Source organism: Moschus berezovskii, chromosome X (assembly GCF_049115385.1).
Source record: "Moschus berezovskii isolate FMDL1 chromosome X, NW_MosBer_1.0, whole genome shotgun sequence".
Taxonomy (NCBI): Eukaryota; Metazoa; Chordata; class Mammalia; order Artiodactyla; family Moschidae; genus Moschus; species Moschus berezovskii.
The window spans coordinates 73968600-74256957 of record NC_142488.1 but is presented as its reverse complement, the minus strand read 5'-3'; the positions used below and the strand labels follow the sequence as shown (position 1 = coordinate 74256957).

General features: G+C 37.3%; 2 protein-coding genes across 7 annotated transcripts; one reads left to right on the top strand and one right to left on the bottom strand.

Annotated features, from left to right (window-relative positions):
* Nucleotides 1-79267: 79267 nt before the first annotated feature.
* Nucleotides 79268-184523, top strand: POF1B (POF1B actin binding protein). Of its 4 annotated transcripts, none has more exons than XM_055393432.2 (17): nucleotides 79268-79345; nucleotides 79469-79793; nucleotides 104911-104985; nucleotides 107274-107354; nucleotides 125791-125892; nucleotides 130652-130834; nucleotides 148745-148875; nucleotides 154041-154068; nucleotides 155461-155535; nucleotides 167035-167127; nucleotides 168252-168365; nucleotides 169470-169622; nucleotides 170154-170273; nucleotides 171656-171784; nucleotides 172584-172666; nucleotides 180302-180416; nucleotides 181798-184523. In XM_055393432.2, the coding sequence occupies exons 2-17, from the start codon at nucleotides 79509-79511 to the stop codon at nucleotides 181801-181803; spliced, it is 1773 nt and encodes a 590-aa protein (XP_055249407.1). In that variant the 5' UTR covers nucleotides 79268-79345; nucleotides 79469-79508; the 3' UTR covers nucleotides 181804-184523. The 4 variants fall into 4 exon arrangements, with proteins under 4 accessions (XP_055249407.1, XP_088689890.1, XP_055249406.1 ...); XM_088833764.1 differs by having other exon boundaries at nucleotides 79288-79345; nucleotides 79469-79535; XM_055393431.2 differs by lacking the exon at nucleotides 79268-79345 and having other exon boundaries at nucleotides 79409-79793.
* A 3955-nt stretch (nucleotides 184524-188478) lies between these two features.
* ZNF711 (ZFX family zinc finger ZNF711) lies at nucleotides 188479-220148 on the bottom strand. 3 transcript variants are annotated; one of them, XM_055393538.2, is made up of 9 exons: nucleotides 220017-220148; nucleotides 217054-218283; nucleotides 216581-216685; nucleotides 207579-208121; nucleotides 200986-201141; nucleotides 199997-200134; nucleotides 193865-193912; nucleotides 191984-192127; nucleotides 188479-191303 (listed from the first exon to the last, which is right to left on the bottom strand). In XM_055393538.2, the coding sequence occupies exons 3-9, from the start codon at nucleotides 216657-216659 to the stop codon at nucleotides 190126-190128; spliced, it is 2286 nt and encodes a 761-aa protein (XP_055249513.1). In that variant the 5' UTR covers nucleotides 216660-216685; nucleotides 217054-218283; nucleotides 220017-220148; the 3' UTR covers nucleotides 188479-190125. The 3 variants fall into 3 exon arrangements, with proteins under 3 accessions (XP_055249513.1, XP_055249512.1, XP_088689917.1); XM_055393537.2 differs by having other exon boundaries at nucleotides 218156-218283; XM_088833791.1 differs by lacking the exon at nucleotides 216581-216685 and having other exon boundaries at nucleotides 218156-218283.
* Between the last annotated feature and the right edge of the window lie 68210 nt (nucleotides 220149-288358).

Sequence of the window (288358 nt, the reverse complement as noted above, 5' to 3'; positions counted from 1 at the left end):
CATCCTGGGCCATAAATCTAGCCTTGGTAAATTCAAAAAAACCCAAAACCTCTGGGACACTGTAAAAACAGTGCTAAGGGGAAGGTTCATAGCAATACAGGCACACCTCAAGAAACAAGAAAAAAGTCAATCAAATAACCTAACTCTACATCTAAAGAAACTAGAAAAGGAAGAAATGAAGAACCCCAGGGTAAGTAGAAGGAAAGAAATATTTAAAATTAGGGCAGAAATAAATACAAAAGAAACAAAAGAGACCATAGCAAAAATCAACAAAGCCAAAAGCTGGTTCTTTGAGAAGGTAAATAAAATTGACAAACCACTAGCCAGATCATCAAGAAGCAAAGGGAGAAGAACCAAATCAATAAAATGAGAAATGAAAATGGAGAGATCACAACAGACAACACGGAAATACAAATGATTATTAGAGAATACTATCAGCAATTATATGGCAATAAAATGGATAACTTGGAAGAAATGGACAAATTCTTAGAAAAGTACAACCTTCCAAAATTGAACCAGGAAGAAATAGAAAATCTTAACAGACCCATCACAAGCACGGAAATTGAAACTGTAATCAGAAGTCTTCCAGCAAACAAAAGCCCAGGTCCAGACGGCTTCACAGCTTAATTCTTCCAAAATTTAGAAAAGAGCTAACACCTATTATACTCAAACTCTTCCAGAAAATTGCTGAGGAAGGTAAACTTCCAAACTCATTCTATGAGGCCACCATCACCCTAATTCCCAAACCTGGTAAAAATCCCACAAAAAAAGAAAACTACAGGCCAAAATCACTGATGAACATACATGCAAAAATCCTTAACAAAATTCTAGCAATCAGAATCCAGCAACACATTAAGAAGATCATACATCATGACCAAGTGGGCTTTATCCCAGGAATGCAAAGATTCTTCAATATCCACAAATCAATCAATGTAATACACCACATTAACAAACTGAAATATAAAAATCATATGATTATCTCAATAGATGCAGAGAAAGCTTTTGACAAAATTCAGCATCCATTTATGATTAAAACCCTCCAGAAGGTGGGAATAGAAGGGACATACTTCAACAAAATAAAAGCTATATATGACAAACCCACAGCGGAAACAAAAGACCTGCACATAGAAAACTATAAAACACTGCTTAAAGTAATCAAAAAGGACATTCGTAGATGGAGAAATATACCGTGTTCGTAGATTTGAAGAATAAATATTGTAAAAATGAGTATACTACCCAAAGTAATTTGCACATTCAATGCAATCCCTATCAAGCTATCAATGATATTTTTCACAGAGCTAGAAAAAACAATCTCACAATTTATATGGAAATACAAAAACCCTCGAATAGCCAAAGTAATCTTGAGGAAGAAGAATGGAACAGGGGGAATCAACCTGCTGGACTTCAGGCTCTACTAAAAAGCCACAGTCATCAAGACAGTATGGTACTGGCATGAAGACAGAAATATAGATCAATGGAACAAAATAGAACGCCCAGAGATAAATCCATGCACCTATGGACACCTTATCTTTGACAAAGGAGGAAAGAATATAAAATGGAGAAAAGACAGTCTCTTCAACAAGTGGTGCTGGGAAAACTGGTCAGCCACTTGTAAAAGAATGAAACTAGATCACTTCCTAACACCATACACAAAAATAAACTCAAAATGAAATAAAGATCTAAATGTAAGACCAGAAACTATAAAACTCCTAGAGGAGATCGTAGGCAAAACACTCTCCGACATAAATCACAGCAGGATCCTCCATGACCCACCTCCCAGAATATTGGAAATAAAAGCAAAAATAAAGAAATGGGACCTAATTAAAATTATAAGCCCTGCACAGCAAAGGAAACTACAAGCAAGGTGAAAAGACAGCCTTCAGAATCTGAGAAAATAATAGCAAATGAAACAACTGGCAAAGAATTAATCTCCAAAATATACAATCAGCTCCTACAGCTCAATTCCAGAAAAATAAACGACCCAATCAAAAAATGGGCTAAAGAGCTAAACAGACATTTCTCCAAAGAAGACATACAGATGGCTAACAAACACGTGAAAAAGTTCTCAACATCCCTCATAATCAGAGAAATGCAAATCAAAACCACAATGAGATACCATTTCACACCAGTCAGAATGGCTGCTATCCAAAAATCTACATGCAATAAATGATGGAGAGGGTGTGGAGAAAAAGGAACCCTCTTACACTGTTGGTGGGAATGAAAACTAGTACAGCCACTATGGAGAACAGTGTGGAGATTCCTTAAAAAACTGGAAATAGAACTGCCATATGATCCAGCAATCACACTCCTGGGCATACACACCGAGGAAACCAGAATTGAAAGAGACACATGTACTCCAATGTTCATTGCAGCACTGTTTATAATAGCGAGGACATGGAAGCAACCTAGATGTCCATCTTCAGAAGAATGGATAAGAAAGCTTTGGTACATATACACAATGGAGTATTATTTAGCCATTAAAAAAAATTTGAATCAGTTCTAATGCGGTGGATGAAATTGGAGCCTATTACAGGAAACTAGCTGATCTAATCACATGGACCACAGCCGAATGTGGTCCCCTGGAGAAGGGAATGGCAAACCACTTCAGTATACTTGCCTTGAGAACCCCGTGAACAGTAACAAAGGGCAAAATGATAGGATACTGAATGAGGAATTCCCCAGGTCGGTAGGTGCCCAGTACGCTACTGGAGCTCAATGGAGAAATAACTATAGAAGGAATAAAGGGATGGAGCAAAAGCAAAACCAACACCCAGTTGTGGATGTGACCAGTGATAGAAGCAAGGTCCGGTGCTGTAAAGAGCAATATTGCATAGGAACCTGGAACGTTAGGTCCATGAATCAAGGCAAATTGGAAGTGGTCAAACAGGAGATGGCAAGAGTGAATGTCGACATTCTAGGAATCAGTGAACTAAAATGGACTGGAATGGGTGAATTTAACTCGGATGACCATTATATCTACTACTGTGGGCAGGAATCCCTTAGAAGAAATGGAGTAGCCATCATGGTCAACAAAAGAGTCCGAAATGCAGTACTTGGATGCAATCTTAAAAAAGACAGAATGATTTATGTTCGTTTCCAAGGCAAACCATTCAATATTACAGTAATCCAGGCCTATGCCCCAACCAGTAATGCTGAAGAAGCCGAAGTTAATCGGTTCTATGAAGACCTACAAGACCTTTTAGAACTAACACCCAAAAAAGATGTCCTTTTCATTATAGGGGACTGGAATGCAAAAGTAGGAAGTCAAGAAACACCTGGAGTAACTGGCAAATTTGGCCTTGGAGCACGGAATGAAGCAGGGCAAAGGCTAATAGAGTTTTCTCAAGAGAATGCACTGGTCATAGCAAACACCCTCTTCCAACAACACAAGAGAAGACTCTACACATGGACATCACCAGATGGTCAACACCGAAATCAGATTGATTATATTCTTTGCAACCAAAGATGGAGAAGCTGTATACAGTTAGCGAAAACAAGACCAGGAGCTGACTGTGGCTCAGATCATGAACTCCTTATTGCGAAGTTCAGACTTAAATTGAAGAAAGTAGGGAAAACCACTAGACCATTCAGATATGACCTCAATCAAATCCCTTATGATTATACAGTGGAAGTGAGAAATAGATTTAAGGGACTAGATCTGATTGATAGAGTGCCTGATGAACTCTGGACGGAGGTTCGTGACATTGTACAGGAGACAGGGACCAAGACCATCCCCATGGAAAAGAAATGCAAAAGAGCGAAATGGCTGTTTGAGGAGGCCTTACAAATAGCTGTAAAAAGAAGAGAGGCGAAAAGCAAAGGAGAAAAGGAAAGATATAAGCATCTGAATGCAGAGTTCCAAAGAATAGCAAGGAGAGATAAGAAAGCCTTCCTCAGTGATCAATGCAAAGAAATAGAGGAAAACAACAGAATAGGAAAAACAAGAGACCTCTTCAAGAAAATTAGAGATTCCAAGGGAACTTTTTATGCAAAGATGGGCTCGATAAAGGACAGAAATGGTATGGACCTAACAGAAGCAGAAGATATTAAGAAGAGGTGGCAGGAATACACAGAAGAACTGTACAAAAAAGATCTTCACGACCAAGATAGTCACGATAATGTGATCACTGACCTAGAGCCAGACATCTTGGAATGTGAAGTCAAGTGGGCCTTAGAAAGCATTACTACGAACAAAGCTAGTGGTGGTGATGGAATTCCAGTTGAGCTATTTCAAGTCTTGAAAGATGATGCTGTGAAAGTGCTGCACTCAATATGCCAGCAGATTTGGAAAACTCAGCAGTGGCCACAGGACTGGAAGAGGTCAGTCTTCATTCCAATCCCAAAGAAAGGCAATGCCAAAGAATGCTCAAACTACCGCACAATTGCACTCATCTCACACGCTAGTAAAGTCATGCTCAAAATTCTCCAAGCCAGGCTTCAGCAGTATGTAAACCGTGAACTCCCAGATGTTCAAGCAGGTTTTAGAAAAGGCAGAGGCACCAGAGATCAAATTGCCAACATCCGCTGGATCATGGAGAAAGCAAGAGAGTTTCAGAAAAACATCTATTTCTGCTTCATTGACTATGCCAAAGCCTTTGACTGTGTGGATCACAATAAACTGTGGAACATTCTGAAAGAGATGGGAATCCCAGACCACCTGACCTGCCTCTTGAGAAACCTGTATGCAGGTCAGGAAGCAACAGTTAGAACCGGTCATGGAACAACAGACTGGTTCCAAATAGGAAAAGGAGTGCGTCAAGGTTGTATATTGTCACCTTGCTTATTTAACATATATGCAGAGTGCATCATGAGGAACGCTGGGCTGGAAGAAGCACAAGCTGGAATCAAGATTGCTGGGAGAAATATCAATAACCTCAGATATGCAGATGACACTACCCTTATGGCAGAAAGTGAAGAGGAACTCAAAAGCCTCTTGATGAAAGTGAAAGAGGAGAGTGAAAAGGTTGGCTTGAAGCTCAACATTCAGAAAACAAAGATCATGGCATCTGGTCCCATCACTTCATGGGAAATAGATGGAAAAACAGTGGAAACAGTGTCAGACTTTATTTTTTTGGGCTCCAAAATCACTGCAGATGCTGATTGCAGCCATGAAATTAAAAGACGCTTGCTCCTTGGAAGGAAAGTTATGACCAATCTTGATAGTATATTAAAAAGCAGAGACATTACTTTGCCGACCAAGGTCCGTCTAGTCAAGGCAATGGTTTTTCCCGTGGTCATGTATGGATGTGAGAGTTGGACTGTGAAGAAAGCTGATCGCCGAAGAATCGATGCTTTTGAACTGTGGTGTTGGAGAAGACTCTTGAGAGTCCCTTTTACTGCAAGGAGATCCAACCAGTCCATTCTAAAGGAGATCAATCCTGGATGTTCATTGGAGGGACTGATGCTAAAGCTGAAACTCCAATACTTTGGCCACCTCATGAGACGAGTTGACTCACTGGAAAGGACTCTGATGCTGGGAAAGGTTGGGGGCGGGAGGAGAAGGGGACGACGGAGAATGAGATGGCTGGATGGCATCACCGACTCTGTGGACATGAGTTTGAGTGTACTCCGGGAGTTGGTGATGGACAGGGAGGCCTGGCGTGCTGTGATTCATGGGGTCGCGGAGAGTCGGACACGACTGAGCGACTGAACTGAACTGAACTGATACAGAGTGAAGTAAGCCAGAAAGAAAAACACCAATACAGTATACTTACACATATATATGGAATTTAGAAAGATGGTAACCTTAACCTTGTATACGAGACAGCAAAAGAAACACAGGTGTATAGAACAGTCTTCGAGACTCTGTGGGAGAAGGTGAGGGTGGGATGATTTGGGAGAATGGCATTGAAACATGTATATTATCATTTGTGAAATGAATCACCAGTCCAGGCTCGATGCATGATACAGGATGCACAGAGCTGGTGCACTGGGATGAACCAGAGGGATTGGATAGGGAGGGAGGTGGGAGGGGTTTCAAGATGGGGAATGCATGTACACCCGGGGCAGATTCATGTCAATGTATGGCAAAACCAACCAATATAATATTGTAATTTGCCTCCAATAATTTAAAAATAAATTAAAATTAAACTAATAAATGTGAAGAGTAAAATGGTGGCTGCAAAGGGTTGTAGGTGAAGTAAATTTTAACCATAATACAATGCTTCAATTACACAGGATGAATAAGTTTAGAGAGCTAGTGTACAGCTTGGTGACTACCCTTAATAAATTGTATTGTATACTTCAAATTTGCTATGAGAGTAGATCTTAAACTTTCCCACCTCCCATAAACGTAACTGTGTGAGGCAATGGATATGTTAATTAAGTTTACTCAGGTAATCATTTCACATTGTATACATGAACACACTGTGTATACCAAGATATCACATCTTACACCTTAGATGTACACAATTTTAATTTGTCAATTATACCTCAGTAAATCTGGGGAGGGGAATAAAAAGAAAGAAACAAAACTGGACAGAAACCTGACAAAAAGAGCTATCAAGACATGCAAAGGTCTGAGGGGAGAGTTTGCATATTATAAAGGAAGGGAAGTACAAAGGATTTAAGTCAGAGAATGAGTTTTTGTGTTCTTAGAACAATATGAATGTCATGGTCTTTGGAGAATAGTGAGTTGGGGGTGGTGATGAGAAATAGGTCAGAGAGTTTAAATGATGCAGAGTAAGTCATCTCTTGTAAGTCATGGTAGATGACTTTGGAATTTATTCTCAGTGCAATGGGAAGCCATTGGAGTATACAAAGAAGGAGAGAGGCATGGCATGGTGTGTGTTTATAAAAGATTAATCTAATTGCTATGTAGTGGATAGAACATAGGAGGTCAAGAGTAGAAGCAAAGAGACCCATGAAGGAATACTTAAAGTATGTAGGCAAGTCTAAGCAAGAGTTAATAGTGTCTTGGTCTATCCATAGTATGGAGGTGGTGAAAAGTGTTTTGATTTTGGATAAATTTTGAAGGTAAAACTGTTATGTCTTGTTGGTGGATTAGGTTAGACTAAGGGTATGAAGAACTAGCAGTGTCAAAAATGACTCCTAGATTTTTAACTTTCAGTTCAGTTCAGTCGCTCAGTCGTGTCCGACTCTCCGCGACCCCATGAATCACAGCACGCCAGGCCTCCCTGTCCATCACCAACTCCCGGAGTTCACTCAAACTCATGTCCACAGAGTCGGTGATGTCATCCAGCCATCTCATTCTCCGTCGTCCCCTTCTCCTCCTGCCCCCAACCTTTCCCAACATCAGAGTCTTTTCCAGTGAGTCAACTCGTCGCATGAGGTGGCCAAAGTATTGCAGTTTCAGCCTCAGCATCAGTCCCTCCAATGAACATCCAGGATTGATCTCCTTTAGAATGGACTGGTTGGATCATAGCAGTATAGTAAATGGGGCAGTGACATTTATTGATACAAGAAGTACTGGGAGAGAAGCCAGTTTGAGATGGGGAGAATTGAAAGCTCTATTTAGCCATACTTGCAAGGAGATCCAACCAGTCCATTCTAAAGGAGATCAATCCTGGATGTTCATTGGAGGGACTGATGCTAAAGCTGAAACTCCAATACTTTGGCCACCTCATGAGACGAGTTGACTCACTGGAAAAGACTCTGATGCTGGGAAAGGTTGGGGGCGGGAGGAGAAGGGGACGACGGAGAATGAGATGGCTGGATGGCATCACCGACTCTGTGGACATGAGTTTGAGTGTACTCCGGGAGTTGGTGATGGACAGGGAGGCCTGGCGTGCTGTGATTCATGGGGTCGCGGAGAGTCGGACACGACTGAGCGACTGAACTGAACTGAACTGAACTGAAGTTTCAGTTGCCTCCAAGCAGAGCTTTCATAGGTATTTACATATATGAGTCTTGGGGACAGAGGATGAGGCCAGAGATGTATATGTATTAATTAAGCAACCACTTTTTGATAAACTCTAGATTAAGAAACATGAGGCACATACTAAAAATGTAATAATAAAAGGCACTGCCAATCAGGGAACATGGAGTGGAATTCACACCATACAACATATATCTACAAGACAACCTTTGATATATTTTAAAGACTTGAATGTAAGACCTGAAACCATAAAATTCCCAGAAGAAAACATAGGTGATAATCTTATTGACATTGGTTTTAGCAGTGTTTTGTGCATCTGACTCCAAAAGAAAGGGGAAACAAAAGCAAAAATAAATAAGTGGGACTACATAAAACCAAAAAACTTCTGCACAACAAAGAAAACCATAATCAGAATGGAAGGGCAACCTACTTAATGGAATAAAATATTTGCAAATAATATATCTGAAAAGGAGTTAGTATCCAAAATACATATAGAACTCAACTCAATAGCGAAAAACAAACAATGCAACTAAAAAGTAAGCAGTGGAGCTAAGTAGTTTTTTTTTTTTTTTTTTTAAAGAAGACATACAGAGAGCCAATAGGCACATGAAAAGATGTTTAGCATTACTATCAGAGAAATTCAAACCAAAACCATGAGATATCACCTCACACTTGTTAGAATGGCCATTATCCAAAAGACAAAGAATAACAAAAGTTGAAGAAGATGTGGAGAAATGGAACTTTAATGAGCCATTGTTGGGACTGTAAATTGGTATATCCACTATGAAAAACAGTATGGGGCTTCCTCAAACAACTAAGAATAGAACTACAATATGACTCAGGTATTCCACTTCTGGATATTTATCTGACACTAATTCAAAAGGTATTAATGTATGCAACCCTATGTTCATTGCAGCATTATTTACAATATACAAGATATGTACAATCTATGTGTCCATTGATGGATGAATGGATATAGACGATTGGTACATATATATATATGTGTATATATTTAAATATATGTATATATATATATATAACACAACAGAATATCCCTGTCATAAAATCATAAAATATCACTGTCATAAAAAAAGAATAAAATCTTGCCATTTATGACAAAGTAGATGGACTTTGGGACTTTGCAAGTGGCTCATTGGTAAAGAATCTGCCTGCCAATGCAGGAGACCTGGGTTTGATCCCTGAGTTTGGAAGATCCCCTAGAGGAGGGTATGGCAACCCACTCCAGTATTCTTGCCTGGGAAATCCCATGGACAGAGGAGCCTGGTGGGCTACAGTTCATGAGGTCACAAAAAGAAAGAATCAGACACGACTTAGCGACTAAAGAAAAACAACAAATCAAGATGGACTTTGAGGCTATTTTCTTAAGTGAAATAAATCAGACAGAGAAAGGTAAATACTGTATGATTTCATTCATATGTGAATAATATAAAAACCAAAATGAGCAAACAAAGCAAAACAAAAACAAACTCGTAGATACAGAGAACAGATTGGTGAGTGAAATGGATGAAAGGGGTCAACTGCATGGTGATAGGTGGTAACTAGACCTTTGGTGGCTTGGTGATCATTCTGTGGTGTATACAGATGTTGAATTATGATAGTGTACACCTAAAACTTATATACAAGTTAAATTTTAAAAAGCATACTAGAAATTGTTTTAGCATGTTGAATTGAAAGCATGTAACCTCTTGAGATTTATAGATTTATAGATGACTGAGAGTAACAGATAAATCCCAAGAGATCAAAGTTAGAAAGTATATCTCAGTACCTCTGTGCCAGGGTTGTTGTTGTTTTCCTTTGAGGGAAGTGTGGTAAGGGGTGGAAATAAAGACTAAAGGCTTAGAAAACATTAGCATAACACCAGGCACTCCAATCTGTTCTTTTGGGCAACCCACTCCAGTACTCTTGCCTGGAAAATCCCATGGACAGAGAAGCCTGGTAGGCTACAGTCCATGGGGTCGCAAAGAGTCGGACATAACTGAGCAACTTCACTTTCATAAATCAGTAGCCATGGCTTAGTCTTTAGTTGCTATCTTAACATCTGCTTTGTTTTCTGCCACTCTTCAGGTGGTGTACTCAACTCTGTGTTCCTCTTGGTTCCTTGCTGCTGCTTATAGTAAGGACTACATCGTATTCATCTTTGTATCTCCAGCAATTAGAACAGAGCTCTGCCTCGAGCAAATGTTCTAGTGTTTGTTTTGAGTCCTACTTTGTGCCAAGAATTATTTTTTACTTGTTACAAATAAGGAAGAAGACAAATGAAGTCATTATCCCCGAAAAACATAAATTCTAGATGGAGGGTGGAGTAGGGGAATGAACAACCAAATAAATATAAAATATCTCAGTGAGTGATAAGCATTATGAGAAAAATAATGCAACGTATTGAGGTAGGGAAAGACAGAGGCTTATCATTTTATGTAGGATAGTTAAGGAAAGGTTTCTCTGTGAGGAGATTTTAACATAAACTTGAATGAGGTAAGAGGAAGAATCATGAAGAGATCTGCAGAGATGGTTGCGAGCTGCATTATAGGCAGAGAGAACAAGTCCAAAGGCCCAAAGGCCCTTGGCCCCTAAAGCATGCATATTATGCTCTTAGAACACCAAGGAACCCAATGTAGTTGAAGCACAACCAGGACAGGAAAAGTGCTAGGTGATAAGGTTGGAAAAGTGGAGTGTCAGATCATGTAAGAGTTATAGACAAGTAACTATAATGGGAAAGCAGTAGAAAGTTGGATTTTGAGAAAAGGAGTGAGGGAGCATGAGCTCATATAATTAATATTCTGGCCAATGTGTGAGGAACTGACTAGGGTGGGGGTTGGGGTGTGGGCATAAAAGGAATCTAAGAGATCAACTAAGAGGTTAGTGCTAATGGTAGCTTGGACCTAGTAGTTGTAGTGGAATTGGTGAAAAATGGTCTTATTTGAGATATATTTTGAAGTTATCCTGTATCTACTCTTAAAATTTACTTCATTTTTTCACTTTTCTTTATTTCCCAACTCTCCTAATTACCCCCACATCTGCTGATCAAACCACGGACTCACCTTTTCCTGGAAGTCCTTGACTCCTAAAATTTTAAACTTCATTATCCTACTCTATAACAACCTCTAACAATTCCATTCTCTCCTTTCCTTCCTTCTGCAACACTTATATTCCACCTTATGAATGTCTCTAGTCTTCTGAATCCCCATTGCTTTTCTATAAGGGTGTCAGACTCCTTTGGTCTTTACTTCCCTCATCCTTCATTCCAGACTGCACCATCCACCATCTCATCTACTATCTGACATCCACCCACAAGATACTTACTTCTATCTATCCCTCCTTTTAAGTCAACAGCAAACTCCCATGCCTCCAGTCTTAACAAACTATCTCGCCTCCTTCATAAGCCATTAAGCTATAATCTCTAAGCAAATCATTTTGTTTGTGTGTGTGTGTGTGTATTCACTCAGTCATGTCTGATTCTTTGCAACCCCATGGACTGTAGCCTGCCAGGTTCATCTGTCCATAGAATTCTCCAGGCAGGAATACTGAAGTGGGTTGCCATTCTCTTCTCCAAAGAACATTCCAGACACAGGGATCAAAGCCAGGTCGCCTGCATTTCAGGTAGATTCTATACTGTTTGAGCCACCAGGGAAAACTAAATCACTCCATACTTGCACTTATCTACATTCATACCCATTTTTCCCTGTTTTGCATCTTCCTGTTGTCTCTTTCCTGTTTCAGTCTAAATAATCCCTTACCTGTACTCTGTATATTATTCTCTCCTATTTTTTTACGACCCAAAGTCCACCACATATCGCATTCCTCAAGTTTCTCCAAAGAATCTCTCCCTCAATTCTCTACCCTCTCTGTCATGTGTCTTACTTTCTCTATAGTCATTGTGTGGAAATAGTACTTTAAATTCACTGTTACTTCTCACTCATTGTCTCTCCACTCTTCAGCCTTCTTGGATTTGACTTCTACATTATCACTCCACTGAAATTTCTTTTGTTAGGGTCACAGTGGCCTTCCAGCTCTCAGACTGAATGGAGAAATATTCAGTTCATTTCAGTCGCTCAGTCATGTCCGACTCTGCGACCCCATGAATCGCAGAATGCCAGGCCTCCCTGTTCATCACCAACTCCCAGAGTTTACCCAAAATCGTGTCCATCGAGTCAGTGATGCCATCCAGCCATCTCATCCTCTGTCATCCGCTTCTCCTCCTGCCCCCAATCCCTCCCAGCATCAGGGTATTTTCCAATGAGTCAACTCTTCGCATGAGGTGGTCAAAGTATTGGAGTTTAAGCTTCAGCATCAGTCCTTCCAATGAACATCCAGGACTGACTGATCTCCTTTAGAATGGACTGGTTGGATCTTCTTGCAGTTCAAGGGACTCTCAAGAGTCTTCTCCAACACCACAGTTCAAAAGCATCAATTCTTTGGCAATCACCTTTCTTCACAGTCCAACTCTCACATCCATACTTGACTACGGGAAAAACCATAGCCTTGACTAGACGGACCTTTGTTGGCAAAGTAATGTCTCTGCTTTGTAATATGCTATCTAAGTTGGCCATAACTTTCCTTCCAAGGAGTAAGCGTCTTTTAATTTCATGGCTGAAATCACCATCTGCAGTGATTTTGGAGCCCCCCAAAATAAAGTCTGACACTGTTTCCACTGATTCCCCATCTATTTCCCACGAAGTGATGGGACCAGATGCCGTGATATTAGGGTTCCAATAAAAATAAATACCATATTTCTTTTCTCCAGCATACAGGGTCCTTGATGATGTTACCTTTACTTACATTTCTAGGTTCATCTCCCTACCTCCAACTACATACCTTACTCTCCAACCACGCTCACTTATTTGCAATTTAAGTGTACAATGATCTTCTTATCCTAACACTTTTATATATGCTATTTTTTCCCTACTGGAAATCTCTTGTGTACCCGATGAACTTCTGTCTCAAGACTAGGCTTAATGTAACAACCAAATGAAAGCTTACCAGATCTCCCTAGTCAGAGGTTAACACTTCTCCTGTACTACCATAGCACCTCATTCATAAAGCACTCATCATATAACTGTAATATTTCATTTATTTCTTCCCTCTAGAATGTGAGATCCTGGGGTCAGGGAGAAAACAACATTCTAATTATTTTTATATCTTCGTCTCCTCAGAACCTAGAACAACATATAGTTGATATCTAGTAAGTATTGATTAATAAACAAGTGAATTACTTCAATCAATCAATCAACTCAGTCACTCAGTCATGTCCAACTCTTTGCGACTCCATGAACCGCAGCACGCCGGGCCTCCCTGTCCATCAACTTCTGGAGTCCACAAAAACCTATGTCCATTGAGTCGGTGATGCCATCCAACCATCTCATCCTCTGTCGTCCCCTTCTCCTCCTGCCCTCAATCTTTTCCAGCAGTAAACCTTTATTAATGATCTACTATTCTCAGGAACTGTGCTAAGTAAAGGGTAAGTCAAACAAAGTATATGACGTGGTTTTGGCCTTCAGTTGGCTTCCAATCTAATTAAGGTAACAGAGTGAATAAAAATAGATATATAAAAAACAACATAGGTATCTAACAGTAAGTGCCAAATGGGTGATAAGGACAAGAGCTATGGGACTATGAATGCAGGAGGAATATGAAGAAGGAAGAAATAATCAGGGCTGGAATAGTCACAGAAAGCTTGAGCATGGTCTCAAAAGATTGACAGAATTTTGTTAAATGAAGTGAATAAATGACCATTTTGACAGAAAATATGGAATTAGCAAAGACATTTAGGCAGGGACACATGTTCTGGGTTAAGGGAACTGGGAGTAGAAACATGTGATAAGAGTAGAAAGTTCAAGACATAATTCCACCACTATCTCACTGTGTTATCTTTAGCTTTCTCACCATAAAAGGGGTTTATAATGCTTGTAACTCACAGTGTTGAAAAATGGTGGGTGTGGGTGTGTGGGTGGGGATTTGTGTGTATGTGAGAGAGAAAGAGAGAGAGAAACACATAGTAAGCACTAAGTAAGTACTGACTAAAAATGCCAGAGTGGGTTTTACTTTATTTCCTAGTTCATGGAACATTCCCCCTTGAGCAGGAGGGGTCCCATATAAAATGTTGCTTTAGGAAGATTGACATGAAAGTGTCATATAAAAGGAATTTAAAGGTAGAAAGACCAATTAACAACCATTGCAATAGTCAAGAAGTGAAGTTTTGAGGCTCTAAATAACATGCTTGCAGAAGGAATGAAAAAGATAATGAAGAACTGCAGAGAATCTAAAAGACTTGGTGATTAGCTGTTGGAGGTAAGGGAAAGAAAAGAGTCAGTGAGACTACAACATTTTTAGACTGAGTGGCTGAGATAATAATAGTGATACTGACAATGTTGAGCCATCCAAGGATGGAGAGTGGTCAGGAATTAGTTTTGGGGAGAAATTTCGGTTTTTGAAAGTACACGTAACATGCATTGATTGTCCGTTTAGACATTGTTCTGTCGATTTAGACATTGGACACTGTTCTGAAGATATTAATTATACAGAGACAACCAACCCTGCTGCTGCTGCTGCTAAGTAGCTTCAGTCGTGTCCGACTCTGTGCGACCCCATAGATGACAGCCCACCAGGCTCCCCCATCCCTTGGACTCTCCAGGCAAGAACACTGGAGTGGGTTGCCATTTCCTTCTCCAATGTGTGAAAGTGAAGGCGCTCTGTCGTGTCCGACTCTTCGCGACCCCATTGACTGCAGCCTACCAGGCTCCTCCATCCATGGGATTTTCCAGGCAAGAGTATTGGAGTGGGGTGCCATTGCCTTCTCCAGACAACCAACCCTACCCTCAAGAAATTAGCAATATGGTTGGGTAAATGAGACTGAATACATAAAACAATAGAAGACACTATATAAGATAAATATCCAAGCTTTTGAGTCCAGAGAACCTGTAGAAAAATGTTGCAATATAGTACTAAATTTAGAAGATATTTCTTGTTTACAGAATTCACTTCTTAAAATAATTTTTGTAAATAATATTTTGTGAAACTATAAAATATGCTCATTATAAATATAAAGAATAAAGTTAAAATCACTTAGAATTCCATCACCAGAGAAACCACAGTTACTGTATTTGTATATTCATCTTCATTTTTCTTTTTGGGAAGTGTATACATCAGCAATATCTTAGAGTGTCCGTTTGATAACATCATCATCGAGACTAGGTGTTATTACTCTTTTTCATTTTTATTGAACTGAGGAAAACAATAGAAAATGATATCTTATTTTTTGTTTAATTGTTACCCTTGATTTCCTGTGAGGATGATTTTTTCCATATATTCACTAGTTATTCATACTTTTGTAAATTATTTGTCCAAGCATTTTATCCATTTTTAAGTATTACAATATTATTTGATGTTTTAAATCAAGGCCCTTTTAAAAGCTCTCAACAACCAACATTTAAAAACTCACAATCTATTTCTTTAGTCTTTGAGAGAAGATTTCTCACTGCTGATCTTCATGTTATACAGATTTTGTAACCTTTTAACCATTAACCTTTCTCGTCTCTATTGGCCATGAAGCTCTATGTAGCTGTGATTGATTATACTCCCTTCTGTTTGTTTACTGTCCACTCAAGGAGGCAGAGTTATATCAGGCATGATATCTTCCCACCAAGGACAGCTCTATTATATCATCTTAATATTCCTTCTGGAACAGAATGCTGGCATCATTCAGCCTTTGATACAAGGGACAGAATAAGGGACAGTGTTAAGTCACTTCATTTTGTTTTATGCTAGAAAGTTCTACTTTGTTGATTTATTTTAATACGTCTAAATTAATAACCTTTTAACACTCCAACTTCTCTTGGAAATGATGACAATACAGATGTTTTTGAGTGGATGCAAATGTATACCCAGTTTAAAAAAAAAAAAAATTTGTTAGAATAGACTGCAAATAGTCACTCCACCAGGGCAAGGACCAACTTATTCCAAACAAGTAGAGAAGAATGACAATTGCCATTATTTTACTACTTATGTGTGTCCTGCATAGAAAACAGTCTGGGAGTGTGGTGGGGAGGGAAGGTGTGAACTGTTCACACTATTTTATATTTATTTTAATGTTTTATACTTACATTAAAATTTGTTAAATTTCTTACTTGCCTCCTTTGAAAAAAGAACATTCGCCAATGTTCAAACTGCTTCCAATCTCTCTTCTTAGGAATAAGTCTGTCCAAGCTGTTTATTATGCTCCCATTCCACTGACTATTTTCGTCACAGTCTTCTCACCTCTATGATATCATCCTGTTCCTCCCAGGGCATATTGTGTGTGTTCAAGCTGCTTTTACTGATGACCACATGCTGTGTTCTTCCCTTGTGTGTTTGGGGCTTTGAGGGGGGTTGTTTTGCTTTATTAGCTATGAAGTCTTGGATGAGTGATTTTTAATTCAAATACTTTCCTGTTTTAATACAACAAGCTGCATTTGTGATGTAATTAAGAAAGAAGCATGCCTTTCTTGACTAGCAGAGGTTGGTGAGGTGTGGCATAGATGATTATATTGTTTATCCAGTCAAGGTCTGGCTAAGGCAGTCAGTGGATTTGGCAGGAAATACTGCTGACAGGGAGACTACTTCATCTGGAACAGTATGTGAATATTGTTTATAGCTCTCCTTTTACAGAGAGTGAGTCTTTGTTTTAATATTGTTTCAGAAAAGGATCTCACCCAGCAGGCTAAGCATAGCTATTCTGGTACATTAGATACAATGAAATTGCCTCACGGTGTTTCTCAAAATTTTTACATTGAAAAGAAAATGCCATTTCAACATGAGGTAGGAAAACTTGAGTTGAAAACTATGGGTGGCACTTCTGGCACAGCTGATTTGGGAAAAAACAGTCAAGCTGATGAAATGGCAAAGCCTTCAACTTAATGTGATTCATGAGGCATTGGTTTCCAGTGCAGACCATGGAATAAGATAACAGATATTTACTCTTGCAGTAAGTAATGTTAGGGGCTATTGGGGTTGGGGAGCAGAAGTAAGTTCTAATAGCCTGTACATTGAGCTTAGATGTTTCTCTGTGAGAGCTTAAAATAACCTGTTTCTTTATAATCGTGTAATCATTGACTTGAAAAGAACCTTAGATGTCCACTAGAACTTATCAGAATGCTGACCTACTGTAGGGGCTCCTTAAATATTTGTTTCATGATGGCCTTAATAAATGGATGAACACATAAATATAATACAGGCAAGAATCCCTTCTACAGAGTTTCCTGCCAGGTGGTCATCTAGCATTTGCTGACTACATCAAGTGACAAGAAATTTACCACCACCTGAGTAATTCATTCCAACTTGGAATAACTCTGATTATTAAAAAATTTGTTCTTGTAGAACAAAAAATGAGCCTCCTTATGGTGATACCACAGTTTCTTTCTCCTATTGGTAATACCTAGAGTCATGAAGAGTAAATTTAATTCTTCTTTACTAACCCTTAGTGGGCTTCCCTGGTGGCTCAGCTGGTAAAGAATTCGCCTGCAATGCAGGAGACCTGGGTTTGATCCCTGGGTTGGGAAGATCTCCTGGAGAAGGGAAAGATTACCCACTCCAATAATCTGGCCTGGAGAAAATTACTTGGACTGTATAGTCCATGGGATAGCAAAGAGTTGGAGACGACTGAGTGATGTTCACTTTTACTTTCAATCCTTAGTATTTTGGAAGACTATCATATTTCATCTTTCACACTGCAAGTTTTCTCCAGTCCTCCTTTTGGTTCCAGTATTTCTATCCTCCTCAGGACCTTTCATATGGGCATACTCTTCCAGATGTGATTTGACACAAGTAAAGTAGGACTATCATATTTCCTGTTAATAACAATAATAATAGTGTATTGAATGTTTATACTTAACCCAGTGCCAAGTGTTTTACATGGATTTTCTCATTTAATTCTTTCAAGAGCCTCGTGGCTAAAGTATCATCATCATCATCATTATTACACTGATTTTACAGCCCTGGACTTTAGGCTCTTACTAGTGCCACCCAAGATTCTATTCACTATTTTATTTTGCTTCATTTTGTTGTATTAGCTGGTTCAAAGGGTGCTTGTGTTCGATAAAATTCTTTATCTTATTCCCCATGAATTGCTCTGAAGATTTTCTTTCAGCTCTCTGATTTTCTAAATTGAACACAGAACTTTACATTTGTGCATATTACATTACTTTTTATTAGTTTCATACTGTTTTGCTTCCTCTTTTTTTTTTTCTGGGGTAGGTGCATTTTTCTAGAATTTTCATAAAGTTCCATTTTGATCTAAATAAACATTCAACATCTTTTACAATATTGTTTGTCATTCAGAATGCTAGCTATCATTCCCAGATTTGTTACTTTTGTGTGCTCAGTCACTCAGTCATGTCTTGCTCTTTGCAACCCAATGGACTGTAGCCCACCAGGCTCCTCCTGTCCATGGGATATTTCAGGCAAGAATACTGGAGTAGGTGGCTATTTCTTCCTCCAGGGGATCTTTCAGACCCAGGGACTGAACCCGTGTCTCCTGTGTCTCCTGCATTGCAGGTGGATTCTTTACCACTAAGCCATTTTGGAAGCCCCTGTTACTTTTACATACATAATAAACTTGCCTTCTGCATTTTCATCCAAATAATAATAAAAATGCTTAAGAGAACAAGGTCATGAACAGAGTTCTGTAGCACAACTTTTCATAGGTCTTTTCAGAATAGCAAAAATTAATCCTGTTTATGTTCAGTTGTTCACTCCAACTCTCATTTTCTCATCTTATTGACTAGGACATTATGAGACTCTGTCAAATGACTTGTAGAGAATATGATATACTATATCTAGGGTATTCTCTTTTCTACCTATCTTGTCACTCTATCAAGAAAGAAAATGAGACTCATTTGGTATTACTTGTAATCAACAGACCTTTGCTGTTTCCTAGAGCTCTTCTAAGTATGTGTAAGTCATCTACAATATTATACTGTTGACATTTTTAAGGATAAAGGCAAAATATACCTGTCAATGATTTCCAGAATCAAACTTTCTGGGCTTTAGGCATCTTTACCTATTTTCATGATTTCCTCAAGATTACCGACAGTGGTTCAGCAGTCCAATTAGTAAGATTTTTCTATTTAATTTGTCTGAGTTGAGTTAAAATGGGGCTCATTGATATTAGTTGAGCTTCAAAAGGGGACTCGGTGATATCTTGTTATTGTCTTCTCTGTCTTAGGCTTCATTCCCTTCGCTACTTTAAAGATATAGGCTGATTTTTGGTATCGCCTTCCTAGCTCTCTTTTTGTCCTGTCTTGTTTTTCACTGGACAAGACAAATAAATACGTTGTTGACAATTATCTAAGCAAAAATTGATTCTAAATGAGAATGTTCTCAGTTCAGTTCAGTTAAGTCACTCAGTCGTGTCCGACTCTTTGTGACCCGATGGACTGCAGCATGCCAGGATTCCCTGTCCATCATCAACTCTCAGAGCTTACTCAAGATCATGTCCATTGAGTCAGTGACGTCATCCAACCATCTCATCCTCTGTTGTTGCCTTCTCCTCCCACCTTCAATCTTTCCCAGCATCAAGGGCTTTTCCAATGAGTCAATTCTTCACATCAGGTGACCAAAGTATTGAAGCTTTAGCTTCACCATCAGTCTTTCCAATGAATATTCAGAACTGATTTCCTTTAAGATTGACTGGTTTGATCTCCTTGCACTCCAAGGGACTTGCAAGAGTCTTCTCCAACACCACAGTTCAAAAGCATCAATTCTTCAGCGCTCAGCTCTCTCTGTAGTCCAACTCTCACATCCATACATAACTACTGGAAAAACCATAGCTTTGACTAGACAGACCTTTGTCTGCAAAGTAATGTCTCTGCTTTTTAATGTGCTGTCTAAGTTGGTCATAGCTTTTCTTCCAAGGAATAAGCGTCTTTTAATTTCATGGCTGCAGTCACCATCTGCAGTGATTTTGGAGCCCAAGAAAATAAAGTCTCTCACCATTTCCATTGTTTCCCCTTCTATTTGCCATGAAATGATGGGACCAGATACCATGATCTTAGTTTTCTGAATGTTGAGTTTTAAGCAAACTTTTTCACACTCCTCTTTCATTTTAATCAAGAGGCTCTTTAATTCTTCTTCGCTTTCTGCCATAAGAGTGGTGTCATTTGTATATCTGAGGTTATCGATATTTCTCCCAGCAATCTTGATTCCAGAGTGTGCTTCATCCAGCCTGGCATTTAGCTTGATGTACTCTGCATATAAGTTAAATAAGCAGGGTGACAATATAGTCTTGATACTCTTTTTCCAATTTGGAACCTTTCTGTTGTTCCATGTCCAGTTCTGTTGCTACTTGATCTGCATACAAATTTCTCAGGAGGCAGGTAAGGTGGTCTGATGTTCCTGTTTCTTTCAGAATTTTCCACAGTTTATTGTGATCCACACAGTCAAAGGCTTTGGTGGTGTCAATAAAGCAGAAGTAGATGCTTTTCTGGAACTCTCTTGCCTTTTCTAGGATCCAACGGATGTTTGCAATTTGATCTCTGGTTTCTCTGCCCTTTCTAAAACCAGACTGTACATCTGAAAGTTCTTAATTCATGTAATGTTGAAGCCTGGCTTGGAGGATTGTGAACATTACTTTACTAGCGAGTGAGATGAGTGCAATTGTGCGGTAGTTTCAGCAATCTTTGGCATTGCCTTTCTTTGGGATTGGAATGAAAACTGACTTTTTCAGTCCTGTGGCCACTGCTGAATTTTCCAAATTTGCTGGCATATTGAGTGCAGCACTTTAACAGCATAATATTTTAGAATTTGAAATAGTTCAACTGGAATTCCATCACCTCCACTAGATTGTTTGTAATGATGCGTCCTAAGGCCCACTTGACTTCACATTCTAGCATGTCTGGCTCTAGGTGTGAGTGATCACACCATCATGATTATCTGGATCATGAAGATCTTTTTGAGAATGTTCTCATGATAAGAGCAATTTTTAAAATATATTTACACAGTGTCATCCTCTCTCACTTTTATTTACAATCAAGACAGAATATGGGTTGGGAGGTAATTTAAAAAGATAGAATAAATCTAATATTATTCAGTCACATAAGCACATTAAACAAATTTGATTCTGTGAACCATTATAAATCAAAATCTATGGTTATAGGAGAGGAAAACATTGGAATAGGGGAAGTTACCAAAGTAAAAAGTGAGACACCAAAACTATGTGAAAAATAAGCAATAAATAACAAAAAACTCTCAAAATCATGAAGAAAAAGCTTTGAGACATAATGGAGACAAAGATACTATAGTTGATGATGAATGGACACTGGAAAGAGCAATTCTATTATGAAATAAAAGTAAAAAATAATTAAAATCTTAGATATTTCAGAAATAAAAATGATGGACTTGAGAATAATGAAGGACAATTTTTATAGAAATTAAAGGAAAACCTGAAGTTTCTTCTTGTCCATACAATTTCCATAGTAGCAATACTATTATCCCTTCTCCCTGTAATTCTCTTCTCCAATTTCTAGAGTGATGTATAATGTTTTGTATCTGAAAATAATTTTATTTATCTTGAACTTAATTCTTCTGCAAATGAGTCTCAATCAAATAAGAATGTGTTAAAACTGAGTGTATTATAAGGATGAATGCCTGGGACATGAAGAAATAGATAATGAAAATATGGTCCTAAAGCTAGGTAGCAGGCTGTTCTATTCCATTTGGTCCCAGGCCACCAGTGAAAACTCAAATCATAGTGTCTTAAACCTCCTAATACAAAAATGCACAAATACTTGCATTTCTAATTCTTCTCTGACTTCCAGGGACCCCATCATCTTTTGGTCTCAGTTATAGGATTTCACATCCAATTGACTGAAGTTTACCCTCAGTTTCTTAAAATTGTCTTACCCTAAGTTATTCACACTTATCTAGAGAAACTCTCCATCTTCTGTTTTATCTGAATCTACATCATTATTTTTTTTTCCATGAACGTATTTGAGAACTGACTTCACTATTTAACTGCTAATCCAAGTTTACCTCCTTGCATCTAAGGCTGTACTTTCAAAAATCGTCTTTGCTAAGTCCTGAGATCAAGTAATCTTAAAAAAAAGAGAAACTCGGCCTGACTTTTCATAAAATACATGATTATGATTGTATCCATCTGAGATAAATGTCTACGTGTGACTGCTTGCAGAAACCTAGAAAAAGGTAGCTGATAACATGCTTGGGTATGGCACACCATCAGCTAATTTCTAACATTTTGTCTGGAAATCTCCCTTAACGTGGTACAGTGTTCCAACTGTAAACAAGACTTTAATGAAGTATTTGGTAGAACAAAGGCAAATCTTAAATTTAGAAACTCACCCTAAAGAATAGTGCCCTGCCTAGTTCCTTAGTAAAAGATTTATATGTTAACTTTTATGCAGGTTATGTGTTCATCTTTTATCCAGTAAGAGAATATGTCAGTTTCTCAAAATTTAGTGAGCTTTTTCAGAAGTTATTCTGAACAGTGAAGAGATATTATATCTTAGTTCAAAATTTAGAGAAATGAGAAAATATCTAGATATATAGCAGTAACTGTGAATGACTTTTGGTGTTAGCTTTAATAGTAACTGAGTCAAAGATAATTTTTTCACTTGAAAAGATAATTTCTTCATGCTCAATTTTCAGTATCCTTATGGGCAACCATTCTACTCAATCCATGTTATGGTAACACATAAGAATCATTCTCAAAAAGCTTGCTTTTCCAAACCAAATAGAGATGGTAATAAAAATATCTTTCACCCATTTATGAAGTTGAATTTTAGTTTTCAGAATAGATTTCTTTCAAGCTTTTTCTGACTAAGCCCAACATTTGATTATATTTGAGTCTTTAAACTGTCAGTACTGAAATGAATCAAATAAGCCTTGACCTCTTTCAAAGTAATTGCCTTTCAGTGATTTTAAGAAGTTAATAAAATCATGCTAGAGATAAGGCACTAGGAAAAAGGAGAGGCTAGATAAATACTGTCTTTAGAATTGAGTTCTTTCAGCATTTCCTAAAAACAGCAACTTCCATGGTATAGAAAAATTAATAGATAGCCATTTATTTCCTTTCTCATTAAGTAAAGCATATGAAGCACTTAATTCAACAGAATGTGCCTGGTGACTATTTAGGTAAAGGTGATGATAACAATGTTCAAGCAGGTTTTAGAAAAGGCAGAGGCACCAGAGATCAAATTGGCAACATCCGTTGGATCATGGAGAAAGCAAAAGAGTGCCAGAAAAACATCTATTTCTGCTTCATTGACTATTCCAAAGCCTTTGACTGTGTGGATCACAACAAACTGTGGAAAATTCTGAAAGAGATGGGAATACCAGAACACCTGACCTGCCTCTTGAGAAACCTGTATGCAGGTCAGGAAGCAACAGTCAGAACTGGACATGGAACAACAGACTGGTTCCAAATAGGAAAAGGAGTGCGTCAAGGCTGTATATTGTCACCTTGCTTATTTAACTTCTATGCAGAGTACATCATGAGGAACGCTGGGCTGGAAGAAGCACAAGCTGGAATCAAGATTGCTGGGAGAAATATCAATAACCTCAGATATGCAGATGACACCACCCTTATGGCAGAAAGTGAAGAGGAACTCAAAAGCCTCTTGATGAAAGTGAGAGGAGAGTTAAAAGTTGGCTTGAAGCTCAACATTCAGAAAACAAAGATCATGGCATCTGGTCCCATCACTTCATGGGAAATAGATAGAAAAACAGTGGAAACAGTGTCAGACTTTATTTTTTTGGGCTCCAAAATCACTGCAGATGCTGATTGCAGCCATGAAATTAAAAGATGCTTACTCCTTGGAAGGAAAGTTATGACCAACCTTGATAGCATATTAAAAAGCAGAGACATTACTTTGCCAACCAAGGTCCGTCTAGTCAAGGCAATGGTTTTTCCCGTGGTCATGTATGGATGTGAGAGTTGGACTATGAAGAAGGCTGATCGCCGAAGAATTGATGCTTTTGAACTGTGGTGTTGGAGAAGACTCTTTAGAGTCCCTTGGACTGCAAGGAGATCCAACCAGTCCATTCTAGAGGAGATCAATCCTGGGTGTTCATTGGAAGGACTGATGCTAAAGCTGAAACTCCAATACTTTGGCCACCTCATGCGACGAGTTGACTCACTGGAAAAGACTCTGATGCTGGGAAAGGTTGGGGGTGGGAGGAGAAGGGGACAACAGAGAATGAGATGGCTGGATGGCATCACCGACTCTATGGACATGAGTTTGGGTGAACTCCGGGAGTTGGTGATGGACAGGGAGGCCTGGCGTGCTGTGAGTCGGACACGCCTGAGCGACTGAACTGAACTGAACTGATGATAACAATGTCTATTCCTTATGCAGAAAGCTTTCCCTGCAGTAACCTTTAACCTTCAAATTCAGCTTCCATCTTGGGCCATTTCTCCTAGTGAACACATATAATTAGTATACATTGTGATATATGTTTTTCACGATACATCTGTGTATATTAGTATCTCATTAATGTCGTCTTCTTTAAGATGGTTTTTAAAATTGGAGGAAAAGATATGTTTTTTAGAAAACATATTCAACAAATGGTAGCTATTATTAATAGTACTAATGTCTAATGTGGTAGTGTCCAATTCAGTAAATCTGTATGTTCTCAAAGAACAAAATCTGTTTCTTTGGGAAAGGTACAGTGAGGTGGGCGCACCACTAATAATAGATGTGCAATTTTGTGTATTTCCAAAGGGTAAAACAAAAATCTTTTTAACAAAATAGTATATACCATTTTAATTTTGTGTAATTCCAAAGGGTAAACCAAAAATCTTTTTAACAAAATAATATGTACCATTTTATTCACATCAGTTAGTTTACTCTAAGGGCTTAATTATGAAAGACACAAAGACTTCTTTATAAGAATATTTATAAAAGCTATGTTTATAATATCTTAGTAAATATTTAACAATAGGAAATCTATTGACTAAAGTCTGATATAATTTTATTATATGATTATTAAAAACTTGAAATGTAATATGTATTGGCATTGAAATATTTATGAACTATTGTTAATTGAAAAAGCAAGGAACAAGATAGCATGTTCAGATTGCTATATGATTTTAAATCCCTATGCATGTGCATGAAAAATGACTGAAGTGACATTTGTCTTTAGGCAGAGAGATTATGGATGAATTGTCTTATTTTTTTCCCGTGTTGTCACAGTTTTCTACAATAAGGACCTATTATTTTAGAAATTAAATGGGGAAATATAGCATTTGTTCCCCTTTACCAGTAAAAGCATGTGCATGGAAGATGCCTGGAAAAGTTATTCTTCCAGCTCTACGATTCCTCAGCCTCCCTCTGTATTATAAAAGGTGCATAGGAGCATTTGGTGGACTGGGGGAGAGGACGTGGGTTAAAGCTACTGGAGTGTTGATACCCTAAGTCTCTTATTCCTTCTATTCAGGTCAGGCTACTGAGAAATGCCTCACTGGCTCCACCTCTCCACCTCTGCACTATCTATTCCTGGATAGGGATCGGGGTCTTAAATTGTATCTGTTTTTCTGCTCGGTTTAACAGGGCTGGTCAATAAAATTCCCTCTACTGTTCTTCCTGAAGCCTCTAGAACTTAAGGAGAACTCTAACATGAAAAACTCACTTTTCTTCTTAGATCCTCCCCTGCCCCACTCTGGAGAATTAAAGGCACTTAGGAGACAGAATAACCACCCCCCCTATCCCCAAGCCACCAAATTAGCTTCTCCCTGTATTATCACTAAGAGAACAAAGAATGTAGAAGGATAAATCTTTTTATAATTCTTTTACTGCTCTTACCATAAATATGGGGATGAGAGGTAGCCACACGACATCCCATTCCTCCCATTTTCCAGAGGGCAAAAATTTTGTAACTGTTCTAAATGTGATGAATTTATCAAAAGTACCTGAAATCAGGTACTAAATGTAAATCACATTTCTATTTATAGTTACAGTGTGAAATTATCATTTTCAATAGATAGAGCATAAAATCGGAGCACTATTACATTTGTGGAATCAGCCTATCCATTTTAGCTAAGTCACACATGTGTCACACCATAAAACCCATATTCACATATCATGTGTCATACTAACTTGGGGAGGAAGTTGAGTGTGAAAGTCGGGGATGGTCTGTTACTCTCTGATCCTCCAAATGGTATTTTTGCACTTATGTTATACCTCATTACTATGGTGGCTCTTTAAAGCTGCCTACTTTTTAAGTCCTCAATGAATGTGCCCCTGAGGGGACTGGAGCAAGAACAGGAAATATAGGGCCAGGAAATAATTCATTCAACATATTAACTATGTGGCTTTAAAAAAAGGAGTCCTAAAACTACATCTTCAAGTTTCCAATTCTAGTACAATATATTCACCTAAACCATAAACTCATAAAATTTAATAAATACTTGTCTTATTTTTATCCACTATGTATATTCCTACCATGGAAAGGTTTCTTATGGAAGTCTCTATTCCTTAAATAATTTTCTTTTATCTACCCTCTAACTTTTCCTGGAAGGTTCTATTCTGTTTCCCTTGACATAGAGTAACTGAACTAAGATACAGTGTTCCAGGTATATACATTATGGTTTTTTATTAGATGATATTAATTCTTAGTAGTTTTTTCCAATGCATTTATTATGTTTTTTTAAGCAATCTATTGTTAATTTTTTTGCTGAGATATAATTGACACAAAACATTACTATTATTAGCTTCAGGTGTACAACTTAATGATTCAATATTTGTGTATTTTGCAAAATGATCACTGCAATGTCTAATTAAAATCCATCAATATATATAGATATACATTTTTATCTTATGTTGAGAACTTTTAAGATCTACTCTCAACTTTCAAACATATATATCAGTATTATTAATGATAGTCATAATACTGTACATTACATCTTCATGAATTATCTTATAACTGAAAGTTTGTACTTTTTGATCTCTTTCACTCATTTCACTCACCTCCACCCCCACCTCCCGCCTCTGGTAACTACCAATAATGTTGTTCTGTGTATTTATGAGATTGTTGTTTTGTTTTGCTTTTGTTCTTGTTTTAGACTTCACATCTAAGTGAGACCATACAGTATTTGTCTTTCTCTGTCTGACTTATATAACTTAGTACAATGCCCTCAAAGCTCATCTATGTTGTCACAAATACCAAAACCTCCTCCTCTTTTATGGCTGACTTATATTTGATTGTGGTGTATGCATGTATACCACATTTTCTTTTCTCTATGCATTCTTCCATTGATGGACACTTAGTTTCCAGCTAATACATTTCTATTTTTTCTTCAGGTCTTTTTTAAAAATTTATTTTTAATTGAAAGATAATTGTTTTATAATATTGTGTTGGTTTCTGATACACATCTCTTTTTTTCTAACACAACATTTTTTATTTTGGAATTGTTTTAATTTTATTTTTAATTTATTTATTTTAATTGGAGGCTAATTGCTTTGCAATATTGTATTGGTTTTGCCATACATTGACATGAATCTGCCCCAGGTGTGCATGGGTTCCCCATCTTGAACGCTGCTCCCACCTCCCTCCCCATATCATAATGTCTATATCTCTATAATGATTCCCTAGACTAGAGATCTCTTCAAGAAAATTGGAGATACCAAGGGAAAATTGGAAAGATGGGAATAATAAAGGACAGAAATGGCAAGGACCTAACAGAAGCAGAAGAAATTAAGAATAGGTGGCAAGAATACACAGAATAGATACACAAAAAAAGCTCTTAATGACCCAGATAACCATGATGGTGTGGTCGCTCATCTAGAACCAGATATCCTGGATGTGAAGTCAAGTGAACCTTAGGAAGCATTACTACAACAAAGTTTGTGGAGGTGATGAAATTCCAGCTGAGCTATTTTAAATCTTTAAAGATGATGCTGTTAAAGTGCTGCACTCAATATATCAGCAAATCTGGAAAACTTGGTAGTGGCCACAGAACTGGAAAAGGTCAGTTTTCATTCCAATCCCAAAGAAAGACAATGACAAAAAATGATCAAAGCATTTCACATGCTAGCAAAATTATGCTCAAAATCTTTCAAGTTAGGCTTCACCAGTACATGAACTGAGAACTTCCAGATATACAGGCTGGATTTAGAAAAGGCAGAGGAACCAAAGATCAAATTCCCAACATCTGTTGGATCATAGAAAAAGCAAGAGAATTCCAGAAAAATATCTACTTCATCAACTACACAAAAGTCTTTGGCTGTGTGAATCACAACAAACTGCAAAATTCTTAGAGATGAGAGTACCAGACGACCTTACCGGTCTTCTGAGAAACCTGTATGCAGACCAAGAAACAATAATTAGAACCAGACATGGAGCAAAGGACTGGTTCAAAATTGGTAAAAGAGTATGTCAATACTGTATTGTTACCCTGCTTATTTAACTTATATGCAGAGTACATCATGCAAAATGCCAGGCTGGATGAATCACAAATTGGAATCAAGATTGCTGGGAGGAATATCAACCACCTCAGATAGGCAGATAATACCATTCTAAAGGCAGAAAGTGAAGAAGAACTAGTCTCTTGATTGAGGGTGAAAGAGGAGATTGACAAAGCTGACTTAAAACTCAACATTCAAATAACTAAGATCATGGCATCTGGTTCCATCACTTCATGGCACAGAAATGGGGAAAGGGTGGAACCAGTGGCAGATTTTATTTTCTTGGGCTCCAAAATCACTGGGGATAGTGACTGAAGCCATGAAATTAAAAGATGCTTGCTCCTTGGAAGAAAAGCTATGACAAACCTTGACAGTGTATTAAAAAGTTGAGGTTTGACAGAAAACAGCAAAATTCTGCAAAGCAATTATCTTTCAAAAAAAATAATTAAAAAAAACAAAACAAAGAAAAGAGATATTACTTTGCCAACAAAGGTCTGTCTAGTTAAAGCTGTGTTTTTTTTTTTCCTGTAGTCACGTATGGATGTGAGAGTTGGACAATAAAGAAGGCTGAGCACTGAAGAACTGAGGCTTTTGAATTGTGGTGCTTGAGAAGACTCTTGAGAGCTCCTTCAACTGCAAGAAGATCAAAGCAATCAATCCTAAAGGAAATCAACCCTGAATATTCATTGGTAAGACTGATGCTGAAGCTGAAGCTCCAATACTTTGGCCACCTGATTTGAAGAGCCAACTCATTGGAAAGACCCTGATGCCGGGACAGATTGAGGGAAGGAGGAGAAGCAGGCAACACAGGATGAGATAGTTTGATGGCGTCATTGACTCAATGGACACGAGTTTGAGCAAACTCCGGGAGATAGTGAAGGACAGGGACGCCTGATGTGCTGTAATTCATGGGGTCACAAAGAGTCAGGCACGACTTAGTGACTGAACAACAATCTTTTTTCATGATAATATCTAATATTTTGGACTTTGGGAAAATTTCTTGCAAATTCATTTATTCTTACTTGTCCACAATGAAACTCATACTTGGTTATCTGCTCAGACCTGAAAGAGTTTTCTCACTTTTTCACCATAGGCCTGATAATGCATCACCACCTAGTTAAGTATCTTTCACAAATGTGGAGGCACATAGGCAATGTACTATGGAAGAAAACTAATTAAGGGTCAAGAATGTCACAGTTCTTAAGCACTAGCTTTGCTCCTTAACTAGCTATATGACATTGAGGAAGTCACCTGGGACCTCTTTACTCCTCTATTAAGTAATTTCATCAAGGACTCCTGCTTCCATATTTATTAAATATTTTAGTAGTAGGGAGACACATTGTCCCCATCTATTGGATAGTCCCAAGTTCTCAGTCTCTTAATGAGCAAAATGTATGTCTCCTTGAAAGTGAAATGCATTTTTTTTAATTTTCAAATAATATTATTTAGCAAAGAGTTCAGAAAATGAATCACAATCAAACATAAGATAGAATGCAAGAATGAATTTAAATTTTTCCTTCAATTCACATATTTGGATGATTTTCTGTCAAGAGAATAAGAATACAAAGTAAGAATGATTAAGCCTATCCACACCTACACAAAAACGTATCTACTCATTTCAAACAATAGGTAGATCAACCTAGGTAGATTTTTATCTTTATGGGCTACACTCAACTAGAGAAGGAAAAATCTTTATCTGAAAAGTTGTCCTTTGTATTTGAAAGTTTTGTCTCTGATTGTATATTTTCCTGGATTGACACATAGTCATCAGCAATATTTACAATTGATTTATTTTATTGTTGGCCTTATATTTTCTATATTAGAAAATCTCAACTTTCAACAATACTGTTCTAAAGAATCCCTTGTTAGTCAGCTTTTTTAATTAATAGTGCAACTCCCTCTACCAGGAAAAATGACAGAAATGGTAACTATATTCTCCATAAAGCACACAACAATTTCATTCATGATGTGGCTGAAGTATATTATTAATAGATTCTTTAAAATTGTAACAGAGAAAACTTTGGGGGAATGGTCCAGAAAAGGTCTGTTGAAAATTAAAATAAATTTTCATCAAAGTAAGGTTTTGGAGACACAAGTGGTCTGGAGTGGTATTTATGATTGGGAGTTACCTAATAGGCACCAGGAAGCTAAAGTCCAAAAGGTAAGGACAAATTTAAATTTACCTCAGATGTTCAAGATAGAGATATTTCAAGGAATACAGAAGGAAGAAGCAAAGAGAAAGAAAATAGCTCTTACTCATTAACAGACTAGAAGGTAGGCTATCTGCCTTGACTGAATGAATTGCAATAAAACAACATAGTTATTATTCAAGTGGTATCAGCATGGTAGTAAAATAGGGTGACTTTGTAACAAAATAATCTATGGGTCATTAACTAAAAATATAGTCTTGGAAGTGTCTTATTTTTGGTATCTGTCATGCAGGGAGACTTTGGTGTTTTACATGCATTCAAAAATCGTGAGTGCCCACATTTATGAGTGGTTCTCACCATTCTGTCTGCCATTCTTATTCTGGCTTCTTGGCCACTTGAAGTTTCTATAATAGCCCATGAAATCACCATTCCTGGATACTGATACCTTTCCACTGTTCTTTATGCTTCATTTAGATGGGTAGCCAAGATTTTATTTAACAATCATGACACTGAAGTGGGAGAAAAACTTCCTCTTTCATCTCTTACCCATCATTTGCTCAGTTACAGGACCACACAGCAAAGGCACTTCATGTTGTTTCTGATCTACTTTAAGAACTTGAATATAGTTTTCATTTCATTTACTCCTTGAGTCAGTTACAGGTCATCTTGTGTAGGGATTTGTCACTATTTCCCAGGACATGGCCAGAAGTCATCGGCATCACATGGACCTCATTGGCACACACATTATTTCACTTATAAGCATTCTTCAACTGCTACCCGCACCAGACTTCTAATCCAAGTTTCAGTATCTTACTATCATTTTCTTCAAAGTACATCAGTGCTTTCATTATTAAGTCAACATTCTGAAAGAGTATAAAAGATCACCCATATTCTTTTCCACTACATATGTCCTTAGTCTCTTGATCACAGCTTATCCAGTTATCGTCACACATGAAGATTGTTGATCTTTAGCCAAACAAACTTCAGTTCAGAGACACGGTGGCTCACAGTGCTTTCCTTCAAATTTTGGAACTACATTTACTAGGTAAGTTATTCTTGACTTCTGGCTGAAGAAAACACAGATTTCTGAAGCTTAAAAAATCTATTAGAATACTCAACATTATTAGTCACTAGGGAATTGTAAATCAATACACAATGAAATCCCACTTCACACTTACTATAATGGCTATAAGAAAAAACAAACAAAATGACAAGTGCTAACAAAGATGTTGAGAAATTGGAACACTCTAAGATTGCTTCCCTGGTGGATCAGTCAGTAGAGTCTGCTGCAATGCAAGAGACCCAGGTTTGATCCCTGGGAAGGAACTATCTCATGGAGAAGGAAATGGCAACCCACCCCAGTATTCTTTCCTGGGAAATCCCATGGACAGAGGAGCCTGGTGGTCTCAGTCCAAGGTGTCCCAAGAGTTGGACACAACTGAGCGACTATACCTACACTGCTGGTGAGAATGTAAAATGGCATGGTCACTTTGGAAGACATTTTGGTGGTTCTGCAAAAACTTAAGCATAGAATTACTGTTTAACCCAGGAATTTCACCCCCAAAGCACTACTCAGGAAGAATGAAAACACAAACTAATATTCACACAAAAATACATACACAAAAGTTCATGCTAGCTCAAAAGTGGTAACAATACAATTAATTGTTCATCAACTGATGAATGAATAAACCAAATGTGTTATAGTCATACAAAGAAATATTATTCAACCATAAAAATATATGAAGTGCTGATACATGCTGTAACATGGATGAACCTTGAAAATATGCCAAGTGAAGGAAGCTAGACCAAAAAGGCTTGAAAGATTCCATTGATATGGAATGTCCAGAATAGGCAAATCCATGAGTATAGGAAATAGCTTCATAGTTTCCAAGGGGTGGAAAGACAATGGAGAATGACTTCCAATGGGTATGGGTTTCTTTTTCAGGGTGATGAAAGTGTTCTGGTATTGGATAGTGGTGATGGTTGCACAACCCAAGAATATACTAAAAACTACTTAATTTCACATTTCAAATGGATGAATTGTATTGTATGTGAATTATATCATACTAAAAAGAAAAAATATATAGACACATTGGATTAGTGTTTCCCCAGGCTGGGAGTAGGGATAGGAATTGTCTGCAAATGGATAGGAGATTTTTGGGTGGGTTGATGGAAATGTTCAAAACATTGGATTGTGGTAATAGCTGTCAACTCCATAAATTTATTAAAACTACTGAAGTTGTACATTTTAAATGAGTGAAATTCATGGTATGCAAATTATACTTCAATAAAAATGTTTTTTAAAATGTTATGAATATCTGGTCTCCTCTTAAACTGATTAGATAAGAACCTTTGGGGGTAAGTTCAGGCCACCATTAGTTTCTAAAAGTTCCCCAGGTAATTATGTGCAACTAGAACTGAGAATCATTGTCTTAAATCATGGCTTCTGGGTTAAAGATGGCAATTTTTATGGCTTGTAAAATGCCTGCTGCTATCACTAGCATTACACCCTCATCTCACCCCACTTGCTACTTACATAAAGTTAATTCATGCATTCCACCAGGATTTGTTAAGCATCTACTGTGTGCTAAGTTCTTATATGATCACTGAAGATTCAGTGCATATTCTAATGGAATAGACAGAGATAGATAAATAACAAATTGTCGTATAATGTGATAAAGGATATCTGAAGTATATGCTAGTTTCTTAAGTTCAGGGAAGGCATGATTAACTAGTAGACATATGCTGCTAAAAACTTACAGGCAAATGATAAAGCAGATATGCAAATAAATAATTCAAGTGCGGTGTCATAAGAATTGTTAACTTTTATTTTTTTGCAACACATGGCTTGTGAGATCTTATTTAGTTCCCCAACCAGGGATGAAACCCATGCTTCCTGCAGTGAGAACTCAGAGTCCTAACCACTAGACCCTCAGGGAATTCCTAGAAATTGTTAAAATGTAATAATTCACAAAAAGCAATGTGAGCACCAAGTCTACCTGGAGTCTGAAGAAAACTTTACAAATATTACATTTAAGTGGATCTTGAAAAAGGAATCAGAGTTTGTCAGGAAAAGAGGGACAATGATTAGCATTCACTGAGGGTTTACTATGAATAAGTTATTGTTCTGAACTTTTTATAGTTGTTCTTAGAGAACTCCATAAATTATTCCAATATTATACAATTAAGCCATTATAAAGCCAAACTCTGAACCCATATAGTCTTACTATAGATTTCCCAAATCATAATCAATACACTGTTGTAGGCTGAGGTTTTGGTAACTAACAAACTTGCTACTGTGAAAAGGCAACTAAAGCAGCAAACATCAAAATACTCAATATGTGATCACACTTCAAATTGAAAGTTGATTGACCTGTTAATTTTTTAATTTATTAGTGGGTTTGAAAGTTACTTTTGCTTAATTTGGGTAATTCCTGCATTCTTTCATTCCTGTGGTTCCAAAAATAATCAACCAAACTTTTTAAAAAACTTAAGATATAAATTTGAGTCATTGAAAAAGAATTTCTACATCAGCTCTTAACAGAACAACTAACTTGAAGAACATGAGAATTGGATGCTTCCCATAATTATAGCTAAAGAAGGAATAATCATCAATGTGTTTAGCAAGAAAGAGCAATAACAAATTAAAGAAAATATTGGTACTGGTCTCTGGAATAATCTCTTCTTAAGAACTGGGTACCTATTTCATTTATTATACTTTTACCTTCTTCTTTTGGTTATTATATTGTTACCTAATCTAAATTCATTTAAGACCACAGTCCTTCAAGTCTGGCTGAGTTTACTTTTGTTATGAGAGAATGATACGAAATTAGGTGCAAATGTTATTTTTTAAATGTAGAAATATGATTGACTTAGCAACACAATTTTACAAGAATGTTAAAAGAATTTTGCATGTGCATTCCGTATAAAAATTATGAGTACTCTCAGACTTAAGAAAAAGATCCTATGGATTGTTTTCTCCTTGGAGGCCAAAGTATATGGTTTTGGATATGCTTACTGAGGTCCACTGGAAGGATTGCTGTTTCTCCCCTGATTGGACCAACTCTAAAAGCAGGCCAAATTCTCTTCCAAATTGAAGATTCCTGTAAAGATGTCCACCCTCATTTTGCTGTCTGAGTATGTTTTACCTTCTTGGAATAATGAAAGACTAGGACTCCATGCTTCCTTCTGAAATAGGTGAAATTAGAATTTGCTCTTATTTCACTAATACAGTGTAAGTTTGTGTTTTCTGTGTAAAGGCCCTCTCATTAAGAGGAAACACAATCAGCTATTCCACTTTGGAAACTATCAATTGGTTTCTAATCAGAATGAGATAATCTGTTAGTCTATTATTAACATTTTGTAGGACTCTAATTCCAATCCCAAAGAAAGGCAATGACAAAGAATGCTCAAACTACCTCAAAATTGCACTTATCTCACACGCTAGCAAAGTCATGCTCAAACTTCTCCAAGCCAGGCTTCAGCAATATGTGAACCGTGAATTTCCAGATGTTCAAGCTGGTTTTAGAAAAGGCAGAGGAACCCTTGATCAAATGGCCAACATCCGCTGGATCATGGAGAAAGCAAGAGAGTTCCAGAAAAACATCTCTTTCTGCTTTATTGCCTATGCCAAAGCATTTGACTGTGTGGATCACAATAGGGAGAATGTCATTGAAACATATATGTTGTCATATGTTAAACTGTGGAAAATTCTGAAAGAGATGGGAATACAAGACCACCTGACCTGCCTCTTGAGAAACCTGTATGCAGGTCAGGAAGCAACAGTCAGAACTGGACATGCAACAACAGACTGGTTCTAAATAGGAAAAGGAATACATCAAGGATGTATATTGTCACCCTGCTAATTTAACTTATATGCAGAGTACATCATGAGGAATGCTTGGCTGGAAGAAGCACAAGCTGGAATCAAGATTGCTGGGAGAAATATCAATAACCTCAGATATGCAGATGACACCACCCTTATGGCAGAAAGTGAAGAGGAACTCAAAAGCCTCTTGATGAAAGTGAAAGAGGAGAGTGGAAAGGTTGGCTTCAAGCTCAACATTCAGAAAACAAAGATCATGGCATCTTGTCCCATCATTTCATGGGAAATAGATGGGGAAACAGTGGAAACAGTGTCAGACTTTATTTTTTGGGCTCCAAAATCACTGCAGATGCTGACTGAAGTCATGAAATTAAAAGACGTTTCCTCCTTGGAAGGAAAGTTATGACTAACCTAGATAGCATATTTAAAGGCAGAGACATTACTTTTCCAACTACGGTCCGTCTAGTCAAGGCTATGGTTTTTCCCGTGGTCATGTAGGGATGTGAGATTTGGACTGTGAAGAAAGCTGATCGCCAAGGAATTGATGCTTTTGAACTGTGGTGTTGGAGAAGACTCTTGAGAGTCCCTTGGACTGCAAGGAGATCCAACCAGTCCATTCTAAAGGAGATCGATCCTGGGTGTTCATTGGAAGGACTTATGCTAAAGCTGAAGCTGCAATACTTTGACCACCTCATGCGACGAGTTGACTCACTGGAAAAGAATCTGATGCTGGGAGGGATTGGGGGTTTGAGGAGAAGGGGACGACAGAGAATGAGATGGCTGGATGGCATCACCGACTCAATGGACATGAGTTTGTGTGAACTCCGGGAGTTGGTGATGGACAGGGAGGCCTGGCGTGCTTTGATTCATGGGGTCACAAAGAGTCGGACACGACTGAGGGACTGAACTGAAATGAACTGAATCACTAATTTTCATATAATAATGAGAAAAATTACTATGACAAAGTTGAAGACTTTCAATAAATATTTGTTGATGGGCTTAATCAATTAATATAAATTTAATTAAGAAACTACTTTGAACCAAGACTTAAAAGAGGTACATGGAAGACTCAAGATAAAACAGTGAATGGGTCAATCTTATAAAGAAATTTAAAAATTAGCTTGGGCAAAAAGGATTAATGTAGCCTCAAATAATTGATTAACCACTATATAAAGCAAAATAAAAGAAGATATTAAATGAAACTTCACAAGCTAAATTTTCTAAGTATTATTAAGAACTTTGGTTTTGAGTAAATGGAATATTAAATAATTCATATTGTCAGTGAATAAAAATATATTTGCGTATTCACATAAATAGTAGACCATGTTATTACTTTACAACTATAATTGATGTTCTTTCCATAATTTTCTTTTGATAGATAATAAATAAGTTCTTCTCCGACTATTTGGAGACATGAATCTGAAGATATAAAAGACTATATATATAAAACCATTTTAAAAGAAATGTAGTTTTATGACTTCTAGTTTAATAGCCGATATTTTCAGCTACAGATTATAAAAGACTTCATATAACATTTATTATAGTGAATATATTTTTAAATAAAGCATTTAAAATTAGCATAACAAATGCTTGAAACATATTTAGGAATTTTATATATCACTTTGCTCTCTGAGGGTAGCATAAACGTTTAAAAATGTATTTACATTATTAATTTGCACAGCAAAAGATAGCCTCCATAAACATCAAAGAAGTAAACAAAGGCCAATTGTAAAAATTTCTAAATTAGGATAAACTGAATTAATGATGCATGCAATAAGCATTTTGGAGTGGAAGAAGATGGCAGAGGAGTATAATGGGGAGACTGCGAGCTTCAGCACAAATACATCAAAAACTCTTCAAGATATGGGCCAACTCCTACAAAGCAACCTCTAGGTGAGCAGAACACCCAGGCCTGCAGGTAGGCAGGCTAAGCAACCTGGAATGAGAACACAAGCACAAGTCACCCCTAACAAGAGTCAACACAAACCACTTAATCAACATTTCCTTACAGAAAAATATAGTACAAATGAAAGAACAAGGTAGAAACTCTCAAGACCAAATAACAAAGAGGAAATAAGCAATCTACCTGAAAGAGGATTCAGAATAATGACAGTAAAGATGCTCTGAAGACTTGAAAATAGAAGGGAGAAAATGGAAGAAACAATTAACACAGCTAATGCAATCACCAAGGACATAGAAGAGATAAAGAATAAGCAAATAGAGACGAATAACACAGTTACTGAAATTAAAAATACTCTAGAAGGAACCAATAACAGAATAATTGAGGTGGAAGAATGGATAAATGAAGTGGAAGATAAAATGGTGGAAAAAACTGCTGAAGAGCAGAATAAAGGATAAAGAATGAAAAGAATTGAGGATAGCCTCAGAGACCTTTGGGACAATATTAAACACACCAACATTTGAGTTATAGGGGTCCCAAAAGAAGAAGAAAAAGAGAAAATTTTTGGAGAAATTATAGTTGAAAACTTCCCCAACATGAGGAAAGAAATAGTAAGTCAAGTCCAAGAAATACAGAGAGCCCCATACAGGAGAAACCCAAGGAGAAACACATAGAGACACATATTAATCAAGTTAACAGAGATTAACAAATAACAGAGCTAACAGAGATTCTTTAACTAATAAAGAATATTAAAAGCAAGAAAGGAAAAGCAACAAGTAATATACAAGGGAAAACCCATACAATTAACAGTGGATCTTTCAGCAGAAACTCTGCAGGCAGAAGGGAGAGGCAGGATATATTTAAAGTACAGAAAGAAAACAAACAAAAACTCTACAACCAAGATGACTATACCCAGCAAAGATCTCATTCAAAATTGATGAAGAGACCAAAGCTTTACAGACAAGCAAAAGTTAAGAGAATTTACCACCACCAAAAGAATAGGAAAAACAAGAGATCTCTTCCAGAAAATTAGAGATTCCAAGGGAACATTTCATGCAAAGATGGGCTCGATAAAGGACAGAAATGATATGGGCCTAACAGAATCAGAAGATATTAAGAAGAGGTGGCAAGAATATACGGAAGAACTGTACAAAAAAGATCTTCACGACCAAGATAATCATGATAACGTGATCACTGACCTAGAGCCAGACATCTTGGAATGTGAAGTCAAGTGGGCCTTAGAAAGCATCACTACGAACAAAGCTAGTGGAGGTGATGGATTTCCAGTTGAGCTATTTCAAAACTTGAAAGATGATGCTGTGAAAGTGCTGCACTCAATATGCCAGCAAATTTGGAAAACTCAGCAGTGGCCACAGGACTGGAAAAGATCAGTCTTCATTCCAATCCCAAAGAAAGGCAATGCCAAAGAATGCTCAAACTACTGCACAATTGCACTCATCTCACAGGCTAGTAAAGTCATGCTCAAAATCCTCCAAGCCAGGCTTCAGCAATATGTGAACCGTGAATTCCCAGATGTTCAAGCAGGTTTTAGAAAAGGCAGAGGCACCAGAGATCAAATTGCCAAAATTGGCTGGATCATGGAGAAAGCAAGAGAGTTCCAGGAAAACATCTATTTCTGCTTCATTGACTATGCCAAAGCCTTTGACTGTGTGGATCACAATAAACTGTGGAACATTCTGAAAGAAATGGGAATACCAGATCACCCACCTGACCTGCCTCTTGAGAAACCTGTATGCAGGTCAGGAAGTAACAGTCAGAACTGTACATGGAACAACAGACTGGTTCCAAATAGGAAAAGGAGTGCGTCAAGGCTGTATATTGTCACCTTGCTTATTTAACTTATATGCAGAGTACATCATGAAAAACGCTGGGCTGGAAGAAGCACAAGCTGGAATCAAGATTGCCAGGAGAAATGTCAATAACCTCAGATATGCAGATGACAGCACCTTTATGGCAGAAAGAGAAGAACTAAAGAGCCTCCTGATGAAAGTGAAAGAAGAGAGTGAAAACGTTGGCTTGAAGCTCAACATTCAGAAAACAAAGATCACAGCATCTGGTCCCATCATTTCATGGGAAATAGATGGGGAAACAGTGGAAACAGTGTCAGACTTTATTTTTGGGGGCTCCAAAATCACTGCAGATGCTGATTGCAGCCATGAAATTAAAAGACGCTTACTTCTTGGAAGGAAAGTTATGACCAACCTTGATAGTACATTAAAAAGCAGAGACATTACTTTGCCAACAAAGGTCCGTCTAGTCAAGGCTATGGTTTTTCCCGTGGTCATGTATGGATGAGAGTTCGACTGTGAAGAAAGCTGATTGCTGAAGAATTGATGCTTTTGAACTGTGGTGTTGGAGAAGACTCTTGAGAGTCCCTTGGACTGCAAGGAGATCCAACCAGTCCATTCTAAAGGAGATCAATCCTGGGTGTTCATTGGAAGGACTGATGCTAAAGCTGAAACTGCGATACTTTGGCCACCTCATGTGACGAGTTGACTCACTGGAAAAGACTCTGATGCTGGGAAAGGTTGGGGGCAGGAGGAGAAGGGGACGACAGAGAATGAGATGGCTGGATGGCATCACCGACTCTGTGGACATGAGTTTGAGTGAACTCCGGGAGTTGGTGATGGACAGGGAGGCCTGGCGTGCTGTGATTCATGGGGTCGCGGAGAGTCGGACACGACTGAGTTACTGAACTGAACTGAACCACCACCAAACTAGGCTTACAGCAAATACCAAAAGGACTTACAGAGCCAGTAAACACAAGAGATAGTAAAGGCCTACAAAAACAAACCCAAAAGAGTTTTAAAAATGTCAGTAGGAACATAGATATCAATAATTACCTTAAATGTAAACAGATTAAATTCACCAACCAAAAGATACAGACTGACTGAATGAATGCAAAACAAGACCCATATGTATGGTGCCTACAAAAGACCTACCTCAGACCTAGAGACACATACAGACTGAAAGTAAAAGGATGGAAAAAGTTAGTGCATGCAAATGGAAACCAAAAGAAACCTGGAGAGGCAATCCTTATTTCAGACAAAATAGACTTTAAAATAAAGAATATTATAAGAGACAAAGAAGGATACTACATAATGATCAAAGGATCAATCCAGGAAGAAGACACAGTAATTGTAAATATCCATGCACCCAACATAGGAGCAGCTCAGGGAAATTGACAGTAATACAGTAATAGTAGGGGACTTTAACACCCCACTTACACCAATTGGCAGATCATCAAAACAGAGAATCAATAAGGAAACACAAATCTTAAATGCAACATTAGACCAAATGAACCTAACCAATTCCTTCAGGACTTTTCATCCAAATGCAGAAGAATATACTTTATTCTCAAGTGCACATGGAACATTCTGCAGGATGGACCACATCCTGGGCCACAAATCAAGACTCAGTAAATTTAAGAAAATTGAAATTGTATCAAGTATCTTCTCAGACCACAACGCTATCAGCCTGACATCAACTACAGGGAAAAAACCGCAAAAAACACAAACTCATGAAAATTAAACAATATATTAATAAATAATGAGGAGGTTACTGAAGAAATAAGAAGGGAAATCAAAGGATCCCTAAAAACAAATGACATTGAAAACACAACGGCCCAAAACATACGGGATTCAGCAAAGGCAGTTCTCAGAGGGAAGTTTATAGCAATACAATCCTACCTCAAGAAAAGTATTGAATAGACAACCTAACTCTACCTCTAAAGTAGCTAGATAAATAAAAAAAAAAACAAAGTCAGCAGAAGGAAAGCTCATAAAGATCAAAGGAGAAATAAATTAAAAAAAAAAATGAAGGGAACAAGAGCAAAGATTAATGAAGCTAAAAGCTGGTTCTTTAAGAAGATAAACAAAATTGACAAACCACTAGTCAGACTCTTTGAGGAAAAAAAGGGAGAAAAAACAAATCAACAAAATTATAAATGAAAAAGGAGAGGTTACAACAGACACATAAATACAAAGGATCATAAGAGAATATTGTGAGCAAAAATATGCTAATAAGGGGCTTCCCTGGTGGCTCAGATGGTAAAGAAACTGCTTACAATGCAGGAGATCTGGGTTTGATCCCTGGATTGGGAAAATACCCTGCGGGGTGGGCAAGGCAACCCACTCCAGTATTCTTGCCTGGAGAATCCCATGGACAGAGGAGCTTGGCGGGTTACAGTCCATGAGGTCACAAAGAGTCAGACACAACTGAGTGACTAAGCACAGCACAACAAACACAGGCTAATAAAATGGACAAGATAAAGGAAATGCACAGATTCTTAGGAAAGTTCAACCTTCCAAAACTGAACCAGGAAGAAACAAAAATTATGAACAAGCCAAATACATTGAAATTGAAACTTTGATCAAAAGTCTCCCAAAAAAACAAAAGCTCAGGGCAAGGTAGCTTAACAGGGGACTTCTATCAAACATTTACAGACAGGCTAATGCTTATTTTCTGAAACTGTTTCAAAAAATTGCAGAGGAAGGAACTCATGTCCATCGAGTCGGTGATGCCATCTAGCCATCTCATTCTCTGTCGTTCCCTTCTCCGTCTGGGAAAAAGTGGGAAAAAGACCTAAACAGACATTTCTCCAAAGAAGACATACAGATGGCTAACAAACACATGAAAGGATACTTAACACTGCTCATTATTAGAGAAATGCAAATCAAAACTACAATGAGATATCACCTAACACAAGTCAGAATGGCCATCATGAAAAAGTCTACAAAAAATAAATGCTGGAGAGGGTGTGGAGAAAAGGGAATGCTCTTGCAATCTTGGTGGGAATGTAAGTTAATACAGCCACTATGGAAGATGGTAAGGAGATTCCTTAAAAAAACAAGGAATAAAACCACCACGTCACCCAGAAATCCCACTCCTAGGCATATACCTTGAGGAAACCAAAATTGAAAAAGACACAAGTAGTCCATTGTTCATTGCAGCTTTATTTACAATAGCTAGAACGTGGAAGCAACCTAGATGTCCATCGACAGATAAATGGATAAAGAAGTTGTGGTATATCATACATACAATGGAATATAAAGGAATAAAAAGGAATGCATTTGAGTCAGTTTTAAAGAGGTGGGCGAACCTATTATCTAGAGTGAAAAAAGTCAGAAAGAGAAATATAAAATTCTTATACTGATAAATATATATGTAATCTAGAAAGATGGTACTGATTAATTGATTTACAGGGCAGCAATGGAGAAACAGATATAGAAAACAGACCTGAGGACACAAGAAGAGGGGAGGAGGGAGAAGGGAGGAGGGTGAGGTCAAAATGTATGGAGAGAGTAACATGGAAACTCACAATACCAAATGTAAAATAGATAGCTAATGGGAATATGCTGTATGACTCAGGGAACTCAAACAGGGGCTCTGTGACAATCTAGAAGGATGGGATGGGGAGTGAGGTGGAAGGGAAATTCTGGAGGGAGGGGACATGGGTTTACCTATGGTTGATTCTTGTTGCTGTTTGACAGAAAACAACAAAATTCTGTGAAGCAATTATCCTTCAATTAAAAATAAATAAATAAAATAAGCATTTTATAGAGAACCAAAAAATTCATGTCCTCATGGAACTTACATTCTAGTATGGAAGGTTCATGAGACTTTAATTACACTCAGAAATGGAATGAAGATGAAAAAGACTTACTTAACCCAAAGGCAAGATCAACCTTTTAAATACCCATGTTGCAAAGTAATTTAGCCAGGTACATAGGTTGTTATATTTCAAAAGAGTGCTAGACAAATATTCATTCTGGACCCCATGGTGGTGGTCTAGTGGCTAAGTCGTGTCCAACTCTTGTGACTCCATGGACTGTAGCCTGCCGGGCTCCTCTGTCCATGGAATTCTCCAGGCAAGAATACTGAAGTGGGTTGCCATTTCCTTCTCCAGGGGATCTTTCAGACCCAGGAATCGAACCTGGGTCTCCTGCACTGAAGGCAGATTATTTACCAACTGAGCTATGAGGGAAGCCATCTGGGCCCCATATCACTCATTTATTCTCTTTATGTTTTTACCTACACTCTGTTGCACTGGGTGTGCACATGTGTGTGTTTAGTAGATAATGGGAAAGGAATGTTTTATAACTGTAGATTCTGTCTCCCTTCATTTCTTACAACTTCTTTCTGTTTGTCTCCTTTTCATCTGTCTGTCTCTCAATATTTGTACTCTATGCCTCTCAATATAGCCTCTACCTCTGTTATTTATTTCCTTTAATCTCCCAATACTACTTTGAGATATACCTTTTGTTATTTCAATTTTACAGCTGAGGAAACAAGACATGGGGAAGGGTTTTTACTTTTACCAAGGTCACTCAATTAATAAGACAAAACACAGGTAGTCTGATTTTGAATCATGGGACATTTTCATTACACCACAATACTTCATGCTTGTCCTGTAAATACAAAACAAAACAAACTGTCAAGGAATCCAGTTCCAGGTAAGATGGACTAAACATACAAACACATTTCCTTCTATAGATGCAACAATAAAACTTGCACATAATACATGAAGCAGCTATTTGAGGCCTGTGAAATATAAATATCAACAGGAGGAAAAGGAAAGAACATCTGAATTTGAAATGTCTCTGAACTTATTCTGAGTTTACCGTTGTTTTCCTCTGGTATCTTGTAACCTGAATTCAATGAAGCCTGAAACAAAAGTGAGTACTGAGAGAGATAAACTGAGATAGAGATCCAGGAGAAACCCACTAGTTTCAGCTCAAATAGCAAAATTCAGACACTGTTGGAAAATCCTCTGGGTTTTTCTTCCATTTTTCTTCATTCACTTGACTTAAACAAGTGCCTGCTAAATAAAAAATATAAATATCATAAATAAAATATAAATAAGAGCAAAAATAGCATTATGTATTAATCAATATGCTTATAATAAAACCAAAGTTACTCAGCACATGAATAACCACAAAATTCTCAACTCATATGAGGAAAAACAATTTTAAAATGCCAATGACAAGGCAAAACAGAGTTTTGAATTATCTGACAAGGTATTTAAAGCAGCTATTATTATGGTGCTCAAACACAAAATTATAAATATTCTTAAATCAGTATAAGACAGAAATAATCAGCAAAGAAACAGAGAAAAGCCAAATGGAAAATTTAGAACATAAAATGCTATAACCAAAATTAGAAAACTCACTGGAGAGGCTCAATAATATGACGATAACAAAGAGTTAGTGATTTTCAAGATAGATCAATAGAAAGTATCCAATGAGAGTAACAGAAAGAAAGAAGATTGATAAAATTAATGGAACCTCAGGAACGTGTAAAACAGAAAGAGGAGCTAATGTTCATACCATTGGAGTCCCAAAAATAGAGAAGAAACCGTGTGGTAATGAAAACAGTTGAAGAAATATGGTTGACTGCTTATTAAGTTTGATGAAAGATATTAACAAGCAGAGTCAAGAAACTAGGAAAACTATGAACAAGATAAAACCAAAAAAATGTATGTCCAGACACGTCATAATCAAACTTTTGAGAACTAGAAAGCAGTCAGAGAAAAATGACTTATTGGTTACAGGAGAAAAATTATTCAAATAGCTGCAGATTTCTCATTAGAAACTATTGAGGGTCAAAGAAATGGCACCTTTTTTTTCAAGTGCTAGAAAGTAAAGAATTGTCAACTCAATATTCTATATCTGACTAGAATATTATTCTGAAATAAAGGTGAAATAAAGGTATTCTCAGATGAAGGAACACTAGAGGAATTCACAGCCAGCATATTGCTCTGAAAGTATAACTAAAGGAATTTCTTGTAACAGAGAAGAAATGATATGAGGAAACTTTGAATATTATGAAGAAGGAACAATGGAAAGAGCAAAATTATGGGCAAATATCTGAATCAGTCCGTTGTTCCATGTCCAGTTTTAACTGTTGCGAGTGGGAATTAAGATTTCCAGGAGAAATATCAACAACTTCAGATATGCAGATGATACCACTCTAATGGCAGAAGGTAAAGAGGAATTAAAGAGTCTCTAGATTGAGGGTGAAAAAGGAGAATGAAAAATCTGGCTTAAATCAACATTCAAAAAACTAAGATCATGGCATGTGGTCCCATCACTTCATGGCAAATAGATTGGGGAAAAGTGGGAACAGTGACAATTTTCTTGGCCTGCAAAATCAGTGCAATCGGTGACTGTAGCCACAAAATTAAAAGACGCTTGCTCCTTGAAAGAAAAGCTATGACAAAAGTAGACAGCATATTAAAAAGTAGAGACATCACTTTGCTGACAAAGGTCCACATAGTCAAAGCTATGTTTTTTCCAGCAGTCATGTACTGATATGAGAGTAAGACCATAAAGAAGGCTGAGCACTGAAGAATCAGTGCTTTCAGATTGTGGTGCTGGAGAAGACTCTTGAAGGTCCCTTGGACAGCAAGGGGATCAAACCAGTCAATCCTGAAGGAAATCCATCCTGAATATTCATTGAAAGGACTGATGCTGAAACTCCAATATTTTGGCCACCTGATGTGAAGAGTTGACTCATTGGAAAAGATCTTGAGGCTGGGAAAGATTGAGGGCAAGAGGAGAAGACGGCAACAGAGGATGAGATGGTTAGTTGGCATCTCGAACTAAATGGACATAAGTTTCAGCAAACTCCAGGATATAGTGAAGAGTAGGGGAGCCTGACATGCTGCAGTCCATGGGGACACAAAGAGCCAGAAATGATTTAGCAACTGAACAACAATGGGCAAATATAATAGACAGTTCTTTTCTTGAGTTCTTTAAAATATGTTTGTTGAAAGCAAAAATGTGATGCTACTATTGATGTAAATAGATGCAATATATATGAAAACAGCAACATAAATTCCACTTCAAGTAGCAAAACATTAATTCTAGATATACCGTGAAATAGATGAGTCTGTATTTTGTAATCCTTAAAGTAACTACTTTAAAAGTTATTTTTAAAAAAGTAGTCAAAATTACAATAGGTAAAACAAAATGGAAAATTAAACAATATTCAAATAATCCAAAAGAAGTCATGAAAGGGGAAACAGAGGAGAGAATGATGGGTGGTATAGATTTTCAATAGGGAGGATTTAAGATCTTATTTTAAATTTGTATTTGATTTGCTATTTGGGGAATTTGGGGGTGCTATAAGCTTTCCTCATTTGTATGTACCTTATTGTTGTTGTTCAGTCCTTCAGTCTTTTGTGACCCCATGGACTGCAGCATACCAAGCTTCCCTGTCCTTCACCATCTCTTCCCAGTGCTTGCTCAAACTTATGTCCATTGAGTCGGTAATGCCATTCAACCATCTCATCCTCTGTTGCCCCCTTATCCTCCTGCCCTCAATCTTTCCCAGCATCAGGGTGTTTTCCAATGAGTCAGCTCTTTGCATCAGGCTACATTCTATGGGATTGCAGAGGGTTGGACATGACTAAGTGACTAACTAAATTTACAACTAAAGCAACTAGAAAAAGAACAAAAAAACCCCAAAGTTAGTAGAAAGAAATAAATCATAAAGACTAGAGCAAGAATAAATGAAAAAAATGAAAGAGACTATAACAAAGATGAATAAAACTAAAAGCTGGTTCTTTGAGAAGATAAACGAAGTTGACAAACCATTAGCCAGAATCATCAAGAAGAAAAGGGAGAAGACTCAATAGAATTAGAAATGAAAAAAGAGAAGTTACAACAGAAAACACAGACATACAGAATATCCTAAGAAGCTACTATGAACAGCTATATGCCAATAAAATGGAGAACCTTGAAGAAACAAATTCTTAAAAAAAAAACTGAACCAGGAATAAACAGAAAATATGAACAGAATCACAAACACAGAAATCTAAACTAAAAAAATCCTTCCAACAAACAAAAACCCAGTGTCATATGATTTCTCAGGTGCATTCTAACAAAAGTTCAGAGAAGAACTAAAACTTATCTTGCTCAAACTCTTCCAGAAAATTTCAGAGGAAGGAAAACTCCCAAACTGGTTCTTGGATGCCACCATTACCCTGATACGAAACCAGACAAAGATGCCACACACAAAAAATGGTCAATGTCACTGATGAACATAGACGCAAACATCCTTAATAAAATTCTAGCAAACAGAAACCAACAACATAATAAAAGGATCACACATCATGATTAAGTGGGCTTTAGCCCAGGGATGCAAGTACTCTTCAATATACACAAATCAATCACTGTGATTTGTGTACATTAACAAATTGAAAGACAAATCTATATGATCATCTCAATAGATGCAGAGAATCAGCGGGCTTCCCTGTGGCTCAAATGGTAGAAAACCTGCCTGCAATGCAGGAGACATGGGTTTGATCCCTGGGTCAGGAAGATCCCCTGGAGAACGGAATGGCAACCCACTTCAGCATCCTTGCTTGAAGGATTACACAGACAGAGGAGCCTGGTGGGCTATACTCCATGGGATCATAAAGAGTCAGACACGACTGAGTGACTAACACACACACATAGATGCAGAGAAAGTTTTTGACAATATTCAACACCTATTTATGATAAAAAATTCTCCAGAAAGTAGACATAGATGGAACACGCTGCGATATAATAAAGGCCATATATAACAAACCCACAGCAAATATTATTCTCAATGGTGAAAAACTGAAATCATTTCTTCTAAAACCAGAACCAAGACAAGGGTACCCACTGTCACCACTATTATTCAACATAGTTTTGGAAGTCCAAGCCACAGTAGAGAAGAAAAAGAAATAAAAAGAATCCAGATTGGAAAAGAAGACGTAAAACACTCACTGTTTGCAGAGGACATGATTCTTCACATAGAAAACCCATAAAATGCCACCAGAGATTATTAGCACTAATCAAAGAAATATTGTAAAATCACAAGATATAAAATTAATACTCAGAAAACCCTTTCACACCTACACACTAACAATGAAAAATCAGAAAAAGAAGGAAACAATCCCATTCATCATTGCAAAAAAATTTAAAAATACTCAGGAACAAATTTACTTAAAGAGACAAAAGACCTGTATGCAGAAAACCATAAAACACTGATGAAAGAAATTAAAGACAACACAGATGGAGAGATACACCATATTCTTTGACTGGAAGAATCAATATTGTGAAAATGACTATATTACCCAAAGCAATCTATAGATTCAATGCAATCCGTATCAAACTACCAATAGACAAGACCTAGACAGTATATTTAAAAAAGACATTACTTTGCCACCAAAGGTTTGTATAGTCAAAGCTATGGTTTTTCCAGTAGTCACGTATGGATAAGGGAGTTGGACCATAAAGAAAACTGAGCACAGAAGAATCGATGCTTTTGAAATGTGGTGTTGGAGAAGACTCTTGAGAATCAGTCCATGGGGCCGCAAAGTCAGACATGACTGAGACTGAACTGTAGCTATGAGCTTTAACCAAACACAGACCTGTTCTGTTTCTGTCCCTTCCTGAAAGCACAAAGATGGCAAATAACATGGTTGCTAGTGGTTCTCCTGAGAAGGATGTGTCTGCAGTTGCTTTTAGTAGTTAGAAACTTTAAGTTCTAGTACCATAATAATTTCATTGTCTATTTTTCTTCAATAACAGACCTGACTTTCTTGGGTGTCAATCCTTTATTAAAAGAGAAAATCATTCTGGCTGAAAAATTATCAGTATGTATTTATAAATATATACATGATTGCTGCCATGAAATTAAAAGATGCTTACTCCTTGGAAGGAAAGTTATGATCAACTTATGATCAACCTAGACAGCATATTAAAGAGCAGAGACCTTACTTCACCAACAAAAGTCCATCTAGTCAAGGCTATGGTTTTTCCAGTAGTCATGTATGGATGTGAGAGTTGGACTATAAAGAAAGCTGAGTGCTGAAGCATTGATGCTTTTGAACTGTGGTGTTGGAGAAGATTCTTGAGAGCCCCTTGGACTGCAAGGAGATCCAACCAGTCCATTCTAAAGGAAATCAGTCTTGAATATTCATTAGAAGGACTGATGTTGAAGCTAAAGCTCCAATACTTTTGCCACCTGATGCGAAGAGCTGACTCATTTGAAAAGACCCTAATGCTGGGAAAGATCGAAGGTGGGAGGAGAAGGGGACGACAGAGGATGAGATGGTTGGATGGCATCACTGACTCAGTGGACATGAGTTTGAGTAAATCCCGGGAGTTGGTGATGAACAGGGAAGCCTGGTGTGCTGCAGTCCATGGGTTGACAAAGAGTTGGGCACGACTGAGTGACTGAACTGAACTGAACTGGTATATAAGTATATTTAAAACCACAATGGAAAAGACTCTGATGCTGGGAAAGGTTGGGGGCGGGAGAAGAAGGGGATGCCCGAGAATGAGATGGCTGGATGGCATCACCGACTCTGTGGACATGAGTTTGGGTGAACTCCGGGAGTTGGTGGTGGACAGGGAGGCCTGGCCTGCTGTGACTCATGCGGTCGCGGAGAGTCGGACACGACTGAGTGACTGAACTGAACTGAACTGAAAACCACAATGAAACAGCCCTTATATTGGATCTTGTTTTAGAACAGGGACTTCCAACAGAAGTCCCTGGATGAGAACAATGAAGCCTGCAACCCTGGTTGCTATTGGCAAGTATCATATAAACATAGAAGGAAATTGCTTTAGGATGCTGTGGAGAACAGATTCGAGAACCCCCCGCCTCTGCAAAATTAACAACCTAATGGTATCTTAGAGCTACTGAATCAACCATCTCTGAATCTCTTCCTATCTCTGGGATCCTTATTAAGATAAAAGATATCCTTATTGTTTATGCCTCTTTGAGTCAAGTTTTCTACTGCCTGTGGGTAAAATCATTCTGCTATGTTAATACAATGTGCAAAGCAGTCTCTTGGTAGTGGTGGTATTATAGAGGCTTTATTTCTTTTTTATAACTTACTAGCTTTTCCAAATGTTTTACAGCAGAGATTAATTGCTGCCAGAATTAGGAAAGAAAAATAAATCTTCCTTTAAAATAATATTTCATATTATAAAATAAGCATATAGTCATTGTATGAAATATGGGAAACAGTAAAACACAAAACAAATAAAAATTCTTATAAATACATTATTTCAAAATGGCATTTTGTTGTGTCCTTCTAGTCTTTTTTCTATGTATGCATATTTATTACAAAAATGAAATCACCTCTTTCATGACATGCTTTTCCACTTGTTAATTTATTATTTATGAACATTATACATGAAATTAAATCTATGTTGTAATATTAATGGCTGTATAATTAGTTCATATTATGGATAAAGCAATATATACTTGGATATTTGGGTTGATCTTTACCCAAAAGTGGAATTGCTACATCATATGGTAGATGAATTTAACAAAAAAAAATTTTTTTTTTACTGTGCCACATAGCTTCCAGGTCCCCAACCAGGGATTGAGCTGCACCCCCTGCAGTAGAAGAGGGGAATCTAACCCTCCTTGTCTAACTGGACCATCAGGGAAGTCCCTCTCTTGTCTTCTTTTTTAAAAAATGATTTTATTTATTTATTTTTGGCTATGCTAGGTGTTCGTTGTTGTGCAGGTTTTCTCTGGTTGTGGATAGCAGGTGCTATTCTCCAGTTGTATTACACAGGCTTCTTATTGTAGTGGTTTCCCTTGTTGCAGAGCATCGGTTCTAAGCTGCATGAACTTCAGTCGTTGTGGTGTGTGGGCTCAGTAGTTGTAACACCAGGGCTTTAGAGCACAAGCTCAGTAATTCTGGTGCACAGGTTTAGTTGCTCCATGACATGTGGGATCTTCCTGAACCAGGGATAGAACGTGTGTCTCCTGCATTTGCATGTGGATTCTTTAGCACTGAGCAACCAGGGAAGCCCCCGTATCTTCTTGATGATAACCATTCTAACAGGTAAGAAGTGATATCTCATTGTGGTTTTGATTTGCATTACTCTGATAATGAGTCTTGTTGAGAAACTTTTCATTCATTTGTTAGCCATTTGAATATCATATTTGGAAAGATATCTATTTCATCTGTCAGTTTTTTTTTCCAACTTACTGCAGGTTTTCTTTTTTTATTTTTTGTATTAGTTTTTATTTTTATTTATTTTTTTATAATTATTTATTTTAATTTTAGGCTAAATACTTTAGACTGTTAGTTGTTGCTGTTATTGAGTGTTATGAGTTCTTTTTTGAATATTAACCCCTTATTTGTTACGTGGTTTAGCAAATTTTTCTTCGATTCTGCAAGTGGCCTTTTTATTTCATTGACTGTTTCGTTTGCTATGCAGAAGCTTTTATGTTTGATGCAGTCCCACTGGTTGATTTTTGATGTTTGTGTTTTTGGTGTCATTTCCAAGAAATCATTGCCATGACCAATGTTGAGGAACTTCCTTATATTTTTTTTCTTCTAGGAGTTTTATGGCATCATGCCTAATGTTCAAGTTTTTGACCCATTTCAAGTTAATTTTTCTGATTGGTGTGAAATAGGACTCATTTTCATTGTTCAGCATTTCTACCCATTGTAGCTGTGGAAATGAATAGAAATGCATCAGAGGAAACTTAACATCACCTATACTGCAGAAGTTGGCAATCTATCAGTTCAGTTCAGTTCAGTCGCTCAGTCGTGTCCGACTCTTTGCGACCCCATGAATCACAGCACGCCAGGCCTCCCTGTCCATCAACAACTCCCGGAGTTCACTCAAACTCATGTCCATCGAGTCGGTGATGCCATCCAGCCATCTCATTCTCTGTCGTCCCCTTCTCCTCCCACCCCCAATCCCTCCCAGCATCAGATTCTTTTCCAGTGAGTCAACTCATCGCATGAGGTGGCCAAAGTATTGGAGTTTCAGCTTTAGCATCAGTCCTTCCAATGAACACCCAGGATTGATCTCCTCTAGAATGGACTGGTTGGATCTCCTTGCAGTCCAAGGGACTCTCAAGAGTCTTCTCCAGCACCACAGTTCAAAAGCATCAATTCTTTGGCGATCAGCTTTCTTCACAGTCCAACTCTCATATCCATACATGACCACGGGAAAAACCATAGCCTTGACTAGATGGACTTTATTGGCAAAGTAATGTCTCTGCCTTTTAATATGCTATCTAGGTTGGTCATAACTTTCCTTCCAAGAAGTAAGCATCTTTTAATTTCATGGCTGCAATCAGCATCTGCAGTGATTTTGGAGCCCAAAAAAATAAAGTCTGACACTGTTTCCACTGTTTCCCCATCTATTTCCCATGAAGTGATGGGACCAGATGCCATGATCTTCGTTTTTTGAATGTTGAGCTTCAAGCCAACTTTTTACTCTCTTCTTTCACTTTCATCAAGAGGCCTTTGATTTCCTCTTCACTTTCTGCCATAATCGTGGTGTCATCTGCATATCTGAGGTTATTGATATTTCTCCCTGCAATCTTGATTCCAGCTTGTGCTTCTTCCAGCCCAGCGTTCCTCATGATGTACTCTGCATATAAGTTAAATTAGCAGGCAATCTATAGTCAACACAATTTTTGTAAACAAAATCTTATTTTAACACAGTCACATTCATTTCTTTGCACATTATCTATGGCTGCTTTTGCAGTACAAAACAATTATGAGTAGTTGAGTAAGAGAGTCTATGGCCTGTAAATCCTAGATTATTTATTATCTGGACTTTCAGAGAAAATACTTCTTTTAGGAAAAAAAAAAAAACGTTTCTTAGGGAGTCACTTCAAATTTTATCTAATTTAAATATAAATAAAGCTGATAGAAGATTTTGGTGTTGCAAATGCCATGCTTAAAAAGAAAGGTGTTAGCCCACTTGGAATGTCTATTTGACTTTGATTTATAATAAAATAAACCTGTTTATTTTAGATTCTAACTAGTCTGCTTTATTTACCATTGCCAGAAATAGAAAGTAGCTAATTACCATACTTCTTATTGTTTAAATCATAAAAATTAGCAGGCTATACTATGGATGAACAGTAACACCTCTGCTTCATATGTGTATTTATAGTCTTTTTTAATCTTTTGCAGAATTACCTATATGGAAGCATATGAAAATTTTAATATTTTGGTTTTGTTTTAAAAAGGAGAGGGAGGAGAAAATAGAAAGGTAGTCATGGTTACTCTACTCACAAGTAATTAATTTCTACTAAAGAATGACATTGACAAATATCAACCTTTTTATATAGCTACACAAATACACATTTGGTGGGTCTTGAATAAATATCTGATAGGATAGAAAACCAGGGGAAATGCCCTCCCAATGATTTCTCCCTATCATCAGAGTAAGAATGACTATTTGAAAATAGATAACTGTTTTCTTTGGATAAAACCTGTTAGTAGTTCTTGGCCTGACAGTTAATTCTAACCCTCTCCTTCAAGAATGTCCCAAGAGGCTGGTGCACGGGGATGACATGGAGGGAGGATATGGGGAGGAGGGAGGTGGGAGGGGGGTTCGGGAGGGAGAGCACATGTACACCCGGGGCGGATTCATGTCAATTTATGGCAAAACCAACCAATATATTAATGTAAGGTAATTTGCCTCCAATAAAAAAAAAAAAAAAAAGAATGCCCCAAGAGTGTATTTACCAAGGAGACTGAAGGCTTCCTTTGGGATGCATATTCCTGACCTATCCATCAGGAATTCATAATCCCAGTGCTAATGGTTATCTGGATTTTAAAAAAAAAAATTGTTCATCACTCTTAATTTTAGTTCACATACATTAAAATTGTTTTCTAATGGTGAACTAGTTTATGAATTTTAATGTATGTATGAATTCTTGAAATCACCACCACTATAGGATAAAGAACAATTCCAACACGCTGAAGAATTCCCTTATGGTACCCACTTTGTATTCAGACCTTCTTCTAGTACTAACGTAAGCTTCATTCATCCATATATATATACACAATCCATTTCGTTTTACTGCTGAGTAGAATTTCATTGAATGGATGTACAATTGTTGAAAAACATCTGGGCTGTTTTCTGTTTGGGGCACTTATGAATAAAACTGTAATAAATGTTTGTGTTTACTCTTCCCTGTAAACGTAAGTTTTAACTTCTCTAGGATAAATACTTGGAAATGGGATTGATGGATGTCATGGTAACTCTATATTAACTTTCATAAGAAATTGCCAAACTGTTTGTCAAAGTTTCAGGACCCACTCCATTCTTCCACCAGCAGTGGTACAGTTTCTCAATTGTTCCTCATCCTTGTCAGCACTTGCTCTTGCTGCTCAGTCACTAAGTTGTGTCCAATTATTTGTGATCACATGGACTGCAGCACTCCAGACTCCTCTGTCCTCCACTATCTCCCAGAGTTCACTCAAATTCATGTCTATTCAGTTGGTGATAATATCTAATCGTCTCATCTTCTGCTTCCATTTCCTTCTGCCTTCAATCTTTCCAAGCATCATGGTCTTTTCCAGTGAGTCAGCTCCTTGCATCAGATGACGAGTATTGGAGCTTCAGCATCAGTCATTCTGATGAATATTCAGGGTAGATTTCCTTTAGGATTGACTTGTTTCATCTCCTTGAAGTCCAAGGGATCCCCAAGAGTCTTCTCCAACACAACAGTTCAAAAGCATCAGTTCTTTGGTGTGCAGCCTTCTTTCTGGTCCAACTCTCACATGTATTCATGACTACTAGAAAAACCATTGCTTTGACTATATGGACCTTTATTGGGAGAGTAATGTCTCTGCTTTTTAATACACTGTCTAGGTTTGTCATAGCTTTTCTTCCAAGGAGCAAGCATCTTTTAATTTCATGGCTGCAGTCACCATCTTCAGTGAATTTGGAAAACAAAAAATTAAAGTCTGTTACTGTTTTCATTGTTTCCCCATTTATTTGCCCTGAAGTGATGTGACGGGATGCCATGATCTTAGTTTATTGAATGTTGAGTTTTAAGCTAATTTTTTTCCTCTCCTCTTTCATCTTCATCAAGAGGCTCATTAGTTCCTCTTTGCTTTCTGCTATAAAGGTAGTGTCATATGCATATATGAGGTTCTCGATATTTCTCCCAACAGTCTTGATTCCGGCTTATGCTTCATGAAGCCCGGCATTTCGCATGATGTACTCCACCTTGGACTGCAAGGAGATCCAACAAGTTCATCTTAAAGGAAATCAGTCCTGAACATTCATTGGAAAGACTGGTGCTGAAACTGAAACTCCAATATTATGGCCACCTGCTGTGAAGAATCTACTCACTGGAAAAGACCCTGATGCTGGAAATGACTGAAGGTGGGAGAAGAAGGGGATGACAGAGGATGAGATGGTTGGATGGCGTCATCGACTCAATGGACATGAATTTGAGTAGGCTCCAGCAGCTGGTGATGGACAGGGAGGCCTGGTGTGCTGTGATTCATGGGGTCACAAAGACTGAGCGACTGAACTGAACTGAACTGAATTACTACTTTAATTTTAATAACCTAATATTACTTTACAAAAAAACCCTATTTTAAAAGCAAACTTTATATATATATATATATATATATATATTTTAGAAACTCTTCAGGCCAGTAGGGAATGGCAGGACATACTTAAAGTGATGGAAGAAAATAACCTACAGACCAGATTACTGTACCTAGAAAGGATCTCATTCAAATATGAAGGAGAAATCCAAAGCTTCACAGACAAGCAAAAGCTGAGAGAATTCAGCACCACCAAACCAGATCTCCAACAAATGCTAAAGGATCTTCTCTAGAATGGAAACACAAAAAGGGTGTATAAACTCGAACCCAAAACAGCAAAGTAAATGTCTATGGGATCATACTTATCAATAATTACCTTAAATGTAAATGGGTTGAATGTCCCAACCAAAAGACAAAGACTTTCTGAATGGATACAAAAATAAGACCCCCTGTATATGTTGTCTACAAGAAACCCACGTCGAAACAAGGGACACATACAGACTGAAAGTGAAGGGCTAGAAAAAGATAATCCATGTAAACAGAGACCAAAAGAAAGCAAGAGTAACAATACTCATAGCAGATAAAATAGACTCTAAAACAAAGGCTGTGAAAAGAGACAAAGTTGGACACTACATAATGATCAAAGGATCAATCCAAGAAGATATAACAATTATAAATATATATGTACCTGACATAGGAGCACCACAATATGTAAGACAAATGCTAATAAGTATGAAAGGGGAAATCAACAATAACACAATAATAGTGGGAGACTTTAATACCCAACGCACACCTATGGATAGATCAACCAAACAAAAAATTAACAAGGAAACACAAACTTTAAATTATACACTAGACCAGTTAGTACTAATTGATATCTATAGGACATTTCACCCCAAAACAATGAATTTCACCTTTTCCTCAGGCACACACAGAACCTTCTCCAGAATAGATCACATCCTGGGCCATAAATCTAGCCTTGGTAAATTCAAAAAAGTTGAAATCATTCCAAGCATCTTTTCTGACCACAATGCAGTAAGACTAGATCTCAATTACAGGAGTAAAACTATTAAAAATTCCAAAATACAGACGCTGAACAACACATTGCTGAATAAGCAACAAATCACGGAAGAAATAAAAAAGAAATTAAAATATGCATAAAAATGAATGAAAATGAAAACACAACAACCAAATACCTATGGGACACTGTAAAAGCAGTGCTAAGGGGAAGGTTCATAGCAATACAGGCTTACTTCAAGAAACAAGAACAAAGTCAACTAAATAACCTAACTCTACACCCAAAGCAACTAGAAAAGGAAGAAATGAAGAACCCCAGGGTTAGTAGAAGGAAAGAAATCACAAAAATTAGGGCAGGAATAAATGCAAAAGAAACAAAAGAGACAATAGCAAAAATCAACAAAGCCAAAAGCTCGTTCTTTGAGAGGGTAAATAAAATTGACAAACAATTAGCCATACTCATCAAGAAACAAAGGGAGAAGAATCAAATCAATAAAATTAGAAATTAAAATGGAGAAATCACAGAAATACAAAGGATCATAAGAGACTATTATCAGCTGCTATATGCAAATAAAATGGACAACTTGGAGGTAATGGACAAATTCTTAGCAAAGTACAACTTTCCAAAACTGAACCAGTAAGAAAAAGAAAATCTTAATAGATCCATCACAAGCACAGAAATCAAACTTGTAATCAGAAATCTTCCAGAAAACAAAAACCCAGGACCAGACAGCTTCACAGGTGAATTCTACCAAAATTGTAGAGAAGAGTTAACACCTATACTACTCAAACTCTTCCAGAAAATTGCAGAGGAAAGTAAACTGCCAAACTCATTCTATGAGGCCACCATCACCCTAGATACCACAAAAAAAAGAAAACTCCAGGCCAATATCACTGATGAACTTAAATGCAAAAGTCACTAACAAAATTCTAGCAAACAGAGTCCAACAACACATTAAAAAGATCATACATCATGACCAAGTGGGCTTTATCCCAAGGATGCAAGGATTCTTCAATATCCTCAACTCAATCAATGTAATACACCACACCACATTAACAAATTGAAAAATAAAACCCATATGATTATTCCAATAGATACAGAGAAAGCCTTTGACAAAATTCAGCATCCATTTATGATAAAAACCCTCCAGAAAGCAAGCGTAGGAGGAAAATACCTCAACATAACAAAAGCTATACATGACAAACCCACAGCAAACATTATCCTCAATGGTGAAAAATTGAAAGCGTTTCCCCTAAAGTCAGGAACAAAACAAGGGTGCCCACTCTCACCACTACTATTCAACATAGTTTTGGAAGTTTGGGCCACAGCGATCAGAGCAGAAAAAGACATAAAAGGAATCCAAATTGGAAAAGAAGAAGTAAAACTCTCACTGTTTGTGGATGACGTGATCCTCTACATAGAAAACCCTAAAGACTCCACCAGAAAATTACTAGAGCTAATTAATGAATATAGCAAAGTTGCAGGATATAAAATCAACACACAGAAATCCCTTGCATTCCTATACACCAACAATGAGAAAACAGAAAGAGAAGTTAAGGAAACAATTCCATTCACCATTGCAACGTAAAGAATAAAATACTTAGGAATATATCTACCTAAAGAAACAAAAGACCTATATATAGAAAACTATAAAACACTGGTAAAAGAAATCAAAGAGGACACAAATAGATGGAGAAATATACAGTGAGCATGGATCAGAGGAACCAATATAGTGAAAATGAGTATACTACCAAAGTAATCTATAGATTCAATGCAATCCCTATCAAGCTACCAACGGTGTTTTTCAGAGAACTAGATCAAATAATTTCACAATTTGTATGGAAATACAAAAAACCTCAAATAGCCAAAGCAATCTTGAGAAAGAAGAATGGAACTTGCGGAATCAACCTGCCTGCCTTCAGACTCTACTACAAAGCCACAGTCATGAAGACAGTATGGTACTGGCACAAAGACAGAAATATAGATTAATGGAACAAAATAGAAAGCCCAGAGATAAATCCACACACCTATGGATACCTTATCTTTGACAAAGGAGGCAAGAATATCCAATGGAGAAAAGATAATCTTTTTAACAAATGGTGCTGTTAAAACTGGTCAACCGCTTGTAAAAGAATGAAACTAGATCACTTTCTAACACCATACACAAAAATAAACTCAAAATGGATTAAAGATCTAAATGTAAGATCAGAAACTATAAAACTCCTAGAGGAAAACAGGCAAAACACTCTCCAACATAAACCACAGCAGGAACCTCTATGACCCACCTCCCAGAATATTGGAAATGAAAGCAAAAATAAACAAATTGGACCTAATTACACTTAAAATCTTCTGCACAACAAAGGAAACTATAAGCAAGGTGAAAAGACAGCCTTCAGAATGGGAGAAAACAATAGAAAATGAAGCAACTGACAAAGAGTTAATTTCAAAAATATACAAGCAGCTCCTGCAGCTCAATTCCAGAAAAAATAAATGACCCAATCAAAAAACGGGCCAATGAACTAAACAGACATTTTTCCAAAGGAGACATGCAGATGGCTAACAAACTTATGAAAAGATGCTCAACATCACTTATTATCAGAGAAATGGAAATCATATGTGAAACGAATTGCCTGTCCAGGTTCGATGCATGATACAGGATGCTCGGGGCTGGTGTACTGGGAAGAACAAGAGGGATGGGATGGGGAGGTAGGTGGGAGGGGGGTTCAAGATGGGGAACACATGTAAACCCGGGGCAGATTCATGTCAATGTATGGCAAAACCAATACAATAATGTAAAGTAATTAGCCTCCAATTAAAATAAATAAATTAAAAGAAATAAAACAAATAAAACAATAAAATAAATAAGACCATTAAAACACACACACACACACAATGAGGTACCATTTCACGCCAGTCAGAATGGCTGCTATCCAAAAGCCTACAAGCAATAAATGCTGGAGAGAGTGTGGAGAAAAGGGAACCCTCTTACACTGTTGGTGGGAATGCAAACTATTAAAGCCATTAAAAAGAATACATTTGAATCGGTTCTAATGAGGTGGATGAAACTGGATCCTATTATACAGAGTGAAGTAAGTCAGAAAGAAAAACACCAATACAGTATACTAACTCATATATATGGAATGTAGAAAGATGGTAATGATAACCTTGTATGAGAGACAGCAAAAGAGACACTGATGTATAGAACAGTCTTTTGGACTCTGTGGAGAGGATGAGGGTGGGATGATATGGGAGAATGGCACTGAAACATGTAAACTATCACATGTGAAAAGAATCACCAGTCCAGGTTTGAGGCATGATACAGAGTGCTTGGGGCTGATGCACTGGGATGACTCAGAGGGATGGGATGGGGAGGGAGGCGGGAGAGGGATTCAGGATGGGGAAAACATGTACACCCATACCAGATTCATGTCAATGTATGGCAAAACCAATACCATATTGTAAAGTAAATAAACAAATAAAACTGATAAAAAAGAAAAGTAGGAAACAGTCAGCCTGGTCCTTTACAGACTAATATGAATTCCTCCCCCCATCCAAAAAAAAAAAAAAAAACCTGCTATGGTCAAGAATCATTTTAGGCAATTATCTTTGTTCTGATCTTCAAGTATCACAGGAACTAAGCTTCTTCAAGGGGGCTTATCTAGAACATGTTCATAGTGGAAGTCCCTGTTGCCCTTGGCCCACTATGGTCACTGGACTCTAATGTCACCCTCTGAATGGGAGGCTCAGGCTTCTGTTCGCTTTTTGCTCTTTGGAGAAATTTTCTACATTATCATTGAGAAATTTGCATTTGTATTTCCCAGAAATATAATCACAAATCTGAATATATAATTGTTTGGAGAAGTTCATTTCATTATTGTAATGTAGAAAAATTGTAAAGGATGAAAATTTTACTTATTCAATAGGTGAATAAGTAAATAAATCGTGACCTTTTGTATTTGGAATAAAATGGGAAAATTTTAAAAAAAGAAGAATTTTAAATAGCTCAGCTGGAATTCTATCACTTCCACTAGCTTTGTTTGTAGTAATGTTTCCTAAGGCCTACTTGGCTTCACACTCCAGGATGTCTGGCTCTAGGTGATCAACCACATCATTGTGATTATCCTGCTCATTAAGATCTTTTTTTGTATAGTAGGTCTGTGTATTCCTACCACCCCTTCTTAATCTTTTTGCTTCTTTTAGGTCCTTACCGTTTCTGTCCTTTATTGTACCCATCCTTGCACGAAATAGTCCCTTGATACTTCCATTTTTCTTAAAAAGATCTCTAGTCTTTCCCATTGTACTGTTTTCCAGTACTTCCTAGTGTCAGGTTTTTATAACTGTATATTTTCAAACTAATAAGTATTTAATGGCATCACATAGCTTGAATTTAAATTACCCTGATGACTTATGATGCTGAGTGTATTTCATGCTCTTTGGTTCAGTTCAGTTCAGTCACTCAGTCATGTCCGACTCTTTGCAACCACATGGACTGCAGCACACCAGGCTTCCCTGTCCATCACCAACTCCCAGAGCTTCCTCAAACTCATGTCCATTGAGCTATGATGCCATCCAACCATCTCATCCTCTGTCATCCCCTTCTCCACTGGCTTTCAATCTTTCCCATATCAGGGTCTTTTCCAATGAGTCATTCTTCACATCAGGTGGCTGAAGTATTGGAGTTTCAGCTTCAGCATCAGTCCTTCCAATGAATATTCAGGACTGATTTCCTTTAGGATTGACTAGTTTCATCTCCTTGCAGTCCAAGGAACTCGCAAGAGTCTTTACAACATCACAATTCAAAAGCAACAATTCTTTGGCATTCAGCTTTCTTTATGGTCCAACTCTCACATCCATACATGACTCCTGGAAAAAACATAGCTTTGATTAGATGGACCTTTGTTGGCAATGTAATGTCTCTGCTTACTTTTGGGAGAAATACCAATAACCTCAAATATGCAGATGACACCACCTTTATGGCAGAAAGCAAAGAGGAACTAAAGAGCCTCTTGGAAATGAGTGAGGAGAGTGAAAAAGCTGGCTTAAAATTCAACATTCCAAAAGCTAAGATCACAGCATCTGTCCCCATCACTTCATGGAAAATAGATGGGGAAACAGTAACAGACTTTATTTTCTTTCTTTTTTTTTTAAATTTATTTTAATTACAGGCTAATTACTTTACAATATTGTGGTGGTTTTGCCATATATTCACATGAATCAGTCATGGGTGTACATGTGTTCCCCATCCTGACCCTCCCTCCAACCTCCCTCCCCATCCCATCTCTCAAGGTCATCCCAGTGCACCAGTCCTGAGCACCCTGCCTCATGTATCAAACCTGGACTGCTGATCTTTTTCACATATGTTAATATACATGTTTCAATGCTATCATCTCCAATCATCTCACCCTCACCTTCTCCCACAGAGTCCAACAGTCTGTTCTTTATATCTGTGTCTCATTTGCTGTCTCGAATATAGGGTCACTGTTAGTCTTTCTAAATTTCACATAGATGCGTTAATATACTGTATTGGTGTTTTTCTTTCTGACTTACTTCACTCTGTATAATAGGCTCCAGTTTTATCCACCTCCTTAGAACTGATTTAAATGCATTCTTTTAATAGCTGAGTAATATTCCATTGTGTATATGTACCACTGTTTTCTTATCCATTCGTCTGACGATGGTCATCAAGGTTGCTTTCATGTCTTGGCTATTGTAAACAGTGCCGCAATGAATACTGGGGTACAAGTGTCTCTTTCATATCTGGTTTCCTCGGTGTGTATGCCCAGCAGTGGGATTGCTGGCTCGTATGGCCGTTCTATTTCCAGATTCTTAAGGAATGTCCACACTGTTCTCCATAGTGGATGTACTAGTTAGCATTCCCACCAACAGTGTAAGAGATTTCCTTTTTCTCCACACCCTTTCCAGCATTTATTGATTTCTCTATTTTCATATCTAATTTTGTTGATTTGATTCTTCTCCCTTTGTTTCTTGATGAGTCTGGCTAATGGTTTGTCTATTTTATTTGTCCTCTTGAGGAACCAACTTTTAGCTTTGTTTATTTTTTCTATGGTCTCTTTTGTTTCTTTTGCATTTATTCATGCCCTAATTTTTGTGATTTCTTTCCTTCTACTAATCCTGAGATTCTTCATTTCTTCCTTTTCTAGTTGCTTTAGGTGTAGAGTAAGGTTTTTTATTATTATTATTATTATTTTTCTCCTGTTCTTTAAGGTAGGCTAGTACTGCTATGAACCTTCCCCTTAGCACTGCTTTTATTGAATCCCATAGGTTTTGGGTTGTTGTTTTTTCACTCTCATTCATTTCTATGCATATTTTTATTTATTTTTTAATTTCTTCTGTGATTTGCTGGTCTTTCAGAATTGTGTTTTTAGCCTCCATATGTTTGTATATTTCATGTTTTTTTTTTCCTGTAGTTGACATCTAATCTTACTGCATTGTGATCAGAAAAGATGCTTGAGGTGATTTCAATTTTTAAATTTACCAAGGCTAGATTTATGGCCCAGGATGTGATCTGTCCTGGAGAAGGTTCTGTGTGCACTTGAGAAAAAGGTGAAATTCATTGTTTTAGGGTGAAACATCCTAAGAATATCAATTAAGGCTATCTGGTCCACTGTATCATTTAAAGTTTGTGTTTCCTTGCTAATATTCTGTTTAGTTGATCTATCCATAGGTGTGAGTGGGGTATTAAAGTCTCCCACTCTTTTTGTGTTACTTTTAATTTCCCCTTTCATATTTGTTGGCATTTGCCTTACATATCGGGTGTTCCTATGTTGGATGCATATATATTTATAATTGCAATATCTTCTTTTTGGATTGATCCTTTGATCATTATGTAGTGTCCAATTTTGTCTCTTTTAACAGCCTTTATTTCAAAGTCTATTTTACCTGATATGAGTATTGCTACTCCTGCTTTCTTTTGGTCTCCATTTGCTTGAAATATCTTTTTCCAGCCCTTCACTTTCAGTCTGTATGTGTCCCTTGTTTCAAGGTGGGTCTGTTGTAAACAACATATATAGCGGTCTTGTTTTTGTATCCATTCAGCCAGTCTTTGTCTTTTGGTTAGGGCATTCAACCCATTTACATTTAAGGTAATTATTGATAAATATGATCCCGTTTCCATTTACTTTGTTGTTTTGGATTCCAGTTTATAAATCTTTTCTGTGTTTCCTGTCTAGAGAAGGTCCTTTAGCATTTGTCGAAGAGCTGGTTTGGTGGTGCTGAATTCTCTCAGCTTTTTCTTGTCCGTAAAACTTTTGATTTCTCCTTCATATTTGAAAGAGATCCTTGCTGGGTACAATAATCTCCATTGTATGTTTTTCTCTTTCATCCCTTTAAGTATGTCCTGCAATTCCCTTTTGGCTTGAAGAGTTTCTATTGAAAGATCAGCTGTTATCCTTATGGGGATCCCCTTGTGCATTAATTTTTGTTTTCCCTTGCTGCTTTTCATATTTGTTCTCTGTGTTTTATCTCCATTCATTTGATTAATATGTGTTTTGGGATGTTTCACCTTGGGTTTATCCTGTTTGGGACTCTCTGGGTTTCTTGGACTTGGATGGCTATTTCCTTCCCCATTTTAAGGAAGTTTTCAACTATTATCTCAAGTATTTTCTCATGGTCTTTCTTTTTAAAGTCTTCTTCTTCTGGGACTCCTATGATTCGAATGTTGGGGCTTTTGACATTGTCCCTGAAGTCTCTAAGTTTATTCTCATTTCTTTTCATTCTTTTTGCTTTTTTCCTCTCTGCTTCATTTATTTCCACCATTCTATCTTCCACCTCACTTATCTTCTCTTATGCCTCAGTTATTCTACTATTGGTTCCCTCCACAGTGCTTTTGATCTCAGCTATTGCATTATTCATTACTGATTGATTCATTTTTATTTCTTCTAGGTCCTTGTTAAACTTTTCTTTCATCTTCTTAATCCTTGTCTCCAGACTATATATCTTTAACTCCATTTTGTTTTCAAGATTTTGGATCATTTTTACTCTCATTATTCTGAATTCTTGTTCAGTTAGACTCCCTATCTCCTCTTCTTTGGTTTGGTTTGGTTTGGTGGGCATTTATCATGTTCCTTTACCTGCTGAATATTTCTCTGCCTTTTCATCTTGTTTAGGTTGCTGTGTTTTGGGTGGCCTCTCTGTGTGCTGGGATTTTGTGGCTCCTGTTTATTGTGGAGGTTCCCCCCTGTGGGTGGGGCTGGATGAGTGGCTTGTCAAGGTTTCCTGGTTAGGGAAGCTTGTTCTAGTGGGTGGAGCTGGATCTCTTCTCTCTGGAGTGCAATGAATTATCCAGTAGTGAGTTTTGAGGTGTCTGTGGGTTTGGTGTGACTTTTGGCCGCCTGCATTTTTGTGCTCGGGTTTATTTTCCTGCTTTCTTGGAGAATTATCTTGGTATGTCTTACTCTGAAGCTTGTTGGCTCTTGTGTGGAGCTTGGTTTCAGTGAAGGTATGGAGGCTTTTGGATGAGCTTTTGTCAATTAATGGTCCTTGTAGTCATGATATTTCTGTTTATCTCAAGTTTTGGATTTAGGCCTCCTGCCTCTGGTTTCCAGTCTTATTCTTGTAGTAGCCTCAAGACTTCTCCATCCATACAGCACCAATGACAAAACATCTAGTTTAATGGTCAAAAGATTCTCCACAGTGAGGGACACCCAGACAGGTTCACAGAGTTACATGAAGAAGAGAAGAGTGAGGTGCGAGATAGAGGTGGCCAGGAGGAGAAGACAGGGAATCAAAAGGGGAGAGAGCAGTCTAGCCAGTAATCAATTCCCTATTTGCTCTCCACAGTCTGGAACACTCAGAGAGGTTCATGGAGCTCCATAGAGAAGAGAAAAGGGAAAAAGGAGAAAGAGGTGACCAGGAGGAGGGGAAGGGGAGTCAAAAGGAGAAAGACCATTCTAGCCTGTGATCAGTTCCCTAAGTTTGCTCCACAGCCTGGAACACCCAAAGAGATTCACAGAGTTAAGTAGAGAAGAGAAGGGGGAGGGAGGAGATAGTGGTGTCCTAGGGAAGAGAAATGGGAACCCACTCCAGTATCCTTGCCTGGAAAATGCCATGGACAGAAGAGCCCAGTGGGTTGCAGTCCATGGGGTCGCAAAAGGCAAATAAAAAAAAAAAAAAAACACTAGGGAAGAGAAAGGAGAGTTGAAAGGGGAGAGAGCAATCAAGCCAGTAATCATGCTCCAAAGTAAAAATGGGTACTGAAGATTGGATTCTTAAAGGTACAAAATTGATAACAATTACCAAAAAGCAAAGATTAAAAATCTAGAGTAGAGGTTAGACTCTCAAAATTACAATATTAAAAAAAAATATGAAATTTGCTTTAAAAATAGGGTCTTTTTTTCAAGGTAATAGTAGGTTTTAAAAATGAAAATTAAAGGATTAATAAAAGCTTAAAAATAAAAACAATTAAAAAGAAATTTTAAAAATGATAATAGTAAAATATATCTAGGAAATTTTCTGGATCTGTTGAGGGCAGTGTGTGGTCAGTTCAGTTTCAGATAGTTCCTTGTACCACCTTATACTTATTCTCAAAGTCTATAGGTCCCTTCCAATGTAGTCAGTGTTAACTGCACAGTTTTAACTTATTTCACCTGTCACTTCCAGAGCTGTTCCTTCTTCTTGGTTTATTTTGTCTTCCTGTGTTTGCAAGTCTCTTCAGTATCTAACTTCCGCTCTGACACAAAGGGGCGAAGGTGGTCATTTATTTAGGCTCACTTGTTCAATTGTACTGTGGGGAGGGAGGAACACTACAAACAAATATTCCTGGCGGATGTGGGGAGTGCTTGCAGTGTCTGGGTCACACTGACTTTGCTCCCGCTCATGGCTTGTGTGCTTTCTTGGTCTACACTTAGGCTCCAGGTTGCTCTGCCAGGGAACTTTCTGGGGTGGGCCCTGGGTTGCATGCACTTCCCAGATCTACACTGCTCAGGTTCAGCTTCTTGGGTACTCCACAAAGACACAGACTCAGTTGGGCCTGCATTTTGTGCCCACAGTTTGTGCCCTTCCCAGGTCCAAGCAGCTCAGGTGACCAGGTGCTTGGCGAGCACACACTCCCCAGGTGTGGTGTGTCTTATCACCTCCCCGGTCCCAGCCGCTTGGTTTTCTGGGTGTGCAGCTGCATCTCAGGTGTGCCGTGTGTCTCCTCTGGGGAGCTGATCTCTGGCTGCAATCCTCCTGATGGATGTCAACCATCCAGGATCCCAGGAAGACTTGCTTAGCGACTGAGAACCTGCTAGCAGTTTGGCAGGGAATGCCGTCTCTGGGGCCTAGTTTGCCTCTTTCCGTCCAGCTCTGGCTGGCACCTGCCTGCCTTGCTATCTCCAGCAGGGGATGGGCTGGTCTGCATTCTGCTAGCTCTCCTCTGGTATTGGCTCAGTCCTTTGTTCTGTGTGAGCGGGCCGGCAGTGCTTTAGGTTAGAGCTTTTCACGGGAAAGTTCTCTCTCTCCCTCTCTCTTAACTCCTTTATATATATTTTTTTCTCTCTGGCTATCTCACGGTTTGGGTTGCTATCTCACGTTAGCTCCCTAAGATTGCCCTCAGGGCATTCAGGCCCGGTCTTTACCCTAAGCAGTGCAGCCCGCACCTCCCTGTTCAGCCCCCACTTGCTGGTGACGGACACGAGCATCTGGGCTGCTTCTCTGCTGGAAGTTGCAGGTAGGCTCATAATCTGTGGGGTTTATTTATTTATTTTTTCTTCCCGGTCATATTTCCCTCTGAGATTCCAAAACACCCCACAGACCCTCCAGTGAGAGGGTCTCCTGATTCATGGAAACTTCTCTTTTAAGACTCTCTCCCCAGGATGGGTCGCCATCCCTAACTCCTTTGTCTCTTCTTTTATCTTTTATATTTTGTCCTACCTCCTTTCTAAGACAGTGGCCTGCCTTTCTGGGTGCCTGATGTCCTCCTCCAGCATTCAGAAGTTGTTTTGTGGTATTTACTCAGTGTTCAAATGATCTTACGATGAATTTGTGGGGGATAAAGTGGTCTCCCCATCCTATTCCTCCGCCATCTTAGGACCGCCCCTAGAGACTTTATTTTCTTGGGCTCCAAAAACACTGCAGATGGTGACTACAGTCACGAAATTAAAAGATGCTTGCTCCATGGAAGTAAAGCTATGACAAAACCAGACAGACTATTGAAAACCAGAGACATTTCATATGCTTACTTGTCATGCATTTATTTTTTTGGTGATGTGTTTGTCAAAATCCTTTATCCATTTTTAGAAATTGGTTTGTTCAATAAATGCTGGGGAGGGTGTGGAGAAAAGGGAACCCTCTTACACTGTTGGTGGGAAATTAAACTAGTACAGTCACTATGGAGAACAGTGTGGAGATTCCTTAAAAAACTGGAAATAGAACTGCCATATGACCTAGCAATCCCACTGCTGGGCATACACACTGAGGAAACCAGAAATGAAAGAGACATGTGTACCCCAATGTTAATTGCATCACGGTTTATAACAGCCAAGACATTGAAGCAACCTAGATGTCCATCAGCAGATGAATGGATAAGAAAGCAGTCGTACATATACACAATGGAATATTACTCGGCCATTAAAAAGAATACATTTGAGTCAGTTCTAACGAGGTGGATGAAACTGGAGCCTATTATACAGAGTGAAGTAAGTCAGAAAGAAAAACACCAATACAGTACAGAAGCAAAAGATATTAAGAAGAGGTGGCAAGAATACTCAGAACAACTGTACAAAACAGATCTTCACAACCCAGATAAGCACGATGGTGTGATCACTCATCTAGAGACAGACATCCTAGAATGTGAAGTCAAGTGGGCCTTAGAAAGCATCACTATGAACAAAGCTAGTGGAGGTGATGGAATTCCCGTTGAGCTCTTTCAAATCCTGAGAGATGATGCTGTGAGTGTGTTGCACTCAATATGCCAGCAAATTTGGAAAACTAAGCAGTGGCCACAGGACTGGAAAAGGTCAGTCTTCATTCAAATCCCAAAGAAAGGCAATGCCAAAGAATGCTCAAACTACCACACAATTGCACTCATCTCACACGCTAGTAAAGTATTGTTCAAAATTCTCCAAACCAGGCTTCAGCAGTACAAGAACTGTGAACTTCCAGATGTTCAAGTAGGTTTTAGAAGAGGCAGAGGAACCAGAGATCAAATTACCAACATCCGCTGGATCATGGAAAAAGCAAGAGAGTTCCAGAGAAACATCTATTTCTGCTTTATTGACTATGCCAAAGCCTTTGACTGTGTGGATCAAAATAAACTGGAAAATTCTGAAAGAGATGGGAATACCAGAACACCTGACCTGCCTCTTGAGAAACCTATATGCAGGTCAGGAAGCAACAGTTAGAACTGGACATGGAACAACAGATTGGTTCCAAATAGGAAAAGGAGTGTGTTAAGGTTGTATAATGTCACCCTGCTTATTTAACTCATATGCAGAGTACATCATGAGGAATGCTGGGCTGGAAGAAGCACAAGCTGGAATCAAGATTGCTGGGAGAAATATCAATAACCTCAGATATGCAGATGACACCACCCTTATGGCAGAAAGGGAAGAGGAACTAAAAATTCTCTTGATGAAATTGAAAGAGGAGAGTGAAAAAGTTGGCTTAAAGCTCAACATTCAGAAAACTAAGATCATGGCATCTGGTCCCATCACTTCATGGGAAATAGATGGGGAAACGGTGGAAACAGTGTCATGCTTTATTTTTTTGGGCTCCAAGATCACTGCAGATGCTGATTGCAGCCATGAAATTAAAAGACGCTTATTCCTTGGAGGGAAAGTTATGACCAACCTAGATAGTATATTGCAAAGCAGAGGCATTACTTTGCCAACAATGGTCTGTCTAGTCAAGGCTATTATTTTTCCTGTGGTCATGTATGGATGTGAGAGTTGGACTGTGAAGAAAGCTGATCTCCAAAGAACTGATGCTTTTGAACTGTGGTGCTGGAGAAGACTCTTGAAAGTCCCTTGGACTGCAAGGAGATCCAACCAGTCCATCCTAAAGGAGTTCAGTCCTGGGTTTTCATTGGAAGGACTGATGCTAAAGCTGAAACTCCAGTACTTTTGCCACCTCATGAGAAGAGTTGACTCATTGGAAAAGATCTGATGCTTGGAGGGATTGGCGGCAGGAGGAGAAGGGTATGACAGAGGATGAGATGGCTGGATGGCATCACCGACTCGATGGACATGGGTTTGAGTGAACTCGGGGTGTTGGTGATGTACAGGAGGCCTGGCGTGCTCTGATTCATGGGGTCGCAAAGAGTCGGACATGACTGAGCAACTGAACTGAACTGAACGCATATATATAGAATTTAGAAAGATGGTAACGATAACCCTGTATGTAAAACAGCAAAAGAGACACAGATGTATAGAACAGTCTTTTGGACTCTGTGGGAGAGGGTAAGGGCAGGATGATATGGGAGAGTGGCATTGAAATATGAAAATTATCACATGTGAAACGAATCGCCAGTCCAGGTTGGATGCATGATACAGGGTTCTCAGGGCTGGTGCACTGGGATGACCCAGAAGGATAGGATGGGGAGGGAGGTGGGAGCGGGATTCACATGTACACCCCTGGAGAATTCATGTCAATGTATGGCAAAACCGTATGATATTGGAAAGTAAAATAAATAAATAAATCTGAGATTAAAATAAAAAATGAAATTGGCTTCTTATTGTTGAGGTTTGGGAGTTTTAAAAATCTATTCTGGTTACAGGTCTTTTATCAGATAAAAGTAAAAGTGAAGTTGCTTAGTTATGTCAGACTCTTTGCAACCCCATGGACTGTAGCCTACCAGGCTCCTCCATCCTTGAGATTTTCCAGGGAAGAGTACTGGAGTGGGTTGCCATTTTCTTCTCCAGGGTATCTTCCCAACCCAGGGATCGAATCCGAGCCTCCCACATTGCTGGCAGATGCTTTACCATCTGAGCCACCAGGGAAGCCCCTTTATCACATAAACAATTTGCAAACATTGTTTGCCAGACTGTAGCTTGTCTTCTAATTTTATTTATGTTGTCCTTAGCAGAGCAAAGTAATTAATTCTGGTGAAATACAACTTAGTGAGGATTTTATGAATTTTGCTTTTGATGTCATAATTAAGAGATCTTTATTCAACCTAAGAGTATGAATATTTGTGCCTATGGGTTCTTCTATGAGTTTTATAGTATTAAATTTAGGTCCATGATCTATGAGATGGTTGGATGGCATCACTGATGCAATGGACATAAATTTGAGCAAACTCCGGGAGATGGTGAGGGACAGGTAACCCTGGCATGCTGCAGTCCACGGGGTAGTGAAGAGTCAGACATGACTTGGCGGCTGAACAACAACTATGCTCTATTATGAGTTCTTCTGCATATGGTGAAATGTTTAGGATTAAGTTCATCACTTTTTTTTTTTTTTTTGCATGTGTATATTCAGTTTTTTCAGTACCATTTGTTGAAAAGACTTGCCTTTTCCCATTGAATTGCCTTTACATCTTTGTCAAAAGTTGGTTGACCATATTTGTGTGGGTCTATATCTGGCTGTATCTGGACTCTCTCTTCTGATTTCACTGGTCTAAGTATCTATCTTTTCTCCAATACCACATAGTCTTGATTATTGTAGCTTTACAGTGTATCTTCATATTGAGTAGTGTGTGTCCTTCATCTTGGCTTTATTTTTTTCAAAATTAATATGACTATGGCTATTCTAGTACCCTTATCCTTCAATGTAGTTATTAGAAACTACTTGTTTATATATACAAAGAACCTTGTTGGGATTTTTTATTGGTATTGCATTATATTCACAGACAAATTTGGAGAGAATTGGTATTATCACTATATGGAAACTTCCAGTCCATGAGTATGGAGTGTTTTCTGTTTTCTTAGGCCTTATTTGAGCTTCTCTGGTGGCTTCAACAGTAAAGAATCTGCCTTATTTGATTTCTTTCATTGATGTTTTGTAGTTTTTATCATACAGCTCGTGTATTATTTGATATATACTTTAATATTTCCCTGGGGTATATTGTGAAAAATATTGTTCATTTTTATTTCAATTTCCATTTATTCATTGGTGTGTATTGATATTGGTGTGTAGAAATATTATTGATTTTTACATGTCCACCTTATAACCTGCAGCCATCCCAAACTCACTTATATTAGTTCCAGAGGCTTTTTGTTGACGACTTGGGATTGTGTACATAGACAAACATGTCATTTGCAGATAGGGGTAGTTTTATTATTGTTTTCCTTTCAAATTTGAAACCCTTTTATTTTGTTTTCTTCCCTTTTTCACTGTCAAGGGCTTCAAGAAGTGGTCAGAGCAGATATCTTTGCTAGATTTTTATTGTGTGTGTGTGTGTAAGCCACCTTAGTCATGTCCGACTCTTTGTGACCCTATGGACTGTAGCCTGCCAGACTTCTCTGTCCATGGCATTCTCCAGGCAAGAATACTGGAGTGGGTTGCTATGCCCTCCTCCAGTGGATCTTTCCAACCCAGGGATTGAACCCTTGTCTTCAGGCTCTCCTGCATTGGTAGGCAAGTTCTTAACCATTAATGCTACCCGGGAAACCCTAGTTTCCTACTGTAGTGGAAAACAGTCCTTCACCATTTGCTTTAGGTTTTTTTTTTCAAATGTCTGTCATCAGATTTATCATCAGGCATGAATGTAGGATTCTGTTAACTGCTTTATCTCATCGACTGAAACGATTATACATATTTTTTTTCTTTTTTGATTTGTTGATATGGTGAATTATGTTGATTGATTTTCAAATATTTAAAAGTTTTGCATTCCTGAGATAAATTCCACTTGTTGATAATATATTATTGTTTTTACATACTGTTGGATTTGAATTGTTAATATTTCATTGAGGATTTTTGAGTTTATGCTCATGTTGGTTAATTATTTTATAGTTTTTTTTTTTATTATTTTGCTTTTAATACTGGTCTAATTAGCCTCCAATTAAAATAAACTAAAAAAAAAAACCCTTAAAAAAATAACAGGAAACCCCCCCACCAAAAAAAAAAAAAAAAAAAACATTAGTTTAGTGTTCCTTCCCCTCTGTTTTCTGGAAGAGATTGTATAGAAAATGTATCGCTTTTACCCCCTAAATATTTGCTGAAACTAAACATTTTTCTTTTTGGAAGATTTAGTATTATGAATTCTGGTTCTTTTATAGATGTAGAATTGACCTTGTGTGCATTGTTGTAGCTTATGGTTTTCAAGGAACTGGTCCATTTTATCTAAGTTGGAGGATGTATGTGCATGTTCATAAGGTACTTTATTATCCTATTAATGGCTGTAGAGTCAGTAGTGATATACGCTCTTTAATTCATGATTTTGGTTATTTGTGCTTCCCCCCCCTTCATTTGTTAGAGGATTATCAATTTTTTTGATTTTTTCAAAGAACCATCTTTTGTGGGTTTTTTTAATTTTCTCTATTCTTTCTCTGTTCTCAATCTCATTGATTTCAGTTCTTATACTTATTTCCCTTCTTATATTTGCTTTGGATACTTTTGTAACTTATTTTTAAATAATTCGATTACATTAAAATTCTCCTTAAAACTTCTCTACATTGTAACAGATAACTAGAGCAGACACCACGGGGCTTTACCTTCTTAGTTAAGCTTCATCTTAGCCAAGCTTTTAAAATTATAAGTGAAAGCCTTGCAATCAAGCTTCATTCTATCTTTCCGTCTTGTTAATTTGATTTAGGCTTCTCTGTAACTGTGTCATCTGACATTTCCCCACTTCTGATGTTTTCCCTTTTCTCAAGTCAGACCTGTTTCATATGATACTTTCTACTATAGGCAGATTTATATCTGCAAAGCCATGGCAAGCCCTTTCTTTATCCCAAGCCAAATCTAGAGCATAAAATTAAGAACTCCCATTTATTGTGTAGCTACTAGGTACCAGACAGCATGCTAAACACTTTACATGCATTTTATCTAATCTACACTACAAGCCAGTTGTTAGGGGATATTATCCATTTCATTAAGAATCATAAAAATTAAGAAAAGTAACAATTTTCCAGGCCATGGAGCTAAAATGTGATGGAGTAAAAATTTAAATCCCGGTCTGTCTGACTGCTAAGCTATGCTTGCTCATTGATACTATACCACTTAGCCTGCAATATTCTCTTTTTATTAAAATGAAAATATTCTTAATATCAAGACATCTTAGCTATAATTAATGTACTACACTGTAGTTTATTCTCATCCTACCTTCTTCACATATATAGAACAATGTGACCCTTACCCAAGGTTGTAGCTCACCTCTATGTCACTCACTCCTGAAGTGTTTACAATTTCTTATCCAATGCACAGGAAGTCTCATCTCTCTGGCACTACCACCTTCTTTTTTTGTCCAAGCCTGTCCCCAACACACTGATATAATTCAAGGATTTTCAAACTGTATTGTGCAACAGAATCACCAGAAAAAGTGAAAGTGAAAGTCACTCAGTAGTGTCCAACTCTTTGTGACCCCGTGGACTGTAGACTGCTGCCAAACTTCTCTGTCCATGGAATTCTCCAGGCAAGAATATTGGATTGGGTAGTCATTCCCTTCTCCAAGGGGTTTTCCCAACGCAGGGATCACACCCGGGTCTCCAGAACTGTAGGCAGAGTTTTTACCATCTGAGCCACCAGGGAGGCCCAGAATCACCAGAAGTTCTTGTTAAACAGATTGTTGGGCCGTACTCCTAGAGTCTCTGATTCAGTAGATGTGGGGTGGGGTCAATGTATGGCAAAAACCACTGCAGTATTTTAAAGTAATTAGCCTCCAATTAAAATAAATAAATTAAAAAAAAAAGAATTTCCATTTCTAAAAATTCTGCCAGTGAAGCTGCTGCTTCTGGGTTCAAGTATCACTGTGATATAGTTATATGACTGATCAAATGGTCTTTGGATGTTTTCATGATATTGTAGAATTATAAGCTAGTTATGAATTCCCACTTAATGAGCTTAGCTTGAAACATATGGAAGGAAAAAGTCTGAAGAGCACTGGTCACTAAAGTTATTCCACACAAAATGTATTTCATCACCAACAAAACTTGAAAATTTCTGTGCATCATTGATTCATTAAAAAGATTACAGGGTCCATTAGCTTGTGAAAGGCTATAAGAATTATGTCAGTAAAGTGAAAGTGAAAGTCACTCAGTCATGTCACTCTTTGAGACCCTTGTATACAGTCCACGGAATTATCCAGGCCAGAATACTGGAGTGTGTAGCAGTTCCCTTCTCTAGGGTATCTTCTCAACCCAGGGATTGAAAGGAGGTCTCCCATACTACAGGTGAATTCTCTACCAGCTGAGCTACAGAGAAGCCAATGTCAGTAAGGCTACTTCTCAAATTATAGTTAACCAAGTGTATTATTTCTCTTCATCCTGTTCATGACACTAATTGTCTCTATGTTCATGCTGTTCGCACTGTTTGCTGAACCCAGGGGAGACAAAGTGCAGGCTAAGAGGCTGGAAGGAGAATTGAGGAGCCGTAGGAACTGCAGACACATTTATCCTCTCCTGGTTGGCAGGGCAACCATTACACAACCTCTCTTTTGGCTGACCCAACAGCCGTAGCAGCAGCCATAGGAGGCATAACATAACCTCATATAACATAATCATGATGTCACTCCAATGTAACCCCAATGGAGCAGTAGCCAGTGTTTTCATGGTGAAGATCATACAGACGTACCACACAAAACAGCTTGTGGTTAGGAGAGTACCTAGTAACGTGCATGCACAGTTCTATAAGTGACCTTAGCTGTTACATAAACATTATTTACAAAATGTGGGGCAAGAGCAGGAGGCTGTGGGGTGAGAGAGCCTGATCACACTATCTTGGCTAATTTGCTTTTTCCCTACATCAGGTATTTCTTAGACTTACTTGGTCATAAAACACTTTTCCAGATATAACACAGTAGACTAGTGTTATTTAGGACACAGTTTGAGAAATGCTCCTCTAAAGTAATCTTTTTTACAGGAAAGGTCAGGTATCCCTGGGGGTCTGCCAGAATTATAGAAGTTTGGTGCCTGTTCAGCAGCATTCAAATCATACAGAGGAGTTATTTATTCTGTCTTGAATCCAAGTCTGATTTTCTCTAGTGTGGCTCTTGGAACATTGGAATTAGTTAGTTCTGAACAAAAGTATGCACACTTAAAATTTACTTATGGACAGAGACTCAGATATCATAGTAGAAGATATCAAGGGGGTTTCGAGGACTGACTATCTCTATTATAAGTATGTACATCATCAGACACTTGATAATCTGATATAGACTTTTGACTTGATGTCAGACAAAACTATTCAGTATGTAAACTTCACCATTCATTTTTTAAAAATCAAGAAAATGATTTTTCATATCTGATATTCTGAAATATTGCTTAGTCTAAAGTTTCCCAACAGCAGTTAAGAACTGAAAGTTCTGTCAGAGGGTGGAAAGGAGTTCTGCTGACTCAAGTGACTTGGACCCATTTAGTAAAACATAGGTGCTTTCCCACAATCATCTCATTACCTTGTCATTTACCTTCCTCTGACCATTGTTCATTGACCCTTTCTTTATGAACATAGTTATATACATAAAAACTCCACTGATGAAGCTGATTAAACTCATTTGGTGTTAAATTTATAATTAGTTTTATTATTTAATATCCTAAGATAGTTCTGTACATCAATTTTGACAAATTACTGAACTATTTTACCTTAATGGTTTTAGGTAGCTAAGCTTTAAAAAAATCAGACCTATAACCTCTTGGGACATTCATACTTGCTTTTCCATGACTACTATTTCACAAAAATCACACCACATAGTCTGTGAATAATATATTTTAAAACTTTATATCTGGGTAGCATATTACAGTTAGCAGGTATTTAAATCTAGTAACAATTTTATGCAGTAGGTAAAATCAGGAAATTTTCAAATGGTTGTCAAAACAGCTTAGTCAAGATGTAAATCACTTTCTTTATTACCAATAATACATAAGGTAGACATTCCCCATCCTTACTCTATCGCTTGCTCTTACCATCAATAGGGGAAGTTTCATTTTCTACTTTTTTATGTCTTTAGTTATTTTTTAAAGAATGAATATATTATTTTTTGAAAAACCTGAAGATTTTTAAAGGCCTGTTAGAACCAAATTAGCTTCTAAGGGGAAATCGAATCCATCATGATAAATGAAGTTTTTTCAGTACTTAATATAAAGCATTTATGTTACTGAGTAATAACTGCTAGAAAGAACTGCTAGAAATATAATTAAGTATTCTCTGAATAAGTCTGCAGCTGAGAATAAGAAATCAACTCTTACTATTTCATCCACTAATGTAAGAAGCATAGCACAGTCATGAAGTTTGTTTAAGTGTCAATTCCTTGGGTTTTCCAGTAGAAAACAGAACAAGTACTGTTATTAAATGGTCAAATATATTTATATGCATTTATTAATCAAAAATAGGTGAGTATTAACATTATATTCACAAAGGAGAAATAAAACAATTGTAGAAGCAGATCAGTGAAGGCACAATGACATCTCAGAGAAGGATCACAAACTTTGGTGAGAATGATTGATAAACCTCTCTGAGGTGAGCAAGTGTGGTCAACATCTGTTTCATACTTGGATGTGGTTTGTCTGCCAGAGAGTGTCTAATTTCCTTTCTTTGTATTAATACTATCCCTGAGCTTCAAGCTCTCTCTTCTTCATACCCAAGTATGTAGAAAACTGATGGATGAGGCTCAGGAATTAAAAGAAGGTGTCAGTTTCACATTAATTTTTGCCAGTTGCATTAAGGTGGTTGCCTCAAAATGCCATATATCCAAGAAATATGGAGGGAAGGTATGGATAAAGGAATTTTTATTTTTCATCTTAATCTCTTACTTTAGTTATTAGAATGCAGATATTAGCAGCACTGGATGCAGACATTAATGGCACTGTGTGTATGTGTTTGTGTGTATTTCAAATTCAGATTTCAACAATCAGAGCTGACAGGATGACCCCACATAATATCCATTCCCCATTCACATATAAAGCTGATTCAAAATGATACTGTTAAAGATATTAAGTTATTGATATGACATTTTACCAGGCTGTTTGGAAGATCATGTGTTTCTAATTAAATTTTTAAGCCTTGAGAAACAGCATTATAATGAACAAGGATTAGATTCGAAAGCTCTACACACAGCATACAAATATAAATGTAAATAAACAATAAATTATTTTAATTATTTTGAAGTTTTTAAGGTCCATTTTCTGCATTTTGCAAACCTCTCCCCTGTAAAAAAACCAAAGATTATTTTTAAATTCACTTATGTACTAATGGTTCAAAACTATTTTATTTTTCCACTTGGAAGATGTACTGGATGCCCAGATACAGAAAATAATTTAAAATTTTACTTAGCAGTATAATATAGTAGCTAAGAGCTTAAAGTTAGCTGTCTGCTCAAATCACAGACTCATTATTTACTTGTAGTTTAACTTTGGGAAGATTTTCAGCTTCTCTGTGTCTCTGCCTCAGTTCCTCCCCTCTAAGCCCTCATACATTTTTGAGGATGAAGATATTCCACATAAAGCTCCTCACATAGTAAGAGTGAATGACAGGTAAATCACTGCCTTTTGTACACTCAGCAGATAAAAATCTGGCTAGCCACCTTGATATTTTCTTCCTCTCCAGAATGGTGGTGGTGTCCTGGGTTCTATGGTATATATACACACTGTGAAGACATCCATTTTACTCAGTGAGAGTATTCTAGAATTCTGTAGTGCTGAAATATCTTGCAAGGCAAAATCTGGTGGATAAGTAGGCAATATGATTGTGATTTTAAGTAGTGATAAATATAAGTGCTAAGGATATTTAAATCTCATTATATCAATTAAGAAAGAAAGAAAGTGAAGTTGCTTAGTCGTGTCCAACTCTTTGCCACCCCACGGACTGTAGCCTACCAGGTACCAAGTTCCTCCATCCAAGGGATTTTCCAGGCAAGAATACTGGAGTGGGTTGCCATTTCCTTCTCCAGGAGATCTTCCTGACCCAGGGATTGAACCCTGGTCTCCTGCATTGTAGGCAGATGCTTTACCGTCTGAGCCACAAGGGAAGTCAATTATATCAATTAAGGTACCTCTAAAGACTTGCAGCTCCCTTAAGAACTAGATATTTAAAAAGCATAAAGTCAGGATACAGTTCTTTGTAAAAATGAAAAGCAATATATAAATGCTAAAATGCAAAGCATTTATGGACTGGTTAGATTTTTCTTGACTGATCTCATCATTTAGACAAATATTCCTCAATTTAAATTAGAAAGCCACATGAGGCCTGGAGCAAATTAAACAGGTCCAAAATTAGAGAGAGTTGCTAGAAGGAAACCCCACAGCAATCCGCCTTAACTGAAATCACCAGCTGGGTTTTAAAAGAATGCAAATTTATCTGGGAAAACTAGTGTGATCCCTATGCTAATATCCCTTATTTTGGTCTGAGACTCTGGAATGGTAATATTCATGCTTGTAATTACTTTTCCTAAGGTTAAGAACCATGGGAAGTCACCTTCAGGTGACTTTTGTGACTTTTTTTCTGTAGTAAATTTTGGCATGGGCATGTCTTTACCTATTTACAGTTCAAGTGAATTTCCAAGACAGTGGAATTTGGATGCTCTGACTTTAGCCCTGAAATTCCACATTCCTGCTCTTCCTCGACTTCCTTAGCCTACTGAGAGGCCTTGTAGCTATCTCCATAGCAGAGCAGGGCCTCTCCTGGCAGGTAAACCTGCCTGGTGATTCCGCCCCTCAGGGGCGTGGCAGTACTATTTCCTGGAGCAATCTCACTGGGGTGGCTCCACTTTGCATTTGCACTCGACTATTTTGCTGCCTTCTCTGCAGCTGCCGGACCTGCTTCTGCTGCTGCTCAGGTAACTCTAGTCTCTTGTTGGCACCAGAATAGGCCACGGTGGTTAATAAAAGGTTTCAACATGTGCCTGCCTGTCTGCTTTCCTGCCCCTTTCTTTCATGATCTCTCTCTGTTTGTTCCTTAGGGAGAGCAATCTGGGGATTACCTTGCAGACCATTGAGAAGATGATGAGCTCAAGCTATTGGAGTGAGGTGAGCAGCAGCAGCTGTGGGACTCAGCAGTCCCCAGAGGTGCTGCCATGCCAGCCCCAGCATTACCACTGCTACCGTCAGTCAAGCCAAGCCCAGCAGCCTCCAGAAAAAAATGTAGTGTACCAGCGAGCGAGGACTTACAGTGGGCCCATGAACAAGGTGGTTCAGGCTTTGGACCCTGTCGGCTCAGGAGAAGTGCTCTCCCCTCTCAAAACTGCCTCCTCCTACCAAAGCTTGGTTTGGAGCGACCATTCCCAGGTATCACAAAGGCAGCTATGTCAAAGAGGGGGAAATCTTGAACTCGTTTATTTTTTTCCTGCTTCTCTGGCTCTGTTCTACAGAATATTATCTCTTGGATCGCACTTTTATATGCAATATAAGATCACCCAAATTCCATCTCCTGGCTGTCCTTTTCTAGTGCTGTAGCCATCTGTTTATCAGTTTACTAATGCTTGTAAATATTTGTTTATCAGTTCCAATGATTTTCACAATCTAACTGAATATAGGATGATTCATTTTTGTGGAATTAGATTGGAATATCTAATCTGAAGTATTCTTTTACTCCTACCATAAAGCAATCCTCAACTTTTTATAAAATAAGTTCTCACTGGTTCACTTCATATGAAAAGTAAACAGCTTTTTAAAAAAATCAAATATGGTGGTGAAGGGAAAATGGTATGTATGGAGTGACAAGCAGTTATTTGTGTTTATCAAATAGTATACTGCTCCAGGATAAGTGACAGACACAAATGTCTATTTGAATTGTTATATGTGTTTAATCTTCTGAAAATGACACACTGGTTCTTGTATAGTCAAGGTGGATAATTTATGTCTTAGTAGAAGGAATATTGAAAGTGAATATAGAATTGAGGAAGGCAAGATATAAGCAGTTGTTATATGAAAGCTAAAAATAGTGGAAGTCTAAGACACCCTTTAAAATAAAATTTGTTTTTAAAGGGGTTGGTTTAGTATCTGTGCTAATAATCTTGCCAATGAATGTGAAAGAATATTGCAAGACAATATATAAATAACAGCTCTATGTCTGTTTTCATCTTTGTCTTTACATTAAATTTGCATGTCTTTAAGCTTTCTGGAAACTTCTGTCCAAACTGAAATTATGCTTCAAGATATAAGTAGTACTGTATCAAAAAGTACAGCTCAAAAAGTAACCATTGGAATGATATCCTATATTGCATTGTTATGCTGATCTGGAATAATATGGATTATTTTCCCCAAAACAACAATTTTAAGTTGGATATGAAGCAACATTTATAAGGGATAAAATAAAGCTGTTTTAAAAAGAATTTTTTAAAGATATAGGTAAATGAACAACTCTAAAGGCCACAATTTTACTGTTTTACTTCACTCCTAGTTTAACTTGAGGGGAAAATTAAGAAGAATAGCCCAAGCATTTACTGGCAATAATTACCTATTTGAGAAAAAATCAAAGGGAAGAAAAATAAAAAGTCAAAACTACTAGTCTGTGATAATAATAATGCAAATGTGCCTTCCAATATTAAGCATTAGGATGTTAATGAACAACTTAGTAGCTGTCACCTATGTTCCTGAAAAGGTTGGAAACAGCAAGTTACCATTATCATGGGTATGCTAAAATTACCCTGACATAATTATTAACTTCTTATCAACTTCCTAGTAAAAGAAAAATAAATAGGAAAAAAATTTAAAGCTGAAATTCGGCAAGTTATAAACATTGACCACAGAACAGCTTTTAGGGTCACACTTTATTGTATACTCCATAGTTCAACTTTCCTTTTAAATAAACCTGGACCATGCTGGTTGAGCTTTTTACAAGAATCACCTTCTTTGTACCAGATATTTGCTAAGTGATCCTCATAGGACTAGCTCCATCCTGAAATGTAGTTCCCCAAAGGAATTTACAAAGAGCCTTAAGGACAGAAAATATCACCACAGAAACTGGGAAAAAAGATTTGAATAGAGGGTGAAATCTGAAGTTATTTATAATTGACAAGAAAGAAAAGGGCTGGGTGAGGAAGAGGGAGGTAAAATTTCAAACCGAGTTACATATCAAAGGGCATTCATAAATCTACTAAAAGATAATTTGGCAAGAAAGCTTTAAGATAGCTGTCACAAAGAATGTGACTAAGAAACTATTATTTTATTTACTTTCTCCCTGTTTAGTGGCAGGATGACATTGTATATGGTAAGACCTAAAATTGACCTGAAATTGCCTCCATGTTAATGAAATGGGTAAGATGTGGTAGCAGCTTTATTATAAACCATGCCTAGCACAAGCAAGAGGAGAAGGAAATGGCAACCCACTCCAGTGTTCTTGTCTGGAGAATCCCAGGGATGGGGGAGCCTGGTGGGCTTCCATCTATGGGGTCGCACAGAGTCGGACACGACTGAAGTGACTTAGCAGCAGCAGCAGCAGCAGCAGCACAAGCAAGAAGTACACATTACTTAATACCTTTTTCATTTTGTTTTATTTTTTAAATTCTCTCCTTAATATGCTATGTTTCAAAGACATTTTGCGTTGGTATATAGCAGTTATTCTGATGCTTGAGTTTGTGACCATGGCAGCTAGGAAAATGGGTTGGTTATCATGAATTCAATTAAACTTTTACTTTTTTAGCATTTTTATGTTTGGATGATATTAAAATAATTCATAAGATTAAATATATATATCATTGCCAGAAGTAAAATATGATCCCTTTGAGAAAGTGAAATGATATTGCGCTGCTTTTCTTTTTTAGTTTGTGTAGTAGACATTTTAGATTTAAACAAATGCTTTGTGCAGCACTTCAGTAGTTTCTATTTCTGGTTTTTTGGCACACGTTTTTCCTTTATTGCTTTCTTATGAACTAAAATAGTGTTTATAGATATATACATTTTAAATTTCTCCAAATATAACGTTGCTTTGTTTCTTGTCTACAATTGATCAGATACATTTTATGATTCTCTCAGTTATTGTTTTGCCTGACAGAATGTTTCTCAGAGAAAATTGAATATAGAAACCAGTTGTGGGTGAAATTATCTAAATTGATGATAAAATTACTAAGTTTATTCATATGAACTCGAAAACTCAGAAGCAGGTATAATCAAGGTCATAGGTGAAGTTTACAACTGAATGTAGTCTTATAAATAAATGGAGTTCTGGAAACTACATGAAACTAAAGAGAACAAAAACCTTTTGGCTCAACCTTTTTAAAGGCTTGAACGTTAAACACCCATCATCAATTCAGAATGAAATACTGCCTCAAATGAACAGCATTGATTTTAATACACGTTGGACATAAATATTTCTCTTCCATTAATTTTAGCTTTTTATGATGTTCAAGATATTTTCCATGCATACAGAGCAGGTCTGTTATGACAGAGAAATTGATCAAAATAAAATATTTTTAATACCCGTCATTCATTGAGCACATATTTATTAAGTGCCTGTTATATAGGAAGCACCATGATTATCTAGATAAATACCCAATTACTTATCTAGGGAGAGTCCATATTGAGGACAGAAAAACATGATCTGGGGGCTTCGTAGGTGGTGCTAGTGTTAAAAAACCTGCTGCCAATGCAGGAGACATAACAGATGTGGGTTTGATCCCTGAGTTGGGAAGATACACTGGAGGAGGGCATGGCAACCCACTCCAGTACTCTTGCCTGGAGAATCTCATGGACAAAGAAGCCTGGCTGGCTACAGTCCATAGGGTCACAAAGAGCCAAACAAGACAGAAGCAAATTTGCATGCATGCATACATAATCTAGTCCGTAGGTGTTCTGTATGTCTATATTTCATGATTTTGTGCTTTAGCCATCAATATTTTACTGAATAGAATGTTTTGATGCAAGGGACCTCTTAGACATTGTGTTATATGGATGACCATTCTTTTAAATTTTAAGCTTGCAACAAAATTTAACTCCAGAAAGCAACCCGGGGAAGAATATGAGTTTATGAATGATCTCTGCTCTCAAAATTATTCAGCTTGGGCTTTTCTTTGTTTACATGATTTTTTTCTTCTTTTTCTTTGGTTACAAAGATTGTGGATAGCTCCTTTACTATGCCAGGATTTCTATATACTATCAGAAAATTTCCCTGTTCTGTGGGGATGGGTGTGTTGTTTTGGTAAATAGTTACTCAAAGGTGTGGTCACTAAAGTGAATGATTGTTCAGGGAAGTAGGTTGCCTGAAAAAGGATTGAGGTCATAGGATAAAAAGCCCTGAGTTTTCAGCTTCGATCATCCCTTTTGTGCTTATAATTAAATGAAGCTATAAAGTAATTAACCCCCAATTAAAATAAATTAAAAAAATGAAACTATAGAAATTGAGTGCAACTAATTGCTAGGTGAAAATGCTCTTGCCAATTGTCTTTTGTTTAGGGGAGGTCTGATAAATTGCTGGGCCTGTTTTCAGTCAATGGCACTAGCAAGCTATAATTGTGTGTGTGTGTGTGAAGGTGGTGGGGGAAGTGGGGAAGGAGGTGAACCTTTCTTTTAACTGTTGTGATTCAAATTTTTTTTCTTGACAATTCTTGGTAAAATAACTGCAAGATTTGCCATGCTCTTAAACCCTATTTAAAAGTGAAAACCTTTCTAAACAAGTATATTTGAGCTAACATTTTCTTCACAACTGAAGCCATCTTAATAGCCATCCCTTTTTGACTTCCAATAGAACAGATACATTTCTAATTCTTAAAAACAAAACATGCACTTCAAAGTGACTGGATACTTTATTTTCTCTCCTAGTTTTTCCTTCAATAAAAGAGAAAGAATCCAAGAATGGGTTTCTTGAGTGAGAGAGTTTCCTTGGAGGGAAGCGGTGAGGGGAAGGAATTCCATTACTCTTATATTCTATAGCTTTCTTTACATGGGAACAGAATCACACATTTTATCCTAAATTTAGCAAGTGTTTGTTTCATCTAAAGAGAGATCATTACAACTTAACCTGTTTCTTTCTGTACAAAGTTCAGAACAGCATCTCAACAATAACCTAATGCAAGTGTTTAACCATATTGCTGGCTTTAAAAGGTTCGAGGTAAAGCATCTCCCATACTATTCAGAACATTTATTCAAATGGCAGTTTGCCTTGGAACATTCTGTCGGCATGAATGTCAGGTGGTTTTTAAAGATACTACCTCTTTTGAAACTGTTCAGTCACCATTATTACAGTCAGTGATTCTCATAGTCATTAAAACTGACAGAAGCACCTATAAGGCTCCCATGGTTTTCTTTCATAGAACAGTGTATTACTTATTAATTTTAAGTAAAGTTTTAAAATTCTAATTAGGCAACATGAAAGAGTTGTGTTCAACAAGTTTCCAAATATTTAGCTAACAAAGTCCTGTACTATGTATGTAATCTTTTTTATTATTTAATTCTCATCCCAACAGTCTTGCTGTCTCTCCTTTATGCATTGCACCAAAGTCTTGAACTATTTGATAAGACCTATCAATAGGAAAATGAAAGCCAATAGGTATTGACTAAAGATGTTTATATTTTGTGGAGCCTAAAGATCAGTCACAGAGAACATTGTGTGGAGAAAAATGCCTGTACCAGTGAATCTATGTGTAATGTCTCAGGGAGTGCTACAAATAAGTAGCTTCCCAACCCAGGGATCTTCCCAACTCAGGGATCGATCCCAGGTCTCCTGCATTGCAGACAGGGGCTTTACCATCTGAGCCACCAGGGAAGCAAGCAGAGTTGTAAAGGGTATCAAATGAGATAACATGTGAAGGTGTCCAGCACAGAGTTGCTGCGGCTGCTGCTAAGTCGCTTCAGTCGTGTCCGACTCTGTGCAACCCATAGACGGCAGCCCACCAGGCTCCCCCATCCCTGGGACTCTCCAGGCAAGAACACTGGAGTGGGTTGCCATTTCCTTCTCCAGTCCAGCACAGAGTTAGCACTTTATAATTCTTTCCATTCATATTATTGATTTATAAAAATATAGCCAACAAAAACCACTAGCTGTACAGATAAAATACAATAATAAATTAAATAATACATGAATAGTCTCATGAATATGAGCTTCCCTGGTGGCTCGGAGAAGGCAATGGCAAGCCACTCCAGTACTCTTGCCTAGAAAATCCCATGGATGGAGGAGCCTGGTGGGCTGAAGTCCATGGGGTCGCTAAGGGTCGGATGCGACTGAGCGACTTCACTTTCATTTTTCACTTTCACACATTGGAGAAGGAAATGGCAACCACTCCAGTGTTCTTGCCTGGAGAATCCCAGGGACGGGGGAGCCTGGTGGGCTTCCGTCTATGGGATCACACAGAATCGGACACGACTGAAGTGACTTAGCAGCAGCAGCAGTAGCAGCTGGTGGCTCGATGGTAAACAGTCTGCCTGCAATGCAGGAAACCTGGGTTTGATCCTTGGGTCAGGACGATCCCCTGGAGAAGAGAATGGCAACCCACTTCAGTATTCTTGCCTGGAGAATCCCATGGATGGAGGAGCCTGATGGGCTACAGTCCATGGGAATGCAAAGAGTTGGACATGACTGACTAAAATTTCATTTTCTTTATATGAATAGACTATAAAGTAAGAGTTCCTTTGACACTGGAAAGATTAGGTAAATACATATGCTTGAAAGGCTTATTAGGGCTCCACCAGCTAAGAAAAACTAATGAGGAAAAGCATTAAATTAGTTTTCTAAAACTCATGGTGTATGATCAAAAGACAAACAGCAGGAATAGATTTATAATGTTTACTGGCATAAGTATCCTTTAGAAAGAGTAATTTGGACGTTCCCAATCTTAGTGTCTTTGAACTTGAATCTTAATATTTGAAATGGGGGTTTTTTGGTGCATGTTGTTTTCTTCTTCCTTTTTAAAATGTAGTGATGCTGAATATTAAAGCTTGCTTGCAGTCTGCCTCTTACCTAATGCTTCTTCTAGAGCTATACTTCCAATAGGGTAAAGAGAAAGAAGAAAGTGTTAGTTGCTCAGTTGTGTCCCACTCTTTGTGACCCCATGAACTAGCCAACCAGGCTCCTGTGTCCATGAAATTCTTCAGGCAAGAAGACTGGAGTGGGTTGCCATTTCCTTCTCCAAGGGAATTCCCTACCCAGGGATCGAACCAGTGTCTCCTGCATTATAGGCAGACTGTCATCTGAGCCACCTGGGATATGTGGTTATTTACATTTAAATTAATTAAAATTAAAACTAATTGTTCAGTTCCTCAGCCACAATGACCATGTTTTAAGTGCTCAACAGCCGCAGGTAGCTAATGACTACCATCTGTACAGCACAGATATAAGGTATTTCCACCACTGCAGAGAGTTCTACTGGACACTGCAGATATATATATTCAAGCTACTCATTTAAATATAGAGATATATCTAAGATTGTCACATTCAAAGAAATTCATGGTGGTGCAGATGTGCCATCAAACTCCTGCCAATGTACCTGATCAACTTTAATAGACACATAGGAATGAAACAGAATATGAAGCCAAGAACTCTCAAAGTATATGTTTAGAAAGACTATTTCAATAGAAGGAGAATTAAATTCATGAACCTTCTTTAAAAGGTGAAATATTTTTATTTATATATGTATATACAGTCATCCTTTGTTATCCAAGGGGGATTGGTACCTGGATCCCCGCTCCAGATACCAAAATCCACAGATGCTCAAATATCTTATATAAAATGGCCTGGTATTTACATATAACCCATGCATAGCATTCCATGTATTTCAAATCACCTTTAGATTTGTATATACAATATAAATGCTATATAAATAGTTGTCAGAACACATCAAATTCAAGTTTTACATTTTGAAGCTTTCCAGATTTTTAATTTTCTAATATTTTCAGTCCTCCATTGGTTGAATTTGCAGATGCAGAAGCCATGGATACAGAGGGCTGACTGTATCTATCTTTTATGTAATTTCCCCAGAACCGTACTTTTTGAGAGACAAATTTTAAAACTTATTTATTTATTTATTTTTTGGTTGCACTGGGTCTTCATTGCTGCGCGCAGGCTTTCTCTAGTTGTGGTGTGTGGGATCTAGAGTGTGGGCTCAGTAGTTGTTGTGCACCAGCCTCATTGCTCCACAGCATGGCATGTGGAATCTTCCCAGACCAGGGACTGACCTGTGTCCTCTACATTGGCAGGCAGATTCCTAACCACTGAACCACCAGGGAAGTCCAGTAAATATTTAAGAAGAGGGAAAAAGATGAAAAAATACCCCCCCACCCCAATCAAAATGCATCTTCCTTTCTTCAGCACTTCATCTGGGTTTCATAGCCTCTCTGGAACTTCCTATCTCCCTTAGTTTATTGAATTAATTTTATTTATTTATTTATTTATTTTTGAATGTTGAATTTTTAATTTTTTTAATTTTTTTACAGTTCATAACTTTTATAAATAAAATAAATTAAATGTACAGTGAATAAGTTCTCTGAAATATTTCAATATTTCTGCAGGTTTAGTAGCATCGTAAAATACATTTCAACTAAAATTCACAAATCTAAAAACCTGTTAGGCATTTTTAGGCGTTTTAAGTTGGAAATGAAGACCAATGTTACATCGTAATATGCCAATTACAAATAGTACTTCAAATAGCAAATACTACAGTTTGTCCCAAACTTTAAAAACTATTCATGAACTCAACACTGAACTATTGATGGCTACGAGAATTGTTTCCTAGCCTTTTTGAAAATTTCAACCCATTTATGTTTAAGGTAATTATTGATAAGTACGATCCCGTAGCCATTTTCTTTATTGCTTTGGGTTCAAGTTTATACACTCTTTCTGTGTTACCTGTCTATAGAAGATCCTTTAGCATTTGTTGGAGAGCTGGTTTGGTGATGCTGAATTCCCTCAGCTTTTGCTTGTCTGTAAAGCTTTTGATTTCTCCTTCATATTTGAATGAGATCCTTGCTGGGTATAGTAATCTGGGCTGTAGGGTATTTTCTTTCATCACTTTAAGTATGTCTTGCCACTCCCTTCTGGCCTGAAGAGTTTCTGTTGAAAGATCAGCTGTTATCCTTATGGGAATCCCCTTATGTGTTATTTGCTGCTTTTCCCTTGCTGCTTTTAATATTTGTTCTTTGTGTTTGATCTTTGTTAATTTGATTAATATGTGTCTTGGAGTATTTCGCCTTGGGTTTATCCTGTTGAGGACTCTCTGGGTTTCTTGGACTTGGGTGATTATTTCTTTCCCCATTTTAGGGAAGTTTTCAACTATTATCTCCTCAAGTATTCTCTCATGGTCTTTCTTTTTGTCTTCTTCTTCTGGGACTTCTATGATTCGAATGTTGGAGTGTTTAATATTGTCCCAGAGGTCTCTAATATTGTCCTCATTTCTTTTAATTCGTTTTTCTTTTTTCCTCTCTGTTTCATTTATTTCTACAATTCTATCTTCTAGCTCGCTTATCCTGTCTTCTGCCTCTGTTATTCTACTGTTTGTTCCCTCCAGAGTGTTTCTGATCTCATCTATTGCATTATTCATTGTATATTGACTCTTTTTTATTTGTTCTAAGTCCTTATTAAATCTTTCTTCCATCTTCTTAATCCTTTTCTCCAGGTTATTTATCTGTAACTCCATTTTGCTTTCAAGATTTTGAATCATTTTCACCATCAAAATTCGAAATTCTTTATCAGGTAGATTCCCTATATCTTCTTCTTTTGTTTGTGTTGGTGGGCAATTATCTTGTTCCTTTACTTGCTGGGTATTTCTCTGCCTCTTCATCTTGCTTATATTGCTTTGCTTGGGGTGGCCTTTCCCTCTTCTTGCAGTTTGTGGAGTTCTCTTTATTATGTAGTTTCTTCGCTGTGTGTGGGGTTGGACGGGTGACTTGTCCGGGTTCCCTGGTTAGGGAAGCATGTGTCAGTGTTCTGGTGGGTGGAGCTGGATTTCTTCTCTCTCCTTTAGAAGACAATGGGCTGCATTTCTGGGAGCCTGATGTCCTCTGCCAGTATTCAGGAGTTGTTTTGTGGACTTTACTCCACGTTCAAATGTTCTTTTGATGAATTTGTGGGGGAGAACGTGGTCTCGCCATCTTATCCCTCCGCCATCTTGTTCCTTCCTCCCCAGAACACTGGATTCTTATATTCCACTTGGTCGTGGAGTATCTCTTCCCAGCTGCTCCAGCAAGGTGCAGCCGCTGTACCTTACCTTGGACGCGGGGTATCTCCTCAAGGCCGCCCCTCCTGCTTTGAATATGGATCAGCTCCTCTCGGCCCTCCTGTGCCCGCGCAGCCACCACCTCTTGAATGTGGGACCGCTCCTCTCGGTCACCACCCTAACCTTGGGCACGGGGTAGCTCCTCTCAGCCACGATTCTGCACGTGGTCGGTTGCGCTGGAGCCGGGCATCTCTCGCGTCTGCGTCTGCGCCGCCGGAGCCGGGCGTCTCTCGCGTCTGCGTCTGCGCCGCCGGAGCTGGGCGTCTCTCCTATTGAATTAATTTTAAAGTCTAGTCAAGGCAATGGTTTTTCCCGTGGTCATGTATGGATGTGAGAGTTGGACTGTAAAGAAAGCTGATCGCCGAAGAATCGATGCTTTTGAACTGTGGTGTTGGAGAAGACTCTTGAGAGTCCCTTATACTGCAAGGAGATCCAACCAGTCCATTCTAAAGGAGATCAATCCTGGATGTTCATTGGAAGGACTGATGCTAAAGCTGAAACTGCAATACTTTGGCCACCTCATGCGACGAGTTGACTCACTGGAAAAGACTCTGATGCTGGGAAAGGTTGGGGGCGGGAGGAGAAGGGGACGACGGAGAATGAGATGGCTGGATGGCATCACCGACTCTGTGGACATGAGTTTGCGTGAACTCCGGGAGTTGGTGATGGACAGGGAGGCCTGGCGTGCTGTGATTCATGGGGTCGCGGAGAGTCGGACACGACTGAGCGACTGAACTGAACTGAAGTAAAGTAAACTAAGATCATGGCATCTGGTGCCATCACTTCATGCAAATAGATGGGGAAAAATAGAAACAGTGACAGTCTTTATTTTCTTGGGCTCCAAAATCACTGTGGGTGGTGACTGCAGCCACGAAATTAAAAGGAACTTGCTCCATGAAGAAAAGCTATGAGAAACTTAGTGTATTAAAAAGCAGAGACATCATTTTGCCGACAAAGGTCTGTATAGTCAAAGCTATGTTTTGTCCAGTAGTCATGTACGGATCTGAGATCTGGACCATAAAGAAGGCTAAGCACAGAAGAATTGATACTTTCAGACGGTGGTGGAGAGGACTCGAGAGTCCCTTGAACTGCAAGAAGATCAAAGCAGTCATTACTAAAGGAAATCAACCCTGAATATTCATTGGAAGGACTGATCCTGAAGCTGAAGTTACAATACTTTGGCCACCTCATGCGAAGAGCTGACTCATTGGAAAAAACTCCGACGCTGGGAAAGATTGAAGGCAAAAGAAGGGGGCGACAGAGGATGAGATGGTTGGATGGCATCATTGACTCAATAGGCATGAGTTTGGGCCAACTCTGAGAGATAGTGAAGGACAGAGGAGTCTGGTGTGCTGCAGCTCAGTGGTGACTCTGCAACTTAGCAACTGAACAACAGCAAATAAAGTTCAAGTATCATTTCCATTTTTACAGATGAGATAACCAAGGCACAGGGTTGCTACATGACTTGCTCATGTTCATACGGCTAGTATGTGGTAGAACTGGGGTTTGAATATTTTTTTAAAAAATTATTGAAATACAATTGCTTTACAGTGTTGTGTTACTTTCTACTGTACAGCACAGTGAATCAGCTATGTATACATATATATCCCGTCTTTTTTGGGATTTAAATATAAGCACTCTAGTTTCCAGTCTATGCTTATAACCACCATGCTATACTGGATATTCCTGGTCTACACATTTGACTCTTATCTGTGTAATACTGTCTTTGATACCTGATTCCTGTATATGCTTCATGATCATTTTCCTGTATGGACTCCATTATGAACCACCCAAAACCTTTTGGGAGACAATCCAGGGCATAAATAAATGTCAATAAATATGTCAATGCTTTTAAAATATTATGTTATTTACCAAGAAGGCAGATATATTTTGTTACTGTTCAGAATTCTTTTTTACATTTCTCTCATAAATTTTATTGATTGTTTTGTATCAAAACATATAAAACTCCAGCACTGGGTAATAAGTTGATTAATTTTTAGTTATTTAAAGACTCATAAATACTTTGATAGAAGTATCATGAACAAATAATGTTGGTTTGTACCTTTTTGTGGAATGTATTAACTCAACAATATAATGGCATTTAATTTGCAACTTAGAATCTTTTAAAAAACTTTGATAATCGAGTTCCCAAGTTAGGTTAAACTTCTTGACTTTGATGCTATTAAGGAGGCTCCTTAGGACAGCCTCACTCTATTTTTATAGTCTTATCTGTCACTACCCACCTCCTTACATCTTGTGTTCCAGACGCACTGCACTGCTGTCTGTTTCTTGAACATTTTGCTTCCCTCTCATCCCTTCCTTTGTTCATTGTATTGCCTGCTCTGGCAACATCTACCCATCCCTCACATTTCTGCTGGATTCCTACCTATCCCTCAATATGCATCTGGAAAATCTTCTTCCACCAAAACATCTTCAACCCTGGATCTTCTTACTCTGTCCTCAATATAGTACTCCATCCCAACCTCCATCCCAGGTGTGGTCTCCTTTTAAATCCAGTATCACTTTTCATCATTTAACTAAAGTATTTAAGATAGCATAATACTGAGTAGTATATTATTTCTGTAGTTCTTATTCCCCTCCACCATGGACTATACACTTGTTGATGGTTGAAGTTCTTTTTTTAAGTCAAAACTCAAAGTCAGCCCCCAAACAAAGTGTTTTGGGGAATAGAATGAAACTTCAAATCCTTCCTCTCCTCTCTCCCCTCTCTCTTTGTGATTATGATTTGCAAAAATTCCTGAATGTGGCTGTCAGCAGTGGTTTTAATAAGATACATGACTAGCACTGTTTTGTAGATTTCACTCCTCTATGACCTCTCTTTGAATTGAAACTGGAAAGTAGGACACAAATTGCCTCTTTAAAAACATGAACAACACAGAAATATAAGAAAGCTATTTAATAAGTCAATCAGTTTTCTATTTTGGTTTTTGAATCTTATTAAGCATCTGGATTTGACTTGTTTATATTTGGTTAAAACTTTTTTCCCTTTGGACAAATATTTATCATTATTTAATATGCCAAATGTTGTTGAAGGGTTTGTCTTTCTGATTTGTCATGCAATTTCCCTGGAATATTGTTGTGATTCTTCCTTTAACCAAATTAACTTAGAGCTGTTAATTACACTGCTTATAGAAATATTCTTTCTACCTCTCCTGTATATTTAAGGGAAATGTTTTTATTTACTGAATCTTACTCAATGACCTTGTAATTGGTTTAGCATATCAGTTATGTGCCCTGAGATTGTTTCATAGAAACTACTACTACTGTTCAGTACTCATCCACATATGAAAATATATTTAGAATTCTCCAAGGAAATATTTTTATCTTCAAGCATAGTATTTACCCATTTCTCCTCAGCATAGACTTTAGCTTGGATGTATACATCTCTGAATAAAATTATTTTAAAATCTTCACAAACTCTATTGTACCTAAGAATGTGTTAGTTACTTAAATTCTCTATAAACACCTCATATCACTCTACTGCTCAATAAAACTTCAATGACACTCAGTGTCTGTGAATTTTTTAGTCTGACTTTCAAAGCCCTTCAGTTATTTGGCTCCCAGGGACCTTACTTCCAGGAACTCCTCTTCTAGTGTTCTATGTTTCAGCCAAAATATAAACTGTTGTTTTTAAATATAGCCCCTCATTTTCCACAACTACGTTTTGTGCATGATACTCTTGCATTTGAAATGTCCCTATTCTCTATTCTCACCAATCTAGATATATTGAAAATATACTAATTTTTCAAGAAGTTTTCCTGAAGTATAACCTTGAGATGAAATCTTAAGTTGTCCCAGGCTGAAGTTACCCCTTAGCCTTGGAAACTCCCAGAGTAAGTTCCTTGTAGTTCTTATGATACTATACTTTATTGTTATTTACAATAATAGCTTTTACCCCTTACTGATTGTAACTTTGGTGAGGGTAGAACGTGTATTCTGTCTTTTCTGTCTCTTTCATTACCACTACATAACAAATATTGAACAAATAACTTAGTTACATATGTTACCAATGTATTAAAAATAATGCCTCATATTAATAGATGCTATATTTTATTTTTCAAAAATGTTATATACATTACTTACTAGAACTCCAAAAAATAAATAGAAAAGGCTTTATTGCATCCATTGTGCAAATTGTACAAATGAAAACATGCACTGAGTATTATTTGTTCTACAAATAAAAACACTGAAGTGCAAAGAGTTCAAAATAACTTGTCCAAGTTAGAAAAGCTAATGAATGCCCTGAGTTTAAATATCAGCTCTTTATCAGCTATCTCCCTTAATTAACCTTAATTAGATATAAAAAATTTTTTAGTTAAAACAAGTTAATATTTTTAGTTTCAGCAGATCATTTCATAGTTACATTACTGTATTTTTTTCATTCTAATGTTTTGTTATCAGAGGGGAAAGTATCAAAAATATATTAGAGGACAAAGTAGATTTTGTTCTGACTTTCCAGGTGTTGCCCTGAAATAATCCTGGAATTTAGAGTATGTTTTAATTTTTTAAGGTTTCCTTTATGTTGTTGTTCAGCTGTTAGGTCATGAATGACTTGCAACCTCATGGACTGCATGCAGCATGCCAGGCTCAACTGCTCTTAACTATGTCCCAGAGTTTGCTCAAACTCATGTCCATTGAGTTGGTGATGCCATCCATCCTCTGTCGTCCCCTTCTCCTCCCACCTTCAATCTTTCCCAGCATCAGGGTCTTTTCATATGAGTCAGTTCTTCTCATCAGGTGGCCAAAATATTGTAGTTTCAGCTTCAGCTTCAGCCCTTCCAATGTATATTCTGGGTTGATTTCCTTTAGATTGACTGGTTTCATAATCTTGCAGTCCAAGAGACTCAAGAATCTTCTTTAGCACCACAGTTCAAAGGCATCAGTTCTTCAGAGCTCAACCTTCTTTATGGTCCAACTCTCATATCCGTACAAGACTACTGGAAAAACCACAACTTTCACTATATGGACCTTTGTTGGCAAGGTGATATTTCTGCTTTCGAATACATTGTCTCGGTTTATCATAGCTTTCCTTACAAGGAATAAGGCTTTTTTAATTTCATGGCTGCAGTCACCATCTACAGTGATTTTGGAGCCCAAGAAAATAAAACATGTAAATACTTCCACTTTTTCATTTTCTATTTGCAAGAAGTGATGGGACCGGATGCTATGATCTTAGTTTTTTGAATGTTGAGTTTTAAGCTGGCATTTTCTTTCTCCTCCTTCACCCTCATCAAGAGGCTCTCTAGTTCCTCTTCACTTTCTGCCATTAGAGTGGTATCACCAGCATATTTAAGGTTGTTGATATTTCTCTGGGCAATCTAAATTCCAGCTTATGGTTCATCCAGCCCTGCATTTTGAATGGTGTCTGTCAGTCAGTCAGTCAGTTCAGTCACTCAGTTATGTCCAACTCTTTATGACCCCATGGACTGCAGCACACCAGGCTTTCTTGTCCATCACCAACTCCCGGAGCTTGCTCAAACTCATGTCCATCAAGTTGGTGATGCCATCCTACCATTTCATCTTCTGTCATCCCCTTCTCCTCCTGCCTTCAATCTTTCCCAGCATCAGGGTCTTTTCCAATGATATAGTCTGCATATAAGTTAAATAAGTAGGGTGACAATATACAGCCTTGTCGTACTCCTTTCCCAATTTGGAACCAGTCCGTTGTTTCATGTCTAGTTCTAACTGTTGCTTCATGTCCCGCATACAGGTTTCTCAGGAGATAGGTAAGATGGTCCGATGTTCCTATCTCTTTAAGAATTTTCCACAGTTTGTTGTGATCTCTACATTCAAAGGCTTCCATGTAGCTGATGAAGCAGAAATAGATGTTTATCTGGCATACCTTTGCTTTCTCTATGATCCAACAGATTTTGACAGTTTGTTCTCTGGTTCCTCTGTCTCTTTGAGACCCAACTTGAACATGTGGAAATTCTTGGTTCATGTACTGTTGGAACCTAGCATGAAGGATTTTGAGCACTATCACGCTAGCATGTGAAATGAGTACAATTGTGCAGTAGTTTGAACATTCTTTGTCACTGCCTTTCTTTGGGATTGGAATGAAAACTAACCTTTTCCAGTCCTGTGGTCACTGCTGATTTTTCCAAATTTGAAGCATCATCTTTTAGGATTTTAAATAGCTCAGCTGGGATTCCATCATGTCCACTAGTGTTGCTGATAGTAATGCTTAGTAAGCTAAGGCCCACTTGACTTCACACTCCAGGATGTCTGGCTCTAGGTGAGTGATCACACCATTGTGGTTATCTGGGTCATTAATACCTTTTTAATATAGTTCTGTGTGTTCTTGCTACCTCTTCTTAATCTCTTCTGCTTCTATTAGGTCTTTATTATTTTTGTCCTTTATTGTGCCCATTTTTACATAGTATGTTCTTTTGATATCTCCAGTTTTCTTGAAGAAATATCTAGTCTTTCCCATTCTATTGTTTTCCTCTATTTCTTTGCATTATTCATTTAAGAAGGCCTTCTTATCTCTTCTTGCTATTCTATGGAACTCTGCGTTCAGTTGAGTATATTTTTCCCTTTCTCCCTTGCCTTTCACTTTTGTTCTTTCCTCAGCTATTTGTAAAGCCTCTTCAGACAATCATTTTGACTTCTTGCATTTTTTTTTTTTCTTGGGGATGGTTTTGGTCAATGACTCCTGCACAATATTAGGAACCTCTATCCATAGTTCTTCAGACACTCTGTCTACCAGATCTAATCCCTTAAATCTATTTGTCACCTCCACTCTATAATCATAAGGGATTTGATTTAGGTCATACCTGAATTGCCTAGTAGTTTTCCCTACTTTCTCAGTTTAAGCCCGAATTTTGCCATAAAGAGCTTATGAGCTGCACCACAGTCGGCTCCAAGTCTTGTTTTTGCTGTCTGTATAGAGCTTTTCCATCTTTGGCTGCAAAAAATATAATCAATCCGATTTCAGTATTGACCATCTGGTGATCTCCATATGTAGAGTCGTCTCTTGGGTTGTTGGAAGAGGATGTTTGCTATGACCAGTGTGTTCTCTTGAGAAAACTCTGTTAGCCTTTGCCCTGCTTCATTTTGTATTCTAGGGCCAAACTTGCCTGTTACTCCAGGTATCTCTTGACTTCTACTTTTGCATTACAATATATTATGATGAAAAGGACATCTTTTTAAAATATTAATTCTAGAAGATGTTTTGGGTCTTCACAGAACCAGGTAACTTCAGCTTCTTTGGCATTGATAGTTGGAGCATAGACTTGGATTACTGTGATGTTGAATGGTTTGCCTTGGAAACAAACCATTCTTATTCTGTCATTTTTGAGATTGCACCCAAGTGCTACATTTCAGACTCTTGTTGACTCTGAGTGCTACTCCATTTTTTCTAATGGATTTTTGCTCACAGTAGTAGATATAATGGTCATCTGAATTAAATCTGCCCATTCCCATCCAGTTTGGGCTTCCCTCATAGCTCAGTTGGTAAAGAGTCTGCCTGCAGTGTAGAAGACCCAGGTTCGATTCCTGGGTCAGGAAAATCCCCTGGAAAAGAAAATGGCAACCCACTCCAGTATTCTTGCCTAGAGAATACCATGGACAGAGGAGCCCGGCACGCTACAGTCCAGGGAGTTCGCAAGAGTCAGAAATGACTTAGCAACTAAACCACCACCACCATCCATTTTAGTTTACTCACTTCTAAGATGTTGATGTTCACTCTTGCCATCTCCTATTTAACCACTACCAATTTAGCTTGATTCATGGACCTAACATTCATCCATAACTGATCATTGTTTCTACTTTGGCTCAGATGCTTCATTCTTTCTGGAGCTGTTTGTAATTTCCCTCCACTCTTCCCCAGTAGCATATTGAACACCTTCTGACCTTAGGTCTCATCTTTTGGTGTCCTATCTTTTTGCGTTTTCATACTGTTCATGGTGTTCTCATGGAAAGAATACTGGAGTGGTTTGCCATTCCCTCCTCCAGTGGACCACATTTTTTCAGAACTCCTCACTAGGACCCATCCATCTTGGATGGCCCTGCATGTCATGCCTCATAGCTCAAGTCCCTTTGCCAAGACAAAGTGGTGTTCCATGAAGGGGAATTCAGAGTATGTCTTAAGATTTTAAAGTTTCTCTTCTAACCTAAAGGAAAATAACACCTCTCCAGCTTCTGCTTTCCCTTTATTCTCCACTGCAATGAACTATTCAGAAGCTATTTCACTGAGGTAAGTAAGAAATTGACACTATTTGCATTTAATGTGATTTTTTAAAATCTGAAATAATAGCTGTTTTAACATACAGAAATAAAATACATGTTTTGTGACTAGTGAATTCTCCCTAAGATGACTAGAGTTTCCCATCTCTCATTTAGGTGTGAACAATTATCCAAGGATGTAGAGAAATAAAACCCCAAAAGCAGACTGATCTATTTTTCAGATGCCAATAGCTTATACACAAATACATTTAAACTTTTGTATCTCATACTTTGTTATTAGATATCCATAAGGCTTATTTAACTTATATGCAGAGTACATCATGAGAAACACTGGGCAGGGTGAAGCACAAGCTGAAATCGAGATTGCTGGGAGAAATATCAGTAACCTCAGATATGCAGATGCACCACCCTTATGGCAGAAAGTGAAGAAGAACTAAAGAGCCTCTTGATGAAAGTGAAAGAGGAGAGTGAAAAATTTGCTTAAAGCTCAACATTCAGAAAACCAAGATCATGGCATCTGGCCCCACCACTTCATGGCAAATAGATGGGAAAACAGTGGAAACAGTGGCACACTTTAGTTTTTTGGGCTCCAAAATCACTGCAGATGGTGATTGCAGCCATGAAATTAAAAGACGCTTACTCCTTGGAAGGAAAGTTATGACCAACCTAGACAGCATATTAAAAAGCAGAGATATTACTTTGCCAACAAAGGCCCATCTAGTTAAGGCTAAGGTTTTTCCAGTAGTCATGTATGGATGTGAGAGTTGGACTATAATGAAAGCTGAGTGCCAAAGAATTGATGCTTTTGAACTGTGGTGTTGGAGAAGACTCTTGAGCGTCCCTTGGACTGCCAGAAGATCCAACCAGTCCATCCTAAAGTAGATCAGTGCTGGGTGTTCATTGGAAGGACTGATGTTGAAGCTGAAACTCCAATACTTCGGTCACCTGATGCGAAGAGCTGACTCATTTGAAAAGACGCTGATGCTGGGAAAGATTGAAGGCGGGAGGAGAAGAGGACGACGGACGGTGAGATGGTTGAATGGCATCACCGACTCAATGGGCATGAGTTTGGGCAGGCTCTGGGAGTTGGTGATGGACAGGGAGGTCTGGCATGCTGCAGTTCATGGGGTCACAAAGAGTCAAACGCGACTGAGTGACTGATCTGAAATGAACTGAAGGGCATTTAGAAAAACTAGCAAAAAGATAAACATTACTAAATTTCAAAAGGCAGAATTCTTTTTGTGTGTGTGTGATTTAGTTATACATATATACATATAATATTTTTGAAATTATTTTCCATTGTAAGTTATTGCAGAGTATTTGCTATAGTTCCCTGTGCTATACAGTAAAACTTTGTGGCTTGTTGCATATATGTGTATTTTGAAATTTGAAATGTAGCGCTATTTTCATACGAAGTCAAACAAGTGGAATCAAATGTCACACTTTTTAGTTAGGCAAAAATTCATCCTTTTTCTAAAATATATGAATTATACATATTACTTATATATTTGTATATAAAAACTTTTCTACTATGGTTGATAAAGGTTTGCGAAGGAACATTAAAAAAAAAGAAACGGAGAAATTGGAGCGCATAAACTAAATGAAATGGGAGCACTGACTATGAAATAGAAAAAGTGAAACAAACTAGATGAAAGTAAAAGATGCTCATTAGTCTGGTTGTTTTTAAACATTGCTGCTCATTAGAAATATATCTGGAGTTCTGGCCAAAGAAAAGTAATACCTAAGCATTTGTATTTTTCAAAAAATTCCAAGATAATTCTGATATACATATGAATTTTAAAAAGTTTTTTCTGTTATGGATTTTCCTATTAAATGGTAGTTTTGGAGATACAGAATTCTATAATTTTTCTGTTGGCCAATCATGATACAGTGGTATTAAGTGAGCAACCATTGCATATTCACAATAGTAAAAGATGTTTATCAGTATTTACAATCAATAACGAGACAAAAAATAAAAGATAAGTTACAATTGCAAGCCATAATGGGAACATGATTAACCTATCAATATAAAATAATTACGTGCAATTTGAGGGGTCAAGCAGGGTGATGTGGTATGTGGAAGTGCATACATGTACATGTTTTCTTCCATTCTGCTGGTCTGTGTTTTTGGTTGGTGCATTTAATCATTTATATTTAAGATAATTATCGATAAGTATGATCCTATTACCATTTTCTCCATTGTTTAGGTTTTATTTTCTGTATGTATAGCTTTTCCTTATTTTCTGCCTAGATAAGTTCCTTTAGCATTTGCTGTAAAGGTGGTTTGATCTTGCTGAATTCTTTTAACTTTTGCTTGTCTGGTAAGCTCCAAAAAAGCAGATTGATTTTAATCCACTCTGATCAAAAATTGGTAATGCCATGTGTTCTTTATAAGAGGAGGAGGAGGAGAAGAAAGAGGAGAAGTGGGAGGAGTGAGGAAGAGTAGAAGGAAAAGGGTGAGGAGGAGGAAAGGGAAGAGCACTGCTACAACTTTCCTAAAGTAGAAAATGACTTTAGACTTTGGGAGAAAACAGTCTTTGGTTTCATATTAAGCTTGAACCTACTTAATTATAAGCATAATTATTTTCCAACAAAACTCTACGTAAAGAACTTTGCCAACAGGGTTATTAATCGGGACTATTCTCTCACATGGTGGGTTGTGGGCACATTTCTTGTTTTCAGGCAACAAAAAGTTGCTTTTGATAGTAAATAATTTATTATTTGTCTCTTTTTAAAGAGACAAATATCTAGCCTTCTTTTATAAAAACCAGTCAAATATAACAATAGAATTATGTTCTACAACTTGAAAAACAAAATATAATGATGCAGACTATAGGTGTGGCAAAGTATAGTGATTAAGAGCATAAGTTTTAGAGTAAGCGATTAAGTAGGATCATGCTACTTGAGTTGAAATCCCAACACATTATTATTAGCTTGTATGATCTGCAGCTAATTACTTGAACATCTTTGTTTAACTTTCAGTTCAGTCACTCAGTCGTGTCCAGCTCTTTGTGAACAACTCATGGACTGTAGCACACTAGGCCTCCCTGTCCACCAACTCCCAGAGTTTACTCAAACTCAAGTCCATTGAGTCGGTGACACCATCCAACCATCTCATCCTCTGTCGTCCCCTTCTCCTCCCACCTTCAATCTTTCCCAGCATCAGGGTCTTTTCACATGAGTCAGTTCTTCGCATGAGGTGGCCAAAGTATTGGAGTTTCAGCTTCAGCATCAGTCCTTCCAATGACTATTCAGGATTGATCTCCTTTAGGATGGACTGGTTGAATCTCCTTGCTGTCCAAGGGACTCTCAAGAGTCTTCTCCAACACCACAGTTCAAAAGCATCAATTCTTCAGCACTTAGCTTTCTTTATATTCCAACTCTCACATCTGTACATGACTACTTTATTCATATGTTAAATGGGGCTATAGTAGTAGCTTTCTGATGGTGGTTTTCCTGACTGTTAAATAAGATGATCTATGTAACATATTGGAGAAGGAAATGGCAACCCACTCCAGTGTTCTTGCCTGGAGAATCCCAGGGACGAGGGAGCCTGGTGGGCTGCCCTCTAGGAGGTTGCACAGAGTCGGAAATGACTGAAGCGACTTAGCAGCAGCAGCAGCAGCATGTAACATATTTGGCATAGAAAGTTCTTAATAAGTGATGTCATTATCATCAACATCAAAGGAAAACAAAACAAGTTTAAAGGATTTGAAGTTGTTTTGTCTGTATGGAAAACTAAACTGAGAGTGACCTCCTATATTCACAGAGTATCAGAAATGCAAAGGAGTTAAAGATCCTCTAATCCACACTTTCACATATCACACAGCTAACTAGTGGTATAGTGTTATAATAGAAGTCTACTTGAGGAACAGGGTTTCTCAAGTCCAGGAAGTGAAGTGAAGTCGCTCAGTCATGTCCGACTCTTTGCGACCCCCGTGGGCTGTATGTAGCCTACCAGGCTCCTCCATCCATGGGATTCTCTAGGAAAGAACTGGAGTGGGTTGCCATTTCCTTCTCCAGGGGATCTTCCCGACCCAGGAACCGAACCCAGGGATTGAACACGGGTCTCCCGCATTGGAGGTAGATGCTTTAACCTCTGAGCCACCAGGGAAGCCCCAGGTCCAGGACTTTTTCAATATATTATGATAGTCACCACCACTCCTTTTCCAGCTTTCAATTATTTTATTATAAGGAACACGGGGTTATGGCACAGAGGGCATAAGCACTAAAGATGTAACTATTTATTGAATTTAATCATTCCAACATGAAGGATTTATGTAAGCTATATACAAATAAGTGACATTGAAAATTAAATATTAATGGAAGCTATCAAAAGAGAAATTTATATTTCTATTCCTGAGATGCCTTTAAAATTGACATCTTCATTTATTAATTTATAAATATTTTTGATCACTTCCTTTAGAATAGGCAATGACTCCTTGTGGAATGACTTGCTGCAATTCTGCCTAGAGCTAGATGCCACTGAAAATACATTTCATCATCATGACAATATTCATTTTGGACATTTACTCACACTACTTACCTAATTCTATAGACTTTTAAAGGGAAAGGGTTTTCTTTAGCAAGTCTTTCTTTAATTAATAAACCTTATATTCAGATAGGCTTTTCCCCCTTATGACAGTTTAATACTGCTGCAATTTAAATTCATACTGATCACTACCATGTGTCTTAATCTCTTTGACCCATACTAAGCTACCACCTTAATATTTTACTTTTTGTAGTTATTCCATTTTCCCTTTGTTTCCATAAGGGTTGTATGGGAATGCCATATTTGCCTAGGTCAGTTCTAATAATGAAGGCTCAAAGCAACTAAATAAAGCATAATTTATGAAATTAGTTTTCCAGCCTTCCAAATATAATAAGACTGAATAATTTTTTTATGGTAGCACCAGACTAGTCTTTGTGCAAATACACCAATTTGCCTTTTGAATATCTACCATCTAGGCATCCAAATAAAGTAACTGCCTATATTACTATCAATAAGGGTCCTAAAGATGTAAGATATACGTGTGTATGTGTGTGTGTATATTCCTACTTGGGTGAATTTCAGCCAGTTTATAAAACTTCTCAGTACACTCTTTTATCTTAAAAGCTAATCCATTTACCTAGTAAGCTTCATTCTGTTTCATTTGCTGATGTCATCAGATTTGAATAGGGTAAAGGGAAGGGGAAAAAACTAGCCTATATACAAAACCAGTGTGCACTAACTATATTCTCAAAATGATTCTAGTATTAAGCTCCAGCCTGAAAACACCAAAATTTGGCAAAAAAGCATCTTTTAGACATGAGAGCATTTCCACACTGCTGATGGATGTGTAATTGGCATGACCTTTTGGGAAGTCAGTTGGACAGTATATATTAAAATAAATAATGCACATACTCTGTGTCCTAGCAATCCCACTTTGTGCGATTCTAGAGAAATACTCACCATAGCACAAGGATGCTATTTGCAGCACAGTGAAAACCTGGAAACAATTTTAAGAAGATGCATAGGTAAACAAACTATCAAATGAACATTATGGAACACTATAATATATATATATTTATTAATTAATTTAAAGTAATGAATTAAGACAAATCTAATCTATAATATATATTGTTTGGCTTACATTGCAGAATAATAAAAGCAGTAAATATTATTTATACATATATATTTATATAAGCATACACCTGAAAATAATTACATCTGGGTAAAAGATTTGAATGAAGGGAGGATGGTTAAGGGAAGATCTTTGACTTTATTTGTATAATTTTTATGTTGGAATGTTTTCATGTACTACTGTAAAACTAAAAATCACCTTTTTTTGTCTTTCTGAACCTGCTCCTGTTTGATCTGTGTGCCACATCCACATGCACTTGGTTGTATTTCTAACCATTTTCCTAAAGTGAAGAACATGTACCTGTTTGGTCTGCAATCTTTAATTCTCAGCATTTGTCTGAGCAATTATCATCAGCTACCAGCAGGAAATCTAGGAACATATTCAAAGGCTGCCTTGAACCATTAAGCTTGCAGTATTGCTGTTGATGTAACAGAGGGAGGAGGAATGAAAATGTTACAAGTTGAACAAAAAGAAAAACCATAGTGTGTGGAAAGTTTGGCCCTTTGAGTAAATGCATCATTTAAGAACAGCATGTTATATATAACATAGTTTTGTTTTAAGAACAGAATATATTTATATACATATTTTTTGTTTTAAGAACAGAATGTTAAACATTATATATATACATTATATATTATATGCATTATAATGTATTTATAATGTGTATATATTATATATATATATATAATGTATATATATTATAGCTATACTTTGGTATGAGTCTGTCAGTTTTCCCCTTGTAAGTCTGTGATTCTAAGTTTTAATACCTCCTGATCTGAAGAAAAAGTGTTTTTAATCATTTTAGAAATATATCCTGGAGTTGTGTCAATTAGTGGAAATCGAGTAATGCTATCAATTCTTTGCACACTGATAAAGCTATGCAGTTTGTTGATTTGGGAAAAATGTAATGAATACCAGCATAATCAATGGAGTGACCATTTTATCTAATCATTATTAAAAATCATACTCTCACTTTTATGGATCATTTTTTAACAACAGAACCTACTCTTTGAGATTAAACTGGAAGCAGATCACACAAATTATAATTTAAAATCAGCTTGAAGTACTCTAACAGCAGGAGTCTTAGTTGAGTTTTCAAAGATAATTTCCTATATTGATTTTTGGATTTTTTACTTTTAATATTTTTTATGAATTTTAAATGTTGTTAATTGCAGACATATAATAACATCGATGGATATATGAACAGAGTTCTCAAAAAAGCAAAAAAGGATGCAAACTAAAAGTGCAAGAAGTGTGTATTGTTATGAAAGCATTCTAGAAATCATATTTCATTAGGTTACTTGCAATACTGACAAAGGAATTTAGTAATGTGCTTTTGTAAAGATGGACATCGTCTAAGTAAGCACTTAATAAAGTTCTTATTTCTGGCAAACTAATGATTTCTGAACCCTCTTTTGTTCCTCTCAACAGGAACTTCATTCTCCAACTCTGAAAATATCTACTTGTGTCCCAGGCACTCTACATATAACCCCAAATATTGAACAGGTAAAATAAATTATGGATTATGTTATTTTCTTTTTGCATAAACCCTGCTTGAATGTTTGATTTATCTTTAGGCCTCCATAAAGCTTTACACATTCACCAAAAATCAGGAGCATAAACTGGAAAGGAAAGTCACATACGAAAATCAGTTCAACCTACTTTAAAGGAATGTGAAACAAGTGCTATAAAAGTCTGTGAATTGAGATTTTTCAGTTTTATTGTCTACTCAATCTGATTGCTTTTGGTTTGAGTGAAGTTTATTTTTAGCCAGCCATATCCCACTGATTATGTATATTTTAAGGATCCTTGATTTGAGCAGAAATAAAGTACCTAGATCTTGGATTGATTGAGGGTGTGGCTTTGTGAATGATACTACTGTACTTTGACATCCAGAGAGAATAATTTACAGGATCAGAACTTGCCCTTCTCCAAGGTGCATGATTTGAAAGACACACAAGATCAAGTTCCCTTAATCTTTATGACCTAATAATCATACTTTTTAAGATTATTTTTGAACATATATATCTGCAAAAGGTATCTGTAATAATAATGACTGTATTAACAAATATGTGTTTAACAAGTGAGTCCCATATATTAAAAAGTAAATTCTAAGTAAATAAACCATAAAAGATTCTAAGTTTGTTAGTACATAGGAGGGAAGTATAAAGCTTTCAGGATTTGGAGGATAGGAAGGAGAAAGATACTGTTCTAGAAAACATGCCTACCCAGTTTGAGGTATCACGATGTGAACTTGAATAGTGAAGGGACCAGTCTCTAGGTCTGGGATACAGTATGGAAAAAGTGATATTATGCAGAACAAATAAGATTATTGAAGAAAAGTTTGCTTACTATGTCCCAATTTAGTCTAGCTTAGAGCTAGGTCAGTTAGAGTTATGCATTTATTCAGCGAACATTTGCTGAGTGCCAAATATGTACTAAATATTGCACAAAGATGAATTAGAACCAATCACTATTCTCAAAGAACTCACAGACTAGCATGGGTCACACACATAACAAAACATATAGCAGTGGAATAAAGGCTACAGTTGAGTTAGAAGTTTAGCCCCACAGGACCACCAAGATAGGATTAGCTTAGAAAACCAAGTCCACTTAAATCACAGAGCTGTTTACTACACTCAAACCCAGTCATAAGATTGCGTTTACTGTTATTTTTCATAATGAAGGACTTTAGAATTAAGTTTGCTGTTTGTTTTACTTCTGATTATAAAAATATGCTTATGGTAGAAAAATTAGGAAATACAAAAGCATATAAAGAAAGAATATAATTCACTTATGATTCTCTCCCCTATTCAGAGATACTACTCTCAATATTTTGCTGTGTTTTCTTCTGCTCAAATGAAAAATTAAGATCATACCTTATATGTAGTTTTATATCTTCATTCTCACTTAACTTTATATACCATGAGTTTTTTTTAAATAAATTTGTATTATCAAGACCATTATTTTGATGGCTACATATTTCAACTTGAGAATGATTATTTAATCTTTCCTGTTTCCTTAGGAAAATGCTCCTCCTACTGCACTCTCATCAGCATTATTATTTTAACATTTCCAGTTAAAATATGGTATTCTTTTGTTATGATTGATTCCTAGCTTGTTTGAATATTGTTTGTTATATCTTGGAATATAGCTTATTTTTGTCGTTTGTTAATCATTTGCCTCTTTTCTTTTCTGTTTTCATACCATCTGCTCATTTTTCTAATAGTGTGAAGATTTTTTTCTCACCAAGGTATAAAAACTTTCTTTATATTGATACCAACTCTTTTTCCTTCAAAAGCTTACAAATGACTTTGTTCTAGTGTTTTGTCTCCCTTTTAACTTTATTTGTGGCCCTTCCCGTCACCACATTGAAGATTTAAATGTTTCAGAGTACACACAGTCAGTTTTTTCTTTGTGTCTCCTTTCATGTCCTTTCCAAACAGAAGATCTGATTAATAAATATTAAGCTATATTTTATTCTAATCATGTGGGGGCATTTACAATGAAAAGAATCTTTTAAAACTCTCATCAAACATATTAATAGTTTGAAATGTGTGATGAATTACTATGCAATGAGTATAGCAGAAATACTTAGCATGTTGCTGAGCCCATAAACATTCCCTTACATATATTTTTTGAGACCAAAATTAATCAAAATATAAATTCATATGTCATCATTCGTGTAAGCAATTTTTAAAATTTCACTCTGAAAATTGTTCTCTATTATTATTCAGGGCTCCAAGGTCACTAAATAACTCTGATTATATGCAGCTTTTATCTTTTCTTCACAGGAACTCCGTTCTCCAACAGTGAAAGTTACTACATATCCTCAAACCACTATAAGGCGATATATAGTGCAAAATCCTGAACAGGTAAACTATATCATACAAACTCTTATCCCAACCTATAATTCCTTAGAAGTTGATAACTTAAACAAGAAGGGTGAGTTAGTTAATAAATTCCTAAAATCAGATTGTTGAACATTCTTTCAGTTATAAAGTTAATTTCTAATTATTATTATAAAAAAATTCATCATCAGTTCCAGACAACCATTTGCCTCAGAGATGCAACAGTTCCAAGTAGCATGCAAATTCTTGGGTTATAAAGTTTTCTGCAATACTTTGGCCATCTCATGCGATGAGTTGACTCACTGGAAAACTCTCTGATGCTGGGAAAGGTTGGGGGCGGGAGGAGAAGGGGACGACCAAGAATGAGATGGCTGGATCGCATCACCGACTCTGTGGACATGAGTTTGAGTGAACTCCGGGAGTTGGTGATGGACAGGGAGGCCTGGCGTGCTATGATTCATGGGGTCGCAAAGAGTCGGACACGACTGAGCGACTGAACTGAACTGAACTGAAAGTTTTCTGCTTCTATATCACCATTATTGTGCTACTAAGGGTTTTTGTGCTACTAAGGGTTTTTGTGCACTTTGAACCAAAGTAAAAAGGGACGAATTGGTTCACAGGCTTCATATAAAACTATCACTGGTTGCATTGGGGGTTGCAGTATTTAGTCTAATTAGATTTGTCGTTGAGATATTTGCTAGGAAGAAGAAAATCAAAATTCAGAAGTTCAAAAATATCTCCATGTGTTTGTTTTCTATGGTGTATGAACTTTTGTGCCTAGCAATGAGGTCATCTGAAAATTACATTCTTATATGTTCTAGAAAGATATATAACTTTATATTATACAGGCGAGGATATTATTTTCAGTCTCATTTTGAGGAGAAAATTAAGAAAAAAATTTTCCCCACAGTAGTAAGCCTTGCTCAACACACACACAGTCTTACTTAAGCTGCAACAGGAAGTTCTACTATAGGGTTATAAGGACATAAGGTTTACATTCGAAACAGAGTGCCCCAGATAACACTGTAGGAATTTTTTGCTTTTCTCTTTATTTTCCTACTACTATGGGAAATAATCTCACACAATAAAACTGATCATTTGCTTCAGCTGTGGAAAGCAAGGGGTTAAATTAAGGTAATAAAGTTGGTACTAGTCTAGTTGGGTGGGAAGGATGTACTATTCCTCTGCTTGTTTCTATCTCCTCTCTTCTTTATTCATTTAAAAATCATCTTCTCATGTCTCTTTAGCTAGAGAGGCTGTTAGTTGTGCATGTGTGCTTGTGTGAGTCTACCAGCATACAGGCTTTGGAGGGGGTGACTGTTTGGGATATTTGCTTGAGTTTTCAAATATCTATGTAAATATCAAGAGAGAATGTGATTACAGTAAAGCATCTGTTTTCTCGTTTTGCAGAATTAAGTGTTTAAGCAACAAATCTGAAAAATATGTGTGGGGAAATGGAGACATCAGGAGGGCCTGGGAGATTAGACTGTGCCTCTTTCTACAACTTGGCCAATCACTTTACGCTTTCCTCTTTTTCCTCTCACTCTATTTTCTTTTCACAAACAAACTGGGGAATATGCATACTTGGATGCATAAGTATAATATGCATACTTATACTTGATATCCCTGGTTCTCAAAGAATTAGTTCTAGATAGCACTTTTTTTTTTTTTCGTGATGTGAGAATTGTTGTGTTTGCTAAGACATAGCCACAGAGAGGTTTTAAATATTGAATCATTTGAATTCCAACCCTCTTTGCCAACGATTCTTATGTGACTCTGAATGCATTCTTGTTCTTTAGTTAATGAATTAATATTTATTGGCTATATATTCCATGCTCTGCAATTTACATATTTTATCCCATTTGGGCATAAAAATGTGAGAAAACAGAAGCAGAGAGGTTGACAGTTATTCGGTGATTTTTTATCGATTGCCTAGTATGTACCAATAATTGCCCCAAGCCCTGGAGATAGAGCAGTGAACAAAACAAGTTTTCGACCTTCTTGGAACTAAAGTTCTTAACTGGCCCCAAACCATCGGATAGAAAACAGCAGAGTTGCAACTGAAATTGAACAATGCAGATGTAGGAAAGAAACATTTGCAAATTAAAGACCATTGATGATGTAAGTGAATTAAAATTCGGAGACCCACCCATGTACTATCTCCTTCCCCCATCCTACCCAGCTACAGTATAATCAAAAAAGAAGAGAAATTCGAAGAATGTATGCAAGTGCATATTTGTAACACGAAGCCTGCCTCTCATTATGGTTGTGTTCAACTGTAAAGAAGTAAATAGTTGCTCAGGGAGAAGATCCAGCAACAGGTTAAAGAAAAATGGTCATTTTAGCTTTAACATTTTAAGATTTTAACTCTTTCCATTATTGAGAGATAAAATAAATTTTAATCCTCATACTTCGTAAAAAAAAAATAATCTAGCTGGTTTTGCAGAGCAGCTTGAAAATCCTGTCTACATATATTTTATTTATCTAAGTATATGTTTTTTTGTTTGTTCTTTCAAATTCCTCCAGGAGAAGATTCTGGCTTAATTACAATATTTATAATGATCTGAGCGTCTTAAATGGTACTTCATTCTCTTTCACCTTCCAGTTTGTCTAATCTTTACTTCTTCTCCCTGTAATTAAACTGATATCAATCGCTTGTCTCATGATTTCCTTTTAATTCTGTTCAGCCTTTTTATTTTTGATTGTACCTAATCTTATTTTCCATTTCTTGTCATTTTAGTCAAGTCATTTATCCATTCTGGTATATAACATGACTCAGAAATGGCAAAATATGTTTGTTCCATCAGTAGATAGAATCCAATTGATGTTAATGAATTTCATTAATTTTCCACTTGCAGAGCTCCTACTGTGGGAAAGGTTTATACAAACTTCAAATTGGAAAATACAAGGAAATAAAACATGCTTCCTGAACCAAAGGAGCTTACATTTCCTCTCAGAAAGGGACTAAGATATGTCCATATACAATTCCATAAAATATATGGTGGGGTGTATGATAGATTCCATGAGAGAAATACAAATGACGTCTTACTGAAGTTCAGAGGTTGGAGGTAATAATTGTTTGGGGGGAATCAGAGAAGGTTTTATTGTGGTATATAAAGAATTATTACAATGAACATTATTATTAGTATGTATGGAAACAAAAGTTTAAGTAAATGTGACTTGCTTTGGTCTTCTGACTAAATATCTCTATCTTTTCTGATAGTTATACTCAGGGTAGTTTTGACAAATTTTAATAACTGATATTGGATTTGGGGTTAAAAGAAGAAAGTCAAATATGAAAAGTTTTCAGTTTGAGACAGTGGGAACATGGTAGCCCAATTAAAAAGTAAGAAGTAGGGGAGAGGAGAAGCTGGTTTGGAAAAGGGGGAGATTGTCAGCTCTGTTCGGGCCAGTAGCATTTGAGGTGCATGCCAGGGAATATGCCTAACAGGCAGTTAAAAAGTGACTTGAGAAAGGTCACATTTGTGATAGAGACATAGGAGTTATTCCTCTTAAAGTTAACTTCATAGCTATGGGAATGAGTGAGATCACTGAGGGGTAATAGAAAGGGTTGAGGTCAGAACCTAAAATGTCTACTCTAAAGGAACAGAAGGAAGGAGCCACTTTCACAAGCAGAGAAGCTGTCAGAGAGGAATGTGAACACTGAATAATGGAAGTAAATAGAGTAAAGTGGTGGTCGACCATATCAAATGACCAAAGGGCCAAGAAGGGTGAGGTTTGAAAATAGAGTCTGACCATTAAGAAAGTAATGGTGATATTTGAGAGAGTAGTTTTGGTATATATATGGAGACAAAGTCCAGATGCAAAATGTTAATGGATGACTAAATTAGGAAATGGAGATAATAAGTGAGGTTGCTGCTGCTGCTGCTAAGTCATTTCAGTCATGTCCGATTCTGTGTGACCCCATAGACGGAAGCCAACCAGGCTCCCCCGTCCCTGGGATTCTCCAGGCAAGAACACTGGAGTGGGTTGCCATTTCCTTCTCCAATGTGTGAAAGTGGAAAGTGAAAGTGAAGTCGCTCAGTCGTGTCCGACCCTTAGCGACCCCACAGACTGCAGCCTACCAGGCTCCTCCATCCATGGGATTTTCTAGGCAATAGTACTGGAGTGGCTTGCCATAAGTGAGGTTACTTTCCTAAAAAAGGATATTGGTCAAAGGAAGAGAGACAGGATGGTAGCTAAAGGAGTAAATAGAATCGTGGAGACCCAAGAGATTTATAGACAGAAAGAAATAACTAATAGGAAGGAAAAGTGAAGATGCAACAGAGAAAGGGAAGAAAGGTGACACAATTCTTGAAGAGTCAAGAGTGGATAGGATTCCAGGTACAGATAGAGAAGTGACTTCCAGATAAAAGAGGCATATGTTATTACATAATGAGTGGAAGGAGCAGAAACTGAGATTTTGAAGTGGGGCAGAAAATGGAGGAATTTCACTGGATATGTTGTAGGAAGGGGGACCGCTTCCAGGGCCCGAAACTGGGCTCTTGTCTAACACTTGGAAATAAATTGTCTGAGGAGACACATGTGCTGACAAAGCAAGAGATTTTACTGGGAAAGGGCACCCAGGTGGAGAGCAGGAGAACCCAGGAGAACAGCTCTGCCATGTGACTCACAGTCTCGGGTTTTATGATGATGGGATTAGTTTCCCTGTTGTCTTTAGCCTATCATTCTAACTCAGAGTCCTTCCTGGTGGTGCAGCTAAGATGGATGCCAGCGAGAAGAATTCTGGGAACTGGTCGGATATGTGTTGTCTCCTATTGAACTTTCCTGAACTCTTCCAGTTGGTGGTGGCTTATTAGTTACATGTTCCTTACCAGGACCTCCTGTTGTAAAACAGCTCATGCAAATGGTTACTATGGTGCCTGGCCAGGGTAGGCAGTTTCGGTCTGCTTCCCCTAACAGATTGTCTTGGTTTTCTCAGCGAGTATAAGGAGAATGAAGGAACATTAACATGGGGCACTGAGGAAAAGAAAAGATTTGTAACCATAGTTACACAGAGAACTTAGTAAATACAAGTATGACCATGAATGTTGGAGAGCCTTTTAAAATTGGGTAACTTTGTACTGAACCACATCAGCAAATCTTTTTAAAAATGTTCTCCTGCAAGCTTTCATGGCGTGGGAACAGTAAAGTAGATGCTGGGGATTATGTCCATTGTTAGATGTGAGAACTATTTTCAGAGGTTCTAAAAGTAACTATTAAATTATAAGATCAGCCATCTTTGAAAACACCTGTTAATTTTTCAGGTGGATTTGGCACCAATTCAAATGTACAGATAGAAAAAAATAAGCTGCCAAAATAGTAAACCTATTAGCTCATCTATTAGAAATCCAAGACTTTTAATTAATTTTGCTGACCCGTTTTATGCAAAGTGATTTATTCATATTAATATTTGGTTTTTCTGATAGATTGGGACTTCCCAGGTGGCTCAGTGGTAAAGAATCTATCTGCCTGCCAATGCAGGAGCCAAGGAGATGCAAATTAGATCCCTGGGTCGAGAAGATCCCCTGGAGGAGGAAATGGCAACCACTCCAGTATCACTGCCGGGATAAATCCCATGGTCAGAGGAGACTGGCAGGCTACAGTTCATGGGATCACAGAGTCGGAAATGACTGAGCACGCATGCACACACTCTGATTGATTTGGTGAAAATATAGTTCTGTAAATTTAGAAGTTTTTCTTTCAGTAGGTCATTTAAAATAAGTCCAACTCACAGTTTAGGGAGACTCAACATTGCTAGTACCCAAGTCATTTTTTTTTTAATTTTTTAATTTTAAATTTTATTGGAGACTAATTATTTTACAATATTATATTGGTTGGTTTTGTCATACATTGACATGAATCCGCCCCGGGTGTACATGAGTTCCCCCTCCCGAACCCCCTTCCCACTTCCCTCCTCCCCTTATCCTTCCTCTGGGTCATCCCCACATACCAGCCCCGAGCATCCTGTAACATGCATCGACCCTGAACTGGCGATTCGTTTCACATATGATAATATACATGTTTCAATGCCATTCTCCCAAACCATCCCACCCTCACTCTCTCCCACAGAGTCCCAAAGACTGTTTTATACATCTGTGTTTCTTTTGCTGTCTCGCATATAGGGCTATCATTACCATCTTTCTAAATTCCATATATATTCTTTAGTATATTGTATTGGTGTTTTTCTTTCTGGCTTACTTCACGCTGTATAATAAGCTCTAGTTTCATCCATCTCGTTAGAACTGGTTCAAATGCATTCTTTTAATGGCTGAGTAATACTCCATGGAAAAGAAATGCAAAAGAGCGAAATGGCTGTCTGAGGAGGCCTTACAAATAGCTGTGAAAAGAAGAGAGGTGAAAAGCAAAGGAGAAAAGGAAAGATATAAGCATCTGAATGCAGAGTTCCAAAGAATAGCAAGGAGAGATAAGAAAGCCTTCCTCAGTGATCAATGCAAAGAAATAGAGGAAAACAACAGAATAGGAAAAACAAGAGAGCTCTTCAAGAAAATTAGAGATTCCAAGGGAACATTTCATGCAAAGATGGGCTCGATAAAGGACAGAAATGGTATGGACCTAACAGAAGCAGAAGATATTAAAAAGAGGTGGCAGGAATACACAGAAGAACTGTACAAAAAAGATCTTCACGACCAAGATAGTCACGATAACGTGATCACTGACCTAGAGCCAGACATCTTGGAATGTGAAGTCAAGTGGGCCTTAGAAAGCATCACTACTAACAAAGCTAGTGGAGGTGATGGAATTCCAGTTGAGCTATTTCAAGTCTTGAAAGATGATGCTGTGAAAGTGCTGCACTCAATATGCCAGCAGATTTGGAAAACTCAGCAGTGGCCACAGGACTGGAAGAGGTCAGTCTTCATTCCAATCCCAAAGAAAGGCAATGCCAAAGAATGCTCAAACTACCGCACAATTGCACTCATCTCACACGCTAGTAAAGTCATGCTCAAAATTCTCCAAGCCAGGCTTCAGCAGTATATAAACCGTGAACTCCCAGATGTTCAAGCAGGTTTTAGAAAAGGCAGAGGCACCAGAGATCAAATTGCCAACATCCGCTGGATCATGGAGAAAGCAAGAGAGTTTCAGAAAAACATCTATTTCTGCTTTATTGACTATGCCAAAGCCTTTGACTGTGTGGATCACAATAAACTGTGGAACATTCTGAAAGAGATGGGAATCCCAGACCACCTGACCTGCCTCTTGAGAAACCTGTATGCAGGTCAAGAAGCAACTGTTAGAACTGGACATGGAACAACAGACTGGTTCCAAATAGGAAAAGGTGTACGTCAAGGTTGTATATTGTCACCTTGCTTATTTAACTTATATGCAGAGTACATCATGAGGAACGCTGGGCTGGAAGAAGCACAAGCTGGAATCAAGATTGCCGGGAGAAATATCAATAACCTCAGATATGCAGATGACACTACCCTTATGGCAGAAAGTGAAGAGGAACTCAAAAGCCTCTTGATGAAAGTGAAAGAGGAGAGTGAAAAGGTTGGCTTGAAGCTCAACATTCAGAAAACAAAGATCATGGCATCTGGTCCCATCACTTCATGGGAAATAGATGGAAAAACAGTGGAAACAGTGTCAGACTTTATTTTTGGGGGCTCCAAAATCACTGCAGATGCTGATTGCAGCCATGAAATTAAAAGACGCTTGCTCCTTGGAAGGAAAGTTATGACCAACCTTGATAGTATATTAAAAAGCAGAGACATTACTTTGCCAACCAAGGTCCGTCTAGTCAAGGCAATGGTTTTTCCCGTGGTCATGTATGGATGTGAGAGTTGGACTGTGAAGAAGGCTGACCGCCGAAGAATCGATGTTTTTGAACTGTGGTGTTGGAGAAGACTCTTGAGAGTCCCTTATACTGCAAGGAGATCCAACCAGTCCATTCTGGAGGAGATCAATCCTGGATGTTCATTGGAGGGACTGATGCTAAAGCTGAAACTGCAATACTTTGGCCACCTCATGAGACGAGTTGACTCACTGGAAAAGACTCTGATGCTGGGAAAGGTTGGGGGCGGGAGGAGAAGGGGACGACGGAGAATGAGATGGCTGGATGGCATCACCGACTCTGTGGACATGAGTTTGAGTGAACTCCGGGAGTTGGTGATGGACAGGGAGGCCTGGCGTGCTGTGATTCATGGGGTCGCGGAGAGTCGGACACGACTGAGCGACTGAACTGAACTGAACTGAATACTCCATTGTGTATATTTACCAAAGCTTTCTTATCCATTCGTCTGCAGATGGACATCTAGGTTGCTTCCATGTCCTGACTATTATAAACAGTACTGCAATGAACATTGGAGTACACGTGCCTCTTTCAATTCTGATTTCCTCGGTGTGTATGCCCAGGAATGCGATTGCTGGATCATATGGCAGTTCTGTTTCCAGTTTTTAGAGGAATCTCCACACTGTTCTCCATAGTGGCTGTACTAGTTTGCATTTCCACCAATAGTGTAAGAGGGTTCCCTTCTCTCCACAACCTCTCCAGCATTTATTGCATGTAGAGTTTTGGATAGCAGTCATTCTGACTGGTGTGAAATGGTATCTCATTGTGGTTTTTATTAGCATTTCTCTGATTATGAGGGATGTTGAGCATTTTTTCCTGTGTTTGTTAGCCATCTTTATGTCTTCTTTGGAGAAATGTCTGTTTAGATCTTTGGCCCATTTTTTGATTGGGTCATTAATTTTTCTGGAATTGAGCTGCAGGAGCTGCTTGTATATTTTGGAGATTAATCCTTTATCAGTTGCTTCATTTGCTATTATTTTCTCCCATTCTGAAGGCTGTCTTTTCACCTTGCTTATACTTTCCTTTGCTGTGCAGAAGCTTTTGATTTTAATTAGGTCCCATTTGTTTATTTTTGCTTTTATTTCCAATATTCTGGGTGGTGGGTCTTGGAGGATCCTGCTGTGATTTATGTCAGAGAGTGTTTTGCCTACGTTCTCCTCTAGGAGTTTTAGAGTTTCTGGTCTTACATTTAGCTCTCTAATCCATTTTGAGTTTATTTTGGTGTATGGTGTTAGGAAGTGTTCTAGTTTCATTCTTTTACAAGTGGCTGACCAGTTTTCCCAGCACCACTTGTTAAAGAGACTGTCTTTTCTCCATTTTATATTCTTGCCTCCTTTGTCAAAGATAAGGTGTCCATAGGTGCGTGGGTTTATCTCTGGGCTTTCTATTTTGTTCCATTGATCTATATTCCTGTCTTTATGCCAGGACCATACTGTCTTGATGACTGTGGCTTTGTAGTAGAGCCTGAAGTCCAGCAGGTTTATTCCCCCAGTTCCATTCTTCTTCCTCAAGATTTCTTTGGCTATTCGAGGTTTTTTGTATTTCCATACAAATTGTGAGATTGTTTGTTCTAGTTCTGTGAAAAATATCGTTGGTAGCTTGATAGGGATTACATTGAATGTATAAATTACTTTGGGTAGTATACTCATTTTTACAATGTTTATTCTTCCAGTCCATGGACACGGTATATTTCTCCATCTATTAATGTCCTCTTTGATTACTTTCACTAGTGTTTTATAGTTTTCTATGTACAAGTCTTTTGTTTCCTTAGGTAGATATACACCTAAGTATTTAATTCTTTTCGTTGCAACAGTGAATGGAATAGTTTCCTTAATTTCTCTTTCTATTTTCTCATTATTACTGTATAGGAATGCAAGTGATTTCTGTGTGTTGATTTTATATCCTGCAACTTTACTGTATTCATTGATTAGCTCTAGTAGTTTTCTGGTAGAGTCTTTAGTGTTTTCTGTGTAGAGGATCATATCATCAGCGAACAGTGAAAGTTTTACTTCTTCTTTTCCAATTTGGATTCCTTTTATGTCTTTTTCTGCTCTGATTGCTGTAGCCAAAACTTCCAGAATTATGTTGAATGGTAGTGGTGAGAGTGGGCACCTTAACTTGTTCCTGACTTTAGGGGAAATGCTTTCAATTTTTCACCGTTGAGGATAATGTTTGCTGTGGGTTTGTCATATATAGCTTTTATTATGTTGAGATATGTCCCTTCTATTCCCACTTTCTGGAGGGTTTTTATCATAAATGGATGTTGTATTTTGTCAAAGGCTTTCTCTGCATCTATTGAGATAATCATATGATTTTTATTTTTCAGTTTGTTAATGTGGTGGATTACGTTGATTGATTTGCGGATATTGAAGAATCCTTGCTTTCCTGGGATAAAGCCCACTTGGTCATGATGTATGATCTTCTTAATGTGTTGTTGGATTCTAAATGCTAGAATATTGTTAAGGATTTTTGCATCTTTGTTCATCAGTGATATTGGCCTTTAGTTTTCTTTTTTTGTGGGGTCTTTCCCAGGTTTTGGGATTAGGGTGATGGTGGCCTCATAGAATGACTTTGGAAGTTTCCCTTCCTCAGCAATTTTCTGGAAGAGTTTGAGTAGAATAGGTGTTAGCTCTTCTCTAATTTTTTTGTAGAATTCAGCTGTGAAGCCGTTTGGAGCTGGGCTTTTGTTTGCTGGAAGTTTTCTGATTGCAGCCTCTAGTTCCGTGCTTGTGATGGGTCTGTTCAGATTTTCTATTTCTTCCTGGTTCAGTTTTGGAAAGTTGTACTTTTCTATGAATTTGACCATTTCTTCCAGGTTATTCATTTTATTGCCATATAATTGCTGATAGTATTCTCTAATAATCCTTTGTATTTCTGTGTTGTCGGTTGTGATCTCTCCATTTTCATTTCTAATTTTATTGATTTGCTTTTTCTCCCTTTGTTTCTTGATGAGTCTGGCTAGTGGTTTGTCAATTTTATTTACCTTCTCAAAGAACCAGCTTTTGGCTTTGTTGATTTTTGCTATGGTCTCTTTTGTTTCTTTTGCATTTATCTCTGCCCTAATTTTTACAATTTCTTTCCTTCTACTAACCCTGGGGTTCTTCATTTCTTCCTTTTCTAGTTTCTTTAGATGTAGAGTTAAGTTATTTGGTTGACTTTTTTCTTGTTTCTTGAGGTGTGCCTGTATTGCTATGAACTTCCCCCTTAGCACTGCTTTTACAGTGTCCCAGAGGTTTTGGGTTGTTGTGTTTTCATTCATTTCTATGCATATTTTGATTTCTCTTTTTATTTCCTCTATGGTTTGTTCATTTTTCATCAGTGTGTTGTTCAGCCTCCATATGTTGGCATTTTTAATGGTTTTTCTCCAGTAATTGAGATCTAATCTTACTGCATTGTGGTCAGAAAAGATGCTTGGAATTATTTCAATTTTTTTGAATTTACCAAGGCTAGATTTATGGCCCAGGATGTGATCTATCCTGGAAAAGGTTCTGTGTGCGCTTGAGAAAAAGGTTCAATTCATTGTTTTGGGGTGAAATGTCCTATAGATATCTATTAGGTCTAACTGGTCTATTGTATCATTTAAAGTTTGTGTTTCCTTGTTAATTTTCTGTTTAGTTGATCTATCCATAGATGTAAGTGGGGTATTAAAATCTCCTACTATTATTGCATTGTTGTTAATTTCCCCTTTCAAACTTGTTAGTAATTGTCTTACATATTGTGGTGCTCCTATGTTGGGTGCATAAATATTTATAATTGTTATATCTTCTTCTTGGATTGATCCTTTAATCATTATGTAGTTTCTTTCTTTCTCTCTTTTCACAGTCTTTGTTTTAAAGTCTATTTTATCTGATATGAGTATTGCTACTCCTGTTTTCTTTTGGTCTCTATTTGCATGGAATATCTTTTTCCAGCCCTTCACTTTCAGTCTGTATGTGTCCCTCGTTTTGAGGTGGGTCTCTTGTAGACAACATATATGGGGTTCTTGTTTTTGTATCCATTCAGCCAGCCTTTGTCTTTTGGTTGGGGCATTCAACCCATTTATGTTTAAGGTGATTATTGATAAGTATGATCCCGTTGCCATTTTCTTTTTTGCTTTGGGTTTGACTTTTATACATGTTTTCTGTGTTTCCTGTCTAGAGAAGATCCTTTAGCATTTGTTGGAGAGCTGGTTTGGTGATGCTGAATTCTCTCAGCTTTTGCTTGTCTGTAAAGCTTTTGATTTCTCATTCATATTTGAATCAGATCCTTGCTGGGTACAGTAATCTGGACTGTACGTTATTTTCTTTCACCTCTTCAAGTATGTCTTGCCATTCCCTCCTGGCCTGAAGAGTTTCTGTTGAAAGGTCAGCTGTTATCCTTGTGGGAATCCGCTTGTGTGTTATTTTCTGCTTTTCCCTTTCTGCTTTTAATATTTGTTCTTTCTGTTTGATCTTTGTTAATTTGATTAATATGTGTCTTGTAGTATTTTGCCTTGGGTTTATCCTGTTGGGGAATCTCTGGGTTTCCTGGACTTGGGTGATTATTTCTTTCCCTATTTTAGGGAAGTTTTCAACTATTATCTCAAGTATTCTCTCATGGTCTTTCTTTTGGTCTTCTTCTTCTGGGACTCCTATGATTCGAATGTTGGAGCGTTTAACATTGTCCCAGAGGTCTCTAATGTTGTCCTCATTTCTTTTAATTCGTTTTCTTTTTTCCTCTCTTTTTCATTTTTTCTACAATTCTATCTTCTAGCTCGCTTATCCTGTCTTCTGCCTCTGTTATTCTACTATTTGTTCCCTCCAGAGTATTTTCGATCTCATCTATTGCATTATTCATTGTATATTGACTCTTTTTTATTTCCTCTAAGTCCTTATTAAACCTTTTTTCCATCTTCTCATTCTTTTTCTCCAGGTTATTTATCTTTAACTCCATTTTGCTTTCAAGGTTTTGAATCATTTTCACCATCAAAATTCGAAATTCTTTATCAGGTAGATTCCCTATATCTTCCTCTTTTGTTTGTGTTGCTGGGCATTTATCTTGTTCCTTTACTTGCTGGGTATTTCTCTGCCTCTTCATCTTGCTTATATTGGTTTGCTTGGGGTGGCCTTCCCCTCTTCTGGCAGTTTGTGGAGTTCTCTTTATTATGTAGTTTCCTCGCTGTGTGTGAGGTTGGACGGGTGACTTGTCAAGGTTCCCTGGTTAGGGAAGCTTGTGTCGGTGTTCTGGTGGGTGGAGCTGGATTTCTTCTCCCTGGAGTGCAATGAAGTGTCCATTAATGAGTTATGAGATGTCAGTGGGTTTGGAGTGACTTTGGGCAGCATGTATATTGAAATTCAGGGCTATTTTCCTGTGTTGCTGGAGAATTTGTGTGGTATTTCTTGCTCTGGAACTTGTTGACCCTTGGGTGGTGCTTGGTTTTAGTGTAGGTATGGAGGCGTTTGAGGAGCTCCTATTGATTAATGTTCCCTGGAGTCAGGAGTTCTCTGGTGTTCTCAGGATTCAGGCTTAAGCCTCTTGCCTCTGGTTTTTGGTCTTTTTCTTGGAGTAGCCTCTAGACTTCTCTATCTGTCATTTCCAAGGTGGTTCCCTCTGTTTTAGCTTCTGTTTGCTGGTCTCTTCAGTGTCTAATTTCCGCCCTGATATTAGGGGGTGGGTGGACACTTTTTAAGGCTCAGTTGTTCAGTCCTCTTCTGGGAAGGGAGGAACGCTGCAGACAAATATCTCTGGCATCTGTGGGGAGTGCTCTTAGCTTCTCGGCCACACTGGGTTTGCCCCCGCTCACAGTGTGTGTGTTGTCCCAGTCTACACTGCACAGGCTCTAGGTTGCTCTTCCGGGAACTGTCCAAGGCCGGCGCTGGGTTTTATGCACTTCCCAGGTCTGAGCGGCTCAAGTTCATGTTCTCAGGTACTCCACAAAGGCGCAGACTTGGCTTGGTCTGTGTTTTGTGCCTTCCCCGGTCCGAGTAGCTCAGGTGACCGGGTGTTTGGTGAGCGTGGTCACTGCGACTTATCGTTTCCCCAGTCCCTGCCACTCAGTTTTCTGTGTGGACAACCGGTTTACCTTCTCAGGTGGATATCGACCTGCCTGAGCCCAAGAAGTGTTGATTAGCAACAAGCCTGCCTGCAGTTTGTATCGGATGCCTTTCTGGGGCCACGGTTGCCCCTTACGGCTCTGGCTGACCTCCCTGCCTGTCTCGGCGAGGGATGGGGGATGGGCCGACTGCAGCTGGCTCACTCTGCTCAGCCCTTTGTTCTGTGAGCGGTGCTGGCAGAGTCTTAGATTAGAGCTTTCCACCTTTTTGCGGGGAAGCCAACCCACAGTCTGCTTTGCTATCCCCAGTTCTCTCAGATTGCCCTCGCAGCATTCAAGCCCAGTCCTCTCTCTAAGCAGTTCAGTTGGCTCCTCCCTGCCCAGCCCCCGCTTGCTAATGGCTATTCAGGCGTCTGTGCTGCTTCTCCACTGGGAGTTACCATTTGGCGGAGAGTTGGACACGACTGAGCGACTGAACTGAACTGAACTGAACTGTGAGTTTTAATTGTTTCTTTTTTTTCCCTCCTGGTTATGTGGCCCTCTGAGGTTCCAAGGCTCGCCACAGACTAGCCAGTGAGAGTGTTTCCTTGTGTTTGGAAACTTCTCTCTTTTTTTAAGCCCCCCTTCCCAGGACGGAGCTCCATCCTTACCTCTTTTGTCTCTCTCTTTATCTTTTATGTTTTTTCCTACCTCCTTTTGAAGACAATGGGCTGTTTTTCTGGGTTCCTTATATCCTCTGCCAGCATTCAGAAGTTGTTTTGTGGACTTTACTCCACGTTCAAATGTTCTTTTGATGAATTTGTGGGGGAGAAAATTGTCTCGCTGTCCTATTCCTCTGCCATCTTGTTCTTCCCTTCCCCAAGTCATTTTTCTTCTAAAAAAATACTAATGGCTCAGCTTTCATTGTAAATTTTAGTTCACAGAGAAGAAAATTTATACTTTTTCTAAATTTTCCCCCTTTTAGTAGATGCTTATATCCTTAAGATAGAAGTTCATATCATCCCTTTTCATCTAATCATCTATTCCTTCACTATAGGGTATTCAAGATGGATAAAGTTCCTACCCTCAACAAGCTTACTTTTGTATATTTTTAAACTTGATATCTTAGAAAAGTTCTATCAAGATTCTCATAAATTATTTTAAAATTCAGTATTATTTTAAATATTACTGTATTAATCAAAATCAATGCTATTTGTACTTTGCAATGACAGATTAAAGTAACTTAGCATACATTATTTTGTTTAGCATAAAGTACCCTGCATTACTATCCCTATGCAAAAGGAACTGAGCCTCAGAGAAGGTAACTGACTTACCTAAGTTTCCACAGCATGTAGGTAATAGAGGCAGAACTGAATACATGTTTTATTAGTCCAGAATTTTTTCTAATATACTTTGAAAGTGAAAGTGTGAAAGTGTTAGTCACTTAGTCACGTCCAACTCTTTGCAAAAAGAGCCTGCCAGGCTTCTCTGTCCATGGATTTCTCCAGGCAAGAATACTGGCGTGGATTGCCATTCCCTTCTCCAGGGGATCTTCCCAACCCAGGGATTGAACCCGGGTCTCCTGCATTGTAGGCAGATTCTTTACCGTCTGAGCTACCAGGGATATTTTCACTATATTTAGTAATCAAATCCAGTAGATTTGTAGTAGTTCAAATCCAATCTACTTTGTAATTCTTACCTGTTGACCTCCCTGAAGCATTTATATCTTCACTCACCTTATTGCTTCTTGAAAATTTCTCTTCTTTTGACTATATGGCTTTTTTCACTTATGATTCTCATTCTTCTTAAGATTTGTCTAGTTCTGTCCTTGATATTCTTTTGCCTTCTCAGCAATTGCATGGTTTTAACTACAACTTCTTTGCATATGATTCTGAAATCTAGAACAGTAGTCATGAAATCCCCACCCAGTTCCAGACATGTGTTTTCAACTCTGTGCTGTAAAAAAGTATTTTTACTAGTTATGCGCAGTAAGTTAACGTGTGTTTGGGCCTTCCTTGTGGCTCAGAGGTAAAGAATCTGCCTACAGTGCAGGAAATGCAGGTTTGATCCCTGAGTTAGGAAGATCCCCTGGAAGAGGGCGATCATGGCAACCCACTCCAGTATTCTTACCTGGAGAATTGGACACTACTGAAGCGACTTAGCACGCACGTATGAGGAATACAAACCTGAATCAGACCTAGATTCTTACCTGGAGCACATAAAACTCCATGTGTCTCCACTTTTACTGTTTTGTTTTGTTTTTGAGACTGTTGGACATATAGTAGACTCCTCAGGTTCAAGATCTCGGAGTCATGGTTGAAAAGTACTGTACTTAATTATGTAGGATAATTTTCTAACTGGTCTCCTTACCTGTATTCTTTCCATTTACCAATTACTCTTTCTAAAGTGGACATATGCTCAAATCACAGATCTGTTTAAAAACATTCAAAGGTATCTCACTGTTTGCAGAACCATGCTCCATCTGCCAAGTATATCCCCTACATATAAATTTACACTTTTCCAACCTTGGTGTCTTGACTTACTTTATTTTCTTCATTTCAAATACCATTTTCTTTCATCTCTTATATTCAAAGCCCACCTAAACCTTCTCTCAAATGCTACCTGATCCAAGTAACCACCCCGAACACTACCAGATGCAACTTGATTTTTCTTCTCCTGAATTCCATTCCATATTATTTTTCTGTACTTTTTATTGTCACTTGTCTCTTTTTACCTTGTATTATAAATATTTGTGTTCACATATTATCTAGACCAGGAATTAGCAAACTTTTCCTATAAAAGGCCATATAGTATGTATTCCAGGCTTTGTTGCCCACATAGGGTCTTGGTTTTTCTTTCTTTTTACTCACAGTCATTTAAAACATAAATACCATTTTTAGTTTGCATGCATGCATTCTAAGTTGCTTCTGTCGTGTCTGACTCTTTGCATCTCCATAGACTGTAGCCCACCAGGCTCCATGGGAATCTCAAGGCAAGAATGCTGGAGTGGGTTGTCATTCTCTTCTCCAGGGGATATCCCCAACCTAGAGATCAAATCTGGGTCTCCTGCATTGCAGGCAGATTCTTTACCATCTGAGCCACCAGGGAAGCCCATTACAAATATAGGTTGCTGGCTATAGCTTAAACCCTGATCAGTATTCAATGCTCCTAGTAATAATCTAACTTTGATTCATTCCTTATAATACGTAGCAAAGTATATTGTGCATAGTAAGCTCTGAAACATGTGTTACATGAATGTAAACATGTGTTATATATATCACCAAAGAGGTTTTTTTGTTTTGTTTTGTTTTTACAAAAATAAACACAAAATAGTTCCTATGGGAATTTTTTAAAATATATCAATTTTTAGATTTAATAATTCATTAGTTAGCCAAAATGAATCACTTATATGTTTGTTTAACCAAAGTATCTCAGGAACGTTTAGTTAGAGCACTCTGTATCCAAACTTGAATACAAGAAATATATATTTTGGGTTCAAGAGTGCCTTGACTTCTCAACAACCAGAACAACCAGTATTTTAATTCAATTGTTCTACAATTTTTTTAAAATAACCGACTACAAAAATGCTATCATATTTTGTTGATTTTGAAATGGTCCTAAACACATTAACTGGTAATAGGTTTAGCCAATCCCCTTCTATACTGTTCCTCTGTGTTACAAAAAAATAAATAAATGCAATTTTTGATTTGTAACAAAATAACCACACACACACACACACACCCCATATAAGTGAAAAGTCATGAAAACCATAAGAAAAGAGAGGAGTATAGTACACATTACAATTATTTTGGACTCCTGGTATGATTCTTATTAGCCCTTTCCTGGTTTCTTTCAGATCCTGGACATGTCACCAGCCTTTATTTCATTGCCTGACATATTATAATCATAAGAAAGAGTTGTACACTACACTTCATTTCAAGGGCACCCAGATTGAATTCCAAAAAAAAAAAGAAAGAAATCTTTATATATTTTTTAATTTATTTATTTTAATTGGAGGCTAATTACTTTAATATAGGATCAGTGGTGCCAAATTATGCTTATTTTGCATTTCCCCAATGATAGTTTCACATCGAAAGAAATTTTCCAGTAAACCCAGTTTAGACGTGGTTGACCTCATGCCTGTCTACATTATATTTCTCCTTCTGTTCCATTCCGTTCAGTCGCTCAGTCGTGTCCGACTCTATGCGACCCCGTGGACTGTAGCCTACCAGGCTTCTCTGTCCATGGGATTCTCCAGGCAAGAATACTGGAGTGGGTTACCGTTTCCTTCTCCAGGGGATCTTCCCGACCCAGGGATCGAACCCGGGTCTCCCGCATTGGAGGCAGACGCTTTAACCTCTGAGCCACCGGGGAAGCCCTTAGGAACAGATAAAAATCTTTCCCACCCCTTTCCAATTTCCCCCAAACACTATTAGGCCTAGTAAAATATAGTGGGAGATACAGATTATTCTGTTTGAGAAAATATATTATTTTTATTATTACATCCTTACATTTCTCAGAACCTTATTGGAATGCTATTTCCTTTTCTCCTAATATCTGCCACTACCTCGGTGTTTATTGGAGAATGCATATTTGCTTAAGTTCAGTTTCCTCCAAAAAACTATCTTGCAAAGCAAAATGCAACTTTTACTGTCTTGTAGGAACCTCTGTCGCCATTCCTAAGAGGAGGCCATTTCTTTCCAGGAAATAATGTTATTTATGAAAAAACCATAAGAAAAGTGGAAAAGCTAAATATGGATCAGGTATGTGAAATTTGTTTTAAGGCTTATTTTATAAGTGTATACTTTCGAATTACAAATATTTTAATAGAGTTATTAGACATTCAGTTTTCAAGTGCCGGGTGAGACCACTATGAGTCATAACAATACTTCTTTATATTTACAGCCCTTCATATCATCCTTAACAATTTCATTTCCATTTCTTCATTTGAAGTATTGTTGTCTCCATTTTACTGAAAGAGAAACTGAAATGAAATGAAGTCATGGAGAAAATTAATGGTAGAATCTGAACTTAAGATATCTCAGTGTTTTGCACATTTCTTTTAAACTAGGCTTACAAAAATAATAATTTAAAACATTGAAATTTTTTCTTAATTAATTTAATATGAAATGAATTTCTAAATGAACACTACAAACAGATGGGCAAAATACTGTATATGTAAAAGATCTAGAAAATGAAAGCTTGAAGTCAGGTTTTTGAAATTCCATTAAGCTTAACTGAGACCAAGTACAGAGGACAAAACTACAGCAGGGTGATGGTAATTCCATGGCATTTAGAGTTCCTCCTTCCTCGTACCCTTCCATCCTTCAAACAGAGTTGTTACTGAAACCAGTAGACATTTCACATTGACCCGCTCAATAGGTACAAGCATGCTCAGGCCAGACAAAGCCTGGGATTTATCTTTTGAACTAGGTTAGTGCAATAGCTTCTTAGGCCTTCAGTAGCAAAGTATTACAATCTGAGTGACTTGAAACTACAGAAATTTATTGTCTCACAGCTCTGGAGGCTAGAACTATGAAATAACCATATGAAATAACCATATTGGAACCTCCTCTAAAACTTCTATGGAAGGAACTCTTCCCTTTCTATCTCCTAGTTTCTGGTGGCCTCAGGCTTGTAAAGGCATAATTTTAGTTCTCCATTGTCACATAACATCCTCCCTATGTGTCTTCATGTGGTCTTCCCTCTGTGCATGTTTGTCTCTGTGTCCAAATTTCCCCATTTCATGAGGACACCAGTTATGCTTGATTAGGACTTATTCTAATAACCTCATTTTAACTTGATTACCTCTGTAAAGACCCTGTTTCCAAATAAGTTCACATTCTGAAGTACTAGGAGTACTGGGAGTTAGGACTTAAACAATTTTTTGGAGGGAGGCACAATTCAACCCGTAATAGGTAGTTAAATATTATCAAATGAATTTTTTATCACAAAATCATTTTTTCTCATATACAAATGAAATATTAAAATATACTAAATTCTCCTTTTTCATTTTTCTTGGCATGAGAACATATCTTGTTTTTATTACCATTTATGGGCAGTTGTTACCCAGTTCATTGGAACTAATTTATTATTTACTCATTTGATACCCAGTAATAATGAAAAAGAGTAAGCTCTCAGAATCATAAACATCACAATCTTTAAGATTCTGATCTGCTTCGAAAATTGGATATAGTCTGAAGGATTTAGTATAGTACATATTAAACACGTATTTTCCAGTTTCTGTACATTATGATACAAAATAGAAAAATTTCATGAAATGTCAGTTTTTCAAAACACAGTTTCTTCAGGCTACTAGGTTATAACACCTGTCCTTTATCCAACTGAACTCCCAAAACAGTAAGCTTGACAATTTTAAGTAGTAAGGAATTTTTGAGATACATCGTTTCACACTGCTTCCAACTTCTTGTTTCAAAGAGAAAAAAAAGCTTTTCTAAATCTTGGCCCTAGAAAAAGTATTGAATATCCTGTACATTATTATTGCTACACATCTGGAACAATTAAAGATGTTTTCAGTGAACATTGCTGCTAGTTACTATAATAGCAATAGTTAAATTATTATTAACTATTTACTTTTATATGTCCACTATTCTTCTTAATGACTTAAATGATTTGGAAGTTTTGAAACTGCCATAGGAGACTGCCTAAAGTAAGAGGGACCATGCATATGAAAATACAACTGCTCTGACCTGGCTTAGCTTCCTCAGTGACAGAAACATAATGGATCTTCCCAACCCAGGGATCTAACCCAGGTCTCCCACATTGCAGGCAGATTCTTTACCAGGTGAGCCACAAGGGAAGCCCAGGAATACTGGAGTGGGTAGCCTATCCCTTCTCCATCAGATCTTCCCGACCCAGGAATTGAACTGGAGTCTTCTGCATTACAGGCGGATTCTTTACCAACTGATCTATGAGGGAGGCCAATGTCATCATGAGACTAATTAAAAAAAAAATGTCATCATGAGACTAATTCAAATAGAACTAGCTTTTAGGAGATGGAACCTGTCCAAAAAAAGAGGTCTTTATAGTAGAAGGATGGTAAAGTAATGCCAGTGGCAAGATAATTATCCAATTCATATGGATCAAACCTGGGTCTCCTGCATTGCAGGCAGATTCTTTACCATCAGAGCCACAAGGGAAGTCTATAAATTGTACTCTGTGTAATTTTTTCTTAAGCAAAGAAGAGAAATATATGGTCAGATATATGGTAAATCAGAAATGTTTGAACTTTTTACATTAAAAACTCAGCTTGGGGTATGTCACAAAAGTATGAGAAACATTAATATCTTGCTTTGGAAAAATAATTTTAGCAGTCAGGTATGAGGATTGAAAACTGAAAACCTGCTAAGACTTCAGTGGTATCAGTTAGTGGTTTACAGGCCAAATAGGTTCAGGAAAACCACAAGACATCTCAGATGGATAGACTGTCAGCATTCCATTCAAGAGTCAACTGTTACATTAATAAGGAAAGATGGTTGAGAAATGGGTTTTGTTTTCTTTATTGTCGTTTCAAAGTTTTTCCACATCTGTTTATTAAAGGACACATTTTTTTTTTCTAGAAGGAATTCTATTTCAGTAATATACTAGCACCTCACTGGATGAAAGTTTTCTCCAACTATCACCCTGACTTTTCCTAATCTAGTGTATGAAGGTATTTTGTAACATAAAAGAACAAAATTTTCATACCAAAAATTTGTGCAAAAGCTAGATAATACACAGTCAGACTTCTAAACTGTAGAGATCTTACTTAGTGCCAGTATATTTGTAAAGAAGATTCTATTTGAAAACAGCTTGGAGAAAATGATTCTACGAACTGATTCTGTGACCTTTATTTATATGCTTAACAAGGCAGTTCCTACTTGTAAAATGTGTTTCTTAATACATATTTTTTCCAAAATATTTTTATATACATGAAAAGATATTTGTATACAAGGTATAAAAAGAGTGCAAAAAGAGAAAATATATATAGTGCAAAAAATCTTCTCTGTCTTGATCCTCTTTTCCCACCCAGTTCCTCTTCCCAGAAGCAGTCATTCTTAAAGTGTTTTTGTTCGATGCATGTATTTAAAAGCAGTTGTATATGTTTGTAAGTGTACATGTATACACATTAAAAATATTATACACAAGGAGTATACTATATTCATTCTTATGCATCTTGTTTCTTCAATTAATAGAGTTAAAAAATTTTCCATATAAAAACTTTAAAATTTGAAGTGCCTTATTTCATTAACTTAGGTCACTTTTCCACAGTCAAAAGGAAATAGAGCATTGAATTTATACTTTCAAAGTTAATTGTATGTGCATTAATGTAGCATTATGATTCAAGCAGAGTATTTTTTCTTTGGGTGAAAGTTTTTTGAAAACTGGCTTTCCGGTATTTGTTTCCAAAATAGAATAGAACAAATTAATATAGAAAATTCAAACATACCTGAAATCTCTAAAACTGAAATAACCAGACACCTTTTCTTATTCTGTGTTCAACACTTACCAGAAACAAAATCACAGTAAATAAGCAAACAGATAACAAAGATTTAGTTTAAAAACAAGTTCCAAAACACTTTGAAGACAGTACAAGTTCAGTCTAATGGTCTGAATGAACTCTGAGCAAGAAGTCATAAGTTCCAGACCCAATTTTGCTATTAATTATATCATCATAAGTAAATTATCCTACCTCTCTGGACTTCATGGTTATTTTTTTTTACCTGCAGAACTAGTAGGGTGGTTGATTATTAAGTTGATGATGATGACAATGATAAAATTTGATAATGATAATAATAAATGTTAATCCCCACCTACTTTATACTTGGCACTTTGCAAACATTAATGTACTCCTCAAGCAACCCAATGAGGTACATACTATCTCCCCTTTTACACATGAGGAAACTGAGGCTTATAAAATTGCGTATACAGTTTCTCAAGATCACAAAGTTAATGGTAGAAACAAAGTTAGAATCTATGTTTTCTGGATCTGAAGTTTCAGTTACTGGTTTCCAATCTTTTCTCTTAATTTATGCTTGATTTCCATAAGCGTAAGAACTTCACTTGCCCTCACTGTGATTCTCTTATGCTTCTGACATTGAAAGTCACTACAATATATTATTTTCTAATTTATATCTATAAATACCTTCAGTATTATAGTATTATTGTGCAATTAGATCCTGAAGTGCCTATAGAATCATCAAAGAAATATCAATTAAAATTAATTCTTATTATAGTTTTAGTGTTAAGTGTAACTGGAATATTAACTTAATCAGAACATGCAATTCCATGGCCAACTTAGGTAAGTATTTGGATTGTCACAGCCACCTGATTAAATAAAAATAGAGTTCAGTACAACTTTTTTCCAATGGAATAATTGGAAAACTAATATATCACTTATTAAAACTATAAATCCTAAGGCTTAAATTATCTTGTGAAAGAACACATTCAATTTTTTAAAATGGATTTTCTTTTATTAATAGTTTTTATTCTAAGTATGTTTGGCTTGTGTATGTATTTTAGGATTGCTATCCTAAGGTTCAGTGCCATCATCACATTGTTCAACAGCCCCAGATCATCCACTCTCCACACTGTGAACAATCCCATCCTAGTCAGAAAATTCAGACCATCACAGGAAGTGATTCAGTTTCTACAAACACTGGAATTGAACTGTGTCCTGGTGGCTCAAATCATACACATGAGCAGGTAAGATTAATGAACTGACTCCTTGTAAAATTGAAATAATCTCAAACCCTCTCACACTTCTGTATAGATATCCACATTAAATTTTCATCAAAATATTGAGGGGTTATACCATGGGGATTTGTATTTTATTATGGCATTTTAAAAAAATTTAAATTTTAATTGGAGGCTAATTACTTTACAATATTGTATTGGTTTTGCCATATTATGGCATTTTTAAAATAAAATTTTTCGTTTCTTCTCAGAACACAAAATAATTCAGGTATATTAGCACATTAAATCTATGAGGGAAGTTAGGAACTGATCAATGAATACCTAATTTCTAGCTGAATGGGTCCAACAGTTGTACAACATTAAATATTTTCATGAGATATGATATTTAAATGAACAATGAATTAGAGTTGATATTTCTAAGATGATTGTAATGGTCACATTTCACAAGCTGGTAACTTTTATGTTTTCTTTGCAAATTTGGTATATTAACTCAGGTTATAATAAGCATATATTTAATTGTGTGTTTCATTAAAAAGACAGAAACTAAAACTTAGTTGCTAAGAAGAAATCTGTTGGGATGCAATCATCAGTGACTAATTTATGTTCTGAATACTTTGGAACCTTGTAAACATCTGTTATACAGGTGTTAAAGGAAAAAAAGATGGTCTTGAATCTTGGGAAAACTAGCAATAATAACTGGAACTATGGAGAATAAATCATCATTTGTATTTTTTCATTTTTTTCCCAGTAAAAAATAACTTGTTCAACTGACCTCTCTCATAGGCAACTGAAAGACAAAATGAAAAGAATAAAAAAAAATAAAGGACCCTGCCCATATAAGAATATGATTGTTTTATATTAAATATGCATGAGGTTATTTATGATTCCTGAAGGCTGAAACTTTGAGATATGCACTTTGGCAATATTGGTATAAACAAACAAAAAAGAACCACGGAAGATTTAAAACACATTTTTTTTTTCCAACTGATAAAGCCTAAAATTATCTTTTCCCTGAATATCATATCATGTATGGAAATACTGGCTTTAGAATTACTCTAACGTGGTCCAGATGAGGTTGAATTTCTTAAATGGGTTAGTAATGACAATTTGAAAGACATTTTTTGAGGTTAAATTATTTGAAATTTTCATTTTTGTAGGTCAAAGTTCATCAGTTCAATATGTTACTTTGCTTCTGTTTCCTCATCATAAGATTCATCATCCATTTCTTACAGGGTTATTGTAAGAATAAATTATGCCTTGTATGTTAATCACTTAACTATTGTTGAGTGCTGACAGTAAGTACTTAACAAGTGGTAATTACTAGTTTACAGTAATAATTATTATTTTTAAGCATTAAATCTTCACACCAGGTACTATGAAAAATACAAACATCAGTAAGACATTGTCACATTTCTCTTAAGTGCTTATTGTATAATAGGGAAAAATGGCAAACACATAAAATATTATACGAAGCAAAGTATGTCTGTTGTAAAAGGAACATGTAATGAGTTTTGGGACTAGAAGAAAGAAGAAATTAATTTCAGCTGGAAGATGTAGGAAAGCTTTGTTGAGGAGGAAAGGATTGACCTGGGTATTGAAGAATGTATAGAATTTCCATATGTGGTATGGTGGTGTGTGGCATGGACATCCTAAGAACAGGGAGTCACATGAAAAAAGTCATATATTTTGGAAAGTACATTTTGGGTTTCAGGAATAGTGGTTTGGTTTGTATGACAAAGGAGACATGGGATGAAGAGTACTATAGTGTAAGATTAAAATGATATATTAAGGCCAGATCATGAGGCCATTGCCATGGCATGATCTTAGTTTCTTGACTAAGGATTGAACCTGGGCCTTCAGCTATGAAAGCATGGAAGCATAATCACTGGACAACCAGAGAATTTCTGAAGGTTAAATTTAAAATTTTGAACTTTATTTGTCAGGCAATGGAGAATGATTGAAGGTTATTAAGTAGGAAAATATTGATAGGTATGATTAGATTAATTCTAGAAGCTTTGTGCAAGATAGATTGAAATATTGATTAGTTTTCACAGTGATCAGAATGAAGATATCATTGTTGCTTTTATTGTTAAGAGAAGAAAACTGAGGTTCACAGAAGTTGTTACTTGCAAAGGCTTTGCATAGCTAGCATGTGGTAGAGCCAGGATTCATACATAGTTAGCCTGACTCCAGAGCTTACTGAGAGTTCCTTCTGGAAGTTGAGTCAGCAGTGTGGAGAGTCCTTGGTCAATAATGTAAACATGAGTAGGCCAATGGATTAAGAGTCTGCCACTGGAGAGGCTTTGGTGTTATAACAGAAAGTGGACTAGCTTCAAGGTAGGAAGATCTGAGTTCAAGTCCCAGCTATGTCCTTTTCAAGCTGTATGTTCTTAATAAATATTAAGTCTCTCAGGAATGTCCTCATCCATAAAATTCTATTAGTAATGTCTACCTCACAGAGTTGATGTGAAGACTAAATGAAAATATGTATGATGAGCTTCATAAACTATAAAGTCTACAACATGGAAAATACCACAGAAAAGGATTTGCAAAGAGAAGATTATTAAAAGATATTTCAGCAGTCAAAGTGTAAAACTTGTTTTTGTTTTGTTTTTAATTCATTTATTTTAATTGGAGGATAATTACGATATCATGATCTTTTGCATACAAAGTTTAAAACTTAAGCTAAGATAACGACAGTAGGAATGAAGTGAGGGACAATTATCAGAGATGGGAACAATATCAAAGGATTAAGCATCTTGTCCAAAGGCAATGGTAATGCTATGACATACTTTTATTCAGTTCACTTCAGTCACTCAGTCATGTACGACTCTTTGCGACTCCATGAATCACAGTACGCCAGGCCTCCCTGTCCATCACCAACTCCCGGAGTTCACTCAAACTCATGTCCATTGAGTCAGTGATGCCATAAAACCATCTCATCCTCTGTCATCCCCTTAAAGTCTTTCCCAGCATCAGGGTCTTTTCAAGTGAGTCAGGTCTTTGCATCAGTGGCCAAAGTATTGGAGTTTCTGCTTCAGCATCAGCCCTTCCAATGAATGAATATTCAGGACTGATTTCCTTTAGGATGGTTTGGTTGGATCTCTGGCTGACTGTCCAAGGGACTCTTAAGTGTCTTCTCCAACACTGCAGTTCAAAAGCATCAATTCTTCTGTGCTCAGCTTTCTTTATAGTCCAACTCTCACACCCATACATGACTACTGGAAAAGCCATAGTTTTAACTGAATGGACCTTTGTTGGCAAAGTAATGTCTCTGCTTTTTAATATGTGTCAAGGTTGGTCATACCTTTTCTTCCAAGGAGTAGGTGTCTTTTAATTTCATGGCTGCAGTCACTATCTGCAGTGATTTTGGAGCCCCAAAATATAAAGTCTGTCACTCTTTCCCCATCTATTTGCCATGACACCTTTAAAGTGTCTTCCAAGAAGCATTAAAATATTTTTAAAAATCAGGTGTCCAAAAACCTGGCTTCAAAATATTTCAAATAAAACTAATTTTTATATGTTTTCCATGGTTCTCCTTAGAAACATCATCATTTTGGTTTCAAATTCAGAACATCACTGATTACATTTCCTTTTTCAAGGACATTAAGAATAATGTTCTGTGATCATTTACCTGTGATTAGCAAGGAACAGATAATTCCACATATGTTAGCGACAGGAAAAAGTTCAGCTGAACTCGTTTTGGAAGTTGTCATACAGATGGTGTTTAAAGAAAGGCTCAAATAATTGTATATATTGCACAAACAACTCTTTTGCACTTGGATTGAGACTTCCAAGGAAACTTTTAGAGTCATGGGAAGATGTAAAGGGAAGAGTCCTGCTCACTTAGATAGTTCTATTGCCAAAGGAAAATTCTCCAACCTCTAATGTCTTTCTTTCATCATTTAAAAATTTAATTTTTGTCTATATCAGGACTGCACAGATCTTAGTGTCAGGTACTTTCTTTTTAATTTATTTTTTAATTAAAGGAAAATTACAATGTTGTGTTGGTTTCTGCCATAATTATACTTATATTCCCCTCCCCCTTGAGCCTCCCTCCCCTACCTGCATCCCACTCCTCTAGGTCATCACAGAGCCGCCTGGCTGGGCTTCCTGTGTGAAACAGCAACTTCTTACCAGCTATCGGTTTTACACATGGTAGTGTATATATGTTTATGTTACTTTCTCAATTCATCCCACTTTCTCTCCTGTTTCTGACAAGTGTCCAGGAAGCTTGTTACAATATTTATTTAACATAAGTCATTCACTAATGATGGAAACTTAGGGCTGCTTAGGTCAATAAACTCAGCGGTTCTGCCTGTTCCCTCATTCAGTCACATGTGGCTCCTGTCCTTCTCCATCTTTATTGCTTTCTTCATCTCATTATTGAAAATGAGCGTCTTTTGTGCAAAATTCTCTTCACTGCTGTCCTTTCCCCAAATTTAACTGGTGTATGTTTTGGACTCAATTTTTTCTCCAACACCACCCTTGTCTGTCTCCTGTTACCTCTTGCTCTTGTGCCCTTTTGAACTCTTGTTCTGTGACAAACAAAAATTGTTATTTTTTTACTCTTAAAAATAGTTGTTGTTTTTTTTTTTAAATCAAAGCAATGCATATAGATAGCTTAAAAGTTCAAACAGTATTAAATGGCATAAAACAAACAGCAATTTCCTGGCCCAACTCTTTCCATGCCTGCCTGATCCCCAGAGAACCATTTTCAACTCTTAGCTTTTTTTCTTCTGGTGTTTACCTTCATATAGCTAATTAGTATGAATATACCTATGCTGCTATTTTTTAATTTATCAATATTGTACATTATCTGTTGGTAATTCTGATACATAAGAATTTAGTTCTCTAAATCCCGCATCTACCTGTTTATATCCCTTTCATCATCTCAATATAGCTAAATCCCCATTTGGGGGACTAAATCGGTATTCAATGTTTATATTATTCAATTATTGCTTATGAAAAAATTATTTACTGCTGAAACAATTTGTGTACTGTTTTGCTATTTTTATTAGTACAAGTATTATTTGCTGGTGTTAATGATTCCTTAAAATTTTTAATTTGTTTGGTTTTCTATGTATCTATTGCTAATTCTTTTCTCAGTACAATTTTATACAGCCAAGTGATCGACGGTTTCCTCTCTTTAAAACCCTGCAATCCATATACACCGCTCCTCTTTGCTCATATTATCACTACTACTGATCTTCTAGTCACTCTTTCCATCCTGCCACAGTTTCACTGGCAGGCTTACAGGCTTCTTCCCACTTTTGCCTAACCCCTGCCCTGGAATCATCTGTGAGAACTTCACCACCATGAAAGATCAACATATGATCTTTCCCATGCTCTGACCTCATGGTTCTTCATCACTGTTAATTTCTTCATTTCTACTACATCTTCAACTCTCATAGACTTTGGCCACTCCTTGAACCTCCTCATCACTTGAAACTGTTTCATCTGGAATTCTGAATGTTTCATCACTTTCTTGCATCTCCTACTCCCCAATTCCCATTGAACCTTGCCCTTAGCAAGCTCTCTCACCCTCAGGCTGGTGTCCCTTGTCAGCTGATTCAGCAATTCTCTTGCTAGAAAACCTTAAAATTGTTGTTGCCTTCTCTGATTAATCCTCACTTCACTGATCCCTTACTTTGGATAAACTGCCATCTACTTTCTTTGCCCCTAGATTTTGACTGCTTCATGTGTTAAAGTTCACACACTAGGCCAATTTAATCTCCTATATACTGTCTCCATCTTGCTGGACTCCTTCTGTTGCTAGGCAGTCCTTTTAGTTAATTCTAATTGTTTTGCCACCACGGTCCTCAATATCTAATCCTTACTTTTCCCACCCTCTTCATACTCCAGGTCCCACTGCTATTCTCTTATCTCTGCAAGTGGCCTTGCCTTCTACTGAGAATGGGCAGTGGAAGTAAGATTTTATTGTGCACCAGAATCAGTTGGCAGGCCTGTTTAAATAAAGATTGGTGAGACCTGATAATTTGCATTTCCAAGTTCAATTGTTATCCAATGTTTACTTGGTCCAGGTACCATGATTTGAGTTCACTATGTGAACTCCTTCAACACTCTACTTCATTGAAAAATTTCTCTGTACTTGGAGAAACTTTTGATTCTTTGGATCTTTAAGAATTAAGAATCTAATTTCATCTTCAAGGTGACTCCCTTAGCAACCCTGCCAATCTATTGATTTATGATCTCACTCTTTGTTCCCTTCATCTGCAAAAACCTTGAAGCTGGAAGGCATACTCACTGCTGCCATTTCCTTATTACTTACACATTCCTTAATGCTTTGCAAACCAGATTTTAGTTTCAACATTCTCCTGAAACTGCTTTTATTGACCTTTAAGTTGAAAATTTCACTTTTTTTTTTGGTTTCATTTTCATCTTACTCCAACTTGATGATAAGTGATTCTGTTGATCCATTGTATTCTTGATATTCTTTCTTCCCATTATACTATACTGCTGCTTCTAATTCTCAGACTCTTCTTTCTTCTTTCTTCAGATCTTCCCCAGAAACCCATCCTTGGCCTTCTTTTCCTTTCTCTACCTTGTCTCCCTTGACTATATGGTATAAAATCTTGACTTCTATGACTTTTATATGATCACCTTTACATGGACAACTCTCAAAATTTTCCTGCTAAGCTCTAATCCATAACTTATTTATCTATTTGTTTTTAGATGTGCTGGGTCTTCATTGCTGTGCTCAGGCTTTCTCTAGTGGCAAGAGGGCTACTCTAGTTGTGGTGTGCAGGCTTCTCGTTGCAGTGGTTTCTCTTGTTGTGGAGCAAGGGCTCTAGAGCATGTGAGCTTCACTAGTTGTGACTTGCAGGCTTAGTTGCCCCAAAGCACGTGGGATCTTCTCTGATGAGGGAAAAACTGGTGTCCCCTGCATTGCAAGGCAGATTCTTAACCATTGGACCACCAAGGAATTCACTCTAATCCATTATTTTTACTAATTGATCTCTCTACTTGGCTGTCCCACAGTCATCTCCAATTAACCACATATAGCTTTTCATTTTATTCCCTCTATTAATGATATTTTCAGTGCTCTAATTACAAGACTTAAAATTTACTTTCCCTCTCCTTTGCCAACACACACCTAATTAGTTGTCAAGATTCTTCCTACATAAAATCACTCTTAGATAGCTGAAGTTGTGTTTGCTTTGTATAACTCTTTTACCATTTGATCTGCTTTATAGCTCTTATATACATTAAAGTTATTTAGATACATAGCTCTTCTAAAAGACCATAAGGACCTTGAGAGAGGAGGAGACAGTATATTATGTCTTTTTTCAGTAGCACTTAAAGCTGTACCTTAAAACAGTACTTAATAAGTTCTCAATAAATGTGTGCTGAATGAATGAAAGCATCCTGTCACTGAGACCTTTTAAGTACTTCCTGTGTCTTGTGGGTATAACTTTTAGCCTTTGGGTTAAGGAAAAATTTAGAATGTAAGATAAATTACATTGAAAGAGCTACTTCATATGCATAGTGAGTTCCTCCACTGACTCTGCTTATATAATAAAGAAGTGGTTCCATTCCTTGAATAAATTATATACTAAGGAATGGCAGAATAGAGAAATGACAGAGAGGTGGAGAAGAGGAAAAGTAGCGACAAAGATAGTTCCAAGAAGTTATGCATTAAAAATATATATTCATTTAAAATTAATTTCTTTGGGATATGTATCTCCCATTTCATTGCAAGAAGTATTTAGAGTGGCTTAAAAGAACAAATAAGCTGTAATAGATCAGAAAAAGAAATATCAGAAACAGTATAAATATAATGGAACAATAACTCCAGAAAGAAAAGAGCACACAGAAATGCAGGCCACAGAGTTCCATGCCATTAGTAAAAGTGGCTAAAAACTTGGCTCTGAGATTTCTGGAAACCACAGGGAGGGAAAAAAAGAAAAACATGATTAGTGACAAAATTCCCATTATTCACAAGAAAAAGCTTAATAAATTTTCAGTAGTCACCTGTATCATAAGAAAATATATTTTATTTTCCACTCAAAATAATTTAAGCTGTTACAAACGTTACAAATTCAATCACTGGTATTCATTGTAAAATGACAATCCAAACTACCTACTCTATTTTAGTTGGTTAGGAGTGGAAAAATCATCTTATTTCTTAAAAAAAAAAAAAAGAAAATGCCCTACCTATACATATACACCATAAAGGGGGGCAAGGACAACATTGACTAGCTTTCAATAAAGTTAATTTCAGTTGCTTTGTTAAAGCACCTCTTTCAACTAATGTTTTTCCATCTATTATAGTTAATATTTAGCCCCAATGGCATATTTTATGACAACTTCCTCATGCAACAAATGTTTACTGAGCCTCTACTATGCTCAGTTGCTATGGTAGGAGCTGGAATTAAATAAAAATACTAAAACTGAGTCTCTACTCTCTGATATCTGAGAGTTTGTAGATAATTTATAACCATCTCTCGCTCCTTTTTTATAATCATTATTCAAATAGCCAATTGTCCATATGTGTTAGGTTAAAGACATTATCTTTATGATGATTTTTACATGAGAGTTTAATAATTTATTCATTTACCCTAAAGCAATACCTCCAGAAACTTTACAAAACAGGTAGTAAATTACCTGCACTTTACAGTTGAGGAAACTGAGATTCAGAGACATTAAACAGTACATACACTTAGCCTACAACTAGGGAATGGGAGCTCCAATTTTGGCTCAAATTTCCATTCTTTACTCATAGAAAATTAAGTCTTTATTTCAAGTACAGGATTGTTGTTATGAGTCAAGACTTCATTTTAGAGTTGTGATTGTTGTATAGTACATTCAATTCAGTGACAACATTTATTGAAAATCTTCTATGTACCAGGTACTATACATGCAACATTTCTTTACTAAAATATCTATGGAGATTAAAATAGCACTAAGGATTTTCAAAAGTTAGAACTGGACATGGAACAACAGACTGGTTCCAAATAGGAAAAGGTGTACGTCAAGGTTGTATATTGTCACCCTGCTTATTTAACTTATATGCAGAGTACATCATGAGGAACGCTGGGCTGGAAGAAGCACAAGCTGGAATCAAGATTGCTGGGAGAAATATCAATAACCTCAGATATGCAGATGACACTACCCTTATGGCAGAAAGTGAAGAGGAACTCAAAAGCCTCTTGATGAAAGTGAAAGAGGAGAGTGAAAAGGTTGGCTTGAAGCTCAACATTCAGAAAACAAAGATCATGGCATCTGGTCCCATCACTTCATGGGAAATAGATGGAAAAACAGTGGAAACAGTGTCAGACTTTATTTTTTTTGGGCTCCAAAACCACTGCAGATGTTGATTGCAGCCAGGAAATTAAAAGACGCTTGCTCCTTGGAAGGAAAATTATGACCAACCTTGATATTATATTAAAAAGCAGAGACATTACTTTGCCAACCAAGATCCGTCTAGTCAAGGCAATGGTTTTTCCCGTGGTCATGTATGGATGTGAGAGTTGGACTGTGAAGAAAGCTGATCGCCGAAGAATCGATGCTTTTGAACTGTGGTGTTGGAGAAGACTCTTGAGAGTCCCTTATACTGCAAGGAGATCCAACCAGTCCATTCTAAAGGAGATCAATCCTGGAAGTTCATTGGAGGGACTGATGCTAAAGCTGAAACTGCAATACTTTGGCCACCTCATGCGACGAGTTGACTCACTGGAAAAGACTCTGATGCTGGGAAAGTTTGGGGGCGGGAGGAGAAGGGGACGACGGAGAATGAGATGGCTGGATGGCATCACTGACTCTGTGGACATGAGTTTGAGTGTACTCCGGGAGTTGGTGATGGATAGGGAGGCCTGGCGTGCTGTGATTCATGGGGTCACGGAGAGTCGGACACGACTGAGCGACTGAACTGAACTGAAGGATTTTCAGGACCTAAAATCCTGGCAATTTTTTTCCTGCTAGGATTTCTTCTTGTGCTACAAAATAGGAAGAGAACAATTGCTTTTTTCTTTTTTGCCTTGTTAGCAATATGGCATTGTACATAAAATGAATTTCACTTCACAGTTTCAGTCTGACGACTATTAAATGTCTCAAATCAAAGCAAATTAATGAAGTGGTAACCTTATTTATCTACAAGTGTCAACATATCATTATAAGGTTTGCAGACAGTAACGTATACATTGTAAGCTTTTCTTAATAGTGATGTTTTCTGTTATCACTTCGCACAAAGTTACTACACAAGAGGGTCTAAGCACAGAAGACCTTGTTAACATGTTAGTGACCTTTTAGAGGGTTAGGGGATCATGTATAATTCCTTTTATATAATATGGCATTTTAAGGGCTTTTGAATCCTCTAAGCAACCATTCTAAATATCTGCATGGTTTAGTGGTTTTCCCTACTTTCTTCAATTTCAGTCTGAATTGGGCAATAAGGAGTTCATGGTCTGTGCCACAGTCAGATTCTGATTTTGTTTTTGCTGACTGTATAGAGCTTCTCCATCTCTGGCTGCAAAAAATATAATCAGTCTTATTTAGTATTGACCATCTGGTCCATGTGTAACATCTTCTCTTGTGTTGTTGGAAGAGGGTGTTTGCTATGACCAGTGTGTTGTCTTGGAAAACCCTATTAGTCTTTGCCCTGCTTCATTCTGTACTCCAAGGCCAAATTTGCCTGTTACTCCAGGTATTTCTTGACTTCATACTTTTGCATTCCAATTGACATGTTTTTGGGTGTTAGTTCTAGGTCTTGTAGGTCTTTATAGAACCATTCAACTTCAGCTTCTTCGGCATTAGTGGTCGGGACATAGACTTGGATTACTGTGATATTGAATGGTTTGCCTTGGAAATGAACAGAGATCATTCTGTTGTTTTTGAGATTGCATCCAAGTACTGCATTTTGGACTCTCTTGTTGACTATGATGGCTACTCCATTTCTTCTAAAGGATTCTTGCCCACAGTAGTAGATATAATGGTCATCTGAGTTAAATTCACCCATTCCAGTCCATTTTAGTTTGCTGATTCCTAAAATGTCGATGTTCACTCTTGCCGTCTGCTGTTTGACCACTTCCAATTTACCTTGATTCATGGACCTAAAATTTCAGGTTGTTATGCAATATTGTTCTTTACAGCATTGGACTTGACTTCCTTCATCAGTCACATCCACAGCTGGGTGTCATTTTTGCTTTGGTTCCATCTCTTCATTCTTTCTGGAGTTATTTCTCCACTGATCTCCAGTAGCATATTGGGCACCTACCGACCTGGGGAGTTCATATTTCAGAGTCCTATCTTTTTGCCTTTTGATACTGTTCAGGGGATTCTTAAGGCAAGAATAATGAAGTGGTTTGCCATTCCCTTCTCCAGTGGACCATGTTTTGTCAGAACTCTCCACCATGACCCGTCTCTCTTGGGTGGCCCTACATGGCATGGAAAAGCTGGCACTTGTGCTGTCTGGTCTGTACCGTTTCCTCTGGCAAATCAAGGGGATTCTGCTCAGAACACCAACCCTTCCTCTGTTCCCTGTGCTTAAAAACAAAGTGCAGGATGCTGCATCTGAAGTTAATCCATCTGGGTCATTAGTAGGGAGAGATGTCTACTTTTTCTCATCACAATGCTTAAAGTTGGGAAAGGTATCCATTCCTTCCCTGCCTGAGGATGCCCTCTATGGGGGCCTCTTCTGGTATAGTTTTGCCATCTGTGCAGTGCAGGAGTGACTGTGAGAAGATACCCCACATCCAAGGGCAGAGAAGCCCCAGCAAGAAGGTAGGCGCTGGAACAGTGCCTCTTGTTTAAAGTGAAAGAGGAAAGTGAAAATGTTGGCTTAAAACTCAACATTAAGAAAACTTAAGACCATGGCATCTTGTCCCATCACTTCATGGCAAATAGGTGGGGAAACAGTGGAAACAGTGACAGATTTTATTTTGGAGGGCTCAAAAATCACTGCAGATGGTGACTGCAGCAATGAAATTAAAAGACGCTTGGTACTTGGAAGAAAAGTTCTGACCAACCTAGACAGCATATGAAAAAGCAGAGACATTACTTTGCCAACAAAGTTCCATCTAGTCAAAGCTATGATTTTTCCAGTAGTCATGTATGGATTGACTATTGAACTATAAAGAAAGCTGAGCACTGAAGAATTGATGCTTTTGAACTGTGGTGTTGGAGAAGACTCTTGAGAGTCCCTTGGACTGCAAGGAGATCCAACCAGTCCATCCTAAAGGAAACCAGTCCTGAATAGTCATTGAAAGGACTGATGCTGAAGCTCCAATACTTTGGCCACCTGATGAAAAGAACTGACTCATTTGAAAAGACACCAATGTTGGTAAAGATTGAAGGCAGGAGAAGGGGATGACAGAGGATGAGATGGTTGGATGGCATCACCGACTCAATGGACATGAGTTTGAGTAAACTCCGGGAGTTGGTGATGGACAGGGAGGCCTGGCGTGCTGCAATCCATGGGGTCGCAAAGAGTTGGACACAACTAAGGGACTGAACTGAACTGAACTGAACCATTCTTAATAGGTGACAAATGCATACATTTAAGCCAGCTACTTGGTGGGGATAAATTTAATTAAGCCAATACCCTCTGCTACTATATTACTACTGCACTGTGATTTGTGCATTGATCACAAACGCTCTCTAGCCCTGAACAGCATTCTCAAAAATGTGTGCCACTATGCTTGAAGGGGGGAGTACGCAATGGCACCCCACTCTTGCCTGGAAAATCCCATGGACGGAGGAGCCTGGAAGGCTGCAGTCCATGGGGTCGCTGAGGGTCAGACACGACTAAGCGACTTCACTTTTCACTTTCATGTATTGGAGAAGGAAATGGCAACCCACTCCAGTGTTCTTACCTGGAGAATCTCAGGGACGGGGAGCCTGGTGGGCTGCCGTCTATGGGGTCGCACGGAGTCGGACATGACTGAAGTGACTTAGCAGCAGCAGCGGCATGCTTGAAGGGGGCCAGGAAAGAAAATATAGATGGTTCAGCTGAAATCTGAAACTATTGTGTGTCTACTATCTGTTCAGTTCAGTTCAGTCGTTCAGTCGTGTTGGACTCTATAATTACTACCACTGAATACTGTAAATATGGTTGGTCAAAAGAATCATCTTTGAATATCAAAGTTTATATAATGTAGATGCTAGCAAAAAAATTCCACTCCTGTAATCTCATAGAAAACAAATAAAAGATAAAACCCCAGATTGGCAATAGGACAAGAATTTCCAAGGCAGTAGTGAGATGAAGCCCTTGGTCTTCCTTTACAAGGTACTTCCTTTCTACAGTTTTCTGAAAAATGACTACTAGTTTGTCACTGGTTTCACACTTAAACATTATTTGCTTTGCCTTGGGTTTGCCGGCAGTAATTCTAATCAGAGGTTTTACTAGCAACCAGAGACAAGGAGTTGGATTGCTTGTTCATTATTATGGCCAAATTGTGATCTGATTAAGGTATTTGATGGATGCATGCTAAAGAATCTTTAATAATTTTTTGTAATTCTGTGAAATATCACATTTTGTGTATCTGGGAATAGCTATTTTTCAGCACCGTTTGTATTCCTCCCTTGTTTATATATGAAAATCTAAAGCTATTATCTTAGATTGACATTCAAGATAGCTCTCATTCTTCAGGCAGAAGAGTTGATGTGAGTACCTTTTATCTCAGGTACCTTATCAACTCAATATTGTCCTTGAAAGAAAACATCTATCCATTAAAGCTACCATTATTCTGACTGAAAACATTCCTGTATCATTGGGAGGCTCTCCATCTTGGCTTTTTCAAGTCAACAAAAACACGGTTATGAGCCAACTCTAAAAGAAATGACAAAACAAGCAGTTCCAATAAAACTAACATCTACAAACCTGTGATTTAGTAACGAAAATATTGCTACCTGGTACATCATAGTTTTTGGTCGGGCAATTTCATTTTATTGAGCATAGTCCCATCAAAAGTTTAACAGCAGATGAGAATATGCCTGATGTCTATCCTCTTCTCCATACTTTTGAACCCAACTGGGTTTTGGTTTTTACTGTGTTACTTAAAAGTTATCATAATTTGTGTACTGTATAAAACTAAGGAGGAATATACACACAAAGGAGTAAAATTTTGATTCCTGCTTTTTACCCTGACAGCTATTTTGTCAAAAGAACCATTTTACAATTTTAATGCTTTCACTTTTTCTCAAGCTGATTAAAATTTTTTACCTGAACTTGAGTCACATTTTTCATAGTTTCACAATAAGAAAATCAAACTCTTGACTGTTTCAATACCTAACCCAACTAACCTCAAAAATAATGCAGTTAGTTCAGTTCAGTCACTCAGTCGTGTCTGACTCTTTGCCACCCCATGAATCACAGCACTCCAGGCCTCCCTGTCCATCTCTAACTCCCGGAGTTCACTCAAACTCATGTCCATCGAGTCGGTGATGCCATCCAGCCATCTCATTCTCTGTCATCCCCTTCTCCTCCCGCCTCCAATCCCTCCCAGCATCACAGTCTTTTCCGGTGAGTCAATTCATCGCATGAGGTGGCCAAAGTATTGGAGTTTCAGCTTTAGCATCAGTCCTTCCAATGAACACCCAGGATTGATCTCCTTTAGAATGGACTGGTTGGATCTCCTTGCAGTCCAAGGGCCTCTCAAGAGTCTTCTCCAGCACCACAGTTCAAAAGCATCAATTCTTCGGCGATCAGCTTTCTTCACAGTCCAACTCTCACATCCATACATGACCATGGGAAAAACCATAGCCTTGATTAGACGGACCTTGGTTGGCAAAGTAATGTCTCTACTTTTTAATAAGCTATCTAGGTTGGTCATAACTTTCCTTCCAAGGAGTAAGTGTCTTTTAATTTCCTGGCGGCAATCAGCATCTGCAGTGAGTTTGGAGCCCCAAAAAATAAAGTCTGACACTGTTTCCACTGTTTCCCCATCTATTTCCCATGAAGTGATGGGACCAGATGCCATGATCTTTGTTTTCTGAATGTTGAGCTTCAAGCCAACTTCTTCACTCTCCTCTTTCACTTTCATCAAGAGGCTTTTGAGTTCCTCTTCATTTTCTGCCATAAGGGTGGTGTCATCTGCATATCTGAGCTCATTGGTATTTCTCCTGGCAATCTTGATTCCAGCTTTGCTTCTTCCAGCCCAGCGTTCCTCATGATGTACTCTGCATATAAGTTAAATAAGCAGGGTGACAATATACAACCTTGTCGTACTCCTTTTCCTATTTGGAACCAGTCTGTTGTTGCATGTCCAGTTCTGACTGTTGCTTCCTGACCTGCATACAGGTTTCTCAAGAGGCAGGTCAGATGGTCTGGTATTCCCATCGCTTTCAGAATTTTCCACAGTTTATTGTGATCCACACAATCAAAGGCTTTGGCATAGTCAATGAAGCAGAAATAGATGTTTTTTTGGAACTCTCTTGCTTTTTCCATGATCCAGCAGATGTTGGCAATTTGATCTCTGGTTCCTATGCCTTTTCTAAAACCTGCTTGAACATCGGGACAGTGTAATTCCAAAGTTGCTGAGAATACAAACACAAGAGTTCTTCTGGAAAGGTAATACTGTGTAGTGGTTACAAGAGAATATTACCTCATTTAATTTTAAGTCAAGTTCATAGCACAATGCCTGGCACATGCTGCTGCAGCTATGTCGCTTCAGTCGTGTCCGACTCTGTGTGACCCCATAGACGGCAGCTGACCAGGCTCCGCTGTCCCTGGGATTCTCCAGGCAAGAACACTGGAGTGGGTTGCCATTTCCTTCTCCAATGTGTGAAAGTGAAAAGTGAAAGTGAAGTCGCTCAGTCTTGTCTGACTAGTAGCAACCGCATGGACTGCAGCCCACCAGGCTCTTCTGTCCATGCGATTTTCTAAGCAAGAGCACTGGAATGGCTTGCCATTGCCTTCTCTGGCCTGGCACATCAGTTCAGTTCAGTTCAGTCACTCAGTCGTGTCCGACTCTTTGTGACCCCATGAATCACAGCACGTCAGGCGTCCCTGTCCATCACCACTGGCAAATAGTAAGTGCTAATTAAATATTAGTTATTATTACCATTTCTGAAGATAAATCACCTATTTCTGGCAACTTTTAACACTGCTTTTTAATCTACAAACACAGACATGATGTTGATGTAAATCATTCTGTATCCTGGACTCTGTGATTCTTTATTTGGGTGTCATACTGAAATCATATGAACAAAAGTTTTAGTAATGGTACTAATTACTAATGTGGGCAAAGAATTCTATACCCAATATGTTTACTAGTATACAAGGCAATGATAAGAGAATATTTGAGTAAAAGTAAAAAGGAAATACATACTTTAAGATAATTTGAAATATAAAATCAGTTAAAATATAATGAAAGAAAAATAAGCTCCAAGGTTATCAATGCATTGTTAGGTCATTATAATCGGCAAAGAAAAAAAAATAGGCAAAATACTAGGTGTACCAAATTAGTTTGAAGATTTTAACAAGGAGCTCAGTACTTGAATATTCTTGGCTAAAGAAATGTCCTTTTCTACTTGGGAATGTTAACGGGTTTGGGAGGGACACAGAGAGGTAAGGCAGGAAGGTGTTATCTCACTTGCTAGCTATAGCAATGGAATAACCTGAGGATCAGTAGAATGACATTGACACGACAGCTAAATTTTCCTTTTATCCAGTTAACTTTGATCTTTAAATCATATTTGAAATTGTGTTTTTAGGCCACTCCCAGTTTGATGAATATATAGATGGTCCATAAGGGAGAAATGCATGAATAAATCATGAAATCAAAAGTTAACAATTATTCTGAATAAAAACTTGCCTAACTTTGACCCTTACTTCCTGAGAGGGGTCTGTCACTCAAGAGCTCACTGCCAAGATTTGGAAATCTAGGTAGACCTTAAAAGTCTGTCTCCAACTCTTACTACAAGTTCAATTTGGTTGCTGCAATTAGACTTACCTGAATTTAGGAAGAGGTTGTAAGGAATCACCATTATGTTCTTGAGGAAGTGCTGCTTATGCTCTTTTAGGTTTTTTTAGCCATTCTTAATTAGCTACTTTAAGATGGAAACCCGTAAAAAAAAAATTATTTTGAGAATCATTTGGCATTTGGGTCTCTCATAACCAAGTAGATGACTTCTTTCATTTCAAAGATACTTACTGAACTACTATAGGGTGTTCAATCAGCAGTGTGCTAGGTACTGTTGAATATACCAGAAAGTATGATTCATTCTTTACTCTTAAGTTTATTTCTTTGAGTAGGAGAGGTTGCTGAGAAAACCAAACAATCTTATCTATGACCCTATTGATAATAATTTGTGTTTAGTATTTCAAATCTCTCTGAGGTCTATGAATTTTCTACATTTGGCTGTGAGCTAGTTTTTCCCATGTCAGTTTGGCTAGATATTCAGCTCAAATAATAAATGCAGTGAATCCAATGAGAAATAATAAAAACACATTGAATTGAGGAAGTTTATTTACTCTTTTAGCTGTGCTAGTAATCAAATAGATTTTCATTGACATATTCAAATCCAAATGAGATTAATTCATCTATAGTCAGTATAATTCAAATAAGTCACATTTTCTTTTCCAACAAGAGACAGATGAATAAGCCATGTGATAATAATGAGCCATTCAGGGATTTTGATTTACTTGTTTTACTTTTTATTTAAGCATCTATATTCAAGAATTTTCTAATAAATTATTCATACTGCATTCATTAGATCACTTAGACTTGACTGAAAAACTGAAAATGCCATTACAATGTTGTTTTTTCTTTAAGTTCCTCCCATATTGAAAAATGTACATGACAGCTGCAAAGAAAGTTTAGTGGCTTCATTTATATGATGACTTTGTGATGTTACTTGTATTAATTGGCTATTTCACTTTTTTCATTTCACATCAAAATATCTGTGAACTTAGAAACACTTAATATTTTTTATAATAGTAACTGATGTTTTCTTTAGGTGATAATTCAGGATGACAGCCCTGAAAAACTGGACCCCAAATATTTTGGAGAATTGCTTGCTGATCTAAGCCGCAAAAATATGGATCTATATCACTGTTTATTAGAACATTTGCAGAGAATTGGAGGAAGGTACTATAAACATATCATTTGCCTTTATGTTGTAGCTTTCAAAACCTTTACAATACCATGGTATTTTTTTTAGTAGATTTTATTTTTTAAAGCAATTTTAAGTTCACATCAAAACTTGAGTACTTTTAATGGTGAAACAAGATATGAGCAGTTCAATTGCTCAGTCGTATCCAATTCTTTGAGACCCCATGGACTGCAGCACGCCAGGCCTCCCTGTCCATCACCAACTCCCGAAGCTTGCTCAAAATCATGTCCATCGAGTCGCTGATGCCATCTAACCATGTCATCCTTTGACATCCCCTTCTCCTCCTGCCTTCAGTCTTTTCCAGCATCAGGGGCTTTTTAAGTGAGTCAGTTCTTTGCATCATGTAGCTAAAATATTGGAGTTTCAGCTTCAGCATCAGTCCTTCCAATGAACATTCAGGACTGATTTCCTTTAAGATTGACTAGTTTGATCTCCTTGCAGTCCAAAGGACTCTCAAGAGTCTTCTCCACCATCACAGTTTAAAAGCATCAATTCTTCAGCACTCAGCTTTCTTTATATGAGCAGATATCAGGAAATACCTCATTTTAAGAGTTAATGGACTTTATGAAAATCATCGAAGAGATCATACCAGCTCTTTTAGGGTCAAAAGAGAATTAAGTGGACCTTCTTTTCTAATGTACTTTGATGTCAAATGCAATCACTTAGGCAAGGAGCTAAAAAAATGCATGGCATAGTATGACATTTTAAGATATTACACTGATGATATAAGATACAATCCAATTGCTAACACACTACTGTTTGTCTTCCATTGATGTGTGTTCAACATATGAAGACCAGAGTTTAATATACTTTTAGGATTATATATTCTTATAAATATTACATATTATTTTAAAATTTTATATAAATATACATTTATTTATTTACAAATTGATATTGTAACATGATATTATATAATAATACATATTTAAGTATATAAACATGAACAATTTATCAACTGTTCCTGTGTAGATAATAGCATATTATGTCATGAAATGAATTTCATGAACTATAATCCAAAAGTTACCTTTACTACATAATCACATCATAAATATGGTCATCTATCAGGCAAAACTTAGGAAAGCATCATAAATTCCAAAAAACCTGGAGTATAAAGAAAGTCAGTAGAATTTTTTTCTAGTTCAGACTTCACCAACTTTAGATTCTTCTACTTCTTAGAAATCTTTAATCTCTATCTCATTTCTTTCTAATTATTACAACTGCTCTATTAGCTTTCTCATCCCCAACTTTTCTTGCTTTTGTATTCATGATTGCAGCCATTCTCTTAACCCCTACCCTCAACTGTCTTGCCTCTTTATTGTATTGTCCCCCCACTTAGCAAAATTCCAACTCTGGATAGTCTAGTTCTCTGCCTTATCTATTGTTTTCTTTTTTCCTCCATTCAGTACTCATTTCCCACTACTCCTAGAATTCAGACACTACCCCATGAGGGGTGTTTTATTTACCCTTCTTTCCTTGGTGCTTAGTGTGATGACTGGTTCACTGTGGCATTTAATAAATATTTGTTGAATGAATGAAAGCTTTCTTTATGCTATATCCATGCAGTTGAGCACAGTTAGAGACAAGCACAGCTATTTATTTAAATTGAGGTCATTATTGGTTTCCATCTTTAGCTAAGTTCAACACGGTTTTATGCTAATAAATATCCTCTCCCTTTATCCAAACAATTATTTCACACATTCATTTGTTTGCATAAGGTCACTACCTTAAAAGCTTCCCCCTCATTCTGAATAGTCTATTGAGTGTTCACTGTTGTGCCAGACACTGTGCTAAGTGCTTTTTAAATATTATCTAGTTTGCACAGTAACCACAGAAAGTTTAAAATTGAACTCCCAAAGAGAATAAGTTATTAAAATCACATAGCTACTAAGTGCTTGAGATGGATTCAAACATTTTTGAGTACTCTTATACCTATAAGCCATGACTTGGCTTTTCTGTAAATCCTTCCCTAGATGCTGTGTGGTTTAAGTGTTCCTCTTCTGTATATTAATCACGCCCTGTGAATATTTCTGTTAAAGTATCACATTGTGAAATCAACAACAGATAGAGACATTCTTAAGTACCCTGATTGTAGATCTAGGGTTTGTATCCTGGGTTCATGTCCAAGCTTTTGTTACTAGATGTGTAGTATCAGGCAACTTGTTTAACCTTTCTGTACTTCAGTTTCTTCATCTGTAAAATAGGTATTGTAATAATAATAATACTCATTTCATAGATATGTTATAAGCCATAAATAATTTATATTAGACATGTGCTTAGAAGCAACAAGAGCATCATGTGAGAACTTGGAAATTGACCTACAGAATCAAAAACTCTGGGGTAAGGCCAAGTAACAAGCCCTCCAGAGGCTTCTGATATATGCTCAGGTTTGAGAATCACTGACCTAAGTCTACAAAAGTGACAAAATCTGGGACTAGAACATATGGGAGAACCTTTTTACTATATGCAAATCACTTTTATACTAACTATGTGTCTCTAAATTATTAAATATATTGCAGACAATTTAAAGAATTATCAACTTTTTGAATCATCAAATTTGAAAAGGTTCCAGGATTTAGACCAGTTTTACACTGCTCAAATTTTGCGTTAGATCAGTTATGTTTGTGTGAAGGATAGGACAAGTTAATATTTGTGTTTAGATTGTCCAAAACCTATTCAGAGGTCATGGCCTTGACAAAGTTGCTACTCAATAAAGGCTTATAGAATGAAAGATAAATAAATTCCAAATTTATTAGTCTTATACTAATTAGAAGTAGACAAAATAACTTAGCAGCAAGTTAAATATTTTATAATGATCATCCAGTTAAAAGTATAATCTGGGGTTTTGAAATAACTTCCTCTCATTGAGGGTTTTGATAAATGTACATGGGTGACATAAATGTGTAATTAAACATTTCAAAACATTGAATTTAATTTCTAGAGTAGCTAAAATATCAAAAAGAAAATAAAACGTTAGTGTCTCCACATTAGTAAACACTCCAGAGTGGAGAAAAATCTCATAAAATTTGGGGGCTTAAGAGTGTTTGCTTGTCAGAAGGTTGGCAGTTTCTTTCTCTTCATTCCTTCCCCTCCTCTCATCCTCTTCCTTCCCTTTCTTTGTTTTTTCCTTATTAGATTCCTTCCATCCTAGGAGATGAGATGACATACAATGAACACCATTTTTTTTTTTTTCTGCCCACTGTAATTCTAGCCACTATTATCTTGTACTGAATGGAAATGTAATACACATTGACCTTTCCACCTCCCGGCTCTGTTCTCTTTGTTTCCACTCTCTCCCACCTCTTTGGTATCCACTTTTCTTCTCTTTCTAAATTGCAGTTCAGCAATGAGTAAGCTGGAGAGTCAGGATAAAGAAAGGTTATCTTATGAAACCATTTTGGTTACATTTGTAAATTTCAGAATTAATTGTTGTTGATTGTTATTTGTTTTGTTTCCTTATTTGTAGTAAGAAGTGACTAGAGACATGTATACTAAATTGGCCTTGAAATTATAGTTTTAAACACAAAAGGTCTGTGATAATTCCAGTTAGCATTGTGATTCATATTTTAACTTGTTTAATCTTCCATATGCATGCAGCTGCTTTAGTAACATAAAAAAGAAGGGTTTCCCTGAGAACTCAGATGGTAAAGAATCTGTCTATAATACAAGAGAACTGGGTTCGATTCCTGGCTTGGGAAGACCCCCTGGAGAAGGGAATGGCTACTCACTCCAGTATTCTTGCCTCAAGAATCCCATGGACAGAGGAGCCTGACAGGCTACAGCTCATGGGGTCGTAAAGAGTCAGATATAACTGATAGATTAACACAACACAACAACAAAAAAGTAGAAGATATTTCATTTTGTTCACTAGGGCCTCCCCACAATTTCTATTTTGGCCACTCAGGAAATACCACATACATATACATAGACAGTTTTGTATATATACAATACATACATAGGCAGTCATGCCTTGGTAAATGAAATCTTCAGTTCTCATTCTCCATATTAGCTTATGTATTTTTATAAATGCATGCAAGAGGCTTTGCACAGTGAGTGATCCACTTACTTTTGTAAGGAATACTCATAAAAACTTACATAGAAGGTAAAGGTAGGAGCTAACATACTAGCTTATATCTCTAAAATGATTTTCTATTGTACTTGACAATATGGCAGTTGTATATCTATGATTTCCTAAGATTGTCTTACTTTAAAATATTTTGTTTTGCTGTCAGAACATGTATACTTGTTTTTTGTTTGTTTGAGAAGTATGTTCACCATATGTATTTTGGGTCCAACATTTCCACTAAGGGCAGAAGGAATAAGTAGGCAAGAATAAGGTCTGTTGCCACTGACAATGCTAGAACTGTATCCTTCCCAGCTTTCACCATTTCCCCAAGAAGCCAGTGCTAGACTGGTATAACCACCAATAATCATCTTGCAGCATTTGTCTACCTCACATGGTTCCACAAAGGGCCTTCCAATACTCATGGACAAACTTTCATTTTGATACTGGAAATTCTATTATCTCACTAAAATATTGGTATTGTTGCTTAGGGCTATGTCCCTATAGAAGCATTTGAATATCCTTTAAGCTTTGTCACTGATACACACACACACACACACACACATATATATACATATATATACACACACACTGTATTATAGATTGAATGAGTTAGTCTTACAAGTTTTGGTTTTGTTTAAAAGGATATGAATAGCTTAAAGACACTGTAGGGAAAAGTTGAAATCAGCACTGAAAAGGAGAAATACAAGGAGAAAAAGAGTTGGAAATAGAGAATGACTATTTTTGTTATTGTTCACTCAGATGTTATTTGTTGCCAAACACTGAGGACTTCTACATCTAGTCACAAATAGACTTGTTTAATGGACTGTACTAATTCTGCATATTCTATTGGTTTGTTATTGTTTATATTTAATAGATTAGCTAATTCCATGAAAGTTATCTTTATTTTTGTCAAGTGCCATTTTAGTTGGTTTTAAATTTTTCATTTGGATTATAAATTTCATTTGGATATATTATGACATATCAAAAAGTAAGATAAAATATTTAGAACACTAACATTTATATAAGATCAATGTATATGTTTTCCTAAGATTGTCTGTTTTTTATTAATTCTTGCAGCAAACAGGACTTTGAGTCTATAGATGAGGTAAGTGCTAAAAGAGGTGAAAATCAAATATAGTTGATAACAAAGCAGATTCTGATATTTGCACTAAAAATATTGTTTTAATTTGGTATCTTTATTAGACTGGACACACAGGTTAGTGAAAGATACAACAATCCTTTTGCCTTTGAAATGATATAACCATTTACATCTTTGTAATGGCTGTAAAGGGGATAATTGTTAAAAATAATAATCATTCACACACAAAAAAATGTTTTATCAGTTGTTACCTTATGATTTAATTTGTCTTTCCTTAAGAGAACATTTAAAAATGCATTGACTACATACTGTTTTAGAAAATTGAAATCTACATTAACTAAATTTTAATTTTAGTAAAAAACTAAACTTTTTAATGAAAAATGTACTTCAAGTCACTGGCTACTCTTGCCAAATAGCCAGCGACTTGAAGTAAGTTTTTTCAGGTATCAATTCTATTATATACAAACATCTTGTTAATAATTACTTTTAATAGAATAAGTCATCAAATAGAGAAAGAACTGATTTCAATGTAATGAAAAGCACAATGGCTTCTTTTGTGTTAATTTTCATCTTTATTTCTGGTGTTTTAATAAACTGCATTTGCTGCAATAATTCAGTAGCTGTAAATTGCTTTTATGAACCACTGACTTCAGTTTAGCTTCTCACTTAAAATTTGTTGAAGCTTCTTAATGTTTTTATTGCAAAATCATAACCTTTCAAAAGATTATGCAAAATTCATGCAGTTTGCAAATTCTCGATAAACCTTTGATTTTATTTTTATTATTTAAAAAACCCACCTCTAAAGTTAAACTAATTTGGGATTTGGGAGAGATAATGTGTGTGTGTGTGCCTGTGTATAAACAAAACAAATGAATAACACCACTGGTCCATTAAATTACAAACTCAGTTATCAAAAACTTTAGCCACAATTGTTCTTAAAATATATTAAGAGAGTATGCAAGGTGCCACATAATTTCAACAGTAGCAAAAATAAAAATAAAAAACCCACCTCTAAAATGTTATACCACCCAACAAAACTTCTAGTTGTTGAAAGATACACTGGAATAAAGTGTTAATGGGATTTAAGTGACCACACTTTTGTTTTTAAGTTACTCTTTTAAAAAATAGAAATGGAACATCTGATTGACTGCCCCAAACTTTCCTCTAAAATCCCTGGAATGCAGAGTTCTTTCCATGGTGTATGCAGTACCATCAATTTTTTACAAGTAGGAATTGATAAGGCTACTAAAGTTTGTAGGAAATATTGCCTAAAAAGTGAGATAATCTTTTGATGTCTCTAAAAATAGGTCCCTCTCTATGAAAGTCTGTGGATTGCTGATCCTTTGATTAAAACACTAATGTTTATCTGATAAAGGATAAGCCTCTGTTTTCTTACAGTCAGAAGACATTGAATCATTGATTCCAAAAGGATTGCCAGAATTTACAAAACAGCAAATTCGCTATATTCTGCAGGTGAGATGGGTTGAAGAGTGGCTGTGAATTCACAGATAAAAAACCCCTAGCCTAGGATGTTTCCTTTAACTAATAACAGAAAGATTTAAATAAAAATCCTGTTTCACAAGAGTTGATTATATTTTCATTAAACAAGGGCTGAATTACAGTTTGGTCAGACTATCAAAGACTAGTATTGAATGACTAACATTCAGGAAATTGTTATCAAAATATTATTCCCATGGAATGCCCTTCTTCTCTCCTCGCTGCTGTAGCACAACCTGATTCTTACTTACAGACTTTGCAAGCCTCTTCTCTATTCTACTTTCTATAAATCCCTACCCTAACCCTGGAAGATGGAAAGGTCATTGCATTGATTTTCCTGAATTGTGGAAAGTTAGAGACTACTGCAGCAATAAACTCCCCTACACTGAAAGGGAGAGACAGATCAAGATAGGTCAAGTTCAGTCCAGTTCAGTTCAGTCACTCAGTCGTGTCTGACTCTTTGCGACCCCATGAATCACAGCACGCCAGGCCTCCCTGTCCATCACCAACTCCCAGAGTTCACTCAAACTCATGTCCATTGAGTCGGTGATGCCATTCAGACATCTCATCCTCTGTCGTCCCCTTCTCCTCCCCCCGAATCCCTCCCAGCATCAGGGTCTTTTCCAATGAGTCAACTCTTCGCATGAGGTGGCCAAAGTATTGGAGTTTCAGCTTCAGCATCAGTCCTTCCAATGAACACCCAGGACTGATCTGCTTTAGGATGGAATGGTTGAACCTCCTTGCAGTCCAAGGAACTCTCAAGAGTCTTCTCCAACACCACAGTTCAAAAGCATCAATTCTTTGGCACTCAGCTTTCTTCACAGTCCACTCTCACATCCATACATGACCACTGGAAAAACCATAGCCTTGACTAGATAGACCTTTACTGGCAAAGTAATGTCTATGCTTTTGAATATGCTGTCTAGGTTGGTCATAACTTTCCTTCCAAGGAGTAAGCATCTTTTAATTTCAGGGCTGCAATCACCATCTGCATTGATTTTGGAGCTCCCCAAAATAAAGTCTGACACTGTTCCCACTATTTCCCCATCTATTTCCCATGAAGTGATGGGACCAGATGCCATGATCTTAGTTTTCTGAATGTTGAGCTTTAAGCCAACATTTTTACTCTCCTCTTTTACTTTCATCAAGAGGCTTTTGAGTTCCTCTTCACTTTCTGCCATAAGGGTGGTGTCATCTGCATATCTGAGGTTATTGATATTTCTCCCAGCAATCTTGATTCCAGCTCATGCTTCTTCCATCCCAGCGTTTCTCATGATGTACTCTGCATATAAGTTAAATAAGCAGGGTGACAATATACAGCCTAGACGTACTCCTTTTCCTGTTTGGAACCAGTCTGTTCTGCCATGTCCAGTTCTAACTGTTGCTTCCTGACCTGCACATAGGTTTCTAAAGAGGCAGGTCAGGTGGTGTGGTATTCCCATCTCTTTCAGAATTTTCCACAGTTTATTGTGATCCACATAGTCAAAGACTCAGATAGATCAAAATGGTGCTAAAGAAATATAGCTAAAAAGAAGAGTGCATGTGTTTGCAAGAAAGGATTCTAAAGACAATCTAGTTTTGTGTAGTGAGGCAAATTTCTAAGTTTGATATGATCTCAAGCCTTTATTGATCATCAGATATTGGACCTGGCATCTTATCTGTGCAACTTAAGTGAAATATAAGTGTGTATTACAAACAGACAGTGGTATAGGGAATGCATATGCTTTGCAGAATCTGAATCTTGGCTATTTTCTTGATATTATTTCTGGTGGCACGAGGTCCATCCAAAGTGTAATGAAGGCCCGTTTCCTTGAAAAACTGAGAATGTTTGTATCTAAGTTCCTGAGAGACATTAGTCTGTAGTTTTCTTTGTATTCTCTTTGATTTTGGTGACAGGTTAATCTAGCTTCATGAAATGAATTGGGAAATGTCTCTTCCTTTTCTATTTTCTGGAAGAAACTGTATAAGGAATGGTTTTAATTGTTCTTGAAACATTTGGTATAATCCTTCAGTGAAAATATCTGGGCATGGGTGGCATGGATGTGTATGTTTTTTTGTTGTTGTTTAAAAAATTCTAAATTCAATTCCTTAGTAGTTGTCAGTTCAGTTCAGTTCAGTTCAGTTCAGTCGCTCAGTTGTGTCCGACTCTGCAACCCCATGAATCACAGCACGCCAGGCCTCCCTGTCCATCACCAACTCCCGGAGTTCACTCAAACTCATGTCCGTAGTTATAGTTCTATTGAAATGATCTGTTTCATATTGGGTGAGTTGTGATAGCCCGTGTTTCTCAAGGAGGTAGTCCATTTCATCTAAATTGTCAAATTTTTATGTGTATAATTATTCATAGTATTTCCTGACTATCCTTTTGACATCTGCAGGGTCTGTTTTACTCTCCCTTATTTAATTTCTGACACTAGTGTTTTGTGTCTTATTTTTTTTATTGTCAGTTTTGTTGGAAGTTTATCAATTTCATTGATTTTTTTCAAAGAACTATATTTTAGTTTTGTTGACCTCTATTTTTTCTGTTTACATTTCCATTGCTTTACTTTTTCTTTTTTTCTTTTTTTTTTTTTTCCCTCTTATCTATAATATTTCCTTTCTTTGCTTGCTTTTGTTTATTTTGCTTTTCTTTGTCTAGTTTCCTGATATGGGAATTTAGATGATTGATATCACACCTTTTCTATTTTCTAATGTAAGCATTTAGTGCTATAAATATCCTTGCAGCATAGCTTTAGTGTGTCCCACAAGTTAATATATGTATTTTCATTTTCATTCAATTTTATGTATTTTTTACCTCCCTTTGATATCTGTGTTGAATGGTTGATTATTAATGTTTAGAAACATATTGTTCAGTTTCCAAGTGTGTAGAGATTTTCCTATTGTCATTCTGTTATTCCTTTCTAGTTTTATTCCACAATGGTCAGAAAATATACTTGATATGAGATCAGTTTTCTTGATATGGTTAAGTTTAGTTTTATAGTAAAGGATACGGTCTATTTTGGTATATGTTCCATGAGAACATGAATGGAACATGTATCTGTTGTTGGATAAAATATTCTGTAAATGCTGATTACATCCTTTGGTTGATGATATTGTTGAATTATTATATACTCTTGCTCATTTTCTGCTAAGTAGTTCTATCAGTTGCTGAGAAAGGAGTGTAAAAGTGTTTAGTTATAGCTGTGGATTTGTCTGTTTCTCCTTTCAGTTCTATCAGTTTTTGTTTGATATGTTATGCAGCTCTGTTGTCTGGTGCATAGACATTTAGTATTGCTTTGTCTTTTTGGTGGATTGACTCTTATTCTGTAATGTCCCTCTGTGTCCCTGGTAATTTTCTTTGCTCTAAAGTCATTTTTAACTAATGTCAATATAGCCCTCCTGCTTTCTTTTAAGGCTTACATGGTATATTTTTTACTTTCATTATATATATTTTTATTTTCATTATCTATATTTTCATTTTCATTATCTTTGAAATAAGTTTCTTGTAGAAAACACATAGTTAGATTATGTTTTTTCTTATCACTCTGTCAAGTCAATCTCTGTCTTTTAACTAGTGTATTTAGATCAAGTTATAATTATTGGTATATTATTGTGTTTTCTGTTTGTTCTGTCTTCTGTTTCTTTGTTTTCTTTGCCTTGCTTTCATGTAGATTACTTAAATGTATTTTAGAATTCCATTTTGATTTATCTCTAGTGCTTCTGAGTGTGTCGTTTTGTATAACTTTTTTCAGTTCAGTTCAGTCGCTCAGTCGTGTCCGACTCTCCGCGACCCCATGAATCACAGCACTCCAGGCCTCCCTGTCCATCACCAACTCCCGGAGTACACTCAAACTCATGTCCATTGAGTCAGTGATGCCATCCAGCCATCTCATTCTCCGTCGTCCCCTTCTCCTCCTGCCCCCAACCTTTCCCAGCATCAGAGTCCTTTCCAGTGAGTCAACTCGTCGCATGAGGTGGCCAAAGTATTGGAGTTTCAGCTTTAGCGTCAGTCCCTCCAATGAACATCCAGGATTGATCTCCTTTAGAATGGACTGGTTGGATCTCCTTGCAGTATAAGGGACTCTCAAGAGTCTTCTCCAACACCACAGTTCAAAAGCATAGATTCTTCGGCGATCAGCTTTCTTCACAGTCCAACTCTCACATCCATACATGACCACGGGAAAAACCATTGCCTTGACTAGACGGACCTTGGTTGGCAAAGTAATGTCTCTGCTTTTTAATATACTATCAAGGTTGGTCATAACTTTCCTTCCAAGGAGCAAGCGTCTTTTAATTTCATGGCTGCAATCAGCATCCGCAGTGATTTTGGAGCCCAAAAAAATAAAGTCTGACACTGTTTCCACTGTTTTTCCATCTATTTCCCATGAAGTGATGGGACCAGATGCCATGATCTTTGTTTTCTGAATGTTGAGCTTCAAGCCAACCTTTTCACTCTCCTCTTTCACTTTCATCAAGAGGCTTTTGAGTTCCTCTTCACTTTCTGCCATAAGGGTAGTGTCATCTGCATATCTGAGGTTATTGATATTTCTCCCAGCAATCTTGATTCCAGCTTGTGCTTCTTCCAGCCCAGCGTTCCTCATGATGTACTCTGCATATAAGTTAAATAAGCAGGGTGACAATATACAACCTTGACGTACACCTTTTCCTATTTGGAAACAGTCTGTTGTTCCATGTCCAGTTCTGACTGTTGCTTCCTGACCTGCATACAGGTTTCTCAAGAGGCAGGTCAGGTGGTCTGGGATTCCCATCTCTTTCAGAATGTTCCACAGTTTATTAGTGGTCACTATATTATGTATCTATAACCTATCCCCATGTATTAGTGTCAACATTTTATTGGTATCAGTTAATTACAGAAAATTTTTTTTCTTTCATCTTTCTTTTAGCCTCCATATTTATGACTTAAAATATTTCCTCTAAGTACATTGAAAGCCTCGTCAGACAACATTATAATTTTTATGGCTTGAATAATGAAATTTAATTTAGAAAATGCGAAAAGAAAAGGAAAACCTACTGTATTTACTCATAATTTTGCTTACTGTGTTACTTCCTCCTTCTTGATAGTCCAAGTGAGTGAAAGTCGCTCAGTCGTGTCTGACTCTTTGCAACCCCATGGATTGTAGCCTACCAGGTTCCTCACTCCATGTAATTCTCCAGGCCAGAATACTGGAGTGGGCAGCTGATCCTTTCTCTAGGGGATCATTCCAACCCAGGGATTGAACTCAGGTCTCCTGCATTGCAGGTGGATTATTTGCTGTCTGAGCTACCAGGGTCCAAATTCCTTCTATCGTTTCCTTTCTCTTCAGAAAACTTTCTTTAGCCATTCTTTTAGTGTAGGTCTGCTAGTGAATTTTTTTTTTTCACCTAAAACTGATTTCCCCCTCATTACTAAAGGTTTTTTTCCATTGGATACAGAATTTGTAGTTGACAATTCCCTTGTTTCATCACTTAAAAAACATTCTCACTTTTATGGTTTCTCATGAGAAATTGACTGTCATTGGAATTGCTATTCCCAATAGTTAAGGTTTCTTTTGCTGCTTTTTTCTTTTTTGCACTTTAATTTTATTTTTATTATCTTTTTAAATTTTTTTTAAAAAATATTTTAATTAGAGGCTAATTACTTTACATTATTGTAATGGTTTTGCCATACATTGACATGAATCTGCCCCGGGTTTACATGTGTTCCCGATCTTGAACCCCCTCTCACATCCCTCCCCATCCCATCCCTCTGGTTCTCCCAGTACACCAGCCCCGAGCCTCCTGTATCATGCATCGAACCTGGACTGGCAATTTGTTTCACATATGATAATATACAAGTTTCAATGCCATTCTCCCAAATCATCCCACTCTCGCCCTCTCCCACAGAGTCCAAAAGACTGTTCGATATATCTGTGTCTCTTTTGCTGTCTCGTATACAGGGTTATCATTTCCATCTTTCTAAATTCCATACATATGCGTTAGTATACTGTATTGGTGTTTTTCTTTCTGGCTTACTTCACTCTGTATAATAGGCTCTAGTTTCATCCAGCTCGTTAGAACTGATTCAAATGCATTCTTTTTAATGGCTGAGTAATACTCCATTGCGCATATGTACCAAAGCTATCTTATCCATTCGTCTGCAGATGGACATCTAGGTTGCTTCCATGTCCTGGCTATTATAAACAGTGCTGCGATGAACATTGGAGTCCATGTGCCTCTTTCAATTCTGGTTTCCTTGGTGTGTATGCCCAGGAGTTCAATTGCTGGGTCATATGGAAGGTCTATTTCCAGTTTCTTAAGGAATCTCCACCCTGTTCTCCATAGTGGTTCTACTAGTTTGCATTCCCGCCAACAGTGTAAGAGGGTTCCGTTGTCTCCACACCCTCTCCAGCATTTATTACTTATAGACATTTGGATAGCAGCCATTCTGACTGGTGTGAAATGGTACCTCACTGTGGTTTTGATTTGCATTTCTCTGATTATGAGTGATGTTGAGCATATTTTCATGTGTTTGTCAGCCATCTGTATGTCTTCTTTGGCTCTTTGGCCCATTTTTTGATTGGGTCCTTTATTTTTCTGGAATTGAGCTGCAGGAGTTGCTTGTAAATTTTTGAGATTAATCCTTTGTCAGTTGCTTCATTTGCTATTATTTTTTCCCATTCTGAAGGCTGTCTTTTCACTTTGCTTATAGTTTCCTTTGCTGTTCAGAATCTTTTCATTTTAATTAGGTCCCATTTGTTTATTTTTATTTTTATTTCCAATATTCTGGGAGACGGGTCATGGAGTATTCTGCTGTGATTTATGTCAGAGAGTGTTTTGCCTATGTTCTTCTCTAGGAGTTTTATAGTTTCTGATCTTACATTTAGATCTTTAATACATTTTGAGTTTATTTTTGTGTATAGTGTTAAGGAGTGTTCTAGTTTCATTCTTTTACAAGTGGTTGACCAGTTTTCCCAGCACCACTTGTTAAAAGAGATTGTCTTTTCTCCATTGAACATTCTTGCCTCCTTTATCAAAGATAAGTTGTACATAGGTTCATGAATTTATTTCTGGGCTTTCTGTTTTGTTCCATTGATCTATATTTATGTCTTTATGACAGGACCATACTGTCTTGATGACGGTGGCTTTGTAGTAGAGCCTGAAGTCCAGCAGGTTGATTCCCCCAGTTTCATTCTTCCTTCTCAAGATTGCTTTGGCTATTCGAGGTTTTTTGTATTTCCATCCAAATTGTGAAATTATTTGTTCTAGTTCTGTGAAAAATACCGTTGGTAGCTTGATATTGATTGCATTGAACATATAAATTACTTTGGATAATATATTCATTTTCACAGTATGTATTCTTCCAATCCATGAACATGGTATATTTCTCCATCTATTAGTGTCCTCTCTGATTTCTTTCACTAGTGTTTTATAGTTTTCTATATATAGGTCTTTTGTTTCTTTAGGTAGATATATTCCTAAGTATTTTATTCTTTTCGTTGCAATGGTGAATGGAATTGTTTCCTTAATTTCTCTTTCTATTTTCTCATTATTAGTGTATAGGGATGCAAGGGATTTCTGTGTGTTGATTTTATATCTTGCAACTTTACCATATTCATTGATTAGCTCTAGTAATTCTCTGGTAGAGTCTTTAGGGTTTTCAGTGTAGAGGATCATGTCATCTGCAAACAGTGAGAGTTTTACTTCTTTTCCAATTTGGATTATTTTTATGTCTTTTTCAGCTCTGATTGCTGTGGCCAACACTTCCAAAACTATTTTGAATAGTAGTGGTGAGAGTGGGCACCCTTGTCTTGTTCCTGACTTTAGGGGAAACACTTTCAATTTTTCACCATTGAGGGTAATGTTTGCTGTGTGTTTGTCATATATAGCTTTTATTATGTTGAGGAATGTTCCTTCTATTCCAGCCTTCTGGAGGGTTTTTATCATAAATGGATGTTGAATTTTGTCAAAAGCTTTCTCTGCATCTATTGAGATATTTTTCATTTTGTTAATGTGGTGTATTACATTGACTGATTTGCGGATATTGAAGAATCCTTGCATCCCTGGGATAAAGCCCTCTTGGTCATGATGTATCTTTTTGATGTGTTGTTGGATTCTGATTGCTATAATTTTGTAAAGGATTTTTGCATCTATGTTCATCAGTGATATTGGTGTGCAGTTCTCTTTTTTTGTGGCATCTTTGTCAGGTTTTGGTATTAGGGTGATGGTAACCTCATGGAATGAGTTTGGGAGTTTACGCTCCTCTGCAGTTTTCTGGAAGAGTTTGAGTAGGATAGGTGTTAGCTCTTCTCTGAATTTTTGGTAGAATTTAGCTGTGAAGCCATCAGGTCCTGGGCTTTTGTTTGCTGGAAGATTTCTAATTACAGTTTCAATTTCCGTGCTTGTGATGGGTCTGTTAAGATTTTCTATTTCTTCCTGGATCAGTTTTGGAAAGTTGTACTTTTCTAAGAATTTATCCATTTCTTCCAAGTTGTCCATTTTATTGGCATATAATTGCTGATAGTAGTCTCTTATTATCCTTTGTATTTCTGTGTTGTCTGTTGTGATCTCTCTATTTTCATTTCTAATTTTATTGATTTGGTTTTTCTCGCTTTATTTATTGATGATTCTGGCTAGTGGTTTGTCAGTTTTATTTACCCTCTCAAAGAACCAGCTTTTGGCTTTGTTGATTTTTGCTATGGTCTCTTGTTTCTTTTGCATTTATTTCTGCCCTAATTTTTCAGATTTCTTTCCTTCTCCTAACCCTGGGGGTCTTAATTTCTTCCTTTTCTAGTTGCTTTAGGTGTAGAGTTAAGTTATTTAGTTGACGTTTTTTTCTTGTTTCTTGAGGTATGCCTGTATTGCTATGAAACTTCCCCTTAGCACTGCTTTTACAGTGTCCCAGAGGTTTTGGGTTGTTTTGTTTTCATTTTCATTGGTTTCTATGCATATTTTGATTTCTTTTTTGATTTCTTCTATGATTTGTTGATTATTCAGCAGAGTGTTGTTCAGCCTCCATATGTTGGAATTTTTAATAGTTTTTCTGCTGTAATTGAGATCTAGTCTTACTGCATTGTGGTCAGTAAAGATGCTTGGAAGATAAAACAATTATAAATATATATGCACCCAACATAGGAGCTCTGCAATATGTAAGACAAATGCTAACAAGTATGAAAGGGAAAATCAACAATAACACAATAGTAGTGGGAGACTTTAGTTCCCCACTCACACCGATGGATAGATCAACTAAACAGAAATTAACAAGAAAACACAAATGTTAAATGATGCAATAGACTAGTTAGACCTAATTGATATCTATAGGGCATTTCACCCCAAAACAATGAATTTCACCTTCTTCTCAAGTGCACACGGAGCCTTCTCCAGGATAGATCACATCCTGGGCCACAAGTCTAGCCTTAGTAAATTCAAAAAAATTGAAATCTTTTGCTGCTTTTAAGATTTTAAAATTTATCTTCAGTTTTAAAAAGTTTGGCTGATAATGTCCAGGCATGGATTTCTTTGGATTTATCCTGCTTGAGGTTTTCTCAACTTTTTGAATGTGTATATTTGGTTTTATGCTAATTTGGAGGCGTTTTCAACCATTATTTTTTCATATACTTTTTCAGCTCCACCTTCTTTCTGTTCCCCTTCTAGGATTCTGATGACATGAATGTTAGATATATGGTATACTCCCATTGGATAATGAGGTTCTGTTCAATCTTCTAATCTATTCTCTCTGATGTTCAGAATTAAGTATTTTTTTGTTGTTCTATCTTCAAGTTCACTTATTCTTTGCTCTATCCTTTCCATTATGCTTTTTAGTCCATCCATTGAGCTTTTTTTTTTTTTTATTAAGTTATTGTCCTTTTAGGTCCTAAAATTTCTGTTTAGTTACTCTATTTGTTTTCTCAGATTTTCAGTTGTATTGCCGAGACTTTCTGTTTTTTGTTATAAATGTTTGCAATTTCTTATTGAAACATTTTTAAGATGGCTATTTTAAAATCCTTGTCAGATAATTCTAACATTTTTGGTATCTTGATGTTGGCATGTATTAACTCTTTTTTATCAAGTTGAGATTCTCCTGTTCTAAGAATAAGTGATTTTTTTTTATTGAAACCTGGACATTTTGAGTATTATGTTACGACTTTCTCTTTTGCTCAAATCTTTTGTAGCAGGCCTCCTCTGATACTGAGCAACAGAGGAAGTGGGGCTATTGCTTATTACTGCCAGGTGGGGGTCAAAGTCCAGGTTCCCTACTCTGCTTCTGTTGACACTGGTTGGGGGAGTATCTCTTTGTTCTTCCTGGAAGGGGTAAGGAATTGTAGGTCCCTACTGATAACACCCTGGTTTGGAAGGGAAAGAGTGTTGTGGTAATGTTCCCCTCTTGGCCTCTACAGACACTGTAAGGTGGGTAGCTTCACTTCTGTTGGACAGTGATTAAAGTGTTGATTCTTCACTAAGAATTCACTAATCGCCAATTAGGTGACTAAGCAGGGAGATTGAAGAAGAGATAGTCTAATTTCCACTCTTGGCTTTTGATGGTTTAGGTAGAGTAGAATATAGTTGCATTTTTTTCTGTGATGTTTGGCTGGAGTAGAGTGGTTATTATCTAAATGCTATCTGCCTTGCTAGGCTGCCCTTTTTATGGTCCTTTGGCTAAAGAGAGCAGGCTTTCCTAGGAACTTCTGTTGTCCATATCCCTGGTGTTTCTGGGTTACTGATTTCCCAAACATCACTCTGATAAATGAAGCAAAAAGGAAGCCTAGGAAATCACTTCTGTATTTTTCCTTATCTCCCAATGTTCTAAACCAGACTTCATTCTTTTTTTTCACCTTTCAGAGTCTTTTTATGTATGTTTTATACACAAATTCCACGGCTTTCTGTTATACTTAGCAAGGAGAATAGAGAAAAGTATTTCTACTCTATCTATTCAGAAACAGAAGTTGCCTGTTTTAAAATCATTTTTCTTTGAAGAAATGAGTTTAACCTAGTGAAAGGATTTTTCTCCTTCTTTAAAATTTGAGATATTTTTATACTTCAAGCTTAAACTTAATTTGTATTATATTGTTCTCAACTCAGCCAAAATCCATGCATTTGGCAGCACGCTTATGGAAACGAAATTTATTATTTGAAGATTGACTGTCTCATCTTTTCTAACCTTTACAGAAAAAAAGTAAATTTGATAATTTGCTGATATATTTCTCTCATGAAAAAGGTGATACTTCATCATGGAAAAAAGAGACCCTTTTTCAAATAACATAGCTGTGATCTCTTCAGGAATATTCCTTGGATTATTTATGCATGTTATTGACCAAATGCCCTGTATCACTATTCTAATATTGCCATATTAAAAATGAAGTTGTGAATAAGTTTGCTTGTAAAGCATAAAAATTGGATTACTATTACTTACATTGCCTGTTTTCAGTCAGTTCAGTTCAGTTCAGTCGCTTAGTCGTGTCTGACTCTTTGCATGTTTTAAATGCTAGTAAAAATAAACCATTGATCGTTTTCTTCCCCCAGATGAGGGATATGTCTGATAAATCTCTCCGACTAGTGCTCTCCACATTCAGCAACATACGGGAAGAGCTTGGACATCTTCAGAATGACTTGACAGTAACATTTATTTTGATTTTTCTTTCCAAAGATTTTTTAGTTCTTAGCTTCTTACCATACAAATCAAAGCATTCAGTCTGCCTTCCAAAAATTTAATACAATAATATTGTGCTCACCCAGATATAGTTATTTTCTTGCAACAGTTAATTGGAGTTGGAGGAGAGAAGTTAAGAGCTGTCTAGTGTGAAAATGAAAGAAACTTGGGTGCACACTTATTATTTAGTTTAGCACTAAGGTAATTTAATGCTTAAAGCCAGGGAGTAGTTTGCAAAATTAGAATAATCTGACTCATTTCTTGGGAACTTCCCCTTTTCTGTAATAATAAAGCATACTTTGAATTTTTTTGAATGCTTGAAAACTTTTGTCTCTAAGAACTAACATTTTTTGATTTCTGTTTTAATTGGTGTTCTTTATGACATCAGCTAGATACATTCAGAAGACTTTCCGTACAGTGAATTACTCCTTGAGGATTTTGGAGTGGGTTTTTTGTTTCTGGGTTCTGATGAATACGTTCACTCTTAATTTGAAAATTCACAACCTGCTGGGATTAACAAGAAGTCTTTGTGGATGTAAGAAAAAATGTTAAATAATTCAGAAGATTCTGCTTCATTGCACTTGCTGCTGCTGCTGCTAAGTCGCTTCAGTCATGTCTGACTCTATGCGACCCCATAGACGGCAGCCGACCAGGCTCCGCAAGAGCCTGGGATTCTCCAGGCAAGAACACTGGAGTGGGTTGCCATTTCCTTCTCCAATGTGTGAAAGTGAAAAGTGAAAGTGAAGTCGCTCAGTCGTGTCTGACTAGTAGCGACCCCATGGACTGCAGCCCACCAGGCTCCTCTGTCCATGCGATTTTCTAGGCAAGAGTACTGGAGTGGCTTGCCATTGCCTTCTCCGTCACTGCACTTAGGAATCATCAATTCATCAAAATGTCTATCAATGCAGGTTTTTAAAGTTTCAATCATTTTGTATCCCATATTTTGATTAACTTTTAGAATTCTGTTTTATTAAATAACTGCAAATGAAATAAGTGCTTATTTAAACATTTCAATGTAAACAGATCTTTGTATTATGTAACTGCTGACAAGTTTCTGTAATTGAGTCATAACAAGTAATTTTGGTTCTAGTCACTGGAAAATGATAAGATAAGAGTTGAGAAAGACTTGGCATTCAAAGAAACTCAAATAAAAGAGTATGAAGAACTCTTGGCATCAGTGAGAGCTGATAATCGCCAACAACAGGTAAATTGATATTTTCTTTGATAATAAATTAGATTGATAGTTTTTCATATGCACAGTTAGCACATTGGAGCTATGAGATACAATCCAGACAATTAAAATATGATGGAATAATTTGTTTATATGGGAATTGAGAGGCCTGGGGTATTTCCAGTTACTGAAACCCTCTCATAAAAGTATATGGATATATATCTTAAGTATTTTAGATATGAAGTATAAACAATTTGCAACTTTCTATGTTATTGGGTGACAAAAATTATATAAATATTGAATATCTAAGTTCACTCACTCATTTGGTCTACCAGTGTGTTGCTAAAAAGGTTTTTGTAGATCTTAACACATGTTTGTGCAATGAATAATTGAATGAATGAACTCTAAAAGTTTTCTACAGATATCTGAGCAGAGATGATTGTTAGGAAATCATAATAAATCTCTGAGGCTGATCTATTCCTAAAATTTGCTCCTGTGACAATCCCAAATTTTGGATGAGTTTCCAATTGTTACATAATCAGGCATAGGGTTATTTTGGTGCCTACCAGAAGGTAGGTTATCATATTGCCAAGGAGTAGCAAGAGTTTGCTAAATTGGTACACTGAAAATTCATCTAATCTCGATTCCTTCTCTCTCAAGAAGGTAAGTGAGAGTAATAACTTTCATAGCTGACTTAACTTACCATTTAAGGATAAATAAATTTTTCCATGCAAACTGGGCATGGAAAAATATTTGCTTTGTTTCATTGAGTTAATCAACTAAAAGCTGTTGCTGCTGCTGCTGCTAAGTCGCTTCAGTCGTGTCCAGCTCTGTGTGACCCAATAGACGGCAGCCCACCAGGCTCCCCTGTCCCTGGGATTCTCCAGGCAAGAACACTGGAGTGGGTTGCCATTTCCTACTCCAATGCATGAAAGTGAAAAGTGAAAGTGAAGTCGCTCAGTCGTGTCTGACCCTTAATGACCTCATGGACTGCAGCCTACCAGGCTCCTCTGTCCATGGGATTTTTCCAGGCAAGAGTACTGGAGTGGGGTGCCATTGCCTTCTCCGAATCAACTAAAAGCACTCGCTCCTAAAAAGTAGAATCCATTTGTCTTATTTATTATGTATTCTTCACAGCAAGGACTTCAAGACTCAATCTCAAAATGCCAAGCATTGGAAGAAGACAATCTCTCTCTTCGGCATATGCTATCAGACATAGAATATAGACTAAAAGAATTGGAGTACCGTAAGCACAATTTGGAGCAAGAGAATAATAATCTTAGAATGCAGGTATTCAAATTTTGTTTTAAGCATGTGCTGTTGCCTTAATTATACTATTGGTTATATATACGTCTATGTGCTGTGCTAAGTTGCTACAGTCGTGTCTGACTCTTTGCAACTCTATAGACCATAGTCCCCTGGGCTCCTCTGTCCATGGGATTCTCCAGTCTAGAATACTAGAGTGTATTACCATGCCCTCCTCCAGGGCATCCTCCTGACCCAGGGATCGAACCTGTGTCTTTTAGCCTGCACTGGCAGGCGGGTTCTTTACTACTAGTGCCACCTGGGAAGCCCATATGTGTGTGTGTGTGTGTATCCAATTCAATGCGAGAAAATACATAGACTGCTTTCCCATGATTTTACATGAAGTTAAGTCTGAACTCACTACCATTTCAGGTGTATAATGAACTTCCAAAAAATCCCTCTGATTATTTCAATGTTTTGTTTAATTATGTGTTTTTCATTTATTAATGTTTTGTAGTATAATATGTGTTTCCTTCATAACAGTTTAATTACAGAAAATTATTTTGCCTTGTGTAGGTTTCTGAGACTTGCACAGGCCCGATGCTGCAGGCTAAAATGGATGAGATTGTCAACCATTACTTGGAGACGGTAAAAAACTTAAGAATGGAGAAAGATAGAGAGATCTGCAAACTAAGGGTATGTAGATCCTACACAGCATAAATATACAGGTCTGCAAACTAAATTAAGGGTATGTAGATCCTACACTGTATAAATGTACAGGTCAGCACAGACTTTCTAATAAGATAATGTTATTTCCAAGTTTAAAGCTACAAAGAAAAATCAACTGAAGGTAGGGTGATAGGAGTATGTTGTAGAACTTTTTGTTAAATACATATCATTGTGTAAAGAATATTGTTAAATTGTTTTGTAATTTAGTTTCATCTTTTCTAGGAAAGAGAAAAAGAAGACATTACGTTGGGGTTGTTGTTTTTTTTAATTTCAATTTATTTATTTGGTGATGGGGGAGGGGGAACACTTTATGATCCTACCTGAAGCTTGCTCTATGCAGGCAAGAACAATTTTCAAGATTTTCCAGTGAAGCCACGTTTGAATTCATAAAAATCTTTCTTTGACTTTGAGGGGTGATACATAGCAAGAGCTTTGTCAAGTGCAAAGATAAAACTGTTGAATTATGTACCTGTAACTGTCATCAAAATCAAGATGATATTTGTGAGAATAATTGTACATTGCCTTATTTTGTCATTCTAGGTCAAATTGACTAACCCTTAAATTACTGATGCCTAATTGTAGTTATATAACTAAAATATTTTAATATAAAAACTGACCACAGAGGTTTTTCCAAATATAATGTACAGTCTTTACCAAAAGTCAAAATGAAACAAAATAGAATTAATTCAAAAGGAAATCGACTTTTCTTGCAGATTTCCTCCACTGGTTTCTTCTCCATCAGAATCTTACTAATAACACTTTAACCTGACAGTCATCTGTGCATACATAATGCAGTAAAGAAGGAAATGAACAGGATTTGGAGTCAGAAGACCTGTCATGAAGTTGCAGCTGTGTTGCTTATTAGCTGTTGCTCCTTTGTATCATTTAACATCTCTGGCTCTCATTTACCTGTTTTGTAAATAAGATTTATAATAACACTTATCTCAGAGGGCTGCTGTGAGGACTGAGAGAAGTTATGCAGGAGGAATATGTTGTTAAGTGCAAATCATGATATAATATTAGTTACTGAGTTTTCCTTAATTAGTATTTGAAGGAATATAAAGTACCTGTTTTCTTAGCTTTATTTTAATTTTGTTGCCTAAGATTTTTACTTACATAATGCCTAAGACTAAATAGTAAAGTCAACTTTAAAAAGTGAGAAATTCCTAATTGGTATTTTAATTCATATTCAACATTGACAAAACTCCAAATGTTTATGACTATTGGTATTTTACTCTTCATTTCATAACTAGCTGTATGACTTTCTGTCACTTAACCTCTTTGGAACTCAGTTATCCATTTTGTTAAATGAGAATTATAATAGTTCTAAGTTCTTTTTAAATCCTTAGACTCAATTAAATCAGTACCAAAAAGATGTTTTAAGAAGAGAAGGAAGCTGCAGTGACTTCCAGTTCAAGATTCATGAACTGACAAGTTTGCTGGATGAGAAGGATTCCCTTATAAAACATCAGTCAGAGGTAACAGAGAAGGGGTCAAGGTGGAGAGGAACCATACAACTCAGCCATGTGGAATAAATACTTCCCACAAACTAAGAAAAGACATATTTCCAAGACTTAACTTTATTCATAATGAAGAATGTGAATGCCTATGAAGAAGTAGAAGGATCCATTTCAGGAGAAATAATTCAAAGGAAAGATAGAATTGAAGCAAAAAATGTTATGCCTTTAATATTTTTAAAATGTTTATTTTCTACCTCATTAGCAATGAAACTTCCAATAAGACTGAGTTGCTTCAGTAAGGGACTGTGTTATATTCCTTTCTATGACTATAGCATATAGCCCAAGATCTGTTATAAAATAGGTACTGAAGGAAGAAAGTATCCAAAATGGTGGCTAATATTGTATTGCTGTTATTGAACAAATGGTACTTGCAGCAATGTTCAGTAAGAGATTATCTTTGAGGAAACAATATGTTTCCATATTGCAGTTTCAATACTTTTCTGCTATAGTTATACTTTTGCAACAGAAATTTTCACATATTCACCTTGAGAATAATACCCATTCTATCTCATGTTATCCCTTAAGTATAGAAATCCTATACCAGTTAGTGGATTCTTGCAGAGACTTATAATGCAACTTAATTAGGTATCATGAAGCAAGAATATATGGAATTCAACAAGTAGGATTGGAATATTCTTACCTCACGGCTAAAAAGGGAGGGAAAAATTATTCCTAGAACCTTGTTAAATGATCAGAAATACCTCTTACCTCATGTTTGTACTGTTTTAAAATGGTTCTATTGTCTTTTATTTGTAAGGAACTCTCGAAGTTGAGACAAGAAATATATTCATCTCATAACCAACCCTCCAGTGGTGGAAGGACAACTATTACAACTAGAAAGTAATGTATTTTTAATGAAATTTGGATATGATTTTGGTTATGATATAATCCAAGTTATAGCGTGTTTACTTGATATATACACTCCTAGACAGAATTTGGTGTTTTCTGCTGGCCAGTAATTCTACTGAAGCATGAATGTTCACAAAAAGACGATAAAATTCAACAGCACACTTTTACTGTATTTATAATACATTAAAAACAATGAAAATAAAAAGCAAATAATTCACTGTTTAACCAACCATATTAGTCAGGACTCTTTCAGTTGCACATACTAGAAACCCAGCTTAAACTGGGAATTGGTTAATCCACTTAACTGGTATTGCTTGTTGTCCAATTGGATTTGTGTGATCAAAATGTCTTCAGAAATCTGTCTTTATCTTTTGGCTCTGTTCTTTCCTGCATAGACATCATTCTTAGGCAGCATCTATTCTTATGTAATCAATATGACCATAACTTACATCACAGCAATTTAGCAAAATCAAATAGAAACTGACTCTTTATGAATACATTCAGCAAAAATCAAGTTTGGATATTTCATATAAATGGAATAATGAAAAATGTAACTTTTGGAAACCGAAATCTTTCACTTTGCATGTTTTCAAGATTCATCTGTGGTTTAGCAAGTACTTCATTGTTTTTTGTTACTAAATAGTATTCCATTTTATGGATGTATATAACATTTTATTTATCCATTCATTATTTGATGGAAATTTGGGCTGTTTTCAGTTTTGAACAATGCTATTGTAAATATCTGTGTACAAATTTGTGTATAAATATGTGTTCATTTCTTTTAAGTATGTACCTAGGAGTAGAATTGCTGAGCACATAGTAACTCTGTTTAACTTTTTGGAGAACTCCTAAACTTTTCCAAAGCAACTGCACCATTTTATGGCTGTTAGCATTTGCTTTATATATTGAGTTTCTCCTATATTTGGTGCATAAATATATACAATTGTTATGTCTTCTTGGATTGATCCCTTGATCATTTTGTAGTGCCCTTCCTGTCTCTTGTAACAGTCTTTATTTTACAGTCTATTTTGTTTGATATGAGTGTTGTTACTCCAGCTTTCTTTTGATTTCCATTTGCATGGACCATCTTTTTCTACTCCCTCACTTTCAGTCTGCATGTGTCCCTAGGTATGAGGTGAATCTCTTGTAGACAGTATATATATACGTCTTGTTTTTGTATCCATTCAGTCCATCTATGTCTTTTGGTTGGAGGATTTAATCCATTTACATCTAAGGTAATTATCAACTTTTATATTCCTATTGACATTTTATAAATTGTTTGGGGTTTGTTTTGTAGATCTTTTCCCCCTTCCTTCCCTCTTTTGTTCTCTTCTCTTGTGTTTCTTGCCTAGAAAGTTTCCTTCAGCATTTATTGCAAAGCTGGTTTGGTAGTGCTGAATTCTTTTAGTTTTTTTTTTTTTTTTTTTTGTCTGTGAAGCTTTTGAATTTTCTGTTGAGTCTTAATCAGAGCCTTTCTGGGTAGAGTATTCTTGGTTGTAGGTTTTTTTCTCCCTTTCATTACTTTAAATATATCCTGCCACTCCCTTCTGGCCTGCAGAGTTTCTGCTGAAAAATCTGCTGATAACCTGATGGGGAATCCCTTGTATGTCATTTGTTACTTTCACCTTGCTTATTTGAATATTTTTTATTTGTATTTAATTTGTATTTGTTTGATTAATATGTGTCTCAGTGTGTTCTTCCTTGGGTTTATCCCATATATGACTCTGCACTTCCTGGGCTTGGGTGACTACTTCCTTTCCGATGTTAGGGAAGTTTTCAACTATAATCTCTTCAAATATTTTCTCAGGCCCTTTCTCTTCTTCTTCCAGGACCCTTTTAATTCAAATGTCAGTGCATTTAATGTTGCCCAAAAGTCTCTGAGACTGTCCTAATATCTTTTTTCTTTGCTTTGTGGCAGAGATTTCCACCATTCTGTCTTCCAGGTCACTTATCTGTTTTTATGCCTCAGTTACTCTGCTATTTTTCCCTTCTAGTGTATTTATTGCAGTTCTTGTCTTGTTCATCTCTGTTTATTTGTTCTTTAGTTCTTCAAGGTCTTTGGTAAATATTTTTTGCACCTTCTTGATCTCTGCCCCCTTTCTTTTTCCGAGATCTTGGAACATCTTTACTATTATCATTACTCCAAATTCTATTTTAGATATATTGCTTGTCTCCTCTTCATTTAGTTGTTTTTGTAAAAGTTTATCTTGCTTTTTCATCTGTAACATATTTCTTTGTCATCTCATTTTGCCACTTACTATGTTTATGGTCTCCTTCCCACAGTCTGCATGATCATGGTTCCTCTTGCTTCTGGTGTCTGCCTCCTTGTGAGTGAGGTTGGTCCAAAGGCTTGTTACATTATCCCTTTGATAGGGTGATCAGAGCTTGCCCTACATGTTGCGTGCCCTAGATATTGCTATTTGGTTGTCACTGCCCTGTCAGGGTTGGGGTCTATTCCCTAGTTGTCAGAGTAGAGACCCCCAGATCTGTTTCTTAGCTGTGTTTCTGATCTGTGGTATAAGATAGGTAGGATTGAAGCACTCCCACTGGGAGAGAAGCCACTAAGTATTCCTCCTCTGGAGGTGTTCGCCTGTCAATGTGCTCTGTTGTGTCCCCTTTTGCCTGTTAATGAGCTTACAAAGTACAATGTTGTTGGTGCTGTTCTTGGTTCCACCTTAACTGTGGACATGCCAGCAATTGGCCCTGGTGACTCCCAGGCATTGTTTTCATCAGGCCACTGGCTCAGATCCACTGAAGTCAGGTCCTAGGACTGCATCAGCTATGCACCTGGACCCACCATGGGAATTACAGAGGCAGCTCATATTCTGGTCTGCCCCAACCTTCACATGTACGTGCCCACAAAGCCCACAGCTGCTAAAGTTAGACCCCTCCTAGCTACAAGAACACTTGTCCTTTCAGATGTTTCACATGCACTGAATTTAGGAAGCCATCAGTGGAGGTGTAACTGAAGTTTTCACAGCTGCGAAGAGAGATTTCACCACTTCTTCCTTAGTCACACATCCCCTGGTTTCAGCCCCTTTGGGCAGATTTCCTAGTAGGGGGAGCTATCCGTGTCCTCCTGGGACAGCATGGGAAGGTCCTGACTCTCACTGATGGACTTTCTAGAGGAGCAAGTTTACCTACACACTCCCAGGACAATGGGACAGCTCCTGGAACTCACTGGTGAATTTCCTAGTAGCAAGAGCTATCTGTGCTCTCCTGGGACAGCAAGGCAGTTCAGCATCTGCCTGCAGGTCTGGAAGAGGTGGCCAGTGTCTGCCTCTGGAGCCCAAAATGGTGATGGTGACCCATGCCAGTCCCCAGGCCTCCTCTAGGCAGTGTCCTGTGCCTGGGAGCACTCACAGGGAAAGAAGCTCTTATGGTGATCCCACCCCCTCTCCTCATGTGCCTCCCAATAATGGTGCCTTCTTTCTCTGGTGGGTTCAGGATTCTTCCTAATACACCTAGACCTAGTTAGGTGTAGTTTCCACACCTAACCCTGATCTCTCCCTGGGACTGAACTCTGGAATCTGAACTTCAGCACCCAAGCCCCACTTTCACTGACAGAAGAGTGTCTCAGGTTGGGGAACATAGATTGGCAGTGCCGACCCTCTGTGCAGGTTACTCTCTGTTTTGCCTTCCACAAACCTGTTGCTGCTCTCTCCCTCTTAGGCTCCAAAAGTCTCCCTCTGTCCAGTATCATCTCTCCAGTGGTGAGGAGACTTATCATGGTGTGGGAAACTTTCTTCCTTCACAGCTCCCTCCCAAGGGTACAGGCCTCATCCTGATTTCTTCTTTTTCTTTTTCCTTTAGTCCTACCCAATTATGCAGATGGGTTTTTTTTAAGTCTTTTTTTGGGGGATGTCTGAGGTCTTCTGTGATTGCTCTTTTGTTATCATACTCCTTTTTATGCTTTCAATACAAAAGATTTCTCTTTAAGTTTTTAAAAATTTTGATATAATTAACATATAACATTATTTTAGTTTTGGATATAAAACACATTGGTTCACTATGTGTATATTTCTAAGTGATCACCACATTCAGTTTAGTTCAGTTCAGTTCAGTCGCTCAGTCGTGTCCAACTCTCCATAGTTACAAATTTTTTGTGATAAGATCTTCTAAAGATCTAATCTTTTAGCAACTTTCAAATATACGATACAGTATTATTAACTATAGTTACCATACTGGTCATTACATCCCAATGCATTTATTTTGTAACTGGAAGTTTGTACCTTTTGACCACTTTCACCCATTTTGCCCACCCCCCACTCCTCCACCTCTGGCAACCAGCAATATGTTCTCTTTACCTTTGAGTTTTTTTTTTTTTTTTAGATCCCAAGTACAAGTGAGATAATATGGTATCTATCTGTCTCTGTCTGCCTTATTTCATTTTGCATAATGCCCTCAAGGTCAATCCATTCTGTTGTAAATGATAGGATTTCCTTTATTTTTTGGCTGAATGATATTCCAGTGTGTGTGTATGTGTGTGTATTGAATATACAATACATAATATTTTCTTTATCCTTTCCAACATTGATGGACACTTACACTGATTTTATGTCTTGACTATTGGTAAATAATGTCACAATGAACATTAGAGTGCAGATACCTTTTAGTGTTTTCATTTATTTCTGATAAATACCCAGAAGTTAAATTTCTAGATCATATGATAGTTCTATTTTTAATTTTTTGAGGAACCTCAATATTGTTTTCTATAGTAGCTGCACCAGTTTGCATTCCCACCAACAGTGCAAAAGTTTCCCTTTTTTTCAACACCCTTGCCAACACCTGCTATTTCTTGTCTTTTTGATAATAGCCATTCTAAGACAGGTATGAGGTGATATCTTTCTTGATATCTTTAAACTGTGTGCTCTTTCTTTGCTAACCAATCTGGTTAGAACTATGTCAATTTTAGTGATATTCTTGAAGTTATTTTCATTATTGTATTTTATCTGTTTTATTGGTTTATTAGGTATATTTCTTTTTTATGATTGCTGTAAGTTTTAAAGTATTATTTTTTATATTATCACAGTTTGTCTTCAAATAATATATCTCATCACATGTAGTATAGAAATTTTATGGTAGTATATTTCCATTTTCCCTTCACGATCTTTTTGCTATTTCTGTTACCTATATTTAATTTTACATATATTATAAACCTTCAAATATAGTATTATATTGCTCTAAATAGTAAAATTATTTTTAAAATATTAAAACAAGAAAAACAATGTTTTAAATTTACTCACATATTTATCATTTCTAGTGCTGGTCAGTCTTTTGCTTAGATCCAAAATTACCATCTGATAATCATTTTCCTTCTGTCTCAGATACTTCCTTTACTATTTCTTGCCATACTGCTCTGCTGGTGAAGACGTTTCTTGGCTTTTTATGTCTGAAAACAGTTGTAATTTTGCCTTTATTATCCAAAGTTATTTTTGCTGTGTGTAGAGTAACTGGAGAGATTTTTTCTTCCAGTACTTTAAAGATGTCATTCCACTGTCTTCTGACTTTTATTATGTCTAATATGAAGTTTGATGTTAATTTTATGATTATTTCTCTAAGTAATGCTCTTTTTTCTGTGTATGAGATTCTTTATCACTGGTTTTCAGCAATTTGGTAATGATATGCCTCTATGTGCTTTTCTTCATTGTTATTTTTCTTGTTGTTCATTGAGCTTCTTGGATCTCTGTGTTTAGTTTCTATCAAATTTGGTAAGAATTGGATCATTATTTCTTCAATTATTTTTTTGTCTCCTGCTAATCTTATAATCCAGGATATATAATCCTATATCCTGTAATCCTTCGATTATTCATACATGAGGGCACCTGATATTTTACATGGCTAACTCATACTATGTATATCTTTTTCAGTCTTTTTTTCTCTTGTGTTTGATTTTGGATAATTTGTCCTGATGCCTTCATATTTAGTAGCATTTTCTTCTGCAGTGCCTAATCTGTTAATCCCACACAGCACTCAGTTCAGTTCAGTTGCTCAGTCGTGTCCGACTCCCTGCGACCCCATGAATCACAGCACGCCAGGCCTCCCTGTCCATCACCAACTCCCAGAGTTCACTCAAACTCATGTCCATCGAGTCGGTGATGCCATCCAGCCATCTCATTCTCTGTCGTCCCCTTCTCCTCCCACCCCCAATCCCTCCCAGCATCAGAGTCTTTTCCAGTGAGTCAACTTGTTGCATGAGGTGGCCAAAGTATTGGAGTTTCAGCTTTAGCATCAGTCCTTCCAATGAACACCCAGGATTGATCTCCTTTAGAATGGACTGGTTGGATCTCCTTGCAGTCCAAGGGACTCTCAGGAGTCTTCTCCAGCACCACAGTTCAAAAGCATCAATTCTTCGGCGATCAGCTTTTTTCACAGTCCAACACTCACATCCATACATGACTACTGGAAAAACCATAACCTTGACTAGATGGACCTTGGTTGGCAAAGTAATGTCTCTACTTTTTAATGTGCTATCTAGGTTGGTCATAATTTTCCTTCCAAGGAGTAAGCGTCTTTTAATTTCATGGCTGCAATCAGCATCTGCAGTGATTTTGGAGCCCCAAAAAATAAAGTCTGACACTTCCCACTGTTTCTCCATCTATTTTCCATGAAGTGATGGGACCAGATGCCACACAACATTAATTTCATCTTTATAAATCTGATGTAGATCATCGTATTCTCAATCTTTCTCACTATGTTCATGCTTTCCTCCGACTTACTGATTATACACATTATATATTTCTTTATATTTCTAGTAGATGAAACCTTACTTATTTGTCATTTCTTGGTTTGTTTCTACTAATTCACTTTTTTCTTCATCATTACTCATATATTCCTGCTTCATTCCATGCCTACTAATTTCTCATTGAATGTCATATATTATGATTTTACATACTTGAGTTCTGGATATTTTTTATAACACTAAGAATTTAGGAGGTTTGTTCTGAGATGAGGTTAGGTTATATGGAAACAGTGTAATAATTTCAAGTTTTGTTTTTAAACTCTTAGAACAACTTGCAGTCTAGGACCAGGACATCCCACTACTAAGGCAGTAGTAGTGTTTTGTGGTATTTGCCTGATGCCCTCTAGTATTAGGAAGTCTTTTCACTCTGGTTAGTGGAACACAGACTGGAGTTCCTTCACCAAGTGAATTCCAGGAATTTTAAGACTGTTCCTTTTCAGTGGTTCTTACCCCAGGCTCAGTAGCTTTTTCACGTGCCTATACTGATCAGTACTCACCCAAAGACTTGTAGGGGAATTCCCTACAGATGCCTTCACCTCTCTCCAACTGTATAGCTCTCTCCTGTCTGGTATTTTGTTCTACAAATTCTGACTCCAGGCAGTGTGGTAGGCACTTGTAGGGCTCATGTCATTTGCTTCCCTTCTTTGGGATCACTGTCTTGTGCTACCAGTAGTCCATCATTGTCAGAAGCAGAAATACTTCCCTCTTATTCTCTTGAAAATAATAGTAGTAAATCTGTGTACACTAAGAGATTTTCTTTTTAGAAAAAGTTAAAAGTCATTCAGAGCCAAATTAAATAAGGAAAGTCAAAGTAGGAGTGACTAAAAATATTGAAATTATTTTCTTGTCCAGCCTGTAAACTGACTGTTTATATATATATATAGGTACCGGACACAGTATCCAATCCTAGGCCTCTTGTACGATGACTATGAATATATACCACCAGGTAGTGATACACAAACCATTGTGATTGAGAAAACAGAAGACAAATGGACTTGTGTAAGTTCATGGGACATTTCTATACTATATAATTAGGGAGAAAAAAATCCTAAGGCCATTGCATTTTGTTAGCAGAGTTTCTCAGCCTCAGCACTATTAATATTTGGGGCTGGATAATTTGATGTGGGGGACTTCCCTGAACATTGTAGGACATTGTAAAACTATATAGAATCTGATTTTTAACACTATGATAATGACAGCCTTTTTCTTATGTTAAAATCTTCTTAAGTACTAAAAGCAGGTAAGACTAATCTATGGTTTTTAAAGTCAGGAAGTGGTTGTTTTGCTTTGAGGGTTGGCACCCGATTGGAAGGAAACATAGGAGGACTACTGGGGTACTAATAATATGCTCTTTCTTGATGTGAGTAATGGTTGCATATATGTGTTGAGTTTAGGAAAATTCATTTAGTTGTACACCTATGTGTGTACTACTTCTAAGTTTATTATATTTCAGTAAAAGTCTTAAAATGCCTAAGTATATCATAATGAGCAACAGATAAATATATGTCAATCAATTATTCTGTAGAAGCTTTTGAGGAAAATTTTAAATGTAGATTCATAGTTAATAAAATACTGCAGGTGTATAATTAATAAATTACTGCAGATATAATTAATAAAATTAAACATCTTTTAACTCACTTTAAACAATTATCTTTTGGTTGAACAAGCTCAAATATTTGAATAAACTAAAAAAAAAATTCAGAAAGCTATTAGCTCTTAAGCCCTTCTCTAACTACAGTCAAATCATTAATCTTGTATATATGGTAATCTATCATCAGTGGAAGCAACCAACATTCAGTAACTCTAAAATAAAAATAACTTGAACTTTGAACTCTATTTTACTATATTGTATTTCATAGGTCATTAATTATTTGAGAATTACTTATTACTATTATTCCCCAGAGGTGGCATAAATGTGAAGACCTGCCAAATAAAGGGTCTACAGAATAGTCATTACTTTTCCCTTCATTAATAGCATACAGCAATGAACATCAAACTTGACATCTGAAGGTACTAGATACTATTAGCAAGTTCAAAATATATTTAAGTTCACAGATGATAGATGTGTATTTATCAACAGAGTATTTAACCCCTTTATTTAACAGAGATATATTTAACCTCTAAATGTGACACCAAGGAGTAAATGTACTTAAATCTTCCTCCCTTGTGCTTAAAGTAATTTGAAAACTATACCTTGACTAAAGTCAGATAAACCATTGTGTCATTGACTATACATATAAAAAAGTACCAAAACAGCACCATGCATTTCCTTTGGTATTATTCATATCAATGTATATAGTTTTTATAACTTTGTTCATATAATTATAATGTCTTAAATTAATTATAAACCAGTTCTAAACTATTTCTTTTTCTTTTCTAGCCATGAATGAATCTCCAATTCAAAGGAATTTTTTTGTGTCTTCATTAGTACTTTATTTTTTCATAACTAAAGCCAATCAATATTTTAAATGCTACAACCCTGCAAGTCTAATGGAATTAATTAGTTATACAGATGACAGTTTCTCCAGCCATTTATAAGGCCTGAATCCTTTCTATCATATTTTTTAATTCAATATAGCACCATACTTATTTTTAAAACTCAATTACAAACTGTAGGACTTAATCCACTCTTTTTCAACAGGGTGTTTCCTAGACAGAGTTAATTTTGTTGGGGTAGAGATTTTACAAGTTATCTCACTAGAAGTTTTCCTATGATATTAGACTGCAGTTTAGCTGCAGGACTAAATACTATTTTTTAATGACAACAACAGAAAGCAATATTATTGCATTTAAAAAAACAGTTTAGTGCATGGTATATACAGAATATATTTGCTTTTCTCATATTAAACCTTGTGATTAAAATAGATGATTTATTACATGTACAAAGGAGTTACATTTATACTTCTTTGAGATAAAACTAAATCATAGGTGATGGGTAATTTCATTTATTAGGGAAGTGGGAAAATATTTTTAAAAATACTTAAATCTACTAGATTGTCCATTATGGTATAATGGTTGTAAGTACTTGTCAGAGGCTTGGCAAATCTGTATTTTGAAGCATATCATCCCCAAATGAGCACACCCACTTTCTTAAAAACAAGCCAATTATACAGAGTGAAGTAAGCCAGAAAGAAAATTATCAATACAGTATACTAACACATATATATGGAATTTAGAAAGATGGTAACGATAACCCTGTATGCGAGACAGCAAAAGAGACACAGATGTATAGAAGTCTTTTGGACTCTGTGGGAGAGGGTGAGGGTGGGATGATTTGGGAGAATGGCATTGAAACAGGTATATTATCATATGTGAAACGAATCGCCAGTCCAGGTTGGATGCATGATACAAGATGCATGCAGCTGGTGCACTGAGATGAACCAGAGGGATGGTATGGGAAGGGAGGTGGGAGGGGGGTTCAAGATGGGGAAAACGTGTACACCTGGGGCAGATTCATGTCAATGTATGGCAAAACCAATACAATATTGTAAAGTAAAAAAAAAAAGAAAAGAGAGAGAGAGATCAATAAAGAAAAAAAAGAGAAATAAAAGAGATAAAGGAAAAAAATAACATTATATTGCATTAGAGAGTGGAAGGAAGGTGGGCTTTTTTTTTAAATAGTGGTAGACAAAACAACATTGAAATTCTATATAAAAGTGAAACACTGCCATACAACCCAGCAATCGCACTCCTGGGCATACACAACGAGGAAACCAGAATTGAAAGAGACACAGATACTCCAATGTTCATCGCAGCACTGTTTAAAATAGCCAGCACATGGAAGCAACCTAGATGTCCATCTGCAGACGAATGGATAAGAAAGCTGTGGTACATATACACAAAGGAGTATTACTCAGTAATTAAAAAGAATACATTTGAATCAGTTCTAATACGGTGGATGAAATGAACCTATTATCCAGAGTGAAGTAAGCCAGAAAGAAAATCACCAATACAGTATACTAACGCATATATATGGAATTTAGAAAGATGATAATGATAACCCTGTATACGAGACAGAAAAAGAGACACAGATATATAAAACAGTCTTTTGGACTCTGTGGGAGAGGGCGAGGGTGGGATGATTTGGGAGAATGGCATTGAAACTTGTATATTATCATATGTGAAACAAATCACCAGTCCAGGTTCAATGCGTGATACAGGATGCTTGGGGCTGGTGCACTGGGATGAACCAGATGGATGGGATGGGGAGGGAGGTGGGATGGGGGGAACACATGTACACCCGGGGCACATTCATGTCAATGTATGGCAAAACCAATACAATAATGTAAAGTAATTAGCCTCGAATTAAAATAAATTTTTAAAAAATGTGAAACATTTGATATCTGTATTCTACTTGGGAGAAATAGATCTTATCATAAAATAGTTAATGTACTTTGAAATTGGTTGATTAACTGGGTTCTAATGATCTTATAGCATATTAAAGCAGAGATAGCATGTTAAAAAGCAGAGACATTACTTTGCCAACCAAGGTCCGTCTAGTCAAGGCTATGGTTTTTCCAGTGGTCATGTATGGATGTGAGAGTTGGACTGTGAAGAAAGCTGATCACTGAAGAACAGATGTTTTGAACTGTGGTGTTGGAGAAGACTCTTTAGAATCCCTTGGACTGCAAGGAGATCCAACCAGTCCATTCTAAAGATCAGTCCTGGGTGTTCACTGGAAGGACTGATGCTAAAGCTGAAGCTCCAATACTTTGGCCATCTCATGCGAAGAGTTGACTCACTGGAAAAGACTCTGATGCTGGGAGGGGTTGGGGGCAGTAGGAGAAGGGGACGACAGAGAATGAGATGGCTGGATGGCATCACCAACTCAATGGAGGTGAGTTTGAGTGAACTCCGGGAGCTGGTGATGGACAGGGAGGCCTGGCGTGCTGTGATTCATGGGGTTGCAAAGAGTCAGACACTACTGAGCGACTGAACTGAACTGAACTGAATGATCTTATAAAGTGAACTAAAGTATTTTCTAAATATATTAGTAGATACGAATGAACTTTTAAAATTTCAACCCCTGTGGTTAAAGTTAAGAATTAGCAAAAATTAAAATGTTTGTATTTGACAAAGTATAGATTAAGGTAACAAATAAATTTGGATTTATAAGTGAATGAGGTTTTGCACTGAAATATCTTTGCGAATATCTATATATAATTCTGTTGTTCTAATTATTTAATTAGAGTAATTATATTCTAATAATTATCCATTATACTAATAAACTGTTAGGAACATATGAGGCACTCTTCTGAATCAAACCACAAATGAAGAGAAAAATGTTTTTAATATTTATATATTCAAGTTAGTCTTGATATGAAGCAAAAAGCCTTATTTTCTTAATACTCTGACTAAAATGTTAAGCTCTGTAGTGTGGGTTGGTACAATTCTAATCTTACTAGTGTTTTGTAACAGAATGAGCTATACAGTCCTTACCTTTTTTCCCTTAGTATAGGAAAAACAGGGAAATTTCTCCTCTGCTAACTACTCCTATATTTAACTGTAACAAAATTATGCCTTGTTGTCTCCCCATTATACATTATGTAGGTGGAAGTTTTTAGTAGCCTGATAGAAAAGTGCTACCATAACTTTTAAAATTAGAATAAATGTGATTTTCCTAAAATACTCATATAAAAATAACAGTGCCCCAAATTTGGGCTCACTTGATGCATGCATAGAGAGAGAATGGGGGTTATAACAAGGTGATTATTACACTTAACAAAGTTATATATATGCATTTCTTTTCCCATTTTTTTATTAAGTTCAATAGAAACGTGATTGTTTTCCTCTCCTAAGTTTCACACAGCTTACTTCTGAAAACTGCAGATATTGTCAGGTGAGGAATGCCTGTTTATCTAATTTCTGTTCCAGCATATTTTACTTTAGATGTTGAATAAAGTGGAGACTGCAATCACATGCAAAGTTAATTTAAGTGCATAAATAAAATATGTATCTATATGGTTTTTGTGGAAGTCCTAGTAGGGAACATGTAGTATGGATGTTTAGCTTAGCTGTACATTTTGGTACTATTCACATGAATGTTTATGTTAGAGCTAACAAGCACAATAGAAAACTCTGATGCGGATTACTAGAAACAACACTTTAACATAGTTGGACCTCTCATTAATGCAGGTTTCTGCTTAAAATGAGAATTTCTTCGCTTACAAACCTAGTCCTCTAATTTTCATAATTCAGTAAGTTCATAACTAGATGCCATAAAACATTCTTCCCATTTTTGTAATGGTGCTTTAACTTTAATACTTTGTCTTTACAGAAACAGTACAAAAGAAACAAAGCTCAAAAAATTGCATGTTACCACCAAATTTAGATCACTTTAACAAAAAGCCATTCTCACTTCTTTCTCATTATTATAATCCACAAAGATAACATCATGTAGGCATAATACCCATGAAAGTAAATAATAAGCTGTGAAAAGACTTCTCTGAAAGGTCTCTCTCCCCCACCAAACACCATTACTAAATTTATTGGATTTCCATAGTACTTTTTTGTCCAGTAAAAAACTGCAAAAGTACTTTTTTATCCATCATAGGATAAATAAAATATATTTAAAAAATAAATAACAGAATAAACAACCACATCTGTTATAAAACCATTAATCTTTAGTAACAAAACAAGACATACCACTTTTGAGCCTACAGAGAAACACTGGAATAGTAATATGACATAATTACATGATAGCCAAGCAGTCTTGGATCAGTCTCTTGTATATGAAATATTAAGTCCAGGGTCTTTATGTTTGGCTTCCTTCCCATTTTTTGTTTTTAAAGTTTATGTTCCAGACATTCTTTATGTCAAAGGATAGACTTTATAACATAAACTTTAATAGCTGGTTTGCTAACAATCAGTATTGAATACTCCTTCCCCAAGTGTGCCAAAATATTATAAATCAGACCAATTTCTTAAAATGGGAGAATGTATAAGCTTTTTGAAGTAGTTTCCTAAAGGGGTCTGATCTGCCAACTATGTTATGATGGGTAGGCTGGGATCTAGACTAGGTGGCTGGGAGTTACATTATGGGTTAAATAGCTCCAATACTGCCAACTGGTCCAAATTCTAAAATGGAGCTTTCTCTTTGGAATAGTTACTTGGGTAATGCTCAAAGAGAGAGGCCTAGCAACTGGAACATTTTTGAGATACCTAGTGCTGGAGCCTTGACCCTACAAAATCTAGAAGTTCTTCTATAGGGCCTCTAGATTGCCAATAATAGGCAGTTTCTAGCTAAGAGGTTCCAAGGTTCTAAGAGAACTTTGTTAACCAATATCAAATTTACAAGCTAATTCTTCTGGTAAGACAGGGTAGAATTATCTTGTGATATTGTAGGGTTCTAGTCTAGTTCTGCATTTTCTCTAAATGAAATCTTACAAGTCCTAAAAGTTTTATTTGATAGAATTCCAGTTCTAGCCAATTCTCACAATAAATGGAACTAGAAAGAACTGACCAAGAGGACTGTTTAGTTCTGCTTTCATGTGAGATGCCTTCTTTTTCTGGAAGTAAGCGTATTTAAGAACTGTGTGATATCTTCCTTCAAAAATTCTTAAAACTATGCCTTGGATTTACTTCAAAATAAGCCAGCGAGACAATAGGGAATAAAAATAAACCAATGCGGTGTAGGTGGGTTAAAGCAGGAGTAAGGAAAAGTAAAAATGAATCAAAATTGACCATGTAAGTAATGATTGCTGAAGTTGGGTAATGGCTATATAGGGGTTCATTATATTGTATATGGTTGAAAGTTTTTTGCAATAAGTTATGTCATAGATATCTTTAAGGGAATGTCAAGGTTCAAACTGGTGGTTTTCCTGTATGAGACATGAATTGAATTTGAGAACTCTACCTGAATAACTCTTAATATTTTCCTATCATGGTATAGGCCACTTGGAAGTGACAATCAGACAAATCCATTTCCACGTAATGACCCTGAACTGTTCTAGAAAAGTGCCTATTCTTTTAGTAATGCCAAAATGATTCCTCCTTCTTGTGAAGGTACTTTGACTTACATTTTTTGGTCATATAAAATAGGCCTGTCCGGGTAAAATCTGCATTTTTAAAGGCAATCTTTTGTTTGTAACATAGGCTGAATTCTTATCTGTTCTATCTTGGCTGAGGTTTTCTAGATCCAATTAATAAGAGAATCTATTTGCTTTTCTTCGGCCCCACTGTAGCCATGAATGAATGGAATAACCTCTTCACATGGCTCCCTGCTTCCCTGGCTCCTCTACAATACATTCTTCTCACAGCCTCCACAATGATCTTCAAAATGTAAATCACATCACTCCTTTCCTTAAAACCCTCCAATGACTTATTTCAAATTCTCACAGGTCTCATCCATTATCACTTCTTCACCATGATGCAGTCAAAGCTTGTTGTCTGTATTTGCATGTATGTTTCTCTGCCTTGAATGCTCTTGCACAAGATCTTCACGACTGGTTTTTTCTTGGCACTCAAGTCTCTGCTCAAATGCCAAGTCCTCAGTATGGATTTCCTCATTATACTCACTCATAGTTGTTTAAGCAAAGATGCGAAAGTGTACCAGAATTACACTGGGGGCTTTGTCTAACACCTCACTATTTCTATGGTGGTTAACACATTGGCAGCTTGATAGAAATGCAGAATAGCAGACCCCAGCCTACACCTATAGAATTAGAATATGTATTTTAACACTATCCCTAGACAAACTCTATAGACATTAAAGCTTAAAGCATTAATCTAACATGTAATGGCTTTTTCTCTTAGTGATCATTAAAGAATAATTAATCCAACTGACAAAAAGTCTTAAGCAATAGTGCTATATATCTAGGTACATGAATTCTACTGAATAATGACAACTATGCTCATTTGCAGAATCTTTCCCAAAGCCTTGATTTAATGAATGTATATTGGCCTACAGGAACATAATTAGATTCATTTTTCAGGATCATGTTACTTAAGCAGGCTAAGAATTTTTAGTTTTCTCTATAATACTAAGTCTCAAGTCTTAAGATGAGCAACTTTAAAGCATTCCATCATGGTTTTAACAAAAAATTTTGAGGAATAATCATGCTATAGCCATCATAACTGTTTAAATTCCTAGCTCATGTTGTTAATGCACAAAATTCTATAAAACATTAAATTGCAGACAAAAAATGCCTAAGAGCAATTTTAAGTAAAAAGTCTTTTAAGAACGGACATTATAACACAATTTTAAATAAACTCATAAAGCCTTTAAGTGCAATAAATGCTTTTTATTGTATGCTCATTTCAATGAGTAACATTTAGAAATAATAATCCCACATTAACAGTGACAATCTTATCTTACAGCGTGTACATCATTTACAACCACATGACACACAATTTTAGATTTTCCAAATTTAATATTCTGAATTAAGAAAGATAAAAATTTATTCTCAAGGAACTGATTCTTACCTGGTGCAAAAACAGAAAGGTGAACATTATTTAAAACACAAAGCCACAATATAACATGAAGTAAAATTACATTTTAATTATGCTGAACAGCTGAGTGTAAACATGAAGCAACTAAAACTTAAAAGTACACATCATATGCATTACATTTATGAACAGGATTTTCATTAAATTTCCCTAAACCAGCTTTTTATATTAAGCGCCATGTTGATTTGCAGCATGCTAACATAAAGTGTTGTTAAAAGGATGCATATTTTATACACTGTAAACTGAATAGCCACCTCCAAGCTCTATTGGCAGCATAGTGTTTTGTTAAATACTGCATAAATACTGCCTCACATTGAAAATGTATGTTAATAATATGGTATATAGATTTTAAAAATCAAAATTTTCAATAATGGCATAAAATTGCACCTTTAAACATTAGAGCAAGTAAGACTGGAACAATCATACTTGCTATGACTGCCCTAAAAAAACTAAGTATTTAAGAAAACTGTGTTCTCTCAATTTAATCTTAATATCATTAAGAAATATAGTGCTAGCTTTGTTTGCAACATTACTGTTGCATCCATTTTAGAAAGCCACATTTGACTCAAATATACTTTTATCATATATGCCATACTGAATATCAACTTGAACATCAGAAAAAAGGGGAACTTTAATCTTTAGACTTCAGTACAGAATGCTGTATTTTAAACATCCTATTCTGTAATAAAACCTAAGTAGCTTTGAAATCCTTCTAAATAGTATTGAATTAATCTAACTTGTTTTCCAGTGAAATTTCTTTTAATGAATACACAAAACTTTTGCCATTTCTGGAATTCAATTTCTGGGTACCATATAAAGATTCAGTGACTAAGTGACTGATGGATGATTGCATTTTTTTCCCACGCCATTTCTAAAACTGCATAAAAGTGAGGCTTGTTTGCCAAAGCAAAGCATCACTCCTTAATTAGATATGATCTTTTCAGAAAGATTTGTCTCTAGTATGATCAGCCAAATAAAGTGGTTGTCTTTGCTCTTCCCCTCTGTAGTTGAATTATGTTTATACCATTAAATAAACAATAAGGTTTTCTGCAACCATTCTATGGTGCTCCTTAAATTCTTTAAGTAATTTCAAAGGGCTATGACATCCCCTCTCAATTCAAATACTTTAAGATCTTTAATAAAAAGAATGTAAATTTATAATTTAATATCAAGCTATGTAACCAGGTGAAAGTTTGTGAAATTATCTTCCCATGTAGCATGTCATATTTTCTAAATAGCTTCTTTCTTTATATTGATCTTATTATATAAGAGCCTCCTTGTGGTGCCTCATAATATGCTGATTTTTTTCTGATGGTCGTCGGAATCCCTTCTTGCAGAATTCACACCTGTGTGGATAGTCTTTTGTATGTATTGATATCACATGTCGTTTAAAGCCAGATGCATCTGTGGTGCTGTATTCACAATACTCACATTGGTAAATCTTCCTTCCAGTATGAGTCTTCATATGCTTTTTGAGCTCATTTTGTTGCCTGAACCCTCTTTTGCACCTTTTACACTTCAGTGACTGATCCTTAGTATGAACTGAAAGGATATGACCACTAAGAATAAATGGATCTGATGTTTTAAAGTCACAGTGCCTACACTGATGAATCTTCCTACCCTTATGGATATCACTATGCTTTTTGAGCTCAGAAGGGCGATGGAAACCTTTATCACAGACCTCACATTTGTGAGGAAAATCCTTAGTGTGGACAGATATGATGTGCCGTTTAAGGTCACTTGAGTTGGTGCTCTTATGGTCACAATGAGGACACTGGTGTGTCTTATGTCCTTGAAACAAATCCAGATGGCGTTGAAGTTCTCTCTCATCACCAAATGCTTGGGGACAATGCTCACATTTATATGGTAAATTGTTACCATGCTTAGACTTAATATGAGTTTTCAAATTTGATTGATCTGCACACCTGAAGACACAATACTGACACTGATATGGCTTCTCACCAGTATGGGTTCTCATATGTTTCTTGAGTTCAGAAGGATGTCGAAAGCCCTTCCCACACTCAACACAAACATGAGGAAAATTCTTGCTGTGAACAGCCAGTAAATGTCGGTTTAACAGTCCTTGTTCTGCAGTTTCATAGTCACAGTATTTGCACTTGTGCATCTTCGGCTCCTTGTCTCTTAATATAAGTTTATTTGAACTCAATGGACTAGCTTCTCTGTATCTTCGTGTGTATTCTGTAAATTCATGGGTTTTGTCAACTTTGTTTATAAGCTTATGGCTTTCTAAATGGTTATGGAAACTCACTTTCTTATTAGTTGTAAAGTCACAATCTGTACACTGATATTTTTTTCTCATCAAATGATCAGGATGATTCTTCATGTGTCTTTTCAAGAATCCTCTGGATTTAAACTTTTTTGTGCAAATATGGCAAGGATACACAGTCAGGGGTTGTCCATCAGGGCCTATTATAATAGCTAGATTAAAAAACAAAAAACGGAAGTTGTAACATGTGGCCAGACTGTTTTAAAAGGGTTTTACAACAAAGGCAGCAAAATTAGCCGACATTCACAATGTGAGAACTATACTAGTGGAATCAAACCCCTAAGACAAGATGTAGATTTAAAACAACTTATAATAAACAGTGTTCTTGCCTGGAGAATCCCAGGGACGGGGGAGCCTGGTGGGCTGCCATCTATGGGGTCACACAGAGTCGGACATGACTGAAGTGACTTAGAAGCAGCATAATAAACTAAAGCTCCAGGAGTTAGTGATGGACAGAGAAGCCTGGTGTGCTGCAGTCCATGGTGTTGCAAAGTCAGACATGACTGAGCGAATGAACTGAGCACACTAAAACATAATGAGCAGCACTCCACTATAGACCATTCATCTGCCAAAATGCTATATCACATGCACTTTGTAACAACCTGAAAATTCTCTCTTAAAAAACATCATCTGGGTGAAAAGCAAACAAGCACAGTTTTGCTAAGTAACAGTAAAACATTTTTTAAAAAACCCAACTATTTAGATCAAACACAATATATGAGAGTAGGACTAACTACACTGCAAACAACTGACTTATATTCTCGGGTTACAAAAAATACTACTGCATTTCAAGTAATTATAATATTCATAAAGCAGTATATTAGTATTTTACCTGTTTGCCACTGCCTTGTTTCTCCCCTTCTCCTCTTCTTGGTTTTTTGTTTAAGTACTTTATTTGTATTAATGCTATCACAGATTTGAAGGTATTGTGCTGCTGTACTACTTCTGTTTTCTAATGTTGAGTCTAAAGTATTTCCTGAAAAAAAATCAATACACCATTAAACTATATATATTTATACTCTTTTCATTTTGATTAGATGAATTACTAGAGAAAACTTGGCATTCAGTTGCCATTGAAGTTCTAAATTTCACAAAATGTACTCATCTCTCAAGTGAATATGCAAAAATATGATACCATATGAAATTAACTTAAAATACCCAGTTTATTCATCCTAAAGGAACAAACTGATCAGGTAAATGAAACATAAGAAACTGAATTTTATGAACATGAACAAAATCTTGACATCAGCTCAATTTTCTCACCAATGAAGGCTGATGAAATTAAAGAGATTGAGCAAAGAATTAATTTATACATGTCAGATAACCAATACAGTCATTGTAACTGTGTAATATGTGACAAACAACAACTTCTTGTATTTATGCTTCAAAATGGCTTACTTAATGTTAAAAGTAGTAAGATTGATTTTTTAAGAGTTAAGATAAATGTGACAGGCAATTTACCAAAATTTCAATGGAATCAGTGTATAAAAAATACTTAATAAAATATCAGTTCTCACAATCTCTTGTGTTATGCAATTTAGTTTAAAAATATAGCCCAAGAAACTGTTTAGCTTAAACGCTATGATATGTATGTCTCTCATTAATTCACCTGAAATCTATATTTAAATTTAGAGAATGAAAAACCTCCGAAGATTAGAATCAAGACAGATACTTTATTCTCCCTGTGTAAGAAAATAAAAAGAACTATCAACCATGGAATAAAAAACACTATATGCCAGTACACCAGCCCCAAATATCCTGTATCATGCATCAAACCTGGACTGGCGATTTGTTTCACATATGATAACATACATGTTTCAATGCCATTCTCCCAAATCATCCCACCCTCGCCCTCTCCCATAGAGTGCAAAAGACTGTTCTATACATCTGTGTCTCTTTTCCTGTCTTGTATACTGGTGTACTGCGATGAACCAGAGGGATGGGATGGGGAGGGAGGTGGGAGGGGGTTTCAAGATGGGGAACACATGTACACCCAGGGCAGATTCATGTCAATGAATGTCAATTACTGCAAACCAATACAGTAATATAAAGTAATTAGCCTCCAATTAAAATAAATAAATTAAAAAATAAATAAATCAACCAGATCCAGAAAATAAAACACTATATGAAGTATACTAAAAGTAAAAAATACTTAAGCTGACACATGAGTTTTATGTAACATCTATATAAATCTACTGGCTGCATAGAAATTAAGAAAATAGTTCCATCCAAGGAGAACATTAACAAGTGGTTGAAATCATGGACAATTTTTACTTTCATGTCAGAAAAATTTATATTTTATAATTTTTTTCCATAGTAACCTTTTATGGCCCATGCAGTAAGTGGCCTGACATTTGCATCTTGAAAAAGAAACTTTTTATTTTTACTTTTTAGCCACATCGTGTGGCACGTGGGATCTCAGTTCCCCAATTAGGGATCAAACCTGCACCCCCTGCAGTGGACACATGGAGTCTTAACCAGTAGACCACAAGGGAAACCCTGAGGTAAATCTAAAATGAACTGCATTCACAGAATAACACACATTATGTCTCTAAATAAAATTCCTTGAAGAAATAAACTCTTACAACAAACTAGATATGACTAAGCAAATAAGAGTCTAATGGGTCTGTACACACAAACTAATAACTTTATCTACCCAGTAGTATACAAAACCAGCTACCTAACTTACATCTCACATATAATGCTCTCTTACCTGATGACTGACAATCTTCATACCTTCGAGAAACTCTTCTTTCATCTCCTTAAAAAAAAAAAAAGACAAATTAAAAACTGATAGACTGAGTATAACAATTATCAATGGATCGCATCTACAAAATCTTCCATCAATCACAATTCCTTGGATTAAACTTTTTGTTGTTGAGTTCTTCCACTCCCATAGATTAGATGATTTCACACACTGAAAGTAAGGGTTTCTGTGAGCATCCTTGGAACTACTAACTTATAGGAAAACCTTACTTTCTATATAAAACCTGAGTAGACATTCTATGAGGCCATCATCACCGTGATACCAAAACCAGACAAAGATACCACAAAAAAAGAAAATCACAGGCCAGTATCACTGATGATGGGCTTCCCTGGTAGCTCAGCTGGTAAAAAATTCACCTGTAATGCAGGAGACCCCGGTTAGATTCCTGGGCTGGGAAGATCCCCTGGAGAAGAGATAGGCTACCCACTCCAGTGTTCTTGGGCTTCCCTGGTGGCTTAGATGGTAAAGAATCTGCCTGCAATGTGGCAGACCTTGGTTCAATCCCTGGGTATGGAAGATCCCCTGGAAGAGGGCATGGCAACCTACTCCAGTATTCTTGCCTGGAGAATCCCCATGGCAGAGGAGCCTGGCAGGTACAGTCCAGAGGTTTGCAAAGAGTCGGACACAGTAGAGTGACTAAGCATGTCACTGATGAACACAGATGCAAAAATCCTCAGCAAAATTCTAGCAAACAGAATCCAACAACATTTTAAAAGGATCATACATCACAATTAAGTGGGCTTGATCCCACAGATGCAAGTATTCTTCAATATACCCAAACCAATATGATATATATTAATAAATTGAACGATAAAATCATATATAATCATCTCAATAGATACAGAGAAAGCTTTTCACAAAAATCATCACCCATTTATGATAAAAACTCTCTAGAAAGTAGGCAAAGAAGGATCATACCTCAACATGATAAAGGCCACACATGACAAACCCACAGCAAACATTAATCTCAGTGGTGAAAAACTGAAAGCATTTCCTCTAAGAACAGGAACAAGACAAGGGTGCCAACTCTTGCCACTATTATTCAACATAGTTTTGGACGACCTAGCCACAGCAGAGAAGAAAAAGAAATAAAAGGAATCTAGACTGGAAAAGAAGTAAAACTCTCACTGTTTGCTGATGACATGATATTATACATAGAAAACCCTAAAGATGTCACCAGAAAATTACTAGAGATAATCAATGAATACAATAAATTTGCAGGATATAAAGTTAATACACAAAAATCCCTTGAATTCCTATGTACTAACAATGAAAAATCAGGAGAAATTAATGAAACAAGCCCATTCACCACTACAATAAAAAGAATAAAATACCTAGGAATAGACCTGCCTAAAGGGTGTTCATTGGAAGGGCTGATGCTGAAGCTGAAACTCCAATACTTTGGCCACCTCATGCGACGAGCTGACTCCCTGGAAAAGACTCTGATGCTGGGAAGGATTGGGGGCAGGAGGAGAAGGGGATGACAGAGAATGAGAGGGCTGGATGGCATCACCGACTCGATGGACATGAGTTTGAGTGAACTCTGGGAGATGGTGATGGACAGGGAGGCCTGGCATGCTGTGATTCATGGGGTCGCAAAGAGTCAGACACGACTGAGCGACTGAACTGAACTGAACTGAAAGAGACAAAAGACCTGTACGCAGCAAACTATGAATCAAAGATGACACAAACAGATGGAGAGATACAGATTCAATGTAATCCCTATCAAACTACCAAAATATTTTTCACAAAGCCAGAACAATTTCTCAATTTGTGTGGAAGCACAAAATACCCTGAATAGCCAAAGCAATCTTGAAAAAGAAAAACAGAGCTGGAGGAATCAACCTTCCTGACTTCAGACTATACTACAAACCTATAGTCATCAAGACAGTATGGTACTGGCACAAAAACAGAAATATAGACCAATGGAACAAGATAGAAAGTCCAGAGATAAACCCGGACAGCTACTTGGAATGAAACTACAATACTTCCTAACACCACACACAAAAATAAACTCAAACTGGATTAAAGACTTAAAAGGTAAAGCCAGAAACTATAAAGCTCTTAGAGGAAAACACAGGAAGTACACTCTTGAATATAAATCACAGCAAGATCCTCTTTGATCTACCTCTGAGAGTAATGGAAATAAAAACAAAAATAAACAAATGGGACCTAATTAAACTTAAAATCTCTTGCACCACAAATGAAACAATAAAGAAGATGAAAAGACAACCCTCAGAATAAGACAAATAATTTTAAATGAAACAACTGACAAAGGATTAATCTCCAAAGTATATAAACAGCACATACAACTCAACACTAGAAAAATGATCAATCAAAAAATGGGCAGAAGATCTAAACAGACACTTCTCCAAAGACATATAGATGGTCAACAAATGCATGAAAAGATATTCAACATCACTATTAGAGAAATGCAAATCAAAATGTATCACCTCACACCAGTCAGAGTGGGCATCATCAGAAAATCCACAAACAAATGCTGGAGAGGACGTGGGGAAAAGGGAACCCTCCTGCACTATTGGTGGGAATGTAAGTTGATACAGCCACTATGGAGAACAGTATGGAGATTCCTTAAAAAACTAGGAATAAAACTACCATATGACCCAGAAATCCCACAGTTCAGAAAGACACATGTACCCTCATTGTTTACAACAGCACTATTTACAATAGCTAGGACACGGAAGCAACCTAGATGCCCATCAACAGATGAATCGATAAAGAAGATGTGGTACATATATACAATGGAATATCACTCAGCCTTAAAAAGAAATGAATTTGAGTCAGTTCTAGTGAGGTGGGTGAACCTAGAGCCTGTTACACAGAGTGAAGTAAGTCAGAAAGAGAAAAATGAATACAGTATATTCATGCATATATATGGCATCTAGAAAAATGGTATTGATGAACCTATTAACAGGGAAGGAATGGAGACATGGACTTAGAAAATGGACTTGTGGACACAGTGGGAGAAGGAAAGAGTGGGACGAACAGAGAAAGTAGCCTCGACATATATATACTGCCATGTGTAAAAGAGATAGCTGGTGAGAAGTTGTTATATAACAAGGGAAACCAAGCCTGATACTCTGTGATGACCTAGAGGAGTGGGGTGGGAGGATGGGAGGGAGAAGAGGGAGGTGATATATATATAATTATGACTGATTTGCTTTGTTGTATGGCAGAAACCAACACAATATTGTATAGTAATTTTCTTCCAAATAAAAAGTAAATGAAAAGATTGGAAATGGGAGCTGTTCTTACTATGCAAATGAAAACAAGACTCCTTGATTTATAATTAAATATTTTTTAAAATTAAAAAAAGAGTAGATATTTCTGCAGAATGCCTTCAAAATTGAAGATGCTCAACAAATGACTGCTGAATGAATGAAACTGAAAAAATCAAGATAATGCATTTGAACAACAAAATTTTTCAAAATAAAGAATATATCTGGACCATCCTGAATGTAGGAATGAGATCAAATAGAAAGGGAAAAAATAACTTGATTAATTTACCTTTCATTATATACTTCCTGAAGAGCACACCTGGATTTCTGTTCCTTTTCAAACCCCAATATCTTATTGTTTGTGGTGTTAGTACAAAAGAGGAAGGACCAATTTTCAAAGGACATTCCTATTTAAGAAAAATTAAACTTTCATGCTGCTCACTTATACAGGTAGGATATAAAATAAACCCTACTGAAAAAAAATGCATTAAGCAAAGTTCATTTTAAATAACACAAGATATGTGGTATAAAAATCATGTAAGTAACTTGAGATGAATCAGTCCACAGCAAAACATTTTATAGTATTAGCCAACTCATGGAGGGGATTAGCATAGCACATTTAATGACCTAAAGGCTGATCAAATAGATATGCTATTGTACTTATCAGGTTAAAAAATGACAGTGTCTGACCATATACCACAGCCCAGACAATAGGGACAATTGTTTTATTAACATCAAAGTCCTCAAGTTGAGTCTCAGGGAAAGTTTCTTTCTCTTCCCCTACAATGACTTCCATGTATACCTCATCTGCTATTTCAGCACAACCTAAATTTCAGAAATAATTACTTGCTTATAATCCCAAATATTTACTAAATGGGTAAAAATTTCCAAATGATTATCTTTCAAGATTTCAATTTGATAAATTTAAAAATTATATAGGCATTTGGGAGGCTAGTGCCACTAGGAGACAATAATTCATCAAAATTCTTATCCTCCTCTTAGAATCTAATCCTATGAAAATGACTTTCAATTTATATAAAACATGTGTGCTTAAAATATACTGACTGATTTTACAGTCCATTGGGTATTACAAATTTATAAGAAGAATTGTATTCCATAATTCTGGTTGATAATTCTTTGGAACTCAGAAGAATTTCCCATAGAATCAATTATGAGAAAGCGGTCCATGCTATCTTACATATTGTAACTTAAATGCAGTACTGTACATGCAATGAAAAAATTGTCAAAAATACTAGTAACTGAAGAAGAATTAAAAATTAAAGCAAGTAAAATCATATATATACATGGCTACAGTATAAAATGCTGGTGCTCAAGACTATGTGGACACCCGTTAAGAGGCAGGATTTTCAGACCTTACTGAAGACAAAAATATTAAGTTAGACATTTTAAAAAAATATGGTGTTAGTATAAAAGAATGTAAACCTAGAGGGTCAATAAGTTTATTTTATGTGAAATAACCCACTTAGATTTAATCTGTTAAACAGAAAACTGGCTTGAATTCATGATTTTCCTTTAATTCACACAGTGGTATTTTCTACTCACTTGAAAAATGTGGAAAAAATATGGGAGAAAAGTATCCCTCTCCTAGGTTTCCTTTCTTTCAATTAACCAGAAAGAGACACTGGTCTAAATTTTGCACATCCCCATGGAATTCTGGGATCAGCTAACCTAAGCTTCAGTTTTCCACCTTCCATTGTGCCCCTTTTTACTGACCAATGACTAAAAAAGAAGTAAAGTATTTAGAGATCAAGTAGAAATTCTTTTTCTAATAAAGTCCTCTAGACTCATTTGTTTTTGACATTTTCAGCTGTGGTATATTATTCATGTTTGGGATTGTAATTCAGCTCCCTATGAATTCTAGGGAAGGAAATGTGAGGAGTGGGGATCATAGTGCAGTATAGGTAAAGGTAAGTATTGTCAAGGTAATGAACTCAAGGGGAGGCTTTTGCTCTTCTAGGGCAAATCAAAGTAGTTTTTGTTTCAGCATGTCAAGAAGACAGAAAAAGCCTTAGGGAAGGGCTGCATTCCTATACTGAGGTGAGGAGAAAGTAGGAAGAAAGTAAAATGTCTTTGTAAGGAAATGTGTACTATGGCAGGAAAGGAAATGTCAGGAGCTTTTTTCACCCTGTGTGGTACTCAGCTCCAAGAAACCTTAAGCAACAACTACTTGGAGATCATCAACAACATATTAAGTAAAAATCCTGGTTGCTTGACTTGGAAGAATACTTACTCAGCCAATGCCTCGGTAGCAGAAGGAAACAACCAGGTAGCCCTTCCACTGCTAAACTCAGAAAGAGGTCTCCAGTGCTCACTGACATATGCAAAGAACACTGGCAGCAGAGTTAGGCAGACATGAATTCAAAGCCTACCTTCCTCATTTAATATTAGATGACCGTGGGCAATTGCTTAACTTCCTTGAGCATTTTGTGCTTCCATTAAACAGGGATAATACCACCTACCCCAGAAATGAGTTATAAGGATTAAATGAGATAATATATGCAACATATGCAATACACACACAAAGTAGATTCTCAGTAATTATCTATGTATTTGTGAGCTCTAGTAAAGTCAGGAACCGTATGTTGCTGATCTCTGTATCCAAAGTATCTGAGACACAATATCTTTATGTTTGCTCACTTGAACAATACACATATGAATGAATGTTCAAAAGGACCCTTCCCTCTTAATTATAGCAAAGGGTCAGACTTATTTTATTGATATTTGCTACTATGTAGTGCTTAAATCTGCGATTGCTTTTTTTAGAAAAGAATGCATGATGGCTATGGATGAGTCACTACAGTGCCATTTTTTTTCTTACTGATATCATCTTCTTCTTGAGAAGAATCTTTAACTGCCATGTAAACCATCTTCTCCCGCTGCATTCGGCTCTGGTCAAGCACTCCAGCTACAGAATGTCCATTGGTGTACTCACTCTCTGTGACAATTTCTGTTCCACCTTAAAAGTTAAAACATGTATAAAAATCAGTAAACATCATGGAATAGTTTCCTCCCAGGTGGCGCTAGTGGTAAAGTATCTGCCTGCCAATGCAGGAGACCCAGGTTCGATCCCTAGATTTGGAAGATCCCCTAGAGAAGGAAATGGCAACCTACTCAAGTATTCTTGCCTGGAAAATCCCATGGACAGAGGAGCCTGGTGGGCTATAGTCCCTGGGGTCACAAAGAGTCAGACATGACTGAGCATACTTTATATTATAATAAGGAAGATATATTAAAATATTTTCCTTTAGAAAAATACCCCCCCATATATTTTAAGTGTCAAGAGAATTAATTAACATATAAATTTCACTTTAAATTATCAGTCATTACTAAGAAATAACAACATATGTGCAAAGCACTTTGTCTTTTACATGTATTTACCCATTTAATCCTCACAATAGTATTATAAGATAGTTACTACCATTATGACCATTTTATGGATGAGTAAACTGACATAGAAGGAAGTCACCAAAGGCCAGCTAAATAGTAGAACTAGGATTAAAATCTAAGCAGCCTGACTCTAGACTACCCTTAAAAACTCACAATTTTCTATTCTAAACCAAACTCCCTCCACTCATGTTTTGAAATCTCAACTGGAATCTTCTACACGTTTGAAAGAATCTAAGAATGATTTGTTCTGTAACATATTTATATATATATATACAATTATATATAATATATAATTTTAAGTTATTCCATCCTCAAAGAAACCTATTAAAAAGTTGCACTGTGAAGGCAGTATTAGAATAGTTTCCAGAAAAGATAAGTTCTAGTTCCTAACCATTATAGCAATAAATTTAGTATTTATACCTATTTCAACATCATCTTCAGCCTCGGCTTTAAATATATACACTTTTATTACTTCTGAACCAAATCCATCTTCTTTAACATCTTCTTGTGAACCATCGCTGCTGATTTTTAATGGTGTGCTCCCCATATGCTCTAATTTTTCCCCAACATCATCTACTGTAAAAATATAAAGAGGAAACTATTTCAGCCAAAAAGTACCAGTGACATTTAGTGCGTGTTAAGCATTAATATTAGTGCAATGTGAAATAATGTGTTAACCACTTACCCACTGTATTCAATTAATAACCTATTATGCAACCATTAAAAGTGGTATAGTTCATAAAAAATGAATTCAAGACAGATACACTACATGATCATAATTATATGAAAATCTAGTAACAGATTTCAATTTATATATATGTAATACTCTTATATTTCAGCTTTAATTAAAATGATTTGTGAAAAAATTAAATAATCTTCCATCATGTTCAGCATTTAAAGCTAAATCCTAACAGTGAAATTAATAACAAAAATTAGAACATAAAATATATAGTACTCATAAAATAAGCTGACATAAACAACCATTTCCAAATTAAGTAGCAACCTGTCTAAACCAATTAGCATACGAAATCTAGTATATAAAAAAGAGAAAAAACCTGAATTATCTTATAAAAAGGGCTTTTTAGAAATCATAAAAATAAAAACCTTAGTAAATACTTTTAACTCATGCTGAGTCAATGGAAGACAACTTCAAATCAGAAACTGTGTATTCTTCTAGACTTAACCATTGTATGCTTTGCTTCAAAATAATCATAAAAGTAAAGCAACAATAATTACTTACACTTAAAGTATACTTAAAATTTTTGATTTTTTAAGAATAGTGTTTAGTTTCAAGTGACTATTGTACACAAACAATGCAATGAATATATTATATTCATAGACATAAATATTAAACAATATATTCCCCAAAATATTAACATCATATGCCTAGCATTTTTTATTTCAATGCTTGTTCTGTCCCTAAAAAACAAATGTAATCTAAGTTGAGAATCTGCTCCTCCTTATTATATGTATCATAGTATCACATATGAAACAAAAAATCATGAAGTCTTGACTGCATCTAAACAATTCCAGAACTATTGAAAACAGTGACATTTAAAAGTTTTTAACTCAGTACCCTTAAAAATATGAATTTCAGTTAAGATCTATATGGGTCAAAGTCTAGCCTTTACCTCAGTTTCAAATTTGATATGTGCAAATTCAAAACTATTCTTTTGGTCTTTCACAATGGTGAAAAACAACACATTTCAGAAATTCTTCCTACAACGTAAAGCTACTTTTACTTTGTGACTGAATATAAATGATTCCACAATATTTAAGAGTTCAGATAGTTTACTGTCTATGAAAGAGAGCACCTAAATGATCAAAATAAATAGAAAAAAATTTTTTCATCATAGGCCCTAGTTCTATTACCACTTTTTTGGTAAACATTTTTTTTTGACAGTGGGGCAGATTACAATGAAAGAAAAAAAATGAAGAATCTGATATTATTGGTTTAACAATCTCTTTTAAATATGCTGAATACATGGGAGAGGGCGAGGGTGGGATGATTTGGGAGAATAGCATTGAAACATGTATATGTGAAACGAATTGCCAGTCCAGGTTCAATGCATGATACAGGATGCTTGGGGCTGGTGTACTGGGATGAACCAGAGGGAAGGGATGAGGAAGCGGGGTTCAAGATGGGGAACACATGTACACCCGGGGCAGATTCATGTCAATGTATGGCAAAACCAATACAATAATGTAATTAGCTTCCAATTAAAAAAAATAAAAAAAAATATGTTGAATAAAACAATGAGATCTTTAAAAAAATTACGAGTCAAGTAATAAGTCTTCAGAAAAAAGTACTTTCTCATTCTTAGAAATAAAGACATAGAATATTAAAAATTTTTAAAGTGTCCAAAATATGAATTTCTTAGGTTGGAATAATTTACAGTAAATTAATGACAAAATACTCTCATGTGGTAAATATTATTTTATACACTTCAGTGGTTTAAAGTGACCACAGTTCCTCCTACGATCAATGGAATTAAAACTGTAATTCACAAAATTAAAGCTCTTGAAATGAAATAAGACATTTGTCTGGTCACTTCTCAATAGATCTGTACCATAATTTCACTTTAAGTATTGAAATTACTGTTGCTATTCTGATTCCATTCATACCTTTCCTTAATGTCCACAGTTTAATGTGTACCTTATTTTCTACTTAGATTCCTCAGAATGAACAATTTTGAAATATACTGAGTAAACTTGTTCTGTATTTTAAGTTCATAGAAGATGATGAAGTTATTAGATATGTTAGTGTACAGTTTTAGTTTTAGAGGTAAATTATCAACTTCAAGATTTATTCTATATTCTTCATTACAGAAAGTACAAAGTTAACAAAGACTTAATAGGCAATCAACAGGCTTTAGAGATGGATTCTAAGTCTTTTCTTAATGCAGATAATACTCAAAATACCTAAAATTCAAGCTTAACCTTTTTGTTTGTTATAAGGTTTACAACATTCAAGTCCCACAGTGTTGTTTCTCAATCTACATGTCATCCCAGCTAGTAATATGTGGGTAATATATACAACACAGAATTCTACTGGTGCTAAATATAACATTAAAATAGTAAGGTGCATTATTTGCCAGCCTCACAAAGTGTGGTACCATTCAACATTCTTCTATAGCCCATTGGTACAATTTGATTAAAATTTCATTTTAGTAAAATGTACAATATTCCTTTAAGAAACTAAGTAGGCTTTTTACTGCACACCTTTCTGTTACATCTACCAAAAAATTAATATGGTGAATATGATATTATCAGAATAGAGTACAGCTGACTTTTGAACAATGCAGGGCTTAGGAGCACTGAGTCTATACACAGTCGAAAATTATGTATACCTTTAGTGTTGGCCCTCCATATCTGTAGTTCTGCATTTGCAGACTCAATCAACCTCAAACTATGTAATACTGTAGTATATATTAGGGCTTCCCTGGTGGCTCAGACGGTAAAGCGTCTGACTGCAATGCGGGAGACCTGGGTTTGATCCCTGGGTTGGGAAGATCCCCTGGAGAAGAAAATGACAACACACTCCAGTACTCTTGCCTGGAAAATTCTATGGACTGAGGAGCCTGGTAGGCTACAGTCCATGGGATCGCCAAGAGTCGGACACGCCTGAGCAATTTCACTTCACTTATTATAGTATATATTTACTGAAAAGAATCCTTGTATTAGTGGACCCACACAGTTCAAACCTGTGTTGTTCAAGGGTCAACTATATACTGATGTACCACAGGGATGGGATGAGGCAATGTATAATGGATCCCTACTACACAATGATGAAACAAACAAAAATGAATAATATTTAAATTACAAAGGCATTCTACTCCTAGGTATATAAATCCAAGAGATCTAAAAATCTACGTGCACAGAATCTTGTACATGAATGTTCAGGGCAGCATTATTCACAACAGTACAAAAGTGGAAACAACCCAAATGTCTATTAACCAATGAACTGATAAAATATATACCCATATAATGAAATATATGGATATATTCATCAATATATAGGAATGAAGGACTGACACATGCTACAACATGGATGATCCTTGAAAGCATTATACTAAGTAAAAGAAGTCACACACAAAAGGCCATATATTATACCATTATATTTACATAAAATGTTGAAAACAGAAAATCTATAGAGACAGAAACTGGATTGGTGGTTGCCTGAAGGGTGAGTGGACTAGGGGAGTGACTGCTCAAGGGCATGAGGATTTCTTTTTGGGGTAAGAAAAAACTCTAAAATTGATTATGGTGATACAATTCTGTGAATATATGAAAAATCACTGAACACCTTAAATGAGTGAATTGTATAGCATGTGAATATCTCAATAAAGTTGTTATATTAAAAAATAAACTTGTCCCTTTTATCCCTGAAATTGGTGAGGTTTCATGATATCTCCCATAATGACCCTACCAATATATTTTTCTTTACACAAAACTATTTTCCTGAAAGAAATAAAAACTGATTTTATAGGTAGAAAACAACTCTGAATGCATTATATTGGTTGATTATTTAAAGGACTCTCCTTTCTCCAATGAAGTTTTTCATAAAGGAAATCATCACCCACAAGTGTCTTATGGGTGTTGCTGCTGCTGCTAAGTCACTTCAGTCGTGTCCGACTCTGTGCGACCCCATAGACAGCAGCGCACCAGGCTCCCCCGTCCCTGGGATTCTCCAGGCAAGAACACTGGAGTGGGCTGCCATTTCCTTCTCCAATGCATGAAAGTGAAAAGTGAAAGTGAAGTCGCTCAGTCGTGTCCAACTGTTAGCGACCCCATGGACTGCAGCCTACCAGGCTCCTCTGTCCATGGGATTTTCCAGGCAAGAGTACTGGAGTGGGGTTAGGTATTTTTAAAGAAAAGAACACCTAGGACAACTTTAGACAGATACAGTTATCCTATATTAATTTCCAAGTTACTTAGTACAAGTGGAATAGCCTAACTATCTATTAAGATAAAGAAATTGTGACATTTAGTCTGAAAGTGGAAAAAACTTAAGATGTACCTCATAGACTGAGAGAAAACAAACTCCCTACCACTAAAACCCAGATGCTGATGAGATTTCCTTATAGGGATTCAGGAACAAGATAAAAGTCTGTTTTAAGTTCTCAATTTTATCTCTTAGAGTAGTTGAAGATATCTTGGAAAAAAGCCAGAGAACTTTTAAAATTAACATTGAGGCCTCTCAGGGCAATTATTCTTGAACTTCGGAAGATTTAGTGGTCAACAAAAACCAAGAGGTAAAAACATGGATTAAAGATTAAGAGATGAAGAAAAAAAGGAAAGACTAAATCAAACTAGAGTAAAATAAAATAAATGAAAATGGTAAGATAGAGTAATTAGTCCCAATTTGAGTATTCTAACCATTACAAAAAGACAAGTATTTGGGTGGTGAGGAAATAAATGATATAAAATATTTCATTTTTGTATATCCTATTGTCTACCATAAAAAATTATTCAAGTTTAAAAGGTATTTATTTAAAAATTGTTACAGTTTCTTTACTAATGATTAAGGAGGTTATTAATCTCCAGTCTGAATTCCCCTAAAATGACCCCACAGCAGTTCCAGTATTATTTGAGTAAAACAATGTTCTTTATAGTTTTCAGTCTAATTCTATTAGACTAGAAGGACAGAAGTCTTCTGCACTTGACACATGTGGTAACATTAAGATAAATATTTTAAATTAAAATATTCTAGAAATCTAAAAAAAAACTTTTGTAGAATCAAATCACAGAAGATATGTTGAGATATGACTATTCACAATACATATAATGTCTAAATTTTAGACCACTTTAATACCAAAGAGTTTAATTTGACAAGTATCCTTTTAAAGGCATACTGAATTTGTTTTGGTACAGAAAGACTTTTGACTTTTGCCATACCGTTTTAGAAAACCATAATCACAGTTTTGCTTTTTTAAAAAAAAAATAGGTTAAGATGTAAGTATGGAGCTGCTTTAGTAATCCACTTCAATTTAAAAAGAATAATAACATTTGCAGTCTTTTAGTGGCTTAAATTATTCGCTTCAAAACAATATAAATATTCACTTTGAAGTGCTTATAGAGGAAAAATGTTGACACACCAGACTTCAGAATCATATTTACAAATTAAATATAATTTGTTTTTAGTTTTAAATTAACTGATACACATACATAACACACATTTTATATACACATACACATATTCTACCTGTTAATTCACTTCTCAATCAACCATTTTTTATTTTAAAAAAGGAAACAAAAATCCACCCTTGAAAAGTGAAATCTTCATCTAATCTTTACTCCTTCTAGCATGATGCCTTCCTTCAAATTTTATAAGGAATAGATCCACTTCTTCCTCAAGCTCCACCAATAACTTATCATAAGATTTTTATTATTGCTGCTATTCAGGCAAACCTACCACTTGAAATGAGAACAAGATACTTCTATCTTCTTCATTCAGATAGAATGTCTTAAGAACATCAAAAAGTCAGTAGGATATAAATTTAAGTGTTTTTGCATAGACTATACACACACCTAAAAAGACAACAGAAAATAAAGACAGGCAGAACTGTAGAATACAATCTGAGTTGATTATTTACTTTTCAAGTATTTAATTAGGAAAACTACACATTTCTTAACATGTTATGCTTAAATTCCTAAGCAAAACTGAAATGACAACTCCACTATCTGTCAAATTAAAGAGAAAGCGGTGGTTACATACAATTACCCACTTTGAAATACATATATTTACCATTAAAATTTTGCATCATTTAATGTTCTTATTGAACCTTCCAAATTCATATTTTATACTCCATTGTAGGCATGAATTTTCAGAGTAAATTAAAAACATGAGCAAATTCAAAAAACCATCTCAACAACACAGCTTTGAAAATTTTTTTCAAAAAGATTACCCCCATGACTTTTATTGAACAGATTCCCCCATCCCAGAAAACCTGTCCATGTTATACATAAATCAATTTCTACCAAGTAATTATGGAACTTAAAATGTCACTTACAAGATATCATTAAGTAGTCTTCAGAAGTGCTCTTGACATCATCATCATCATCATCTTCAGTTTTAATAGTAACTGTAGAACCAGGAACACCACCAGCTGCTTGAATCACAGTTTCTGTATCTGAATTAGTTACAAGAACCTCCTCTGACACCATTGTGGGAGAGTCAACTCCTGAAACACAATCTTGGACCACATGTTCCAAGTGTCCATCAGGACCAGTAACAAGATCAGCCACAAAAACCTGCTCAGGTACTCTAACAGTTTCTGTAATTAGCTCAGACGTCAAGATGTGATCACCATCATCTCCCTCTAAATCTTCTTCAATAGCAACATCAGCCTCAAGTACGGCTTCAGGAACAATTACACCTTCTGTTACTACATCAGTCTCGGTGATGATATCAGGCCCATGGACAACTTCAGCTGCAAGGCCATGATCAAGAGTTATCCCACCATCTGTGACAACATCAGAAACTAATACAGCCTCAGGAACTGAAACAACAATATGGTCTCCATCGATATGCGCAGTACCAGTCATTCCAGCAACTACAATACAAATTATCCAAAGAAAGTAATCTTATTAATTAAAAGTATTTATGTACCAGATGACATAAAACAGTTTTTAAATTAGAAATAGTCCTGGGAAAATTAGGATTTTAAAGAACCACTAACAATTAAACTGCAGTAAAAACCCCCAACAACCAGGAACTGAGGGGAAAGTGAAAGAAAATCATGTTAGTAAAATCTAAGTTAAAACCTTAAAAATAATATACTTTATTTTGAAGTAAAACAAAAAAGCCACAGTGAGATATTGAACAGCTAAAAAAAAGAAATAATACCACAGGTCGGTGAGGATGCAGAGAAACTGAATCTCTCATATGTAATGGTAGCAGCCACTCGAAAATCATTTGGCAGTTTCTTACAAAAAACATGTACTTACCAATACAACCTAACAACTGCACTCTGCAGCATTTCTCCCATAGTTACTAAAAGATGCTTACACAAAAAATATACGTGAATATCCATAACAATGCATAGTAGATATTATTTCTAGTAGCAACAGAAAAATACAACTCAAATGTTTACAGCATGCAAATGATTGGTTAAGCCATCTCTGGCACATCCTCACTATGGAATACTACTCAGCAATAAAAAAGGGACAAACTATTGATACATTAACAACCTGAATCAACTGCCAGAAAATTGTGCTGAGTGAAAAAATTCAATTACAACATACAATATACTGCATAATGCATAAATGGAATAATTTATATAACATTCTCAAAATTCTGAAAGCATAGAGATGGAGTACAGATAGCAGTTGCCAAGGATGGGGGTGTATGTGAATATTTTGGCATAGCACATACACAGTGATGAACACCATAAATACATGCTCACTGTGTATCTTCAGTGTAGTGGTGTCTATACAAATCTATATATGGAACAAAACTGCACAGACCCATATACACTCACACACACACAAATGGTAAAAATTGAATGAGGTCTGTAGTCTAGATAACAGTAATGCACCAATGTTAATTTCCTGTTTTTAATATTGTACTAAGATGTCACCATTGCAGAAACATGAGTAAAGGGTTTATGGGACCCTGTACACTAATTTTTCTACTTCCTGTGAGTTTAGCGTTTCAAAAACTTAAAGTTAAAATAAAAAGGACACAAAACCATGAAAGGTTTCTAATATGTTAAACTGAGTTAATAAAATATTAGGCAATATGTATTATAAACATGAAAGTCTCTAAACTTCTTTATTTTGTAAGAATTTCTATATTCAAAAATGGAAAGCATCTTTTAACATCTTATTTGGGGAGAAGAAAACAACTCATTTTAGACAAAGATTCGGTTTATTAAAAAAAAAACACACGTATAGACTCTGAATTGTATTAAATTCTAAACTAGTAAATTGTAGGAATAAAGCTTTAAATAACATTTATCTTGAGCAGCATGGTAAATGCCAACTCCTACCTTCTTGTAAATATTATAAGAGTGTAAAATTCCTTCATGAATAATTCTGTTACATTCTGCCTCTCTGAAATGATGCAGTAAACAAATTAATAGAGTTTATGGACCAAGTTATAAGAAAATTATCTACATGAATCCAGTACAAAGCCTTTTCTACATAATTATCACTTTCTATACAGTAATAATCTGAAAGAGTGCAATTTGTTACATGGTTCACTATTATTAACCAATTCATTATGGAAGTTTGCTGATAAATTAGGATGGAGACCAGTGAACACATTAAAAGCTAAGGTGAGAAGGGAAAATTACCTTTCAACCCTTCTGAAGCTTTCTCACTGTTCTCAAATTCTCATCAAAACCACCATATTACCGAAAAGGACACAGCCTCAACCTTGAAAATCAGTAGACAAAGGCAGTGTGTACAGAATAAGAACTTTCTATTCACTTTTTACTCCACTGTCATTTTTGTAGACAGGGAGATGGTGAGGGTTGAAATTTAGTATTCAACCAGACTGAAAATGCGGTTTTTAGCAAGGAATAATTAAATGCTAAGCCTATAAAATTCACAGTATTGAAATTCTATGTATATGAGTAACAACATTAATACTGTATAAAATTTTTTCACAAATTAGACTTAAAGTGTGGGAAATTCCATTTATTTAAGAACACAGATAGAAGATAGTTTGTTTCCTAAAGATAGACACTAAAGAAGGATGGAAGGACAGAATAATGCTAGTGCTGGCTTGGGTTCAGATTAACCTGTTTGGGAGGATTCTAATAAGATGGAATAAGAGCTTTTCAGTTTACCTAGTTTTTACTCTATAAGGAACTTACAGGTCAAAATAAATCAGATCTAAACAAACAAAAAAAAAACCCAAACATGCTTGTTTACCCTGAACTAAATAATTTAAGAATCTTAGACCAAGAATTGATGAGTTCCCACAGGGTACTGGCAGAAACTCAGACCATGATCCAAAATGCTTTTCATTAAATTCTGCTCTTTCTTCTTATCAACTCATTTGTTAAGATTCCACTGAATTTCTAGACAAAGTTATTTATTTTAGCTACACACTAGCTATGTTTATTATTGAATACTATGCAACAAGCAACCTAGCATTTTACATATAATATCTCATTTAAGCCTCAAAATTGTGAAATAAAGGGAGTGTTATTATCTTCACTTTAAACATGAACAAATGATGGTTAGAAAGATTAAATAAGCTTGCTCAAGGTTCAAGCCGGGAACTGAATGCATATTTTTACTCTAGACTGGCTTTTCATTATAGGAGACTGGAATGCAAAAGTAGGAAGTCAAGAAACACCTGGAGTAACAGGCAAATTTGGCCTTGGAGCATGGAATGAAGCAGGGCAAAGGCTAATAGAGTTTTGTCAAGAGAATGCACTGGTCATAGCAAACACCCTCTTCCAACAACACAAGAGAAGACTCTACACATGGACATCACCAGATGGTCAACACTGAAATCAGATCGATTATATTCTTTGCAACCAAAGATGGAGAAGCTCTATACAGATAGCAAAAACAAGACCAGGAGCTGACTGTGGCTCGGATCATGAATTCCTTATTGCCAAATTCAGACTTAAATTGAAGAAAGTAGGGAAAACCACTAGACCATTCAGATATGACCTAAATCAAATCCCTTATGATTATACAGTGGAAGTAAGAAGTAGATTTAAGGGACTAGATCTGATAGATAGAGTGCTTGATGAACTCTGGACGGAGGTTCGTGACATTGTACAGGAGACAGGGACCAAGACCATCCCCATGGAAAAGAAATGCAAAAAAGCAAAATGACTGTCTGAGGAGGGCTTACAAATAGCTATGAAAAGAAGAGAAGCGAAAAGCAAAGGAGAAAAGGAAAGATATAAGCATCTGAATGCAGAGTTCCAAAGAATAGCAAGCAGAGATAAGAAAGCCTTCCTCAGTGATCAATGCAAAGAAATAGAGGAAAACAACAGAATAGGAAAAACGAAAGAACTCTTCAGGAAAATTAGAGGTATCAAGGGAAAATTTCATGCAAAGATAGGCTCGATAAAGGACAGAAATGGTATAGACCTAACAAAAGCAGAAGATATTAAGAAGAGGTGGCAAGAATACACAGAAGAACTGTACAAAAAAGATCTTCGCGACCAAGATAATCATGATGGCGTGATCACTCACCTGGAGCCAGACATCTTGGAATGTGAAGTCAAGTGGGCCTTAGAGAGCATCACTATGAACAAAGCTAGTGGAGGTGATGGAATTCCAATTGAGCTATTTCAAATCCTGAAAGATGATGCTGTGAAAGTACAGCACTCAATATGCCAGCAAATTTGGAAAACTCAGCGGTGGCCACAGGACTGAAAAAGGTCAGTCTTCATTCCAATCCCAAAGAAAGGCAATGCCAAAGAATGCTCAAACTACCGCACAATTGCACTCATCTCACACTCTAGTAAAGTCATGCTCAAAATTCTCCAAGCTAGGCTTCAGCAATATGTGAACCGTGAACGTCCAGATGTTCAAGCAGGTTTTAGAAAAGGCAGAGGCACCAGAGATCAAATTGCCAACATCCGCTGGATCATGGAGAAAGCAAGAGAGTTCCAGAAAAACATCTATTTCTGCTTCATTGACTATGCCAAAGTTTTGACTGTGTGGATCACAAGAAACTGTGAAAAATTCTGAAAGAGATGGGAATACCAGACCACCTGACGTGCCTCTTGAGAAACCTGTATGCAGGTCAGGAAGCAACCATTAGAACTGGACATGGAACAATGGACTGGTTCCAAATAGGAAAAGGAGTGCGTCAAGGTTGTATATTGTCACCCTGCTTATTTAACTTATATGCAGAGTACATCATGAGGAATGCTGGGCTGGAAGAAGCACAAACTGGAATCAAGATGGCTGGGAGAAATATCAATAACCTCAGATATACAGATGACACCACCCTTACGGCAGAAAGTGAAGAGGAACTCAGAAGCCTCTTGATGAAAGTGAAAGAGGAGAGTGAAAAGTTTGACTTGAAGCTCAACATTCAGAAAACAAAGATCATGGCATCTGGTCCCATCACTTCATGTGAAATAGATGGGGAAACAGTGGAAGCAGTGTCAGATTTTTGGGCTCCAAAATCACTGCAGATGCTGATTGCCGCCAGGAAATTAAAAGACGCTTACTCCTTGGAAGGAAAGTTATGACCAACCTAGATAGCATATTCGGAGAAGGCAATGGCAAGCCACTCCAGTACTGTTGCCTAGAAAATCCCATGGATGGAGGAGCCTGGTAGGCTGCAGTCCATGTGGTCGCTAAGGGTCGGACACGACTGAGCGACTTCACTTTCACACACTGGAGAAGGAAATGGCAACCCACTCCAGTGTTCTTGCCTGGAGAATCCCAGGGATGGGAGAGCCTGGTGGGCTTCCGTCTATGAGATCACACAGAGTCGGACACGACTGAAGTGACTAGCAGCAGCAGCAGCAGATAGCATATTAAAAAGCAGAGACATTACTTTGCCAACCAAGGTCCGTCTAGTCAAGGCTATGGTTTTTCCCGTGGTCATGTATGGATGTGAGAGTTGGACTGTGAAGAAAGCTGATCGCTGAAGAATTGATGCTTTTGAACTGTGGTGCTGGAGAAGACTCTTGAGAGTCCCTTGGACTGCAAGGATATCCAACCAGTCCATTCTAAAGGAGATCAATCCTGGATGTTCATTGGAAGGACTGATGCTAAAACTGAAACTCAAATACTTTGGCCATCTCATGCGACGAGTTGACTCACTGGAAAAGACTCTGACACTGGGAGGGATTGGGGGCGGGAGGAGACGGGGACGAGAGAGAATGAGTTGACTCACTGGAAGAGACTCTGATGCTGGGAGGGATTCGCGGTGGGAGGAGAAGGGGACGACAGAGAATGAGATGGCTGGATGGCATCACCAGCGCAATGGACATGAGTTTGAGTGAACTCCGGGAGTTGGTGATGGACAGGGAGGCCTGGCGTGCTGTGATTCATGGGGTCGCGAAGAGTCAGACACGACTGAGCAACTGAACTGAACTGAACTGAAATGAGGAGAACAGAATCAACTTACTCTAAAGACTGATTTTTAAGAAATTTATAGGGCTAATCAAGTGAGTCACTACCAGAGGAATAGATTGAAATAGAAAGAATAAAAAGACCTACCATAGAGTGACTTATTTAAAATTTAAGGCACTTAGTAAGCATCATTAAAAGGCATTAAAAATTTATCTCACTAGGTAGCAAAGTATAAACAATATGAAAAAAAAATCTTTTAAAAGTGTGAAATCAACTAGATGACCAGATAACAGTAAGAAACAAGTCATTATTCCAAGCATTTCCCTTCTTACTAAAGTTCCTTAAATTAAATGTGAATAGCTAAATTTCACCAGAAAGCATAATATTTGGTATTTTGCGGGTTTGTCTTGGGCCACCATATACCACTATTTTGCTACTAAGTCTCAAAGCAATATGGGCTTCCCAGGTGGCTCGGTAGTAACGAATCCACATTTGATCCCTGGGTCAGGAAGATTCTCTCAAGAAGGAAAGGGCAATCTACTCTGGTATTCTTGCCTGGTAAGTCCCATGGACAGAGGAACCTGGTGGGCTACAGTCCATGAGGTCACAGAGTTGGACACAACTTAGCAACTGAATACACACGCACATGCATGCCCAAAACAGTATGGACTTTTTTTAGCAATAAAATATTAAACAATTAGATTCAACAGCACAGATTCCAAGGACAACTATTATACTGAGACATGCACAAGTTATCACATAAAGCATACTATTGTAAAATTTAAAGTATCCTTGAAAAGAAACTGGTCCAATAAATTTCTGAATTAAATAAATAGTTCAGACTCTTAATATAGTAGCCATTTCATACCAACCAAAAACGTAGAGAATTTAGAGATCCTATACCACATAGTGTGTTTACTTAGCTAGCTCTATCTATGTATGCTACACTCATGTTTCACAAGTATCATTAATTTCTAGGTTTGTAGATATCTAAGTTTTTAAGCTAGCAAAAATTTAAAGAGAATGTATCTAATTTCTAATCAAATTTTAGAATTTGGAAACTTTAGTATTAGATATAAGGGATTAATTAAACCTCAAGACAGCGAAGAGGAACAATGGAAAGAAAGCTAAGAGGAACACCAAGTAAAAATTCACCAGCACCAGACATTTTTTCAATCTTTGAAAGGAATCAAGTTTTGTTTGCTAATGGGCAACTTCTTCAGGAGTGGGGATGGGAGGGGTTTCTGGCATTTTATCAGATGCCACAGGGTAAGTAATATTTTGTATAAAATGGACAAAATAAATACTGCATTTCTTCCATAAAAAATCTTATTTTGCATCATTTATTTTCAGATTTCAGATATAAAAGATGTCATATAATATTTTTCCTTCTCTGTCTGACTTCACTCACAGAGACTCACACACTTAAGAGAATGAACTTATGGCTGCTGGTGGGGGAAAGATGGGGGCAAGGCATAGTTGGGGAGTTTGGAATGAACATATACACACTGCTGCATTTAAAATGGATAACCAACAAGGACCTACTGTAAAGCACATGGACCTCTGCCCATCTGGCAGCCTAGATGGGAGGGGAGTTTGGGGGAGAATGGAAACATGTATACGTATGGCTGATTCTCTTTGCTGTTCACCTGAAATTATCACAACATTGTTAATTGGCTATACCCCAAAACAAAAAGTTTAAAAAATACCTTATTTTTAAAAGGTAAAAAGTTAAGCTTATTATACTGAAAATTATTATACTGAAAAGAGTCGGACACAACTGAGTGACTGAACTGAACTGATAATTTGAAAAACTTATCTCTTGCAAGGAATTCACAAAATTCTTTTTAAAATCTCTTACACCTTAGCCTTTTGCCTTCTTCTAGGGTTTATTCCCATACTTTTTCCCCCTAAAATCACTTCTAGGTCATCTATAATCAAACAATTCACTTCTGACTCTTTAAGCAGAGTAAATCCATGATTCCTTTTTGTGTCATCAATTAACTACAACTCCCACCACATTAAATCTGGAGAGGACATTAAATGTTATCTAGCCCAACCCACTCATAAAAGTGAATTAAGTAATTTGCCTAAGTTTACATAGATAATTAATAGGACTGCCAAGAATAGAATCTAGTTCTGAGTCTCATTACAGTGGCTTTACAACATGAGACAAAATAACATATTCAACCATATTATCTAAAAATAGTACAGCCTTTTCTTAATTGAGCAGAGTATCACTCTTTGTAGTCTCCCATTTTTAATTGTATCTTTAACATTCCACAATATCTCATGTTTCTGTTTACTTTTTATCCCAATTTACCATTTGTCTCTTCAACTTTCACTTTGATTTCTTCTGTAATTCTTACCACCCTATCACTGCCACTTATACTTCAGATACCTCTCTCTTCTATCATTCAGACTGACTTTGCCCAAATTCAGATTATTTGCTGTTAAGGGAGTCTTATCATTTTCATCAAAATGACTACTGTTAAGAGGCCACTGAAAAATCTGGTCACAAAAATAGGGAATTTTTTTTTTAAGAAAAGAAAAAGGTAATGCTATCAGTGAGAACTTTCTAAGTATATGGCATCAGAATATAATTAATCACCTAGTGCAAGATATTCCTCTATCACTATATAAGCATCTAACTTCTTTGAAATGACGAAAGTACTTCCATTTCCAGCTTTATTAACAATGCAACTTAAAATGTATTTTATATTTTAACATTTTCTAACATGAGAACAGCTGTAAGTATTTACGTAAATTGTTTTTCATTTCCAATGACGTATTACCACTATATTCCAAGTTTCCTTACTTCAATCTGCCCACAAAATTATAAGAATGATTTTAACTAGACTATTGACATATAGATTTACTTAAATAAGCCCTACAAATGTATTTTCCTGGCAAAGGAACAATTTTTCATTGTAATTCTCCCCTTCCCCAATAGAGTTTTGATATTTAGTTACAAAGAAAAAATACAACAAAGAAAATGCTTTACCAAAATCCTGCATAATCATGGTATGGGCCATTCTAGAGTCTGATGTGTGCAATCCAAGACTTCCACCACCTGGATCCATACTTAGTAAAGTTCATTCACAAATCTCTGTAAAAGAAGTGTTTTTTAAAATAGTTTAAATGCATTTAGGTCAAAGTCAATTGTTTTGAGAAAAATGCAATTGAGAATGTTCCTCTCAACCAGGTGTGCAAATCTCATTACAAAGGAAAACAAAGCAAACAAACAAAAGAAACCTTGTTTTATGCTTTATGTGACAACCATAAATAAAAGAAGGGTCAGTGGAAGTAAATCAAAGATAATGGAGAAGAAGCACAAAGGGTGATGAGCCACAGGGAAGTGACAGACGCAAGCAAAAGAACAAAATTGTAGTATTGAGGTTCCAGTTAAAATATAGGTTATTAAATAAAAAAAGAACAAGATGACAACAGACAATAGTTGGGGTGTTTATACATTACTAGAGGACTCAGGTGTCTAGTATTAGAGCACTTCATCCAGTGGCTCTCATCCATTTCTTCCAGACCCAGCTCAGCCCTGCAGCGTAGCTCTGCAGATAAACTTGGGTTTCACCTCTGGCTCCCGGGGTTCTACTTATAATGAAAAATGTTCTATCCCAGTTTCCCTGGAGTTCTTTGAGCCAGTAAGGACTTCTTGCCTTACTCTACTACAATCTCTTGGCTCACAGTTTTGAGGACTCATGAAACATGACTGCTTCCTAAATGTAGTAGAGATAAGATCAATCACATACAAACATTTAGCAAATTGGTTCTTTCAGAATAGCTTTTACTTGTAACTGTAACTTGTAAATGTTTCCATTAATAATTAATAAAGTCGTGCTAGTCTCATGCTAGTTTTGAAAGCAAGAGCTCAACCTATTTCATTTCAAATGACTTATACTATATTTAAGATCACCAGGTAGTATGGAACCTAAAATTAGATTCTGTAACTTAATGTTATTTCTTAAAACCACATGTATATTTTACTCTCAGATACAAGCTTCTAAGCAAATCAACCAAAAAAATCTGTCCATTTTATAGAACATTTCCTCATTTTTTGTTAGAAATGTTTAATAAATTTGGCTTAATCTATTCTTAAGTACAGGAGATCACAAAGATTTTTTTTTCCTTGCCTCAAAGTTCTATAGGTATACAGAAGGCAGGAAAGAGTCACAGAGTAATCTTTATCAACATTTGAGTCATGTATCTCAAAATCCTACAGCAGTAGATGACATCTCTGTATATCACAATGATTCAAACAAAATTACTTTATGTGTGAGCACATTCTGAGCTGTATTTTTGTTATCTTTTTTAAACAACACATTGTTTTCTGCCTTCAAAATGAAGTCAAGAGAGTTCACAAACTACCTGAGTCTTCAGAGAGATAAATTAAAATGCCATAATGACTTATTTCCAACATTTAAAACAGTGTACAATTTTAAATTTAATTAGAATACCTGCTTTATCACATAACCAACAGAACAATTACAAATGACTTTAAAATGTTTTAAACAGTTAATTTTGTTTAATTATTAAATAAAACATGAAGTAATTTGTTAATCACCTTAATATGAATATCCTGAAGAAACTGTAGATTTTCTTACATATTGTAAAATAAAATCTGCAGCATTTTGTTTTTGTTATTTTTCCTTCTGAACTACGTTATTTTCTTTGGAAGAACGTTCTTTTTACCTATTGTAAAAATACATTCACAGTTAGATATCTTAAAACATTTTAAACCAAATCTCTGACACAACTTAAGAATTTTTCTTTCCACTTTAATGTACAATGTGAGATTGGGAAGGGTTCATATGCTCAAAACTGTTAACCTAAAAAGCAACCAAAGGGATTCCAACAGAAATAAGTACCTACAACGCAACTTCACTTAGAATCCGACCGTCTGATTAAACCAAAATCTTTCCTAAAGCATATTTTAAAAATCACTAGCAACATTTTATTTTGGAAAGTAAAAGAGAACCAAACAAGGGCAAGCTTTATTCTTGCCAAATCCATAGAAAAAAAATCTGCACTAGTGCTCAATGAAGTGTAAAAATTTTAACACATAGTGCAACTCTTACAGGAATTATCACACTGTAAGAACATCAATAAACTGGAGCACCTTTTTTCCCCCATATGGAAAGTTTCAATAAGATCAATAACGAATGGGGTATGAGGACAACAGTGTGTTAAGGATTCAGTAACCAATATAGCTAGGCTTCTCAGTATTCTGAAGAGTATATTTCACATCCTTATTGAATGGAGGTAACCACCAAATACTCTTCAAGAAAATATCCTTCCCTCAGTGTATGTGGAGCAGAAATCACAAAACAAAAATCAAAGCAAGAAAAAACAACCCCCCGCCCCACACACACATTTTATTCTCATTCGTTTCCTCTAAACAGATTATTCAGGGCCTAGCTTCTCGATGATGTAAATAGGGTGAGGGACAGGAGAAAAATCCTAAGGCGGCAGAACAAGAGAATGTGAAAGTAGTATAAGCAGAGATAGGAGACAAAGGAGCCCTGGCAACTAGCAGTATTGCAGCTTTGGATGCAACCCTCTTCCCGCAGAAGTCTCCCTTTCCCACGATCACGCCAAGTTTCAATCATTCTGAGCAGAACGCACACACGTGCCCTCCCATACATTACCCATCTCCCTGGATCTTCAACCAAATGAGAACCTTCGCAGTGGAAAGGCAGAAAGCGAAGAGACAATAATACCCTTTCCCCTCCTCCCTCACTTGGTGCAGCAGTCGCCACCGATACTACCCACGCCGTGCTGCCCAACCCCTCATCATCCTGCTCCCCTTGCCCCGCTACACGGGAGACGGCGGCAGGGAACCAAAATGGTGGTGTTTTAGCGAAGGCGACAGTTACCGCACACGGCCCCCACCCCCACCGCAGGCTCTGACGGCTCCCTAGCCCCTAAAATGCCCGATTCGTTGCCACCCTCTCGCAAACGTCGTCATCCCTTGCGCTTTCCAAGGTTACCAACCGCGGCTGGCGGGGACGGGGGCGGGAGCGAGATGGGAGCAGTGCAGCTGAGAGGAATGGGGAGGGGGTAGTGTCGCCGAGAGAAAATGCCAGGGGGCCGCCGCATTCTTCACCGTTTTGTTTTCCGCCATTTTCCCGTCACCCTAAACCACCGACGGCCTCCACGACGGCTCTAGCCCCCGGGGGCTGTGGCCTCGGGGAAAAACAGGGCAGCCGAAGGAGAAGTAATTCTCTCAATTCCCTCAGCCACCAGCTGCTGAGGAGAAACACTGTTTGACCGAGGGGAGGGAACGCTTAGGGACTAGACGCCACTTCCATTGTTCCCGTCGCCCTACACTACGCGCTGGGTGTGAGCCTCTCCTCAACTCACCCGAGCGACACTGAAAGTAGTGGACCCAAGTCCCTGTACTCTCTCCTCAGGAGTCTCCTTACCTGCCGCCGCCGCCAGTTGGATTCTGACCGCGCTCCGGATTTCTGCGGGGGGCGGCAGCTGTGGATCAGCGAGCTCCTCACATTCGGGTTTCCGAGGTTCCGCAGCTCGAGCCAATCACAAGCTACTCTGCGTCTGGGAGGCGCGCCGCCTAGTCCTCTTTATACCGCGCCTGACTTGCTGAGGTTGCATTACGTCACGCTCCCCTAGCTGCAGGGTAGGGGGCCGCGGGGGGAGCGCGCACGCGCGCGCGGTCTTTCGAGAAGCCCGCGCTGGGTTTCTGCCCGGAGACCCCGCGGACTTGCGAGTCGAGGCTGCGGCGCCCGGCGTGTCTCAGTGCGCAAGCCTGGATCCTGGCGCGACCCTGAGGTGTTTCCATGGGGAGATGTTCTGTTTTCCAGGGTTTCTATAGGAGAGGAAGAGGGGGAGGTGGGGAAACCAATATTCGAATGGCCATCCACTGAACCTCTCGTAGATGTTGAATAACATTTAAAAAACAAAACAATCCTACCCTCGAGGATTTGACCAGTTAGGCTGACCTGAGTGATAAGAGGTATGCTTCCCCGAAATGAAACCCTTATGTGTTTTGCAGTTTCCCTCCTTCATTCTTTTTATATTTCCTAGTGGTAGACAGTTCGGTCTAGAAAGTAAAGGGAAGAAAAGCATAGAAAGGACGGGTAGATAAGGGACCAAAATGAAGTGAATACCAAATATCTCTTGATTGTGTCACTTTCAGCTTGTGTCTGAACAAAATGGGAGAACAGTGAGAAATTCAGTGGTAACGGGTGGGTAAAAGAGTGATGCGATGTGACTAAAAGATTGCATTTGCAAAGGGCCTTACGTTCTGAAAATTTAGCTTTGGTACCTTGAGCGTTTGGAGTGAGTAACAGTGTTTATGGCGGGAAAGGATACGATCCTTTAAAAAGAGAGAAGGTTTTACATTTGCCTAAATAATTTGCATATTTTCCAAACAAAGCATGTTATTTTTCTCGGTCAGCTAGATAATTTCTCCAGGTCTCTATAACCTAATACACAATTAAAGGTTTTGAGAAACATAAAGGAGACACAGTTTGAAAGCCCTGGCACAGTATCTGGGCTATAGAAGACGGGGAGTATACAAACTGTCTACTTGCAGAGCCAAGTAATAAGTATTTTAGGCTCTGAGCATTATCAGGTCTCTGTCAACTATTCAAATCTGCAACTGTAGCCCCAAAGCAGCCATAGACAGAATGTATACGAATGAGCATGGCTGTGTTCCCACTGAACTTTATTTGTGGGCGCTGACATTTGAATTTGGTCAAAGTGTCTTAAGAAATTATTCTTTGAATTTTTAAGAACTATTTAAAAATGTAAAAAACATTCTTAATCTCTATCCACTAAAAATACAGGCAGCCATCCAGATTTGCCCTGTGCACGGTAGTTTGCTGACCCCGTAGGTGTTACTTGTTTACTTTTATTTTCCCTCCTAGATAAAGAAAGTTATTTTTTATGGGTATATTCCTGTAGGTGGCGTGTTTCTTTATTGGGTTCCCCGGTAAATACTATTTGAAAGGTCTTCTCCCAGTGACAATTCTAATAGGACATGGGAGAATCTGAGAAAGATGTGGGGGTTTTTACATCAATAACCTTTGCGAACAGTAACTTGTAGTAGATAATTTTAAAACCTGAAGATCATTCTTGCTCCTCCCTCTTTCTCCAAGTATCTCTTCCATCAAAATGTCCTGAGACTTCTACTTCCTTAATATCTGTGTAGTTCATCCTGTTTTTTTTTTTCCATTCCTAATCTCATTACCTTGTTCAGAAATAACCAAATCAGAAAAAAAATGCCTCAGATCAAGCCTCCCGACTCCATTTTTCACTTCAGTTGAGACCCTCAACAAAGCGGACTCTGCAATAGCCTCCTAACTCATTTCAGAAATTGGCTACAAGTCTTGGCTAAAAGTCATATCTTTTTCTATGTAGAATCTACATCACCACAGAGGTCACGTGCATAACAAAACAAACAAAACTGATATCTCACTCCCCTGCTTAAACATTGCTGTAAAATACCCACTAGAAGTCAAGGATGACATTCAAGCAAGGAGAGAAGAAGACTTGTAGGACTCCCAGCTGGGCAACAATGTGGAAGACCATCCAAGCTACATCTTTTAGCTTTTTGGTCAATATTTATTTGAAGGGTAAATTAAATGCTACGTTACGGATGGCTGTTTGTGCTATTATTTTAAATAAGTACTGCTTTTATATTCATGCTTCAGCTTTTTGCAGTTTCACATTAACCAATAATATTCGTTAGGTACTATAAACACGTTGTAGCTTACTTTGTTTTATAACTTGCTCACTTCACTCCCTCTACTTTCTTTGGTAGCCATGGCCATCTAATAGTGTTTTGCTATGGTACATTTAGAAACCACATGTTGCTGTCTCTTCTTTCTTATGTGCTTCTGGAATCACAGTTTGTCATCAGATATATTCCCTTTAACCTCAACTTGTTCTGTGAAAACTCTTAGCCTTCTTGCTTTAACTGGCACCTGACCCTCTCCCGAGGAAATAATCTAAAATAAATTGACATAAGCATATTCAGGATCATCTAGAAGACAACTTTGTAAATGAACACTGTCATACATCATCAACACTCACACTTGTAGTTACAAGCTCATCAACACCAGACATTGCCACTTTAGTTGTTGCGGGTTGATGTGCAATGAACAAATCATACCTTGTAAACTATGTGGTCAGGTCCTATACCAGGTATGTGGCACATAATGCAATTTCTTGGTAGTCCGAATAAAGTGCAGGGGGAAGTGAGTCATCCCACAGCATACAATAAGATAAGCTATGCTCAATATGCCATTGCAGAGTCATATTCACGTTATGAAATGTAATTTAGTTTCAGCAAAACAATCTAATGCATAACATTAAATTAATGCTGTTAATTTATTAGTTTTGTTGTTTATCATTTTGGTTTTATAATTGTATCAGCACTGTTAGCTTAAGAAATATATTTATACAAAGCTCTACTATTATTTATGTTTAAGTAACGTTATAATGGGGCTTCCCTGGTGGCTCAGTGATAAAGGATCCACCTGCAATTCAGGAAACGCAGATTCAATCCCTGGGTCAGGAAGATCCCCTGGAGAAGGGAATGGTAACCTACTCCAGTATTCTTGCCTGGGAAATCCTATGGACAGAGGAGCCTGACAGGCCACAGTCCATCGGGTCAATCAGTCCAAAAGAGTCAAACATGGCTCAGCAAGAAATCAAAAACATTATAATAAAACCAGCTTAAATCAACGTTGACTACAAATATTTTCCTTTAGTCTATGATAAAAATTGCAAAGAGTCAGACACGACTGAGCACACATGATAAAAATATACAAAATGATCCACAAAATCTCTAAATACTATGCTACAGAAAAAGTATCAAGATTTCTTTAGGGTAATAGCTAATTCCAGATTTGAGAGGAAATAAATAAGATGAAATTGTGTTATACTGTTTTGTCAGTGAGCAAGAAAGCCATCAAATACTAATGGGATCATGTCAAAAATACATGAGCATCAAATAATGATAGTAACTGCATGATTACTAAGTGATTGAAACACATAGAATATGTAAAAACTCATGAGTTTATTAAGGATACTGAAAGAGAAATAGAGAGATTGCCCTCCCAATTCCCATCGAAGAAAAAATCTCATTCGATATCATTTGAAGTAAATAAAACATCAACCCCTTACTCTGACAATTAACAAAAGAAAGGAACTCAGTATTTTATTCTGCTTTTCCTATGCAACTATTTCAGTACAACCAAATAACTCTAGGTTGATGAGGGAAAGTTCTTTTTCACAAGAAATATAATAAATGTAGAATAAACATAGAAATAAATGTAGAAAAAGCACCATTTTACAACCTTTAGTGAAATCACAGATCCAGGCAGTAATCATCAGTGGGTGAAATATTAGATTAAAGACTGGATGGAAAACTATAAATCAGTTCAGGTTGTCATCACCTGAACCCTCTAATCAGTTTCTCCCCATTTTGTTTGGCATTTGGTATTATCACTGGTTTTTTTGTTTGTTTGTTTGAATAATTTTTATTTATTTATTTTTGGGTTTGCTGGGTCTTCATTGCTGCATAGGCTTTTCTCCAGTTGCCATGCACAGGCTTCTCATTGTGGTGGCTTCTCTTGTTGTGGAGCATGTGCTCTGGAGCATGCAGGCTTCAGTAGTTGCAGCTCCTGGGCTCTATCTAGAGCACAGTCTCAATAGCTGTGGCACACGGGCTTAACTGTGGCGCACGGACTTAGTTGCTCTACAGCATGTGGAATCTTCCATAATCAGGGATCAAACCCATGTCTCCTGTATTGGCAGGTGGATTCTTTACCACTGAGCCACTAGGAAAGCCCATCACTGTTTTTTATTTCAGCTGGTCTAATAGATGTGTAGTGATATCTCATAGCAGTGTTAATTTGCATTTGTCTGACAGCTAATATTGCTTCATATCTTTCATATGCTCATTTTCCAAAATCTCTATGGTGAAGTGTCTTTTCAAGTTCTTTACCCATATTTTCATGTGGTTGAGTGTCATATTTTTCAAAATATATATATTTGTGGATCCAAGTCCTTTATCAGATATGTGATTTGAGGATATTTTCTATCCATTGTCTTTTCTTTTACTTTCCATGTCTTTGGCAGAGCAAAAAAAAAAAAAAATGTTTTTATTCTGTATTCTTTTTTTTTTTTTATTTTAATTGGAGGCTAATTACTTTACATTATTGTGTTGGTTTTGCCATACATTGACATGAATCTGCCCCGAGTGTACATGTGTTCCCCATCTTGAACGCCCCTCCCACCCAACATGTATATTATCATATGTGAAATTTTTTAATTTGATAAAGTCCAATTTATCAATATTTCCTTGTATAGATTATGCTTTAGTTTGGATTCAAAGAATTCTTTGCCTTGTTTCAGCTCACAAACATTTTCTCTTATGTTTTTTTCCCAGAAGTTTCATTGTTTTGGGCTTTACATTTACATCTATGATCTATTTTGGGTTAGTCTTTGGATAAAGTGTGAAATGTAAGTTGTTCATTTTTATGCTTATTGACAACCAAAGATTCCAACGACATTTGTTTAAAAGTCTATCCTTTCTCCAGAGATTTTGCACATTTGTAAAAATCAAATGGCCGTATTTATTTAGGTTTATATCTGTCCTACTTATTAGGTTCCATAGATCTGTATCTTTTTCTTTACCAATGTCACACTGATCTGATTACTTTGACTTTTTAAATATTTCCTAAAATTGGGTAGTGTAATTTTCCCAACTTTGTTTTTCTTTTTCAAAATGGTATTAGCTATTCTCCTTTCTTTTATTTTTTTTTCTCCTTTATTTTAACATTAATTTGTCCATATCTATAAAAAATTCTGCTGGGATTTTGATTGGTATTTTGTGAATCTGTATCTCTGAGGAAAACCGACATCTTTATTGTGTTGATTCTGCTAATTCGTATAACTCAGTATGTTCATTTATTTACATCTTCTTGGGTTATTTCATCAGCATTTTGTATTTTTCAGAATTCAGTTTCTGTACATGTCTTGTTAGATATATACCTTGTTAGATGTATACCTCAGTCCTTTGGAGGAACTGTTGTGTCTTTTTAAATTTGATTTCCAATTGTTCTCTGTATTTAGCTTTAAACACTTTCATTATAATGTGATCAGACTTGGATTTTTTGGGTTTGTCCTGTTTGAGGCCCACTCAGCTTCTTTTTATTTGTATATTTATGTCAGATAATTGACCACATTTGGAACACTTTCAGTCATTATTTCTTTGAATACTCTTTCAGCACCATCATTTTTTCTTGTCCTTTTGAGACTTTGATTATATAAAGTTTAGACATTTTGTGCTGTCCTACAGGTCCCTAAGGCGTCATTCATTTTTTTTCAATCTCTTTTCTTTTTGTTAAAATTGGATAATTTCTATTAGTCTAACTTCAAGTTCACTAACTCCTTCCTCTGTCATCTCTATTTTGCTATTAAATCCAGAAACTGAAATTTTGTGGGTTTGTAATTGTTTTGGTTGTCGTCTTTTTCAGTTCAGTTCAGTTTTTCAGTTCAAAAATTCCCCTTTGGTTCTTCTTTGTATATTTCTTTGAGAGTGAAAGTATTAGTTGTTCAGTCATGTCAGACGATTTGCAATCCCATGGACTATACCCCACCAGGCTCCTCTGTCTATGGAATTCTCCAGACAAGGATGCTGAATTGGGTAGCCATTCCCTTCTCTAGGAGATCTTCTTGACCCAAGGATCGAACTCAGGTCTCCTGCATTGCAGGCAAATTCCTTCCCTTCTGAGCCACCAGGGAAGCCCCATTCTATTTGTTTGCAGATGCCTTGTTTTAATATTTGATTCAGGAGTGTTATGATTGCTTATTTGAATATTTTTGTTAAAGATGCTTCAAATGCTAGATAATTCCAACATCTTCTTCATCTCATCAGTAGCACATGTTGATTTCCCATGTAAATTGAGATATTCATGGATCTTCATATCCTGAAGTTTGTGTCCTGTACATTTGAGTAATACTACATTGAGATTCTGGGATTTATTTATATCCTATAGAATATTGACATTTTTGTTTTAATAAAGACTTGACTTGGTTAGATCAATGAAGAATGAAGAAAATGAGAGAAAGAAGAAAACAAATTGTGTTTTACCTTACTCTCTTTGAACTTTAGGAATTCCCTTTTTGTCTCTCCAGCTAGAACTGGTGGATTTCTCATGGCTCTCTATCTCTGCATTCCCAGGTCTCACTTCTGAGTTTCGAGTTATAGCGACTGCAGGCCAGGCAATATGGGAGAGGGTAAAAATGGGTAAATTAATCACTGATACACTGATACTTGGAATTCTGATTTTTTTCCCTGGTCCTCCTGCTGTTGTTTACTTTTCAGAGTTCTCAAACAGCTTTCTGTGGAGTCTGTCCATGTTTTATATTTTAATACAGTAAGAGGTAAATGAAAGAATGTTGACTCCATCTTACCGGGAAGCAAAAGTTTGAAAAAAAAAAAAAAAGTTTAAATTGATTGAAATTTATTTTAAAAATTATTTTTAAAAAATTACAAAAAATGCAAGGAATGCTCAAATAAATCAATATCAAATGCTTTTGACAGACACTTTGACTATGAATAGCTAGTAAGTGATGATTGGATTTAGCAGTATGAAAGTTATTGGTGATCTTGACCAATCATCTTTTGTGAGAGTTGTTAGGACAAAAGCCTGGTTCGAATGGGTTCAAGTCAGAAATAGATGAAAAAAAAAAGTAAATATAATAACTAGGGACACCTATTGGATTACTAAGTTAAGGCTTTAGCAACCTAAGGCATCAGTTCAGTTCAGTTCAGTCACTCAGTTGTGTCCGACTCTTTGCGACCCCATGACTCACAGCACGCCAGGTCTCCCTGTCCATCACCAACTCCCAGAGTTCACTCAAACTCATGTCCATTGAGTCAGTGATGCCATCCAGCCATCTCATTCTCTGTCGTCCCCTTCTCCTCCCACCCCCAACCTTTCCCAGCATCAGAGTTTTTTCCAGTGAGTCAACTCGTCACTTGAGGTGGCCAAAGTATTGCAGTTTGAGCTTTAGCATCAGTCCTTCCAATGAACACCCAGGATTGATCTCCTTTAGAATGGACTGGTTGGATCTCTTTGCAGTACAAGGGACTTTCAAGAGTCTTCTCCAGCACCACAGTTCAAAATCATCAATTCTTCGGCGATCAGCTTTCTTCACAGTCCAACACTCACATCCATACATGACCACGGGAAAAACCATAGCCTTGACTAGACGGACCTTTGCTGGCAAAGTAATGTCTCTGCTTTTTAATATACTATCTAGGTTGGTCATAACTTTCCTTCCAAGGAGTAAGCGTCTTTTAATTTCATGGTTGCAATCAGCATCTGCAGTGATTTTGGAGCCCAAAAAAATAAAGTCTGACACTGTTTCCACTGTTTTTCCATCTATTCTTGGAGCAGCTGTGAAGAGATATCCCACGCACAAGGTAAGAGAAACCCAAATAAGATGGTAGATATTGCCAGGGGGCATCAGAGGGCAGACACACTGAAATCATAATCACAGGAAACTAGTCTATCTGATCATATGGACCACAGCCGAATGTGGTCCACTGGAGAAGGGAGTGGCAAACCACTTCAGTATACTTGCCTTGAGAACCCCATGAACAGTATCAAAGGGCAAAATGAGAGGATACTGAATGAGGAATCCCCTAGGTCGGTAGGTGCTCAGTGTGCTACTGGAGATCAGTGGAGAAATAACTCTAGAAGGAATAAAGGGATGGAGCCAAAGCAAAACCAATACCCAGTTGTGGATGTGACCGATGATAGAAGCAAGTTCCGGTGCTGTAAAGAGCAATATTGCATAGGAACCTGGAATGTTAGGTCCATGAATCAAGGCAAATTGGAAGTGGTCAAACAGGAGATGGCAAGAGTGAACAAAGACATTCTAGGAATCAGTGAATTAAAATGGACTGGAATGGGTGAATTTAACTCGGATGACCATTATATCTCCTACTGTGGGCAGGAGTCCCTTAGAAGAAATGGAGTAGCCATCATGGTCAACAAAAGATTCCGAAATGCAGTACTTGGATGCAATCTTAAAAAAGACAGAATGATTTCTGTTCGTTTCCAAGGCAAACCATTCAATATTACAGTAATCCAAGTCTATACCCCAGACAGTAACGCTGAAGAAGCCGAAGTTGAACGGTGCTATGAAGACCTACAAGACCTTTTAGAACTAACACCCCCAAAAAATGTCCTTTTCATTATAGGGGACTGGAATGCAAAAGTAGGAAGTCAATAAACACCTGGAGTAACAGGCAAATTTGACCTTGGAGCACAGAATGAAGCAGGGCAAAGGCTAATAGAGTTTTGCCAAGAGAACACACTGGTCATAGCAAACACCATCTTCCAACAACACAAGAGAAGACTCTACACGTGGACATCACCAGATGGTCAACACCGAAATCAGATTGATTATATTCTTTGCAGCCAAAGATGGAGAAGCTGTATACAGTTAGCAAAAACAAGACCAGGAGCTGACTGTGGCTCAGATCATGAACTCCTTATTGCCAAATTCAGACTTAAATTGAAGAAAGTAGGGAAACCCACTAGACCATTCAGATATGACCTAAATCAAATCCCTTATAATTATACAGTGGAAGTGAGAAATAGATTTAAGGGACTAGATCTGATAGATAGAGTGCCTGATGAACTCTGGACGGAGGTTCATGACATTGTACAGGAGACAGGGACCAAGACCATCCCCATGGAAAAGAAATGGAAAAAAAGCAAAATGGCTGTCTGAGGAGGCCTTACAAATAGCTATGAAAAGAAGAGAAGCTAAAAGCAAAGGAGAAAAGGAAAGATATAAGCATCTGAATGCAGAGTTCCAAAGAATAGCAAGGAGAGATAAGAAAGCCTTCCTCAGTGATCAATGCAAAGAAATAGAGGAAAACAACAGAATAGGAAAAACAAGAGATCTCTTCAAGAAAATTAGAGATTCCAAGGGAACATTTCATGCAAAGATGGGCTTGATAAAGGACAGAAATGGTATGGACCTAACAGAAGCAGAAGATACTAAGAAGAGGTGGCAAGAATACACAGAACTGTACAAAAAAGATCTTCATGAACAAGATAGTCACGATAACGTGATCGCTGACCTAGAGTCAGACATCTTGGAATGTGAAGTCTAGTGGGCCTTAGAGAGCATCACTACGAACAAAGCTAGTGGAGGTGATGGAATTCCAGTTGAGCTATTTCAAATCCTGGAAGATGATTCTGTGAAAGTGCTGCACTCAATATGCCAGCAAATTTGGAAAACTCAGCACTGGGCACAGGACTGGAAAAGGTCAGTCTTCATTCCAATCCCAAAGAAAGGCACTGCCAAAGAATGCTCAAACTACCGCACAATTGCACTCATCTCACACGCTAGTAAAGTCATGCTCAAAATTCTCCAAGCCAGGCTTCAGCAGTATGTGAACCATGAACTCCCAGATGTTCAAGCAGGTTAAGAAAAGGCAGAGGCACCAGAGATCAAATTGCCAACATCCGCTGGATCATGGAGAAAGCAAGAGAGTTCCTTGCTTCATTGACTATGCCAAAGCCTTTGACTCTGTGGATCACAATAAACTGGAAAATTCTGAAAGAGATGGGAATCCCAGACCACCTGACCTGCCTCTTGAGAAACCTGTATGCAGGTCAGGAAGCAACAGTCAGAACTGTTCATGGAACAACAGACTGGTTCCAAATAGGAAAAGGAGCACATCAAGGCTGTATATTGTCACCTTGCTTATTTAACTTCTATGCAGTGTACATCATGAGGAACGCTGGGCTGGAAGAAGCACAAGCTGGAATCAAAATTGCTGGGAGAAATATCAATATCCTCAGATATGCGGATGACACTACTCTTATGGCAGAAAGTGAAGAGGAACTCAAAAGCTTCTTGATGAAAGTGAAAGAGGAGAGTGAAAAGGTTGGCTTGAAGCTCAACATTCAGAAAACAAAGATCATGGCATCTGGTCCCATCACTTCATGGGAAATAGATGGAAAAACCTAAGGCATAGAAGCCTAGTATTAGTCATTCATTCAGTCAAGCAGTTATTTACACATTAATTCACCTATTTATTCAATAAAGATTTTGTACTAGGCACCTCCAGACACTGGCAATAGAGATATGTATAAGACAGTTTCTGCCCTCATGAAGCTTCCATTCTTATAAAGATCTAATATTTAAGCCTAAGGAGGAGTAACTCATAAGGACCTCTTACCACTTTAGAGACTAAGGACAAAATTTTTAAATTCTGTGCCCCAGATTCCTCATTTGTAAAATGTGGATTTAAATAGTGAATGGATTTACCTCATAGTGTTGTGGAAATTGATGTGAGAACTGAAAGAGAGAATCCTTATAAATTCAGTCCAATCCTTAATACACAGTTTGAACTTAATAAATATTAGCTATTTTATTAATCTTATTAACATCTTTACTAATAGAACAATTTGAATATGTACTTACCCTACATTATCTGGGAATCGGAAATGATTTATTCAAAACTAAATATCTGTGAGAGGCCATACACTTGCTTAAACTTTGTGCTTTACCAGCGGTGTTCTGGTAAACAGTCTAGGGGAAGATAGAAACCTTGATTTATAGTATTACCTTATTTCCGTGGTGTAAATACTCCCATCATGGGTAATTTTAAACTACCAATATGACATTATTGAATGCAGATTTGAAAGAAATGTACTAAAGATGGCTTTAGTGAGTCAGTACATATAGCTCTAGCACACCATTGAAATTCTCCTGTCATATATCGAATCCCTATATAGGAATCCATTTCACTTAAGACCAGGTAAAATTTAGATCTTGTGATCTAAATTTGTGATCATCAGTACCTATGGCTGATTCATGTTGAGATTTGACAGAAAACAACACAATTCCGTATAGCAATTATCCTTGAAATAAAAAAATAAATAAATTTTAAAAATAAATAAAAAATAAAATATTATTTTCCATAATGTGACAACCACTTTGGAAAATACTTTGTCACTATCTACTAAAGCTGAACATGTGAATACCCTGATAACTAGCAATTCCTCTCCTATGTATATACCAATCAGAAATGCATATGTAAGCACAACAATAACAACAACAAAAGTATATCCAAGAACATTTATAGCAGCATTATTTAAAATAGCCCCAGACTGGAAACAAATCAAATGTCATCATAATTCATTCATTCATATTCTTTGAGTGCATACTATGTGCTTGATACCTTTTGGAGCTTACATTCTACTTGAGAGATACAGATAATAAACAAAACAAGCAAACAAATACATATAATTTGTTGAACCTGCTATTAGGCAAAAGGAGTAAGTGTTCAGGTAAATAAAGCCTCTCCAAGAAAGTGATATTTAGGCTAAGACTTAAAATTTTAGTCAAAAGAAGAGTTGGGGAAAGAGCATCCCAGAGAGAACAAGCATATGTGAAGGCCCTGAGACCAGAAAAATCTTTATACCCCTAAAAAGTTGAAACAAGGCCAATGTGGCTGGATCATTGTAGGTGAGGGGGAGAGCAGTGGAAGATGAAGTTGAAAGCATGCATATCTTAGATTGCTCAGGGCCCTGTAATGAATTCGTATTTTATTTTATTCACAATAAGAAGTCATTGAAAGATCCTATTGATTCAATTTTCTAAATAATTTTTGTATTCTCCATCCATATTCCAGGCTATCATTCATCTCTCACTTGGATTACTGCAATAATTTCCTAACAGGTCTGTGCCCTTCCTTTGGTTTATCCTTTTCATGTTCATGAAAGATATCTTTTTAAGATGGAAATCTAATCATTCTGCTGTCTTATTTAAATCTTTCAATATTTCCCCTTTTTTTTTACAAGATGAAGTTCAACTCCTTAACCAGGCCTATAAAACCTAGTGCACACCACATCTTGACTTTCACGAGCCCTAGGCACTTCTTCCTTCCTTCGTAAAAACGTACTAAAATTTACATTTTCTGACTGAGTTGTTATACAGACTAATATAATTCAGGCTGGAATCATTATTATATATTCATTATTATTTCTCTTTTCTTTTGATTTTAAAATACAGTTAAAACATTTTCATGACCTTTATAGGTATTATGGGCCCTAGGCATGGTACCTGTTTTACTTAATGATATGTCACCCCTTTTCATATGATATAGCTCCAGGTTAACTCTATAGTCATGCAGTGATTAATTTGAAAAGTATTGAGTACCTACTGTCTGTCAGACATTGTTTTAGAAACTGGGAGTACACCAGTGAGCAAAATAAAAAGACGAAAAGCCATGACTTCATATTGCTTTCATTCTGTTGAGGAGGGAGAGGGACAAAAGGTTAAATAATTAAATAAAGGTTAAATCATTAAAGGTTAATGATTAAATAAAATGAGATGTGTGATAGGCACTGTGATAGGCAGTGATGAAACAGGGAAGAAGGATGATAGTTTCAGGGATGATTTGCAATTTAAAATAGAATATTCAAGGAAAATCTTACTGATAATATATTATTTATGCAAACACCTGAAAGAGATGAAGGAATGAACTAGGTGGATATCTGAGAGGAAAATATTCCAAATTGAGGGAACAGTAAATGTAAAGATCCTGAGATAGGAATTTGGCTAGTGTATCACTAAATGCCAAGCCAGTGTCTTTGAGGTAAGAGAGATAAATTAGATCAGATCATGGGTATTTTATCATTATAATAACTTTCACTTTTTCTGAGGGAAATGGGAACCTTAATGGAGGGTTCCAACTATGGAAGTGACAATTTAGCATATGGTTTATTGTCCTTCCTGCTGTGTTGAGAGTAAACTATAGCAGTGCAAAGGATGAAGCAAGGAAACCTTTTAGGAAGTAATTACAACAATTCAGATGAGAGATAATGATAACTTTGACCATGGTGGTAGCAGCGGCTGATGAGAAATTGTCAGATTCTAGATATATTTTTGAAGTAGACCTAATATATTTCACTGATAAACTGGGTAGGGGTCTAACACAAAGAGAGAAGTTGAGAATGATTGCAAAGCTTTCAGACTGAATAACTGGAAGGATGGATTTGCTACAACTGAAATAGAGAAAGCTATAGAAGGGAAGCATGTTTTTAGTGAGTTGAGTTGTGGACCAGTTAGGTTTGTGATGCTTGTGAAATATCCAAATGTAGTGTGGATTTCAAGGGAAAAGTCAAGGATAGAAATGTAAAATTTAGAGATGATCCAAAGAGAGTATAGAAACAAAAGAAAAGGAATGAAGTCTAGACAAGTGAATTGTTTAAAACCAGAAAAGTAAAAAAGAACCAGCAAAGGAGACTGAGGAGAGAATACCAAGGAAGGAAGAAAACCAGTACAGTATGTTGTTTTGGGTGCCAGGAAAAGAGTTATTTGAGAAGGGAGTGATAAACTGCATCAAATGCTACTGATAGTTCAAGTAAGGTGGGGACTAAGCAACTGACCACTGGATTTAACAACATTGGGGTTATTGGTGACTTTAACAAGAGAAGTTCCAGTGGAGTGGTAGGAGTAAAAACCTAGTTGGAATGGACTCTAGAGAGAATGAAATGATTCTAGAGAGAATGAAATGGGAAGAGTTGGAAAATACAAATGTAGAAAACTCTTTCAAGGGGTTTTAATCTAAATGGGGCAGAAAATGTGGTAATAGCTGGAAGGGGAACATGGGTGTCTGAAGAGGACGTTTTTCTTTAACGTGAGAAATTATACCATGCTTAAATTCTGAATGGGGCTGATCCAGTAGGAAGGGGAAAATTAATAATGCAGGTGTGATGAAGGAGAAATACTAAAATGACATCTTTGAATATGTGAGAGGAATGGGTCAGTTCAGTTCAGTTCAATCCTCAGTCGTGTCTGACTCGTTGCAACCCCATGGACTGCGTTACGCCAGGCTTCCCTGTCCATCACCAACTTCCGGAGCTTACTCAAATTCACGTCCATTGAGTCAGTGATGCCATCCAACCATCTCATCCTCGGTCGTCTCCTTCTCCTCCCACCTTCACTCTTTCCCAGCATCACGGTCTTTTCTGATGAGTCAGTTCCTCCCATCAGGTTGCCAGAGTATTGGAGTTTCAACTTCAACAGCAGTCCTTCCAATGAGTATTCAGGAATGATTCCCTTTAGGATGGACTGGTTGGATCTTCTTGCAGTCCAAGGGACTTTCAAGTCTTCTCCAATACCACAGTTCAAAAACATCAATTCAGCTTTCTTTATAGTCCAGCTCTCACATCCATACATGACCACTGGAAAATCCATAGCTTCGACTAGATGGACCTATGTTGGCAAGTGATGTCTCTGCTTTTTAATATACAGTCTAGGTTGGTTAGAACTTTTCTTCCAAGGAGCAGGTGTCTTTTAATTTCATGGCTGCAGTCACCATCTGCAGTGATTTTGGAGCCTCCCCAAAATAAAGTGTGCCACTGTTTCCACTGTTTCCCCATCTATTTTCCTTGAAGTGATGGGACCAGATGCCATGATCTTAGTTTTGTGAATGTTGAGTTTTAAGCCAACTTTTTCACTCTCCTTTTCACTTTCATCAAGAGGCTCTTTAGTTCCTCTTCACTTTTTTCCATAAGGGTGGTTTCATCTTCATATCAGAGGTTACTGATATTTCTCCCAGCAATCTTGATTCCAGCTTGTGCTTCTTCCAGCCCAGCGTTCCTCATGATGTACTCTGCATATAAGTTAAATAAGCAGGGTGACAATATACAGCCTTGGCGTACTCCTTTTCCTATTTGAAACCAGTGTGTTGATTCATGTCCAGTTCTAACTGTTGCTTCCTGACCTGAATACAGGTTTCTCAGGAGGCAGGTCAGGTGGTCTGGTGGTCAGGTGGTCCCTTCTCTTTAAGAATTTTGTGTTGTTTGTTCTGATCCACACGATCAAAAGCTTTGAAATAGTCAATAAAGCAGATGTAAATGGTTTTCTGGAACTATCTTGCTTTTTTGATGATCCAACAGATGTTGGCAACTTGATCTCTTGTTCCTCTGCCTTTTCTAAATCCAGCTTGAACATCTGGAAATTCACAGTTCATATAATGTTGAAGCCTGGCTTGGAGAATTTTGAGCATGACTTTACTAGCGTGTGAGTGCAATTTTGCGGTAGTTTGAGCATTCTTTGGCATCGCCTTTCTTTGGGATTGAAATGAAGATTGACCTTTTCCAGTCCTGTGGCCAGTGGTGAGTTTTCCAGATTTGCTGGCATATTGAGTGCAGCACTTTCACAGCATCATCTTTTAAGGTTTGAAAGAGTTCAATTGGAATTCCATCACCTCCACTAGCTTTGTTCATAGTGATGCTTCCTAAGGCCCACTTGACTTCACATTCCAGGATGTCTGGCTCTAGGTGAGTGTGAGTGATCACAACATCATGATTATCTGGGTGATGAAGATCTTTTTTGTCCAGTTCTTCTGTATATTCTTTCCACCTCTTCTTAATATCTTCTGCTTCTGTTAGGTCCATACCATTTCTGTCCTTTATTGAGCCCATCTTTGTGTGAAATGTTCCCTTGGTATATCTTATTTTCTTGAAGAGATCTCTCGTCTTTCCCATTCTATTGTTTTCCTCTATTTCTTTGCACTGATAACTGAGGAAGGCTTTCTCATCTCTCCTTGCTATTCTTTGGAACTTTGCATTCAAATGGATATATCTTTCCTTTTCTCCTTTACTTACTTACTGGAGTAGGGAGCTATTCCCTTCTCCAGGGGATCTTCCCAACCCAAGGACTGAACTGGCTCTCCTGCATTGCAGGCAGATTCTTTACTGTCTGAGCCATCAGGCCCAATGTGTACCATATGAACTGTAAATATTTATGATTTATGAACCATAACAATTTCACTCAAAGTCTCTAAAAGATGGATCTTTTAAAAATATATCCACATTGCCCTAATTAATAGATTAATAGATTTAATAATAGTTCCTTAGTAGCATTAATTATGGACTTCCCTGGTGGCTCAGTGATAAAAAAAAATCCACCTACAAAAAGAGACGTGAGTTCAGTCCCTGGGTTGGAAAAATCCCCAGGAGGAGGGCATAGTAACCCACTCCAGTATTCTTGCTGGGAAAATCCCATGGACAGAGAAGCTTGGCAAACTATGGTCCACGGGGTCGCAAAGAGCACACAACTGAGCGATCGAACAAACACACACATGTGCATTAAGTATCCAGTCAGTATCCAAAATTCCTCATTTGCCCTGTAGCAATGTTTGCTTGAAACAAGATACAAAGAAAGACTATGAAATGCAACTGACCAATGTGTGTCTTAAGTCCCTTTAATCTGTAGAATTTCTTTCCATCTGTTTTCCCTAAATTGTTGATCAACTGAATATTTGTCTTACAGAGTCCCCCACAGTCTAGATTTTCTGTTTGTATCCTCTTGGTGACTTTTAACATGTTCTTCTGTTCTCTGTAACTTGCATTATAGAGGCTTAATGAGATATGGGTTCAAGTATTTGCAAGAATATTTCATAGATGGCATTGTGTACTACCATCCAAATGGTAGTACATCTAGACATAATGTCTAGATGTCTCTTTTGTTAAGATGTTAGCAGGAATTGATGAATTTTGCTTAGATCTATGAATTCATTAAGGCTTGCTAGAATTATCTGGAATACATCTAAAATAAGAAGCTTCCCCTCATTCCTGATAAAATTACACTAATATACAGTTAGAAGTTTTATTTTGATTGCTTCAGTTTTCTCAGGGAAATAGGAAGGAATGTCATCACCTAGTGTGAGGAGAGAGAGGAAATATTTGGAGATTTGAGGAGGAGAAGGTATTAAGTAGACATCTAGGAAAATGAGAACATGATTGGACTAAGGAAATCATACTAAGAGCACAGATGAGGATCATGATCAGAAATGTGATACAAGACAAGGTGTGGTTGTGTGCTTTTACTTAAGCTACCTGAAGCTGCATGGATTCAGGTAGAAGTAGATAAAGAACTGGATTTAACCAAGATTGAGTTTTGGAGTATGAGTACTAGCAAGAAAAAGACAAGAATATTGAGGGTATGTACAAGGAAATGATTATGATAATAAAACGTGGAATCTGAACTAGATAAAGGGGAAAGTGAGGGCATGAGAATGATGAGGAATAATGAAAAGCTAATAGGATCAAAGGAGTGTACATTCTATAACAGTTGAATTTAAAGAAGTCAAGGAGCTAAAAAGAAGAGTGTGCAAGAGGGATAGGAAGTTTTGATCAGATAATGGAAAGCTAAAAATTGAGATTATGAAGAGAGTAATGAATGACTCTGGCTAGGGAAAGGCTTTGCGAGTAAGTGGCTGAGGTGGAGCAAGGATACAATCCCTGAAAGAGAGGAGGTCAAGGGGAAAGAGGCCAGAGGATTGGAAAATTCACTAATATAGATATTGACATCATTAAGCATAATGACAGTTAGTGGGCCAGAAGCTAATCTCAAGGAAGAAGTGGTATAACTCAATAAGTAGAGGTAGTAAAATATAAACTCCGTATGGGCAAGGATTTTTGTCTCTATTTTTTATCACTGTATCCTCAGGTCTTAGGATAATACCTAGAACATAGTAGGGTGCTCAATAAGTTAATATTATATGAATTAACAAGCGAATGAGTGAATGACTAAAATTCAAAGCTGAGGAGATTTTAGGCAAGAGAGAGAGTAAATGTATTGTAAGTAGAACATCTCACCCACTTCTAGGAACATTGATTTGCGGGATATGGAAAAGGAAACAGTTGCCACTTGATAGGATTTTAGGCAAAGCAGTGTCTTCATGGGAGAACTAGAGTTCCTAGATCAAGAAAGTGAAAGGAGTAAGGCAAATGCTAATAAGTATGAAAGGGGAAATTAACAGTAACACAATAATAGTGGGAGATTTTAATAACCCACTCATACCTATGGATAGGTCAACCAAACGGAAAATTAGCAATGAAACACAAACTATAAATGATAAAAAGGACAGGTTAGACTTAATTGATATCTATATGACATTTCACCCCAAAACAATGAATTTCACCTTTTCCTCACGTGCACACAGAACATTCTCCAGGATATATCACATCCTGGGCGATAAATGTAGCCTTGGTAAATTTTTAAAAAATTGAAATCATTTCAAGAATCTCTTCTGATCACAAAGCAGTAAGATTAGATGTCAACTATAGGAAAAAAACTATTAAAAACACAAGCGTATGGAGGCTAAACAACACACTTCTGAATAACCAACAAATCACAGAAGAAATCAAAATATGCATAGAAACAAGTGAAAATGAAAACACAGCAATCCAAAACCTATGAGATTCAGTAAAAAACAGTGCTAAAAGGAAGGTTCATAGCAAAACAAGACTACATCAAGAAACATGAGAAATCAAATAAATAACCTAACTTTACACCTAGAGCAACTATAAAAAGAAGAAATGAAGAACCCCAGGTTCAGTAGAAGGAAAGAAATCTTAAAAATTAGGGCAGAAATAAATGAAAAAGAAACAAAGGAGACTAAAGCAAAAATCAATAAAACTAAAAGCTGCTTCTTTGAGAAGATAAATAAAATAGACAAACCATTAGCCAGACTCATCACGAAAAAAAGTGAGAAGAATCAAATCAACAAAATTAGAAATGAAAATGAAGAAATCACAACAGACAACACAGAAATACAAAGGATCATAAGAGACTACTCTCAGCAACAATATGTCAATAAGACGGACAACTTGGAAGAAATGGACAAATTATTAAAAAATTATAACTTTCCAAAACTGAACCAGGATGAAATAGAAAACCTTAACAGATCCATCACAAGCACGGAAATTGAAACTGTAATAAAAAATATTACAACAAACAAAAGCCTAGGACCAGATGGCTTCACAGGTGAATTCTACCAAAAATTTAGAGAAGAGCTAACACCTATCCTACTCAAATTCTTCCAGAAAATTTGCAGAGGCTGGTAAACTTCCAAACTCATTCTATGAGGCCATCACTCTACTACCAAAACCAGACAAAGATGCCAAAAAAAGAAAACTACAGGCCAATATCACTGATGAACATAGATGCAAAAATCCTTAACAAAATTCTAGCAAACAGAATCCAACAACACATAAAAAGATCATACATCATGACCAAGTGGGCTTTATCCCAGGAATGCAAGGATTCTTCAATATTTGCAAATCAATCAATATGTTACACTTCATTAACAAATTGAAAGATAAAATCCATATGATTATCTCAGTAGATGCAGAGAAAGCCTTTGACAAAATTCAACATTCATTTATGATAAAAAACCCTCAATAAAGCAGGCATAGAAGGAAAATACGTCAACATGATAAAAGCCATAAATAATAAACCCACAGCAAACATTATCCTCAAGAGTGAAACATTGAAAGCATTTCCATTAAAGTCAGGAACAAGACAAGGGTGTCCACTCTCACCACTACGATTCAACATAGTTTTGAAAGTTTTAGCCACAGTAATCAGAGAAGAAAAAGAAAGAAAAGTAACCCAGATTGGAAAAGAAGGAAAACTCTCACTGTTTGCAGATGGCATGATCCTCTATATAGAAAGTCCTGAAGACACCACCAGAAAATTACTAGAGCTAATCAGTGAATATAATAAATTTTCAAGTTATAAAATTAACATACAGAAATCCCTTGCATTCCTATATACTAACAATGAGAAAACAGAAGAGAAATTAAGGAAACAATTCCGTTCTCCATTGCAATTAAAAGAATAAAATACTTAGGAATAAATCTACCTAAAGAAACAAAAGACCTATATATAGAATACTACAGAACACTGATGAAAGAAATCAAAGATGACACAAATAGATGGAGAAGTATACCATGTTCATGGATCGGAAGAATCAATATAGAGAAAATGAGTATAATATCCAAAGCAATCTATAGACTCAATGCAATCCCTATCAAGCTACCAATGGCATTTTTCACAGAACTAGAACAAATAACTTCACAATTTGTGTGGAAACAAAAAACCCATGAATAGCCAAAGCTATCTTGAGAAAGAAGAATGGGACTGGGGGAATCAACCTGCCGGACCTCAGACTATGCTACAAAGTTACTGTCATCAAGACAATATGGTACTGGCACAAAGACAGAAATATAGATCAATGGAACAAAATAGAAAGCCCACAGACAAATCCACGCATCTATGGACACCTTATCTTTGACAAAGGAGGCAAGAATATACTATAGGGAAAAGACAATCTCTTTCAAAAGTGGTGCTGGGAAAACTGGTTAAAAACTTTACAAAGGATGAAACTAGAACACTTTCTAACACCATATACAAAAATAAACTCAAAATGGATTAAAGATCTAAATGTAAGGCCAAAAATTATGAAACTCCTAGAGGAAGACATAGGCAAAACACTTTCTGACATAAATCATAGCAGGATCCTCTATGACCCACCTCCCAGAGTAATGGAAATAAAAGCAAAAATAAACAAATGGGACCTAATTAAACTTGAAAATTTTAGAACAACGAAGGAAACTATAAGCAAGGTGAAAAGACAGCCTTCAGAATGGGAGAAAATAATAGCAAATGAAGCAACTGACAAAGAATTAATCTCAAAAATATACAAGCAACTCCTGCAGCTCATTTCTAGGAAAATAAACGACCCAATCAAAAAATGGGCCAAAGAACTAAACAGACATTTCTCCAAAGAAGGCATACAGATGGCTCACAAACACGTGAAAAGATGCTCAGCATCACTCATTATCAGAGAAATGCAAATCAAAACCACAATGTGGTACTCTCTCACGGCAGTCAGAATGGCTGCTATCAAAACGTCTACAGAGAATAAATGCTGGAGAGGGTGTGAAGAAAAGGGAACCCTCTTACACTGTTGATGGAAATGCAAACTAGTACAGCCACTATGGAGAACAGTGTGGAGATTCCTTAAGAAACTTGAAATAGAACTGCCATCAGTCAGTTCAGTTCAGTTCAGTCACTCAGCCGTGTCCGACTCTGTGCGACCCCATGAATCACAGCACGCCAGGCTTCCCTGTCCATCACCAATTCCCAGAGTTCACTCAAACTCATGTCCATCGAGTCGGTAATGCCATCCAGCCATCTCATTCTCTGTCGTTCTCTTCTCCTCCAGCCCCTAATCCCTCCCAGCATCACGGTCTTTTCCAGTGAGTCAATTCTTCGCATAAGGTGGCCAAAGTATTGGAGTTTCAGCTTTAGCATCCGTCCTTCCAATGAACACCCAGGATTGATCTCCTTTAGAATGGACTGGTTGGATCTCCTTGCAGTCCAAGGGACTCTCAAGAGTCTTCTCCAACACCACAGTTCAAAAGCATCAATTCTTCGGCAATCAGCTTTCTTCACAGTTCAACTCTCACATCCATACATGACCACGGGAAAAACCATAGCCTTGACTAGACGGACCTTGTTTGACAAAGTAATGTCTCTGCTTTTTAATATACTATCTAGGTTGGTCGTAACTTTCCTTCCAAGGAGTAAGCGTCTTTTAATTTCATGGCTGCAATTAGCATCCGCAGTGATTTTGGAGTCCCCAAAAATTAAGTCTGACACTGTTTCCACTGTTTTTCCATCTATTTCCCATGAAGTTATGGGACCAGATGCCATGATCTTTGTTTTCTGAATGTTGAGCTTCAAGCTAACCTTTTTACTCTCCTCTTTCACTTTCATCAAGAGGCTTTTTAGTTCCTCTTCACTTTCTGCCATAAGGGTGGTGTCATCTGCATATCTGAGGTTATTGATATTTCTCCAGGCCATACAACCCAGCAATCACACTGCTGGTCATACACACTGAGGAAACCAGAATTGAAAGAGACACTTGTACCCCAATATTCATTGAAGCACTGTTTACAATAACTAAGATATGAAAGCAACCTAGATGTCCATAGGCAGATAAATGGATAAGAAAGTCGTAGTACTCATACAGAATGGAATATTACTCAGCTATTAAAAAGAATGTGTTTGAATCTGTTCTAAAGAGGTGGATGAAACTGGAGCCTATTATTCAGTGAAGTAAGTCAGAAAGAAAAATACCAGTACAATATATTAACGCATATATATGGAATTAAAAAGATGATAATGATGACCCTATATGTGAGACAGCAGAAGAGACACAGAGATAAAGAACAGTCTTTTGGACTCTGTGGGAGAAGGTGAGGGTGGGATGATTTGAGAGAATAGCACTGAAACATGTGTATTTCACGGAGAAGGCAATGGCACCCCACTCCAGTACTCTTTCCTGGAAAATCCCATGGATGGAGGAGCCTGGTAGGCTGCAGTCCATGGGGTGGCGAAGAGTTGCACACGACTGAGCGACTTCACTTTCACTTTTCACTTTCATGCATTGGAGAAGGTAATGGCAACCCACTCCATTGTTCTTGCCTGGAGAATCCCAGGGATGGTGGAGCCTGATGGACTGCCATCTATGTGTTCGCACAGAGTCGGACACGACTGAAGTGACTTAGCAGCAGCAGCATGTGTACTTCAATTTGTGAAATAGATTGCCAGTCCAGGTTAGATGCATGAGACAAGGTGCTCACACCAGTGCTGGGATGACCCTGAGGGATGCGATGGGGAGGGAGGTGGGAGAGGAGTTCCAGATGGGGGACACATGTACAACCATGGCTGATTCATGTCAATGTATGACAAAAGCTGATACAATATGGTAAAGTATTTTGCCCCCAATTAAAATATATAAATTATTTTTTAAAAAAAAAAATCTATATAGTGAAAATACCTATAACCATATGAACGTGAAAAATATTAAATTACCTATGTCAAAAGGACAAAACACTTGCAGAAAATTTAATAGAATATACAGATAAATTATTAGAATTTATAAGTTCATGTATAAAGATTGGTGTTTAAAGCAAGTTTAAAATTCAAGTGCATTCTCTAAAAATTAATGTAGCTAATGTAATTTAAAGTAATATTTTTTCAGTTCAGTTCAGTCGCTCAGTCGTGTCCGACTCCCTACGACCCCATGATTCACAGCACGCCAGGCCTCCCCGTCCATCACCAACTCCCGGAGTTCACTCAAATTCATGTCCATCGAGTCGGTGATGCCATCCAGCCATCTTATTCTCTGTCGTCCTCTTCTCCTCCCGTCCCCAATCCCTCCCAGCATCAGAGTCTTTTCCAGTGAGTCAACTCGTCGCATGAGGTGGCCAAAGTATTGGAGTTTCAGCTTTAACAGCAGTCCTTCCAATGAACACCCAGGATTGATCTCCTTTATTTATTTTTTCTTTAAGTAATTAATTTATTTTTTATTGGAGGCAAATTATTTTACAATATTATATTGGTTGGTTTTGCCATACATTGATATGAATTTGCCCCGGGTTTACATAAGTTCCCCCTCCTGAACCCCCCTCCCACCTCCCTCCTCCCTTTATCCTCCCTCTGGGTCATCCCCACATGCCAGCCCCAAGCATCCTATAACATGCATTGACCCTGAACTAGTGATTCGTTTCACGTATGACAACATACGTGTTTCAATGCCATTCTCCCAAATCATCCCACCCTCACCCTCTCCCATAGAGTCCCAAAGACTGTTCTATACATCTGTGTCTCTTTTGCTGTCTCGTATACAGGGTTATCATTTGCATCTTTCTAAATTCCATATATATGTGTTAGTATACTGTATTGGTGTTTTTCTTTCTGGCTTACTTCACTCTGTATAATAGGCTCCAGTTTCATCCACCTCATTAGAACTGATTCAAATGTATTCTTTTTAATGGCTGAATAATACTCCATTGTGTATATGTACCAAAGCTTTCTTATCCATTCGTCTGCAGATGGACATCTAGGTTGCTTCCATGTCCTGGCTATTATAAACAGTGCTGCAATGAACATTGGAGTACACGTCCTGGCTATATTATTGGAGTACATGTCCTGGCTATTATAAACAGTGCTGCAATGAACATTGGAGTACATTTGGATTAATCTCCAAATTATACAAGCAGCTCCTGCAGCTCAATACCAGAGAAATTAACGACCCAATCAAAAAATGGGCCAAAGAACTAAACAGACATTTCTCCAAAGAAGACATAAAGATGGCTAACAAACACATGAAAAAATGCTCAACATCCCTCATAATCAGAGAGATGCAAATCAAAACCACAATGAGATACCATTTCACACCAGTCAGAATGGCTGCTATCCAAAAGTCTACATGCAATAAATGCTGGAGAGGATGTGGAGAGAAAGGAACCCTCTTACACTGTTGGTGGGAATGCAAACTAGTACAGCCAGTATGGAGAACAGTATGGAGATTCCTCAAAAAATTGGAAATAGAACTGCCATATGATCCAGCAATCGCACTCCTGGGCATACACACCGAGGAAACCAGAATTGAAAGAGACACGTGTACTCCAATGATCTCCTTTAGAATGGAAAAAAATAACAGACCCATAGGAAGAATCTGATAAAAATTGTGTGGCTAGTACTGATGATTATTTAATGAAATGTTGAACACCAGTGTCAACATTTTAAGATCTAGAGTTATGTGCCTAAGGACCTGGACACATATGCTAGCTTAGAATAGAAATATTTAATATCAGGAATGAAAAATATCTCCAAATTTTTTAGTGTCATTGAAATCAATTTTACAACTTGGTTGTATCACCAGGCACACTGATTCTAAAATTCATTTAGAGCAGGGAGTCTCAACTTTGGTACTATTGACATTTGAAACCAGTTTAGCTTTTATTGTGGGATGCCATTCTGTGCATTGTTAGATATTTAGCAGCATCTCTGGTGTGTGTCTTCAAGTTATCTTTCATGACAATAAAACTTGTCTGGAGACATCAACAAACATCCCACTGTGAGCAAAATCACCCGTAACTGAGAATCATTGACCTAGGGAGATGAAAATAGCCAAGATTGTTTTGAAAAGAATATAGAGGGCTTTCTCTACTAGATTTTAGGTTATAATGTTAAACTTTAGAGGTTAAGAATGTGTATTTTAAAAAAAGGAAGTAAAATGAATGCTCAGAAAAGAAGTTGAGAATATAGGTAATTTTTCTGATGATGGATAGTAAGCTTCAGTAGACAATGTAGAAAAAGTTCAGGAGGTTGCAAGGCGTGGGGAAAGGGGGTCAAAAGATAATTTGCAAAGTTATATGCAGATTAGAGATTTGGGATTTCTGGATTTCTTTAGGTGACTGAAGTAAACAGAGATAAAGGGTATAAAGAGATGATCCTAATTATATAAAAGCAGATAATGATTGTGAGGTTGTGAGTGGTGGGGGTGAGGAAGAGATGGGAATCCTGCAAGGAACACAGAGAGATATGGGGCAAATTCTTTATTTATGTAATGAAAAGACGGAGACCAGAGTAAAGGTTATGGCTCCCTCCTAACTCCTGGAGAACAAGGAGTGCTAGGATTCCCTTTCAGTTCTTATGTATCATAGTGTTGAATTCCAGGGATACCTTTTAACTACTTCCAAAAGGAAAAGTGATATTTCCTGTGTATGCTCTTTATGCTTCAGCCATACTTCCTTTACTTGCTACTCCTCAGTCTGTTATCCTTTTTCAGATTTCGTTGCCTTCTATAGAAGTCTCTATTCCTGGAGTATTCTCTAAATTTTCCCCACCTAACTGGAGTGCTCCTACTCATTTTTCAAGACTCAGTTTAGGCATCTATTTTAAGACAAAGTCTTCCCTTATCCCTTGCATTTGAGGCAGTTTTAAGTACTTCCTCCCATTGTGTTCCTTAACATTCTGTAAATATACCATCATAACATTAAATTTTTATTGATATTTTATTAAGATGGTGTAGATTCACTTGTAGTTGTAAGACATAACACAGAAGTTTTCCCCAATGGTAACATCTTTTTCAGATTTCCCCAGTTTTATCTGTATTTGTGTGTGTATTTAGTTCTGTGCAATATTATCATATGTGAAGGTTCTTGTATCCACCACCACAGTCAAGACACAGAATAATTCCTTTACCACAAGGATCCCCTTGTTGCTCTTTTGTAGCCACAGCAAACTCTATTCTACCTTCTGCAACCCAACTCCTGACAACCACGAATATGCTCTCTATTTCTAAAATGTTGTCATTTCAAAAATGTTATTAAAATGGAATCATACAGTTTGGAAACTTTTGGGATTCACATTTTTGCACATAATTTTTGGAGATCCATCCAGGTTGTTGCATGTATCAGTAGCTCATTCCTTTTTATTGTGGCACATATGCTTCTCTCTAGTCATGCACTCTGTAGTTAATGGTGCCCAGCCATAGTTGCCCTGCAGCAGTTCGGATCCCTGACCAGGGATCAAACCCATTTCCCCTGCATTGGAAGGTAGATTGTTAAGCTAAGAATTGGACCTCTAGGGAAGCCCCAAGAATATATTATTTTACTCTCAGCCTGAATACATAGTTTTCCAGTGTTGACAGGGAAAATATCACAAGGTTAGTGTAGTGACAGATCTGATTATCTGTTCAGTTAAGGCTCTGAGCATTGAAATACTAGTCTACAAATACTGCAGCTACCAAGGGAGCTCCTCAATATCAGTAATGAGTTCACCAATGAGAGTTAGTATTGCTTCAAGGAGCCTTATGCAAGAAGGTAATTTAATATATAGTATAATTGTTGTTGTTTATTCACTAAATTGTGTCTGATTCTTTGCAACCCCATGGACTGCAGCCCACTAGGCTCCTCCATCTATGAGATTTTCCAAGCAAGAATACAGGAATGGGTTGCCATTTCCTTCTTCAGGGTATCTTCCCAACCCTGGGATTGAACCTGCATCTCCTGAACTGGCAGGTGACATCTTTACTACTGAGCCACCAGGGAAGCCCCATATAGTATCATACTTCATTTTAATTATATGATTCAAAACCAGAAAATATACATGTATTATAGCTGAAGTCAAATGGATGTGCATAATCACATACTAAACTATTAAAATTTGGAGTTCCCTTCAGAAATCTTAACATATTCTCCAGTCCTGTGTTTGGAAAGTAAACAAGCTATTGCCAGATGTCAGCTTTATTAAAAGGAAAACAATTCTGTGAATTGCAGGCTTCTGACTAACACAGATTTTGACTCTCATCTGAGGACTGTAATTGGACCTTTGTCTTACTTAACACAGAAGGGAAATCCTGGTAAGTTTATCAGGACTTCAGGGTTTCAAAGAACTTTTTGAAAAGACAAAATATGCTCTTATTTCTTTGAAGTGAAGTTGCTCAGTCACGTCCGACTCTTTGCGACCCCATGGACTGTAGCCTACCAGGCTCCTCCATCCATGGTATTTTTCAGGCAAGAATACTGGATTGGGTGGCCATTTCCTTCTCCGGGATAGAAAGTGAAAGCTGCTCAGTCGTGTCTGACTCTTTGCAACCCCATGGACTATATAGTCTATGGAATCCTCCATGCCAAAATGTTGGAGTGGGCAGCCTTTCCCTTCTCCAGGGGATCTTCCTAACCCAGGGATCGAACCCAGGTCTCCTGCATTGCACATGGATTCTTTACCAGGTGAGCCACCAGGAAAGCTTATTTCTTTACTAATGTTGAAAGTTCCAGTCTTTTCAAATCCATCCATAATGGCCTAACACAAGATTGGATGCAGCTTTAAGAACATGAAAATACAGAACATCTTGTAATATATTTCAATAAAATGTTATAGCTAAAAGAAAGGAAATTGTTTTCTTACCAGAAATAAGATACTTTTGTAGGATTTAATTTTTAAGTGGGAATTTTCCTTCTGAACTCATCCCCAATCCCTGGCAAAGATATTTGCTATGATGCCCTTTATCTGGAATTATCGTTTCCCCTACTCCTTTAGGCCATTACTTCAGACAATCACTCCTATTTTCGTGTCTATAGATTCAAGTCTGCACATATGTTGCAAACTGTTTTGAGTGACCCTGGGCAGGAGCGATGTAGGAAATTCCTCCTGAAAATGTGTTTGGCTCAGTATCAAGTGTCCCTTTTGTTGCTGATGCCCTGAGTATATCACTCAGATCCCTTAAATAGATAGCAGCTTTTTGTGGCCCTGATATTTTTGGTCTAGGATTTTTATCTCTGCTAATTGTTCTCCTAGATCTGATCCACTTTCTGGACCTTACTTTGGTTCATCCAACAGGATTTGGATGATGCAACTTAATGTCTGGAACTGAACTGAGAGGCCATCTAGTCTAACTTCATTTTATAGAGGGGTATAGATGGGGAAACAGTGGAAATAGTGTCAGTCTTAATTTTTTTGGGCTCCAAAATCACTGTGGATGCTGATTGCCGCCATGAAATTAAAAGACGCTTACTCCTTGGAAGGAAAGTTATGACCAGCCTAGATAGCATATTAAAAAGCAGAGACAGTACTTTGCCAAACAAGGTCCGTCTAGTCAAGGCTATGGTTTTTCCAGTGGTCATGTATGGGTGTGAGAGTTGGACTGTGAAGAAAGCTGATCACCGAAGAATTGAAGCTTTTGAACTGTGGTGTTGGAGAAGACTCTTGAGAGTCCCTTGGACTGCAAGGAGATCCAACCAGTCCATTCTAAAGGAGATCAATCCTGGGTGTTCATTGGAAGGACTGATGTTGAAGCTGAAACTCCAATACTTTGGCCACCTCATACGATGAGTCGACTCACTGGAAAAGTCTCTGATGCTGGGAGGGATTGTGGGAAGGAGGAGAAGGGGACGACAGAGAATGAGATGGCTGGATGGCATCACCGACTTGATGGACATGAGTTTGGGTAAACTCCGGGAGTTGGTGATGGACACGGAGGCCTGGCGTGCTGTGATTCCTGGGGTCGCAGAGAGTCGGACACGACTGAGCGACTGAACTGAACTGAACTGAAACTAAATACTAGACCTCTTTTTTTTTCTCTCTCTCTCTCTGGCCCTGTCATATCTGTATTTTTCTCTTGGTCTTAGATTACCTCCTTGAAATTCTCTTCTGCCTTACTCAAAATATTATCCCTCTTACAGATAATAAATTTCCCAACCAGGCACTCTCCCAATCCTATCAAGTCTCTGAATTACAAGTGTCATAACACAAACTTTGTGGGCAAGGACATGAGATAATTCTTAAGATAAAATATTTTTATTGTGATAATATCCCAACCACATAAGATATGAAGGCATGAACCTTGAATGTGTACTACCTAGACCAATCATAACTAAATATACAATATATCCGAAACATCTACTAAAATAGGAGCTTAACAGTAGAGGAAAAATAAAAAAAAATCCTCTGAAACTGTAAAAAATCCCAAAGGGATGAATATTCCTTTAGAAAATAGAATGAATAACTTTGTATACAAGGTCATAAAGTTGTAGACATTTCAAGGATAGATAAAACAAGAGCTATTGTGTATAACTTAAAAATAATCTTTGCTAGAGAATTTTAGTTAGAAAAGTAATGTAAAATGGACTTTTTTATTCCATAACAATTCAGTAAAAAGTATTCTGTCCTAACTGAGGAGAACCTATTTGTAGGGGTACTTAACTTTCTTACATTGCTATTTGTGGTATTTTTTGTCTCTTTTAGTCATGAGGAACAAAGGATATAAGGATTTTTAATTGTTGCTTGAGTGTCAGAAAGGCAAACCAAAATCATCCTTGTGCCTGCTGCTGCTGCTGCTAAGTCGCTTCAGTCGTGTCCAACTCTGTGCGACCCCATAGACGGCAGCCCACCCGGCTCTGCTTCCCCTGGGATACTCCAGGCAAGAACACTGGAGTGGGTTGCCATTTCCTTCTCCAATGCGTGAAAAGTGAAAATGAAGTCGTTCATTCATGTCCGACTCTTAGTGACCCCATGGACTTCAGCCTACCAGACTCTTCTGTCCATGGGATTTTCCAGGCAAGAGTACTGGAGTGGGTTGCCATTGGCTTCTCCAATCCTATCCTGGGTCTTTTACTGCTCTGACTCTACCGCTTGCAGTAGAAGCATCTAACAATTTGGGAATGTGTCAGTGCATACAGACAAATTCTCTAACTGCACAGAAGACGTTTATATATCAGACTTTTCATGAAGAGATCAGTGCTCAACATCGAATATACATTTTTGCTGAGAACTATAGGAGTCAGCTAGAATCTACTCTTATGTGGTATTAAGCGCCTACAAGGTATACTCCTACCAGAATTTCAGGTTGACTGAAGAAGGTTTTCAACAACCTGAAGCCTGTTGCTATTCAGGATTATGTGGCATATGATACAAAACATACAACCTCTCAGAAACTCTTTCAGGACCAGCCTCTATATTAGGCTGCAGAGATTAAGACTACACTGGAGGGGGGAAGGAACAAGATGGCGGAGGAATAGGATGGCAAGACCACTCTCTCCCGCACAAATTCATCAAAAGAACATTTGAACGCCGAGTAAAGTCCACAAAACAATTTCTGAATGCTGGCAGAGGACATCAGGCACCCAGAAAAGCAGCCCATTGTCTTTGAAAGGAGGTAGGAAAAAACATAAAAGATAAAAAGAGAGACAAAAGAGGTAAGGACAGAGCTCTGTCCAGGGAAGGGAGGCTTTAAAAAGAGAGAAGTTTCCAAACACCAGGAAACACTCTCACTGGCTAGTCTGTGGTGAGGCTTTGAACCTCAGAGGGCCACATAACTGGGAGGAAAAAGAAAGAAATAATTAAAACCCACAGATTACCCACCAAATGGTAACTCCCAGCGGAGAAGCAGTGCAGACGCCTGCATACACCATTAGCAAGCGGGGGCTGGGCAGGGAGGAGCCGGCTGAGCTGCTTAGAGAGAGGACTGGGCTTGAATGCCGCAAGAACAATCTGAGAGAATTAACTGGAGATAGCAAAGGAGACTGGGATAACTTCCCCACGAAAAGGCAGAAAGCTCTAACCTAAGATTCCGCCAGCCCTGCTCACAGAAAAAAGGGCTGAGCAGAACAAGCCAGCTGCGGTTGGCCCATCCCCCATCCCCCACTGAGACAGGCAGGGAGGTCAGCCAGAGCCAGACACCAGGTCACCTGAGCTGCTCAGACCTGGGAAGGCACAAAACGCAGACCAAGCCAAGTCTGCACCTTTGTGGAGAACCAGAGAAACTGAACTTAAGCCGCTCAGACCTGGGAAGTGCATAAAACCTAGCGCCAGCCTTGGACAGTTCCTGGCAGAGCAACCTAGAGCCTGTGCAGTGTAGACTGGGACAGCACACGCACTGTGAGCTGGGGCAAACCCAGTGTGGCTGAGACGCCGCGAGCACTCCCCACAGATGCCAGAGATATTTGTCTGCAGCGTTCCTCCCTTCCCAGAACAGGACTGAACAACTGAGCTTTGAAAAGTGTCCACCCGCCCCCTAGTATCAGGGCGGAAATTAGACACTGAAGAGACCAGCAAACAGAAGCTAAAACAGGCAACCACCTTGGAAATGACAGATAGAGAAGTCTAGAGGCTACTCCAAGAATAAGACCAAAAACCGGAGGCAAGAGGCTTAAGCCTGAATCCTGAGAACACCAGAGAACTCCTGACTCCAGGGAACATTAATGGATAGGAGATCCTCAAATGCCTCCATACCTACACTAAAACCAAGTACCACCCGAGGGTCAACAAGTTCCAGAGCAAGACATACCATGCAAATTACCCAGAAACACAGGAAAATAGCCCTGAGTTTCAATATACAGGCTTCCCAAAGTCACTCCAAACCCACTGACATCTCATAACTCATTACTTCACACTACAGTGCACTCCAGAGAGAAGAAATCCAGTTCCACACACCAGAACACCGACACAAGCCTCCCTAACCAGGGAACCTTGACAAGTCACCCGTCCAACTCCACACACAGCGAGGAAACTACATAATAAAGAGAACTCCACAAACGGACAGAAGAGGGAAAGGCCACCCCAAGCAAAGCAATATAAGCAAGAGGAAGAGGCAGAGGAATACCCAGCAAGTAAAGGAACAGGATAAATGCCCACCAACACAAACAAAAGAGGAAAACATAGGGAATCTACCTGATAAAGAATTTCGAATTTTGATGGTGAAAATGATTCAAAATCTTGAAAGTAAAATGGAGTTACAGATAAATAACCTGGAGAAGAGGATTGAGAAGATGGAAGAAAGGTTTAATAAGGACTTAGAGGAAATAAAAAAGAATCAATATACAATGAATAATGCAATAGATGAGATCAAAAACACTCTGGAGGGAACAAAGAGTAGAATAACAGAGGCAGAAGACAGGATAAGAGAGCTAGAAGGTAGAATTGTAGAAATAAATGAAACAGAGAGGAAAAAAGAAAAACGAATTAAGAGAAATGAGGACAACATTAGAGACCTCTGGGACAATGTTAAATGCTCCAACATTCGAATCATAGGAGTCCCAGAAGAAGAAGACAAAAAGAAAGACCGTGACAGAATACTTGAGGAGATAATAGTTGAAAACTTCCCTAAAATGGGGAAAGAAATAATCACCCAAGTCCAAGAAAACTAGAGAGTCCCCAACAGGATAAACCCAAGGCGAAATACTCCAGGACATATATTAATCAAATTAACAAAGATCAAACACAAAGAACAAATATTAAAATCAGCAAGGGAAAAGCAACAAATAACACACAAGGGGATTCCCATAAGGATAACAGCTGATCTTTCAACAGAAACTCTTCAGGCCAGGAGGGAATGGCAAGACATACTTAAAGTGATGAAAGAATATAACCTACAGCCTAGATTACTATACCCAGCAAGGATCTCATTCAAATATGAAGGAGAAATCAAAAGCTTTACAGACAAGCAAAAGCTGAGAGAATTCAGCATCACCAAACCAGCTCTCCAACAAATGCTAAAGGATCTTCTCTAGACAGGAAACACAGAAAAGATGTATAAACTCGAAACCAAAGCAATAAAGACAATGGCAACGGGATCATACTTATCAATAATTACCTTAATCGTAAATGGGTTGAATGCCCCAACCAAAAGACAAGGCTGGCTGAATGGATACAAAAACAGCAACCACATATATGTTGTCTACAAGAGACCCACCTCAAAACGAGGGACACATGCAGACTGAAAGTGAATGGCTGGAAAAAATATTCCATGCAAATAGAGACCAAAAGAAAGCAGCGGTAGCAGTACTCATATCAGATAAAATAGACTTTTAAACAAAGGCTGTAAAAAGAGACAAAGAAGAAAACTACATAATGATCAAAGGATCAATCCAAGAAGAAGATATAACAATTATAAATATTTATGCACCCAACATAAGAGTACCACAATATGTAAGATAATTACTAACAAGTATGAAAGGGGAAATTAACAACAACACAATAATTGCTGGGAGACTTTAATACCCCACTCACACCTATGGATCGATCAACTAAGCAGAAAATTAACAAGGAAACACAAACTTTAAATGATACAATAGACCAGTTAGACCTAATAGATACTATAGGACGTTTCACCCCAAAACAATGAATTTCACCTTTTTCTCAAGCGCACAGGGAACATTTTCCAGGATAGATCACATCCTGGGCCATAAATCTAGCCTTGATAAATTCAAAAAAATTGAAATCATTCCAAGCATATTTTCTGACCACAACGCAGTAAGATTAGATCTCAATTACAGGAGAAAAACTATTAAAAATGCCATCATATGGAGGCTCAACAACACGCCGCTGAATAATGAACAAATCATAGAAGAAATCAAAAGAGAAATCAAAATATGCATAGAAATGAATGAAAATGAAAACACAACAACCCAAAACCTCTGGGACACTGTAAAAGCAGTATTAAGGGGCAAGTTCATAGCCATACAGGCACACCTCAAGAAATAAGAAAAATGTCAACTAAACAACGTATCCCTACATCTAAAGAAACTAGAAAAGGAAGAAATGAAGAACCCAAGGGTTAATAGAAGGAAAGAAATCGTAAAAATCAGGGCAGAGATAAATGCAAAAGAAACAAAAGAGACCATAGCAAAAATCAACAAAGCCAAAAGCTGGTTCTTTGAGAAGGTAAATAAAATTGACAAACCACTAGCCAGACTCATCAAGAAACAAAGGGAGAAGCACCAAATCAATAAAATTAGAAATGAAAATGGAGAGATCACAACCGACAACAGAGAAATACAAAGGATTATTAGAGAAAAATATCAGCAACTATATGGCAATAAAATGAATAACCTAGAAGAAATGGACAAATTCCTAGAAAAGTACAACTTTCCAAAAAAGAACCAGGGAGAAATAGAAAATCTGAACAGACCCATCACAAGCACGGAACTAGAGGCTGTAATCAGAATCTTCCAACAAACAAACCCCAGGTCCAGATGGCTTCACAGCTGAGTTCTACCAAAAATTTAGAGAAGAGCTAACACCTATTCTACTCAAACTCTTCCAGAAAATTGCTGAGGAAAGGAAACTTCCAAACTCATTCTATGAGGCCACCATCACCCTAATCCCAAAACCTGGTAAAGATCCCACAAAAAAAGAAAACTACAGGCCAATATCACTGATGAACATAGATGCAAAAATCCTTAACAAAATTCTAGCAATCAGAATCCAAGAACACATTAAGAAGATCATACATCATGACCAAGTGGGCTTTATCCCAGGAATGCAAGGATTCTTCAATATCCACAAATCAATCAACGTAATACACCACATTAACAAACTGAAAAATAAAAATCATATGATTATCTCAATAGATGAAGAGAAAGCCTTCGAGAAACTTCAACATCCATTTATGATAAAAACCCTCCAGAAAGTGGGAATAGAAGGGACATATCTCAGCATAATAAAAGCAAACATTATCCTCAATGGTGAAACACAGAAAGCATTTCCCCTAAAGTCAGGTACAAGACAAGGGTGCCCACTCTCACCACTACTATTCAACATAGTTCTGGAAGCTTTGGCCACAGCAATCAGAGCAGAAAAAGACAGAGTAGTAATCCAAATTGGAAAAGAAGAAGTAAAGTTTTCACTGTTTGCTAATGACATGATCCTCTACACAGAAAACCCTAAAGACTCTACCTGAAAACTACTATAGCTAATCAATGAATACAGTAAAGTTGCAGGATATAAAATCAACACACAGAAATCCCTTGCATTCCTATACACTAATAATGAGAAAATAGAAAGAGAAATTAAGGAAACTATTCCATTCACTGTTGCAATGAAAAGAATTAAATACTTAGGAAAATATCTACCTAAGGAAACAAAAGACTTGTACATAGAAAACTATAAAACACTAGTGAAAGTAATCAAAGAGGACACTAATAGATGGAGAAATATAACGTGTTCATGGGGTGGAAGAATAAATATTGTGAAAATGATTATACTATCCAAAGTAATTTATACATTCAATGCAATCCCTATCAAGCTACCAACTATATTTTTCACAGAACTAGAACAAATAATTTCACAGTTTCTATGGAAATACAAAAAACCTCGAATAGCCAAAGCAATCTTGAGGAGGGAAAATGGAACTGGGGGAATCAACCTGCCGGACTTCAGGTTATACTACAAAGCCACAGTCATCAAGACAGTATGGTCCTGGCATAAAGACAGAAATATAGATCAATGGAACAAAAGAGAAAGCCCAGAGATAAACCCACGCACCTATGGACACCTTATCTTTGACAAAGGAGGCAAGAATATAAAATGGAGAAAAGGCAGTCTGTTTAACAAGTGGTGCTGGGAAAACTGGTCAGCCACTTGTAAAAGAATGAAACTAGAACACTTCCTAACACCATACACCAAAATAAACTCAAAATGGATTAGAGAGCTAAATGTAAGACCAGATTCTATAAAACTCCTAGAGGAGAACGTAGGCAAAACACTCTCTGACATAAATCACAGCAGGATCCTCCAAGACAACCTCCCAGAATATTGGAAATAAAAGAAAAAATAAACAAATGGGACCTAATTAAAATCAAAATCTTCTGCACAGCAAAGGAAACTATCAGCAAGGTGAAAAGCAGCCTTCAGAATGGGAGAAAATAATAGCAAATGAAGCAACTGATAAAGGATTAATCTCAAAAATATACAAGCAGCTCCTTGAGCGCAATTCCAGAAAAATAAATGACCCAATCAAAAAATGGGCCAAAGAACTAAAAAGACATTTCTCCAAAGAAGACATAAAGATGGCTAACATACACATGAAAAAAATGCTCAACATCTCTCATAATCAGAGAAATGCAAATCAAAACCACAATGAGATACCATTTCACACCAGTCAGAATTGCTGCTATCCAAAAGTCTACATGCAATAAATACTGGAGAGGGTGTGAAGAGAAGGGAACCCTCTTACACTGTTAGTGGGAATGCAAACTAGTACAGCCACTATGGAGAACAGTGTGGAGATTCCTTAAAAAACTGGAAATAGAACTGCCATATGATCCAGCAATCGCACTCCTGGACATACACAACGAGGAAACCAGAATTGAAAGAGACACATGTACTCCAAAGTTCATCGCAGCACTGTTTATAATAGCGAGGACATGGAAGCAACCTAGATGTCCATCTGCAGACGAATGGATAAGAAAGCTTTGGTATATATACACAATGGAGTATTACTGAGCCATTAAAAAGAATGCATTTGAACCAGTTCTAATGAGGTGGATGAAACTAGAGCCTATTATATAGAGTGAAGCAAGCCAGAAAGAAAAACACCAATACAATATACTAACACATACATATGGAATTTACAAAGATGCAAATGATAACCCTGTATCAGTTCAGTTCAGTCACTTAGTCGTGTCCGACTATCCGCGACCCCATGAATCACAACATGCCAGGCCTCCGTGTCCATCACCAATTCCCGGAGTTCACTCAAAGTCATGTCCACAGAGTCGGTGATGATATCCAGCCATCTCATTCTCTGTCGTCCCTTTCTCCTCCCGCCCCCAATCCTTCCCAGCATCAGAGTCTTTTCCAGTGAGTCGACTCGTTGCATGAGGTGGCCAAAGTATTGCAGTTTCAGCTTTAGCATCAGTCCTTTCACTGAACACCCAGGACTGATCTCCTTTAGAATGGACTGGTTGGATCTCCTTGCAGTCCAAGGGACTCTCAAGAGTCTTCTCCAGCACCACAGTTCAAAAGCATCATTTCTTCGGCGATCAGCTTTCTTCACATTCCAACTCTCACATCCATACATGACCACGGGAAAAACCATGGCCTTGACTAGACGGACCTTGTTTGGAAAAGTAATGTCTCTGCTTTTTAATATACTATCAAGGTTGCTCATAACTTTCCTTCGAAGGAGTAAGTCATGCTCAAAATTCTCCAAGCCAGGCTTCAGCAATATGTGAACCATGAACTCTCAGATGTTCAAGCAGGTTTTAGAAAAGGCAGAGGCACCAGAGATCAAATTGCCAACATCCACTGGATCATGGAGAAAGCAAGAGAGTTCCAGGAAAACATCTATTTCTGCTTCATTGACTATGCGAAAGCCTTTGACTGTGTGGATCACAATAAACTGTGGAAAATTCTGAAAGAGATGGGAATACCAGACCACCTGACCTGCCTCTTGAGAAACCTGTATGCAGATCAGGAAGCAACAGTCAGAACTGGACATGGAACAATAGACTGGTTCCAAATAGGAAAAGGAGTACGTCAAGGCTGTATATTGTCACCTTGCTTATTTAACTTAACATGCAGAGTACATCATGAGGAATGCTGGGCTGGAAGAAGCACAAGCTGGAATCAAGAATGCTGGGAGAAATACCAATGAGCTCAGATATGCAGATGACACCACCCTTATGGCAGAAAATGAAGAGTAACTCAAAAGCCTCTTGATGAAAGTGAAAGAGGAGAGTGAAAAGGTTGGCTTGAAGCTCAACATTCAGAAAACAAAGATCATGGCATCTGGTCCCATCACTTCATGGGAAATAAATGGAAAAACAGTGGAAACAGTGTCAGACTCTTTTTTGGGGGGGGGCTCCAAAATCACTGCAGATGCTGACTGCAGCCATGAAATTAAAAGACGCTTACTCCTTGGAAGGAAAGTTATGGCCAACCTTGATAGTATATTAAAAAGCAGAGACATTACTTTGCCAACAATGGTCCGTCTAGTCAAGGCTATGGTTTTTCCAGTGGTCATGTATGGATGTGAGAGTTGGACTGTGAAGAAAGCTGATCGCCGAAGAATTGATGCTTTTCAACTGTGGTGTTGGAGAAGACCCTTGAGAGTCCCTTGTACTGCAAGGAGATCCAACAAGTCCATTCTAAAGGAGATCAATCCTGGGTGTTCATTGGAAAGACTGATGCTAAAGCTGAAACTCCAATACTTTCGCCACCTCATGCGATGAGTTGACTCACTGGAAAAGAGTCTGATGCTGGGAAGGATTGGGAGCGGGAGGATAAGGAGATGACAGAAAATGAGATGGCTGGATGTCATCACCGACTCTGTGAACATGAGTTTGAGTGAACTCCGGGAGTTGGTGATGGACACGGAGGCCTGGCGTGCTGTGATTCGTGGGGTCGCAGAGAGTCGGACACGACTGAGCGACTGAAATGAACTGAACTGAACTGAAGGAATAACTGGCCTCACTGCAACTTCAACTGGAAGACCTTTACGTTTTCTTCCTCCCCACTGCATCTACAGAATTTGAGCTGATTCTACATTCAACACTAGAAATCATGGAATTTGCTAAACTCTCCCAAATTTGGAATAATTATATGAATACCTTCTCTCCAGTTTTTGAATAACAATTTAGCTTGAGAAACAGTTAAGCCAGTCCCTCATCTACCCATCCCCATCTGCCTTTCTGTAAGAGAAAATGAGTGCTGCATGTGTTTGAATTACATTTGGAGAATCTAACAGACACTTTTGGGTGCCATTCCAATATCCATTTTCTCCTTTCCTTTTGCCAACAAAACCTTCATTTTTATCAAAGCAATGTGATCAAAGTCTTGAATAATGGAATAACGCCCTTCCTCCAAAGATATCCATGTCATAATCCATGGAACTTATGAATGTTACCTTAAATAGTAATTGGGAATTAAAGTTACAGATGAAATAAAAGTTGCTAATCATCTAATGTCAAGATAGGGATGCTGCTCTGGATTTATCTGCATAGGTCCAATTTATATTATTATATTTAAATTGGAAAAAGAGGGCAGAAAAGTTATTTGGAGTAATGCAGTATAAGAAGGGCTTAACCCACCAATGCTGGCTTTGACAGAGACCCTAAGCAGAGGGATATGAGTATCTTAGAAGCTGGAAAATTAGAGGAAACATATTTTCCCCTAGAGCAGGAGAAATGCAGCCATGTCCATACTTTGATTTTAGCTCAGTGAGAATAATGTTCAGACTCTGATCTACAGAATTTTAAGATAATAAATTAGTGTTATAAACCAACTAAGTTCCTGGTGATTTGTTACAGTGGCCATAGGAAACTAAGATGGAACCTGTAAAATGAGCTCACTTTTACAAATATTGAGTTTTCAGTGCTTTTGCAATATCCATGTGAAGATGCCCAGTAGTCAGATGACCACATGGAAAAGTCAGGAAGATGTCTTAACTACAGATGCAGAATTAAGAGTTACTACAGATGATAATTAGAACAATGGGAGCAAATTAAATTGCTTATGGAGAATGAATAAGTTTAGAAGAAGAAAAGACTTAACTCCAATAGCTAGTGAATTGAGAAGGGGAAGAAGCCAGTGAGGAGGCTGAGAAGGAGCAGAGTTAGGCATGATAAAATGAGAGCAAGCCTCACAAAACCAAAGGAAGAAACTGTTTCAAGGAGGGTCACTGGTAATCAATGCTGATGATTAGACTAGTAAAATAAAGAATAGAAATCATATATTAGATTTTGTGACAGAGGTAATTGGTTATACTAGTAAGAGCATTTTGGGTGAAATAGTAGGTGTACTAGGTATTGAAGCTAAATTGATGTGAACTGAGGGATGTGCAAGGAGAGAGAAAGGAAGGCAGGGAGTAATGACAATTCATTCCAGAAACTTGACAGTGAAGGAACAACAGAGAAGTTGCAGGGGAAAATGTTATTAAGGGAGTGTATTTAAGTAGGCCCTCCCAGAAGCAAGCATCAAGATGGGATTAGACGGTGCAAGGGTTTTTTTCTTTCTTTTTTTTAATTAGAGGAAACACTTGTTGAGACAAAATGAGGAGAAATGTGGAAAGGGCTGAAAAAGTATGACCTTGAGTGACGGAGAGAGGGGAGGAAAGTTGGGAGAAAATGTCTTGGACTGCTGTATAGTCTAAGGAAGTTTCAACAAAACCATTAGGGAGTCCTCAAGCCAAAGTCACTCATCAGAGTAGTCCCATGACTTTCAGAAATAAACTCACATTAGCATTCTTCTTTGTCTCTGGCATAAGCTGGGTTAACGTGGGGGGAGCATAGTCTCCAGGAAAAATGCAGGAATGGATTTCAGAACATAGTAGTATGGACCTTTGGTTAGAGGTCTATGAGACACATTTTTCATGGCTTTCACAGATGGGTTTTCATGGTTTTTTTTAAAAGTTTAGTGTATATTTAAGCTCATTAGATGGAGCCAGGAGAGAAAGAGAGAGAGGTTGAAGATACCCAGGATAAAAAGAAGACAATTGACGCAGCAAGGTCCAAGTAAAGGCTGGGGAGGATAGGATCTGTCAGAGTAAAAGTTATTGCCCTTAGATGAGATGTGAGATGCTTTGAAAGAAGACGGTGGATGTAGGAGCATTTTTTGGTTTGGAGTTCCAATCTCATGGTTTCTATATACTCTTTAAATTACAACCTTGTTAATCAGCTATACCCTAATACAAAAAAAAAAAAAAGTTTAGAGTTTGGAAAAATAATTACAAGTCGAGGTCATTTCCTGAGAATGGCAGTATGAGTGTAGGGGTGGGTCAGAGTTCAAGGAAAGGCATAAAACAATCACTGTGGGGAGTTGGAGAGTGACCTGTCTTGTGGTCAAATGGCTGGACAATGTTAATGTGCCCAGTTGAGTCTGGTCATGTAAACCAGCAGCATTAATCTGCCCCTATCCTCCCAGCTCTTTCATTCTCTTACCCCTCACCCAGTCTGCTCATTGACCTGTTCATCTGTTAACAGCCTACCTCCATGAATACTGCAAATATCTTTTCAACCATAAAAATTTCTTCCTTCCATCTGTGACATCTCATGAGCCTCCAGGTCCTGTCAGTTTACTTCTTAGAATTTGCTTCATACTGCCTTTCCTCTCAATCTTTTTCTCTCACTGCTTGAGTGATAGGATTTCTCATCTGTATCTTCTAACTTGTTGTTTTGCCTTTCATCTTGTCTCCTTTAAATCCATCTTGCATATAACCATCAAAGTTATCAATCTAAACATTAAATCTGATTTTGATTATTTAAGGGCTTCCCTTGTTGCTCCTGCAATGCCGGAGACCTGAGTTCAATCCCTGGGTTGGGAAGATCCCCTGGAGAAAAGGAAGGCTACCCACTCCAGTATTCTGGCCTAGAGAATTTCATGAACTCTATAGTCCATGGGATTGCAAAGAGTCAGATATGACTGAGCAACTTTCACTCATGATTATTCTAAATCCGTCAAAGTATCCCCATAACTAATAAAATTTAGTCTAAACTACTTAACAAGGCACATGAAAGCCTCCGTGACATAATTTTTGGCTACCTCTGCAGCCTCATCTCTTATCTTATGCTCTTGCTCACTTTTACACATCAGCAGTACATGGAATTTTCCTGCATACTCCATGTTGTTTTTCACTTCTCTGCTTTTTGCTTTCCCTCTGTCTCAAAAACTCTCTCCCAAGCTCACTTTATAAAGCTAACTCTCACTCACCTTTTATGAGAGCTTTGCCATCACCTTCTTTTATGGCCTTCTTCCTTCACCAGTAATATCACACTTCTCTTTAGTGGTTTATTGGTTAATTATTCTTTGGGTTCCTACTTTCTTGTATACATTTTTATCATTGTACAGATCACATTGGATAAAAATAAGTGGTTTTTGTCTCTATCTTTTCCATTAGTCTGAGCTCCAGGGACTATCTCAGATTCATCATCTTTGTATCTTCACAACTAACCAGTGCTTGGCACACAACTGGTGTGAAATAAGTGCCTTTTAAAGAAAGGAGGCTAGACATTGAGATCGCAAATAAGCACATGGAAAAATGCTCAACATCACTAATTATTAGAGAAATGCAAATCAAAACTACAATGAGGTATCACCTCACACCAGTCAGAATGGCTATCATCAAAAAATCTACAAATAGTAAATGCTGGAGAAGGTGTGGAGAAAAGGGAACTCCCTTGCACTGTTGAGGGGAATGGAAATTGATACAGCAACTGTAGACAACATTATAGGGGTCCCTTATAAAACTAAAAATGGACTACTGTATGATGCAGCAATCCCCCTACTGGGCACATACCCAGAGAAAAACAATTCAAAAAAGACACATACAGGACTTCTCTGTTGGTCCAGTGGTTAAGAATTTGCCTGCCAGTGCAGGCGACACAGGTCCTATCCCTGGTCCAGGAAGATTCCACATATTGGTGGGATAACTAAGCCTATGAATTGCAACTACTGAAGTTTGTGTGCCTAGATCCCATGTTCCACAACAAGATAAGTCTCTGCAATGAGAAGCCCCACACACGACAACTAAATTGTAGCCCTGACTTGCCAAACTAGAGAAAGCCCACATGCAGCATCAAAGATCCAATACAATCAAAAATGAAAATAAATAATTTTTAAAAATTAAATATATATATACATACACCCCTATGTTCATTGCAACACTATGTACAATAGCCAGGACATGGAAGCAACCTAAATATCTATCAACAGAGGAATGGACAAAGAAGATGTGGTAAATGTATACAATGGAATATTACTCAGCCATGAAAAGGAATGAAATTGGGTCATTTGTAAAGATGTAGATGGATTTACAGACTGTCATACAGAGTGAAGTAAGTCAGAAAGAGAAAAACAAATGTCATACATTAACACATATATGTAGAATCTAGAGAAAAGATACTGATGATCTTATTTGCAAAGCAGAAATAGACACACAGACACAGAGAACAAATGTATGGATACCAAGCAGGGACGGGGAGAGGTGTGCTGGATTGGGAGATTGGGATTGACAGGTATATGCTACTATGTATAACATAGATAACTAACAAGAACCTACTGTACAGCACAGGAAACTACTCAATGCTCTGTGGTGACTTAAATGGGAAGGAAATCCAAAAAAGAGGGTCTGTATTGTATGAGTACAGCTGATTCACTTTGCTGTACAGCAGAAACTAACACAACATTGTAACACAACTATACTCTAATAAGGGCTTCCCTGGTGACTCAGTAGTCAAGAATACACCTGCCAATGCAGGAAACGTGGCTTGATCCCTGGGTCAGGAATTTGCCTTGGAGAAGGAAATGGCAACCACTCCAGTTTTCTTGCCTGAAAAATTCCATGGACAGAGGAATTCAGAGGGCTACAGTCCATGGGGTTGTAAAGAGTTGGATTTGACTGAACAACTTAGCAAGATACTCCAATAAAAATTCATAAAAAATAAATAAAGGAGGGATAGAAGAAGAGAAGTAGGAATAATGGAAGAAAGGAAAAGGGTAAGGAAGAACCCAGATCTTGGAATCATTCTACAATGCCACTCAGTTACAGAAATTGTTTAGTAATTCTTAGTTTATTTTAAGAGACTAATTTATAATCAAGCCACACATTTCAAATAAAATTCATTTTTATGTGCTGATGATTTGATGAAATTCTATAAGTTTATCTAGTAACTAAAATGTATTCAATGTTCTCTGTAGGCAATTTGCAACCAACCTTCTGTGCATTTCACTGAGCATGTTATAAAGATACATGTCATAAATCAGTAAGCAAATGTTACACTAAACTTTGGAGATAACAAGTATTTGCCATCCCTGGTGAATCAATGAAGTTGGTAATCGAAAATGAAAGCTTTGCTTTGTGGTCATAGAGAGGGGTGGGGGGAAGGAAAAGTTAAAAATTTTAGATATAAGAATTGATGGCATTAAAAGAGAAAGAAAGATAAAGGATAATTTATAGCATAGGAAACTCATACCCATAGCTTTCTAAAAATATTCCAAGTACGCGTTGAAGTTGATCAGATGATTTTATATAATTTTTTTCTGCAGGAAACTTAATAGTTGGGTTTCATCTGCATGCGTCCTATCCTATAGGGGAATTCTGGCTCCTCAGAACTTGGATGTCCAATTTGTTATCTCTCTCTTTGAATGTAGCTTGATTTTGGACCTCCTGGGGTGGACAAACTCTGCAAGGAAGTTAAAAATATAAAACATAATTAAATGATACTTAATAAAATCTCTATTCTTGTTTAGATATACTCATGTATTAGAAAATTAGACATACAGTATCTGAATCATTTTAGGACCTTGTTTAATCCCCATTATAAATGTTAGTTATTGAATTGTTCAGTTCAGTTCAGTCGCTCAGTCGTGTCCGACTCTCCGCGACCCCATGAATCACAGCACGCCAGGCCTCCCTGTCCATCACCAACTCCCGGAGTACACTCAAACTCACGTCCACAGAGTCGGTGATGCCATCCAGCCATCTCATTCTCCGTCGTCCCCTTCTCCTCCCGCCCCCAACCTTTCCCAGCATCAGAGTCTTTTCCAGTGAGTCAACTCGTCTCATGAGGTGGCCAAAGTATTGGAGTTTCAGCTTCAGCATCAGTCCCTCCAATGAACATCCAGGATTGATCTCCTTTAGAATGGACTGGTTGGATCTCCTTGCAGTATAAGGGACTCTCAAGAGTCTTCTCCAACACCACAGTTCAAAAGCATCGATTCTTCGGCGATCAGCTTTCTTCACAGTCCAACTCTCACATCCAAACATGACCACGGGAAAAACCATTGCCTTGACTAGACGGACCTTGGTCGGCAAAGTAATGTCTCTGCTTTTTAATATACTATCAAGGTTGGTCATAACTTTCCTTCCAAGGAGCAAGTTGGCTGCCTTTAAATAACCATTAAATACTGTACTTATAGTACAGTTTCCCTAGACAAGTTTAGATACAGCGCAATCCAGAATCTCCATAGTAAAGTAAGAATCTAATATTGCAGGAGCAAATTTACATAAGAAAAACAGGCATCTCTTTTTTTTTCCTGAAATTACAGTATCAAAGTCCACACTCTAATCTTGCAGTAATGAATATTAGTACTACGTAACTGTAAATTAAATTTGTTGCTTTTATGAATTATCTCACTTTTTTCTTTTGTTGTATAATCATATTGACAAGTATTAAGCTACATCACTAGTGTTTCCAAATCATATATTATTATTAATATAACAACATTGTTTATGTCATAGTAACACAGACTTTTGTCAGTGTTATAAAATTGTTTTATGATAGGGGTCATACTGAAACCTCACTTTTTCAGCATAACATGTTACTTTTTAACAATTGAAAATCTCTACTCACAGATACCCTTTTCTATTGCAGAGCCCCTGAAAAACATGTTCATGAGCATTTAGAAATACTATTTTAAAACAGATCTGAGAAAGGAATGAATGCTATAGGCCTTTATTTTGAGAGTTCTCTATTTTTCTTGGAAAACATTATACTAATCACCTTCCCCATTTGTAAGAAAATGGTTCAAAGATAAACATACACACACATGCACACATGTTGACCATTGGCACTCAGAATACAATAATGAATAAGTGGTGGTTGCTGATCTGGATGAATTAAAAATCAAGTGGAAGACACATATACTATAGACAGGCAGACAAATATTTATAACATGATACCTTAAAATAAGAATGAAGACAGTAATAGTACTGTTGGGAGGGCAGAGAATAGAGCACAACCTCTGCTTAAAGATTTGGGAAAAGCTTCATGAATGTGATACCCAAAGTATATCCTAAGATGAGTAGGAGTTTTGCAGACATAGAACCATAATTGCTTGGGAGCCACGTACTTGGGAAGCCATACATTTGGTATGGCTGGAACATAGAGTGGAAGCCTAAGATAAGCAAGAGATTGAGGTAGAGAGTTGGAGATATAAGGGGGGCTAAAATCCTTCATTTTATGCTTACTTGAGGAACTTTGACCTATTTGTATGAGGATCAAGCATGGTCTTTTAAGCTAGATTACAATAAGATCGTACTTGGTTTTAAGATGTTAACTTAGGCAGCAGTGTGACAGGTAAACCTGAAATAGAGACAGAGGTAGCAAAGGAATTAGTCAGCCATAATTTAGAAGAGGTGGCTCAGTGGTAAAGAATCCACTTGCCAAGCAAGAGATATAGGTTTGATCCCCGAGTCAGGAAGATCCCCTGGAGTATTCTTGCCTGGGAAATCCTATGGACAGAGGAGCCTGGTGGGCTACAGTCCATGGGGTCACAAGAGTTGGACATAGTGACTAAATCACCACCACCAATTTAGAAGAGACATGCTGAAGACCTGAAGTTATTCAGTGACAGAGGGAATGAGTTGTCCCAGAACTGAAGGGGTTCCTGGAATGTGGGCCTTTCACTTTTAAAACCAAGACTGTCCCAAGCAAATTGTAGTGAGTTGGTCACACTAGATTTAATGCGACTTCATGCATGATTAGACTTAAAGGGAACAGTAGAGAAAAGAACTTCCTTGTGTTCACAGACTCCAGTCTTAGATGGTTGGGTCAGTGGCACCATTCACTATAATACAGAATATAGAAGAGGAGTAAGGTAAAGTGAAGAGATAATATCATAGGTCTTTAAGGAGTCTGCTAGAAATATAAGTGTACAAATATCCTTAAAGTATTAGAATCACTGGTTTAGATCTAGAGAGAATTTTATGAGTTGAAATTAGATTTGAAATTTACCAGCAAGATGGAACCCTGAAAAAACAGTACTATTTAAGTTGTAGACAGAGTTGGAAGTTCCTGGAGTTTGCTCAACTCATGTCCATTGAGTCAGTGATGACATCCAACCATCTCATCTTTTGTTGCCCTCTTCTCTTTCCCTCAATCTTTCCCAGCATCAGGGTCTTTTCCAGTGAGTCAGCTCTTTGCATTAGGTGGCCAAAGTATTAAGGTCTTAATTACAACACTTGAACATGTCTATGCATATGCTTTGGATATATGCTATATAACATGGGCAAAGATGCTTGTCTTCCCCAAGATAGCCTTGCACTCACCAAAGTTAATGGTAGAAAAAAGTCAAGCAAGACTTAAGAAACCTGGAATTTTCCTGCTCTGCCAATAATTAAATCCTGGAGAACCCTATTCCTCCTAGAACTTTAGGCTTCTCACTGTAAAATGAGAGGGTTAGACTAGATGACCTGCAGGGTACTTTTCAGCTCTAGCTTTCTCTGATATCTAGGTGTCCTCCTGTGGGGCAGCCTTTTCACAGAACAGCATCTCCCTCTGGCTGCAGGCTTGACCTCCATCCACCATCCATCCACAAAAACAGTTTTCCTAATTCCATTTAGTTGTCTATGCTGTGTTCTTTTATTTTGCTAGATTTCCTTAAGAGGATTGTTCTCCATTCTTTGTGTGACAATTTTCAGATTTCCATTCTGTTAGGGTCAGTTCTTGGAGCTTTATTAGTTTCCTTTGTTGATGTTATATTTACTTGGCTTTTGTTATCCTTGATTTCTTACATTGGTATCTGCACATTTAGGCACATTTAGTGCACATTTAGGCAGAGGCAGATCTTCACCAATCAACTCAGTTTGGGTTTCTAGGCATATCTGTTAGTAATGTCCTTAGGCAAGTGGGGTCTGCTGTTACGTTGAGGGTGGAGGGAGGCAAGTATTCAATCTCTGAGTTTGGGGATGGGAAGTTGTGCCACTGACTGAGAACATGTGGATAGCACTGCTAGCTTGGTTCTTTACACAAATAAGGCTGTTAGATGGTGCTGTACTTTCCTGGATTCTCTGGTCAGGTTTACTAGATGATTGAGGCTGGGTACTGTATTCTGTAGTAGATGGACCTATGAATTATTTTCCTTCCCTGATAGGGTATCAAGCGCCTCTATGGTTTTATTGTTTGAGACCCCAAATCAGGCAATAGTGTGCACTGAATTCCTTGGTCAGGTGAGAACACCGTTTTTTTTTTTTTTTTCTGAAAATAGGGAAAGATATGGGTTGTGCTCCCTATTCAAGTGCCACTCTAATCAGGGGTGTTGGATGGTCTATGCAGCTTCCTGTGTGCTCTGGTTAGGTTCCCTGTTCAGGTAAGATAGAGGCTGTATTCAGCAATGAGCAGGGTCATGAATTAGTTTCCCTGCTTGGGTGCAGTGACAGATGCAGCCCTAAAACTAGTAAAGCTCTTTGTTTGTTGTCTTAAGCCAACTCGCACTCCAAGTTCTCTGGCCAAACAGGTCCATTGGCTTTGCTGTGCAAATTATCAGCTTCTTGCCTTGAGTGTTGCCGGGTCACACAGCTTCCAGATATTCTTGCTAGCCTTTCTGATCAGATGAGGTGGGAGATACTCTTCACAGTGGGTGGGGATATGTCTCAGTTCCCTTGACTGGGCAAGCCCACCTCTTAGTCCAAGCATTGCTGATTACACGGTTTCTAGCTGTTGCCAGCTTTTCTGGTCAGATGGAGCTCTGAATCCATAGTAGGTTGGGCTAAGTTTCAGGTCACTTTCCTGAGTGCGACAGTGAAGGGTCACTGTAGGCAATGCCCATTTTTTCCAAGCAGGCTTTCTGGTCTGGAGGGGCTGGGAGTTACCCTCCAAGCCCACTGGCTTTACTTTAGGAGCAATCAGCTCTGCATGTCTCTCAGCTGGAGTGTTGCTAGGCTACACAGCTTCCAGGTGCTCTCACCAGCCTCTCTGATCATATGGGGTTGGGAGACACTCTCCTCAGTGGATGGATCCCAGTGGACTCAGCTTCTTGCCTCAGACTCCTTGGCCCAGGCTCTATGGCCAGAAAACCTCCTCATCTGAGTACCCAAATCAGGCATATCCACATCCTGATGAGAACTGCTGAGCAGTTCACTTAAGCCTGGTCAAAGTGCACCACTGACTCGGTTCTGCAAATGAGCAAAGCCATTTAATTAGGATTACTTCTTGGGCACTGCAGCTGTGAACTTGGTCTGCCAAGATCCTTGTTGAAAGCCCCTTCTCTCCACTCCATAACAGTCAGATTCCCAGTGGTTGAACCCTGCATGTTCCCCTGAAATCCCCATGTGGTGAGACCAGAGTAGGGGCTCTCACAAAGCAACCCATGACGCTTAGGAGGTTGGTTGATCCACTGGGCTCTCCTTTACCACTGGAGGAAACAGAGACCTCTCTGAGTGGTGTTATACTGGCAATAAGAGGAACAATGCAGTCAATGTGGAGCGGCTCCTCTTATCCTTCTAATGCGGTGTCTCTTGGTCTCTGTGGTACAGGGGATGCTTTAATCACACTCCTATTTCTAAAATTCTCTCAGTTGTGCCATGTTCTTTAATAGATGTTAGTTCTTCTTCTGAGGAAGAGTGAAGTCAAGAATGACATATGTTGCCATCTTGGTGATATCACTCTCCCCACTGTGGGTTTTTTGGGGGAGGTCATTTTGTCAGTGGTCATTCAACTAAAAATGACCCTCCCCCCACAAAAGCAACACTTCAATATGTCAACAAACATCAGATATTCGTTTTTGGTGGATTAGTTTCAGTTTTATATGATTTATTGCATTTGTCAAGAACATTCATAAAGATTACTTTCAGGTGATAATGTTTCATCTTTTTTGATTTCTGGTTTTAAACACATACAAAGAAACAGTTTGCACCTCATATTTGTTGTTGACATGTAACTAGAGATCAGCAGTTAGCCCATATTCAGCATTAGCTTGAGCAATGTGCTATTTAATGTATTATGTACACTAAAACACAAATAGAAGTTGTCTTGTTAAATTATGATAATTTAATGATTATCATAATATTAGTCTGACCTCTGAGTTAGTCTTATGAAATTTAACCAATCTTCCTTTGATCTCAAATCTCCTTTGTAAATATTGCAAATTTAAATTATATATACCATATTAATTCATATGAAGTCTTACATATACTCTATCTTGGACTCATATTTCCTAATCCCATTTTACAAAATGAAATAATGGTGATAGTCTTAAAAGGTAAACTTTCTGTATCTTTATCTTAACTGATTCTGTCATGTAATTTTGCTACAGCAAAGCGTTAGAATTCATTATAGTATTTTTACATGAATTGTGATAATAATTATGTATAGAAATTGAAATACATGATACACACAAAAAGTGGCTTCATATTCATTGCCACGGAGTACTTGTTCCCATAGTTTGCTTCAGGTTTAGCTGTTCCAAGGAAGCCATCCGAGTTAAAAGACGGGTAGATATAAGGATTGTCCTCTTTGGGTTCATGAGTCATAATGCTATTTTAAATGAAAAAATAAGCATGAAATATTTTAGGATATTTAAAAAAAATCAAACACACCTAGACTGTTATCATATATTCTCTAGGAAGCAAATAAATGAAATCATCCAAAAAGCACATTAGATAACAGGTATACTAATATAATGGCATCTTTCAGAAAACAAAGAAATCATTCTCCTTTTATTCTATTCTTCACTGAAACTAAGGTTTTTGTTAGGGACTATTTGCTGTGTCTAAGAGTATCTAAGAAATCACTAGGATACTTAGATAAATGAAGGAAATACAATTTTAAAAATCTTACAGATAATTTAGGTCAATGCTTTTTTCCTCAGGAAATATATTAAAGTTATCTTCTGATATAAATAAAATTATGTATATATTCATAGTTAGAAACATTGTTATCCCTGACAATGCCCCTCCCTCTCTTCAACCCCACCTCCTACTGAGAAACAAATACATAAAACTTTCTACTAAAATTATTTCCAAGTAAGATTCTGCTTTCTTTTCCCCCTCAGTGTTTACAAGCTTTAATTTTCCTTTTAAGGGATTGTTTACTTGTAATTTATTCCAGAGAGCTGTTGTGATGAAGATACAGGACTTCTAGGAAAGACACTTTGAAGGGACAAGCTCCAGGGATTCTGCACATAAATTTTTTTTAAGGGCAAGAGGAATGATTTTAAGGAGATTGGAAATACAATGACCCATATTGATTGTTGTTTAGTCACTAAGTTGTGTCTGACTCTGTTTTGACCCCTGTGAATTGTAGCCTGGCAGGCTCCTCTGTCCATGGAATTCTCCAGGCAAGAATACTGGAGTGGGTTGTTATTTCCTTCTCCAAGGGATCCTCCCGACCCAGGGATAAAATCTGCATCTCCTGCCTGGCAGGCAGATTCTTTACCAATGAGCCACCAGGGAAGGTGACCCATATTGATACCACATGCTAAATATGTAAATATCAAGCTATCTCAAGGCCTGTCCTTAAATGATGACAAATAAACAAAGATATTATTAAAAAGCAAATGTTTGGGTATTATGGTAGTAATTTAGCAGGTCTTTGTATCTATCTGTCATCTATTTATATTTATCTTTCTTTCTATGATATAGAATGGCTTATAGAAGGGGAAATGCAAATGGAAGATTCATTTCAGCTGTTACTGTAAGAACTGAGTGAACCTTCCAGCCAAAAGAATTAAATATAAACCCCACTTCCCATTGTTATAGTGTGAAAAATGCTTATCCCCAGAGAAAACAAAGTTGACAAAAAGTAACTTAGAGAATACTGAGGCTGAATATAGAGAGTTGCAGCATTAAACAGATACACTATACAACAGAGTTTCGGAGGGAAGCTAATACATATAAACCTTAACCGATAAAAACTTTGTTATTAAACACCATAGTTTCAGTAAGTGCATAAGCAAATAATAAATTCTAGTAATAGTGGACTTTGAAATTGGCCTTATAACACAGACATGAGGCATATAAGTGGGTCTAGACCAGATCTACAGAGAGCCTATTATTATACCATGCTAGTTATGAGTGGATTCATAACATTGTGACATAGCCATTCTGATGAGCCATACTGAAATAAAGAATATTTTAACATAGCTACTTTGACAGAGACATTTTGACATGGGGAAATTTGATACAGACTGTAAAATAATTCACTGTACTTTCTGATTAACAAACGATTAAGTTGGATGTGAAGTATATACCCAAACTCATCCCTAAGTTTCAGTTCATATCCATCCACAACTACCCTGGAGAGGGGAGAACCTTGGTTCGGTAATAATTTTAGACATGTGATAAAGGTTAGGCATCATCTGGAAAGAGAAACTGATACAAACAGGAAGAATGAAACAGACCCAGTATTTTTCCTCCGTTGTTTAAATATTTTTCTTCTGCCTTTGGGCTTTCCTCTTCTGCTTTGTTTTTGCAATCTTCTTTAAAATGAAATAAAAGGCCACCACAAAACACAAAAAGAAAACCATGACTCTTGAAAGTTGAAGCTTGGCAAGAAAATTTCTCTTTTGTCTATAGCCAGTCCTTCTTGTTTTTGCTGCCTGATGTCATAGTAGACAGAATCACAGGCTCCTGACTATTCTGTGCATCATTTCTTAAAGGGGCTACCTCTTCCATCCACAGACTTAATTACATTGGTCCAGGACTTTTTCTCTAGCAGGCAAGAGAGACTAGCCTGTCTGATGCAATGGACTGAGATCTATCTAAATTTTGGATTTAGGGGCCACAAACCAGATTTTCTAGCTTTAGCAATGTAGATATATTTGGGGAAAAGAATCCAATAGGAAGCAGTAGGTGAGTCTCAGCACATAGAGGGATGTTCTGTACTTTCCACTTGTCCATTTTTGGCCTATTTAAACTCATTAAGCCAGACCTGGGCCTTGATTCAACTAGATAGATGTAGAAAAGTGTTTCAGACAGAACCTAAGGAATAGAGAACTTCTGAAATGTGGTGTTGGAGAAGACTTTTGAAAGTCTCCTGGACTGCAAGGAGATCCAACCAGTCCATCCTAAAGGAAATCAGTCCTGAGTGTTCATTGGAAGGACTGATGTTGAAGCTGAAACTCCAATACTTTGGCCACCTGATGTGAAGGACTGACTCATTTGAAAAGATCCTGATGCTGGGAAAGATTGAAGGCAGGAGAAGGGGATGACAGAGGATGAGATGGTTGGATGGCATCACTGACTCAGTGGACTTGAGTTTGAGTAAACTCCGGGAGTTGGTGATGGGCAGGGAGGCCTGGCGTGCTGCAGGCCATGGAGTTGCAAAGAGTCAGACATGACTAAGTGACTGAACTGAACTGAACTGAACTGACTAGAAGGTGGGGTCGGATTGACATGGTGACATTTTTTGAAGATCGGATACTAGAGGTAGTGGTGATGGTCATGTGATTGTAGTATGACACTCTACTCTTATGAGCCCATGGGGATCCATAAAGAAGAATAGCAGCTAGATATGAAGACATTTTTCTCTAGAATCAGTGAATGTATCAGACTCTTGAGGTAGACTGACTAATTTATTGTGCGAACCAAAACACTTAGAAATGAGAATGACAGAGGTTTACATTGGAACAATCAACAGAAAGTGAGACTATCCTTATCACCCTACCTTCAAATCACAAGTTGTTGGACTGAAAAGCTAAGCCTCCACCTGCTTTTCAGAAATACGGTCAATACAGCTTCCATTTTCTGTATCAAAAGAAATTCCTCTTCCATATCTTGCTTCGGAAAACCTTGAAATACCATTTGGTATTATGTAAGCACAATCATTGATTCTGTTTCTCAGCACCCACAACGAGGTTGACCTTGTGGGAGTGTGGGACTGATGTATTCCAAATCAAGCCATTGTGGAACCAAATCATTAAGCCATGGTCCACCTTGACAACTTCAAAAGACAAAGAAAAAGCCGTGTGGAGGGAAACATTAGTAAATGTAGAAAAGTGAGCAGATTTTCATTTAAATATATTATCAAAGAGCACAACATCATCTGAGGGTTGGGAAAATTAAAGAAATCAAGAGGTCTCTGGAACTCCCTGATGACACTCCAAAGAGAAAATTTGTGTGTAGGAAGACATACAGTTCTATCTAATCTATTTGGGGCAGCCTGTCTAGGTGCCCCATGTATTGAGAGAGGCAGTTGTCATATTAATTCTCCTTTCCAATGCCAATAAACTTTTTTCCAGTTGTTACAGATCAAAACTCTTTCTAGGGCAGCAATACTTGGAACCAGGAGTGGACTGCACCAGTGGATGGATGCATTTTAGTTTCTCAGATAAACCTCAGATTTTAAAATGTATGATGAAAAATCTCCAAAAAACCCAATAGCACTGGCTAGCAACCCTACAGTTCCCTAATTTATCCTCCTGTTCTCTGAGACAACTATTTCACCATCTCATCTCTCCACGAATTTCCAGCTTCTCTTCCATGTTCTTTATTTCCAGTTAATGACCTCACATCTTATTTCTCTAACAACTATTTCATTTTCCAGCCACTAAATTTATCAACCCACCTTCTTCTGTATGAACTGTCTCTTCTTGTATCAAAGAACAACTCTTCCAAATATGCTTAGTGTCTCTCTTCTTGCCCTCCTGTGGCTTTTTTTGGTCATGCTATTGTTAGCTATTATTATTATCCTACAGTATCATTTTTTCACCTCTCAACTGGATCATTCCTATTAACACGCAGGTTTGCATTATACAAAACTCTCTTAACTCTACATCATTTTCTATATACTGCCTCATTTTCTGCTTCTAATCACTGTAAAGCATCTCAGAAAATTTTGTCACCCTAATTGTAACGATTCCCTCACCCCTCTTTCGTTTTTCAGTCCATGTCAGTCTTTCTCCTGTCCCCACCACTCTGCTGAAACTGCTCTTGTCAAGATTACCACCTCGTATTGCCAAATCCAACCTTATTTCTCTGTGTTCATCTCATTTTATCTCTCAGTATCATTTAATATAATGAGTTATTGCTCTATATGATCTATCCCAGACCATTTTGCTGGTCCAGTTTCTCCCTTGCTACTTGACCTCTAAATGTTAGAACACCTGAGGGCTTGTTACTGACTTTTTTCCCCCTCAATATCTACACTCTGCCTATAAGTCTAGTAACATGACTTTAAATAGGAGCCATATCCTGGTTACTACCAAATTTATATCTCCAGTCTGTACTTGTCTACTGAGATCTAAATTCATATATCCAACTGCCTACTCAAGACCTCTTCTTAGAAGTCTAATAGACATATCCAACTAATCATGTCAAAACCAAAAATGTGATCCCTTCTTCATTGAAAAAACACCCTGCTTTTCCTCCACTATTCCTCATTCACCCAGTTGCTTAAATAAAAATCTGTGAATTCATGTTTCATTTTTCTCTTTACCTCCCTCTCCATATACAATGTATCAGTAAATTTTGGTTGTTACACTTGTAAAATAGATCACTTCTCTTTATCTCCACTGTTACCACCTTAGTTCAAGAAATCATTAGCTCTCCCTTGGACTTTGGTCAGATTTTGAACTCTTCTTCTTTCTTCCAGTTGTGGACCCCTCCAAACCATTCTCTGCACAGCATTCAGAATCATTCTCATGAAGAAAGTCTTCCAGTGTGACTTTTCACTGAACTGATAACAAAATTAAATATCTCACCATATTCTACAAAGCCCAATATGATGTACTTACCTCATCAACAATTCAACCATGTTGAATTTCTCTTTTTGAGCACATCAAGCCTGTTTTTCCCTTAAGGTTTTTGTAATTGCTCTTCTCTCTGCTTAGAAAGTTCTTTCCCTGACTTTTGGTATGGAAGGGTTTTTCTCAACTTTCAGTCTCAATTTATATATCACATCTTCAAAAAGCCATCTCTAGCTTTCCTATCTAATGTTACCCCACTCCAAGTCACTATTATATCACTCTGTTTATTGTACTTACAGGATTTAACATAATATTATCTTATTTACTTGTTTATTTATTATCTGCCTTCTCTCCCTTCTCTAATGTAAGATCAATGAGGCAAGACTTAGTCTCAAAAGCCACTGTATTGTCAGAGTACAGAACAATTCCAAGCACATAGTAGGCATTTGGTAATTTTTCACTGAGTGGATAAATGAATAATGATATCTAATGAGCACTACTGAGTGCATTTTCATGCTAAGAACCAAAGTGAAACATTGATTCCTTCCTGTTTGAAGTGTGCAATCCCTTTGCTATGACATTATACTTTAAAGGCTTCATAATATATCGATCTTGAAAGAGTATCAAGCCCAAATCAGGAATAATCTGAATAATAATAAAGCATTATTTCAGTTCAGTTCAGTTGCTCAGTCGTGTCCGACTCTTTGCGACCCCATGACTCACAGCACGCAGGCCTCCCTGTCCATCACCAACTCCTGGAGTTCACTCACACTCACGTCCATGGAGTTGGTGATGCCATTCAGCCATCTCATTCTCTGTCGTCCCCTTCTCCATCTGCCCCCAATCTCTCCCAACATCAGAGTCTTTTCCAATGAGTCAATTCTTGGCGTGAGGTGGCCAAAGGATTGGAGGTTCAGCTTTAGCATCAGTCCTTCCAATGAACACCCAGGACTGATCTCCTTTAGAATGGACTGGTTGGATCTCCTTGCAGTCCAAGGGACTCTCATAATAAGGCATAGAGGGCTCCCAATCAGAACCTGTGTATTGATTACTTAGGATCCTTTACTCTATCCTTACTTCTTGCCTGTTGGGACATTTATGCCCTCCTAAGGTGAATAACGGAGGGATTGGGGGTGGGAGGAGAAAGGGACGACAGAGAATGAGATGGCTGGATGGCATCACCGACTCGATGGATATGAGTTTCAGTGAACTCCGGGAGTTGGTGATGGACAGGGAGGCCTGGCATGCTGTGATTCATGGGGTCACAAAGAGTCGGACACGACTAAGCGACTGAACTGAACTGAACTGAAGGTGAATAATAGTGAAAAATAAAATTTGATACCCAAAATCATCAATTTGTTTTCAAACATCAGCAACTTTAATCAAAAGTTGATAGAATGAAAAATATTCTGAAAGGAAATTTGATTAATTTTTTCCTTAAAGATTTAATATATCCTCATTTCCCTTTGGCTTATTTTTTGATCAGGAGTAAAGATAATTGAGAATTTAAGATCTGGTGAACAGTGATCACCTATCCAGGGAATAAATGAGTCAAAGAAATGGAAGAAAGAGAAAGAGCTAAGTATTATTTTAGCCCTCACTCTGAGATTACTCCAACAATCAGAAAAGAACTGCTTCTTTAACTGCTTCTGCCCCCAAATAATACCATTGTGCACCAAAAATAGTGACTCTAGGCTCCCTTAGAGCTCTTTTGGGTCAGTTGTGATATGAATTTTTAACTTGCTAGACTGGCCCATGAAACTCAGAGAAAAGTTTCTCAACCATTAAAAAAAAAAAAAACAAACCCAGATCCACAAATATATAGAAAGTATATATAAATGGAGTTAATTCATTGAGAGTACAACTTAAAATTAAGTCTATATTAGCACAAGATACAGTCTTTAAATGGACCTTTGAAACAAGCATAATAGAGCCTCAGTCTCCTTTAAAAATTCATACTTTAACAAAATACAACATCCATTTATGATTAAAAAAAAAAAACCTTCCAGAAGCAGGCATAGAAGGAACATACCTCAACATAATAAAAGTCATACATGATAAAGACACAGCAAGCATTATCCTCAATGGTGAAAAACTGAAAGCATTTCCCCTAAAGTCAGGAACAAGACAAGGGTGCCCACTCTCACCACTACTATTCAACATAGTTTTGAAAGTTTTATCCACAGCAATCAGAGAAGAAAAAGAAATAAAAGGAATCAGATTTGAAAAGAAGACATAAAACTCTCACTGTTTGCAGATGACATGATCCTCTACATAGAAAACCCTAAAAACTCCACCAGAAAATTACTAGAGCTAGTCAATGAATATAGTAAATTTGCAGGATATAAAATTAACCCACAGAAATCCCTTGCACTCCTATACACTAACAATGAGAAAACAGAAAGAAAAACTAAGGAAACAGTTCCATTCACCATTGCAATAAAATGAATAAAATAATTAGGGATAAATCTACCTAAAGAAACAAAAGAACTATATATAGAAAACTATGATAAAAAAAAAAAAACAATGATGATGCAAATAGATGGAAAATATACCATGTTCATGGTTTGGAAGAATCAATACAGTGAAAATGAGTATATTACCAAAAGCAATCTATAGATTCAATACAATCCCTATCAAGCTACCAACAGTATTTTTCACAGAACTAGAACAAATAATTTCACAATTTGTTTGGAAATACAAAAAACCTTGAATAGCCAAAGCAACTTGAGAAAGAAGAAGGGAACTGGAGGAATCAACCTGCCTGACTTCAGGCTATATTACAAAGCTACAGTCATTAAGACAGTTTGGTACTGGCACAAAGACAGAAATATAGATCAATGGAACAAAAGAGAAAGCCCAGAGATAAATCCATGCACTTTTGGACACCTTATCTTTGACAAAGGAGGCAAGGATATACAATGGAGAAAAGACAATCTCTTTAACAATTGGTGCTGAGAAAACAGGTCAACCACTTGTAAAAGAATGAAACTAGAACACTTTTTAACACCATACACAAAAATAAACTCAAAATGGATTAAAGATCTAAATGTAAGACCAGAAACTATAAAACTCCTAGATGAAAACATAGGAAAAACCCTTTCTGACATAAAACACAGCAGGATCTTCTATGACCCACCTCCCAGAGTAATGGAAATAAAAGCAAAAATAAACAAATGGGACCTAATTAAACTTGAAAGCTTTTGCACAACGAAGAAAACTATAAGCAAGATGTAAAGACAGCCTTCATAATGGGAGAAAATAATAGCAAACGAAGCAACTGACAAAGAATTAATCCCAAAAATATACAAACAGCTCATGCAGCTCAATACCAGAAAAATAAACGACCCAATCAAAAAATGGGCCAAGGAACTAAATAGATATTTCTCCAAAGACATACATATGGCTAACAAACACATTGAAAAGATGCTCAACATCACTCATTATCAGAGAAATGCAAATCAAAACTACAATGTAGTACCATCTCACACTGGTCAGAATGGCTGCTACCAAAATGTTTATAAACAATAAACGCTGGAGAGGGTATGGAAAAAAGGGAACCCTCTTACACTGTTGGTGGGAATGCAAACTAGTAGAGCCACTATGGAGAACAGTGTGGAGATTCCTTAAAAAACTGGAAATAGAACTGCCATACGACATAGCAATCCCACTGCTGGTCATTCACACTGAAGAAACCAGAATTGAAAGAGACATGCATCGCAGCACTGTTTACAGTAGCTAGGACATGAAAGCAACCTAGATGTCCATCAGAAGACAAATGGATAAGAAAGCAGTGGTACATATACACAATGGAATATTACTCAGCTATTAAAAAGAGTGTATTTGAATGAGTTCTCATGAGGTGGATGAAACTGGCCCCTATTATAGAGAGTGCACTAAGTCAGAAAGAAAAACACCAGTACAGTATATTAACACATATGTATGGAATTTAGAAAGTTGGTTGCGATGACCCTGTATGCAAGACAGCAAAAGAGACACAGAAGTAATGAACAGTCTTTTTGACTCTGTGGGAGAAGGAGAGGGTGGGATGATTTTAGAGGGTAGCATTGAAACATGTATATTATCATATGTGAAATAGATTGCCAGTTCAGGTTCGACGCATGAGAGAGGGCACTCACGGCCGGTAGAGTGGGAAGACCCTGAGGGATGGGATGGGGAGGGAGGTGTGAGCAGGGTTAAGGATGGGGGACACCTGTACACCCATGGCTGATTCATGTCAGTGTATGGCAAAAACCACTACAGTTTTGCAAAGTAATTAGCCTCCGATTAAAATTAATTAATTAATTAAAAAAATTCATACTAGTTAGCATTCTCCTAGGCTGTATTTAAATTCTCTCTAGCCAGAAGCACAGAAATCTAATGAAATTAAGTATTTTAAAGTTCTGAGTAAAAACTTTCTTTCTTTTGATCTAAGTAACACATACACACACATGCTCACATACACACAAACAAACATACATTCATGTGAGTCCATTGGAAGCTACATTAAAGTGCATTCACTTCTTTTGGTTTCTGTTTAGTGCTACAAAAATGAACGTCAAGGTATTATAGACCGGAAAGAGTTAATGCATCTGCCAAAGGTATACATTTTACAATGGTTGAGTAATTCAAATCCTGAGAGAGCATGATTCATGTCACAGGTTCCTCAATCAGCACTATACCTAATAGAGAGACCATATGTCTTTATTTTTTATAGGGACAACACTGACTTCATGTAACTTTTTTTCAGTAATGGAAATTTGCTAAACGTATTACCTAAATATGACACCATACCTGTGCAAAAATTATGTAATTAAAATAAATACACAGTGTAAACACAGAATGTTGCCTGACCTTCCAGTTCTATTAAGATTAGGTTGCAACCCACTGCAATCGCAACTGAAGTATTCCTTGAGAGGAATTTAGAATGGAAAAACAGGAAGCATTCTGTTTTGGATATACAGGACTCCTAGACAGTTAAAATGCATGTCTAAGGAAGAATTTCTATGGCCTTAGTTTCTTACATACTCCCATACATAGAAAAGCATTAAAATCATTAACTTCTGATTGTTGTTGCTGTTTTATGCTTAGCAGTAATTTTTTACCTTTTCATACTGTTCATGGGGTTCTCAAAGCAAGAATAATGAAGTCGTTTGCCATTCCCTACTCCAGTGGACCACGTTTTGTCAGAACTCTCCACTATGACCCATCCGTCTTGGGTGGCCCTACACGGCATGGCTCATAGCATCTATGAGTTAGACAAGGCTGTGGTCCATGTGATCAGTTTGATTTGTGAGTGCAAAATATGCTACTGGAGAAGAGTGGAGAAATGACTCCAGAAAGAATGAAGAGACGGAGTCAAAGTTAAACAATGCCCAGTTGTGGATGTGACTGGTGATGGAAGTAAAGACCAATACTGTAAAAAGCAATATTACACGGGAATCTGGGATGTAGGTCCATGAAATTTGGAAAACTCAGCAGTGGCCAGAGGAATGGAAAAGGTCAGTTTTCTTTCCAATCCCAAAGAAGGGCAGTACTAAATAATGTTCAAACTACAGTCAAGCCTTTGGTTCTGTAGATTACAACAAATTGTGGCAAATTCTGAAAGAGACGTGAATACCAGACCACCTTACCTGCCTCCTGAGAAATCTGTATGCAGGTCAAGAAGCAACAGTTAGAACTGCACATGGAACAACAGACTGGTTCCAAACTGGGAAAGGAGTACATCAAGGATGTATATTGTTACCCTGCTTATTTAACTTATATGCAAACTACATCATGAGAACAGCCAGGCTGGATGAAATGCAAATATAATCAAGATCAGTTCAGTTCAGTCGTTCAGTCGTATCCGACTCTTTGCGACCCCATGACTCACAGCATGCCAGGTCTCCCTGTCCATCACCAACTCCCGGAGTTCACTCAAACTCATGTCCATTGAGTCAGTGATGCCATCCAGCCATCTCATTCTCTGGTGTCCCCTTCTCCTCCCGCCCCCAATCCTTCCCAGTATCAGAGTCTTTTACAGTGAATCAACTCGTCTCATGAGGTGGCCAAAGTATTGGAGTTTCAGCTTTAGCATCAGTCCTTCCAATGAACACCCAGGACTGATCTCCTTTAGAATGTACTGGTTGGATCTCCTTGCAGTACAAGGGACTCTCAGGAGTCTTCTCCAACACCACAGTTCAAAAGCATCCACTTTTCAGCGATCAGCTTTCTTCACAGTCCAACTCTCACATCCATACATGATCACTGGAAAAACCATAGCCTTGACTAGACGGACCTTGGTTGGCAAAGTAATGTCTCTGCTTTTCAGTATACTATCAAGGCTTGTCATAACTTTCCTTCCAAGGAGTCTTTTAATTTCATGGCTGCAATCAGCATCTGCAGTGATTTTGGAGCCCCCCAAAATTAAGTCTGACACTGTTTTACTGTTTCCCCATCTATTTCCCATGAAGTGATGGGACAAGATGCCATGATCTTAAAGTTTTTGAATGTTGAGCTTCAAGCCAACCTTTTCACTCTCTTCTTTAACTTTCATCAAGAGGATCTTTAGTTCCTTTTCACTTTCTGCCACAAGGATTGTGTCTTCCAGCTAGAATCAAGATAGCCAGAGAAATATCAATAACCTCAGATATGCAGAAGACACAATCCTTGTGGCAGAAAGTGAAAAGGAACTAAAGATCCTCTTAATGAAATTTAAAGAAGAGAGTCAAAAGGCTGGCTTGAAGCTCAACATTCAAAAACTTTAAGATCATGGCATCTGGTCCCATCACTTCATGGCAAATCAATGGGGAAACAATGGAAACAATGACAGACATTATTTTGGGGGGCCTCAAAAATCTCTGCAGATGGTGACTGCTGCCATGAAATTAAGACACTTGCTCCGTGGAAGAGAAGCTATGACCAACTTAGACAGCATATTAAAAAGCAGAAGCATTGCTGCTGCTTCTGCTGCTAAGTTGCTTCAGTCATGTCTGACTCTGTGCGACCCCATAGATGGCAGCCCACCAGGCTTCCCCATCCCTGGGATTCTCCAGGCAAGAATACTGGAGTGGCGTCCCATTTCCTTCTCCAATGCATGAAAGTGAAAAGTGAAAGTGAAGTCTCTCAGTCGTGTCTGACTCTTCACGACCCCATGGACTGCAGCCTACCAGGCCCCTCCATCCATGGGGATCTTCTAGGAAAGAGTACTAGAGTGGGTTGCCGTTGCCTTCTCCAGCAGTGACATTACTTTGGCAACAAAGGTCCGTCTAGTCAAAACTGTGATTTTTCCAGTAGTGATTTATGGATATGAGTGTTGGACTATAAAGAAAGCTGAGAGCTGAATAATTGATGCTTTTAAACTGTGGTATTGGAGAAGACTCTTGAGAGACCCTTGGACTGCAAGGAAATCCAACCAGTCCATCCTAAAGACAATCAGTCTTGAAAATTCATTGGAAAGACTGATGCTGAAGTGGAAACTCCAATACTTTGGCCACTTGATGCAAAGAACTGACTCATTGGGAAAGGCCCTGATGCTGGGAAAGATTGAAGGCAGGAGGAGAAGGGGAAGACAGAGGATGAGATGGTTGAATGACATCACTGACTCAATGGACATGAGTTTGATCAAGTTCCGGGAGTTGTTGATGGACAGGTAAGCCTGGTGTTCTGAAGTTCATTGGAATGTAAGGAGTGGAACACCACTGACTGAACTGAACTGAATCTTTTACCTACTGGGCTTTCCTGGTGGCTCATTGGTAAAGAATCCACCTGCATTGCAGAAGATGTGGGCTCAGTCCTGGGTTAGGAAGATCCACTGGAGGAGGGCATGGCAACCCACTCCAGTATTCTTGCCAAGAAAATCCCATGGACAGAGGAGGCTGGTGGGCTACAGTCCATGGGGTCACAAAGACTCCAACACGATAGAAGTGACTGAACTCGCACTTGCATGCAATCTTTTACCAACATGGATGTTTGACCACATACATTTTCCTGCCAAAATATTTCATATACATCATGACTCCTACCTTACCTCTTGGGGATAGTACCTCAGAGCTATCTGAGGAGCTGTCTCCTGGGTTATAGTCTTTCTTGTTTGTTCTTTTGACAAGAGATTAAAAAAAAAAAAACTTTTTCTGACCATACGCCCTGATGTTTATATCAGAAAATATAATTACTATTCATGTATTGCTTCCTATTTTAAAGAAATTCCTTCATGAATCAGTGATGAGTAAGAGAACTCAAAATTTAGTGGAATGAGCCTGAGGATCAAGTGCAAGTTTCTGTCTTTACTCTCTTTTTTATCCATGTGCTTGCTTTCCTTTAGTGATCACATACATCTACTCCTAGGGTTTGACTACCAGACATATTTATCCTCTTTGAGCCCCAATTTCCTCATTTAAAAATAGGGCTAATAATAGCAGCCTCATAGGTTTCTGTTATAAGCATTGAAGGAGATAATGTGTATAAAGTGCTGAGCACAATGCCTTCCAAGGCATATCTTTTCACTGGGTTTGTCTGAAAGAAAAATTTTAATATAGAGATACAACTTCTTCAATTATTTGTGCCATAATTTTTTATAAAGCAACTTCTATGTGTCAAGAATCTGGACACAGGGATAAGACCTTATAGTTTGGGGGGGGGAAGGAAGAGTCAATAGTCTAGTCTCTGTCCCCAAAGGGTGATAAAGGATTAAGTGGGAAAACATGCATGAAATATTTAAAAAATGAGAAATGCAGCTGTGTCGTAAGATGATCCTGGTCATTTACACTTATTCAATTAAAGTTTTGAGATACAATTTCCATACCATAAAGTCCATCCATTTAAAGTGTATAACTCAATGTTAGTATATTCAGAGTTACACAACAATCACTCTAATTTTAGAACATTTTCCTCACTTTCCAAAAGAAACTCTGTACCCACTAGCAGCCATTCACTATTTTCCCCAAATGCTCTCCCACCCCTGCCCTAAGCAACCATCAGTCTACTTTCTGACTGTATGGATTTACTTATTTTAGATTTCTCAGCTGAATGAAATCATACAATAAATATACAGTCATTCGTAACTGGCTTTTTTCACTTAGCACAATGTTACATCCATGTTGTAGAGTGTATAAATATTTAATTCATTTTTTTAAACCAAACAATATTGCATTCTATACCTACATCACTCTTTAACTGTTCACTAATTGGTGGACATTTTGAGTTGAACTCCATCTTAGCTATTATAAGTAAGGTTGCTATAAACAGTCATGTGCACGATTTTGATTAGACATATGATTTCAGTTCTCTTGAGTAAATATCTGGAATTGTGGGTCATATGACAACTTTTTGAGGAGCTGTCAGACTCTTTTCTAAAGTGGTTGCTCCATTTTACATTTACACTGGCAGGGTAAGAGGGTTCCAATTTTTTCCATATCGTCTCTCACATTTATTGTCTGTCTTTTCTGTTATAGCCATCTTAGTGGGTGTGAAGCAGAATCCCATTTTGCTTTCCCGTGATGGCTAATGACATTGAACATCTTTTTATGTGCTTACTATCCATTTGTTTATATTCTTTAGAGAAATGTCTATTCAGATACTTTGCCAAACTTTTAGTTATGTTATTAAACTTTTTGCTTTTGAGTTATAGGAGCGTGTTATATAATTCTAGATAAAAGTCCCTTATCAGATATGTGACTTACCAACATTTTCTGGGCTGTCTTTTTACTTCCTTAATGGTGTTCTTTGAAGTACAGAAGTTTATATTTTTGTGATTTTCAATTTACCTATTTTTTGTGTGTCATCAGTTGTGCTTTTGGTGTCTTATTTAATAAACTATTGCTTACAACAAAGTCATGAAGATTTACACTTGTTTCCTTCTTATAATAGTTGTATAGTTTTATTAATAGCTCTTATATTTAGGTCTTTGATCTATTTTAATAATTGAGTTAATTATTATATATGTTGTGAGATAGGTGTCCAATTCCGTTCTTTTACATATGAACAGTCAGTTGTCCCAGCACAATTTTTGAGAAGCCTGTTCTTTCCCTTATTGGATTATATTGGTACCCTTATCAAAAATCAATTCACTGAAATGTGAAGTTTTATTTCTGAATTCTCAGTTCTATTCCATTGATATGTCTATCCTTATGTCAGTGCCTCACCATCCTGATTATACACTAGCTTTGTTGGAAAGTGAGAACTTTAACCTTGTTCTTCATTATTGTTTTGACTTCTGTTTCCTTTGCATTTTCATAGTTTGTATTTCACATTTTACAGTCAGACTTACTCTTTCTCCAAAACAAACAAACAAAGAACAACAGCAAATGGAATTTTGTTAGAACTTGCACTGGATCTGTATATCAGTTTGAGGAGCATTGCTGTCTTTTTATTTTTTTATATTTACTTTTTTGAAGTTTTATTTTTAAAATTTATTTATTTTAATTGGAGGCTAATTACTTTACATTATTGTATTGGTTTTGCCATACATTGACATAAATCTGCCCCTGGTGTACATGTGTTCCCCAACTTGAACCTCCCTCCCACCTCCCTCTCCATCCTATCCCTCTGGTTCACTCCAGCCCCGAGCATCCTGTATCATGCATCGAACCTGATTGCCGTCTTAGCAAGAGTAAGTCTTTGGGAGTCCCAGGTGGCTCAGTGGTAAATAATCTGCCTGCCAATGCAAAAGATGTGGGTTCGATCCCTGGAACGGGAAGATCCCCTAGAAAAGGAAATGACAGCCTACAGTGTCCAATATTCTTGCCTGGGAAATCACATGGACAGAGGGGGCTGGTGGGCTACAGTCCATGGGGTTGCAAAAGAGTCAGACACAACTGAGCAACTAAACAATAACAGGTCCTTCAATCCATGAACATGGAATTTCTTTTCAATTATTAAGGTACTCTTTATTTCAACAAGGTTCTGTCATTTATAATTTTGTATTTTCTTTTGTTAAATTTATTCCTAAGTGTTTTTATTTTTATGCTATTGTAAATGGAATTATTTTCTTAATTTGATTTTAGGATTGTTCATTGCTAATGTATATACAACTGATTTGTGTATATTGATCTTGTATCCTGCTCAATTTTAACCACAAGCTCAATGTAACCTGAAGTTATATTCAATCTCATGACTAGTATGGGTTTGTAGGAAGGTATTGACTATGCTATGAGTCTTCTTTTAAGATCTAAAATCTTATTCTATTTTTCTTCAGCCTTGAGAAATACACACAAATGTATTGTAAAATGTGGTTCTGGACATGCCCTGGACTTTCTAAGTACCCACAGCCAAAAATATTTTCATATGACGCATCCTTATCTGCTTGCCCCACTTTCAATGGAAAATAGTCCTTTCCGAAACCCAACTCCTATCATCAACTATTTGATCCTAAATTTTCTCAAAGAATAACACTACTTCTTGAGCTCTCTTCATATTCAACCTTCTTAAAAGTGTGGACCATGGTACCTCTAGTTCTTTACTACCTGCTCTCTTCTCAATCTATTACAATCTGCCTTCTCTCCACTAGTCCACTGAAAATATTACTTATTCTGAGTCTTGAGACCAGAAGAAAAGCCTGAGCTAAAAGCAAAGATTTAGGAGTCATTTACTATCATTGTTTTAACTATCATTTCTCTGGTGATGTCTCCCAAATCAATATTTACAGTCAAGACTTCTCTCTTAAGCTACAGATCTATGCATTCACCTGTCTAATATGTCTCCACTCTCATGATCCACAGTTCCTTCATATTTAATAGGGCCAAAACTATCTCCAAATATGATCTTTCTTTGCCTCAGGCTTACTGAACAGAATACCAGTACTCAAATAGGTAGCCCAAACACCCAGTAACCCAAATCTGAAATCTAAGGATTTAGTACAAGTCCCCTTTTTGTGTTTAACACACACATCCTGTCAGACTTGTCAGTTCTAGGTTTTACATCTTTTTCACCTCCATTACTACTAAATCAGTTCAGGCTATGATACATTTTGTGTTGATTACAATTTTTGTTTCTATCTCCAATCTTGTCAACTATTTACTCCCATTCATTCTGCACACAATAACCAATAATATTTCTAAAATGCAAATCTAATCATGACAGTCTTCTATTTGAAATTCTTCAGTTTTATTCCCCAATTTTCTACATCCTATCACAAACTTCAAGAAAATCCCTTAACATGACTTAGATCAGTCTTTGAAAAAGTCCATGCCTTTTTTCCACCCTTGTGTTCCCTATGTTCTAGATATATTGAAACATGCCTATATTGTGTGCAGTTCTTCAGATAAGCTACAATTTCACTGACTCACATATTTGGACTCTTGTACCTGGACTATACATTCTGCTTCTTTGCCTGAGTAACTTGTACTTACCTCTGGGAAGCCTTCCTTAACATTCTTTGAGTTAGTGCACATATGAATTAAAATATTCAAATGAATATGAACAGTGCACATGA

Bases quoted from the DNA above. Each gene is read 5' to 3' on its own strand.
- POF1B (XM_055393431.2), top strand. From the start codon at position 79,443: ATGATCTCTCTCTGTTTGTTCCTTAGGGAGAGCAATCTGGGGATTACC. The intron at 107,355-125,790 runs GTAAACTATATC...ACTGTCTTGTAG, and splicing joins TAGTGCAAAATCCTGAACAG to GAACCTCTGTCGCCATTCCT. The intron at 170,274-171,655 runs GTATGTAGATCC...TTAAATCCTTAG, and splicing joins GAGAGATCTGCAAACTAAGG to ACTCAATTAAATCAGTACCA.
- ZNF711 (XM_055393538.2), bottom strand. From the start codon at position 216,659: ATGGATCCAGGTGGTGGAAGTCTTGGATTGCACACATCAGACTCTAGA. The intron at 208,122-216,580 runs GTAAAGCATTTT...TTTGTATTGTAG, and splicing joins CATGATTATGCAGGATTTTG to TTGCTGGAATGACTGGTACT. The intron at 193,913-199,996 runs GTAAGAAAAAAA...TTTTTTTTTAAG, and splicing joins TCAAGAAGAAGATGATATCA to GAGATGAAAGAAGAGTTTCT.